Source organism: Drosophila biarmipes, unplaced genomic scaffold (genome assembly GCF_025231255.1).
Source record: "Drosophila biarmipes strain raj3 unplaced genomic scaffold, RU_DBia_V1.1 ptg000017l, whole genome shotgun sequence".
Lineage (NCBI taxonomy): Eukaryota > Metazoa > Arthropoda > Insecta > Diptera > Drosophilidae > Drosophila > Drosophila biarmipes.
The window spans coordinates 2,732,713-3,021,070 of NW_026114535.1; the positions used below are offsets into that span (position 1 = coordinate 2,732,713).

The following is a 288,358-nucleotide window of genomic DNA, read 5'->3' on the forward strand; positions in this document are numbered from 1 at the left end:
AAAACACAGAACAAATAAAAAAAATGTTATTTCCAAGCGTCGGAGGTTATTTGTTAAAAAACATCAAAGATATAATTTTTTAATGTTTTCATATTATATTACCACTAATTTTCCAATTTTCATATGGCAGCTATATGATATAGTCGTCCAATTTTGAAATTTAGAACTAATTAAAAAATGTTATTTCCAAGCGTATAAGGTTTTATGTTAAAAACACTGAAGATATAATTTTTTAAAAATTTGTCCTTGATTGTTCCTGTGGGAGCTATAAGATATAGTTGTCCGATCCGGCTGGTGTCGACTTTTTACTACCTGCAATAGAAAGAAGACTTTTGGAAAAGTTTTAGCCTGATAGCCTTAAAGCTGAGAGATCAGTTTGCGTAGAAACGGACGGACAGACAGACAGACGGACGGAATGATGATCAAGAATATATATACTTTATGGGGTCGGAAACGTCTTCACTACATTGCAAACTTCTGACTGAAATCATTATACCCTCTGCAAGGGTATAACACGAAAGGAAGTTAGTTTCGGCAAGCCGAAGTTTTTTTGCCCTTGCTATTATGAAAAATAATAAACGTTGTTGCTTTAGTGATATACAAATTTTTTAATTATTTCTCTGGCCGTTTTTTTGACAGCTATATGTTTGAGTACTTCGATTTTTATAAAATTTAAATTGAAATTCTTAAAAATACAAATATTGACATTCACAATAGTATAAGATGATATGTCAAAAAACACAGAAGATAATAATTTTTTTCATATTATTTTCCCACCATATACCAGCTATATTATGTAAGCTAAAATAGGATAAAATTTAATTCCAAATCCAGAACTAATTAAAAAATTTTATTTCCAAGCGTAGGAGGTTATGTGTTAGTAATATATAGATATTGTGCATACATTAAAAACCACAAAACGACGTTTTCTTATCGAATTATTGTTTGGATTTCTCTGAAAATCTGAGAAAAGGTTCTCTATACTTTAGGGTCCAGCAATAAAAAGAATTTCTATTTTTTTTTTTAAAAATTATACCGAACCCCTTGAATTCAGTACTTATTAACATTGCCGATTTTTTGTAAATTTCCAACCAAAAAAAATATAAGCAAACAAAAATTCTTTTTGCTGTTACTATTTATTTTTTATAGAGAAACCTTTAGATTAGAAAAATTTTAGTTTTAAAAATGTGACAAATGATAAAAATGTAGATTTTAAGATTTAGATTTAACAATTCTGCGTTTTCGATAAGTACTGAGGGGGTTAAGAAAAGTCTTGCATCATTCAAACGGAATTTAAATGACCTATCCATTAATGACAAAATGTACATAAAGTAAATTGAAAAAATTATTATATTTAACTTTTGTTTTTTGTCTAAATACTTTTGACCACCCCTGTATAGCAGTCGCCATCGCACACCCCCTGGTACGCGTTGTCGCTAGTTGGACTGCCGTCCACAGTGATTCTGGCCCCCTATATAAATTTTAGCATAATGGACGTTGGAGCGGGCGTGGCAAATAATATAGAAAATCAACATGTAATAATGTGTAACATTAAATTAAAAAAAAAAAAGAAAAACTGTATTATTATAGTTTTATCCTTACTTTCTAAAGAATTTATTCAATTGAAAAGATTTTTATTATTTTATTGTTCGACTTCGGAAAAGGGGATGAAAATGGATTGCTCTTTCTGCCAAGTTAAGTTTGCCAATATCTTCAAGAACGTAATTTATTTAAAAATTATGATCCTACTTACGTAATCGTTCAACTGAAAATAAAGTCCTGCTGAGAACATGAGCTCAATTTCTTACATCTGACTGGGTGAGAAAGTCTTAAATCGCCTCCTGAGGATTGTTCAAATACACCAGCTTACAAAATACTTCAAAGACTTTCAGATACCCGTTACTCAGAATGGGAAATAAGGATATACAGGAAAGCGTCTTTTCCCAAGATTGCACACTCTATTCGCTAATAACTTTTGAATGAATGGTCCAAACTAAACAATTTTTGGCATGGAAAAGGACATTAATAACATTGTGTAACATAATTTTAGCTTTAATTATTTACTTAAATGGTTGTTAAAAAATCTTATTTGCTTTGAATCCCTATTTGGAAATGTGTTTTTCCAAAAACTCCCCTAACCATGAGGTTACCTTAAATAAATTAAATATATTTTCAGTAACATTACTTTATACTATAATAAGACGCGAAATGCAATACCATTTTTTTGCACAAGGTTCTAGAGCCAGAGAGAGACCGTTCATGAGCCAGCCGCTCTCTTGTACACACACAGCGACAACCAACCAATGTATGTGCACACGCATTCTCAAGCATTAATATGCGAAGACTACGATTATTTTTGATTAATTTAATTATTAAGTATTTTTATAATGATATAATGATTTCAGTCAGAAGTTTGCAACGCAGTAAGGAGACGTTTTTGACCCTGTATCATTTTGATGAGCATCACTACAGTAGTCGGCATAAGTATTTGGACGAAACAAAAGTTAAATATACTCGCAACTTAAACTTGCTTCGTTTAACTTTTGGCATCAATGGAAAGGTAATTAATTTAAATACCGTTTGAATGATGTACTACTTTCAGAATTTGTGTCAAAATATACTTTTTTAATTTTTTTCCTTGTCTTGAAAACTTAAATTTCTTGATTCAAAAAGAAAAATTTGTATGAAAAAGGGCAAATATGGCTCAAATGTGTATTCCCAAACATTTTCAAAAAATTATAAAAACAATAAAGGGAGTTAGCTTCAGCAAGCCGAAGTATGTATACCTTTGCAACGCAGTAAGGAGACGTTTTTGACCCTGTATCATTTTGATGAGCATCACTACAGTAGTCGGCATAAGTATTTTGACGAAACAAAAGTTAAATATACTCGCAACTTAAACTTGCTTCGTTTAACTTTTGGCATCAATGGAAAGGTAATTTAAATACCGTTTGAATAATGTACTACTTTCAGAATTTGTGTCAAAATATACTTTTTTAATTTTTTTCCTTGTCTTGAAAACTTAAATTTCTTGATTCAAAAAGAAAAATTTGTATGAAAAAGGGCAAATATGGCTCAAATGTGTATCCCCAAACATTTTCAAAAAATTATAAAAACAATAAAGGGAGTTAGCTTCAGCAAGCCGAAGTATGTATACCTTTGCAACGCAGTAAGGAGACGTTTTTGACCCTGTATCATTTTGATGAGCATCACTACAGTAGTCGGCATAAGTATTTTGACGAAACAAAAGTTAAATATACTCGCAACTTAAACTTGCTTCGTTTAACTTTTGGCATCAATGGAAAGGTAATTTAAATACCATTTGAATAATGTACTACTTTCAGAATTTGTGTCAAAATATACTTTTTTAATTTTTTTCCTTGTCTTGAAAACTTAAATTTCTTGATTCAAAAAGAAAAATTTGTATGAAAAAGGGCAAATATGGCTCAAATGTGTATCCCCAAACATTTTCAAAAAATTATAAAAACAATAAAGGGAGTTAGCTTCAGCAAGCCGAAGTATGTATACCCTTGCATTTATAAGAAATAATCAACTTTAGTAACACCATGTAAAATTTTTAAGGATTGTTGCTGACTTCAGTGATATTAAAAAAAAAATTTTTTTTAGACCATTTTTATTACATATATTTTTTTTAGAGTAGACCGACTTTTATTAAATTGAATTCAAAATTCTTAAAAATATAAAAAATGATATTCCCAATATTATAAGATAATATAAGATAAGATTGATCCTATGACAGCTATGTATATAATATATAGTTAAAAACTGAGAGACTAGTTTGCGTAGATACGGACAGACAGACGGACGTCTCCTTTACTGCTTTGCAAACTTCTGACTAAAATCATTATACCCTCTGCAAGGGTTTAAAAACTTATTTAACACTGTGTAGAATAGTTCAGAGGCACTTTCGATGTCTGTACAATTGTACAAGTCTGTCCAATTATAATGAGGAATCATAACGTTTATTATAGTCACAATTACTCACTTACTTACTTACTTTCTATAACGATAATTGTAAAAGGCCATCCAGAAAATCATGGGAGTCAGTAGGAGGAGAGCAACAAATATCAGGTAGATTAAAGTTACTTAAAACTATCAAAAGGTCTCCATTAAAAAGAAGGCATGGGACAGATTTTATTGCAGACAAATGATGCTCATATAAGAACATGTATAAAAAACAGGTAAAGATTGCAAAGAAACTTATACACTTAGAAATTAAATTCATTTGGGATATGAATGAGAATTCATTCAGATATTAGGCTAGAGGTAACAGCAAGCAGCCACATCAAGCGGAGCAAGTATTTTAAAAGACGATATCCTACGAGCGTATGAAAAAAGAAATTCTTCAACTGCAATATCTTTGGATGGGAATTTTTCACGTAAAAATTCCAAAACAGCCCCAGATGTGGTATGAATCTAGAAACAAATAATTCCTTCCTTTGTGGAACAACTGAAAGTTTCTTACGCCCCCCAGCAGCAGTCTGAACCACTCTGGTCTTAGATCTAAGAACTGTGCCCACTGTTCCTATAGGTACGCTCGGCACCGATTTCTTTGACTTAGCCAGTACAAAAGCTTTTATTCCGGAAACATGGGCTTGACTCGAACTAGCTGTATCCATAGGCACAGTTGGTTCGTTTACCCCTGTGTCAACAGGAACTGCTGCTACCAAGTTCGGATTTTGGGTGGATTCCATAATCGTATTAACGGCGGTTAAGCTGGCTTTTTTGCGTTTGGGCGACTCTGTTAATAATTTTTTATTATTAATCTTGGCACAGACGGTATGGAACCCCTTTGAGTTGCTTAAAAGATGCTGAAATATTCAATAGGCTGTCTCATCACCATTTCCTTGCAAGGCCCACGTGATTATATAAGAGCAGTATTAAGATAAATTAAGTCTTTAACTCTGCCGGTGAATCCTGCACACTTAACGTGCAACATCGAATCGCAGAGCCAGCAAAAAATAAAGGTGTCTTTAGTTGAAGAGGCAAGAGTACAATTTTTGTTAGAACAGACAAGAGCCAGCCAATTAAATGAAACAATATATGACAAATACGTCAAAGTAAATTGGGCACTGGGACCAAATTCAAAAATCACAAAGGCACAAAACACAAGAAAAATAAAAGAGCAAGATCGCGAGATTAAAATCTTCTATCGACTGAACGTGGCTTGTGCGACACTTACAAGCACGAACAAATAACGTAAAGCAAGGCAATGAGCGAGAGAGAGAGACCGAGTTTCAGAAATAGCACCGAAAATGTCTACGAGAAATTCAGCAGGTTCATAGAGAGGGTAAATTACAGTTATAAAATAGAACGGGAGATTAAGAGGGAATAAAAGAGTTCTAGCTAGCTTAGAGAGCGCAAATTACACTAACAAAGCTAAGAGATAAAACAAATCTAATATCTATTCTTTAGATCTATAGATTTAAATATTAAAATTTCGAACACAATTGTTAGGCTAACCTTTGTAAATAAATGAACACAAAACACACGCACAAAATCACTGAAAAGGACAAAAACTGAGATCACAAAAGTAAACACAGCTTTTCACAAGAGACGCTAAAGCGATGATTGTTACCTGAAAAGAATTAAAGGTTGTAGTGGATATAGTTTTGAAGTTCGTTTTCTCGATACATACAGATTTATACCATCAAATTTGGATACCCTTGGACGTAATTTAATTGGTGATAAAAAAAATTGACTAATGCGTAAAAAGAGTACATTTCCCTATGAATATTTAGATTCCGATAATGGACATGAGGAAACTTCCCTTCCACCAAGGGAAGCATTCTATATAAAAATTTAACAGAAAGGGAAAAGTTATCTTAAAGTTTGGCCAGAATTGAAGACCCCGAGCGCAGAGTCTATATAAAAACTGGTTGGTACGTGGGAAGCTCCGGATAGCAACTTTAATTTAAAAATCGAATTTTCATAGGACAAATAAAAATAATAATAATAACTATGCAATTCCGTTATTTTTTGATATGTCTGCTGGTCGCTGTTTAACAGATTTTTTACAAGCTCAAATATGTGAGTGCCAGCCCACGATAGAAAATACGATTTTTTCCCATCTGCTGCTTGCACCGAGTAACCTGAGAAGTGCTGTGTTAATTGTTGGAGGTACGTTTTCCAATTTTGATTTTCTTTATTTAAGTTTGGAAACGGCGGGCACACGGATAATTCCCTCGATATGGCTATGGTCCCACCACTGCTTTCCGATCACTATTTCTTTAGTCTACCGACACGAATTACACTAAATTAAATTAATCGGCAAGTTTTTTTTTCCTTTTTTTACTCCCCAAAAAATATTGCAGTCCGTTTGAAAAAAGACGACAGATTGGGTTGAAATTAAATGTCCAACTGACTTTATTCGGCTGTGTACAGCTGTGGTATCTTTGGTATGGTAGAGTGTACATAATAACAGAGAATATCGATAAGTAAACAGCAAATGGCCAAGATTTCGTGATTAAAATACATATCAATAATTCTCTCTCTCTCCCCGTTTTACATATGGTTACTTTACTTATATATATAATATATATAATACGGCTGCTCTGCAGCCGAATAAAGGCGATCAAAGCAACTACAACGAATGGTCTAGTTAACTTAAATTGCGATGGAACTAAAACGTGGAGGTCAGGTTCGTGGAGGTCAGAAAAATAAATTAATAAAAGAACAGCGCACATCAAATGGCTGCTATTTGCACAGTCAACACCGCCCGCATAAACGACGGCTCAAAAACTTTATAATGAGCTTAAATATTAAAGGTAAACCCTCAAAAATAGAGTAACTTAAGGCACAACTCACTCAGCAAATATAATAAAAGTTATAAATCAAAAACTCAAAACAATAACTCAAAACTCCCAAGCCACTGCCGAAACGACCAGAAGTCTGCTCGACCGACTGCCCCGGACCTCTCCACTCTGCGGCATGCAATTACGCATGCATGAAGCCGAAGACCAGTGCGAAGACCGGCACCGGACCCGCCTAAGCAAATAGGCCCCGGACATTAGCAGCTTTAGTAGACGTTAAGTCAGTGGAACCCACTGATAACGTAATAAATAAAGTTGAACAAACTAATATTGATTTGGAATTTGTAAATATAATGCTAGTAATAATTGTTGTCATAATGTGCGCCAATTGTTTTCATAAATTGTACAAGCTTCATAATAAATGTTTGAAAAAAGATATATAAGCCAAGCGAATGTCTTGGACAAAATTAAAAAAAAAAAGAGAACAAAGCGCACATACAATAAATATTAATGATGAAAAAATATAATTAAGTTGTATTTAATTATTATTATTTATGTATAGATACATTTAACTGTCATGCCTCACCCTTGTTTCACTGCACTGCAAGTTGCAGGTTAGTGCAAGCTGAGCAAGTTAGATCAAGAATACACGAGCATCCAATCTTAGGTAGAGAAATTGTTATGATGGTATCTAAAAAATAATTCATATTCATAGTATAATGGAATGGAATTAATTATCAAATTATCAATTATCATTAAAGCAGAATTTGACAAATCGCATAAGTCATTAACCCAGAATAGACCGACACAGAAAACCACTGTTAGAAAACACGTAAAAATATTATTTAAATGCTTTTATGAAGCACGAATACTAATATATGAAAACAGAGATAAGTTTAACCAAGATCATTGGTCTCAAGTATTAAAGTTTTTGATCAGACTAAGATCCAATTTGACAACCATTAGAGAAAAGTTCAAACTCAATACATCAATACCTAATATTCTAAATACTTCACTAATAATTGGAACTGGTGAACAAACAGAATCAAAAGAAGTTATTAATACTAACCAAAGGATTTGGAAGAGGAAGATATAAATAATCTCACTATCCCAGCTATATTAATGTCTGATTTAGACAATTCCATAGATCCCAATTCTTACTATCCCAGCTATATTAATGTCTGATTTGTACAATTCTACTGATTCAGACACTAGCTCGAGCACAGTTAAAAAAAATTTATTGCAGCCAGTACTGATTTTATCAACACTGCATCAAAGCTTATACCAGAATTTGATGGTAAAGCAGAAAACTTAGCAAGTTTTCTCGATGCTTTGCAAATTATAGAATCAATAAAAGGCAAACACGAACAATTAGCTATTTTGATAATAAAAACAAAGCTAAAAGGTGGCGCCAGGAACCAAGTTAAAAATGAAAAAACTATATCAGAAGTCATTTCCGGACTAAAAAGCAATGTCAAAGGCGAAACTGTAGAATTACTATCAGCCAAACTGATGAATCTACTGCAACGAAACAAAACTGCTAGCCAATACACGTCAAAGGTTGAGCAGATGACGAAAGCTCAAGAAAGTGCGTACATAACGGACGGCGTAACCCTTGAGGTAGCCGGAAGTTATTCTACACAGTATGCAGTTAAGGCAATGACAAAGAATTGCGCAATTGATAAGGTAAAACTTATCATGCAGGCTGTCACCTTCAACACCATGAACGAGGCCATATTCAAGTTCGTAAATAGTTGCACGGAAGCAACTGTACAACCAAATACAGTACTTTATTTTAAAAATTATCCTCAGCGTGGTGGAAACCGCGGACAAGAAAATTTCAGAGGTAAATTTTATGGTCGGAATTACAACAACTACAACAGTTGAACAACAGTGAACTTTTGTTACTTTTACTAATGTATCCACAGGAAAATAACTGGTGTTTATAGTAGACACGAGTGCAGACATTTCAATAATCAAAGAAAATTCTGATGTCTATCATGACAAACGTTAACTATATAATATATATAATTGGAATAGTTGAGGAGGTTACAAAATCAAATTCTATTCTATCATCTATTGAGATACAGACAACTAAAGATATAATGTCGATTAGTGATTGACTATTGTCAAATAAACAAAAAATTATTGTCAGATAAATTTCCACTCCCTAGAATAGATGACATTTTAGATCAACTAGGGCGAGCAAAATATTTTTCGTGTCTTGACCTTATGTCAGGACTCCACCAAATTGAACTCGAAAAAAGTTTACGATATATAACGTTATTTTCAACAAGCAATGGCTCGTATCGTTTCACGCGATTACCTTTCGGTTTTAAAATAGCGCCTAATTCTTTTCAGAGGATGATGACTATTGCATTCTCTGGACTTGAGCCTTTGTATGGATGATTTAATAGTTATAGATTGTTCCGAAAAACATATGCCTAAAAACTTAACAGATGTTTTTGAGAAATACAGGGAATACAACCTAAAGTTACATCCAGAAAAATTTTCATTTTTTATGCATGAGGTAACTTTTCTTGGTCATAAATGCACAGATAAAGGAATACTTCCAGATGACAAGAAATATGACTTGATCTTGAATTACCCAGTGCCGCACAATGCGGACAGCGCTAGTCGTTTTGTATCTTTTTGCAATTATGTAAGACGATTGTAACGAACTGTTTTCTTCGGTTTCTGCTCGCTACGGTATTTGTGCGGCTAGCTCAGTAAATTGTGTGTGTTCGTCCCACCAAATTTATATAAAACGTGACCGCCCAGTAGTTCAGTGAAAAAGCACAGAATTCTCGGGTTCGGAGTGGGTTTATTGCGGGTATAACTGCAGTCGGCTTTATAACTTGCTCGTCTCGCTGTCTTCGACGGTGTGGGTTGTCTTGTCGCTCCTCGAAGATCCTTGACCGCTGATTGCTCCTGACGTGGCTGGCTCGGTGACTGCTCGGCCACGGTTCAGACTCGCTATGGGGTCAGCCGTGCGGGCTTAGGGAAGCGTCACCGTTCTCAGACTAGGGTGAACAGACCGACGAGCTCTCCAGGATCACTCCTCTTGATACCCGACCGCCTGTTCCGCCCGTTCCGGGACTTCTCTCCCTTCTGGCTACTCTAGGGGTTCTGTTACGCCGCTCCGGGACTTCTCTCCCTTCTGGCTTGCTACTCTCGATTTCAAATCTCAGTCTAGTAGACCCTCCAGGCGTACCGTCAGGACTTCGTCGGCAGGACAGAACAGAACTTAGCCGTGTGGCGCCTCCTTAGACCTCAGCCACCTGTGTCTCAGTTCGGAGATTCCTAGTAATCCCAATCCCGAACGTCTCGACTTGACGATCTTGCTCCTCGTAGGCTCCCACGGCGCTGCTTCCGACGACTCCTTGCTCTCGACTGACTGCTCGCTCTTGACTGACTGATCTTGACTGACTGCTCTCGACTGAATGCTCTCGACCGAATGACTGATACTGAATGACTGACTCGCTGCCAGCGCCCTGCGGGTTTATATAGGGCATCTGGGAACCGTTATTTCACTTTTGCACACGGCCCGCCAAAACTATCCACATCGGGTCCACAGTCCATGGTTTCAGTTTGACCCTCTTGTCCTTGACGCACTGCCTCCCGCCGTCCCGCTGATCACGGAGACGCATGCGGCATGTTTGTGTGCCGCACCGCTGCTGAGATGTGGCACCTTCTTTCCAAAGTCCAAAGTCCGGTGGCGTCCCGTTACTCCTTTTTGCACACGGCACTCTCGCTTCACCTGCCAAGTCTCCGCTCTCTCCTTCTCCATTGTTGGTCTCCAAACTCTCTTGGTCTCCGAACACTCTTGCTCTCCAAACTCTCTCGCTCTCCAAACTCTTGTCTCCAACCTCTCTTCCTCTCCAAACTCTCTCGCTCTCCAAACTCTTGTCTCCAAACTCTCTTCCTCTTCAAACTCTCCCGTTCTCCGTCCTCGATCTCCAAACTCTCTCGTTCTACGTCCTCGCTCTTCGCCGCGCCGCTACTACGCGAATTCGCCGCGTACCTGGTGAGCGGCCGGCCATCTGCTGCGATTCATTGAAAACATCGCCGAATATTCCCAGCACATAACAAGACTATGCAAAAAGAATGTTCCCTTTAAATGGACAGTTGAATGCCAAGACGCATTCCAAAATTTAAAATACAAACTAATAGAGCCAAAATTGTTACAATACCCCTATTTTAATAAAGAATTCTGTATAATTACAGATGCAAGCAAACAAGCAGTGGAGCGGTTTTAACTCAAAACCAACTTCCAATTGTTTATTCATCTAGATCATTAACTAAAGGAGAAAGTAATAAGTATAGCTTACAAAATATAACTGGCAATATCAAAAAAGTCACTACAAGATATCAGAATAGACAGAAAATCCACGCGGATAATAAAGAAAAAGAATTGCCTACGCAATCTTTAGATACAGTTTCTAGGCCCAACGTATTTGAATTACGACTTACGAAAAGTAGTTGCATGTAAAAAAAATGGTATGTTTATTTAAACATGACAGAAAAATTACAGCAAGATACGAAGTTAGAGATTTATATACCAATGAAATCCTAGACTTAGGTCCATTTTTCCAAAGGCTTGAACTGCAAGCCGGTATACATAAAATCAGCCAACTTAAAGTGGCACCGTTGGAAAATATCTTTGAATATACTTCAATAGATAATTTCATATTAATGGGCAATAAAATATTGAAAACATAAAGAGTAGCGCTTCTCAACCCGGGGACCCTAAAGGATAAGCAAAAAGATAAAGAAGCCATTCTGTATACTTGCCATACTGACATTTCAAAAACTTTAGCAAAAATCAAAAGACATTATTTTTGGAAGAATATAACTCGTGACCTCACTGAGTTCATACGAAAATGTCAAAAATGCTAGAAAGCTAAAATAAGTAAACATAGTAAGACCCCACTAACAATTACAGACACACCCATAAATGTTCTCGACAAAGTGATAGTGGACACTATTGGTCCACTACCAAAATCAGAAAGTGGCAGCGAGTATGCAGTCACTTTAATATGTGACTTAACTAAGTATTTAGTTGCCATATCTGTTCCAAATAAGAATGCTAATACTGCTGCTAAAGCAATATTTGAATCTTTTATCCAATAAAGACATTCATTACGGACATGGGAACAAACACAATAATTAAATTTTAAATAATAAAAATAAGGTACTATATGATCAAAAAGTAAACATTATAGACATATCAGAAGGAGATAAAGTATTATTGAGAAACGAAACAGGTCATAAGTTAGATTTTAAATATACTGGTCCGTATAAAGTAACGGAAATAGGAGAAAGAAATAATGTTATAATCGTTAATCACAAAAACAAAAAACAGATAGTTCATAAGGATAGACTTTTTATTTCATAATCATACATACATAGATCCATACAGAGATAATAACATATATATATGAATATTTTTGAAAAATAAATATTTTTGATCATTCCATTTTCTTTATCGTTATTAAGTACAATCTCAAATACAAAAAAAATAAGATAATAAGAATTCAAATAACTTTATGAAATCACGTTATTTTAAAAAAGGAGGGATATGTAATACATGCCCATACGCGTTCTTATCACATAACATCAGTATTGAGCGGCAACACTTTGTTAGCCGAAGTCACACACTTTGTTGTTATGCCAATAATATGAATAGGGTATTGCCTTTGTCACTCAGTGACAGTGTGTCAAGTGCCCACAACCATTTCAAGTGCAAACGTAATACATATTGTTAATTTACTTATATTTAAAATATATAAAACGACTGCTCTGCTGCTGCGCCGACAGCAAGCAAGCCTTTTTCGAATAAAGACGATCAAAGCAACTACAACCAATGGTCTAGTTAATTTAAAATGCGATGGAACTAAAGCTTACAATATTCTTGTAGAATAGATGAAGTTGAATCTTCGCACAATTGAACCCTATAAAAACATTTTATTATCTGGCACTTCTTTGTGGCAAAGATAACGAAAGCAAACGTTATGTTAACGAAACACAATTTTTACAGTTAAGTATCGAAGACCGTGGTACGTCATCAATAAAACATCAGGAACTAATTGAAAAAGATATTTTAGAAAATTTTGAATGGTTAGAATTTAATTTATTTTGATGATATATAACAATTATGTAAGAGATAGAGAAGCATTTAATAGCCTTACACTGCAAAAATAACATATTGAGAAGAAATTGTTATATAAATCAGTTGAATTGAAGATGTTTTGTTATGATCGAGACAAATAAAAATTATTTTGAGTTTGTAAAAAATGTACTTCTTACTTTACACTTTATTTAAGTCAACATTTTACAAAATTATATTATTAACGTAAACCCCAGCCACTTAACTAAAACTTTATTTCCTTTTCGCTTCTCAACTTTTTCAACTAAATATGTGTGGGGGAATCGTATTTTTTTTAATTCTTCTTTATGGAATCCGCCCTAAATCGGCTTAGCATCTAAATCTTTAAGTAAGTATGTTTTAGGGTATGTATTGTTCACCTTTCATATTTTAAAGATTTCAGTTTTATAGTTTGGTGTAAACCCTTTCTTAAAAACATATTTATATTTACTAAAGCGGACATGGTCCCCCTAACGGAATTAACTTGCAACAAATATTTTTAGGTTATTATAAAACTTTTGAAATATTTGTTTTTCATTAGAAAAATTGAAAATTTGACTCATTTCTATTGTTCTATTATTATTCATTGCTTATACACGTCTATCCACTTGGCTTTTCCATTGAAACTAAATTCGCGCCACATTAGTTCTCTAAGAGTTCTATTGGAACGTTCAACTATAGATGCCTTTAGAGTACTGGTGTTCCATGACCCGACTTAAATAAGCTTTGCGAAACATCATTAACACTTTTTGACTTTAATGCCTCATCTCAACCAAGTTTCGAAAATGTGTCTATAATAGTTAAGATGTATCGGTACCCATAGATTCGATTTTGAAAAGGCTTCCATTTCAACCATATATTCCTGCCACAGATCATGCCTGCCACAGATCCCATTCCTTCGTTGAAAGTTTTTACGAGATGGTGTGTGCAAATCATTTACAATTTCTTAAATATGTTATCCTCAATGCTTTTAATCTTCTCTATAATTTAGGTATAATTTACATTTGGTCAGCACTGTTTGACCATTTTTTATTCAATTCAATTTTATTTTCTATGCTTGAAATTTTCTTGAGTCGATCAATATTTTGGGGGTATAATTTTTCTTAAATCTTCTCCTAACTTTCCGGTGTTCTTATCAGAATATTGTTTCGTTGCTAGATCATCGTTATATAAAGATTTTGTTCCGTTTTTGATAAGTTTATTTTGAGCATTTACCGTCCTCAATGGTCCATCAGTACACTCTAAAGTTTTTGTTCCGTTTTTCATACGTTTATTTTAGCATTTAGATTACCGTCCTTATGGATGAATAGTCCCTCAGTAAACTTAACACGTCTTTTTAAATTTTCTTACCTTTCCTTATCAACAAAAATTATCACAGCATGTTAACAGACATAATGTTTATAAATGTACAACATATTTGCATTTGCTTCTTATACCCATTAAAATATAATCCTTTCCTCATGCAACTCCTCTATTATGGAAAAAAAGTTCATTATTGTGGCTGGTGTTACCCGCTTTTGATGCCACCAAAATTTCCAATCGTTCGTCAAACTCATTAACATCATTCATACATACTATACATACTTTGCATTTGGCTTCAGAAGGGTCATGTAACAAAAACCTGTTTTTGAGCGAAGTGGAGAAGACATTGTACGATTGAAATTATTGTCCATCAGCTTCTTATTAATATGGCTATATATGTAAGCCTACTCAATGTATATTCGTGTCTAATATAATTTGTATACCCTTGCAGAGGGTATAATGATTTCAGTGAGAAGCTTGCCACGCAGTGAAGGAGACGTTTTCGACCCCATAAAGTATATATATTCTTGATCAGCGACAAGATGAGTCGATCTAGCCATGCCCGTCTGTCCGTCCTTCTGTGCGCTCCTACGCAAACTAGTCTCTCAGTTTTAAAGCTATCGGGCTGAAACTTTCCCAAAAGTCTTCTTTTTATTGCAGGTAGTATATAAGTTGGAACCAGCCGGATCGGACAACTATATCTTATAGCTCCCATAGGAACCATGGAGGAAATTTTTTTTCTAATTTCGTTGTTTTTTCGTTGCTTTTTAACCTTTTTAGCTTGGAAATAACATTTTGTAATTAGTTCCGAATTTTGAATTAAGTTTTATCAAAATCGAACGAATCGGGAACGATCGGAAAATTTGTGGTACAATAATTTGAAAAAATTATAGCTTCAGTGTTTTTAAACATATAACCTCCTACGCTTGGATATAAAATTTTCTAATTGGTATTGAATTCTGAATAAAATTTTATTCAAATCGGGCGACTATATCATATAGCTGCCATGGAAACTATTTGAAAATTAGTCGGAAAATATGAAAAAGTGTTTTTTAACACTTATTTACTATTAAAGATAGAGAAGTTTACAAAACTAGACTAACTTAGTTGGTAAAGCGCTGGCGGCAAGGCCTTCGGCTTTTAAGGTTAATGATATGAAGTCTGTTAGTTTAATTACATATTGTTCGTTGTATTTAGGCTACACAGTTGGTAAATTTTATTAATGTACATTTTGGGTATTTTTAAATTTTGTGGTATAGGTTTGAAATTTGTAAGAAAGTTAAGATTTTCTAAATTATCAGGGTTGAGTTCGTTAAGGAGATTTAATGGGTTTGTATTTTTAAAGATAGATGTTTAGTAGGGAGGAGTGCTGGACATGACTTTAATAGGTGGGGTATGGTATTGTCGCCTTGGCAGAAGGGGAAGGGTGAGGTTTGGTTTTGATTTAAGTAGTGCTCGCGTGTAAGTTTTGTGTGGCCTAGTCTAAGGCGTGTTATTTTAATTTGATCGAGTCTGCTCGATTTTGGATGGAAGGATCTGCAATAACTGTTGATGTTTGAATTGTCTTTGTTAATGTTTTTATACCATTGATTGCAGTGTTCCATGTTTAGTTTATTTCTTGTTAGGGATTCTAGTTAAATTAAAGTTTGCGGTATAAATAAGGGTCATATTGCATGTTGATTTTGCTGTTTGGTCGGCTAGCTTGTTGCCTGCTATGCCCACATGACCAGGGATCAACAATATTTTTGTGATTGCATATGATATAGTGGAGTTCATTTTTGATCCGTTCGTAAATATGAATTTATGTGTTTTATGGCTGTCTTTGGTATGTTCGTATAGTTTCCTCTATGTGTCTGGTGGTGTTGGAGATCTATGAGATTTGGGAGATCCCAAGGTGGCTGGTATGTGTGTAGTTTAACTGGTTCGTAGGGTAGGTTTATTGCTTGACAAAGGTTTATTGTGCGATCTATGGTTGATGGTTTTTTTTTTTGATTTTCTTTGTTTTACAATTTTGTGTATTGGTGTATCTTTGGAAAATATAAGGTTTTTTTGTGATTTTGGCTGTTTGAAGGTATCGTTTTTGCTCTAGTGGTTATTTATGGGTGTGTGCATATTTGAGGCAGAGCAACGAAATGCAGCGTGGTATGAGCGCTCAGATAGAAGCATTGAAAGCGCAAGTAGCCGAGATGCAGTCTACAACACCCAGGGGGCCCGAACCGAAGGGACTGCCCTCACTAACCCTAACTGTTTCGAATCCCACTGACAGATCCTTGAGATACCAAGAGACTCCGCCTCTGGAACCGGTGACGCAGGACATGCTCAATAGTCAGATGCACCGTTTAAGAACACCAAGGCAAGCGGATACTCCGTTCCACAGACAATTCCGACCAGACGAGAGGGAGACGAGCCACCAATTGCATCCAGAGATCGATAGGAACGCATCATGTCAGGGACCGAGATCAAGAGATGTCAGACTAGATAGATGGAACCTAAAGTTCGACGGCAGCGGACGCGGCATGACAGTTGAGAGCTTCCTATTCCGCATGGACCGACTGCAAGATTTGTATGACCTCAGTCCCCAACAAGTATTTCGTGAGTTCTATCTTCTTTTGACCGGTGCGGCCAATAAATGGTATTGGCAACTGATGGAGGACAAGGCGGAAGATTACGATTTCGACTACTACTCATTAACCCAGGAAATGAGACGGGCGATTTCCACTACCGCGAGCGACCTCATGAAAGTCAAGGAACTAATGGATCGTAGACAAGGGCCGCACGAAACTTTTAGCGATTATGCTTCGGATATGCACAACTTGCATTTCAAACTGAAGCGTAAAATTGCTGAAGATGAGTTCGTCGCCGAAGTCACTCCTGGAAGTGTCGCCGAAGTGACTTCGAGAAGTGCCGCCGAAATGGCACATTTCTTCCCGACGGGAGTGACTTCCGCTGGTGATTGAAAACATAATTAAGATATCTTTAACCTTTTCAAAGATATTAAATAATGACTGAGTGCAAATTTTTCAAAAAGTATCAAAAATACCATATTGTAAATGGAGGTAACACTCAAAATTTTGCAAAACCGTTCAAATGAAGAATATATTTGGTTGTTTTGAACTGGAAAAGTAAACCAGTTCGAGGAATGGCACATTAGGCAGATTTTGACTATGCATAAATACGCAGAAAGGAATTAGTAGACGATAAGAAGCCTTTTTTTAGTGAGCCCAATTCAACCGTTGTTAGTCTTAGAAAAACAAGTTAAAACTTACATCAAAAAATTTAATAAAAAAATATAAATTACTTATCTGCTCAACACAAAGATTGGTGGTCATTATTTGATTTTTTAAGTTCTGTAAAGAAAAATTAAGCAATATAGCTTATAGGAATATATATATATATACATATATATTTTAATATTTAAATTATTTCTAGTACATTTTGTATTGCTAAAAAACCGACAAACCCTTTTCAGTCAATTCGGTGGCTATTTACTTTTGTAAAACAATATAACAATTAGAACCTAAGATCTCATGAAGTCAAACATGCGCTTTTGTAATAAAAAACCATTTCGCTCCCTCGCACTCGCAAGAACCACCATTGTAACTATACTCATTAAATGAGAATGGATTACTCTCAATTCGAAAACGAAGGTGTGCACAAGATTTGTTCGAATTTTTATTATAATATAATTATCAGTAATTAATATAATCATTAGTTGGATATAAATTGCCGTAGTTGCCTTCGTGATTTGCACGAACATTTTGGCGCCCCCAAGTGGACATTTTGTGCCATAAAATTTTATCTTTGTACATTTTCGTCGGACCCATTTCGTTGAAGACGTTGGACATTTCGTTGGAGCCAGATCATTGAAGGCATTTTGGAAAATTTGGTTGGAGCCGATTTCTGGATGCCGGGCAATTAAATTTGGATTAAAAGCCCTTATTGAATGGCCTATTACAAAAATAGTTGGCATCAAACAAATAAGGTAAAAACCTAATAAAATATATTTTATATAAGAGCATATGCACATTCCATAAGGCCACATATATATTACCGCTAATTCGCAAGTACCAGTAAAAAGGGTCACAGTTGTGGGTGCAAATTAAATTATTGCTTAGTGAATTTTTAAAAAAAATATTTTTTTTTTGATAATTTTTATTCACTAGTTTACAAAATTTTTATTAGTACAGAACTTAATTTTCACTGCTCGCGATATTCAAGTTGTCGACTGATCAAATTAGGATTCAAAAACGGACTGACTTACTTTCAATAATCCATAATCAAACCTTGGCTTAAGAGATTTATCACAAAAATCTGATTAAGAGAATCATCCAAGAGAGTCAAAAAATAGGATGATTCCCGTCTGTCCGTCCTTCTGTGCGCTCCTACGCAAAGTAGTCTCTCAGTTTTAAAGCTATCGGGCTGAAACTTTCCCAAAAGTCTTCTTTTTATTGCAGGTAGTATATAAGTTGGAACCAGCCGGATCGGACAACTATATCTTATAGCTCCCATAGGAACCATGGAGGAAATTTTTTTTCTAATTTCGTTGTTTTTTCTTTGCTTTTTAACATTTTTAGCTTGGAAATAACATTTTGTAATTAGTTCCGAATTTTGAATTAAGTTTTATCAAAATCGAACGAATCGGGAACGATCGGAAAATTTGTGGTACAATAATGTGAAAAAATTATAGCTTCAGTGTTTTTAAACATATAACCTCCTACGCTTGGATATAAAATTTTCTAATTGGTATTGAATTCTGAATAAAATTTTATTAAAATCGGGCGACTATATCATATAGCTGCCATGGAAACTATTTGAAAATTAGTCGGAAAATATGAAAAAGTGTTTTTTAACACTTATTTACTATTAAAGATAGAGAAGTTTACAAAACTAGACTAACTTAGTTGGTAAAGCGCTGGCGGCAAGGCCTTCGGCTTTTAAGGTTAATGATATGAAGTCTGTTAGTTTAATTACATATTGTTCGTTGTATTTAGGCTACACAGTTGGTAAATTTTATTAATGTACATTTTGGGTATTTTTAAATTTTGTGGTATAGGTTTGAAATTTGTAAGAAAGTTAAGATTTTCTAAATTATCAGGGTTGAGTTCGTTAAGGAGATTTAATGGGTTTGTATTTTTAAAGATAGATGTTTAGTAGGGAGGAGTGCTGGACATGACTTTAATAGGTGGGGTATGGTATTGTCGCCTTGGCAGAAGGGGAAGGGTGAGGTTTGGTTTTGATTTAAGTAGTGCTCGCGTGTAAGTTTTGTGTGACCTAGTCTAAGGCGTGTTATTTTAATTTGATCGAGTCTGCTCGATTTTGGATGGAAGGATCTGCAATAACTGTTGATGTTTGAATTGTCTTTGTTAATGTTTTTATACCATTGATTGCAGTGTTCCATGTTTAGTTTATTTCTTGTTAAGGATTCTAGTTAAATTAAAGTTTGCGGTATAAATAAGGGTCATATTGCATGTTGATTTTGCTGTTTGGTCGGCTAGCTTGTTGCCTGCTATGCCCACATGACCAGGGATCAACAATATTTTTGTGATTGCATATGATATAGTGGAGTTCATTTTTGATCCGTTCGTAAATATGAATTTATGTGTTTTATGGCTGTCTTTGGTATGTTCGTATAGTTTCCTCTATGTGTCTGGTGGTGTTGGAGATCTATGAGATTTGGGAGATCCCAAGGTGGCTGGTATGTGTGTAGTTTAACTGGTTCGTAGGGTAGGTTTATTGCTTGACAAAGGTTTATTGTGCGATCTATGGTTGATGGTTTTTTTTTGATTTTCTTTGTTTTACAATTTTGTGTATTGGTGTATCTTTGGAAAATATAAGGTTTTTTTGTGATTTTGGCTGTTTGAAGGTATCGTTTTTGCTCTAATGGTTATTTATGGGTGTGTGCATATTTGAGGCAGAGCAACGAAATGCAGCGTGGTATGAGCGCTCAGATAGAAGCATTGAAAGCGCAAGTAGCCGAGATGCAGTCTACAACACCCAGGGGGCCCGAACCGAAGGGACTGCCCTCACTAACCCTAACTGTTTCGAATCCCACTGACAGATCCTTGAGATACCAAGAGACTCCGCCTCTGGAACCGGTGACGCAGGACATGCTCAATAGTCAGATGCACCGTTTAAGAACACCAAGGCAAGCGGATACTCCGTTCCACAGACAATTCCGACCAGACGAGAGGGAGACGAGCCACCAATTGCATCCAGAGATCGATAGGAACGCATCATGTCAGGGACCGAGATCAAGAGATGTCAGACTAGATAGATGGAACCTAAAGTTCGACGACAGCGGACGCGGCATGACAGTTGAGAGCTTCCTATTCCGCGTGGACCGACTGCAAGATTTGTATGACCTCAGTCCCCAACAAGTATTTCGTGAGTTCTATCTTCTTTTGACCGGTGCGGCCAATAACTGGTATTGGCAACTGATGGAGGACAAGGCGGAAGATTACGATTTCGACTACTACTCATTAACCCAGGAAATGAGACGGGCGATTTCCACTACCGCGAGCGACCTCATGAAAGTCAAGGAACTAATGGATCGTAGACAAGGGCCGCACGAAACTTTTAGCGATTATGCTTCGGATATGCACAACTTGCATTTCAAACTGAAGCGTAAAATTGCTGAAGATGAGTTCGTCGCCGAAGTCACTCCTGGAAGTGTCGCCGAAGTGACTTCGAGAAGTGCCGCCGAAATGGCACATTTCTTCCCGACGTGATTGAAAACATAATTAAGATATCTTTAACCTTTTCAAAGATATTAAATAATGACTGAGTGCAAATTTTTCAAAAAGTGTCAAAAATACCATATTGTAAATGGAGGTAACACTCAAAATTTTGCAAAACCGTTCAAATGAAGAATATATTTGGTTGTTTTGAACTGGAGGAATGTTCGAGTTCGAGGAATGGCACATTAGGCAGATTTTGACTATGCATAATTACGCAGAAAGGAATTAGTAGACGATAAGAAGCCTTTTTTTAGTGAGCCCAATTCAACCGTTGTTAGTCTTAGAAAAACAAGTTAAAACTTACATCAAAAATTTTAATAAAAAAATATAAATTACTTATCTGCTCAACACAAAGATTGGTGGTCATTATTTGATTTTTTAAGTTCTGTAAAGAAAAATTAAGCAATATAGCTTATAGGAATATATATATATATACATATATATTTTAATATTTAAATTATTTCTAGTACATTTTGTATTGCTAAAAAAACGATAAACCCTTTTCAGTCAATTCGGTGGCTATTTACTTTTGTAAAACAATATAACAATTAGAACCTAAGATCTCATGAAGTCAAACATGCGCTTTTGTAATAAAAAAACATTTCGCTCCCTCGCACTCGCAAGAACCACCATTGTAACTATACTCATTAAATGAGAATGGATTACTCTCAATTCGAAAACGAAGGTGTGCACAAGATTTGTTCGAATTTTTATTATAATATAATTATCAGTAATTAATATAATCATTAGTTGGATATAAATTGCCGTAGTTGCCTTCGTGATTTGCACGAACATTTTGGCGCCCCCAAGTGGACATTTTGTGCCATAAAATTTTATCTTTGTACATTTTCGTCGGACCCATTTCGTTGAAGACGTTGGACATTTCGTTGGAGCCAGATCATTGAAGGCATTTTGGAAAATTTGGTTGGAGCCGATTTCTGGATGCCGGGCAATTAAATTTGGATTAAAAGCCCTTATTGAATGCCCTATTACAAAAATAGTTGGCATCAAACAAATAAGGTAAAAACCTAATAAAATATATTTTATATAAGAGCATATGCACATTCCATAAGGCCACATATATATTACCGCTAATTCGCAAGTACCAGTAAAAAGGGTCACAGTTGTGGGTGCAAATTAAATTATTGCTTAGTGAATTTTTAAAAAAAATATTTTTTTTTGATAATTTTTATTCACTAGTTTACACAATTTTTATTAGTACCGAACTTAATTTTCACTGCTCGCGATATTCAAGTTGTCGACTGATCAAATTAGGATTCAAAAACGGACTGACTTACTTTCAATAATCCATAATCAAACCTTGGCTTAAGAGATTTATCACAAAAATCTGATTAAGAGAATCATCCAAGAGAGTCAAAAAATAGGATGATGAAAATTGTCAATCAAATTTGAAAATCCAATTTTGCAGAATTGAAATTCTGGCGGAAATCGATGTTTACGTTAGCGGACTGGGGGCTCCCTTTTTGGGGCTCTGGTGTTTACCATATCGGTTTGGATGTTTACAGAATCCGTTTGAAGCGGAGAGTGTGAACCTGATCTGGGTGGGAATCGATTAGAGGCTTTATTTAAAGAATGGAAAAAGCTCTTGGCTCAAAGTTGTTTATAAATTGGGCATGGACCCCAAAGTAATGAGTCATATAACTTGTATACATACATACAGTTATTTAAGCCCCTCGACCGCAGCTAAGCCCAGTTTATATACATAAAAAAAGTCAGTTATTTGCACGGTAGCTTTTCACTCATTGTTTGCACTGCGATCGTCTAATTGAGCCATTTTTAAGTGATTTGGTTTGGGGTGACAGGGGAAAATTGTCGATATGTAATAACAGCTCTGCGCAATAATTAAAAATTATTTTGGATAACACTGCGCCTAGTTAATTGGAGATCACTCATACAGATTTCGATTGAAAGATTCGGAATTACAATGGAACATTTTCCAGAACTCAAACCTTGTAACGTAATTAAAATTTTTTTTTTAATTTTCTTAATAATGCCTAAACGTTGTGAAGCTTTTAAAAACAATACCTCTGAACTTACTATAAAAAAAAAAAAATGAAAAAGGATATTTGAATTAAGTTACGAAATTACGATTACATTGTATAGTCGATTAATTAATAATCTTCATCCAATACAAAGGCACTTGAGCTGGTTACGATTAAATATTCAAAGGCAAACGATTCGTATTTAACACTCCGATATATAACAAAAATTAATTGATTGTAGGTGTGAGGTGAGACCTCACGCGGGTATGCACTGGCGATTCTGTTGCAAATTACGAAGTAGATCCCAATATCTTAGCTATTACTTAGGCAAAAATATACTGACTCTCACAACGATTTTAGTCCCTGCGACTAACAAAAGAAACTGAAAAAGGAGTCAGGAGGGATTACCAAATGTCCTTGGCATGGAATTTACCAAGCTCCTTTCCGTGCATATCTTCCAGGACATACATTGACTGGCCGAGTTTCTCCGTAACTCGAGCTTTTCGTTGAAATTGTTGGCAGCGTTGCTTAATGCAAAGTTACGTTTTATCACTTCTTGACCTACCTCAAAAGATCGGGTTCTTGTGCGAAGGTTATAGGTACGCTAGTTCGTCTCATAAGCTTTGGTCAGATGTTTGTGGATGCTTGCTCGAATTTTCTGACACTCATCAGTCCTTGAAAGGTTGATATCACCCTTGGCGAGTATGCCTAACTTTCGCAACAACTTATAGTCCTGTCCGTGTGAGATCATGTGTTGGCCGAATACAACCTGGTACGGTGATATACCGATGGACTGATGGATAAAGTTACGAAGTGAGCAATTGATGCTGCTGAGAAAGACATCCCATTCGCGCTGGTCCGAACGGATGTAAGCTCTTAAAGCCGCATTGATTGAGCGGTTGAATTAGTCGGAAAATATGAAAAAAGTGTTTTTTAACACTTATTTACTATTAAAGATAGAGAAGTTTACAAAACTAGACTAACTTAGTTGGTAAAGCGCTGGCGGCAAGGCCTTCGGCTTTTAAGGTTAATAATATGAAGTCTGTTAGTTTAATTACATATTGTTCGTTGTATTTAGGCTACACAGTTGGTAAATTTTATTAATGTACATTTTGGGTATTTTTAAATTTTGTGGTATAGGTTTGAAATTTGTAAGAAAGTTAAGATTTTCTAAATTATCAGGGTTGAGTTCGTTAAGGAGATTTAATGGGTTTGTATTTTTAAAGATAGATGTTTAGTAGGGAGGAGTGCTGGACATGACTTTAATAGGTGGGGTATGGTATTGTCGCCTTGGCAGAAGGGGAAGGGGGTTTTGAGGTTTGGTTTTGATTTAAGTAGTGCTCGCATGTAAGTTTTGTGTGGCCTAGTCTAAGGCGTGTTATTTTAATTTGATCGAGTCTGCTCGATTTTGGATGGAAGGATCTGCAATAACTGTTGATGTTTGAATTGTCTTTGTTAATGTTTTTATACCATTGATTGCAGTGTTCCATGTTTAGTTTATTTCTTGTTAAGGATTCTAGTTAAATTAAAGTTTGCGGTATAAATAAGGGTCATATTGCATGTTGATTTTGCTGTTTGGTCGGCTAGCTTGTTGCCTGCTATGCCCACATGACCAGGGATCAACAATATTTTTGTGATTGCATATGATATAGTGGAGTTCATTTTTGATCCGTTCGTAAATATGAATTTATGTGTTTTATGGCTGTCTTTGGTATGTTCGTATAGTTTCCTCTATGTGTCTGGTGGTGTTGGAGATCTATGAGATTTGGGAGATCCCAAGGTGGCTGGTATGTGTGTAGTTTAACTGGTTCGTAGGGTAGGTTTATTGCTTGACAAAGGTTTATTGTGCGATCTATGGTTGATGGTTTTTTTTTGATTTTCTTTGTTTTACAATTTTGTGTATTGGTGTATCTTTGGAAAATATAAGGTTTTTTTGTGATTTTGGCTGTTTGAAGGTATCGTTTTTGCTCTAATGGTTATTTATGGGTGTGTGCATATTTGAGGCAGAGCAACGAAATGCAGCGTGGTATGAGCGCTCAGATAGAAGCATTGAAAGCGCAAGTAGCCGAGATGCAGTCTACAACACCCAGGGGGCCCGAACCGAAGGGACTGCCCTCACTAACCCTAACTGTTTCGAATCCCACTGACAGATCCTTGAGATACCAAGAGACTCCGCCTCTGGAACCGGTGACGCAGGACATGCTCAATAGTCAGATGCACCGTTTAAGAACACCAAGGCAAGCGGATACTCCGTTCCACAGACAATTCCGACCAGACGAGAGGGAGACGAGCCACCAATTGCATCCAGAGATCGATAGGAACGCATCATGTCAGGGACCGAGATCAAGAGATGTCAGACTAGATAGATGGAACCTAAAGTTCGACGACAGCGGACGCGGCATGACAGTTGAGAGCTTCCTATTCCGCGTGGACCGACTGCAAGATTTGTATGACCTCAGTCCCCAACAAGTATTTCGTGAGTTCTATCTTCTTTTGACCGGTGCGGCCAATAACTGGTATTGGCAACTGATGGAGGACAAGGCGGAAGATTACGATTTCGACTACTACTCATTAACCCAGGAAATGAGACGGGCGATTTCCACTACCGCGAGCGACCTCATGAAAGTCAAGGAACTAATGGATCGTAGACAAGGGCCGCACGAAACTTTTAGCGATTATGCTTCGGATATGCACAACTTGCATTTCAAACTGAAGCGTAAAATTGCTGAAGATGAGTTCGTCGCCGAAGTCACTCCTGGAAGTGTCGCCGAAGTGACTTCGAGAAGTGCCGCCGAAATGGCACATTTCTTCCCGACGTGATTGAAAACATAATTAAGATATCTTTAACCTTTTCAAAGATATTAAATAATGACTGAGTGCAAATTTTTCAAAAAGTGTCAAAAATACCATATTGTAAATGGAGGTAACACTCAAAATTTTGCAAAACCGTTCAAATGAAGAATATATTTGGTTGTTTTGAACTGGAGGAATGTTCGAGTTCGAGGAATGGCACATTAGGCAGATTTTGACTATGCATAATTACGCAGAAAGGAATTAGTAGACGATAAGAAGCCTTTTTTTAGTGAGCCCAATTCAACCGTTGTTAGTCTTAGAAAAACAAGTTAAAACTTACATCAAAAATTTTAATAAAAAAATATAAATTACTTATCTGCTCAACACAAAGATTGGTGGTCATTATTTGATTTTTTAAGTTCTGTAAAGAAAAATTAAGCAATATAGCTTATAGGAATATATATATATATACATATATATTTTAATATTTAAATTATTTCTAGTACATTTTGTATTGCTAAAAAAACGATAAACCCTTTTCAGTCAATTCGGTGGCTATTTACTTTTGTAAAACAATATAACAATTAGAACCTAAGATCTCATGAAGTCAAACATGCGCTTTTGTAATAAAAAAACATTTCGCTCCCTCGCACTCGCAAGAACCACCATTGTAACTATACTCATTAAATGAGAATGGATTACTCTCAATTCGAAAACGAAGGTGTGCACAAGATTTGTTCGAATTTTTATTATAATATAATTATCAGTAATTAATATAATCATTAGTTGGATATAAATTGCCGTAGTTGCCTTCGTGATTTGCACGAACATTTTGGCGCCCCCAAGTGGACATTTTGTGCCATAAAATTTTATCTTTGTACATTTTCGTCGGACCCATTTCGTTGAAGACGTTGGACATTTCGTTGGAGCCAGATCATTGAAGGCATTTTGGAAAATTTGGTTGGAGCCGATTTCTGGATGCCGGGCAATTAAATTTGGATTAAAAGCCCTTATTGAATGCCCCATTACAAAAATAGTTGGCATCAAACAAATAAGGTAAAAACCTAATAAAATATATTTTATATAAGAGCATATGCACATTCCATAAGGCCACATATATATTACCGCTGATTCGCAAGTACCAGTAAAAAGGGTCACAGTTGTGGGTGCAAATTAAATTATTGCTTAGTGAATTTTTAAAAAAAATATTTTTTTTTTGATAATTTTTATTCACTAGTTTACACAATTTTTATTAGTACCGAACTTAATTTTCACTGCTCGCGATATTCAAGTTGTCGACTGATCAAATTAGGATTCAAAAACGGACTGACTTACTTTCAATAATCCATAATCAAACCTTGGCTTAAGAGATTTATCACAAAAATCTGATTAAGAGAATCATCCAAGAGAGTCAAAAAATAGGATGATGAAAATTGTCAATCAAATTTGAAAATCCAATTTTGCAGAATTGAAATTCTGGCGGAAATCGATGTTTACGTTAGCGGACTGGGGGCTCCCTTTTTGGGGCTCTGGTGTTTACCATATCGGTTTGGATGTTTACAGAATCCGTTTGAAGCGGAGAGTGTGAACCTGATCTGGGTGGGAATCGATTAGAGGCTTTATTTAAAGAATGGAAAAAAGCTCTTGGCTCAAAGTTGTTTATAAATTGGGCATGGACCCCAAAGTAATGAGTCATATAACTTGTATACATACATACAGTTATTTAAGCCCCTCGACCGCAGCTAAGCCCAGTTTATATACATAAAAAAATTCAGTTATTTGCACGGTAGCTTTTCACTCATTGTTTGCACTGCGATCGTCTAATTGAGCCATTTTTAAGTGATTTGGGGTGACAGGGGAAAATTGTCGATATGTAATAACAGCTCTGCGCAATAATTAAAAATTATTTTGGATAACACTGCGCCTAGTTAATTGGAGATCACTCATACAGATTTCGATTGAAAGATTCGGAATTACAATGGAACATTTTCCAGAACTCAAACCTTGTAACGTAATTAAAATTTTTTTTTTAATTTTCTTAATAATGCCTAAACGTTGTGAAGCTTTTAAAAACAATACCTCTGAACTTACTATAAAAAAAAAAATGAAAAAGGATATTTGAATTAAGTTACGAAATTACGATTACATTGTATAGTCGATTAATTAATAATCTTCATCCAATACAAAGGCAAACGATTCGTATTTAACACTCCGATATATAACAAAAATTAATTGATTGTAGGTGTGAGGTGAGACCTCACGCGGGTATGCACTGGCGATTCTGTTGCAAATTACGAAGTAGATCCCAATATCTTAGCTATTACTTAGGCAAAAATATACTGACTCTCACAACGATTTTAGTCCCTGCGACTAACAAAAGAAACTGAAAAAGGAGTCAGGAGGGATTACCAAATGTCCTTGGCATGGAATTTACCAAGCTCCTTTCCGTGCATATCTTCCAGGACATACATTGACTGGCCGAGTTTTTCCGTAACTCGAGCTTTTCGTTGAAATTGTTGGCAGCGTTGCTTAATGCAAAGTTACGTTTTATCACTTCTTGACCTACCTCAAAAGATCGGGTTCTTGTGCGAAGGTTATAGGTACGCTAGTTCGTCTCATAAGCTTTGGTCAGATGTTTGTGGATGCTTGCTCGAATTTTCTGACACTCATCAGTCCTTGAAAGGTTGATATCACCCTTGGCGAGTATGCCTAACTTTCGCAACAACTTATAGTCCTGTCCGTGTGAGATCATGTGTTGGCCGAATACAACCTGGTACGGTGATATACCGATGGACTGATGGATAAAGTTACGAAGTGAGCAATTGATGCTGCTGAGGAAGACATCCCATTCGCGCTGGTCCGAACGGATGTAAGCTCTTAAAGCCGCATTGATTGAGCGGTTGATTCTCTCCGCTGCGTTGGACTGCGGAGCATACGCACCTGTGAACATGTGTCGAACGCCATATTTTGAAAGGAAGTCGGAGAAGTCACGGCTTTTAAACTGAGTGCCGTTGTCACTCACGACTGTTTCAGGCACTCCAAAACAAGGGAAAATTTCATCGCGCAGTATATTGATTATCACTTTCGTTGTGAACTTTTTCACTGGCTTAAGAAAAGTGAATTTCGAGAAGTGATCAAGGATAATCAATATGCCAATGTTGCCAGATTTGGAACGCGGAAATGGGCCAATGAAATCCATGTACAGTCGTTGGAATATCCTTTCGGTATGGACTTGAGTGCCCATGGGTGGTTTCAGAGAGCGTGTGGGATACTTTGTGATTACCATGTTTGGCCAGTTGAAACTACGTCGGATACGCTCTGAGGATGAAAATTTATTCCGGAGTGTCGAATATTCTTCCGATTGAAAGGCATCTGATGCGAGATCGATTTCAGGGTGAACTTCAAGAGTTATCGCAGCCACTTCATCAGCATCCTCGAAGGAACGGGATAGGGCATCCTTTACGATGCTCGATTTCAAAGCAGTAACCCTGCAGCTTGATAGCCCATCTGGCCAGCCTACCGCTTAGATCCGATTGGTTCATAAGCCAACGGAGACTGAAGTGGTCAGTGACTACTTTGAAGAATTTTCTATCTATATACATCCTGAACTTTTTTATTGCCAAAACTACAGCCATGCACTCGAGTTCTGTAACTGTATAGTTACGTTGGGCTTTGTTAAGCTTTTTGGACATGAACGCTATTGGTCGTTCGCAACCAGACTCGTCACATTGGGCTAGAACTGCACCAACACAGTGTAGTGACGCATCGCACTGTAGAATGAACGGTTTCTCGTAGTTGGGGTGAACAAGGCATGGGGCGGAACATAACTTGGCTTTGATGTTTTCGAAGGCTACTTGAGAAAGTTCATTCCATTCAAAGGACTTTCCCCGTAGCAACTCTGTTTGATGGAATATGACTGAAGAGTAGTTAGATATGAAGCGCTGGTACCAACCAGTCATACCAAGAAATCTTCTCAGCTGTTTCTGAGTTTTGGGAACCGGGAATTTACTGACAGCGCTGATCTTATTGGGATTCACTTGGAGTGTTCCTTCGTCTACCAGATAAACTAAGTAATCGACCTGTTTCAAACAGAACTGACTCTTCTGGACGTTTATTGTTAAGCCTGCTTTTCTTAGTTGTGTGGCTACCTCAGAGAGATGTAAAAGATGATCTTCGAAACTGTTGGACAACACCAAAAGGTCATCAAGGTAGACTAGCACGTGCGACTTCAACTTATACGGAATGACAAGGTCCATCAAATGGCACATGGTTTGTGGAGCATTGGTTAAGCCAAATGACATCCTTTTGAACTGGTACAGTGGGCGGTTCGGTACTGTAAATGCTGTTTTCGCACGGGATTCTTGATCCAGGCAGATTTGCCAAAATGCATCCTTGAGATCTATTTTGGAAATGCAATAGACTGGCGGTGGACGACTAAGCAGACCATCCATTATAGGAATCGGATAAGCATTCTTCACGGTAACTGCATTAAGTTTCCGCGCGTCGAGACAAAAGCGAACCTTACCAGGTTTCACGTTCAAGGTAACCGGTGAAGACCAAGGCGATGATGGAGCCTCTTCTATGACGTCCATTTCAATCATGCGATCGATTTCAACACACAAAAGTTTTTCCTTAGCTGTCGATAAAGGATAAAACCTTTGCTTAATTGGCTTTGCGGTAGATGTGTCAATGTTGTGTTCTATCAATCTAGTGAAACCTAAGCCCTCACTCTCGAATGATGGAAAGAAATCTATCACCTTCTGCAATTTAGCTTTTTGTAAGTCTGACAAGCAGATGTGAGAGGAGTCGTCATCGGGATTGCAATCGTTTTCATTGGCTGAAAAGGAATGTTGGATGGAAATGCCAAATGTTTTCCAGAAATCCATACCGCATATCACGCTCTGCTGTATTGAAGGTACTATTAAGAACTCGAAATTTGATTCCATAGATTTGTACGTCAAAGGGATATAGATTGTACCAGTCACGGATTGTATTTGGCCGAACTATACTTTTGAATTTGTTATACGGTTTGTGGGATATTATTTGTTTGGCCAGTTGTCCGCTAATAACACTTCTATAAGCACCGCTGTCTAGTAGAGCTGAATATTCGAGGCCAAACATCTCTACGATTGTGAAAGGTCAAATGTCATCCTTTTTGTGGATGATAGATGAAACAATACAACGAATAAAAGCTCTTTTGCGCATCAAGAATTTGTGAGTACGCACGGCGGATCGACGTTTGTAAGCGACCATGGAATTTACATTAAAAAGTTGAAGCTTTCGCTTAAGATATTCTTGTAATCGCAAATGATATGGCTTGAAGGTTTGTTTAGTTGGTAAGCCTGGTTTTGTATTTGGCACATTGGGTAAATTATCCGTTGCCATAGCTTTCGGAGTACTTAACTTATCCGAGGCTAGCGGCGGACATCCGTTTTCTGTAGTTTGTGAATGTCCTGCTTTGAGTTTCCCGATACCGGATTACATTTTTCGCAACTGGGCTTATACACATCGGGTGTGCCACAGCCGTAACAGAAAATACGGCGAGGCTTAAGACAATCGTGGTACCTATGATCTTTTCCGTCACAGTTCTAGCATACCAATTTTTCTGCAGCCTTGATTGCGCAGAGCTTCTTCTTCTGACTGATCTTCAGAATCGTATTCGTGAAGAAAAGTGTTGACAAAGCGTTTGCTGGAACTGGGTCGTTGAACTGCCTTGAAACGTGTGCTACGATAGAATTCTTCGTTAACTCGCTATCAGGCATAGGCTCTCGAAGGGAATTGGCTATGATAAGCATTGCGTCGAGGAACTCATCAAAAGTTTCGTTTGAACCCTGCTTACGACGACGCATAACGCTTTTAATCTCGCGATCTGATCTCTGATCCGAGTATCTTTCCTTTAAACGCCTACACAAAACATTCCAGCTCATAACATCCTCGGCTCTACGGACACGCCAGTAAAAAGATAAGGCTGGTCCTGCAAAGAGCAAGTTAGCAAACTGCGACAGCAACTCGAAATTTCCATTCAGGCTTTGAGTGGTCAGACAGTTAACTTGGTATATGAAATCCTCAACTGCGATGTCGTTAACTGAGCCACTGAAATTGATTCGCCAATTTGAAATGACGTTTGAAATCCTGTCAGGACGATCTAAAGAAAGATCGGAAAGATCGCTTCGAGGAGAGTTCCTCACTCGCTGACTGTTTTGACCCTGACTGTTTTGGAAGTTCACATGCCCTGAATTGTTCCGAAATGTTGAGCTGTGTTGTTATCAACAAATGTGGACCTATTTAATTGGGTAAACATCTGGGTCATTTTGTTCATTATAGTTACTTCCGATTCCTGTATTTTATTTGCAATACTTTGCTGAACCATGTCATCGGCTGTATTCGAACTATTGATTTGTCTATTCTCTTGCTGGAGATTGGGGTTACGAATCTGTGTGATGATTGCATTGTTCTGGTTATCCACGTTGCGAGACATAGATCTGGTCATCATACGATTTTCCGGAGCAGAATTTGGAATAATCCAGACGACTGAGAATATGGTTGAGAACAAGTTGGACAAGTGTCGTTGTCTTGCAACCACTGTTGTAGACAATCCTTGTGAAAGCAATGCTTACACGGAGTTTCAATTAAATCCGAATCGAAAACTACTCCACTGCAGAGGGTGCACGTCACTGTATTATCTTCACCTAGAGAGACTAGGTTCTCGTTGCTGTGCCTAACCGACATCCTTACACGATTTAAAACTTACCTATACACTAACTAAACTTTGAGAAGAATACCTTTGATCGAATGATTCGAAGGGATTCGAAATAGAGACTTTATACTACTGAATATTAAATGTGATTATAAAAAGCGAAAAGTTAGATCTACGGTTTGCGATTGAAAAATACGATAGTCATTCAACAATGACAAGCGAATAAATGTTTGAGAACTGTAATTGTTGGCTGAATTAATAATAACAAAATTGCGTTTTGTAGCCAAACCAAATAAAAGAGGAACTAGCCGAATCTATCCAGCTAGAGCAAATCTCGATTTTATTTTGGAAAGGAGGTATTGTTTGAAAACTGAAAACCTGGTATAGAGCCGACTTTAAATCAGAACTATAAATCCTAAGTATCATATAATCAAAGTGGAATGTTTTGAACTATAATGTTCGAGTATAACCGAACTGATAGGAAACATGTAACAAAGCATAACATTTCTGCTGGTATGGCTCCGAAACTATCCAGAATACCATAAATCCGAGTCAAAAATTATATACCGACTGAAACTAACACAACAAAAATGGATGGATTGAACTATTTTCGGGAAGCTCGGCTGTCAAAATGACAGATGCTTGAACAGGCATCGGGCTTGCCCCATTGTTGGGCGCCATTTAATTCTGTAACGAACACACTCGATGAGCGTAGTCCACCCTAACACCTCTGTCTACGTTTTGACCGGTTTGCTCAGGGAGATGGGTGTGGGATTGTGCTAAGATAGACAAATAGTGTCACAGAACTAAAAGTAGTAAACAGAGAGACGATAACGATAAGAATTTCAACCCAAAGGTTAAGATTCGGACGAGAAAATGTACCTATCGAAGATGGAGGCATAGATGGTAATGGCCTCCTTCTATACCCACCCTTCCTGTGAAGTCACATCAGACTCCACTCTTAAACAACCGCTGCGCTACATTCTCAAAACGTGCCCTCAAAAGATGACAACTTAATTCATATTAAACCGCATATTTAATTCAACGATAAATTGGTTCATGGTTCTTAATACTAATAATCCTAGCCCTAGGTCTTAAGACTAAACGTTATTTACGTTCAACAACTCTCTATACGATTTTTTTTGAATGTACGATAAAAAAAAAATGAAAAAGGATATTTGAATTACGTTACGAAATTACGATTACATTACATAGTTGATTAATTAATACTCTTCATCCAATAAAAAGGCACTTGGGCTGGTTACCATTAAATATTCAAAGGCAAACGATTCTTATTTAACACTCCGATATATAACAAAAATTAATTGATTGTAGATAGGTAAATATATATATAAGAAAATTGTGTGGGCTTAGACAAGTATGAATATATGAGTGAATTTAAATGGTTTAACGGCTATGCCGAACTTACGAAATTTCGAACGAAGAAGCAGGCTTGATGACGATCGATGTGCGCTGTAGAACTTTAAATCTATGTATGGGATATATATGTCGTATTATATCATAAGCACACACGAAATATTGAAGGCTAAATAGGAATCGGAAAGTGAATTAGAAACTTGTCTCAAAACGAGTTGGCAGCTCCGGCCAACGATGAACTGGAACAGTTGGAATTGGAACTACAATTCCATTTAAACTACGTCGACCTGCTGCCGCTGTTTTGCCGACGATCGTGCCGAACAGGCGCCGCTGTGGGAACACCTTCAGGCGTGTGGATTCTGCTGCCGATTTGGGGGTGGAGTGAGGTGAGACCTCACGCGGGTATGCACCGGCGATCCTGTTGCAAATTACGAAGTAGATCCCAGCGTGGCTGGAAATATGATCCACCTCACGGCTTACGGGTAGACTTGGCGCTGAAGTGGGAATCCTTTAGGCCGATCGGCGTACCGTTGACGCGGATTGCAGTGCCGCTTGCGGGTTGGCGCTCTGATGATGCGGGTTCTGGGCGTCGGGATGGCGCGGGTTTTGGGCGTCGGGATGGCGCGGGTTCTGGGCGTCGCGCTGATCCAGACGTGGCACCGATACAAAATCACTCCGCTGAAAGCGGCACCTGCTCCTTGCTGTACGCAGAGGGAGGGTTCGCAAAACTGTCGCAATTGGAAATCGGTTGGATGGTTTTCTGTTTTGTGGGGAATTCCAGTCAGATAATGACAATACTTCGGGGAAATTATCTTACCACCAAGATTGTGACTGATTTCGGATAGAATAAGCACAGACTAGCAAGATTACCACACGCGGGAATATGGATGCAATCGGATGACACAATTTTTTTCCAGGAGAAAACGAACCGATCTCGATAGAAGCTTGTGTCAAAGAGGCGGAAATGATGGCGTCTAGAGTGGACGGATGCATAAAATCCCTAAATATGGTATTTTCTGGTATTTTGTGTAAGAATCGGGTCCTTGCTAATAGCAAGGTTGCATTTTGGGGCGAATGACTTAGCTAAAATATCTTAGCTAACACTTAGGCAAAAATATACTGACTCTCACAAACTTGAGGGTGGCGGCTTTCCTGGTGTCCGTGATCGTCTGGTTCCCGATTCGAATTAAGAAATCACTTTTTAAACTTTCAAAGAATTCTTTACTTTATTGGCCACTGCGTAAGCTCTGTTTCACTTGTACATTAGAACTGCTAGCTTCTACTTAACTCTAATGTTAGAGAGCGGGGGTGCAGACTGTTAACAGCCCGTGAGCGAGATGAGAGACCATCCGGATGTAACTGCTGTCTGTTATTCCACTTCCACGGCACGGATGTCGAACTTGCGCGAGCATCGTCGGCTAGGGCACGGATTGGTGGCGGGTGCAGAAATTGGGTTTCACCTTCAGCACCACGTCGGTTTTGAAGGCGCCCGTCCGTGACCTTATGGTCGCCGAACAGACCGTCTCGTTTCCGACGCTCGTTCTGGGAAGCCGGAACGCCGCGGCCAGCGACCGGTCGATGGTATTCACTGGGGTACACGGGTCGATTAGGGCTCTGCGAGGACGTGGAGCCACGATTTTAATGCTTTAATAAAAAAAAGCGTATTAAGTATCAATTGTGAACAGATTTTGAAGCATGAGGACAGAAGGCACTACTTAGGAAGAGTAGAGGTTGCAAGAAAGGACCCGCAGAGCCTTGTCCAACTTGGCAAACCGTTCCAGAAAATCTTCGGATGGGGCCCGGCGAAATTGACCTTCACAGCACGCTGCTCTAAGTCTGTGACTGGAGGTGTAAGCCCCAGTGTTGTCCACTTGTCATTTGGCTGTTGTAACCAATCCAGTCCTTCCCAACAGAGTTGGCTGTCAACCAGCACCCGCAGCGAAACGCCTCGACTGGCTAGGTCCGCGGAATTATGCTCAGATCGCACATGCGCCCAATGCTCAGCGCTTGTCACCTGAGTAGTCTTGGTCACTCGGTTTGCTACAACCATGCGAGGACGACGGTGAATTCAGTCCAGCAGAAAATGTCGGAATTGAAAATCGGTATATTCGGAAGAATAGCTGTGGTAATTTCTGAAAACAACAACGCCCCACAAAGCTCGAACCTTGGAAGGGACACCGTTTTAACAAGGACGACTCGGGTTTTAACTGTAAGCATAAGTGTCATAATGTGATGGCCTACTTCAGCCCGCAAGAATATTGCGGCCCCATATGCCTTCTGCGACGCATCACAATAACCCTTTTTCTCTTTCACTTTCACCACTGGCTGGAAACTAACCCACCTTGAAATACGGGTCTATTCAAGCTCGGAATAGCTGCGCAAAAATTCATTTCGGTTGGAATATTTTCATCCCAGTCCAACTCTTAGTATATGTAGATTCAATCGAAACTGGCGGTGGTACAAAATAAAACTCATCCGAGGCCGCATTCCACCGAAGACCTGTTATTTGTTCTCGGTTTATTTGAAACAAATTCTTTAATTACTAAATCATCATTAAGCCAAAAGCTTTCAAAAAGTAAAACATTAAAAACATCAGGAGGAGCAAATATTTTAAGATATCCTACGAGCGTATGAAAATCGAAATTGTTCAACTGCAATATTTTGGGATGCGAATTTTACGTATAAATTCCAGAACATCCTCAGATGTGGTATCTGGGGTAAATCTAGAAACAAATAATTGATTTCTTTTGTGGAACAACTGAATGTTTCTTACGCCCCCCAGCAGCAGTCTGAACCTCTTTGGGCTAAGATCCAAGAACGGTGCCTTCTGTACCTATAGGTATGGTCGGCACTGATTTCTTTGACTTAGCCAGTACAGAAGCTTTTATTCCGAAAACATGGGCTTCACACGAGCTAGCTGTATCCATACGCATAGTTTGTTCGTTTACCCCTGTGTCAACAGGAACTGCTGCTACCAAGTTCGGATTTGGGTTGGATTTTAAACGTATTAAACGTATTTTAGACGTAATAACGGCGGTTACGCTGGATTTCTTACGTTTAGGCGACTCTGTTAATAATTTTTTATTATTAAACTAGGCACAGACGGTATTGAACCCCTCATTGAGTTGCCTAAAAACACCTGTGATATTCAATAGGCTGTCTCGAATGTGCTTCATAAAGCCGCTCATCTCAACCACCATTTCTTTGCAGGACCCACATGACCACATAAGACCAGAGTTAAGATCACTAAAATCTTTTACTCTGCCGGTGAATCCTGCACATTTGACGTGCATCATCGAATCACAGAGCCAGGAAAAAATAAAAGGGTCTTTCGTTGAAGACGCAAGTGTGCAGTTTTTCTTGGAACAGACAAGGGCCATTATAGGACAAACAAAAAGCAAAAATGAAAGGAAATAAAATATCAAAAATACTCTATTGACTGAGCGTGGCTTGTGCGATACTAACAACTTTCAGCACGAACAAATACAAAATCAAGTAAGAGAGGGAGAGTTGCAGATATAGCACCGAAAAAGTCTTCCAGAAATTCAGCGGGTTCATAGAGAGCAAATTACAGTTATAAAATAGAGCAAGGGAGATTGAGAGGGAGTAAAAGAGTTTTAGCAAGTTTAGGCGTAAGTTACAAAAACAAAGTTATGACATTAAACAAATCTAATAGAAATGTTAAAATAACTATTAACACGTACCAGCTAAAAAAAAAATTACAAGCGCAATTGTAAGGCTAATCTTTGTAAATAAATACACACAGCACACTCGCACAAAATCACTGAAAAAGACTAAAACTCGGAGCACAAAAGTAAACACAGCTGTTCACAAGCGACGCTTAATCGAATATGAGAGTGGAAGCTCGGTCCAACATCGATCTATGTATGGCACTCGGTACATGGATAGAAACTATCAAGATTTTAAACATTCTCTGACCATTTCCCGCTGGAAATTACAATCATTCTCTACACAACTTCGATCGCAGTCACAGTTCCGCTTGGACTTCTACCAAGTTTAATTTGGCAAAGTCAGGAGAACGAAACAACGGACAGGAAGCAGGCAGCAAACTGTTTTTCGATCACACGGCCCACGTTGGGTTCCAATTCAATTTGCCAATTAAATTTAATCCGTTTGATGCTGACTGCGTGAAATTGATCTGGGTGGGAATGACTTGGAGGCCTGGTTGACAGAAATAGCTGACCACGGACTTACCTCGGGCCTGTCAAAGTTATCTGGAAATTAGCTCTCGGCTCAAAGTTTATAAATTTGGTAAGAGCCCCTAAATAATGTGTTATATAACTTGCACGGGGATTTTTTCGGATTCAGTTGATTTTTTGATGATGCTAACGATTTCGTTGGGGGAAAATTCCGTAAGTCTTTGTTGCAAACTGCATATCATACCTTTAAAGTTGCTTTTTGGCTTCTCCGGCGATTGCTACTGCTAGGCCATGTTCGCTTCTTGTTATGCTGATTGCAGAACTGAAATTTTTGAGGCAAGGTTTGCCAGTCCTGATTTTGAAGCGCTTGCGTGTGTTACATTTTTGTGTGTGGGTCCTAGTAAGAATCTGGCTGCAGTCGAGAATAAGACTTAAGGGCTTGCGTGCAGTAATTATTATTCTTATTATTACTATTGTTATTATTATTTTTATAATCATTATAAGGCGGACAAGCCGGTGGAGGCTTTATTGTATAGGCCACTCTGAATTCTGGATACGGTGGTTAAAATTCTTGAAAGAATAATCCACTGCCCTTGTCGGAATTCGCAGTATCAACGTAGACAGAAATTGGATGCCCGAAAAATACTATAAAGGTGCTTATGTGGCAAGGAAAACACGCTGAAACAAAATTAGAGCAATATATGTAAACAGTTTGGAAATGTGTCACATTAATTATGCCTTCAAAAGCCAAAAGTATAAGTCATAAAACCAAAAAGAATCAAAAACAAGAAAGGAAGTTAACTTCGGCAAGCCGAAGTGTTTATACCCTTGCAGTTATAAAAATAATCAATAATTTTATTAAATTGAATTCGAAATTCTTAAAAATATAAAAATTTATATTCCCAATATAATAAGATATTATGTCAAAAAGCCCCAAAGCTATAATTTGTTTCACATTATTTTCCACCAATTATCCGATCGTTCCTATGACAGCTATATGATATAGTCGTCCGATTTTAATAAAATTTAATTCGAAATTCAGAACTAATTTAAAAATGTTATTTTCAAGCTTAGAAAAGTAAATGTTAAAAAACAAGAAAAATATAATTTTTTAAAAAATTTTTCCCCGATTGTTCCTATAGAGCTATAAGATATAGTTGGTCGATCCGGCTGGTTCTGACTTGTATACTACCTGCAATAGAAAGAAGACATTTGGGAAAGTTTCAGCCCAATAGCTTTAAAACTGAAAGACTAGTTTGCGTTGAAACGGACGGACAGACGGACGGGCAGACGGACATGGCTTGATCGACTCGTGTTGTGACGCTGATCAAGAATATATAAAATTTATGGGGTCTGAAACGTCTCCTTCACTGCGTTGAAAACTCTGACTGAATGTAGTAGATGTAGTCCTTTGTTAGAATACCATAAAGAGACTGGACATCAGAATATTGTCCTATAAGGGGGCAAGACTAAAAAATAAGCTTATATATAATGATTTCTTTTAGTACATTACGTCGATTCAAATTCTGTCTGAAACATTACATGAAGCAAAATTGGATGCTGCCGAAGTCAAACTTAAAGACTTTGTGCTTAGATGCGTACCTGCCATCCGAAACAGTGCCAAAGGACGAGCAAGTGGTGAAATGCTATTTGGAATAAATTAAGAACTTCACGACCGGAATATAATCAGATAGATGTATGTGAGACTTCTTCGTCCAACAGTTTGTGGCTAGCTCCCTCAATGAAGCCCGCAATGCCAATGACAAAGTAACAAACGCCAATGTCCAGCACCTAAAGAACTTGATCGAGCTGTTTGGCTTCACGGTGGTCAATGGAAGGTCGTCAGCCGATCCTTTGGGCGATTACACTTTTATGAGAGGTGCAGCCCGGTCCTCCATCGACCTATGTATGACATGCGGTACATGAATATAGAAATTTTTAAAGACTTCCAAGTGAGCAGTAAAATATTTTTTGACCATCTCCCGTTGGAAGTTACGGTTTTTCTCTCCACAATATCGAACGCAATCAGAACGGCGCTTGGACTTATACCAAGTTTGATTCGGCGAAATCAAGGGAGTGAAATCTATAGGACAAAGTCGGACCGAAACCCGGCAACAAATTGTATGGCAGATTTGATAACCCCTGACAAAATTGAAGGATTTCTTAAAAAGTTCATTACCAAAGCCGTTGATAATCGAGACCGAAGAAGGTTCAGAGACTTTAAGCAAGAGTGGTAGGCGGAGCAGTATAAGGCATCTAAAAATACGAGCTGCCTTATACTGCGCCGCGTACCACTCTTGCTTAAAGTCTCTGGACCTTTAACATGGACAAGGCAGGTTAAATCAACAAACTCAGCACGTGCTTTGGTAATGTATCATGAAGCAAACTGACCCCAATTTAACATTAACCTAGCGAGATCAATGGGTTCCCGAACAGATAGCATTGCATAATGGAATACTAATAGAAAACTCTTTCGGAATTTATTTGTTAAATTAATGGATGTTATTGCGGATAATATAGAAAACCATTTACATGATCTTCTAGCGCCTTCAGATTGGATGCTATTGCTGCAATGCCTTGGGGAAAAAACAGTCTTTTAGTGGCTGTATAAAAGGCCAAAAATTTGAAATAGTACTTGTATGTTAAAAAAATAAGCTCACCAGGGCTTAACAGGATACCACAATTCAAAATCAGCTTTGTCACTGCATTCAACACGTTCTTGGAATTAGAATCATTCCCAAAAGAGTTTTTAAGAAGCTATATTTTTTCTATCTTTAAAAGACCCGAAAGTGACGTCTAACTACAAAGGAATCTCTTTTCAAAACTCGTTAGCTATAGTCTTTCCTGCGCTACTACTCGATCGGCTTAGAAACTGGTTAAAAGACAGCAATATTCTTACTGAATTTCAAACCAGGCTTAGTAAAGAAATTTCACATAAGACACTATACCGACAGCGGCAAACAAGTTTTGTGCGTTCCTTGTAGATTTCAGAAGTGCCTTTAACTTTATAGTCAGAAGAACCCTAATCTACAAGCTTGACAATATCAGCACATAACCAAATATCTCCAAGTTTGCAGAAGTAGAGAATTTGTAGACCAAGGATGGAGTATGAGAGTTTGGAGACCTGGCGGGCAGAGCTAGAGTGCCAGGTGCAAAAGGAATAACCAAACCCCGCCGCACTTTGGACTTTTCCGTGAACTTTGACCCAGGAGATTAACTGCCACATCTTGGCAGCGGAGCAGCACACAGGCGTGTGACATGCATCACGGGAACCAGCGGGACGGCAGCATTATGCAGGACTTCGGTTGCAAGCTGTTCATAAAAGACAAATGCTCCAAACAATAAACATGGACTTTGGACCCGAGTGAAGAGATTCCGGGGCCGTGCGGTAAATAACGTGCTCCTATATAAAGCTGGTGGGCGCTGACAGCTGGATTATCAGTCGATCACAAGGAGTCAAACCATCAAGATTAGTCAAGATATCAAAGTGAATAGCCACAACCAAATTAAGTACAAGGAAGCCACAACAAGTCAAGTTAATCGGGATTGGGATACCAGGAAACCCCGGATCAAGACAGAGATAGCTGGGGTTCAGAGGGCATCACACGGCTAGGTCAAGGCGATCTGTTAATTCCTATCAACTAAATCCTGTCGTTACCTCCTGGACAGTCTAACAGAATTTAAGCAATGAAGGTCTGCGATAATCCCAGTGTACCCCGCCGCAAGCACTACTTTGACGCGTCACGGCGAGAGTCCAGTAAGTCAAGTGGAAACTGAGCAGGTCCTAGTGCGATCAACCAGACGTAAACCAGCCAGAAATAAACGTTCGTTTACACTGTGCATGGAAGCGAAGTAAAGAGCGAGGCAGCTTCCTGGCGTTTAACCTTGACTGTCCGCGCGATCTTAGCAGAAACCCCAGTGGGTCCATCCGGAAGGGCGGTTGTATGTCAAGGGGAGTAATTCTGAAAAGCACAGCATCTTTTTAATTTAGTCTGAGAACGGTGATGCTTCCCTAAACCCGCGCGGCTGACACCCTCGCGAGTCAGAGTTGTGATTAACAGTCGCCGAGCTATCTCGGCTTCTTTAGGAAGCTACATCCCTGGAACACCGAGTCAACGTAGCGAAAGTTCATCGAGGCAACCATCAGAGATGCCGAATACAACAAGTGGCGATATATCCGCAATAAACTTACTACGAACCCGTGAAATCTGTGCTTTCCCACTCACCGTTCAGTATCTCGAACGGTCGCGATTATATAAATTTGATGGGCCGCACGAATCTCGTAGTGAGCAAGCCACAAAAATCAGTTCGTTGCATCTGGCGCTTAAAACGTGATTGTCCCAGCAATGAAAGCAACTAAAACAGAATAGGAATGAAGTGAATCTACCGCCTTAAAAATAAGGACTTTGTCCATGTCGCACAGAGGCTTAATGTCACCCTGGACGATTTCCAAACTCTCACGTTTTTCATTCTTGATCACCAAACTGTCACGTTCCCCAAACTCTCACGTTCTCTATTCTCTCTTCGCAGCGCCGTTACAACGCGAATTTGCCGCGTACCTGGTAAGCGGCCATCTGCTGTAACTGCTGCCGGGATTTGTTTGGAGTTATTCAACTCCTTGCTAAACATATGGCGCCGTCAACCAAACGTGGGCGTAGCCGATTTGTACCTGACTTCGCAAAAATAGTCAAACCTCTCAAAGATTACAATCGCAAGTGCAATAAGTGGGTGTGCACAACAAAACATCTGACGGCATTCGAAGAGGTAAAGGCGAGACTCATTGCAGACACCTTACTGGCGTGTCTGGATTTCGACAAACCAATTACCCTGCGATAATCTACAGGGATCTTCAGAAAGACACAAGACTGAAGCACCGGGTCAACAAAGCGAGGGTTCATCAGGGCAACCAGGATCGTCAGAGATGCCGAAGAATACAAGTGGTGAAATATCCTCATATCGCGTATTTATAAATTTGGTGTTCGTCACACACAATCTAAAGAGTTAGTCACACGAATTTCGTAGCGAGCAGACCACAAAAATCAGTTCGTTGCATTCGGCGCCCAAAACGTGATTGTCCCAATAATGAAAGCAACTAAATAAGAATGGGAAAGAAGTGAATCTACCGTCTTAGGAAGGAGGAATCCGACATGTCGCAAAGAGGCTTTATGTCAGCCTGGACGGAAGATTAGAAGACATGAGAAGGACATGTGGCCCATAATTCTCCGATGCCGGAATTGCTTCGCCAACAATAAGCAATGGAAAACATGGGCAGGGCCGCGTTCGAATTTCAAAATGCTGCTGGTGCTGATAGATCAAGTTGGTCGAATCCCTAGAAAGCTTTCAAAGAACGCATAATTGCGAGGTATAGGTTGCCGAAAGTAGTCAGTATTTCTAGAGTTTCCAAGCAACAGTTCACACCCAGCAGGAGAACCCGACTGAGGGAGCAATTAGTACGTTGAAGACACTGATAGCGAAATTCACCGGGCAGGACCAAATAAACTGGGAAGAAAAATGACGTGAAATCATAAGAGCAGTTGACACGAGCGTTTCGGAATCCACACACCGTCGTTCATTACCCAAGGTAGAGAACCATCATTACCGAGGGCCCTATACGACAGAGAGACGACTGACTGAGACCTCGGAGAAGGCCAACAAACTCAGGAAAATTTTCGAGATTGTAAGGCGTGATATAGAGTCTCTCAGAATCAGGTTAGGCATTATAACCTAAGGAAGCCAGCGGAGGGTGTCGTCGTATGCACCGAGGAACGCCACTTATTAAAAGCGCCCGAGGGGTTCGAATCAAAATTGGCCCCAAGATACGACGGACCTTACCAAGTCGCCTTACCTTCGCGTCAGCAGTAATCTGCAAAGTACGCCACGTAAACACGTAAGCGAGCTGAACCAGCACCCAACGCAAAACACAAGCAAGCAGCTACAACAAGCAGATACAACAGACGCAAAGCAACATTGCATCTTCAAAGATTCTTAAAGAACACAACGAAAAGACTACCGATAGTCCATTGCGCCAGATCCAGCTTTGTAGTTCAAGGCACACTGGGTTCTTAATAACTTTCCCAGCGATACCCTGGTTTCTCGTCGCAGGTCTCTATTGCTCGACGATTTGACTTGTTGCTGTTGTTAGTCAATCGGTTCTTTGGGATTGATAACTCACTGATCTTGATGTACTGAATCCTCGTGATCAATTGCTCCAGCTGCCAGCGGTTTGGCATTATCTTATACTGTTATTTCCCTTTTACACTCGGCACTCTAGTACTCTCCAGTAAAGGTCGAAAGTCCATGGATACTGTTTGACCCCTTTGACCTTGACCCAAGCCTTCAACCTGGAGTCCTTTTTCTTGGAGCTGTCTTGTACATTCCCCTACTTCTCTTCTCTAAACTAGTCCAGATGGAGTAGCCGATGCACTTGGTTCATATTGGTTCCCTAGGAAAATCGGGTCGTCAACGAATCAGGTATTATCCGAACCTCATTTAAATTTCTATTGGTGGTACCCATATTAAGATTCCGTAGGGGAACCAACACTACGGAAAATATATTCGCCGCTCAAATTGGCTGTTAGACAGTAAAGAAAGCTTAATAACATTACCGGGGAACACACGAGTCGACTTGAGTCTAAGTATGACTTATGAATTACAAAATATCATTCCCCTTCTGTATATCCGAGGACATGACTTACGAATTACAGAAAAGAAACACTTCTGGATTAGAGGAAGAATATTAACAAAGAATGTAAAACAAACGCGCCCCAAGAATCCTAAATTAGATCGGATTAGGGATGAGAAAGTAAAAACAAGAGCGCCCGCTATAGTCGAGAGCCTCGATTATTGGATACGCGTTACTCAGCTTAAAAAAGCAAAACGGAAAAGGAAATATATAAGCAGCAAAATGATATTTTAGGGCGCCACCAACTGACTATTTCTTGTTTAGGTCACTCGACAGATATTGATGATACAACTGTAATCCATACAGATTTTGCGGATTGTGGTTGTTAGTGTGGGCGTGGCAACCCTCTGGAATAAACTTTCGCTTCGCATGAAGCCCAGGAATCTGCATACCTAGTCAGATTGCTCTAGCTTTTATAATTTTTGATATCTCAGCGTTCATACGATCATCAAGAAAATAAATACTTTATGGGGTCGGAAAAGCTTCCTCTTTGTTGTTACATACTATATATAATATATATAATTCTTTGCGACCCGTTTTCCAAATAACTTAAGGGCGTATAGTACGTAAATTATTTTGTTTTTATACCCTTCCAGAGGAAATATTGATTTCAGTCAGAAGTTTGCAACGCAGTAAAGGAAACGTTTCCGACCCCATAAAGTATATATATTCTTAATCAGCGTTACTAGACGAGTCGATCTACGCAAACTAGTCTCTCAGTTTTTAAGCTATCGGGCTGAAACTTTCGCAAAAGTCTTCTTTCTATGGCAGGTAGTATATACTCGTAGAATACCTGCCGTGACCGCTACTCGTTTAAATAGTGATATCTTTCCAATTTTTCTCCGACTGACAGTAAATGTTAATACAATATTCGTCAAACGTTGTACGTCAAAAAAAATTTTAAAAAACAAGAAAGAAAGTTAACTTTGGCAAGCCGAAGTTTGTATACCCTTGCAGTTATAAGAAATAATCAACTTTAGTAAATAATTTGTTTCATATTATTTTCGCACTAATTTTCCGATCGTTCCCATGACAGCTATATGATATAGTCGTCCGATTTGGATAAATTTTAAATCGAATTTCAGAACTAATTAAAAAATGTTATTTCCAAGCTTAGAAGGTTCTCTGTTAAGAAACACCAAATATATAATGTTAATAAAAATTTAAAAAAATTATATAAAATTTAAATCGAATTTCAGAACTAATTAAAAAATGTTATTTCCAAGCTTAGAAGGTTATCTGTTAAGAAACACCGAATATATAATGTTTTCATATTATATTACCACTACATATTTTCATATACTCCGCAGCTGGCGCTGACACTGGGCGAATATAGATCAGATGTTTGTGTCCTTCGTACCGAACAGTTACACATCGTTACGCTGCAGTATCTGTTAATTGAAGTTTTCTGTGTGTGCATCAGCGACTCTATGTAAATATAAAAGAATTTTTTACTGACCGCGCAGAAAACTTCTAATCGTACTCATGAACAGTATCTTGGCGGTCGGCCATGCATATCTTTTAATTTTTCTATACAAAACCAGGGTTCTTTTCTCATAATTAAACAAAAGAACTTGGAATAAACGCAAAACAAAAGGCAGCTAAACAATGTTAAATTTATTAAATGGGTCTCGCGTGGTTCCATATTCACTCGATTTTCCATGAGCAAACACCCATCATTCTCCTAACTTCGTGAGGGGAGCACCATAAGCGATCCCTATCCCACATCGACGATAAATACATGCACATTTTTTCACTTTCAATTGTGCACACAAAAATCATATTTCCACTTGAATTTTAGTAATCACACGCATATACATCCAAACTCAACACGTACAACATTGCACAGATTGGGTCTTACCACATTTTTCGCGCGCACTTTGGCTGTACCGGACTCTTAGCACCTCTTGTCTTGATTGCATACCACGCGTTTTCTGGTATTTCTTCAGTACAGTGAGAAAGTGCAAATTTTCGACATTTAATAGCAGCATTGCATAGGCATTTACATATTAGGAATAACCTGTAAAAGGGGAAAGTGCTGATAACAATGGGTTGAATGTGAAACCGTTGGTAGAACTACCTCAGCAAAGGATGATGCAAACGAAATTCTGGTAAATTTCAGAAGAATCGCACAAAAATGAGGCCACGTTCTTAGTCAAGAACCACTCCCAAAATAATTCAAAATGGAAAACCGCTCAGATATTTTAAATGAGTTAGATGATCTATGTGTATCAGCAAAGGCATTGCAATCGTTCTGAAAAAGAAATAAATCATTCTCTCTTCGCAAGCAATCAAAGTTTAAATTCTTCGACAAGCCACAGTAGAATACTACCACATATTAAAATCCCAAAATTTTACGGTAACTACGCCGAGTTTACAAATTGAATAGGTTTGTTCATAGCTTGGTTTAGCATGTCGAAAAGTTTAACCATCTGCTACCCTGTTTGGAAATGGAAGCGTTAGGAACAATAAAGGCTTACCAGATCAAAAAAGCAAGTCATGCCAAAGCCCATGCGGCCCTGATCAGGGGTTATGATAATCCGTGTCTAATATTATTAAGAAGTATACCTGGCTTGTTTTGTAAGGATGAGAGGAACAACTAAGTAACGGCCTAATTCCGTTATGGAAAAAAATAAAACCCAAAAAAGGTATTAAATTTACTTTTTATAAAAATAAATTTAAAATTTTTTTTATAAAAAGCCATAATAATTCTTGGTCAATTAGTAAAAACGTCATAAAGATATCATAAAACAGTCAGAAGTAATAGGACAATGACCACATTGTGACCCCTAAACCTCCGGTAAAACTCAAAATTTCGGAAAACCGTTCAAACAAAGTTCTTATTTTGTTTTTTTTTTTTCCTTGAAGGTATCTAGATGAGTACTTCTGGCGTATTTGTCCTTTCCCAAACATGTCGCTAAGCAAGGGTCGACCAACATGTCGACGCGCTTAGGTTTCTGGACGATAACCTGAGATCGATGCCAGATATATTAATGCCTAAAGGGAGTCGTTTTGATAAATTAAACATTGAGTACCTGCACTACGTAAACGCCCACGTAGGACCGCGTGCGCTAGTAGGCATGCTTCGGCGGGCAATCTGGTCGATCAGTCGACCCCTTGGAATTGGCGGAGTCGATCTGTTCACATTAAACTCGACGAGCCCAATCGGTGTGAGGCTTGCAGTTATTTCTCAATCCTCTGGCATAAGCTGGATCTGATTATAAGTGCAGATCAGACCGTTTCTAAAGAATACGGATTTGCTGACGAAAACCTGGTTAATGTCGTGACATTTGGCAACAAGTACCGGTCGGGAACAGTGTTAGCGTTCAACGGACGATAACATTCACTAGCCGAAATATCCTTATTTTTCTTCACCATATGTAATGGCGATGCACAGACTCTGCTGCTTGGGTGACATATTACAGCATTAAGCATCAACAGGATACAGAGATTGGTATTTATATTGCGTAACGATATCAATATAATTTTTATTTGGTGTGTACGGTTAAGATGGGTAGACACTAACACGTTTCTCGTCCCGTATGTTTTTATTGGTATTTCATTGGCGGCAAACAGGAGATGGTTGGCATCGGGCGAAGGAAGTAACTGCGTTGACCATGGGCCCCCTGTACTCCCAAGTCCAAACAGCCAATAATCAAAGATTATCATGATCGCCTTGAGTAATCGACACTACGAGTCGCAATCCTTTGCTCCTTCTCCTTGTCGCTATTTATAAACATTACATGGCTAGATCATCTTGTCTAGTTTGCTGATCCAGAATATACATTCTTTGTGGTTGCAGACACGTCGCCTTTAGAAATCAAGAAAGGCTACAAATATGAATTCATACGGGAGCGGCAGCCGAAAAAATATATTTGTGGTAAAAGTCATAGCAAATAACAGTGAAAGCTGCTCTTTATGTTTGAATTTCCATATCATATATCTTTCAATAATATTTATTTATTAAATACATTGTCCTAGTTATATACACTTATATAAATATTTTTGAGCAGTTATTTTATAATTATATATGTATATTTTATTAAATTTGTTTACTATTAAACTTAAAGTAAGGTTATATTATAATTGTATATTTAATGAAACTGATATCCGATATAACATTTTAGTTTGTATTTAGGTAATATCTCCTACATACATAGCCGAATAGAGTACACTTAGAAAAAAATAAACGAACCTCAATCATACAGTTTTACCATGCTCGCCCCTGTAAAGGTAAATATCCACCACATTGCTGCTGATGTCCATTGGAAATGAAATTATTTTGGTTTCTGTATGCCATTGCTAAGCTATTTGACATCAAAGTATTATTGCAGGGCTGTTGCAGCATAGCAACGTTGGAACCTCCAACAGTCCCATAACCAGCGAGTAAAGAAGTAGATGTATCTGGCGAGTGAGAATTTGGAGCATCTCCTGTAATTAGATTGAGACCGCTCGACACATTAGCAGTTCCAGAAACTCCTCCGCTATTGGTATTTCCACTATTTGTAGAACCGTTATTATTTCCTGCCGACGTGGTACTATTTCCATGTGATTGCGATTGAGTCGAATTGTTATTTCCGGAACAGGGCTTACCATCCTTTACAAGTACAGGAACGGCAACACGTCTCGGTGAGCTTGCAGACTAGAATCAAAGATAAAAATAATTACTTTAAAAAAATCTATTATATTAAAAATAATTAAAAGTTTATAAAAGCGTATTGTAAAATACTATAATTAAATAGCTCGAATTTATCAGTAAGTCTCTTAAAATATTATTAAGTAGTAAACCACTATTTTTAAACAAGAAAGAACGCTAAAGTAGAGTGTACCGACTAACTAACCGTGTTAAAAAAATACTTTTTACATGTTACGTACGTCCTCCAAATAGAAAGAGTCATATAGAAACACAACGGTAAATCTTAAGTCGAGGGGAGAGGTGCATTTAACTAACCACACTCAAACTGGTGAAGGAAGAAGAAAATGCCATTTAGAAACTCGAGGATTATGATCGACCTTCTGGTAACCATACTTGGTGCAACAGTCAGCGTGAAAAGTAATCGTAGTCTGTTCGATCCATACTGGCAACAAAGTTAAAGCTCTAGTCTGGTATAGGGACCTAAAGCGATTAGAAAAGGGGGAGGAATCCATTCTGGTGTCTTGCTGACGGATGACGCTAGCTCCGAAGCAAGGCGACTTTTCAGGCGCGTTCACGTTGTCTACTGCCACCAAGACAAGCCACTTTACCCAACAGAATTTGAGGAGGATACAAATAGCAGAATATTGTGTGACGGACAACCGCCGCCAATATAATCAAAGAACGAAAGGACTATCAACCATAAGAGCGACTTCGTTTGTCTGTGTCGACGAGAGAAGTGGAGTAGGTAAGAAATAAAGATCGTATTGCTCGCGACGACCTATGTGTGAAGGGAAGGGAACGTGGTCGAAATACATACCGATCGTATTGCGAAAAAGCGATAGTTTTGCTATGTTATTTCCAAGCTGAGAAGGTTATATGCTAAAAACACCAAAGATATATATTTTTTTAATTTTTCCGATAGTCCCTATGAGAGCTATAAGATATAGTTGTCAGATCCGACTGGTTCCGACTTATATACTACCTGCAATAGAAAAAAGACTTTTAAAAAAGTTTCATCCCGATAGCTTCAAAAGTGAGAGACTAGTTTGCGTAGAAACGGACAGACAGACGGACATGACTAGATCGACCCGTCAAGTGACGCTGATCAAGAATATATATACTTATATGGTGTCGGAAACGTCTCCTTCACTGCGTTGCGAACTTCTGACTGAAATTATTATACCCTCTGCAAGGGTATTAAAAAAAGGGTATACAAATATAAACAAAATGATATTTGACAAATTCTTTTTGCAGTTACTACTATTTTAAACGTTATTTTAGTGTTCTTGAATCATTCTAATGATGTGACACAGCTCTTAAATATATCTCTATTAAACTGGTATTTAAAAATCCTACGCAGCCTACAAAACTTAATTTGTAACCCGTGACATGAAGCTTACTGCCAGAATTTATTATCAACATAATGCGAAAATGTTTCGGTTTTTAACGAACCAATCTAAAGAAAGAAAATAAATTTGGGGTAAAAATTTAATCAAGCCACTATTTTAAATAACATAAAACAAATGGGAACATATTGATTTTGTCAATAAAATTTGCAAAGTCCAATCTAACACCGCTGCTAGCTGTATCTCGATTTACTTGTAGAACACAGATCAATAGAGCTACCGATTCTGATCAAGAATAAAAGTACTTCTCTTAGTTACTTTAAATTTTCTTTAAACTAAAAAAAAAAAAAAACAAGACTATGAATAAAATAGCAAAGCCTCTATTTTCAAGACGTAACACAGATCCAAAGAGCCGGACGTACAGGCGAACATTGCTAGATCGACTTCCTAGGGATCCTGATGAAGAATATATATTATGTTAGAAACGTTTTCTAACCGAAATCATAATACATCGACAAGGATATAAAAATGTGTAAAGTGGTACAAACTCTTCCAAGATGGACAAAAAGATGCCAACCACGAGCCTCGCTCCCCCAACAAATACTGAAAATGTTCAGGAAGTGAAGAAAGTTGTTTTGGAAAATCGTCGCATCACTATCAGAGAAGTTAATAAGGATGTCGGTATATCGCTGGGCTCATTCCATGAAATTTTCTCAAATTAATTTTTAGAGAACGGACCGTTAAATGACGTCAACGACGATGCAGATTTACTCAGAAGGGTCGAAACTGGTGCCAAACCATGGGAATATATTTATGATATCGAAACCAAAGCCCCATCGTCCCAATGAAAGAGCCCAGATTAGCCAAGACCGAAAAAATTAAAATCGAAGAGCACGCAATACACTTATAACTTATAATACTGTGTTTTTGCAATGTCAAATTCCCATTAATGATATATAATACTGGTATGAATACACTTTTTTTTATACAAGTAAGTTTATTAGATACAAATGGTCACACCTTTTTCCATCAGTCCATTATCTCTGCATTTTACTCATGGTTTAAAGAAATCGTGAAAACCATAGCGTAAACATATTAAAAAAGAGATATCATTTAGGTATATCGACACTGACCATCTTAAATACCCCTTTGACAAGGAGAGCAAAAACCAACAGAACCACTCCCTAGAATTGATGATATATTAGATCAACTAAGTAGATATGGACTTTTGTTAGTCGCATAATAAGAACGCAATTATTTTCTGCTTGACGTATTTGACAGTGTTTAAGCTTAGGCGTGCGTTTTATTATCTATTTTTTTGGCTTAAATAAAATGCTCATGCGGAGACTACGTATCAATAGTGTCGGCAAAAGTAGAAAAGTGGCCACCCTTTCAGTGAAGTTCGAACTAGGTGTATATGGGTGACGCTTTAGGTGTGCTTTTGAAAAATGACTTCCTGGAAGTATATTTTCATCCCTCTCGCACTATAAAAAAAAACACTGTGGTCGGCACTCCACGTAGTGACAAAGCGCGCCAGGTGGGTGTGCGAAGGCGACTACTATATATGCACGAAGATGTGAAAATCTACTGTAATCTACAGTAAAACATCAATCGAAAGGGTATTGCAAAAACTAAAAGACTTTTAGAAAATCATCTGGTTTGGGGGAAAGAGTGGTGAAAGGGTGTAAGTGAAAATTGGAAAATTTTTATCTTTTGGGATCGGTGGGAATAATTAATATTCACCTTATTGTACTTTTACTTAAAATACGCGACAAATTACACCTCAAATGTCAAAATCGGTTGTTCCATTCAAAAGAATTACTCAAAACCAGATTTTGGGGGACTTCTCAAAATGAAACTAGGAAGAACGCTATAGTCGAGTGCCTCGATGGAGATATATAGGTAGGTATAGGTCTATAGGTATTGATGAGATTAATACATTGCAGTTAACATTTTTTTTCTATTAAAAACGGATTGTGGGCGTGGCACCCTGCTGAAAGAAAGTTGCAATGCGTAGGAATATTCTAGCTCTTAAAGTTTCCGATATCTCAGCGTTCATACCAGCGTTTATATGGACGGACGGTCGGACAGACGGACATGGCTAAATCGACTCGGCTAGTGATCCTGACCAAGAATATATATACTTTATGGACGAATTTAGTATACCCTTGTACTCTGCGAGTAACGGGTAAAAAAAATAATTCTGTTTGTCAGCTTGTCCTAAAATTATGTTTTAAAATGCTAGAAATTTAAGGCGATGCTAAACAGCTCAATATAAAAACATTAGTTTTACCACTTTTGGAAAAACTCGCCAGCTAGAATTGGCTCAAACACTTACACCCCCAACTTCCAAACTAATAATATGGTGATCAGCAATTCTCAAAACCAATGGGTGATACTGAGCGCTTAGTACTGTTACCAATTGGGCTACGATTGGTTTGTTGGGTGCTGGTCATGTTAAGCACCCTTGTGTTATTCTTTTTTTCTGTGTTCCACTTGCGTGTTGTTATATACATATACTCGTATTCTAATACAGTCCACCTCAACAACAACTTCTAATACAGTCCACTCCAAGTAATTTTTTCCTAAAATTACTGCTTAGTATTTCTTAGCCTTAAAAATCAATCCTAATTTAAGCAGATTTACTTCAGCAAAAACGTCTACAATTAAATTGTGCAGGTGAAAAACAAACGCACCGACAAACAAACATAAGTCTTCACAATTCTCGCTATGTTATTCCGCTATTCGCACCCACATAGTACATATACTCGAACATCTTCGTTTTACCAGTGCACAGTGGGTCAAGGGATCTCAATAATAGTTTGTAGCAAACTTGAAAAATTAAAGTCCGTATATTTTTACAAAAATCCATGCGGCAAGCGGTAAAGGCTGCATATGCTCCGATTGCGTTATGGCTGCATGCGAGAACGCCGCAAACATCAAATCAATACTCAAGGCGAAATATAACGAAACGTATTCCGCATACGAAACGTTTGCAGCTCAGATCCTCGATCAAATACAGCAGGATTCCTCCCAAATACCTCCAACTCCAGTAACTCCGTCCCAAAATTCCACGTAATTTGGCTGCCGGCTCCCTCTTATAGACCCTTTCACGGCGATATACATAGACAATCCGAGTCTAACATCAGTTGAAAAATTATTGCACTTAAATTAAAAAACAAGTGGCGAAGATCATTCTATGGTTACGAGATACCCACTCACCAATGATGACTCTGCCTGAAAACTTTAAGTGAGCGCTTCGAATACAAGCGATTGCAGGTGAACAGTTACCTGAAATCCCTGTTCCATAGTACAGGAGTCTGGAGCTGCCTTAAAGAAACGCTTAGCAATCTATCCAAAAGGAGTCTGTCGATAGTTTCCGATCAGTCAATTCCTTTCTTGTCAGTCCAAAGACACAAATCGAGTGGCAGAATTTCAAAAAATAAATTCATCGTTCAATAATTCAAATGTTCACGGCAGAAGGGCGTTTAATTTGTGGAGCAAGTATACATACAGCAGCAGTTTATCCAGAAGTCTCCATATATAACACACCATATACTGGAAACTATAACAGTTAGACTGTTACGATTTAAGTTTTTGATTCTTTAACTTCTTACGCAGGGCAAGTTTGTTTGTCCTACGCCCATAGATAATAATAAATTTATTAAAACATGTGTGTGTCCATAAGATGGAGAGCAGTGCGTGGTTAACTTATTTGATTGAAAACATACAAATTTAAACCCTCTCTCTCTTTCTCTCTCACCAAATACCAATTTCAATTATCTAGTTCCAATTAATGTTATATTTAAATATCGATGAAAAAATTAAAAAAAAAAAAATTATCTTAGGTGTTTTTAACATATAACCTTCTAAGCTTGGAAATAACATTTTTTAATGAGTTGTGAATTTCGAATTAAATTTTATCCAAATCGGACGACTATATCATATAGCTGCCATACGAACAACCGGAACATTGGTGGGAAAATAATATGAAAATATGCTATTTTAAAATTTGAATTCTTTTGTTTATTACAATATTGTGTGTACACAACCGGACTGTAAACATTATTAAACAAACAAACAGGGCACCATCGATTAAAATTTTTAAATAACAAGTTCTCAAGTTAAAGACACTGTTTGTTCTCTTTTTTAAATATAGTGACATATCCATAGTTCAACGTACTCCAATGCACATGTTTACACAGCCACACATACACACAGTCACCCTCGAGACACCCTTTAAGAAATAATAATCAAGTCACCCTCTAAGAAATAAGAATTAAAATCCAAAAATTATCATGAAACAAAAACCTCAGCTTGTAGAATAAACAATTAGAACGGGCCGCTGTTCAGACTATCGGCATGTTCCCACAATTCAGGATACTCCGATTTCGGGACCCAAGTCTGGAGTCTAAAGTCCAAAGTTAGAGAGTCACTCAATAGCAACAAAACCCACTCACAAAAAGCTCTAAAGCTCAAAACCGACGTATGATCGTAAATGAAGTAGGAGTTAGAGAGTGAGTTCAGTTTGAGATTTGTCAATAGCAAGTCGGTTTTCTTCTAATATAAAAATTATAACCAGTTTAAGAATAAGAAATCAAATAAAGTTTTTTCTTTAAACTTAAACTTATGGTGCAAGAATTAAATTGTCGCAGTCGGTAGGATCTCAAAAAATCCTTTAAAAGTCGCCGGTACTGATCAAAAAGAAGGATAATACTATACGATGAAGGATAATACTATATATACTGTATCCTGATCAGCGTAAATTCCGTGAACAAAAAAGGACAATAATAAGAGATCCGCAAAAGAATCTATGTGTAAATCATTCGCACGCAGAATTTGAATAAAATCCAAATCGGTCAATACGCGCTTAATCTAAAAAATTATAAGTGCCTATATTGAAAACAAAAATAAATTAAATTAAACAAGAAAACGACAAAATGGCTAAACCATCAGCGCTACCACAGCTGTCCCAGATTCATTTGAATCAATTGATCGAACAAATAAAGGAATTACAATACTTTGATGGAAATCCAGCGGTATATCGCCAGGGTTGAGTACCTCCTACAACTAATCCCCTTCTCAAGATGCCAGACAAACTGGAGCCATCGAAAGGACCATTGTTGACTCAGCGCAAGCAGTCATCGAGGAAGAAAAATCTAATCACAGGCCTTATGAAGACATCATCCAGCACATCCGGGACACCCCTTACCAAGGAAGCATCAGTAAGTTCGTAAATGAACTTAAGCTTCAAAAGTACACAATAAATTAGAATTAGAGCAAGACCCAACAGAAAGATTACTTTATACAAGTAAATTAAATAAAACTATAAGGGATTGTATCGAGAGAAAACTTCCTGACAGATTGTATAATTGTTTATCCAAAAAAGATATTACCACTCTTGCCAACCTAAAAGAAGCAGCAATGATTCTAGGCCATTGGGGTGCAGACCCATTCCATAACTATAAACCTAGACGTCATGATAATCGAAGGTATTCGTGAGGTTCACATCAAAATTATTATTATCAAAAGTTTAATTCTCAAAATTATCCAAAGTATAACAATAACAATTCAAGGGATAATAATAATTCATCAAACCCTCAAAATTCACAAAGTAAAAATCACTAGGAAACAAGGTAATTATCAAGAGTTTAGGAGAAACCTAGATCAAGGCAGGGCACAAAATCCTTTAAATTTCCAGGCATCTACTTCAAACAATTCTCCCAATGCACCTGTTGAAAGACAAAGGGAAACTGACAGTGCACAGAACAGGATGGACATAAATTTTCAGCAAACTGCCTCAGATACAGAAAGTGTTGCCCTTATGTCAGAGTAATGATTAAGGGAAAACAGTTTAGAGCTATGATAGATACAGGGTCATCTAAACTTAAAGTGTATACAATAAATAGATCAATAGAATTGAATAAAAGTGTAACATTAGATAAAATCTGTCCTACTAAACAGAAATTTTATTTACATAAATTTTCTGATAATTATGATATTTTGATAGGCAGAGATTATTTAAAAGAAAGTAAAGAAAAAATAAATTATGAGGAAGAAACAGTGATGTTAGGAGACACGTTACTTTATATAAAGTATGGAGAATATGATATGGACAAGGATAAGACCGCAGTAAAATGCCTTAATCCACCATCGTTTGAAAAGAAAATAAATTGAAAAGGATAAGACCGCATTAGAATGACTTAATCCACCTTTGTCAAATGACCAGTCATTTAATTTTGCCATAAGTAATCAATTAAAAGAATGTAATGAATACGGTTAGGACACTTGAATGAGGAAGGAACAAAGAAAAAGAAAGTTTAAAAAAGGGTTTATTTCAATTTAATGACATCCAGTACAAGGAAGGTGAAAATTTGACTTTTACAAGTGCTATTAAACATTCAATTCAAACCAAGCATGAAGATCCAGTATATAGGAAACCATAAAAATACCCTCAAACTTTTGACGAAGAAGTCAATAAGCAAATAAATGAAATGATTGAACAGGAATAATTCGTAAATCAAAATCTCCCTGTTGTTCACCAATCTGGATAGTTCCAAAAAAGCGAAGCTCTTCAAATGGAACCATAATCAATAGACAAAACGGCATTCTCAACAAAACATGGTTATTACGAATATACTCGAATTTCGCAAATTGCTAATATTGTAAAGCCAATGACTATGAAATTAAAAAGGGTGCAACAATTAATATTAAAGACAAACCATACGTAAAAGCATTCGAAAAAATGAAAGTCTTAATTACATCCAACCCTATTTTAATTTATCCCGACTTTAACAAACCATTTTTTTAACAACAGACGTAGCATGGCGATAGGAGCAGTACTATCACAGAATCATAAACCAGTTTTTTATGCCAGCAGAACCCTTAACGAACACGAGATAATTTATGTTGCGATAGAAAAAGAACTTTTAGCAATCGTATGGGCTACTAAATACTTTAGATCATATTTATTCGGCAGGTCTTTCGAAATATTAAGTTACCACACACCCTTAGTTTTGTTAAATAATATCAAGGAACCAAATATAAAATTAAAGATGGAAAATAAAATTAAATGAACTCCACTATCAGATAAAATATTCACCAGGAAAAGAGAATTACGTAGCCGACGCATTATCTAGAACCAAGATAGAAGAAACCATGTTTACGGACAATGTTGAACAGGAAACCAAGATAGAAGAAACCATGTTTACGGACAATGTTGAACAGGACATACAAGATGAAACAGATAGTAACGCAGACGCAACAGTGCACAGTGCACAAGAAGACAATCAAAACTATATTTCTATTACCGAGAAACCATTCAATTATTTCTCTCGACAGATTGAATTGATTAAAGGAAACGAAAATACGACAGAAGTGACACACTATTTTCATAAATTAAAAATTAAAACTATTTATAAAGAAATGAGAGAAACTTCAGCGAAAGAAATAATTAAAGAGTATTTATGAACCAAAAAGAGTGACATTTATTTCCATGATGACTCAGATTTTATTATATTCCAAAAAGCTTATGTAGAAATTATAAGTGCAAGTTCTGACGTACACAGACTTTAAAGAAAAAATTCTAAAAAGACACAAAGAACTTATACACCCAGGAATTGAGAAAACTGCAAATGGTCCAGAGAAAAATATTGTTTCCCTGACTATCAAAAATTAATTCAAATATAATAAATGAATGTGAAATTTGTAATATTGCCAAAACAGAACATAGAAATACTAAAATGATATATACCCCAGAAATTCAGAATATATTTAAAATAAATAATAAATTTCTTATGGATTTTTATATGGTATGCAACCAACAGTTTATCATGCTAGACGTATATTCCAAATTTGCTACTTTAGTGGAAGTAACAGGTCGAGATTGGTTAGAAGCCAAAAGAGCAATTATGAAATTATTCAATGAAATGGGAAAACCTCAAGAAATTAAAGCAGATAAAGATTCAGCATTTATGTGCGTAGCTTTACATAGTTGGTTAAACTCAGAAGGAGTTTAAAGAACGGCATTTCAGATATAGAAAGATTCCAAAAAACAGTAAATAAAAAGTTAAGAATCATGGGAAGTGAATCAAATATTAAGAATAGATATGCAAAATTCGAACTAATCCTTTATATTTACAATCATAAAACCAAACATAATGCTACAAATCAGACACCAGCTGATATTTTCATGTATGCAGGAACACCAGATTTCGACACACAAATGAAGAAAAGTAACAGAATTAAAAAATTAAATCAAAAACGCCCTGACTATGAAATAGACCTAAAATATAAACAAGCACCATTAGTGAAGTCTAAGACTATAAACCCATTTAAAAAACAGGTACTTTAAAGAAAGTAGACGAAAAACATTTTGAAGAAACTAAATGTGGAAGAAAAATATTACATTATAAAACAACATTTAAAAAGAAAAAGAAAATAAATAAAAGCAAATATGATAATAATTCCAGGATAACAAAAGGAAACGAACGGACCAATGAAGCCGAAGACTTCAATGATGTTATTCAAATCCGATATTTAGTAGAGAAATTTAGAAGAGAAATTTATGGAATTACAATAGCTAAATGCAGTAAAAGAGGTTTATTTAACATTGTAGGGTCTGTTTACAAATATCTGTTCGGAACTTTAGATCAAGATGATAAGGATGAAATGGAACAGAAAATTAATAATTTAATAGACACTAGTGCCAAGAATACTGATTTAAATATGATAATAGATGTTATAAACAATGGAATTGAAATAATTAACAACCTTAAAGAAAAATGAGAAATTTAAGACATTTTACCGAATATGTAGAAGACATAGAACTAAGAATGCAAATGACAAGGTTAGGGTTATTCAATCCAAAATCGCTAAAACATGATTATTTGAAAAATATTAACCCTGAAAAATTGTTAAAAATCAAAACTTCTACTTGGCTCAAAACTGACACAAACAAAATTTTGAATAATTCCCATATCTCTTCAGAGATAATCAAATCTCCTGTTTTTGAAATTATTCCTTATCCTGACGATAATAATAATATTCTAACAGAAAATATATTTAAAAAATATTTCCTTTTTGAAGACAAAGTATTTAATAAAGAAACAGAGAAAATAGTAACTAATTAGACAAGAAAATACCAAATGTAAATTCACTAAAACTTATACAAATTTCCAAATTATTTATGTTGAACCCAATATTTTATTGAAATGGAACATCCCTAAAACATTGCTAAATCAAAATTGCATTAATAAAGAAATTTCTATTGTCGGAAGTAATATAGTTAAAATCCTTAATTATTCAATACAATTAGATGAATACACTCTTTCAAACTCACTGTTAGATTACACACAGAGCGTTTATATAAGTAATAATATAACAAAATTGGAACCATTGTCATATATCGAAACAAAAGAAATAATTGAATCACATTCAAGATATTATAATGTATTTCAAATAATAACTTTAACAACTTTTGTAATTATTAGTAATTAGTAAGTAATTATTAGTATAAGTATTTAATTGTATTTATGGTATAAATTTAAGAACATACCAAGAAAATCTATTGTAAAACATGTAAAATCAAAAGAAGAAACACCACAGAATACAGAATTGGTAAACGCTGTGCAGACTATCGGCACGTTCCCACAATTCAGGATACTCAGATTTCGGGACCCAAGTCTGGAGTCTAAAGCCCAAATTTAGAGAGTCACTCAATAGCAACAAAACACACTCACAAAAAGCTCTAAAGCTCAAAACCGCCGTATGATCGTAAATGAAGTAGGAGTTAGAGAGTGAGTTCAGTTTGAGATTTGTCAATAGCAAGTCGGTTTTCTTCTAATATAAAAATTGTAACCAGTTTAAGAATAAGAAATCAAATAAAGTTTTTTTTTTAGCTTAAATTTATGGTGCAAGAATTCAATTATATAGATATTTTTTAGAAAGTGCACTGTAGAAATTTATGCGTTTTGTTTACCTGATTATGTTGGTTTTGTTCAGCCATTGCCTTTTCTTTCGCTTGCCTTTTACATTTATATCTATGGTTCTGAAACCAAATCTTAACCTGAAAATAAAGAAAAATATTAAAAGCATTGGGAAGTTTTAAGTTATAAATAGATAAAAGTTATTACAGTAGAAAATATTTCGTACATTGCATCTACGTTTTACCAAAGAGGTGCAAATAGTAATAGATGGCCGATTTCAAAGAAAATGAACCTTACGCTTCTTATTCTTTAACGATACGAAAATTTAAAATTTCCCTGAATATTTTTTGGTTTAATACTTTTATATAAATTTCATATTTATACCCTTGCTGAGGGTATTATGATTTCAGTCAGAAGTCTGGAACGCAGTGAAGGAGACGTTTCTGATCCCATGAAGTATATATATTCTTGATCATCGTCACTAGACGAGTCCGTCCGTCTTTCTGTCCGTTTCTACGCAAACTAGTCCCTCAGTTTCTTTTTTAAGACCATTTTTTTTACATCCGTATGTTAGAGTGGTCCTATTTTTATTAAATTGAATTCGAAATTCTTAAAAACTGCATCAGAAGCTTACGAAACGTTCTAATGCTTTTTGTTTTTTGTTTGATCAGTTCCTTGATTCGGTATTTTCGCTAGCTGTCTCGCATAGTTGTAGTTTTGTTCGTCACATCGGGTCATGCTATATTTTTTGAAAAGGTCATTCGCAGGTCGTTGTTTTTTAGTCATTCGTGAGTTATAGCGTGGCAAACATGGAGCAAAATAACGAAAAGATATTTTACAGTACAATCACGATTAGCCAAAATTGCAAGCCGCCAATAACATTTGTGCAGTTTATGGACCCGATACAGTTTCCATTTCCACCGCACAACTATAGTCTCAACGTTTACGTTTTGGTATAGAGATGGCCCAAGATGCGCCACGCTCCGGAACGCATGGCGCCGGAAAATGGGAATGAGACCGGCATAGTAGCAGCCCTAGCATCGGTCAAAAGCTGGGCATGAATCGTCAAACCGTTATAAGCCAATTAAAGAAAAATTTAAAATAAATGTCAATAAAATTGCCGCAGAATTTTTTTGACAACCTATTACTTGCGCAGAGCAAATTTGTTTAATTGTTTTTATACTAGGAAATGCATTGGTCATCAATGCGAGTGTTTCTTCATAGCTGTCTAAATTGATAGTGTAGAAGATTTTGAATGCTCCGTTGAGCATTCGAGGAAGTATTCGAGGATTTTGGTTATCTTCTCATGTTGGTAAGAATACCCTAAGCAACAAATTGAGCTAGCTACGGAAAGCCATAGTTTCTATATCCTTACAGGTCGTTCCCATGGGAGCACTGTATTTCAAGATAAGTCGAGATAAGAAAGATACCATCCCATTTTTATTTACTTCTGTATATATTACCTGATTACTAAATTTAACAGTCTTTGTATTATTTTTACGTTAATTAAATATTCTTTCAAAGTTAAAAATTGTATTATAAATCCATTGTTTGTTTTTCCTATTTTCTATTTCTTTTTTTACTGTCTTTTATTGAACTGGGGATTGTGAATCTAAACAAGAAAAAGAGCTATAGTCAAGGGTCTCAACTAAAAAAAAATTAATAAAAATTAAGTTTAAATGTTAAGATTACCGCCGCTTCATGGACTGAAGGTGTTGTCTTAAAATAACATTTTATTAGCTTTTTAAAAAATAAATTTTTCAGCAGATATTCCCATATTCCGAATGACTTCTGGAAGATTTTCTTGTAAAATGCTCAGCCAGATTATTACATTACTTGGTGACTGCATTATTGGAAATCTAGTCAAATACCACGAACGACCTGCTGACTCAAATCGATTAATTTTTGTTTTATCCAACCTATAAACTAACCTATAAAAATCAAAAATTTTGAAACATTTCACATTTTTAGGTGCTTCTTGCACTTTAGTATCCCAATCCACTATAGTCCAATTTTTTTGAGTTGTAGCAAAGTTTCGACGAAAATAATGTATTTCTGTTGGGAATGGCTTGTCTGGCGTTATGTCGCGGTTGCTCGTTACCAAGTTGGATACGTGGCGTGAGTTTCTTTTGCTTAAAATTTTTGGTCGACCAAACGTATTAACTGGAATGATTTCGTGATTGTGCTTTTGCTGAACAGTAATATGGCTAACGTCGAATATATTACCGGTTTCAATAATTTTCTTCTGACTGTCTATGAACATTGCATTGAATATGCGACTTTAAAATATCAAAGCCACATCAACGCAAACGAACTTTGACGCTTATAAAACTCGGAAACTAAGATAAAAATTTTCGAATAGAGTGCAAAACTGTAACATTTGACTTTTTTACAGATTGCTCTAAAATGTTTTACTTCTACTATCAAAAACAGACAAAACAAGACTAGGATTTGAAGCGTGTGTAAATTAGAATAGACAAGAAAGGAAGTTAACCTCGGCAAGACAAAGTTTGTATACCCTTGCAGTTATAAAAAATAATCAATAATTTTATTGAATTGAATTCGAAATTCTTAAAAATATAAAATTGTATATTCCCAATATTATAAGATAATATGTCAAAAAGTCTCAAAGCTATAATTTGTTTCACATTATTTCCGACTAATTATCCGATCGGTCCTACAGCTATATGATATAGTCGTCCGATTTTGATAACATTTAATTCGAAATTCAGAACTAATTAAAAAAATGTTATTTTCAAGCTTATAAGGTTATATGTTAAAAACCACCAAAGATATAATTTTTATTTCATATTTTCCGACTAATTTTCCGGTCGTTCATATGGCAGCTATATGATATAGTCGTCCGATTTTGATAAAATTTAATTCGAAATTCAAAACCAAATAAAAAATTATATTTCCAAGCGTAAGAGGTTATAAGTAAAAAAACACCGAGAATATAATTTTTCAATATAATTTTACCACTAATTTTCCGACCGTTCCTATGGGAGCTATATGCTATAGTCGTCCGATTTTGATAAAATTTAATTCGAAATTCAAAACTAATTTAAAAATGTTATATCCAAGCTTAAAAAGGTATATGTTAAAAAACACCAAAGATATAATTTTTTTTTCTTTTTTTTTCCCCAAAGTCCCTATGGGAGCTATAAGATATAGTTGCCCGATCCGGCTGGTTTAAACTTATATACTACCTGCAATAGAAAGAAGACTTTTGAGAAAGTTTCAGCCCGATAGCTTCAAAACAGACGGACAGACAGACGGACATGGCTAGATCGACTCGTTTAGCGACGCTGATCAAGAATATATATACTTAATGGGGTCGGAAACGTCTCCTTCACTACGTTGCAAGCTTTTGACTGAAATTATTATACCCTCTGTAAGGGTTTTGAAATAATATAAAACAAATTATATATTTGGTGTTTTTTAACATAAAGCTACTACCCATGGAAATAACATTTTTTAGTTAGTTTTGAATTTCGAATTAAATTTTATAAAATCGGATCAAAACATTAAATAGCAGCTTAAGAGTAATCGGAAAATTGTTGGGAAAATAATATGAAAAAAATTATGGCTTGTTTTTTTTTTGCATATAATTCCCAATAGGGAATATACATTTTTTTATTTTCAAGATTTTCAATTAACTAATTAATTTAAACTGTTAAAAAACGGTCAGAGAAATAATGAAATAATTATTTTTATTAAATTTTTAAATTTATTTGTTTATTTCGTATTGTTTTTAAGCTATCGAATTTAATGTAATATGCCCTCTGATATTTTTAGCAGCCTTTTCGCTCGGTCTCATCAGAACCTTAAGGCTTTTGTATTTCTGAGTTACTTAAACATCTATTGATAATTTCTAAACAAAATAAGAAAATATATTTAATTAATATAGAAAAAGAGAGAGAGTGCGAGCAAGAAAGCTGCTGAAAATATCAAAGGGGATTATAACATTAAATTCGATATCTTCAAAACGAAAAATGGCTCCTAAATTGTGAGGCAATAGATAAATTTTTTTTTTTAGGAAATTAAAAATTTTGTGTGCTTAAAAAAAATTGATTTCAAAAATAGAGGTTTGAGAGGATTTTTTGCAAAAGATATAAAATCAATCGGATAACTAAAGTTGGGATATAGTCTTGCAAACAGTGGGTACTTTTTGAAAACTAGCTTTTTTTTATTTAACTTAACTTAAACCTAAACAAAATTTTAGCTAAAAAATATTTATATTTATACTTACTTACCGAAAAGTATAAGTAAGAAAAAGTTTCAAGTAAATCAACGTGAGAAAGCTGTTCGGTTTCTAAAAGAATGGCCATATATGTATATGTACTTAATGGGCTCGGAAACGCTTTCTTCTACCTGGTAAACCCTTTCCGAAGAATCTTGTTTACCGTCTTACTCTACGAATAACGGGTATTTCTATAAGTTTTAAGTGTTTTTTTGTTACGGAATGGATCAATTTTTTATTTCCTGAACGGCTTTGAAGAATTAGACCTCAAAATACATACTTCCAGTGTCCTTTTTAAGATTTCGGATAGCGTTGAGTAAAACCTCTTTATTTGTACGATACTTGTTAATCCGTACGGGGTATTGCTGTGCACTGAAATTTAAGTAGATCCTCTAACATTAAGAGATTCCTGATAAGTCTATGCTCGTTTATATACAGTATTATACATTTCGGCATACCGAAAGTGATTAACACTTCCTTTAAAATGTTCAGAATTCGTAGTCTTAAAAAATTAAAATTTTAGCATATTTTGAAAATGTGTTGTTGATTAAGACAACTATGATTCTTTCTTTTGAGTAAGATTTTTGACACAGTGGTATGCTTGAAATGGGATTTCAAAACTATAAAAATCTATGTCTGCTGTCAGTAAAGAAAGTTTGTTTTTCCACAGGCTTGTATCAAACCTCGCCAATGAAATTTTTCCAACTTTTTGAAAAACTCACGGTCGTATATAAAACTTCTTTTGAGTACCCTTAAAAACAATGTCATAACACTTTAAAGGCCCACACGACAGAAAGCATCTATCTTTCGTTCCTTGAGTAGTTCTCCTCAGTTTTTAAAAGGACGCGTGATATTAACGTTATTGCGGAACTCAAAGCATCGATAGTCAGCTGAAATTCGTTTCCGATATCATGATAGGTAAAGGTTGAATCCATAGAGTCGACGAAGAGAAGAGTTAAGAATAAGAATTAGATCCTTTAGATCTTTAAAAAAAAAAGAATGTTGTATTTGTTTTGAAATATATTTAGAAGTAAAATTTAAAGTGCGGCCTGCAAATATTTAGTTATAAACAAAATATAACGCCTAGGCGTTTTTCGTAAGCCACAAACTTTGCGTTTTGAAAAATAATACGAAAGAAAACTTAAAAGCATATCATTAATTTGTTTGCCTACCTCTTCTTCAAATGATCTTAAGTATGGGTAATGTTTTCCTTATATCAAGGTACCTGACAAAGTTCTCACTTAATTTTCTAAGCTATGTTTGTATCGAGATCTGCAAATAGGATTTTATGTCTTTGTAGTAGGGTATTTAAAATAAATATTTTCAAATCCAATTGTATTCACTGCATGTGTCTCTTAGTGATGAATATTAACTTTGGTCTCATTACACTGGTTTATATCAACAAAAACTATTTAAGGGATTAAATATAAAATAACTAAATTAATAATAGTATTGTGTGCACCAAAAATGGTATAAAAAATGATTACTTGCAATAAATATATGTTTATTTCTTTTACCAGAATTTCCGATATTTCGTTTATAAAAAGAATTTCCATAGCCAATTTATTTTGAAAATCACGTTGACCCTTCGCATTTGCAAAAGCAAATAAGTGCACCGATTATCAGATCGATGACAACGCGATTGGCCGAGATTACAAAAAATGTATTAAATATAAATTGATAATTTAAAGAAATTCCGCATCATTCTACCTTATTACGGTACTTATCAATTAGATATTCTCGAAAATTAATAAAACGATATGGCGGTATTCTTTTATACCCTATAAAAGGTATACCCCTTTAAAAGATTCGATTTTACATATCATGTGTCGCTAACTTTCGATTCTACGGTATGTGTGGCCTTCGGTTTGTCTGTCCATATGAACGCTGTGATCTTGTAAATTATAAAAGCTGCATTGCTGGGAATATAAGTGAAGGTTCTGGAGATTCCTGTGCTAAAAATGTGGCTTCAAAAGTGGAATACAAATTTTAACAATTTATTGACCATTTGCTTCAAAAAGTTTCTATATAAACGATGATATTTCGGAAACTATTGAAGCTAGAGAGTTGGGATTTTAGATTAAGATTTCCAAATTATGCATACACACTGCGCAGAGCTTTGGATCTCATATTTTTATGTTACTATAGCGTTATCTTTTGCTATCTCTCGCCATTGTCTACAGAGATTTTGGCTTATACCATGCGCTCGGCTTAGAAAATCGAGGTTCAGATAGGTGACGTCAGGTACGTCCACTGAGTTAATTGTAGACACATTGAGAAAGTGAGCAGACGTTAGAAGATCGTTATCATCTGGGTTTAGGGAAATGGGACAACGTGGACTTGAATTTGACATTGCGAAAATTTCACAAACTAAAGTGCGCAGCTCATGAAATGATAGAATCGACTTTCCGACAACGCGGACAATTACTTGTCGTAGTTCCAGATTTTGAATTTCTCTTGACTTCCATACAAGGGAACTGAAAAACTTAATTATTTAAAAAAAAATGACTGAGTTGCCCCACCAAATATTTTAAGGCTTTCCATTCAGGGTTATAAATCTTCGACTACTTCGAAGCGTAGCCTTAGTGACGAAACAAACGAAAAAAAACTAAAAACCAAAAATAAACTTGGCGTAGAGCGGCCTTCAAGCTCTGCGATCCTGCTTTAAGGAACTTGCGATGGAAATTATAAAAAATGGCTAAGGTTAAGCGATGAAGCTTTGGGGGAATCGTTGGGTGCTTGGCATCGAAATCCTGCTGAGAATTACGACCCGACGCACAAAGTTGCTCTTTCTTCCAGGAATGGAAGTTAGTGCCTTGAGCTGCTCGGCGAAGTGCACACGCTGAATTTAATAAGCAAATGAGTATCACCTTTAATTTTCTCACCGGTAAACGGTCCTTTATGACTTACTCGAACCTCCGCATTTCCCCCAAAAAATTTCGAACTACCCGTTTCCTTTGACAGCACCACTGCGACGCTCAGATAGCATTACGACAGGAGGTGTGCTGTCTGGTCGTGTGGAAGATTCTGAATTTCGGTTCTTGGCTTCAAAGTCTTGATCCAAATATCTAAAGAGGTGTAGATTTACCGGATAACATATCTGACGGACTCTGGCGTGACGGATTGTGACGAAAATGTAAAGTCTGACGGATGTTGAGGGAGCCATGCCAAAACGATAGTAGAATCTGACCAAAAATGAAAGGTGCACGCTGCAGGCACTACACCTTTAGCACCGTACGTAGCCACGCTTGCATCACAAAATTCATGGGCCACTTATCTCCCGAAATGATTTTAGTACACCAAAAATCGCCTCTAGCTCCCACTGAGTGCTGGCTTCCTGAAGAAACAAAAGATAAAGCGCGTAGAGGCTCCCACCTTTAGACACCCTGAAATGATCCCGCCAAGTTTGGTTTTCTGCAGGCTGCGTAAATGCTTTCTGAACGAATTTTACCAATGCAAAGCAGCTTCATAAGCAATTTTAGCAATGCAAAGCAGCTTCATAAGCAAGACGATGCACTGACATTTATAGAAGAGAGGTTCGGCGAGGCAGAGATATTCCGGTAATTGCAGTACCAAGTACAATGGGATTCGATTCCATACGAAAATAAAATAATGCTTCTGGCGGCAGTTCCTTTGGTAAGCATTATAAACAAAGATGCAGGGTTTTTGAGTGGGAGTCAATCCGAAGAGCTATGGGCATTTTGACAAATAATGTTTTTTGGACTCGCATAGGCAATGTTGATGATGAAGAAATATGGGTGGTACAATGAATTTTGCTAGCAACTTTTCCACCTGTTCGCTAGGTGTCTGAGTTATCATAGCACATTCCAAGTTTAACATCATTCCATTATGTATTTATTATTTATAGGTTTGTTACCATGCCTGACTATAGAGGGCTGCGAGCAGCGGCATAACACAGGTGACATCGTTAATAGTTTACCCACAACAAGTCGGCTAGCAACGTTTAACACCTTTAGAAAATACTGGATACTAAAACTGGATTACGCCCTCAGCCCGTCAACTATTTCCTTCACCTTTCTTTCTTCACAGCGGGAGCGCCCTTACCCATCTAGTCGTTGGAGCCCCACATAGCGGCTCGGAGAGAGCTCCGAATTTTTATCTTGGATTAAGAGCGCACAGTCGGTGCGCCCTAACCTTTATCTCGTCGGCACCATTTTTCGCTGCTGAAGCACTCGGATAGTGGTTACCCCTTCTTACATTTCGTCGTTGATTCGGACAATCACTGCGCCAAACTCGTTAATGGAACCCAAATCGTCGCAGGAGAGTATCAGCCGTAGCCAAACTAAGCTCGTCGTCGAAACACCGTTCGGTACATCCCCAGTTTTTCTTATTGTGGGAGCGCCTGTACAGCGATACGCATTTTACATCGATGGTAAAGTTGCCTACGTAAGTACATGTAAGCTTTATAACTCTTACTTGTACTCGTACATATTATAATTTCACTTGGTTTTTAGTTTTTAACCACAACAAGGCCCATACCCAATATAAACCGCCACATTCGGTCTTACCTTAGTTGCCTTGCCTCGTCCCTCGGGGACTTGGACTTTTCGGTTTCTTCAGTAAGGAGGGACAGTGCATGCATACTATCGCTAAGGGCAGTATTGTATTGGCATTTATTTGTTAGAAATAGTATAAAAAATATAAATGCAGGTCACACTGGGTGTAAGTCGAAAAAGTATTGGTAGAACACCCTCAGCGAAGAGGACACACAGCAATTATTTAAATAGCTTGAGCGGAATAAGAATCACACAATAAAAATTGAGGCCACAGTTCGTGGCCATTTTAAATGGAAACACTGAAAATTCGTTCGATTTGCAACAATAATTAGAAGCAATTAATATGGAATTGTCATATAGAAAGGAGTAAGAAGAATTATGTGTATCAACAAAGGACTTATTAATATCAATCTATTAGCGATCAGAACAAGAAGGATGTCGTTCAACCTTCGCAAATAAAAGTAAAAGTAAAATTTTACGGTAATTACACCGAGTTTAAAAATTGTAAAGGTTTGTTTAATAGCTTAGTTCACAACGACGATTCCTTTTCCAATATTAAAAAAGTTAAACCGTTTGATATACTGGTTAAAGCAGGAAAGGCCACAGCGGGGTGCTACGCCCACTCTAACTCCCACAATCCGCGAAAATCTGTAGCGCATACAAATTTATGATAGAAACAAAATTTTATCTGAAATGTGTTTGTCTCATCAATATCTTTTAATTGACCTAAAAAATGTTCCGCGCCCACTCTAACGCCCTCAAACGGTTAAAACTCTTAAATCTATCTGCCGCACACATAACATCTACTGAAATAATCGGCATGTGGCGCCCTAAAATATCGCTTTGCTTCATACAGATGAGTAACGGGTGTCTGATAGTCGAGGCACTCGACTTTAGCGTTCTTCCTTGTTCTATCCTAAACGCGTAGTTATGCTGTTCAGCGCTGACTTGTTTTTCGGCTTGTTAGGAAACCACATTTATGTCACAAGCATTCAGGTCCAACACTACAAAATGCTGTTTGTGGCATGGTAGCATCGGGAAATTAAAAGAAAATTGCATGGAACCACTAAGCAAATCACGATAAAACAAGTTTACTTGGTACGACCAACTATGCAGTCTAGCCTGTACAGAATTTTGCCAAAATGCAGACTCCATAAACTCGAAAAGTCGGCAATCTTCACCATAATGTGAAGACATGAAGTATTAAAAAGATCACGTGGAAAGTTTCAATTGATTATATGATCAGACTCTACAAATTTATCATCTTATCACCGTTACTTTAAGATCTTTACTTAAAGATCTCAATTTGTCTTGGTTCGAAGGCCCTTCGCTTTGTTTATTGACTCGACCAATGGACTATTTAACTTATTAGGCACTTGGCTGCAATGTTCCTCGAAATTCAACTTAGAATGAAGTGCTTAGATGGTTGCTGCGGTTTCTTATCATCCATTCCTACAATTAGTCAAAAACTCTCTCTTTGGAACGATATTATTATATCATCTACAGAACTCAGGCTTTTCTTTTCGATATTCGCGAAAGCTGTTCGGCATCGCTCGTATTCGAATTTATCAAACTAAACAAAAATATGTCAATACCCATTAGCAATAAGCAATAAGAATTTCGAAAATCGCAAATAACCCTTGGTGCGAGTGGTCGGTCGACTAGCTAAGTCGGATCCAAAACCCAGTTTCCGAAATTAATTCCTAAAGAGAATCGTTTTGTTAAATTATACATTGCTTTGGCAGCCAATTTGGTTGATCATTGCACTACACCAGTGCAGTGCTGTTGTTCGCCGATGCGTGCACTGTTTCTAATGTAAGCCGTAACTAATGTTCCAAATAATGGAAGCCCAAAAGTATGAATGAAAAAATTATATCTTCGGTGTTTTTTAACATATAACCTCCTACGCTTGGAAATAACATTTTTTAAATTTCGAATTAAATTGTATCAAAATCGGACGACTATATTATACAGCTGTCATAGGAACGGTCGGAAAACTAGTGCGAATATAATATAAAACAAATTAAAGCTTGGGCCTCTATGACATATTATCTTATAATAGTTATTTTTTTTTATTTTTAAGAATTTCGAATTAAATTAATAAAAATCGGAATGGTCTGAAAAAAGAATGAAATAATTTTTTTTTAATATCACTGAAGTCAGCAACAATACCTAAAAATTTTACATGGTGTTACTAAAGTTGATTATTTCTTATAACTGCAAGGGTATACAAACTTCGGCTTGCCGAAGTTAACTTCCTTTCTTGTTTTTTTTTTATGAAATTTGCTTCTTTTTTTATTGAATCTTCTCTTAATTTAAACTTAAAATAAGTTTAAGAATCTTAACATTAAAATTACTAACTAACAGTATAAGACTCCAGACTAAGACTGCATTCTGGTTGCGCGTCCCTCAAGTCGATCGCTGGGAGGGTAAGTCATTGCGACGAAGACGAACCTACTACTGTGCCCCGGTGATTTTTCTCAAGATCTTCGACTGACATTCCCCCCTAACTGTGAGCCGTACATCCATATAGGTTTTAGTACCGAGTTATACAGCAGGGCATTATTTTCAAGGCTAAGGGGAACCTGAGCGTTGATCAATGATCAATCAACTCAATGATCATTTTCGGAGTTATGTGTTCGCGGCATGGGGTTTTTTCGGATTCAGTTAATTTTTGATGATGCTAACGATTTCGTTTGCCCGAAATTCATTTCGCTCATATTGAAGCTGAGGTTCATATGGTAAAGACGGCAAAGTAAACGCACTACTGACTGTTTTGTACTAGAAGTTGACAATTGCTCTATGTAGTGGCGGTGGACATATGCATCTTTTTGCTTTAGTAAGTTGACATGACCGTTATTTTGATGGTAACGTGTTTTAAGACAGTACAATATAATTAAGTCTGTATGTAGATGTCCCTTTGCAAGTATTACATATAAGCTGGTGAGTACTTACAGCCAATATCCCATGGTTCGCTCTTGGCGCATAGAGTTTGAAAAACGACCACTGTCTATTAATAGATCTTTTGCCATAGTCAGGACAATCATGACAATGAGCCTTTCTTTTTTGTTATCCAGAACTTCTGCTATACAATATGCCAGAAACTGTATTCTTAATCGAGTTCCTAGAAAAAAAGTTTCAATATTGTCGCCAATAAGCCACTGTGCCAAATGCCTGCTCACTTGCGTCAGCGAATATGTGATTTATTTCGTTAACAAGCCTGTTCATTTTAAAATAGAACAAGAATAAATCATTTTTATTAACCCTAAACACACCAGGATCTTACTGTAGGATCTGAAATCGAGATTTACCGAAGAAGGAATAGTTATGTATGGCGATCTCTTATATGCAAAATCCAAAATCCCTTTCGAAAAGTTGTTGTTAAATTTTCTACTCAAATTAAAATACTTGGCTGAGCATCTTTGTTCCCTTTAATTGGCGAGCTCCTTAATTTCGTATGTTTGTCATTATGGGACTCCATATCAAATGTTTGTTCAGAGAGTTCCAAAGACGGAACTGTGTTTTCTGTTAAGGACAATGGAATTACTTTTTTGCTTTAGTTTTTACTTTACTTTTTTTACTTTACTTTCTACTTAACTGAGTGTAATCTTTGTGCACGTTTATTTAAACCAATCTGCATATATTAATGACGCAGAGGATCCTTCGTCTACTAAGAATTTATTTGGTCTAATTGCCTCAATTGCGAGCACGTTAAATAAAAGCATCTATGTGCTGTTTCGGACTATGAGAATATTTTTTTACTGCTTTCTTGTTGATCTTGAACTGGTTTTGTCCAACTATTTAGAGCGACGAGCTTCCTATCCTGATGTAAAATGTAAATCTGAACCGCGTTTGAACACGTACGTCCCTGTCGAAGACATCAAAAACACATATTAAGTTATTTGACCTTTCACTAGCTCTTAATTACGTCACTTTTCATACATTTTTCTCAGTACTTAAAAATATGCTGGTCCTTTCATTCATAGCATTTAATTTACACCCATCTCCTTCTTTGAGTTTAGCTTTTTTAATTTCTGTCTTGAAGCAGTTGCAAGAAAAGCTTATATTACATCCATTGCAATTTTATCTATAAACGAACTGAAAGTCATAGATCAGCGTAGGGGTGAAAAAATATGTTGTCAGTTCTATAAAAGTAGTAGTTTACATATAAGGTCACTTAATTGGACTTGGGTTTTCAGATGTTGCAAAGCGTTAGACGATTTAAGAAATAAAATCAGGTTTATACCTTTGCTGCAAATTATATCATTTTGACCAGATTGTTTTCTGCAAACTAATAAGCTGATTGTCCATACATAGAATAAAGGCGTTATGATTTGACATACTACAAACATTGGCCAATCTTCTGGCAGTCCAAGAAAAGTATGCAGATCTATTATTCTCTTCGATCATGGCATTAAATTTTTGTACAATTCGATCCGTCTGCAATTGCTGTTCGACCAACACCTTCTCCATGAAGTCCTGTTTATTCATTTTTGCAGTTCCCTTGGACTTTCCAAATAAAGTAGCATCCTCATTTTTACTAAGGGCATCGCTACCTCATCAGTATCTGGATTACCAGCTGGTCCTGGCGCCGATTTGTGGGCCTTATCCATTTCTGAATATTAAGATTGCCACTATCGGTGGTGTCACAGAAATCCCTTTAAACAACATTTATCCAGAAAAGCAAATCTCGGTTTCAAAAAATGCACCGTATTTTAAATTTATTTAAATTTGTAGTTATTAAGAAAAACAAGAAAAAACGCTATAGTCGAGTGCCTCGACTATCAGATACCCTTTACCCACCTTAAGGGTAATGTTTTGTCGGCGGCAGACAGATTTTAGCGTTTAAGCAGCAAAGCTATATTAGGGCGGCACCTACCGGCTTTTTTAGTAGATGTTATGTGGACGGCAGACAGATTTAAGAGTTTTGGCCATTTGTGGGCGTTAGAGTGGGCGTGACACCCTTTTTTTGGTGAGTCAGTAGGTAGGTGGTGAGTCGATAGGTATTGATGAGACAAATACAATAATATTTTGTTTCTATCATAAAATCTGTTGGCGCTACAGATTTTCGCGTATTGTGGGCGTGGAACCCCGCTGAAACAAACTTGCGCTGCGTAGGAAGCCCAGGAATCTGCATGCAGCGTTCATACGGACGGACGGACAAACGGACATGGCTAGATCGACTCGGCTAGTGATCCTGATCAGGAATATATATACGTTATATTTTTCAGGGGTAAACAAAGGTCAGCAGCACAAAGCGCTTTATGCTTGCGATTCATATTCGAAAATATCGACATTACCAAAGGATTTACTCGGGGGACAGCGTTCTGCTTAGTGGGACCTGCTGGAACATGGGCGGGATGACGATTTTGGTATGTGCTCCTCAAATACATAAGACACCCATTTTTGGTATTGATAAACATACATTTATGAGTATGTTTATCAAGACCAAAATTTTACCAAAACCTGTAATTTTTTAATTTCTATCGAAAAATAAAACTTTAAATTTGCCTCTCAATGTTTTTGTCTTCGCAAATACTCTAGAGCAAGAATTCGTGCAGACGAAATTTTAGTTTGCTTCTTGACAATTTACAAATGTAAATAAACCAATATGTAGCCTTGCGGATAATTCTCATTTAAAATTTTTTCTTATATTTTGTGCAAAATGCGCTTTTAACAAGTATTCTTTTTGTAAAAAAAATGTATTAAATTGTCAAAATAAGTCAAATACATTTTGATAATTATTCAATATTCGATATTTTATGTTGTATGTATATTGTATGTATTCAGCCCTGGTAATTTTTTGGTAATAGCAAGATTTAGTCTCATATTAGGCCGCACTATTCAATTTTGACTAATCTGTGAACCAGAGTAAGTCCTTTGGCAATGTCGATATTTTCGCGAATGAATAGCAAGAAGTCCACGTTTTTGTGACCACTGCTTGGGAGGACCTGGCCAGCGAGTTAAATGCCGATGGACCACCATGTAAAACCGCTGACGGCAACGTTTTTGTATTCGCAAGTACTCTAGAGCAAGAATTCGTGCAGATCAAAATGTTTTAAAAAAATAGATTTTAGCAAAAAACATAAAAATTGTTGCGGTTTGTGGGCGTTAGTTGGGCGAATCTAGTATACCCTGATCACATACCATAAAATGATATAGGCAAATAAAGGAATCGACTATAAATGGCGCAGTTTCGGCCTTCGCAGTCTGAAGAGCAGTCGTTTTCCTTTTTTGCATTCGTCACCGCTTTCTCTGCTAACCTGTTGCAAAGGTTTAAAGGATTTATTATATATTTAAGTTTTTAATTCTTAAGTGAATTAGGAATATGGGCCGTAATTTTACTATACGGTTAAAAAGTAAACATGAGTATCTGCTTTTTATACAAACGGACGGACAGGTATGGCTAGATCTCTTGTGCTAGTGAATCTGATCAAGAATGTACATATGTACTCTATGGGGTTGGAAACGTCTCCTTTACTGCTGCAAACTTCTGACTGAAATCAGAATATCCTCTGCGAGGTTATAAATATTTACATACGTTATGGGCGCTTCCTTCTACCTGTTGCAACCTTTCCGACGAAACTGGATTTATAGGCACAAAAAAGAAAAGTGAAGCAAACGCAGTTTACAGTTCGCTTTCCACGCTCAACACAACAATTTGTTCATAAGAAAATTCCGATCTTTTTGTATAGGCCATGTGACACCAAAGATGCATTTTTGAAAACAAAGTTGAATTTATATACCAATATTGCCACACAAAGGGGCATGTCACTATCGATAACTTTGAAGTTTTTTTTAAAACAAAGATACATCGATATATTTTCTTCATCGATGTTTTCACTAAGAACAATACACGCTTAGCAACGCAGGTAAACACATGTCATAAAATAAATAAGTCTTTAAATAATATTAATAATAGTTACACACTGGTACATGAAAGCCTTTCCGACCTTATTAAGTGTATAGATTCTTGATTAGGATGACTAGATGAGTCGATCTAGCCACGGAAATCTCCGAACACAACCCTTTTCGTCGACAGTCTTTTGCTGCGCCGACTTCTTTGCTGAAGTCGCCAGCGACACAGTGTTTTAAGCACAAAAAAAAAAACAAAAGTATTCGCTATATAAACTTGTAAGCACTGACAAAGACATCGCTTGCTAAGAATTTATCGCAATCGCGTTGTCCTTTTTTAAACCAGGAAGAACGCTATCAAGTGTATCGACTATCAGATACACATATGTTATTAGACTGAGTTCTAAGGAAGCAAAAGGGAAATGGAGATATACAAGCATGAATGCGATATTGTGAAGTGCCACCTATCTGCTATTTCAACATATGAAATGTGGGCGGCGGAAATCTACTATATCTGACAATCTACAGAAATCGATTGTTTCGAGTGACACATCAATTGAAAGGTAATGCAATAACTAAAAAATTGCATACCAAGACTTTTAAAAAATCAATTGGTTTGGGAGAAAAAGTTGTGAAAGTGTAACAGTTAAAATTTAGAACATTTGATCTTTTGGAGCCGGTGGGGATAATTACCCCCCGCTATCAATAATAAGCAAAACAAGATTTTCGGGATCCTCTTAATATAAAAATTTTATTTTGTTTGTCAGTTTTTCTTAAAACGTTATTTAGGAGTCTTGAAAATTCTAAATAATGTTAAACAGCTCAATATAAGAAACATTAGTTCTACCACTTTTGGAAAAAAACTCGCTAGTTTATTCCAATATTCCATTGCTTGCTTAGTTGTTTGATTTTAAAGAAGCGTATTTTATTTTCGTCACAGACGTTGATATCAGAACTTTTCTTTGTTGAAGGTGCGATCGTCGCTATATTTTTACCTCGTTAAGAGGTTTTTTGCTTAATACACATTTCAATCGAAACGAAATTAAAAAATTAAAAAAATTACATTTGGCTTGGGAGAAAATCAGTGAACGTGTAAAAGAAAAATTTTTAACATGTACGCAGTTATTGCCATTAGTTATACATATCCGTTACTCGTAGGGTAACAGGCTATACGACGTTCGTCGGAAAATATGTAACAGTTAGAAAGAAGCGTTTCTGACCCCATAAAGTATATATATTCTTGCTCAGGTTCACTAGCCGAGTCGATCTAGCCATCTCCGGTGAGATCTCGGAAATTATAAAACAAGCCAAACTTGGCATGCAGATTTCTTTGCTTCCCTTTCCTTTGCTCCCACTTTAACGCCCACAATCCGCGAAAATCTGTAGTGCCTAAGGTTTTAGTGATAAAAAAAAATTTTAACTGAAATGGCCACGCTGAACTGAAAAGGCAACTTTTTTGGGAAATAAATAAAAAAAACAGGTTTGAAAGGATTGTACTTTTAAAGCAACTTATTCTATAGTGTCTTTCTTTATACAATAGGTAATTTAATATGATATTCATGCTGCCTTCAATGAAATTGCTAAACAAAACAAATTTTAAGATATAGCAAAAAAAACAATTTTTTAATTATTTTTAACATTTGTTCCAATGATTCCGTTGTTTGTTTTTAAATTCCGTGTTATATATGTATTATTTTTTTAATATATAACACGGATTAAAAGTGTAACCTGTTTCAATTCAGTATAAAAAACATTTCATGCTTTCTTGAATTCCAAAAACATGTTTTACTATTTTGGTGAAAAAACATTATTTAATCGAAGATGTTAGAGGTGTTTTTGCTTAATTCATAGGATCAGAAACGCTTTTTTGCTATCTGTTGTTTAGTTTCAATACCCACGTTAGCGGGTATAATTAGAGCTGCTGCGCTTTAGGTGAACTGGAAAGTATGCTTTGTGGTGGAAATGCCCATATAAAGGTCTTTCATATTTGTAAGGGTGTGATATTAACAAAGCCCACCACTTAACACATAATTGTCATTAGGTTAAGCAATTATTTTTGCGGTTTGCACAAGAGGTTCAAGATGCGACGTGTTATAACAATAAAAACATTCGAATTGTGTTGTCACCCTTCTAAAGAATTGTTCGGGAATTTTCTTTAATGGATACCCTCATAAACAGAGATGTTGATTATCCCTGAATAAAGCAAACAAAATATATGTATTCACAACAGTCTCTGTTTTTGAAAGATAAAAGTGCATTAAAGAACAATGAAAAGTATAATACATTTAAACACACCCCTAAACTGTAATGAAAAGTGGTCATTGTTTGATCATGCTCTTCGCTCTTAAAGGGCATGAGCATTGTGCTGGCGTAAAGGCAGTAGGGAACCTAAATAATAAAAAAATATATATATATGTATATAAGCGTAAGCGATTTTTTCATAGGTACTATTTAATTATAAGGTTTTTAAAAGAAACTGAGCGTATTTTTCCAGATTTTTATACCCGTTACTCGTAAAGTAAATTCTTGTTCCCACGATTTTTAAATGTTAATTAAATTTTATTATAATTATTAATAATATATGCCGAAGTTTGTATACCCTTGCAGATATAAGAAATAATCAACGTTAATACCACCAAATTTGTAAGGATTGTTGTTAGCTTCAGTGATATTAAAAAAAAAATTATTTCATCCGATTCTTTGAAAGCTATAAAGTCGTCCGATTTTTATTACATTTAATTCAACATTTTTAAAAATATAAAAAATATTGGCTAGTGATGCTGATGAAAAATATATATACTTTATGGGGTCGGAAACGTACTCCTTTACTGCGTTGCAAACTTCTGACTGATATCAATATACCCTCTGCAAGGGTATAAAAACAGACATGTGAAGAATAGGTACATATGGCAGAAGCGAACTAGAATAATAGAGGTAATTTTTGTTAAATTTTGGTGATATGTTCATCAGCTGTTCGACACCAGCCCAGATATGGAGTTGACATTTGCCTCTCTGAAAAATGGGGAAACTTTTTGGGAGCCAATTTATAAATTTTTTTTTAAAACGAAACTTTTAAGTTTTATTTTTTTATATTTCAACAGACTTCCAATTATTTTTTGTAATTAAATATATGTAATATTATGCCTGGTACAAGCATTTTGCCGAGGTGCCTTAAGGGTGCACATGTTCTGCGGCGAGAAAGGTGCAGGTCACATCTACAATCAGAGACAAACAAAACCAAAATGTTTTATATTTTAAACCTAAAAAATTGAACAAAAAATAAGAAATTCAAAAAATGTATTTCAAATTAAAAAAAATACTTTTTTTTCAAAAATTTTTCTTTATATTGTGTAAAAAGTGGTTTAATTATAACTTTCGAAACTTTGTTTAGGTTCAACTAGAAGATAAATTTATCACGAATATAATAAATATTGTCATGTTCCGATAGGACGAATGCTTTTTTCACGCCAATTAGGTAAAATTGTAAAAATAAAAAACTGCAAAGTTTTCCAGTCGCTTGCTCACTATTACTTTCGTAACATTAAAAGTACTTAAAATTTTCTCCTGTATTTTTGGAGACACATTCGGAGCTATATAAGTTACTTTAAGTTTAAATAATTTTTAATGAAAATAAAAAGCACTTTCAGTAAATTTATGTTTAATTTGCTCTCAACAATTTCGAAAAGTATGTTAAAATACCTTCCTAGTGGTTATTGTTAAAATTTTGTGCTCTGTTCATCAGCTGATCCATACAATCCTTGCTTTGAAAGAAACATATGTCTGTCAATACTGCAAAAAATTTCCCCCCACCACAACCTGTAAAATTTGGTAAACTTTTTGGGAGAGCTGCTACTTTGAAAAAATTGATTGTAAAAACAGAGCAAATTTACTTTGAAATACAAACAAAACATTGTAGATTAAATGGCAGGAAATTATGTAAAGCAAAGGTCTGTATAACACAGAATATGCTGTTAATAAAAATCAGAACTAAATTAAAAATGTTCTAAAAACAAAGAAAATCTAAAATATTTTCATATTTTCATGTCCCTAATAACTTTGGTGGTTTCTTCAACGCTTTAAGACGTCTGCCTTAAATTAGAAAATTATCTGTGACTTACCTGTGTTGGGGTTAAATGAATAAGACTAGCCAAGTGTTCTCGTTCCGGGGCGGAGAGATACCTCTGCTGCTTAAATCTCCTTTCAAGTTCATAGACCTAAAATAAGTTGTACATTTATTAAGTAAGCCAAAGAAATTCAAGGAAGCAAGAAATAAGGCTAAAGTCGATACAGGAGATGGTAATATTCATACAGCAAATCGGATGTTTCAGTGATTACATACTTTATATGCTAATAATTTTTTTTTTAACTTTTCAAGAATGTAGGCGCTAGACAGGTTTTAGTATGGTATAGTATTATGAGATCTTTGTGGATCTTAATATTTGCGCTGCAGCCTGATAAAGTAAATTTGCTTTGCGCAAGATTCTACAAAATCTACATCAAAAGTGCCACCATATAGTGATTCTGATCAAGAATAAATATATTTTATTAGAGCGGAAACGTAATCTTCTACCCGTTACATACTTCTACTCAAGTTTGGCATACAGTTTTACTTTACGAGTGATAGGTTTAAATGGTGGTAATACACTATGGGTGTTACCAGAAAATTAGCGAAAACATGAAAAAGCATTGTAATCGAGTGCCTCGAACTAAAAGGAGACGGTGTAATATGAGCAACAATTCAAGCTTAAAAATCGGCAGACACATATCAATAAGAGTTTTCAACGTTTTGGGGGCGTGGCAAAGTGTTTTTAGGTCATTCGAGACCAAGGTATTGACGAGACATACACTAAAACTGTAGGAGCCGCTGTGCCAGTTTGTGCGTAAGAGTGTAAATAGATCAGGAAGCAGTTAGAGATCAGGAATATACTCGTAAATCGTAAGTCCCAATTCTCTAGCACTTATAGTACGAGATCACAGCGAACCGACGAACAAGGATAAGTCGACTTGGATCGTTATCCTACATAAGTCGGAAACGCTTCCTTCCAACTGTTGCGTACTTTCCGCCGAATGAAACAGTGTACTGTGCGAAGGAAACTACTATATAATGAAAGTATACTGGGATCGTCCGATTGTAACAACTTATACATCAATCAAAAGATATTAAAATTCTAAAAATTCTAGACGTTGTTAAACAGCTTACATTTTAGTTATACAACTCTCTTTGGAGGGAAAATGGCTATAAATAGCTACATTTTGTTTACTCGAATACCGAAGATACCGGCATGTGCTATTTGTCGTTAGAAAGGTTTTATGAAATACTTACGATTTTGTGTTATCATTTGTCGTAATACCATCATTTAAAAATAATGGTCAAAACTTTTTTATAACGATTTATTTTAGTTTTTTTTTTATTTTCTTAACAATAACGCTTTTACGTTTTTTTGCACTATTTTAGTAACTTGGAATTGTTATTATCAGTTCCGCATATGAAATTTAAATTCTATGACTTCTGGGAGTGTAGGTAAATTATAGAACGATGATAAAACAAAAACTTTTAATATTAATCAAAAAATCGTCTTAACAAGGCAAAAATGCTGTATGTCATTAGAAAGGTATTTTGAAATAATTTGTACTCTTTACTAAGATGATTTGTCTTATTAGTATCGTTTAAAGATTATGACCAATAGTGTTTTTGTTCCGATTTTTGTTCAACTTTGTGCCAATTTTTTAAAAGTGGTAATAACGATTTGGGGGTAAGCCCCATTTTAAAAACAAAAACTTCTGATACCAATCAAAAACACCTTTTAACGAGGTAAAGATCTAATGACGATCGCACCTACACCAAACAAAAGTTCTGAAATCAACTTTTGTGACGAAAATGTATTTTACGATCTACTAAATTAATACATTTTCTTATTATTTTTACATTCAGCACGCTGCTACTCAATTTGCTTGGGCTTAGCTGTAAAATTTTTATAAAGCGTGGCGAATTTAAATCGTTTCGCAATCTTCACTAGATTTTTACCTCGTTAATAGGTGATTTTGTTAGGTTGTACTTATCTTAATATTTTTGATGAAACCTGTTACATGACGGCATTATTAAAAAATAATCTCCATCCGCTATTAAAAAAAAATTATGCTGACCTAATTTGTATCTTTAATTCAAGACTCATAAAACATTCTCGATCAGGATCACTAGGCGAGTTTAACTAGCAACGGCCATCAACTATTTCAGTCTGTATGAACGCAGAGATCTTGGACACTGCCGTAACGCTGAAATCTGTGTACCGTCCACATTTACTACCTATATTTATCAAAATCAAGGGCAGGTGTATATGGTTTTTTCCGTTATGCTCCCTTTTGTGGGTAACGGGTATCTGGCACTTGACTATAGCGTTCTTCTTTTATAATATATAAAAGTATATATTATATATATATATATATACAGTGTTTCTAATTAAACATTTTTTTATTGTTATATTTTGAAACAAACGCAAAGTGAATACGTTTTGTGTATCATTATGGAAATTGTGTTTTCTGTTTACCGTACACTTAACGTCGATGATGAGTAAATAAATGGATTTTGTATTTACATTGTGCAAAAGCTTGTTTGCCCATTCAATACGTTCCTTTTAACCGTTTGGTAAGCAAGGCACATGCACAAATGCAAGTATACACAGGCGGAATCATACATTTCACGGGTATGTTGCCTTATTTTATTAAAAAAGGAAAAACCTTGGCGACCCAAACACTCCATCATGGGGTATAATGATTTCAGTCAAAAGTATGCAACGAATTCAAGTAGACTTCTACGACTCCATAAAGTAGTGTACAGACGAGTCATCTTGCCTCGTCCGAGTGTTCCTTTGCCTGTTTGGTTCTTTGTTTTTACGCGAAAGGTCTCTCAGTTTTAATGCTATCGTATGTAAAAAAATTAAGAATGTAAAAAAAATTAGGAAAATGCATTTATTTAGTAGATCGCATAACACATTTTCGTCACAAAAGTTGATATCAGAACTTTTGTTTGGTGTAGGTGCGATCGTCATTAGATCTTTAACTCGTTATAAGGTGTTTTTGATTGACATCAGAAGTTTTTGTTTTTAAAATGGAGCTTACCCCCAAATCGTATTACCACTTTTAAGAAATTGGCACAATGTTGAACAAAAATCGGAACAAAACACTATTGGTCATAATCTTTAAACGATACTATAAGACAAATCATGTCAGTAAAGCGTACAAATTATTTCAAAATACCTTTCTAATGACATACAGCACAAACCTGCAGCTCTAGTGGTTTGGTAGCCAATATAATGATTTTTTACAATAGTAGTAGAACTAAAGTTCCTTATATTAAGCTGTTTAACATTATTTTCAATTTGCAGGACTGTCAAAAAGAGTCTGGTTATGCACAAAAAGTAATAATTTTTTTACTTTGGTATTTAGACAAATCATGTTTAAAAGACTAAATAGTATTTCGAAATGCCTTTCTATAGACATATAACTCAAGGGTCATTATTTTATTGTTGACATTTAAACGAGACTTTTTACAGCAATGTTTCATACGCCAAAACTTGAGGAAACTCAAGAACTATACAGCTTTAAATTTAATTTGAAATCATTAGAGCCGGTTTTGAGCAATCAGAAAAATAGCTTATAAATAATAATAAATAACAAAAATCGGAATGAAAGAAAACTTTGCCAAGCCATTTTCATAATCTAAGAATATTGTATACCAAGACTCAAAAATATCAATTTGTTTGGGAGAAAAAGAGTATAAAGTGTAAAAGTGAAAATTCTGGAGAGGAGGAGAAGGCCATTTGCGGAATTGAGCGTGGCACCCTGCTATAAACATGCGCAGTCCGAGAAGCTCAAGAACCTGCATGCTAGTTTAACACGGGTAGTGGTAGCGGAAACGCTTCTTTCGACCTTTTACATAATTTTCCACAAATCGTGTGCAGCGCAAGTTTGTTGCGCGAACTTGCCACTTACACTATAACGCTAAAAACTACCTGAAACTGTAGGTTACAATATCTAAAAAATGTCAAATAAAATATATTCGTCTCGTTAATACCTATCGATTGACCCGAAAAAAGTTTGAATATCTTCATCTCTCTTTTGTTCGAGGCACTTAAATATTTTCTTCCTTGTTTTATAAGTGGATTTAAATTACATTGGACAAAGAATAAATAATTGTAGTACCAACCTGGGCTTGCGTAAATAAAACTCTTCGTTTTCTCCTTTGCGCTAAAGGAAACTGTAGTGGTTTTGTATCACTTACGCTGCATGCTGCTAGTCCACTCATATTTCCCATGTGGCTCATTGTCCCACTGGCTGACGAGCTCATAAGGCGAGAAACTGAAATAATTATTTAAAAATTAATTCTCATATATTCATTATAACATTCTGGGTATTCTCTAAAAAAAAATTTCTGGAAGTTTGACCGAAAAGGTCAGCAATAAAGATAAAAATCTTCTATGGTCTAGACAATTAAAAAAACACCATAAAGTCTATATATTCATAATCAGGATCACCAGCCTAATCGTTCTAGCCATGTCTGCCTGTCCGTCCGTATGGACACTGAGATATTGGAAACTATAAAAGATAGAAAGTTGGAACTTGGCAAGTAGATTTTTGAGCTTCTTTTGCAGCGCCACGCCGGTGTGTATGTAAATAGTTGCAGGACGAAATGCGCGGCAAAGCGAAAAGCGCTACCGGCGATTAGGGAGGGCAAAGTGCGCGGTTTACTTATTCTATTTAATATTTAACTCTTTTATCTCCAATAATTCTCGATACCAATTTCACTAAACTAATTCTGATAAGTTAAATCGTTTTCCCATTATTGAAAACCACTAGAAAAGTATGATAGTTTGTACCCGTAATGTTAACGGTATATCATTCAGTGTTCCCATTAGTCTGGGACCGTGTGCCTAATGCTATTTTTGCGTTTTTCAAGCGATTTCCAATTTAAAAACGGTTATCCTAACATTTTAACTTAACTTATTATGAATTGTTTATATAAGAGTTGAGTAACGGATATATAATAGGCGAGACACTCGAAGAGAGTTCCGTATTGTTTTTACATTTATTTTCTTATTATTTTTAAGAATTAAAAAAATTAGTGCTTAGTATTAGAGGTCTCAAAGGATTTAATACAAAAGAAATTAAATCAATCTGGTGAGCTGGAGACATCGATTTTCAACTTTTTGAAGTTTTCAGTTTTTTTTTATAAAATATGCAAATAAAAAAAATTAAAAATATATTCCTTTTGTTTAAATCCTGTTTTGTTCTGTAAATAGTTTTTAAATCACCAAAAAGTGGGAACGACGTAAAAGAAGTTTCAGGTAAATCAAACATTTTAACCTTGTAAAGCTGTATGTCTTTTAGAAGAACGGCCCATATGAATAAAAAATTGTTATTTTATTCCGTACCCCCTGTGGCTTCAATATCAAAAAAAAAATGTTGGCGCTCACAATTTTTATATCTTGTTATACCTCTGGAATGACATTAAAAAAGTTTGCACCCCTCTTTAACGTCACTCAGAGAAAATTGTGACGTTTCCAAATTGAGTATTTGTATTCAATCTCAATCTGAGAATGCACTGATTTTAATAACAAAATTTGGCGAAGAAACTCATTTTGAGAAAGTTTGAACTCATTTTGAGAACAAGAATTGGCATCGATCACAAAATTCAGAATTTGAAAAATGACTAACTCGAGAATTAATATTCTCATAATGAGTAACCGAAAAATTCAACAAGAATGTGCGAATTGTCATTTTGAATTATGGACCGACTTAACTTCGTTGCGTCTATGGTTGTCTCTCTCTAACTATTATGTGTGTAAAGTAGTATGCGCTGCATTTCTTTGTCTGTTGTCAGTTGCCGTATGATTTAGTAAGTTCAAGACGTTAGCGATGACTGCAGAGCTATGAAACAATTTTAATTTCTTTCGGACATTCCGAAACTCGAAGATAAGTTTAATTTTAAATGTATTTATAAAGTGCCTAAGCATGTAAATCAATATGTATGTGGTTTTCTACGCTATTGTTTACATACATAAGTACAATGTACTCTTATGTTTATATGTATTTTTCTAATGCACATTAAAATATTTGATATCAATGGTTTCTTCCCAGCATTTTAGCTCTTTGAAAGACTGGACAGCTAAGGGATAATATATCGTAAGTATGCTGCTATGTATTAAATTTCAGAATAAAATTTTACAAAATATTTTTTCCTGGGAATGGGTGGAATGGGTTAAAGTACAAAAGTTCTTCATTTGAGAATTTAGAATTTAATATCATGAACTTAATTATCAATTTGAACTTTGATTGGAACTTCTTAGTCTGAGAAAAGGGGATACTCGATTCGAAAATTCTAGCTAAATTATTTTGTAAAATGAGTAAAGTTTATACTATTATTAGGCATGTTCAGAAAAGAGCAAAAATGTACTCAATTTAAGCTATTTTTTTTTAGAAAATTGTATTAAAAGGAAGTATTTTCCACCCAAAGGGAGAACTTTTGTTCATACTGAATTTGTGAGTAAAAAACTACTCCATTGGAGTGCAAATTACTTGAATAATTCTCTCTGTGCAGGAACGCTTAAATCTGTCTGCCGGCCACATATTGAAAAGTCGCGAGGGTTTTGTTTTACAATATCGCTTTGCTGCTGAATATATCTATTTAAGGCTACTATGTATCCATAAAACTGTTACACGTCAATTACTCTAGGTTAAGTTCAGAAAGCAATAAACAGATTCCAGTGAATAAATTTAAAAAAAAAATATATATCTATTGTTCTTTTACTCCTTCACTTTTTTTTATTATTTAAATAAGTACCAACATTTTTATTATATCATTTTTTTAGACAAATATAAAAAAAAATGTCCTGGATACCTGTACTTTGCTATTTACAATTTTGGTCGTGTTTGTGGTGGAAAGGAGGTTGGTGGGGAAAGGGTGTGAATAGCCATTTATGAACACACTTGTCGTCTTGTATAGACTTTAGTCCATACAAATTCTACTTGATGTTCCTTTCCTTCTTTTTTACACTTGGGAGCACGCCTTGAGGCTTAATGCTGCAGGTAAAAGGGAATAGACAATAAGCAATCGTCGGTGCAAAATGAGTGCCAATACTTAGTGTATCATGTAAACATTATTTTTTTCTCTTTTGCGACGGTTTTTCAGAATTAACCAAACGTAAAATTCTCCTTTAATTAAAGTTTTTAACATATTTTTAAAACTAAAGGCCAAATGGCATTCAGACCCAGACATATTAAATCACAAGAGGTCGCTATATCAATGAAATGCAGATCTTATAATTAATATGTATAATATAAATAAATACTTTACATAAATATATATATATATTTTAGAAAAATTATATATATAAATATGTCTCTTCTTAGAACTCTGTTAACACACATAAGTTCTTACCAGAACATTGGCATTGGAAAAAATAATTGATTTTGAATTTATTTAGCTGTCATTGTTTACTTTAGAAATGGAAAGATGATTGTTGTTTCTTGCTTTTATGACCCTACCGCTTCAAGAGGATATTGTTGTTGTATAGTATGAAAACAATAACAACCTTAAATATATGTGAGTATGTACATATGTATATATTTTGTTTCATGCAGACCCATATATATAACATATAGCTGCAGTTGTACCCTTTTTAACATATCCCAGGTAATAATAAATTCACTTCATTGGTTGTAAGCTGATTCAGGCTTCTTTATGTACATATATACAATGACTTTTAAATTATCCTCTTTTAGGTATAATATTTTTCAGTTTGGAATGCATTGAGACGGTTTTATTATGTTTGTAATATCTGTTTCAAAGGTGAACCCAAAATAGTAAAATGGAATACAGTATTTAGAGCTCGTAAATAAGTGTAAATTCTTATTTCTGAACCAATTTGTATTCGTCAGATTGCTACAAGTAGAAAAAAAAAGTTGGTCGTAGGCGTGGTAAACATATTTTGTGTATTAATAAAACCATTTGATTCTGTTGAAGAATATCTATACTTTCTAGGGTCGGAAACGCTTTCTTCTTTTGATACATACAGATTTTTCGACAAATCTAATTACCATCTTAACCTAAAAATAACGGGTATAAAATGTTTTCATTCGTCATAAGAGTAAGCTTTCGCCTTAATGAGATGGTGAGAGCAAATCACTTGTATTTAAGCTTGTTAAGAGGTGTTTTTCTTTGGTATCACAAAGTTCTGTTTATAATTTTGGGGTACATACAGCATTTTTTGGTAATCAAGCGACTACATATATTAGCTTTCTCTTGGTTTTACAAATTACTTTGACCTGACCTCTAACGCCCACAAATAGCTTCTGGAATTTAAGTACTAGATAAAAATTGTACCTGATACATATGTACATACATCCTTAGCCAGAAAAGGTAGACAAATTTCCCTTAATGTTATGGATTTTTAAAAAAATGGCTGCCCCGCCGACACAAACGCCCATAACGCTTAGATCTGTCTACCAAAGATTCAAATCATAAATCATATCAATTAAAATAAAAAAAGTTTCTTACGCCTACGCCCACAAATTGCAATAACGCTTAAATCTGTCTGCCGCCCACATTATTATATTTCGAAACAGCGCTTTACTTTATTGCTTTACTGCCTATATATCTTCATTTCTCCTTTTCCCCCTTAAGCTGAATAACGAATATTCCAGACTTTCCGTTTTTTATACCCTTGCAGAGGGTATAATGATTTCAGTCAGAAGCTTGCAACGCAGTAAAGGAGACGTTTCCGACCCCATAAAGTATATATATTCTTGATCAGCGTCACAAGACGAGTCGATCTAGCCATGTCCGTCTGTCCGTCCGTCCGTTTCTACGCAAACTAGTCTCTCAGTTTTAAAGCTACCTTTCTAAGCTTGGATATAACATTTTTAAAATAGTTCTGAATTTCGAATTAAATTTTATCAAAATCGGACGACTGTATCATAGCTCCCATAGAAACAATTAGTGCTTAAATAATTTTGAAAAATTATATCTTCGGTGTTTTTTAACTTTTAACTTTCTACGCTTGGAAATAACATTTTTTATTTGGTTTTGAATTTCGAATTAAATTTTATCAAAATCGGAGGACTAGGTCATATAGCTGCCATAGGAACGATCGAAAAATTAGTAGGAAAACATGAAATAAAAATTATATCCTTTGTGTTTTTTAACATATAACCCTATAAGCTTGAAAATACAATTTTTTAATTAGTTCTGAATTTCGAATTAAATTTTATTAAAATCGGACGACTATATCATATAGCTGTCATAGGAACCTAGGAACATAGGAATCGTATAATTGGTGGGAAGTAATGTGAAACAAATTATAGCTTTTAGGTTTTTTGACATATTATCTTATAATATTGGGAATATACATTTTATATTTTTAAGAATTTCGAATTCAATTTAATAAAATCATCAATTATTTTTTATAATTGCAAGGGTATACAAACTTTGGCTTTCCGAAGTTCACTTCCATTCTTGTTTTTAGAAAACTTTAAACTAATTACAGAACTATGGGGACAATATTTCAATTTACTACGGTAAAGTTTTGCTGAAAATAAAATATAACGGTCGTTGTATTATATTAACTATTCTTATCCGATCGTTCCATCGTCCATACGATAAAGTCGTTTTCAATAAAAATTTATTCAAAGTTTGAAATTCGTATGATATTTCAAAAAGAAGAAGTTATGTTTAAAAATCCGAAATTATAATTTTTTACATTTCTTAAAAGAATTTTAAAAACCGTTATTCGTAAAGTAAAAGGTTTTACTAGATTCGCGGGAAAGTATGTAACAGGTAGTATGTAACAAGTTCTTAAACAGGATCACTAGCCGAGTCGATATAGCCATGTCCATCTGTCCCTCCGTCCGTATGAACGCTAAGATCTTGGAAACAGCTAAACTTAGCATGCAGATGACTGGGCTTCCTTCGCAGCCTAGGTTTATTTTAGTTGGGTGCCACGCCCACTCTAACCCTAACAATCTGTAGAGCCTACAGTTTTTATGATAGAAATAAAATTTTATCCGAAATGTGTTTGTCACATCAATACCTATCGACTGACCTAAAAAAAATGTGCCACGCCAACTCTAACGCCCACAAACGGTTAAAACGCTTAATTCTGTCTGCCGCCCACACAACCTTTACTGAAATAGCCGGTAGATGGCGTCCTAAAATATCGTGCCACGCCCACTCTAACGCCCACAAATGGCCAATACTCTTAAATCTGTCTGCCGCCCACACAACATCTACTGATAGTAGGTGGCGCCCTAAAATATAGTTTTGTTGCTTATATATCTTCATTTCCCCTTTGTTTCTTTAAGCTGAGTAACGAGTATCTGATATTCGAGGCACTCGACTATAGCGTTATTTCTTGTTTTTACTATTCCTTTGGGAGCTACTCAATAGCTACAAAACATGGACATGGCTAGATCGACACGTGATGCTGATCAAAAATATGTATACTTTCTGGGATCGAAAACGTCACCTCAATATTTTTTTTTAAATGTTTAAAAAATACAATTTTTGTTTTTTTTTTCATATAAAATTATTCTCTTTCTTTCGGTCTTTAACTTAAACGAATCAGCGCATGTACGCAAGTTCAACAACGACCAAAAACAAAGCCACCTAAGACAGTAAACTTATCTGACATATTTATTTGCTTACTTAAATGTGGTTTTATATCTTTAACATTTAAACAGGATAATAACCTAGCTTAAATTTAGACACTTAATTCATTTGTAAGTAAATAACTTACTTGCAAATCTGGGATCGTTCGCCGTTGATCCGTACCATGATGCAGAGCTTCTCATGTCGGTATAATGACCAGCAAGTGATAAGTTGTCGGTAGGTCCGCAGTAGCTTTGAACTCCTGGGCTATGATATAAAGATCCCATAGCGTAGGGATTGGCCATAGTTGAAGTAGTTAATGTTCCAGGGGAGTTAATGCTACTACCACTTGAGTTCGACCTGAAAATATATGTTTTTGATAATTTCACATTCCGGCTTGTCCTACACAGAGTCCTGTAAAGAGCCAAAATCTTCCAAGCGTGCCACTCCTGTTCCTTTGTTCCGATTTTCATCGAACTTTTTTGCTTTTCCAGTTCACAACAACAAAACAAAATCTTCATTTGGTAACGGTTTTGTGAAAATTTGAGTTTTACCGGAGTGATAGGAGTCACAGTTGCACTGTGTCATTATTCTATAGTTAAATCTATCTTTATGATGTTCCACTAATAACCTCCTCTGCTTGGAAATAACTTTACAATCGGAAAATTGGTGGCAAAAATTATATGACAAAAAAAATATCTTCGGTGTTTTATACCCTTGCAGAGGGTATAATGATTTCAATGAAAGATCCACATAAAGTATATATATTCTTGATCAGCATCACTAGACGAGTCGATCTCGCCATGTCCGCCTGTCCGTCAGTCTGTCCGTCGGTCCGACCATCTGTCCGTCTGTCCGTCCGTCCGTCTGTCCGTCCATTCCTACGCAAACTAGTCTCTTAGTTTTAAAGCTATTGGGCTGAAACTTTCCAAAAAGTCTTCTTCCTATTGCAGGTAGTATATAAGTCGGAACCAGCCGGATCGGTCAACTATATCTTATAATTATATATAAATAATAAATGCTTAAAATGTATATCTGTGGTGTTTTTTACCCCTGCAGAGGAAATAATGATTTCAGTCAGAAGTTTGCAACGCAGTGAAGGAGACGTTTCCGTCTTGATCAGCGTCAGTAGACGAGTCGATCTAGCCACGTCCGTCTGTCCGTCCGTCTGTCCGTCTCTCTGTCCGTTTCTACGCAAACTAGTCTCTCACTTTTAAAGCTATCGGGCTGAAACTTTTCTAAACGTCTTGTATCTATTGTAGGTAATATATAAGTCGGAACCAGTCAGATCGGACAACTATATCTTAAAGCTCCCATAGGAACTATCGGGGAAAAAATTAAGGGTATAATGATTTCAGTCAGAAGTTTGCAAGGCAGTTAAGGAAACGTTTCCGACCCCATAGGGTATATATACTCTTGATCAGCGTCACTATACGAGTCGATCGAGCCATGTCCGTTTGTCTGTCCGCCTGTCTCTCTGTCCGTTTCTACGCAAACTAGTCTCTCAGTTTTGAAGCTATTGGGCTGCAACTTTCTCAAAAGTCTTCTTTCAATAGCTCCCAAAGGCACTATCGGGGAAAAAATTAAAAAAGAATTATATCTTCGATGTTTTCTAAGCTAGGAAATAACATTTTTTAATTAGTTCTAAATTTCAAATTAAATTTTATCAAAATCGGAGGACTATATCATATAGCTGCCATATGAACGATCGGAAAATTAGTGGTAAAGTAATATGAAAAAATTATATCTTCGGTGTTTTTTAACATATAACCTTCTAGGCTTGGAAATAATATTTTTTAATTAGTTCTGAATTTTGACTTAAATTTTATTAAGATCGGACGACCCTCTCAGTTTTGAAACTATCGGGCTGAAGCTTTCCCAAAAGTCTTCTTTGTATTGCAGGTAGTATATAAGTTTGAACCAGCCGGATCGGACAACTATATCTTATAGCTCCCATAGGAACTACCGGGGAAAAAAGTTAAAAAATATATATCTTTGGTGTTTTTTAACATATAACCTCCTGCGCTTGGAAATAACATTTTTTCATTGGCTTAGAATTTCGAATTAAATTTTATCAAAATCGTACGACTATATCATAAAGCTGCCATAGAAACAATCGGGAAATTAGTCGGAAATTATGAAAAAATTTTATCCTCGGTGTTTTTTAACATATAACCTTCTAGGCTTGGAAATAATATTTTTTAATTAGTTCTCAATTTTGAATTAAATCTTATTAGATCGGACGACTATATCATATAGCAGTCATACAAACGATCGGAAAATTGGTGGAAATTAACATGCAAAAAATTATAGCTTTGGTGCTTTTTGACATATAACCTTCAATGCTTGGAAATAACATTTTTTAATTAGTTCTGAATTTCGAATTAAATTTTATCAAAATCGATCTTTAGTAACACAATGTGAAATTATTGAGGATTGTTGCTGACTTCAGTGACATTAAAAAAAATTATTTCATTCTTTTTTTTAGACCATTTTTTTGACATCCGATTTTTATTAAATTGAATTCGAAATTCTTAAAAATATAAGAAATTATATTCCCAATATAATATGTCAAAAAGCTCACCAATTTTTGGACCGTTTCTATGGCAGCTTTATGATATAGTCGTCCTATTTTGATAAAATTTAATTCGAAATTCAAAATCAATTAAAAAATGTAATTTCCAAGCGTAGGAAGTTATATGTTAAAAAACAAACAAGATATAATTTTTTTTAAAATTTTTTCCCCGATAGTTCCTTTGGGAGCTATAAGATATAGTTGTCCGATCCGGTTGGTTCCGACTTATATACTGAGGGACTAGTTTGCGTAGAGACGGACAGACAGACGGACATCAATTCCTATCGACTGACCTAAAAAAAAATGTGGCACGCCCACAAACCGCTCAAAACTGTGGTGACCACAGTTGCCATTATAGAAAAATGTGTTTTTGATAAAGTATATTTGTCTAAAAAAATGTTTCCACGCCCACTCTATCGCTAGTCCAGGCACTCGACTATAGCGCTTTTTCTTGTTTTTGTTTATTCGTCAGAAAGTATGTAACAGGTAAAAGGAAGCGTTTCCGACCCCATAAAGTATATATATTCTTGATCAGGATCACTAGCCGAGTCGATCTAGCAATGTCCGTCTGTCCCTCCGTCCGTATGAACGCTGAGATCTCGGAAACTATAAGAGCTAGAATATTCATACCTGGCATGCAGATTCCTGGACTTCCTACGCAGCGCAAGTTTGTTTCACCCGGGTGCCACGCCCACACTAAAGCCCACAAATGGCCAAAAGGCTTAATTTGTCTGCCGCCCATATGACATCTACTGAAAAAGCCGGTAGGTGGCGATCTAAAATATAGCTTTTCTGCTTATAAATCTTATAAAACTTCATTATCCGTTTGCTCCCTTGAGCTGAGTAACGGGTATCTGACAGTCGAGGCAGTCGACTATAGCGTTCTTCCTTGTTTTTAAAACTTTTTCATTGTTTTTTTTTAGTAAAACAAAATCACCTTTAAAGGAGATAAACAAATAGTGACGATCGCCCCTTCATCAAACAAAAGTTCTGATATCAACCTTTTACGAAAATGTAATATACGATTTACTAAGTAAAAACGAGTTTTATATTTTTTACATTTGGAACGCTTCATTAAAATCAAACAACTAAGCTATGGCATATTGAATTGCCGGTCAATGCTCAGGCAGTGTAATATGTTCTGAACTTGTAAATGTGGCCATTTATGATGATTAATAACTTGGGTATTTTTAAAAATATGCCATGAGTTAAGGAATCTCAAGAGCTAAACACCTTAAAATTTAACTTGAAATTGTTAGAGCCGTTTTTTAAAAATAACAAAAAACAAGAAAGGAAGTTAACTTCGGCAAGTCGAAGTTTGTATACCCTTGCAGTTATAAAAAATAATTATTAATTTTATTAAATTGAATTCGAAATTCTTAAAAATATAAAAATGTATATTCCCAATATTATAAGATAATATGTCAAAAAGCCCCAAAGCTATAATTTGTTTCACATTATTTCCCACCAATTATCCGATCGTTCCTATGACAGCTATATGATTTAGTGGTCCGATTTTAATAAAATTTAATTCGAAATTCAGAACCAAATAAAAAATGTTATTTCCAAGCGTAGAAGGTTAAAAGTTTTTTAACTTTTAACACCGAAGATATAATTTTTCAATATTATTTTACCACTAATTTTCCGATTGTTCCTATGGGAGCTATATGATATAGTCGATCGATTTTGATAAAATTTAATTCGAAATGAAGACTTTTGGGAAAGTTTCAGCCCGATAGCTTTAAAACTAGGAGACTAGTTTGCGTAGAAACGGACGGACAGACGGACGGACAGACGGACATGGCGATATCGACTCGTCTTGTGACGCTGATCATATGATCATATGTATACTTCATAGAGTCGGAAACGTCTCCTTCACTGGGTTGCAAACTTCTGACTGAAATCATTATACCCTCTGCAAGGATATAAAAACTTTGAACCATATTTAGACAAATCGTGTTTAAAAGGCGTAGCATTTTGAAATACCTTTCTACCACAAGCCTGAAGCTTTAGTTCTTCACAAGTTACGGGTGTACAAAATTAGTTAGTAAAATTTATTAGGTTTTTCTAAAAGTGGTAGAACTAATGTTTCTTATTTTGAGCTGTTAAACATCGTCCAGAATTTTGAGGACAAAAAAAAAAACTGACAAACGAAATACCATTTTTATTTTAAGAGGACAAAAACCTTTTTTTTTGTGCGTATTACTTTTGAACGGTGCATCCAATTTTGACAGTTGAGGTGTCATTCGCATTTTACTGAGAATACAAATGGTTGATGAGAATACAAATAGATTGATAGCTGGGGAAATTATACCCACCGGCCCCAAAAGATCAAATATTTCAAATTTTGACTGTTTTTTTTTGTTTTAAACGGTATGGTCGACTGCATCGACTATCAGATACCCGTAACTCAGTTTAAGGGAAAATGGATATTAAGATATGAGTATATAGCAGCAAAGAGATATTGGAAAGCCATTTTAATTCGAAAATGAAAAATTTAATTGATTAAATTGAAAAAATAAACAAATGTACCATATACACTGCTCGGCATAAGTATTTTAGCGTAACAAAAGTTATGTACTTATAATTTTAACTTACTTCTTGCAAATTTTGAAATTAATGGAATGAATAATACAATCATTTTCTTAACCCATTCAGTACTTATTCAAAAAGACGAATTTTTGTCAAAATCTACTTTTTTAACTTGTTCCCTCGTCCTGAAAACCTAAATTTTTCTATTCATCTATTTATATATTACATTTTTCTACGGCGATCAGCCAAGCGAACTAGACGCCATCGCCTTTGGATACTTCTTCAGCATCCTCACGCTGCCCAACATGGGGCTTGCACCGTCGGTGCAAAAGGTATAAAGGTATATGTGCAGACGCAATTGTTCTCTTTATAAATTAAAACTTTTATATCAAATATAATATATACTTTATAAAAAATAATTAAGCTGCCTTTAATGACAATTTCTACATGTTGCACTAGCTATTTAATATGCAATACGGTGCTTACCCAAAATTGATATTTACAATGTAATAATAATAAGTAATCAATATGTTAAGATTATCCTGTATCCAGATTTTTTAGATTAAGATGCCCGTGTTCTTCGTTTGCTCTTTAGTTTATGATATTTCAATAAAGCCGAGTCGATCTAGCCATGTCCTCCCGTATGAACCCTGAGACCTTGGAAACTAAAAAAGTTAGAAAGTTTACGTTGTGGGACAAAAGCTTATTTTGCACTCCCCTTAGCTAATATTATGGCCACTGGCTCCGACAAAAAGTCCACCTGAAGTTTGATTGAAGACATTGCAGTGTCACCCCGAATATAATTTTATTTCTTTTTCATTAAAGTAGTTGAAGTAAAATGTAAAGCTACAGTTATATTTACCGAAACGGAGAGGGTGGGTTTCCGTTCAGTTCCAGTTTGCGATATGATTCTTCAATAGGACTTAAGATATCGGTTACGCTAAATGGTGTTGAATGATTACTATTAAATAAAGTATTCTGATGTTGATTTTGCAGGTTTTGGAGGTGGTGAATACTGGAAAGATTGTGGTGGTGATGTGCAACCGCTGCCGCGGCTGCTGTAGATACGGTATTTTGTGTCGATGATTCGTTTGAATTTAATTTGGTTGATGTATCCGCTTGATGATGCTGGGAAATGGCGGTAGGTATCAGTATTTCCTTTGGAGATAAACTCATAACCAGATCTACTTCATTTAATGCCGTTAAAAATTGTTTATCTCCAATAATTTTTAAATCTTTATAAGATTTGTTTTCAATTATTGATGTAAGGCCGTGGGATGACATGCGAAGTTATTATTAATAAGTCCGTAGAAGCATTTTAGCGCTAAAAAAATTGATTTATATATTAAAGCAAAATTTTTATATATTTGGTAAAATATTAATTAATTTAATTAATATTAATATTAATTAATTTAATTTGCAGAAAAGTCAGGGTTATTTAATAATAATTAATATTTAATATTACTCTTTTCAGAAAATACATTTGTAGTTTTGAAGAATTAGGTGTTAGTAAATACCTAACCTTTAATTTATTTAATTTAATGCACACAAGAATGCAGTTTTTGGGGTCGGAAACGCTTTTTTTTACCTTTTTTAAGTAAAGTAAAGTAAAGGTATAAAAAAAGGTAAAAAAAAAAGCGTTTCCGACCCCAAAAAGTGCATTCTTGATCAGGATCAATGCCAAGTCGTACTAGCCATGTCCAACTGTCCGTCCATATGAACGCTAAGATATTGGAAAATAAAGAAGCTAGAATGTTATGATTTGGCATGTAGATTCTTAAAATTTTTCAACGGCGCAAGTTTATTTCAACAGGGTATTAGGGCCGTTTTAATGCTCGCAGTCAGCCATGATCAGATTCAATGTTAGTAACACCATGTTAAATATTTAAGGATGGTTCCTAGCTTCAGTGATAACTTCATTTTATTTTATTTTATTTTAACAAACTAATGCTATTATATAATACATGATATATATACATGGTATATAATACATGTCCGATTGTTATAACCGTTACTCGTAGAGTAAAAGGGTTTACTAGATTCCTCGGGTAGAAGGAAGCGTATCCGACCCCAAAAAGTAACTATATTTCTGATCAGGATCACAAGCCGTCTGCCCGATTGTCCGTTTGTCCCTCTGTCCGCCTGTCGCTGAGTTCTTAGAAATTATAAGAGCTAGAACGGTCAGATTTGACATGCAGATTCCGGGAACCAGCTGGATCGGGCAACAATTTCTTATAGCTCCCATAGAAACTATCGGAACTATTATAGAAAAAGTTATATCTTCGGTGTTTTTTAACATATAACCTTCTAAGCTTGGAAATAACATTTTTTATTTAGTTCTGAATTTCGAATTAAATTTTATCAAAATCGGACGACTATATCATATAGCTGTCAAAGGAACGATCGGAAAATTGGTGGGAAAATAATTTGAAACAAATTATAGCTCTTGGGGCTTTTTGATATACATATTATCTTATAATATTGGGAATATAATTATTTATTTTTTTAAGAATGTCGAAATCAATTTAATAAAAATCGGACTACTCTACCATATAGCTGTCAAAATAATGGTCTATCACTGAAGTCAGCCACAATCCTTAAAAATTGCACATGGTTTTACTTAAGTTGATTATTTCTTATAACTGCAAGGGTATAAAAACTTCGGCTTGCCGAAGATATCTTCCTTTCTTGTTTTTTCTTTTTGCTATATTTGCCTTATCAATACATTTCGATTGAACTAAAAAAATGTTTCCCGGCCACTGCTTACCACCCGGTAGGCAGTAGGTAGCGATTTACAAAATCGCTTTGCTTTTCATATAGCTCAATTTTCTTATTACTCTCTTAAGCTGAGTGACGGAATCTGATAGTCAAGGCAGTCGACTATAGCGTTCTTCATTGTTATTCAATTTAATTCGAAATTAAAAAAATTATTATATTCCTAATAGTAAAATATAATAAGTCAAAATCACCGAAGCTATAATTTGTTTCATATTTTTTTCCCACCAATTTTCCGATTGTTCCTATGGCAGCTATAGCTTTGCGATAGCTTTAACACTGAAAAACTAGTAAGCGTAGAAACGACGAAAGGGCGGACATGGATTGATCGACAGCCACCTACCGGCTGTTTTGGTATTTGTTTTGAGGGCGGCAGGCAGTTTGAAGCGTTTTAGACCTTTGGGGCGTGGCAAGCATTTTTTTTAGGTCAATCGAAAGGTTTTAATGAGACAAATAAATTTTGCCAAACAAAAATGTTTATGACAACTGTGGCCACTACAGTTTTGGTTGGTTTGCGGGCGTTGAAATTTTTATTGGATCAGTAGTTAGGTATTGATGAGAAAAATATGTTTAAAAAATTTAGAAAGGAAGTTAACTTCGGCTAGCCGAAGTTTGTATACCCTTGCAGTTATATGAAATAATCACCTTTAGTAAATAAATTGTTTCCCGATCGTTCCTTTGACAGCTAAATGACATAGTCGCCCGATCTTATTAAAATGTAATTCGAAGATCTAATTAAAAAATTTGATTTCCAAGCTAAGAAAGTTATATTTTCAAAAAGCACCAAAGCTATAATTTGTTATATATTATTTTCCCACCAATTTTCCGATCGTTCCTATGACAGTTATATGATATAGTCTTCCGATTTTAATAAATTTTAATTCGAAATTCAGAACTAATTAAAAAATGTTATTTCAAAGCTTAGAAGGTTATATGTTAAAAAACACGAAAGTATATTATTATTTTATATTTTTCGACTAATTTTCCGATCATTTTTATGGCAGCTATATGATATAGTCGTCCGATTTTGATCAAATTTAATACGAAATTTAAAACCAATAAAAAAATGTTATTTTTAAGCGAAGGAGGTTATATGTTAAAAAACACGGAAGATATAATTTTTGTATAGTTTTTTCCCCGACAGTTCCTATGGGAGCTATAAGATATAGTTGCCCGATCCGGCTGGTTCCGACGTATATACTACCTGCAATAGAAAAGACTTTTGGGAAAGTTTCAGCTCGATAGCTTTAAAACTGAGAGACTAGTTTGCGTAGAAACGGACGGACAGACAGACATGGCTAGATCGACTTGTCTAGTGACTCCGATCAAGAATATATATTTAAATTTAAAATTTTTTTTATTAAAAAGCAGGGTAAATTTAAAGGGTAAATAAAAGGATATATTAAATTCGTCGGAAGGTATGTTACAGGTAGAAGAAATCGTTTTCGTAGAAAGTTGGCTACTACAATAATTTAAATAATTGGGAAAAATTAAAAAGTTTCTCAATTATTAACTAAATATAACAGAAGTTGTAGCTTTAGTAGTTCATAAATAAACAAACGCCCAGATTTTCACATGTTCTTTATCCCAAGCCAATTAATTTTTTCAATGTCTTGTTATGCAATCCTTTTAGGTTTTTATGACAGTCCCCTCTGAACGCTCTCCTGGACAGCTGTCCAGTGATATATAACGACAGGCATAAAATATTATGTCTAGAAAAGATTTATGTTTTCTGGGCGTAGGTAGTATCAGATACCCGTTACTCAGCTTAAGGGAGCAAATGGGAAATGGAGATATAAAGCCAGCAACGCTATATTTTAGGGCGCCACCTACCGGCTATTTCAGTATATGTTATGTGGGCGGCAGATAGATTTTAGCCTTTTAACCGTTTGTGGGCGTTAGAGTGGGCTTGGCACTTTTGGGTCAATCGATATGTATTGACAAACACTATTCAGTTAAAATTTAGATCCTATAAAAATAACTGTTAGCGCTACAGATTGCGGATTATTGACGTGGGCGTGGCGCCCCCCTGAAAAAAACTTGCGTTGCGCAGGAAGCCAAGGAATCTGCATGCCAAGTCTGCCTGTCCTGGCTCTTATAGTTTTCGAGATCTCAGCGTTTATAAGGACAGACAAACAGGCGGACAGACAGACATGCCGCGACTATCAGATACCCGTTAGCTCAGCTCAAGGGAGCAAACGGATAATGAAGTTTTATAAGATTTATAAGCAGAAAAGCTATATTTTAGATCGCCAACTACCGGCTTTTTCAGTAGATGTCATATGGGCGGCAGACAGATTAAGCCTTTTGGCCATTTGTGGGCGTGGCACCCCGCTGAAACAAACAGACGGACATGGCTAGATCGACTCGGCTAGTGATCCTGATCAAGAATATATATACTTTATGGGGTCGGAAACGCATCCTTTTATCTGTTACATACCTTCTGACGAATAAATAAAAACAAGAAGGAGCGCTATAGTTGAGTGCCTTGACTATCAGATACCAGTTAATCAGCTTAAACCGTTTGTAAGCGTTAGAGTGGGCGTGGAACCATTTTTTTAGACAAATATATTTTATGAAAAACACATTTTTCTAGAATGACAACTGTAGCCACCACAGTTTTAAGCGGTTTGTGGGTGAGGCACATTTTTTTTAGGTCAGTCGAGACGAGACAAATACACTTCAGTTAAAACTTGTTATACCCTTAAAGACGGTATAATAATTTGAGTCAGAAGTTTGCAACGCAGTGAAGGAGACGTTTCCGACCCCATAAAGTATATATATTCTTGATCAGCATCACTAGACGATTGGATCTAGCCATGTCCGTCTGTTTGACTGTCCGTCCGAATGTCGATATGTCTGTCGATCCGTCTGTCCGTCCTATTCTACGTAAACTAGTCTATCAGTTTTAAAGCTATAGGTCTGAAACTTTCCCAAAAGACTATTTTTATTTGGCATAGTATATAAGTAAGAACCAGCCGGTTTGGAAAACCATATCTTATAGTATAGCTCCCATATGAATAATCGAAACACCATTTTTTTTTTAATTATATCTTTGGTGTTTTTTCACACTTTAGCACTTTCGACCTAGTTCTTAATTTCGAATTAAATTTTATTAAAATCGGACGTCTATATCATATAGCTGCCATAGAAACAATCGGAAACAATCCTTCCCTTACATTTTTAATTGATTCTGAGTTTCGAATTTAATTTTATCAAAATCGGACGACTATATTTTATTGCTGCCATAGGAACGACCGGAAAATTGGTGGGTAAAAGCAAAGTCCGCTATTTCAGTAGATGTTATGTGGGCAGCAGACAGACTTTAGCGTTTAAACCGTTTATGGGCGTTAGGGTGGGCGTGATACATTTTTATACCCGTTACTCGTAGAGTAAAAGAGTATACTAGTTTCGTCAGAAAGTATGTAACAGGTAAAAGGATTGATCACTGCCAAGTCGTACTAACCATGTCTATCTGTCCGTCTGTATGAACGTTGAGATCTTGAAAACTAGAGAGGCCATACCGTTATGATTAGGCATGTATGTAGATTTTTGAGTTTTTTTGGAGGCGCAAGTTTTTTGAACAAGGTACTACGGCCAATTTAACGACCACAAGTGGGCATGACAAAAACTTGCCTAGAACCTAATTTTTGAAAAAGTTGAAAAAAAGTAAATGGGATTTCGTCTACAGCTACATTATCTACAATGTATTCTATATAGGCACGCAAGTTTTTGTTATCTTTTCGTCATTAAGTCAAATTAAAGGATTCTAAGCACCATTTCAGAACCAACTTATGGTCGGGATACATTAGAATAGAATAGAATGCTTAGACTTTTCTTTAAAACAAATAACCCTTCTAAAACTTAAAAATATTAGCTGGTGTTTTGGGTTTATGTTCCGAAGTATTTTAATACGACATATTTTGGTTCTGAAAACAAAAAAACTTCACGACCTTTTACCAACAAAAATAGGGGGTACTAAGTTCTATGATATTTATGCCCAAAAAAGCTGTATTTTTCTTTTGCGTTTGGAGGTCAAACACCGTCTTAGATCATATGTTTTTTCTTTAATATTGCTTAGAAGCCTTTGAAGATTAAGATATCCCTGTACAATTTATAGGCATTATTAGCATTTATTGTTTTCTAGATCACAGCTCTCAAAAGGACATATAGGGCTAAAGCCATTAGTGCTCCAGATCAAGAATATATATCACAATGGTCGTCAGTACACGAAGTTGCACGTAACGAGTGATACCGCAATCGAAAGGTATTACAAAAACTAAGAAGATTGCATACCAAAACTTTAGAAATATTTATTTGTTTTTGAGAAAAAGCGGTGAGAGTGTAAAAGTGAAAATTTAGAAAATTGGATCTGCTAGAGTTGTGGCGACAAACCTAGTTTTATTTTAACTATTTATTTTTATTCGAGTAAATAAGCATTGTTCGTTATAAAAGTACGTTGATGGTGCGCGATCGTCACGACCCCTTACCTAGTTAATAGATTTTTTTGTTTGATACTTTATAGGGTCGAAAAATCTTTAATCTACGAGTAACAGGTATAGTCAGATGGTTGTAATACAGACGACGCTTCAAATGAAGTTAATATTAAAACATGAAAGAACGATATAGTCGAGTGTCTCTACTAACATATACCCTCAGCTTAAGAGACCAAAATTAAAATGGAGATATATAAGCAGCAAAGGAATAGTGTAAAGCGCCACCTACCGACTATTTCGGTATATGTGATGATGTGATATGTGATTTAAGCGTTTTTTTTACGTCAATCGATAGGTATTGATCAGACAAATACATTAAGGCAAAAAAAATTTTCTAGCCATTACAATTTTGGGCGGCTTGTGGTCTACATTTGAGCTAAGATTTTGTTTCCATCATAAAAACTGTAGGCACTACAGATTTTCGCAGATTGTGGGCGTTAGAGTGGACGCGGCACCCCGCTGAAATAAACTTGCGCTCTGCAGACGAACATGGCTAGATCGACTCGGCTAGTGATTCTGATTAGGAATATATATACTTTATGGGGTGAGAAACGCTTCCTTCTACCTTTTACTCTTCGAGTAACTGGTATAAATATTGGTGTTCATTCACTTTTGCTGTAATATTTATTTTAATGTAATATCATTAAAGTCAATATATATATATATCTCCCTTGGCAAAGCCAAGTCAACTTGGTTAAATTTTTTTAGTTTTAGTAATAAATTAATTATAAAAACTTTGTGGTCTTTAATTTTCAATGAGAAACTGTCAAATAAAACGGGTCGCAGTTTTTATCTCTCAACACCCTCCAAAATGCAATTTTTATAACAAGGAGAGTTGTAATCGCGAGTTGACAATTTAAGCAATACATTACAAGATTGGAAAATTTAATGTATCTGTAGTATTAGTTGTTTAGAAAATATTAGCTTGAGCTGTCGTTTTTAATTTCCCGCCAAACTAGTCCAAAAGTGTTAGAACAAAAGTTTTCTTTCTCGAGCTTCTTAATACATCCACAAAGTTATTTAAGGCCTCAAAAACAAAAAGGGATAAATACAAACCCACAAACAAAGAGAAAACTATCCCATTAAAAAAAACACCAAAATGTAGTTTTAAAATACCTTTTAAACGGAGAATAGGATTTTAGCAAATGAACTAATAACTTAAGGTATAATTTCCCACCGGTCCCAACAGCTTTAATTTTCTAAATTTTCACTTTGACACTTTCACCTCTCTTTCTCCCAACCCAATTAAAGTTTTAAATATACAATCCTTTTTGTTTTTGCGATACCTTTCACTCATTATGGTCACATCATAATAGTAGATTTTAATTTCTTCGTGTATATATACATAGTCGCTTTCGTACACTCGTGGTGCGTCTTCGTAATAGAAGGATTTTAAAAATTTGATTTTGGCATATTTGGATTAAAAATATTGACATTTTAAAAACTAAGTAGCATGTAGTAATGCAATGAAAAGTTTATCATATATTCAGAAGGGTTTAAAATAAACGGAACAGCCTTAAAACATTATAGTTCGTCAATTCAGTGCTTATCATACCAGATGTATTATAATATGACTTTATTTAATTCCACTCACTTTAACTTGTATATTTGTTGATGTATGTACAAAAAATAAAAATGTTTAATAAATCTCAATAAAAATGAATTTTTTTTGGGAGTAATTATTTGAAGATTTAAATAACAAATTTTATTGTCAGTTTATTTAGAATATGTAACATCTGATTATTGTTCCTTTAGCACAATATAAGTATGTATGTAATTTTCAACACATATAAGCCCACGTCAGTGAATTTATTATGAATATCCACTCGACACGATTCCGTCAAATGAAATAAGAGGTCTGAACAGTACTGACGAGTACTCCTCAGATGGCTTCTGGATAGCCCTCGAATAAGTTTTTCCTATTAACGATGACTTTGTGCTGTGTTTGGATGGTACTGGCTACATACTTAAATGAACAAAACAAACATGAAATATTGCTTATTCATTTTAGTTCAGCCAGCCAATACCAGCTACAGAAATAAAGTGGGCTGTTCCAAAAGCCAGCTCTCGGTAAGGTCATTGCAGCTTGATGTAAACTCTGCTCCTATCTTCGTTTCACGATGTGTATTTCGTTTCTTTCGCACCCCACGGCTGAGGGAATCGAAATGAGCCGGACAGGGACGGCTATAGCTTTACTTTTGTCGTGAAAATTCCATGTATGTGCTAGGGTTTTTAGCCGAATCGGTAGGCAACCAATAGGAATGACTTTGGTAATCCAACCCCCGATAGAAACGTTTTATGATGGGAGAAGATTGAATTAATTTTACTGTCGATGCAAACAAGGAAAATGCTAGCTAAGTAAAATTTGACAAAACAGACTTTAACTCATTAAAACCGATCAAATTCAATAGTGTACATTTTTTTTATTGAATTAAAGTAAGCTTTAAAAATTATGAAAATAAAACCACTTATATTGCTTGATAATATCAGCTTATCGGAGTAATACATTTCTGGGTATTAATAGGTCATGATTTTGTTGCATCCGAATAAGCAAGTGCAGAGTTCTGTAACGAAGTTAAGTTATGGTCTAGAGCCTCTGCCTGTCCCCCAAACAGTTGAGAAAAAAATTATTTTTAATGTAGTGCGGTTTCTTAAAAATTAAAGATATCTTGTCTTGACAGATCGCCTTGCAATTTATAGAATATATTCAGCACATTTGTGGCTATGACCAGTAGTATCATAATCGCTTTTTCCACAACAAAGAGCAAAGAAAATAGTTTTCTTACAATCATAAATTCAATGTCTTCTAAAAACATTATTTTTCCATATTTTTTAATATCCCGGCCATAGCTACAGACTCACCAATTAAAAACCTTTATGATTTTTTGATGTTTAGATCATCCGTTAAGCCGGTATCCTGATAGACACACAAATTTTTTTTCATCGCCTCCTTAATTATGCTCTAAAATTCTAAATTTGAATTAGGTTTGGCCAAAAAAAAACCTTAATGTACAGAAACATACTCCCAATACATGGTAACTATTTTAAGTTGTATCTTTTAGTTGATCGTTTAAATAAAATAATAATAACTATAATAAAACAGTTAGAAAAACGTCTTAAACACGGGATTATTAAATAAATTTAGCCCAGTTTTTCCTTAAGAAAAAAGTATCCTTCTCTGTATGATATAACCATTTGAACGAGGGGCGGTCCAGGTCTGTTTTTTAGCGTCCAAACTTTAAATCGTTCTCCTGAAAAGTGTTTTTTTTAAGTCGGTGTCCATTCTCCTTTGAAAACTAATATACCGATCGTTCTGAAATTTGGCACACTATTTGTTTACCTTAATCCGCACATGCTGACGTCGAGTTCTTTTGTGATTATTATTAATATATTATGATTAATATCAAAATGTTACTAAAAATGCAAAAATAAAAAAAACTCGACGTAGTTACCTTTGGATACATTTTTTTTTTATATATCGAATTCTTTAAACGGCTTTCAAAAAGGTTTCGATTAGAATAAACTTTATTGATATGCTACAAGATTGTACCATAGCCTACTTTAGTACCATGGCAACAAAAACGGGTGGCCGAATGGTTAAGATGTCTGGCTAATGACTAACCATAATTTCAAGAAAAATATTTACTTAAAATATAGACTCCGATGAAAATCATAGGCGATTTTATTGAATTAACGGTGAATTTCTGATTGTAGTAGATTTTTTTACAAATTAATGAGATGCTATTGTTTCATATCATAAGTTTTTGTTTTAATCCAGGGATCGGCACACACATACCATCAAAAAGGTGTCCCGGAAGTGATGATTTTGTTCATTTCTTTTATACAAGGGACAAAAAATATGTATGTTGCACGTTTCTAGAAGCATATAATTGGAATTCACCTGGAAGTTATAAACTTAAAACATTCTGGGTACTGTCCTTTAATGCACCTGTTACATGTACTCACCAAATAAACGCGCCTAAGAGCATTAAAAAACAAAATACCTTATTTTTAGCCGGAATTGCTCTCCTTCTGTACGGTGGTTTGCTTGATGTTCTGGTGCTTTCATTTTTTCTTCCCTTTATAACATTTACTTCTTGACCTTTTGTCCTTTACGCAGTCTAGTCCTTGGTGAGCCCACCCCTTCTTGCGATTCTGAAAAGTAAAGTGAATACTATATATATAATATATATATATATATATACTATATTTTATCTTATTATCTAATAAAATTAAATCATAATTATAACAATTATCTTGCGATTCTGAAAGATATAAAGTAGTGTGAATACTACATATATATACTATATACTTTTTACAAGTAACAAGAAAGGAAGTTAACTTCCGCAAGCCGAAGTTTGTACCTTTGCAGTTATAAAAAATAATTGATAATTTTATTAAATTGAATTCGAAATTCTTAAAAATATAAAAATGTATATTCCCAATATTATAAGATAATATGTCAAAAAGCCCCAAAGCTATAATTTGTTTCACATTATTTCCCACCAATTATTCGATCGTTTCTATGACAGCTATATGATATAGTCGTCCGATTTTAATAAAATTTAATTCGAAATTCAGAACTAATTTAAAAATGTTATTTTCAACCTTATAAGGTTATATGTTAAAAAACACAAAGGATATAATTTTTATTTCATGTTTTCCTACTAATTTTTCGATCGTTCCTATGACAGCTATATGATATAGTCCTCCGATTTTGATTCGAAATTCGAAATTCAAAACCAATTAAAAAATGTTATTTCCAAGCGTAGAAGGTTAAAAGTTAAAAAACACCGAAGATATAATTTTTCATAATTATTTTACCACTAATTTTCCGATCGTTCTTATGGGAGCTATATGATATAGTCGTCCGATTTTGATAAAATCTAATTCGAAATTCAGAACTAATTTAAAAATGTTATATCCAAGCTTAGAAAGGTATATATTAAAAAAACACGAAAGATATAATTTTTTTTAAATTTTTTCCCCGATTGTAAGATATAATTGTCTGATCCGCATGGTTCCGACTTATATACTACCTGCAATAAAAAGAAGACTTTTGGCAAAGTTTCAGCCCGATAGCTTTAAAACTGAGAGACTAGTTTGCGTAGAAACGGACGGACATGGCTAGATCGACTCGTCTTCATTTATTTTACATTCCCAGTAAAATACTCCTAGATGCACCGTATGGAAACACATCTAGAAGGCACCGCAACTAATTGCACCTAGCACTCACATTTAAATTGGTGAGTTTGCCTGCGTGTCGTTCTGCGTTAAAAAAATAAGACCCAGAACTATTTGTGTCGGAATACGTTCCTGAATTCCCGTTTGGGCATGCATCTAGCTAGTTTTTCCGAAAGTTGTAAAATTAATGTATCTTATATTAAGCTGTTTAACATCGTCTAGAATTTTCAGGACTATAAAATAACGTTTCGGGACAAACTGAAAAACTAACAAAGAAAATGAAATTTTTATTTTGAGAAGTCCCCAAAATCTGGTTTTGCAAATTACTTTTTTACGGAACATTTGATTATGCGTTCGATGCGTTTTTAATGCTAGGTGAATAGCGGAGGGTGTATATCCTCACCGGCCCTTATAGAATAAATCTTCCAGATTATTACTTTTAGACTTTCACCTACTCTTACTCCCAAACCAATTTATTTTCTTAAAGTCTTGGTATGCACTGCTTTTAGTTGTTGCAAAACCTTTCGATTAATGTATCCATGGGACGATTAGTCGCCTTCGCACACCCTTCTGGTGCGCTTTGTCACTACGTAGACTGCTGTCCACTGTGCTACAACAAAAATTCCTGGTTAATATTTTTAATATCAAATTTTGTTTTACTGCGTAACAGAAAACATTTACAATAATGTAAAGATTGCTGAAGTTCGTGCCTACTGCTTTAAACATTTGATTGCTCTCTGCCACCAATCTATAGTGAAAATATGCATATGCACATGTGTACAATGAACGAAAAACAAATTAATAAAATTAAATAATATATCTTTCAGAATCGCAAAAAATTTATGGGCACACCAAGAACTGCACTGCGTAAAGGATAAAAGGACAAGAAGTAAATGTTCTAAAGTTATGTGAAAAAGCAAGCACCAAAGTGGAATGCAGCCCCCGTACAGAAGGAGAGCGATTCCGATTAAAAATAAATAAATAAATATATAAAAATAAAAGTTATGAAATTGAAATCCAGCTTTATGTATTCTTTGGGAAAGCTTTCAGGTATTTGAATTTTGAATGCTTCTAAGTTCATTTTTTCATTAAAACAGAGTGCATCAAAAATGTGTTTAGTTTGCTTACAGGTGAACGCATGCTAAAATGCTATCATTTACTACTGGGTATGCTCACTTAATAGGCGCTGCTTCAGGTAACAATTTTGGTTTGAAATAAAACAGGCGCTACTGTTTTTTGCGGTTTGTGGGTGCTAATCTGCAGTGCGTCGAAGGAATTTAAATCTAAAGTGAAATTAGTGTTCAAATTTTCGTTTGGTTTTAGGTTCGTAGGGGGCTTCTGGCCGTTAGACTGGGCGTGGCAATATATTTTTTTAACATTCGATAATTTTTTTCTAGTGTGAGAATTGTAGGCAAGGCGGAGCACCATGCTGAAACAAATTTGCGATGCGCAGGAGGCCCAGAAATCTGCATCTGTCCAAGTCGGACCCTTCTAATTTTCCAAGATCTCAGCTTTCATACAGACAAACGGACATGGCTAAATCGACACGGCTAGTGACCCTGATCTCATTAAAGGCTAGTACTCACGTCGACGAAAACCGCGAGATAACCAAAGGAGTGAGAGAGAAGTAAATAGGCGGCTAATTATAAATATTAAGAAAATTTAAACACAAAAGAAAAATGCATTCAAGAGGCCAGTGCAGATTTAAAAAGGCGCCAAGATGTTGCTCATTATTGTGGAACTTGACCCACATGAAGCAATTCTATAACAGTGCGAATCCGCAGATTAGAGGAACTGCTGGAGATAATCCAATCGAGAAGCCTATTGAGCAGGAGTACCCCCACTGCGACTTTATTCCCTAAGTGGACATCCTACCGGGCGTGTTCACGCAAAAAAAGGAAGATTTGACCAAATAAATTTGGTTATAAGTTTTCTTTAGCGGAATACGGTCTTGGACGAGCTTTCCATTGGGGAATCGCTGGACTACACCGCCACCAGATGTTTGACAACTAATGCAGAGCTAAAGGACTAGCTAGCTTCTATAGGGAATGGAAAAAAAGGCCGCCCACTCGCTAAAGGACAGCTGGAGGATCCATCAGTAAACATTGCCAGGACGGTGGACGCCTTCCTGCAGTATCGGCGATACAACTTCGTTCCCGGCTCCAACTTTTCCATGTCCCATTTCATATTGGTAATTGGAACTGTGCAAATGGCACAGAGAAGCTGTTATCTACTTATTAAAAAAATTTTAAAAATCCGTTGAACAATCGATTTATCTTTTCTTTGTGCACAAGCAGATTAGTCTTTTTTTAATTGGTCAATTACTTCGCAATTTGATAGTAAATCTACACACAGCAGTACAAGGTTGCCATTTATAGCTGGAGCGAGTGACTTTATACTATAATGTGTTGCATGTAAAACTTTAAAGAATATCAATGGGCATACACTTAGTTAATTATATTGGGACCAATGGAAAGATAATTTGAATGCCGTTTGAATAATCCAATACTTTTTTTAACCCATTCAGTACTTATTAAAAAGTTAGAATTTTTGTGAAAATCTACTTTTTGAACTTTTTTTCTTTTTATTTTTTAGATAGATTCTTTTTAGAAGATTCTTTTAATTTTTAGATACATAAAGTTTCTGCAGCAAAAATAAAAATGATAGCAAAAAGAATTTTTCAAAAAACGTTTTGCTTATATTCTTACGATCGATCAATCGAAAAGTATTTCAAAAACTAAATGAATTTTATACCAATACTTAATCAATTGATTAAAAGAGAAAATTTAGAAAATTTGATATTTTGGGGCCGGGAGGTATAAATACCCCCGCTATTACCCTAGTTTTACTCTCTTTCAAAATACTTGACAGCTCAACCGCCAAAATAATGATTATAAGAAGAAGAAAGTAAAGTTTGGCTTCTTAAGAAACCCGCGTCATAAAAAAATACGAAGTCAAGGCGCTGTGCTTACAGACCGCAGAAAACACGGAGGATTCGCAGTGAACCAGCGTACCTCACGAGAACCAGCATTTAGTTTTGCAGAAAACTGAGTTCAGTTTTCAATTATTTTTTCGGAGAAAGTTGTGGAAAACCGGGAAAAGTCAAGAAAGCGCGGACGAGATGAACCGCCGTGGGAAGAAGTAAACAAGACTAGAGGTGGTAACCATCAGCTGGTCGCAGCCGCAGAGAGTTTCCTAACACTCAATGAGAAAATTCAACCTTTCTGGTAGCCGTCACCACTGAAGGGCGCTTAAAATAGACCATAATAGTAGACGGGTATATAAGTTGTATTAGTCATGTCGAGCTCGGATAAAAAAGATAACTATTTATCACCGGTACCGGCATCTTAAAAGAGGAAGTTGAAAAATATGTCCCAAAATATTACAGGAGTGGCATCCTTGAAGGATCTGAAATCAGCCATGTCGAATCAGCTCGATATCAAGTTAAAAAATCTGCCAACTAAATCGGATGTCGAAGGGCTTAAACAAGATCGATATTGGGGCTATTTCTCTGCAGGTCAAACAGCTAACCGACGACAACGCGCGTCTCAAAGAAGAGGTTATAAGCCTTCGCTCAGATAGAGAAGCTGATAAGGGAACCATAAATATGCGACTAGAACAGCAAAAGAATAAAAAATGTAGTCTAAAAAATCTAAAGGTGGATAAAAAATGCAAATTGGCAGTCAAAACTCTGATTAAAGAGAAACTACAATTAAAAGGTTCAAGGGTTTCCGATGTGCGAAAGCTTAATGAGCGAAATGGCAAAATGTTGGATATAGTGGAATGTGAATCCCAAGGAGAAGTGGATAATATTTTGTAGAATGGCAATCTATTGCGTGGAAGTTAGGTGTTTCTTGACACGGATTTGAATGTGTAAAAACAGGCGAATAAAATGGCTCTTCTAGAGATAAACAAGGAAAAACTTTTTTAAAGAGACAAATACATTTTAGCAAAAAAAATTTCTAGCATGCCAACTGTGGCTACCACAGTTTTGGACGTTTTGTGGGCGTTAGAGTGGGCGTGGCATAATTATTTTTTTTGGTCAATCGATAGGTATTGATAAGACAAATACGGTTTAGCACAGTTTTGGGCGGTTTGTTGGTGTTAGAGTAGCCGTGGAAAATATTTTTTTAGCTCAATCGAAAGGTTTTAATGAGACAAATTCATTTTAGCAAAAAAATTATCTAGAATGACAATTGTGGCCACCATAGTTTTGGGCGGTTAGTGGGCGTTAGAGTGGGCGTGGCACCCCGCTGAAACAAACTTGCGCTGCGCAGGAACCCCAGGAATCAGCATGCCAAGTCCTAAGGTTCTAGCCTTTATAGTTTCCGAGTCATCTGCGTTCATACGGACAGGCGGGCAGACGGACATAGCTAAATCGACTCGGCTAGTAATCCTGATCAAGAATATATATACTTTAAAGGGAAACGCTTCCTTCTACCTGTTACATACTTTCCGACGAATCTAGTATATACTTTTACTCTACGAGTAACGGGTGTAAAAAGGTGCTTATGTGGCAAGGAAAACCAGCTGAAACAAAATTAAAGGAAATATATGGAAACAGTTTGGAAATGCATCACGTCCTAAGTCAAAAGTATTAGTCATCATCACTCTCAAGGACTTCCAATTGAGCAGTCAAGTATTCTCTGACCATCTCCATCTGGAAGTTAAGGTCTTTCTCTCCACAACATCGAACGCAATCACAACGCCGCTTGGTCTTCTGCCAATCAAGAGAGTGAAAACTATAGGACAAAGTTTGACCGAAACCTGGCAACAAATTGTGTGGCAGATTTGATAACTCCTGACGAAATTGAATGTTAAAAATCGAGGACGAAGGACGGCCAGAGACTTTAAGCAAGAGTGTGCACAGTGTGAGGTAGCTGGAATACTTACTTTCAAATTGCTAAGGCAGGCCAAATCAGTAAACGCAGCAAGTGCAGTGGCAATGTATCATAAAGCTAACGCCGCATACAAGTTTACTTGCCGAAACGCTCGGACGCAATTTTACATTATACTAGCGAGATCATTGGATTCCATAAGAGATAGCAGGACATACTACTAGGAAACTCATTTAAAAACTCATTTGTAAAAGCAATGGAAGCCAGTGCAAATAACCTAGGAAACTTTTAGCGCCACCAGACTGGTCGCTATTGCTGTGGAAAATGTACGAGTACTTTCAATGTTAAAAGAAAGAAAAGCACCCGCGCCTGATAAGATACCATCGAAATTCTTAAAGTACGCTACTCTTCAATTTATAGCCAGCCTTGTCACTGCATTCAACAAGTTCGTGGGATTGGACACAGTCCCAAAGTGCTTTCAAAAAGCTTAAATTTTTCACATCTTTAAGGAAGGCGACCCAAAAGTGACATCTAACTACAGAGTAATTTATTTTTAAAATGTTTTAGCTAAACTCTTCTCTGCGTTGCTACTCGAGCGGCCTTAAAACTGGGTACAGAACTACAATATTCTTACTGAATGCCAAGCCAGTTTCAGAAAAGACTATTCGACAGTAGGCAACATTTTCAGTCTTACAAGTATAGCAAGGTCATATACCGACAGCGGGAAAAAGTTATACGCAAGGGCTTCCTTTGACTCTATAGACTGATGAACCCTAACCTAGAAGCTCAGAAATATCGGCATATCAACAATATTTTTAAACGTCCTACAAAGCTTGTATACGGATAGTCTAGTGACAGTATGGGATGGAGAACAACTATCCAAGTGGTTTACCACGGAAGCTGGAGTAAAGTAAGGATATCTACTCAGCCCTTCCTGTTTTTCCCTTTTTTAAACGACATCGCGACATAGCCTGCCTTGCGGTATTCAAATATGCGGATGGACGATCAAGGCTCTGCTGTATGCATTTAACATTGTGATCCTCCCCGAATCCCCCGTTTAACTGCAAACAATGATGCACATATACTGTTTGTTATGGGGATTGTTAGTAAACACCGAGAAGTCAAAAGTTTTGACTTTCAAGAGCCATTGGAGATGGCTAGCACAAAAAGAAAAGTGGAATTTAGTGTCTAATCAGCTAGAAATTGTCAAGTCGTAAATGTATCTGGGAGTCTGTATTTACCACAACGGTCGATTCAACAACCATTTACAGAAGAAATTTCGAGATGCAAAACTACCCATAAACTGTACATGAAAATCGCTGCTAGGCAAAACGGATGTTCCAAAGAGTAGCAAGAACAAGCTGTTTAGTGCAGCAATGCGGTCAGTCCTGTGTTACGGCGCGCAGGTCTGGGGCATCTCACCTTATGTATATGTTGAAAGCCTTCTAAGTCAGTTTTTATAGAAAATATTTCGTCTACCCAGATTTACTCTTGAAGCACGACTGTCGCCGCTGCATATCCTTACAGCTGAAATGTATTTAAGGTATATCCACAATGTGGTAACTATGCCCGAACATTTGCTGCCAAGATTTTTAGCGACCTATTTGGTGCAGAAGCCTAAGAAATGGGTCATAGAGTGGGAGACTCTTGGGCGAAAAGTGTTTTGGTACATATGGACGAATACGACTCAGTTCAAACCGGAATCAAGGAGAAGCTCAACTCGGATGACTTATAGTTCCCTTATTATGATTTGGGACTAAACAACTATTTTACTGACACTTTCACCCGTTGAGAAAATCCGTACCATTTTCATGGCCAGGGGTTAAATCCTCCCACAAAGTTATATCCCTAACGTGACAGCCAGCTACACTCTGTGCTCGATCTGGAATATAAGGGAGCAGGAAAACGTCTTGCACTTTATAGGGCGCTGTCCCATTCTACGGAAAATCCGCCTACTGCATTTTGGTACAGCTGCAACCGCGTGATATTCTAAATTCGCTGGATGGGCAATGCTGGTCAACTCTCTACACCTACAGCAACCAGGCCGATCTGATATCTGATGAGCCGGAAAGTCAGGTGTAGAACACCAGTTTTGACACTGGGAAAGCGGAGATCGACAGACATTTAAAATAAAAAGTCGATATATGTTATTTCTTTTCTAAATCAATTCTTGTTTTTTATAAAGTTTTGTGAACCTTTTTAATTGTACCTTTGAAATGCCGTATTGTACAATGCTTTTTATAAATAAATAACACTACTACTACTTGTCGGATCCAACGACCTCTCTAAGATGCAGTATGGTATTCAAAAGGGTCTTTCTATCATCGACGCCGTGGGTAAAATGTGCGAAAAAGGTGGTTTTACGGCACAAGCAGTATTGCATAGCGGCAACATTGGATGTTAAAAACGCATTCAATTGAAATGCATTGAACAAACTAAATGTTCCAGTGTATATATAACTTGTAATAGCGAGATACTTCGAAGGCCGCCTGTACGAAACTGTACGAATCCGGGCAATCGACTCACAGGGTTACCGGGGGGAATCCCCAAGGACCAGTCCTAGGCCCTATGTTGTGAAATGTCATGAACGACGAGATTCCTTGGATCATAATGCCCGAAGGGGCATGACTCATTGGTTTCGAGGATGACGTAGCCATAGTAGTTACGAAGCTGTCCGGACGGCTACTATCAAAAGTAGATAAGCCACACTTAAATCTCGCCCAAGCTTAAAATACTTGGGTGCTATGATCAACCACAGCCACTCTTTCAAAAAACATCTAGCGTACGCTAGTGGCAAGGCCCGAGCCACAAAAAATTAAAGTTATTTGCAGAATCGCGATTCCGTACAGAGAATGAGTGAGGATTTGCTGTGCGATCCGCCCGGTATCCCATGACGCGGCGCTGGTAATATCGGAAGTCATACCGATAGACCTGTTAGCAGTGGAGTCAGCGGATATCTGCGCAGAGGTCGCAACTGCCGAATCCTTACGGAAAAGGCGTAGACAACAACAACTCAGCTTTCCAAAGTGGCAAGAGGAAGTGGCCCATGTGGAATTTTTCTTATCGCAACTGCTGACAGGATGGAGCTTTAAATACTGTCTGAATAGGTTTAAGCATGCACGATACCCGCATTGCCCACTTTGAGAGTATTTTCTGTCCCAGATTTGAAAATGAGCCAATCTGATTTTCACTCGTTGTGTATGCATTGGATTTTCCAAGACGACGTGTACCCACGTATAAACCCCAAATGCGAAAGTTTTGCTTATTAACGCAAGCACCGAGGTGGAAATGAGCCTCATCAGAAAACACGATTTTTCGGTAGAAATAGTCATCTTCGAATCATCGAATTGGATGGTCATGCGGTTTAAGCTGCTCAACCAACTGAATCTTATATGGCCTTACATGGAGGTCTTTGGTTAAAATCCGTTTCAGGGAAGTGCGCGAAATGAATAACTCTTGAGCACGGTGCCGTGTTGACGTCGATGGATTGTCATTGACACTTTCGGCCACCGCAGCGATATTTTCGACAGACCGAACTGGACGAGCACGTAAAAGGCGCTTTAATCTCCTAATTTTGACCACAATTTTCTTGCAGATTTGGAAAAAAGTTTTAAATATTTCCAATTTTTCTTCGAGCGAAAACTTAACCATTTCGTAAGCCACAAGTCTTCTACTAAATATCTGTCACATTGACAATGACATTCGAAATATCAAAGTCAAAATTATCGATAGGTCAAAAAGCAAACGCTAGATGAGCCACCGTGTATTTTTGTAAATACATTGTCAACGCGATAATAGGATACGACTATATTTATTTGGAATTTTTGTCGTGACGTCAAAGATAATATTCGACGAGTTCGTCATTTTACTCTAACCTCGCCTACTATTTTAGCTTTATCCATTTTTTTATGGCTTAATAAAGGTTCTTGATCTTTTTTAAAGAAATTAGATAAATATCTCCATTTTTTCCTGTACTCATACCTGCGGAATTGGGAATAGTTTTGTGGCTGATGGATTGAACTTTTTAACTCCTCCCTTTACTTCATTTTTGTCTTATGGGCAACATCCATTAAATAAAAAAAGTTGTGTTGCTGTTGTAGGAAATATCAGTATATTTTCAGTAGTTCACAGGATAAATGCCATATAGCGATGGTTTAAGAATATTTGAATGGGTAAGGTATCACATGAAAAATACGATTGTATATTAAGATATAACCTACGTACCTATATTTGAATTCCCTTAAAGATTGACATATTCGTGAAAGCGTTTTTAAAAATAATTTAAATTTACAATTCACACTGGACAGTTTCCGTTATTTGGTACAATTTTATTTTGCCTTTGTACACAAAATGGTTTAGGAATTCAATTCTCGTAAGTTGCAACAAAAATAATAATAAGAAAAAAGCGATATAGTCGATGGCATCGACTATTAAAAACCCATTAGCTAAGCTTAAAGGGTCAATCAGTTTTTTCAGTAGCGGCAGACATTTCTAAGTGACTTCTAGAAGATGAAAACTATCGTCCGTCACTCGCGACGGGAAGAAATGTGCCACTTCGGCGGCACTTCTTGGAGTCACTGGAAGTGTCGTTGTAGTAACTTCTGGAAGTTACTTAGAAGTGACATAACAGATGCTTGCAAAAGATACCAGAAGGGCCTTTCCTCATTGAAAATCTTGAATAAAAAACTTGTTTTTACATGTTCGGCAATGTTTTGTATTTATTTTTTCTATAAGGTCTTTGAGCGCTTGTAGACACGGTCCTTGGCGTGTCGGAAATTCTGCTTAATAATTTTATTTTTAAAATAAAAATAAATTTGAAGGAATTACCTTTTATAATTGGGTGGAGTAATGTAAAAATATCTTGAAGTAATCGTACAGCTTTACGCACTCTTCGCTGAGTTGGACATTTTAATGTGTTCCCGTTGAGAAGAAATGTGCCACCGAAGTGACTCCGGGAAGTGCCGCCTAAGTGGCACATTTCTTCCCGATGGGAGTGACTTCCGTGACCCGAACCCGATATCGCGGACGACAGTTTTCATCTTCTAGAAGTCACTTAGAAGTGTCTTCCGCGAAAAAGCTTGCAGCCATATACAATTTTTTCTTGTAGCTATTTTTTGTTTATTGATGGCGAACCTTTCTTGAAATAGGAAAACTTTTCTTAGTTAAAGGTAATAGTAAGTAATAGTAAAATTCTAGTATTTAGAAAAGCGTAGCTCTTATATTTTCTAAGATCATAATATCGATACAAGAACTGAGCTGGAGGAGAAAGTGTATTACGATCCCTAGTTCTAGAGGTAAGAAGTAGAACCTCAAAGTTTGGAGTTGCGTTGATAACGGATTTACGTTTAAGTTGGTATTACTAGTGTGGTCCGATAAGTACTTAGCCTTAAAAAAAAAACGAAAATTTTGGAAAAGGGGCGGTTTTTTTTTCAACATAATCTCCTTGCGACCACGTTGAAACTCGTTAAACCAATTTTTGACGGTCGCCACCGAAGGAGAAGAGTCACCGTACCGCATCCAAACGCTCTTGAAATTTCTGCGCGACTTCCTTTCCAAAAACAAGAATCGAATCACAGACCGATATTGCTGTTTGTCCTTTTTTTTAAATCTGCGGACACATCCGATTCCACATGCAGTGGAATTAGATTCGGCTGAAATTTCGCCGTTTACGAGAATGTATTACATAATAGTAAATTTGTCTTGCGATAGTGACGCCATCGGGCGGTGATTTTAAGTACTTTTCGGACTGCCCTCGTAGCTCAAATACTTCTTGGAACACCGAAGTTTATTCTAGAGTAGGTCATTGATTTATGATGATGGTAGCAGTTAGCCTAGTTGGCTCTGTTGACACTGTGCTGACCACTTTGGCGATCCATTGAGCCGTCGAGTTAGAGTAGCTTTAAGCCCATTTTTACCATAACTATTGGGCGATAGTATTTCCTGTTCCCCCGCCTGGCACAATCAATGCTACGTTTGTTAAATGAATCTCTTCTACATCGAGAGAAATCAAATTCTGCCAATTGCTATATTTTTATCAAACTGGTTATCATTCACTGTAATACGATTTTCTTGTATTTGAAGAGGGCGGACGTGTGTCCGGCCAAACAGACCGGATTAGATCGCTACATTCAAGTCACGCGTTAGCCCGCAGAACACCGAGGTAAGTAACAAGAAAAATATAAACCGTGTCCAAATATGCAATAAATTACACAGCCGAAAATAAACCAGAACAGGCTCAATAGACCCAAGCCCTCACCAATGTACGAGTATACTGTATTAGGTAGAAAATCTCGAATGCCCTGGTCAACAAAATTGTAGACCGGGGACTGAAACTATAACTATATATATTGCTAGCAGTGTATAAACTAAGTGGTTATAAGATATGTACGCTGATAACTATTTAGTAAAAACAGCATTTACTAACTTCCGCGCTTGTGTACCAATTCCGATTTAATATAGAAATAAGTGAGAGCTAGGGATTACGCTAAGATCAGAACACGCTAACACTTTGGTCAAGCGGAAAGAGAGGAACGCACGTTGTGAAAATAAGCTTATAGACTACGTCAACAATATGAAACCAAGCTTCAGACCAAATCTTAAGCGCATTAAACCTGGAGGATGCTAGAAAAGACTACTACTATCGATGCTTTCAAAGAACACGGGGTTTCTGCAAAGAACTTTAGTAAAATCATCAGGAAAAAAGAGCCGCAACCACTCTTCATGGTCGAGCTGGAGCCAGATAGCAGAGTCTTGAAGACAAATAAAGTATACCCCCGTTACAATTTACAATACATTTTATACCAAAGAATTAATGTGGGAAAAGTCATATAAAAGAAACGTCCCGGTGCATTCCACAAATTGTCAGGAGTGCAGACTCCGCCAATTCGGCAAACTGTTTTGTCAATAAGGAATATTTAAGGAATCAAAGGACCGCATCCGATGTAGAAAGTATTTTTCGGCTCGGCTGCAAGATCCTCATTTGGTCAATTAAATATCCAGAAGGGCTTCTCCTACGCCGGTGCCTCTCGATCAGGGACGAAAAAGCAGTCTAATCTATGAAATGTTCAGCATATCCAAGTACAGTCACAAAGCACTTTAAAGCTATGATGGTTACCATGCAACTAAGTGTGATGAAATTCATGTCATTTGTGAAAACGACCATGCGGTCACTGGTTTTAACCCAGAACATGGTGTTATAGCTGCTTGCATTGAAGCGGACATTAAATGCTCTACTGATGCTCTTGAAGACTTATTTGTGGAGGCACCTATTATCTCAACGTCACAAGGAAGGAACGTGCAATCCAATCACTTAAAAGTTCAACGCCTTGTCCTAGAAAAAAGATGCTTGCGACAAGCCTTTCATATAAACAAATCGCCGCGAATTAAGCAATGACTCCGATAAACAGTCAATCCGATAAGAAATTCAACAGGCAGCTGGGTCTGCTGCGAGAGCCGAAACTTTTGCTTTCCTAGCAACATTGTTTCAACCAAAGGAGATCACTAAAGTCATCGGGGAACTGAAACCGAAAAAGCTTCGTGCCCTAATAACCCCAAAAAGAATAATTCATTAAACTCTGCCATTAGGGTTATTTTTAAGCTCTTCAATGAGATTATAGTTCTTGGAAGTCTTTGAAAAAATTTATTTTCGTTATTATACTGCAGCTCGGAAAATGCCACAAAATTCCTTCATTCTACAGACCAATAAGATTATTATCTTGTCTGTCTAAGTTGTTCGAAAAACGTATTCTAACCAAGAAAAATCGAACACCTTAATAAATTTATATTATAAAAAGCACCTTTAAGCATCGGAAATACTGCAGCAAGCCAAAAAGTCAGTAGCATCCTTTACAGCCTTAAAGCTCGTTCGCCCCTGCCTCTAAACTACACTCCACTCTACAACTCCACTCTCAAGCCCATCTGAATATAACAATCCGAGCTATGGGGTAACGCGATTAGCAGCAACATAGACGACATACTGCGCGCTTTTCAGTCCTGTGACCGAGGGAGTATGAATAAAAATGAGAAATAAATAAATATGTACGTGTATATGTTTTTGTTAGAGTTCTTGCATATTGGCGGTCTTTTTAGTTGTCCATCAGCGCTAGGCCTGCAGTTACCGAGTCTGCGATGTTCTCCTTAACCGGGGAGGCGGCATGTTAACATCCACCCCAGTCCGAAAATAAGGCCGTAGAGGAGGAATAACCGAACTCCGAGGATATTTCAAGTTTAACTATTTCGTATCAAAAATGGGTATGTGAAACATGAGTGTTCATCTAGTGCTATCGTTCCATTTCGTTTACCTGTTATCTCTCTTATGTTGTATTTGTTCACAATTAAATAATTATTATCTCGTTTATGTTGTACTTTTTTCTTATTAAATAAAAATTTAAAAAAAAGAAATGTTTTTTTTTGTGCATTTTCAAACAATTTTATTCATCTTAGATAGTTTCTAGTTATTTAATTATATCTTTGTTGAACAGTGATTGTCTACCTTGTCATTTTTCCTGATCCTTGCAATACGTTTGCAAATTTTTCAGTTCTACTAAAAAGTTTTGTCCGTCGTTGTTGGATTCTGGAACTACGGATCTAAGTCCGTTGAGAATTATATTTCGGTGTTACTATTTGTTGCACATGCTGATAATCTGGTGATTTTTTAACTGTTTTATAATTTTCTGTTTGTGTAACGTTTGAGCTTTAGTTGTCACGAAGGTTACTTCTTTGCCTCTACCTACTTTCTCGGTGTCATCTTGTTTCTACGTGATTATCCTGTAAAGTTTGGTAAAGGTGAAATGCAGTCTTTCGACCGAAGCGGTGCCCGTTGATTGTAGGAATGAAGTTGTACGAGCTGTTATTTGAAATTTTAATTTGGTGCGCCTTAGTGACTTATGATTTTTATTAGGGCATCGGAGAATTTTATGGAATTCCTATTCCTAAGGGGGCAGGCTTCCGCTAGCTTGGTGAATTGGTTGATGATGGTAAGGTTACAAGTATTGTTAATTAAATATATGTCTATGTGCAGGACCGGCAATGGCTCTGGCTGTTGGGGCTTTCATCAATGGTCTATGGGGATGTCTAACAAACTTGGTTAGGCAGGTATTGCAATTTTTTCCTCTATTATTTTGAAAATATTGTCTTGTCTTTTTTATCCAGATTAATGGCTTACGGTCCAAGACTATTTGAATTTACGCCCGAAGAGGTATAGTCTGAAATAAGCTACAGACCAAATGGAAGTCTAGCATTTCTTTCTGTATCGTAGAATAGCGGATTTCACGATAGTCCTGCTTGCGAAAGATATTGGTCTGTCATTAGTGTCTGGGCCTTTTGACAACACATAGCCGATCGCGTCTGTGAACGGTTTGTTGACATCAGAGTATTTGAGTATAATATCATTCGGATTTTGAAGTTTTAGGATTTTTAGATTTACATTTTGGAGTTTTGTGAATTCATTTTAATATCTGTTTTCGGAGTGAGGGTTATTATATCGTCGAGATAGACGAGACAGACGTTAGCGACTAAGTCACCTAAGACGTTGTCCATAACGTGTTGGATCGTTGCATTCTCTTTCGGCGGTGAATGCCGTCTTGTTGCGTCGCGCGGGTTCATTTGAATTTGGTGAAAGCCACTTGTTAAGTCTATTGTTGTAAATATATGTTCCTTTCTATGCTAGTCTAGTATATCTTCAATTTTCGGGATGGGCTATCGATCAGAAACAGTTTTCTCGTTTGATTTCCAAAAATCGATTTTTCTACATGTTTTTTTTTTTTGGTTGATGAGGTGTTCATTTGAATGTTTAATTGTTGGTCGTCCAGTCCTTCCGTATCTGTTGCAGCGGACATGCAGTTTAAGTATTGGTGGGTTCGTGTAGGAATCTCTTCTGCCTTTAACGGTTTTTCGAGGTAAAGTGTTTGGATCTGATCTGAGTTATTGCAGGCTTCGAAATAGGCGGATCCTGCGATTTCGGTGCAAAAGGCGCCTCTTGTGGCTATTTGAAATTCCTTATTTGTGGTTTCATATAAAATGTCTCCCTGCATGAAGTTTAATGGGAGTGGTAATCGCATTTTCGTATTTTGTGGTTGGGAATATAAGGCGTCTACAGGGCTTGCCCTTGTGAGGATTGGCAGTTTCTGGTAATTCTAGTTTGGAAGTAGTATGGAAATTCGGATTCTGACACAATTACCATATGACTGGCCACCGACCCTCCGCTCCGCTCTAATTAGCAAGTTATTATTATGTATCAACCTTCTAAAACTTGTTGAACAGTATGTTTTCTACTCGGTGATCGTTGGTGATTCCTAAGTGATTCAGTCTGCATAGGGCTTGGAAGAAGCAGAGAAGTTGTTCTACCGTTTTATCTTCTTCTTCATCCCTGCAACTTCTATAGAAGTCATTTTGTGGGGCTTTAAGCCTGCCGGTATGTGCGCCAACGAGCTAGTGGCCTGAAAAACTCTAACTTTGAGTAGCTCCGAATTTTTTTGGAATTAGTCACAGGCAATGTCTCGTGAGATATACGGCGCTGTGGTGCGTTTTGCCAGTGAGTGTTGGCTAATTTGTTAAAGTAGTTTCTAATGTTTAACTTGCAAGTTTCCAAGGGCATGCCACCATTCTCCTTTTCCGGAAAGAGTGGCATGATGGGGTCCTGTCTGGTCTGCAGTTACCTACCATGTCCCGGTGACCCGGAACCCATATTAGGCTGATGAATCCTGGAGAGCTCTGCGACAGTCTGCTATTGTTCGAGAGTTGGTCTTTGTCAAATAGATTTATTTAATAGCCGCTTGATTGTCTCTATATATATTTAGGTGTCATCCCTGAAGGCTTTTGTTCCCTAAAAAACTAAGTACATCCCTTATAACGTGAACCTTCCCTTGGAAGACGTTACAGTGGACCGGAAGTTTTAATGACTTCGGAGTATACGCCTCTGCCAACGTGTCCTACTATTTTGGAGTCATCAAAAAAAAGGACGCTCTATCAGTGAACGGTCGTGTCTTTGTCGTGCGCTCCGATTTTTATTCTTTTTGGTCCATATACCATAGGGGTTTAATTTATATTTTCGTATATTTATATTGTTTTTTATGTCCCTAACAATATCCGTTCGCTTCCCGAGTGCATAGTGATTGTTTTGTGTTTAAATTAACAAAATTAGTTTGCGTGTCTAATTTCTGTGCAGTGTTTGTTGTTATTGTTCTAACTTATTGCCTTCTCCTTTTCTTTCAAACGTTGTCTGGCTGATCGGCAAGACTTTAAGACCTTGTGATGAATGCGTTGCGTATGAAACCCGGGCAACCTCTATAAAAGGGCTTACAAAAGCACTGTTACGGAATTAATGATGTCTTTAGTTATCCCGCTTCATAAGAATAGGAGTAAATTGAACGCATGTAAATCCAGAGGTATTTCAAAGCTTAACATTATTACGCCCCATTTGCAGCACAGGTATAGGTCACTTATTTCCTCTTGTCAACATGGACTTATTAAACGTAGATCAACGAAAACTAACCTTTTGGATTTACTTCATTTGTGATAAGTGTTTTTAGAACAGCCGTCAGATTGATGTAATTTACACTGATTTCAGTAAGGCTTTTGATTATGTAAATCATCTGATCCTAGTCCGGATATTGGACATTTTAAGATTTCCAGCTGAACTTCTTATGTAGATCTTAAGTTATTTGAATGGCAGGACTCAAAAGATTATTTTTTAAAACTATTTTTATCCATAAAACGAGTTACGGCATTTGTACCACTAGCCCTCATTATTCATCTTATACTTTGAGTGGTTGTGAGTTAGATAGGATAACGCATGCTGTTGACCTTGCAGTCCACATGAAACTTAAATTTTCTGATCACAATACCACCATGGTGAATAAATCCAGGAGCGTGCTTGTATTTATCAATAGGTGGTCGAAGAAATTTTATGAACCCAATGTCACAAAAAACTTTGTTTATTTCAGTAGTCCGAACTATTCTTGGGTAATGCGTTCCTGTTTGGGGTCCTAAATATGGTGTTCATATAGACCTGATTGAGTCTGTGCAAAAAAGCTTCACTACCGCTGTGTATATCCAAAAGACTTTTCTAGGGGACATGTCCCATCTTAGTCCAATTGCCTTTTTACAGGAGTAAAGACGAATTGTCGCTTACAAATAATGTGTTTTCCGATTGTAATTATTTCTACATACTTTCAAGTTTGCAGAAACATGTTTTTAAACATCCTTCCAAAAAATGTGGTGATGTTTACTGGTTAAAAAAATTGCAGTCTTTCGAAATATTGTATTTAACAAAGTAAAAGCAAATGGTGGTTCTTATAAAAAATTATTATTAAGACTAGGATCTTTTTTGAATAAAATTCCAATTTTATTTAGAATAAAATTATTTTATTGTAAAAGAAACCTTGAAAATCAATCGAAACCGTATATTTTATAATTTTCTTAACTTTAAACAAGTCGTTGTATTAGCCCGTTTAGTTTTCACTGATTCCTTTTGAAAAGAAAGATTAATTAAAATAATTTAAATTATTTGGGGTCATGGTTGTGATTCTCGATTATAGTAACTAGATTGAAATCTTGTATACATATTATATAGGTGGGCATACCGATTACTATTAAAATTACTTACTTACTAAATCGACATTCAGATTATCATTTGGATATAAGTCAAATCTCAAGTGAAGTTTTTAGTTTAATAAATTATTTTTGATAAGTTTTAGTGTAAATCCAAATAGGCAAAACGGGGTTGTTCGCGGTTAACCGACAGTTTAACATTCCAGGTGTGTTGGCTGGCATGCCCTAATTTGGGGTTAAAATGAATTATGAATCCACTTTTAATAATATCTTCAATCTTAATTTTTGCGAAACCACTCGGAGTTACATGAGGAATTTTTCAGATTATATTCGTAATTTCCAGTTTAAAAGTAAATTTCTGGTTTATTCAATCACATCGCCAAGATTCTTAGTCAACATCAACACTAATATGTGTTAAAAATTTAACAAAACTTTTTAATAATTATCAGCAAATCCCAACAAATTTTCTGTACTATTAAAAGTTAAAGTGGGGCCCCGTAGAAATTTCGACTCCATTGCTCCATCCAGAATTTCATAGAATTTGACTTTGAAGATTATCCAGAGATATAACATTTTTTAGGCTGGAAGTCACACCGACAAATCGTGTTCTACCAATGTCAGATCCATTTATTTCACACTTAATTTCATCCAAAAAGTAAGCCATAAAATTATTAAAAAAAAAATTATTTCTAATAATTCCTTGAAAATAAAGATAACTTTCGAACAAGTCTTGATTTTGGATAGTAATTCAAATATCATCGTTTCGTTTAAGTTTTCGGTAAGAAAATTAGATTATGTGGTGTTATTGTCATTTTATACCCAGGTGTAACATTAATGCCAAGAGAGATTATTTTTCGTCGATATATGGTATTTTTCGTCGATATTGGTATTGGCCCATTCAATTCGATAGGTGGAAAAAAGTTTGTTATTTTAATATAAGTGATCTGGACATATTCAAATCTAATGATAAACGATGGGATTGTAGGTATCTAACCCACCTTTTATTGATATAACTTCCCCAATCATAATAAATTGATCAACTCCTTTTCTGTACCTTCCGTTATTTATTTCATCATCCCTGCTTATTAAAAAGGAATCCGTGCTTATCCCAACACTTTTGAAAATTTTTCATAAAGTTTTAATAGGGCCATATCAGTGTTAATATAATGCCGATATATATGCCGCATTTTTAAATCATCTTTTCAAACAAGGTATTCTCAAAACAAGGCCTTGAGTAAACTACACAGAGCCGACAACGTATTAAATGAAAAAGCATGGTCGCGTGTCGAGGCACCATATAGCACTCTTTTGGTAAAAAAGCAGTAGCGTACTACGTTAAAAATATAGTGAAAGACAATAAAAAATTTGGGATGGGATTGAATAAAACGGAAAAAAGAAAAGTATAACGATAAGGAAGAATAATATGAAAAAAAAAACAATCTTTCGACTGTTATTAATGCTGCTACTAAGACATTAAAAAACAAAAACCATTAGACATCATAAATGTAAATCATTTCATTAATCAATGAGTTCCAAGAAAAATTTTAAAATACTTCTTCTAATTAATGTACCCAAAATCTGAAGTTTTCTATTAATCGTTCTTGATAGTTTAGCAAGTGAAAGTGCAGCAATTACAAACACAATTAATAATGCAAGAATGGCTAGAAAAGATATGAAGGAGAAGAAACGTCACAGCAGGATAATTGAAGGCGTTGCTGTGGGAGAAGGATTATATCTCAAACTCTAAAGAAAGGGTTATGGTTTCTTTCTTAAGCCCTATAGTAGGAAAAGGAAGTAAAAAGCGAAAACACTTTTTTCTCTGCTATCCATTAGACCACTATTAAATATCGACAATTTACTTTTTGCTATGAATTATATCCCATATTTTTAAGGTGTATTTATGACAGATCTACTCCATGAAACACCAAATGTCAGGAGTGTGATATAGTAAATCTAGATAAATCACAATCAAGTGGTAAACATTGTGTTGCATATAATAAAAATAACATACATTATTTCAATAGCTTTAGAAATCTACAGCCACCTGATAAGTTGTGAAATATTTGGGATATAAAACAAAATACAATTATTATATAGTTCAAGCCTTTGAAATGTACAGCTGTGGATATATCACATTTCAACTTTCTTTCGTAGAATACGTGGAGTCATAACAGGTAGATTTAAATGGTTTCAATGTATGGTCTCGTTACAGTACATCGAACGTCGTCTAGTTTGATCAATCTTAGGAATAGACTAGAATAGCTGGTAACAACTAGTTACCATCTCTAACAAATATTGTACAAAACTGTACAATTCTATACAGATTGGATAGTTACCATACAAAACAAACCATTAGGGTAACGGCTAAATACAACTTGTTACAACTGTACCATGTTCAAAAAGCTCATCCATCATCACGAATCAGGAAAAAAAGATGAACATTGTAATCGAAATAAACTTAAATAAAAAACGCTGATATCGAAGATAAGGAGGCCTGAAAATATAAGAAATCCGATCATCAAGGAATCTTGTCAAGGATCCTCAAAACAACAAAGTATGTAAAATGTATTGCTCTCGAGTTGGAGAAGCACATCCTGCACATGCCAGAAAAGTACACCTCTCTTCAGGGAGATATCATATATCAGATGGTTGATGGAAAATGTATTATTCGTAAAAGTGACTGAAATTTGTATTTAGAAATAGGCCAATAATCTTTAAATATAAAATTATAAATCGGATTTTAAGAATATAACTATAAATACACTTGTTTAAATATAATGAAAAAATATATCGAATCTTTTCTTTGGGCAATAAATTATTACAGATAATACCGTTTCCTAAACAGTATTTGTTTATTAACTGGGGAGTTACTGCATAGAATGCGAACATTTTAAATTCTTTTCCTATAAAGCTTGCAAAATATACTACGATGAATATTTTGTCTCAGTTAACCAAAGCTAGGTTCGCATTGAAGCAAAAATTCGATGACCTCAAACAATTTAAATATCAGACGAATTTACAATTGGGAAAAATTTTCAAGCCCATTACTATACCCTTGAATGAACTTTTTAAGAAAAATAAAAAGCAAAAGACATTTAATATAAAAAACAGTATAAAAGTAAAACGTGAATTGAATAAAATTATAAAATACAACGATGATGAGAAAGTGTTGGACGATTTATACTTAACAACTAATGAGAAAGACCTCCAATCTAATCGAGATATAATTTCACGAAGGTCTTCCGGTGAAAGTAATTTCTATAACGAATTCTTTGCACAGACGAATATAGAGGAGGATGTAGAATAAGAGAAAAAGAAGACGGAAAAGAGTCAAGATGAAAGGGTGACACCTTTACCAATGTATACAGAAGACGTCGATTAGAAACGAATATACGTGGAGAAGGCTTTATCCTAATAACCGAAGCAAGTGTACACGAGCATGCAAATACAGCCATATTATTAAGAAGTTGATAGACAATAATTTCAGTCCTGCCAATATATGCTCTGAAAAAAATATTTATATTAAAACGGAACTAAGCCTTTAGATAACGATCATCTAGCAACGACAAAATATACTGATGAGAACATCAAAAAGTTGGGAGAAAATTTAAGAAAAATTAAACGTCATAATATTAATCGTCAACTCAAAAAGATTTTAAGCTTAGAATAAAATTGAATTGCATAACAAACAGCGCTTACCAAATTTTTGCAAAAATGTTGGAAAAGATGAAAACCATTGGTGATTACATTTTTAAATATGTAACAAAACCGATATTATTACCATAATACACAATTATATAAAAAGAATAATAGGAAATTGTTATTGAGTTTCACCGACCATCTCGAAAAAACTTTCATCAAAGACGAGTGATTAGGAGGGGACTAAATGATCTTCGACATCCAGATTTGGTTGAACTGGAAGCTTTTTTTAAAATCTGATAATGGGTAGCAATACTTGTTGACTGTTAAGGAAAAATTTCGATTTTTGGTTGGTGAAAAGGGCCATGGAAAGAATATTTAAATTCTTTAATTGGAAATTTAAACTGTTAATTAAAAGTTATTATTCAACTTTCAATACCCTAAAGGCATTGCTTCAATTGAACTCTTAAAGATTAAGACGCAAGACACTGATAAGATATTATATCCCAGGACCATCCGTTCTTTGCTTTGTTTCAATTGCAGCAAGCGACATATTTTGTAGGAATCTTTAATATTTTTTTATTCGTAGTAAAAAAAATATATATGTATGCATATAATACATTTTCTGACTGCAGCATCTGTAAGAAATAAACCGGTCCTTCGTTTCGCATGCAGATTTTTGCTTGATTCCCATATGTAGAAGTAATATATTTCTCACAAAATAATATTTATCATACGTTGAATTTTTTAAAACATTGATTTGATCCATCCAATACGTATCGAAAACATCATAGGTCTGATATAGGAACACATTTACATTTAATTTCTCATTTAACTTTATGGTATAAGTGTTGGGGCCTGATTATATCGGTTTCTAGTCGCTTACTGTTTTTATACCCGTTACTCGTAGAGTAAAAGAGTATACTAGATCTATCGATTGACCTAAAAAAAAAGTGTGCTAAGAATCCCTTTCCAACGCACCTGAAAAAAAATTAAGGCGTGTGCTTAAAAAATGTGTTTTACTTGTATATTTACCTTTTCAAACTGTTTAAAACCCTTTGAGTGATTTCATCACGCCACTTTCGGGTAACGGAACCTGATTTTTTTGGGTTATGTTATAAAACCTATAAAAAATCTCAAAAAGGGACGTTTTTAAAACGTGGATCAACGCACAACATCTTCAACTTAAGAAAACACTTACCTGACTTGATTTTTCTCAAAAAATATTACTTTTATAAATAAATTAAAATAAGTCGCAACGCAATATTCAAACAGTCGCTGCTTCTCCTTTCATAGCTCAAACAGAATGCAGCAGGTCTTCTTCTTCTTTTGGTTTCTTTCTGAACATAACGGAGACGAAAAAAAGGTACCGCCCGAAGGTTACTCTCTGAGATCCGCGGGCAGGACGATTATAAGACACAGAAAGAGAGGGTAATCTCCGAAAATCTGCCTCTCTTTTGCCGGACCGCTTTCGTCGGAAGTCTTCTACGCTGTTACGAATTTCCTGCTGACGTCGACAGCAGCATACAGTTTTAGGCAGAAAAAAAAACATAAAAGCTTTTTGCGATCGGACATGTCTCGGGGACTGGGACCGGAAATGTAGTTGCAAGCAAAGCTGCGCGGCAAAGAGAAAAACGCTGCCGGCACTAAAGGACGGCAAAGTTTAACTTTAAATAAACAATTTGTCCTTTTTTCTTTAATGAACTCAACACCAATTTCAGTAATGCTTCGAATTACGATTAGGTCAATTTAACCTTTAAATTAAACAATGGTATTGGCGCAGGAGGGGCTTCTCGCATTTTCCCTCTTCTCTTATTCCGACCTGTAGTGCATTTACATCTCACAAACGATTTGTAAATATTTATTTATCTCTTTCAACTAATATGAATTAGAGTATGTGACACCTATAGATTGTCCTAAAGAACAACTTAGTCAGTCAATCGTTAGTTAAAAAATATACATACATATATGTGTTGTCAGTCTATTTTATCTTTTGATCTCTCATTCTTGGCGTTGGCGAAAAACGAGAGCAAGGGCGCTGCCGGAGCTTAGAGAGAACTTATTGCGCGGCTAGCTTGTTATATTAGTATTAAGTATGCTGTAGTAAGTAAAATAAGTATTATATATTTTAATTTATTTCGTAATATAAATAATTATTCCTTCCGTATGATACTGATAAACAAAATGTTTGACTCGTAGTTTCCCAAATTGTATTTTGGTTTGAAAGACCCCGTTGCAAAGCAACGGCCTCCTCGTGGTGTTCCCTTAGTACCGATTTTAATATAACAATCGGGAGCTAATTCGAGCTGCAAAAAACATACATGAAGGCATATTTTTTAAAATTTTGTTTTTGAGTAACGGGTATCTAATAGTCGAGACCCTCGACTATAGCGATCTCTATTGTTTTATTTCTAGTTTTCGACTTCTATTCTGTAAATGTGTAGCTCTTAAACAAAGTAACTGACCTGCAAGGTCCTGATAAAAATTTCTATTTATGCTAACAGGCTTTGAAATAACTTGAAAAACTCCCTCTCTAAGTGAAGTGTTTTGTAAAAGATTTCTTTCTCATTATTTTATCGACAGCGAGCCTTACACACCAAAAGGTGATTTTTTTAATTTGGAGAGAGAGAAAATTGTAACTTTCACAGTTGAAAATATTTAAATCAAGAAGGGAAGTTAACTTCGGCAGGCCGAAGTTTATATACCCTTTCAGTTATAAGAAATAATTAACGCTAACTTAAGTGATATTAAAAAAATTTCATTTTTTCTCTGACTGTTTCTTTGACAGCTATATGTTAGAGTCGTCCGATTTCTATTTATTTTATTTCAAAATTTTTAAAAAATTAAAAAAATTATATTTTATACTTTTTCTTGCTCTATAATAAAAATAACAAATTTTTAATAAAACTCACAAAATTCAAAATTAACACTTTTGCGCACAAACAGTCTTGAGTAAGGAATCGAGAGTAGTGGGTGAGATTGTCGTGCTCATTCTCAGAAGGTAAGGAGGGTCACAATGTTTTAAATGCAATTAAATGGGTGAATTCCGTTGAATCCCAAAAACACAAAATAAATTTAAAACCACCGAAAAAAAAGCTCCGCAACCGCTTTTTATAGCAACTCTTAGCTTAAGGCTTGAGTTGCATTGCGACGTCTTATGCCAATGTTGGCCCGACCTCAACTGACCATTTATTTGTATCTTGCTTACACAGAGATTATATACCTTCGATATTTACCTATATCCTAACCCCTCCTACACAACTTCACCCTATCAATCCTTGTGTTCGTTTTTCTTCTAATAACTACTCGACTGGCGTATTGGGCTGCTCCTTATATTCGAGTACAACATGCCTGTATGCACTCCCTGTAGATGTCAACCTGTTAAGTGAACATTCTAGACTATAGACTCAAATTCCTCAGTATCAGTTCTTTAAATGCCGCAGCGGTCCTTGTAATCGCGCCTTACAATTTGAGTCGCTCTTTCTACTTTTTTAACGTGTTCGTGAAAATTTCTAACATATTTAAATAAATTTTTAAATAAAAAATTAAAACTTCAGTCATTTATTGCTTGTGATTTGTGCACCAAAAATGTGAAGATGAGTGAGTTTAAAGCTCATTATGATCAGTGCTCAAGACCTCGAATTGCGAAAAATAAAGTGTGACTCATTATCTACCTTATTTCACAATTATGAATTTGACGAGCATTATCAAACTGTGATGGACCTAAAAATGCAGAAGCATACTGCATGTGCCGTAAATTTGTATAGAGTATATGTATAATCTTGATCTAAACGATTTGTGAGCTCATTAAGGTTTTTAAAAAACAAACAAATGAATATTTTGCTATTTGAAGAACTAATTCTAATTCTGTATATTTAAATAGTCGCTGACTGTATACAAAAATTCCGTAAATAACTCAAGGAAAAAACTATGAGTTTTTGCAGTACAGTACCAGTACTGGTCGACCCCCAAAAACCTAAGTGCTAGCACAATCCACGCCCATGAACAGGGACAACTGCTGTGCCAGTGAAAAGGAAATCAACGCTTACGGCCAACGAAAAAATATTTTGATCAATTTTGTGGAAAACAGACCCTTGTATTTTATTCCAATCCATTCATAAAAATGTTACGCCATAGTATAAATTAAGCGATCCGTTTTTGCCTATAGAATTTAACTTATCTAAATGTGACATACATTTATTCATTACTGAATTAGATAGTTAAGCCCATACCCCCTAATAAAGAGCTTTATACAGCGCTGGAGAAAGCAATTAAAAGAAATGCCTCAAATATATGCAAAATAAGATACATCGATTCAATTAAATTTTTAAAATCGAGCTTAGAGAAACTATCCAGCTACATGGAGGACCAAGATTTTAAAATTCTTATTTCTTAATTTCAGGGAGAAAAATTTGAGCAAATGCATAGGAAAGGTGTTTTTCCTTACGAATATTTAGACAGTTTTGAAAAATTTGAGTATATCCAGCTTCTTGACATTGATAGTTTTTATATATCTCTCAGTGAAGAAAATTGTGGTATAAATGATTACAATTTTGCCAAAAAGATTTGGGAATCGTTTAATTGTAATATCATAAAAGATTATATTAAACTTTAATTAGAAAGTGATTTATTAATTTTGACCAACAATGAGTCAACCCCTACCGCATTCAGGATTTAAATTTTTATGTAATGCTCAATTAGAACCGTTCGATTATAAAAATATTTTTGTTGAGGAAAATGTAGGATATATATTAGAAGTTGATTTATAATACCCTACTGATCGGCATGACTTACATAACTACTTGCCTTTCTGTCCAGAAAACAAAGTTACTTCTGGAGGTAAACAGAAAAAACTTATAGCTGACTCAACGTTTAAAATAGCTTCAACTTTGAATATTGATTTTATTGATTATATTGATTTAAATACGGATCAAAGAAAAGTAGCTTTAAATGATTTTGAAAAAAGTTTATTTAAGTTGATGAATAACGCAGTATACGGCTGGTTAGAAATATATACGATTTTGTTGTGTGGACTGTATTAATTTTTATTCTTGCCAGTTTCGATGCCTATTTGATACTAAGTTGAATTTCACCAAGAGACGCTATAGCAGCATTTCCAGAGGCGAAAAAAGATATATGTATATAGATATATGGCGGTTTTATTTTACATAGATTGAATATATAGGATAGTGATGGCATTATGCGCCTAAGTTGATAAGTTATTAGAGACTGCAATCATTCACGAATATCCCGGCCCGCCCTGAAACACAGTTTCTGAATTGGGCAAAACTGCAACCTTCGTGATGGGTTTGATCATCTCTCTTGTTGGTGTCTTCAATTTGACTACTCGAACGAGGTTGTCCTTTCTGGATTGGTTTTCATAACCCATGCGATGTGCCAAGATGCTGGTGGAGTATTGAACTCCTTAACGAGAACGACATCATCGATCGAGAGGATGGGTGTAGAAGCGGTCCATTTCGGACTTTGTTGCAGAGTAGTCAGATACTCCTAAAGCCATTTCTTGCAGAATCCTTGGAGCACGGGGATGTGGCTTAAGTCGAGGTGGTTAACGGTGACCCAATTTAGACGGGGGCGGGTGATAAGTAGTTGGTTTCGGTATCCGGTGCATAGCATTAGGGGCGTCAATTATCACAGCGCTGATTTGAGCAAGCAGGGTGCGGATCTGTTCGAAGGTGAGCGTTGAATTGCCGGTCATCCTGCGGAGATGCAGTTTTACACAACGAACTGCCGACTCCCATTTCCCTCCCCAGGAGGAGCTCGAGGAGGTATGAGTACCCATTGAATTCTATTATCTGCCAGGGTGAATGTTACGATGTCCTGATGTTGTTGTGATGAAAGCAGTTCTTGCATTCCGTCGAGAGATCGTTTGGCTCCAATTCGGATTCTGAAATTTGGCATCCTTTAGAAGATTTGGGCCTGGATAATCGCAACCAGTGAAAGCGCTTGAGTGACACGAATGCTGGGCAAATTAGCCAACTGCTGTTGGGATGTGGTAGCGTTGACAAAAGCAGGACAAACAGTCGTGTGTTATTTTGCAAATCAGATTACGTGCTCCAATTATCCAGAATTTTTGCCGAACGATTACAAACAGGGAGGAAACGCCAGGGTGAAGGTTTACTCAATGCTCGTGTTCCAGGATCAGCTTCCATATTCGATGCGTTTTTGGTAGCAAAACTGGGTGTTTTGCCTCTCGTGTCAGTTGCGATTTTTGCAGTCATCCGCCTACCCTCAGTAAATAGTTTTTGTCGATCATTGGCGCAAGCTTGACCAGCTGCGATCGGATCTTTAGAGGTTTCTTGGCAAGGAGTAGCTGATAGTTATATTGAAAACAGCCTTGTGCGTGTTTTATACAAATAACTTTTGCTGCCTTAAGTTCGTCGAATGTAAGAGCTGTTGAGGCCTTTTTGCAAGATGGATTTCGTGTCCGTTGAATGAAGCGTTTCACATATGCGACAATGTGAACGAGCTTGAGCCACGAGGAAACCCGTGCGATCAGCTTATCGAGGGGATGAGCCTGATTTGCATCAGCCATTGTAGCAAAACAGTTGGTCTTGACTTCTCCTTGAATGCGTTTGTCTAAAAGAGATAAGCCAAATCGTGAGTCGCTTAACTTTTCCATGTACTGATCTTTGACCCATAGCTATTAAGGTCCATTCCACCACAAGTTAGTTACTCTGCTGTACACGACGGCAGCATACGCCTTGGTTGAAGCATCCGAAAATCCATGGAGCTCGATGTTGTCTGCGTCGTTAGCAACGAAGCGTAGTAGTTCGAACTTTTGTAGAGTGTCTGGATCTTTTCTCCACTTCAGCCAGATGTCCGCTAGTTTGGTTGGGAGTGGGTCATCCCAATCCAAGTTCAAGAGTCAACGTTTTTGGAAAATAATGTAAAGTGGATCTTTGAGACGTCGGACAAGACTTACCTCTTGGTGCAATCAGGATTTGCCACTAGGCCTACGTTGTAAGTTAGAATGTCTTTGCCAGGATTCCAGTATAGTCAAAGAACCTTAACTGGCGACAATTGTGCGTCGGTATCATCCGTGTCTATGAAAGGACTATTGGATACCCATTTCCCGAGTTCAAGATTTGCGCACATCAGCTGAATCAATTCGTTTCGGTTTCGAAGTAGCTCAACCTCACTGTTTGACTCAGTAAAAACGTCATCGACATAAAAATCCTCCAGGAGGATTTTTGAAGCGTTAGGGTATTCATCCCGATGATCCAGCGAGTTGTTCCAGCACTCGTGCCGCCAGGAATGGTGCACATGATGTTACGTAAGTTACAGTGCACAGTGGAAATGCTTGATCGGATGGATCTTCTCTCCAAACGATTTTCTGGTAATTTCTGTGCCTTTTGTTGACCCATATTTGGCGGAACATTTTAACGATATCCGCTGAGAATGCGTACTTGTACATACAAAAGCGTAGGCACACATCAAAGAGATCATGCTGAATACTAAAAAGAGTGTCATGTAACGCCTTACCATTAGCGTCACGAAAGGATCCATCAAAAACCACTCGCAGCTTTCGGCCAAGCAACGGGTGGTGGGGAAGAAAGAATTGATTTCCAGCAGCAATGTCCTCTGGCGGCACCCTATGCATGTGCCCCAGGTTGATGTACTCCCGCATGAAGTATACGTACTGTGTCCGCAAGCTGCTCGTTTTGCTGTAGACGTCGCTCTACCGATTTGAATCGCTTAAGAGCTCCATGCAGAGTGTCTCCGAATTCAGGATTTTCTACGTTGAATGGAAGTTCCATGACATACTTCCCATTTTCATCGCGACTGTGGGTGGCGAGAAACTGTTTCTCGACCTTTTCATCTTCCGGTTCTGTTTTTGTGCTGCTTTGAACATCCTCCAGTTCCCAAAACTTTTGAGGAGTGTAGTCAATCTTTATTGTTGTAGTTAGTGCTACAGCGTTGCTTGCGTTCTATGTGATGAGTGAGCTAATAACTCATCCGAATACCTACGAAATGGCGTTGTTGTCGTACATCTTTCGCCCTGTGAACACTAACCAAACGTGCTTGCTTCCTAATAGTATATCAACTGGCGTGTTTGTGTTGAATTGTGTATCCGCCCACTGCAGATCCCTAAATACCTAGAGTGTTGATGCGCCGATGTTTTGCCGTTCCAGAGAAGAGGTGATTCTGCCTATCATGTGAGCATAGACAAAAAAAAAACAATCATCGGATATGCAAGACTTGTTATGCAGCGTGGTGCATCCCCTTCTTGTGTCTGCTTTTACTGAAGAGATTTCCGTAACCAAGATGCGTGATGCCGATCGTGTCAGTCCAAGAGCTTGGATGCAACGCTCGGATACGTAAGACAGCTCTGATCCTGAGTCCAATAGAAGACGGCATGTTACGAGGTCACCTTTTGCGTTTTTAACATAAACCATTGCAGTTGGTAATATTCTCCGTTTTAATTCAGTTAAATGTGTTGATTTTGCAGTGCCTTGCGTGCATACAACCTTTTGTGTGTCCTGTCCTTGGGCAAGATGACTGAGTGTCCCTGTGTTGCTGCTAGGCGCGCTTATGTTCTGCTCGTCTTTGCTCTGCTCTTTAGGCAAGATTTCCAATAACATGTGGATTTGGTTGGAGATGAGGAAGGGTATGATGATTACCTTTGCATTGTCTGCATTTGAATGTTGACTTGCTCTTGTTGACCCCATGACCAAGTCTTAAGCAATTGTAGCACAGTGATTTCACCTTCACAAATGATCGTCTCTGCACCCCAGACATATCCAGAAACAGCTGACAGCCATACAGAGTGTGTTCTGTAGAATTACATTAGGTGCAGCCACTGCTTTCAACCGCAACCATCGATTGTGTGACCCTTTTATGCTTTTCAGGATATGTTGTTGTCTTGCTTCCAGTCGCAAGCTCCCACTTGCTCAGCTCCATTTCTTCGCAGCGAGAATCAAGGAATTTGAAGAACTCCTCTAGGGTGGATAAATCTGGCTCTATACTACGATCAATTTAAGTTGTTGGCAGGCTCATAAACTGCGCCAAAAATGAGTTTACAATGTGCCGAGGACGATTGTACCTTGTACGTTCCCAAGTAGTATTGTACGCCGTGTCAGTGATGGCCAAGTGTAGTACTAAGTTGGCAGCCTTATCAACGAGAAGTGTTTTCAAGTGATGGTGTTCGACAAATGCTGTTTGTTATGAATTGTGCTTTCATATATGTTTTGAAGGAAAGGCCACTCTGTGTAGTTTCCAGAGAACCGCTTGATTTGAATTTTCGGCAATTCGCTCAGAGTTGAATTCGCCGTGTGTACCGAGCTAGAATTCGGCAATGTGACGTCACCAACATGATCAGGCGTGTTCGGTGCACTTACTGCAAGTCGCTCAAATAGTTGTTGGTTTCGCTGCAACAAGTTCAGGATTGCGTCATTGTTTGAATGAAGCCCGTTGCTGCCATTCCCACTGCCTTGAGATATCCCCGGTTGTAGATCATTGCTAGATCATAGCGTTCGCTCTTAGGTATTTTGTCTCGTAGACCGCGTTGTCATATGTCAAGAGATATGTAGACTTGACTTTTAAAACTTCTATGGTCTAATTAAGTTCGTATCCCTTAATTAATACTCCCTTGTATTTATTTACTTTAACAAAATCACCTACTTAAAATTATGTTTTGGAAATATTTTCGGTATATTATACGAGTATACAGATTTTTAAATAAACTCTTCATTTTTAGAGCAGACATCTATAATTTTAATTGTTTGGTGATAAGAATTAATGTATTGATTTACGAGTTAAATTTAATTTAATTTAAATTTAGTAAAATTTACCCTGCATACTAAACATTTTCCACATACGATTTTATAATGTTCGATTAAAGCGGTGACATATAGAAGCCTCGAGATGCGTATAAGTATGAAAATGCATTATCCGTAATAATAATAAGAATTTATGGCTTAATTTATTAAAAGTAGAATTAACAAATTCTTGCCCTTTATCTAACTGAATATTCTTAGGTGTACTTTTACTCTTTTTGAAAACAGATTTCATTGCATCTGCTATATCCAGGGCAGACTTTTTTTGAGAACTTTGAGAACGTGTCAATAACGGTCAGTAAATATCCAAAACGCTTATTTTTTTTCCAAAACGGTATCATTTCAACTAAATCAATTGGACTCGTGTCATTTATCCCTATCTGAACGAACTTTCTCCGAATGAAGTTTTTTCGCGCTGCCTTATGAATTTCAACGACAACTTGTTGTTTGCTCATCCTAATGTGATGATTTATTAGTGTTATTTTTTATTTGATGGGGATGGTTGATTACTAAATAATGCTTTGCTTATATAGAAAAACTTTTCTTTTTATTTCTGTACACATCTTTTTTTAAAATTCAAAACATAATCTTTTTAAATCAGATAGTTGAATATCACATTTTTTGTAAAGATACACACTTAGGAATAATATGATTATTGTAAAGATTACTTGCAGACGTAATATGGAGGAAAGTTTTTATGAAACAAATACATTTTAGAAAAAGAATTTCTAACATGACAACTGTAGCCACCACAGTATTGGGCGGTTTGTGGGCGTGGAAAATTTGTTTTTGGGTCAATCGAAATGTATTGATGAGACGAATGCGTTTGGGAAAAAAAATGTTTCTAGCTTGACAACTGTGCCCACCACAGTTTTGGGCGGTTAGTGGGCATTACATTTTTGGTACATTTTTTTTAGTCAATCGATAGGTATTGATGAGACAAATACATTTCATAGATTTTCGTGGATTGTGGTCGGTAAAGTGGGCGTGGCACCTCGCTTAAACAAACTTGCGCTGCGCAGGAACACCAGGAATCAGCATGCGAAGTCTGACGGTTCTAGCTTTTTAAGATCTCAGCGTTCATACGGACAGACGGACATGGCTAGATCGACTCGGCTAGTGATCCTGTTCAAAAATATAAATACTTTATGGGATCGGAAATGATTCCTTCTATATGTTACATACTTTCCGACGAATCTAGTATACCTTTTTACTCTACGAGTAACCGGTATAAATATGCGTAATTTTAGTATTGATCTCCAGGACTCAGAATCAAACTCAGTTTGGTTTTTAATACTGATTAATTACCAAAACGTACCGATTATCTGATTTTCTAAATCTAAAGTTATATTTTATTGATTGCAAGCACGGACGATCAATAATTGCTTCAGGCATCAAGAAGTCATACTGGTCCAGTTTCAACTAAGTAAATTCCTTATACGTGAGCAGTTGCATCTATTCGTCTTTGTCAAATCCAACGAAATAATTTTTTGCTACATCCAAACCATGACAAAAATTTTCGAGTAGTTGACAGACCGCATTTCAATTTTAGGTTATAAACTACATAATACTCGAATCTAAAAATGACTTCGTGGACCTGTTTCTTTCGTTTCTTTTGTTTTATTTCTTCTAGATACAGACATGTCCATCAGGTAAGACTATTTTAAAATAATCTGTAAATATGTTCTGGCCTTGGTGGTATATAAAAAATCTCAACCAATTATGAACACAGTCGATCGTAATTCAAGCACTATAGTAGATGGTCAGATAGAGTTATTCCATACACAAGTCTTGAAGAAATACTATCACCATTCAATGAGTATCAGACAGTTCTTGTTCATGGTGAAAAAAAAATTTGTAATCAAGTATTTATCAACATATATTATGTATATATATAGTGGAAGAAGTTTCACTCAACTACCCATTTTCTTTTACCTATTGTAGAATACGCAAGAAAAAACTTCAACTTCGATGTTCATTAAATAATTTATTTAAACTGTTTGTATTCTTACACAAAAAAAACGTAAAGATCAATTTCATATGCGCATGGTAAGTTTGTGTTTTTTCGACAAATATCATTTTTACCATTTTACCAAATTGATAACAAAAAATTTAATTTTCTCGAATTCTCTCTTTTCGAATATTTCTTGACATCGAAAAAGAGAGGATAGAGCAATATGGCGGCGTTATTTACGTGAGTGGAAGCGAAATAGACCTATTCTAAATTCGACTTGGCTTACTTCAAACATGTTGTCTCGCTTGCACTAACATGGTTTCCATTTCTTTTGAACTTAACGACCGCGGAAAACGTTGTGCGATAGACCAGCTGGTAAGGTGTCTGTCTCTTAGCTGAAGGTCCCAGGTTCAAGTACGCTCCTGTTTAAGAATAATATCTAAAATGTCCTTATAATTGTTATAACAAAGCTGCATTTAAATGATTTCAGATTTCAATAAAAAAAATAAAAATAAATTGTCACGGGGAGGACTCGAACCACTAACCCTCAGGCCTTTATATCAAAACGAAGCGCTAGCCCTCTGAGCCAACGCTTGATTGTGACAAAAAAGCTTTGTCAAAGCTTTTTTCTAGAAAAAAGTGATACCGCTAATGTAAAAATGATATTACCGAAATATCGTTTTTAACATTTCGATCATATCAAATTGATATGTGACATATCAGGGCCGAATTGATATTGGATTTCATCAAATTGACCATCATATATACATTTTTTTCTTTGAACCTATGCACCCTCGGGGTTAGTTCTGCTTTTGTGCGAGAGATTTTGAGCGAATTGCAGTCAGTAAACACGACGAAATGTCGACCGTGTAGGTAATGGAGAAAATGCGTAATAGCATTGTAAAATGCAAGTGTTTCCAGTTCGTATAAATGATAATGCGATCCCGCTGGCGAGGTTCGTTTACTAAATTATTCGATAACTCTTGGCTTGTGTTCGATTTTATGCAACAAAGTTGCGCCATATCCATCAGCACTCGCATCTCTATGAAGTTCAATAGGGAATAGGGGATCGAAAATAGTCAGAACGGGTTCACTAGTCAGGATACGAATCACTTCCTGTCACATCTGCTCATGCTCTAATTTCCATAAAAATGTTATACTTTTTGAAGTAAGAACATAGAGGGGTTTAATCAACTGTGAAAACTTAGGTACAAACTGACGAAAATACGAGACCAGTCCAATAAATTGTCTCAGTTGAGTGACGGATTGCGAGGGCGCTAGGTCTACTAGAGCTCGTATTTCCCCAGGATTCGGTCGAATCTCAACTGAACTTCAAAACATAAGTATTCGACACAAGTTTTTAGAAAGGAACATTTCTTTATGTTGAAAGAAAATCCTGCTTCGGCTAGTGTTTGCAGGGTGATTTGTAATCTCTCAAAAGCTTCTTCATTTGTACGTGCGACTATCATTACATCGTCCATATAAACAATGGCATATTTATAAGCCAGATCACCTAAGGCACGATCAATAGCGCTTTGGAATACCGAAGGCGCATTTTTAAAGCCCAAAAGCCATAGCCAAGTACTCGTACTGTCCTTCTGGAGTTACAAAAGCTGTCCGGTCGATAGAGTTTGCATGTATTGGGATCTGATGAAAACCACTAGCCATATCAATGCACGTGAAAAACCTAGCCCCTCAACCTAGCTATCTGGTCCGATATAATTGGCAACGGATACTTTTCGGAAACAGTATTGGCATTAAGCTCCCTATAGTCAACACAGATACGATCTGTACCATTTTTCTTTCGGACAAGTAATATCGGACTCGCAAAAGGAGAGGAACTTGGTCTTACAATGTTCGCATCCAACTGCTCTTGAATAGAATGTCTAACCTTTTCTTTTTCCTCTACACTCAAAGGATAAGGGCGCCCCTGAACCGTCTTGCTTTGATCAATCAAGCGAATTTCTAGCTGTCCCGTAATCACGCGGCTCTGTGGAATACCGTTTATGAAAGAATTTGAGAATTTATGTAATATTGATAGCATTCTATCTTTATCTGGTCCATGTAAATCGGTGTCAACATCGGTCAGGTCAGGAGTACGTTCGGAGACTGCGACAGGTAATAAGACTTTTCACTAAATAAAGTAAGCGCGCTTGATGTAATTGTCACGCCGATGCCCTGGATCAAAATTTCACGACCAATCAAAACTTCGTATTTAATATGATTATCTAAAACTACGTGAAATAAGATTTCAAGTTAACGCTCACAAACCAAAAAATTTGCCATAATCTGTAAAGTGCTACAAATGGAGATACCACCTATACCCCTTAATGTCACTACGTTGTTTATTCTAATGCCTGATAATCTCAGCGATGCAGTCTCTTTGATGAGTGAGCATTCGGCTCCGGAGTCGAAATAAAATTGAAACGACTCAGCAGACTGCAGTAAAGTTCCTAAGTACGGTGCCTATGTTCACATCTTTGATGGTGTTGCTTTTGACTGGCGGACGATCTGGGCAGACAGTAGATACATGTCCAGCTTTTCCACATTTGTAACAGATGACGGATGATCGATCTCTTCCTCCAGTATATACAGATTGTTGATTACGGGGTTGCTGACGTTGGGTTGTCTCTTTGTTAAAGCGACCTTCCGCCTCCTTGTAGCCGGGTTTGCCACAGTTGTAACACGTGATGTGAAGCATAGCGCTGATTCTTTTTCCTTGTAGTTCTGGTACGTTGTCTCTCTGTTGGCTCTGTCTGGCGTCAAACGAAAAGGCTTTGAGTTCCTGATGCAGCTCGTTTCTGGTTTGGATATCCGTTGTAAAAGCCAAACGGCGCAATCTTTTATCTATCCCAGCTGCGTGTGCCAACGGATACTGCAATTTGCTCGACGCTGAGCGACTTCCAGGGAAGTGACCATTCTGATCCCATACAACGATAAGCACTCTCCTTCATTTGGGCGTCCATTTAGCAAATTCATAACGGTGGCGTCTTCGTTCCAGAAAAATTTTGCAAAAATAATTCTCGGAACTGCGTCCATGTAATGCCGGGAAAACATGTCTGCGAGAGTCAGTGTGATGCGGTGCCTTCCAGTGATTTGCTGAGCGCCATTACAAGAGCGCTACCCACGAGCTGATTTTCAGTCAAAATGTAGTCGTTGAACACCAGGACAGCGCGTCTGATCCTGCATGATCGGGGTTGAACTTTGGCAGTGCAATGGTTTTGATATCTTTTGGCTCATTTTGAGATCACTGCACTTGTTTTATCAGTTCGGCGAAATTATGATTTTGCAATTCCAGGATAGCTAGGAGATTTGCATAATTCGATGGAGGCGGAGGTAATCCCACTTCTTATGACGAAGATCCAGTATCAAAGTCCTCGACTGGACTTTCGGCGAAGCGTTTTCTGGCGCGTGGTATGATCTCCAGCTTCACTTTTTAGTCTGCCGCTCGAACTCACGTTCGTTCCTTCTCATTTCCTTTACCCTCGAATACACACGCATAGTGTGGTGAGTTATGACGAACACTATTTGTCTCATTCACGCCCACGCCCAGACTACGCTGACGGAATTCCGTATCCGTCTCGCAGGAAAGAACCGAGAAGCAATAAGAAGTAAAACAAGAGTGTACCAACAAATAATCTTTATAATTTGAAATTCCAAAACAATATGCGACATATATATGTATATAATAAATTTTCTGACTGCAACATCCGTAAGAAATATACCGGCTCTTCGTTTCATATGCAAATTTTTCCTGGATTCCCATATATAGATGTAAAATCAAAATTTAATATTTATCATATGTTGCATTTTTTAAAACATTGATTTAATCCATACAACACGTTTCGAAAACATCATAGGTCTAATACAGGAACGTTTAATATTTATCATATGTTACATTTTTTAAAACATTGATTTTATCCATCCAACATGTTTCGAAAACATCATAGGTCTAATACAGGAACTTTTAATATTTATCATATGTTGCATTTTTTAAAACATTGATTTTATCCATCCAACATGTTTCCAAAACATCATAGGTCTAATACAGGAACGTATTTAAATTAAATTTTTGATTCATCTTTATGGTATATTTGTTTTTAGTTGCTTATTTTTTTATTTCTAGTTTTCTACTTCGGATCTGTAAGGATGTTGGTACATGTAGTTTTATTCTACTGATTTCGATTCATCTTCATTTAAAAATATCATGAAAAATATCTTCACTAAGTCAAGTTTTTTAAAAACATTTTTTTGCCATTCTTTTGTTTAATACAGGAACGGGATCGACAGCTAGGTAATCTTTTTAATTTGGTAAAAACACAGAGATTAAATTGTAACTTTCACAGTTGTACATATTTTAAACAAGAAAGGAAGTTAACTTCGGAAATCCGAAGTTTGTATACCCTTGCAGTTATTAGAAATAATCATAACGTTGATTATGACTGAAAATAAAAGTTCATAAAAAATGTTAAAAAATAACAGACACAAACAAAACTCATACAAAGAGTTAGCCATAAATAAAACCCGAACGAGGATTGGGCGCTACAATACGATGCAGAGCATATGTATTGAGAGGAAATTTCCTTTTAAGATGCGCTGAGGACCACTGCGTTGCAGGTCCAGTGGGTTCTTACGGATCCTCCACTGAACATGGATAGGCCTTTCGTGCTGGTAAGGCGCCAGGAGCAAAACATGCTTAATTATGAAGCATGGATGGCGACCCACCAGATGATAAAGGAAGAGGCGGACTGGTATATCACCGTGTACATTTACATTTACATTTTAAATTTTCGATGATTTCGATTTTTTTTTGAATATTTAGAGACTCCAGGTAACCTTACCAATTCTTTACACCTCCACGATTTGTGTTGTAGATAATCAACTTAATTCTATGAATATGGGACTTAAATTATCGGTGGCAAATTTACAAGTGAAAGTAAGAGTCATAACGTTGATTATTTTTTAAAACTGCAAGGGCATAATTATAACGTTCAAGATAAGATTCGGTTATGACCAGATCATTCAATTCACCGCGAGGATTTAGCGTTGGGACGTTGCTGAAATTCGGTGGGCGCACCTTGTGTCTATGCTTGTAAGATTTGAATCGACGTGCGTGTATGCAGCGAATTCTGGAATGAGCCGAACAACAAAGAGGATAGGCCAAAAAGAGGAAGATAAATAAAAATGTTCTCTTAAGAGGGAACACTGCTTGCTAAAGAAAAACGCCGAAGATCGCGCTCTCCCGGGAAAAATGGCCGTCGTCCGCTTGCTGTCTCCGCTCCTCTGTCGGGAATAAGGCCATACATGGACGGATACTTTTCCGCCTGGTGGCAGAAAGACCCGGAACATTGGGTCACGAAGTGTGTTTCAACCGGCTGCATCATCGACCCAAAATAGGGACACAGAATGGGAGTCTCTTGAGTGGAGCCAGTTTCCATCGGAAGCTACTTCGCAGGATGTTTTTTGGAATCCGTTATCATACACGAAGAAAGCGAAGATGAATATCAGGGTGCATTGGAATTTCAATTGTACGACGAACCAGACACGCCAGAGGTGAGGTTTTTTCTAACTATCATCATATCTTTAAAAAAAAATCTTTCTTTAACCAACTATTCTAGATGATGGAGATGACAACGCATTACTAGATGTTTTATTTGATATAGAGTCTTAACTTTTTAATGATTAATACGCGATACATAATATAGGACAAAAATAACAATTATAAAAGAAAGAGCTAGATTCCTGATAGGTGAAGTTGTTTATCTTCAAGGTATGCGCTTTAAGGCCGTTGCGAGTAGTAAAGGATTTTGTTTCTGAACACAACTTGCAACGTCACTACGTTGAAGTTTTTAAAAATAAAATGACTTTTCATACATGAATACATGTTTTCTCATTAACTCTTTGTGAATTGATAGAAATATATAGTTTTTAACAAATATAAAAGACCATGTAATCTAGGGTTTAAGAATTAGTATACGACAGTTAGGTACTTTAGCACAACGAAAACAATCTTACTCTGATCAAAAATGGTATGCATATAATTTTAATGTTAATATTTTGACAACTAATTTTGTTGTTTGTGAATTTAATAGGACTTTTTAGGGACCTTAAATGACGTGAAACCTGTGATTGGCTATACAACAATTTTATGTATTGGATTTGAGTATAAGAGTACAGGATGTAAGCTGAAAAAGGTACCATATGGAACTAAAATAGCTCTATATTTAACTGATAAGGACGACAAAGATGTTTGGACATTTCTAACTAAAAGTTATGTAAACAAATTTTCTACAAAGACACCATTAAAAATTAAACGAAAATGGAATAACTCATATGGTATAAAACGGAAAAAAACTGAACAGATATAGTTGCGCTCCATTTGAATTTTAATCCGTAAATAAGTAAAGTAAATAACATTTTTTAATATAAAGGGCTGAGTTTTAAAATCTTACAACAGTATTAAATCTATGTTTTTTTTACATTTTTTAAATGTTTATTTTTTGCTATTAATTTATTATTAAATGAATAGTATCTTTTTTATATGCAGCATACAATAATGTCCGCAAGTATTAGAAAAGTATCCCTGTAGTTGTTGCTTATTAAAAAAAAAGAATTATAAGCGTTAGATTAAAAACAACTTTTTTTCTGTGGATATTGTCCATATGAATTGAAAAATTCTGCTGACCTACGACTATGAAAATAAAATTCAATCCATTGATTTCCAGGTTGATCTGAAGTGTCAGTAATCGCAATTATTAGTGCTGGATACTTCAAAGTAATCTGTGGTACTCTATCTGCTGGGAACACTCCATTAAAAATAGATTTTGTCTTTGAATGCTTAGAAAGCAAATGTTCAATTTGTAAAGTGTTCATTTTAAAAGAGCATACGAATACTTCTATGCTTAACAATATCAATCATTGAATTGTATTTAGAGTATACCAAGAAAGTAACTGCTTCAGCAAGTGCTTCAGATAATTTATTCGATTCTTATAAAACCTTGAGAGATTAAATTTGAACATATAGTTGAACTTGAGTGATCAGCAGTTAAGTCAAAGGCTAATATTAAACTGTTTGAATTAAACATTTCCTTGGTAATTTGTAGTCCACGATTGTAATGTTTAACTCCACGTGATCTAAAAAGCATATTATATCCTCTTGAACTTTGGACCTTTTCAGCGTTCGAGTAATCGAAATCCAGAGCCTGAGAAGGAACTTGAACTCCATTAACCAATAGGTAAAAACTTTGAATTTTAAAATGCCAAAATTGAAATGGCTCGAAGGCTCGGTTTCTTGAGTATAAGCGGTTCTTAGCCATAGAAAAAGCCAGAAAATTTGTTATTTGTCCAATAACTTCGATGCCTATCGATAGTGTATTGTTGCCTAGATATGTAGTTAGATCGCGGCTTGGCCCATAATACTCGACTCCGTCACTTTGTGTTTTCGAGAGTATCGACTTGGGTAGAATGGCATTTTTAGCCAATTAGATTTGCCGGTTTCGATCGATTCGTTCTTACAAGTCTAATTGCTAGTTAGGTCCCGCAAAGATTAAGTTCCAATAATGAAATCGCATTTAATTCAATTCAAAGAGATGTGTTTCTTAAAGCGAGCTGTTGCTTGTGCGGTCTGTACACGACTGCCATATCCGAGCTTTTATTGCAACGTCTTTCTTTTTTATCTTTATTCTTAGACTAAGCTTATACATGTGGGTTAAAATTAAAGGCATACAATTAGTGACACTTGTATATGTATGTGACTGCCCCAGGACAAGTTTCAGCAATCTTAATTGTGAAATTTTATAAATTGTAATAATATGTATAACTTTTATAAACTTATTTTAAATTTTTTTCATCTATATGATAGTTTTGAACTTGCTTATACTTATGATTTAATTACCAATTGTATAATTTTTAACATAATCATTTTCAAAATTTTCCATATTAATATTATTATTTTTTGAAATTTAGAAGTTTTTTATTATGTTTAAGTTTTTCTGCGATGTTTTGTTGTTATTCTGCGCTTAGGATGTTGTTTAGGAAATCTATTGGCTTTATCTTTGCTTTAAATACCGTGTTTTGGATCGTATCATTGTTTTTCTCGTCTGCAATAAAAAGTCGGATGTGCTCATTTAATGTCAAGTGTAGTCTCTCAACATCGGAGTTCCCTGTCTTTTTATTTGATGTCGTCAAATGGATCTATATTATTATCTGAAGAAACTGTTTTCTAAATCTAAATGCAATCTATAATAAATTCATTATCCGTTATAATAAGCTTGGGCTTGCCTAGGTACTGGATTCTCTCGTTTATTGCATTTAGCAATGAAACATATGATCTATCTTTAATATAGTAAAACAAGCGGCAGCGTATTTTGTGGAATATCTCGTTATGTTGCGAAGGGGTATCGGGCTTATACTCGTATTTTAAGGGGTTTCGATCGCATTTGGCCAACTTACAAATTTGACAATAATTAACATATTTCTGAATTATCTTCTGAAGATTCGGGTAGTAATAATTTTTTTTATTCCGCAAAGATTTCGTTAATACCTCTATGGTTGCTTTTAAAATGTTTTTCACTTATTATTTTTAAAATTTGATCTTTATCTGTTACATATTTTGCCAAAATAAACGATGTTATTAGTTTTAAGTTTTTGTTGCATGCAAAGTATTGTCTGTAACATTCCTGGAATCTCACGTACAAATTAACGTTTTCGCAATAATTGGCTACTAGGCCTTTATCTGGTAAGATTTCTTGCATTAATTCTAAAATGGTAAAATTATTTCCTTTTGCTTGTATAATGTGTCTTATTTTTTGTGATTCCCTTTGCGATTATTTTAGTACTACTTGCAACTTATATATGTTTAACGCGTTATCTGAATTTTTTATATTGTTAAAATTATCGGATTGAGCATTGTGAATGGTTTCGCAATTAGTAGATTGACTTGAATAAAGGTTTATTAGGTCTAACGAAAAGTCATTGTTTAGTTTGTCATTTGTTTCGACGGTTTGCACTGTATAATCGAGTTCGGCTAGTAATATACTAGCTTCATTCAGCTGGATTGCTTCTATTTACTTTGGGACAACCTAACAAATTATTATCAATGCATATCCTACTAAGTCCGTCCGCTAGAGCATTATCTTTTCCTTCAATGACGGCTATATCGAAATCATATTCGTTTCGTTGAATTTTCCATCTCTATAGCTTTAAATTGGGTTCTTTTAAGTTGTTTAGCAATACGAGTGGGCGGTGGTCGGTTTTTATTAAAAACTTTCTCTCGTATAAATAATAATGAAAATGAGTTTTTAAAGTACGGCTCGTATAACATATTACTTTGGTATCCTGCATTAAGACCGCTCCCAAGGCATGGTTGCTAGCGTCTTTAATTATTATAAACAGTTTTTGAACGTCAGGGTAGGCTACAATAGTTTCGCTTTTAATTAAAACTTTTAGCTTTTCGAAAGAATCTATATATTTGAAATCATTTGTATTAATTTTAGAATTTTTTCAGGTATTTTATTAAATGTTTAGCTATTTTAGAGTAATATTTTATGTATCGTCTTAAGTAGTATGTCTTTATGCTCAAAATATTTTTTATTTATTTTTGCGTTGTTGGCAATTTAATCCTATCGATTGCCTCAATTTTTTTTGATAGGTTTCAGACCGTCTGAATTCTAAACGTGCCCTCAGAACTCTATTTCGCAAACTCGCACTTGTCATTCTTCAAGCATTTTAATATTTTTAATGCTCAATATGCTCTTCAATAGTTTTCGAAAAGTTAAGAATATCTTCCACGTACACAATACAAAAATGGTCTGTATAGTTTCTGAGTAGGTGGTTCATAAGCTGTTGAATTGTTGCGGGAGCATTTCGTAGGCCGAATGGCATACGCAAGAATTCGTAGTGCCCGCTAGCAGTTGGAAATGCCGTCTTTTGGATATCGCCCTCGCTCATTTCAATTTGATAGAAACCCTTTACTAAGTCTAAGGAAGGAAATATTTTACATCCGCCCAGCTTATGAAATATCTCATCTATATTAGGAATAGGATAACGATTGCGAGTTTAACTTTGTGTAGTCGACAACGAGTCGTCATTTCGGTTGATTTGATTTATCCAATTTTTTTTAGACAACCCACGAGGTCTGTTGTACGGGCTATTCAAATGTTATATTATTCCTTGTTTCACTTCGTTTGTTTGTTTGTTTACTTCGTTGATATGGGCCTCGGGATACCTATAAGCTTTCGAATAAATAGGAATATCATAAAAAGGTTACATTATCTCCTTCTTTACACAATATACCTTCATATCATCTTTAAACTGCAGTGAGTAGTTTTCGAGAAATCGCATTGAAATATTCTAACGACACGCTATGGCTAGTATTCACTTCCGGGCTGTTTATGATAGAAGTTTAGTTTAACACTATTCATAGAAATCATCTGTTCTGAATAGTTTATTATTGCGTTTAAATGATTTAATAGGTTGTCTCCTATTATGCCATCGAATATATTGTGGAAGTTGTATTCCAAGAACTCCCACAAATAATTATATGCTCCAAATTCTTTAAATTAAAGAAAGCTACATAGTTTATCTGAATAATGTTTCCCATTGCTTTTACTTGAACTTCGACGTTTGATTTCCATTCGTAATTTTATATACGGTAATCTTGCTGCTCCCCTAATTGAAAATATGTATTAATATGACCTACGTCCATTTGACCTACTGAATTATTATGTTGAGGGTTACGGCAAGCTACCTATTAAGGCTGGATAGTGTTATAATTATAACAGAATTACTAAAACTTTTATAATTACTGGTTCTATTTTCATTCTTATTTGTATTTTACCTGTTGGAACTGCCAGGATTTTTCACTATTTGTGTTTGATTATGGTATCCATTTGGAGTTCTTTCAACCCGATTGTTACTATCGTTACTGAAATATTTTTTTAAAAAGAGGATTGTTGCTAAATTGTTTTCGAATTGGTCCCTACAAGGTATAACTTTGCTGACGGGCATCTTCAATAATTTTGTATGCGTCGACCAATGACGGATGACTTCTCGTCAGAGTGTGTTAATAACCGATTGTGCAGTATACTGTTTATTATTAGTTTATTTGGTCGCAATATTGCTCTATTGTGGATTCTATTCCTATATTTTCCCAAAAATGTTTTAATAGCATTTCTTCAAGTCTTTCCCAGTTTGTAACGTTTTCGTACCTATGCAAAACGGGTCTCACTAATCCACACTTTTTATTTAGGATGACGTATGTGTAGCTAGGTGTAATATTTTCAAGCCGCTTGTCTAAGACCATTACGCAATATAATGTGTCCTTAAATACACGTGGTAATTTCGAAAAATTGTAATTCAAAAATCGGTTGCCCATTATACCCTACTCCGTCACTTTGCGCTTTTGAGAGTTTCGACTTGGGTAGAATGACATTCTTAGCCAATTCGATGTGCCGGTTTCGATCGAGACGTTGTTACAAGTCTACTTGCTAGTTAGGTTCCGCAAAGATTAAGTTCCAATAATGAAATCTAATTTAATTCAATTCAAAGAGATGTGTTTCTTAAAGCAAGCTCTTGCTTGTGCGGTCTTTCTTTTTATCTTTATTCTTAGATTAAGCTTATACATGTAGATTACAGTTAAAGGCATACAATTAGTGACACTTGTATATGTGACTATATTGTAAATGATTTGACTTCAACCTTGCTGAATGGGTAAAGAGCATTTTTAGTTTGTAAGACATGATGATGAGCCAAATGTTATTTGTTCATGAAAAGTTGTGCTTCTAGTATCTATACATTTGATTCAGTACCAGTTTCCATTAAATAAAACGCTGTTTTTTCAATATTGAAATCACTTTTTACAAACAGTTTAAGTTGCACTACAAATCGTAAATAAACACTTGATAAATCTTGATACGTTTCACCATTTCCCAAGCAAACAAATACGATTTAAGAGGCGCCGTCCAAGGAAGCAATTGGATTGTATGAGACTTCTTGAGTACTTAGAATAGAACTCTGTGGGGGTTGGCCGCAAACAAATATAATTCGCCTTTCATACATTCTATATGAGTACTCAATTTGCATTAGAAAAAATATCTTTAATATTTTATTTCCTTCTCGATTTTTTTATACCCTTGCAGAGGGTATAATAATTTCAGTCAGAAGTTTGCAACGCAGTGAAGGAGACGTTTCCGACCCCATAAAGTATAAATATTCTTGATCAGCGCCACAAGACGAGTCGATCTAGCCATGTCCGTCTGTCCGTCCGTTTCTACGCAAACTAGTCTCTCAGTTTTAAAGCTATTGGGCTGAAACTTTCCCAAAAGTCTTTTTTCTATTGCAGGTAGTATATAAGTCAGAACCAGCCGGATCGGACAACAATATCTTAGGAACTATCCATAGGAACTATCGGAGAAATAATTAAAAAATAATTATATCTTTGGTGTTTTTTAACATACGAGTATACCTTTCTAAGCTTGGGTATAACATTTTTAAATTAGTTCTGAATTTCGAATTAAATTTTAGAATAATTTTAAAAGCAAAATTAGTGATAAAATTAATTTAGTGGTAAAATAATATTGAAAAATTATATCTTCGGAGTTTTTTAACTTATAACCTCCTACGCTTGGAAATACCATTTTTTATTTGGTTTTGAATTTCATTTAAATGCAATTTTATCAAAATCGGACGACTATATCATAAAGCTGCCATAGGAACGATCGGAAAATTAGTGGGAAAACATGAAATAAAAATTTTATCTTTAGTGTTTTTTAACTTATAACCTTATAAGCTTGAAAATAACACTTTTTAATTACTTCTGAATTTCGAATTAAATGTTATTAAAATCGGACGACTATAACATAAAGCTGTCATAGGAACGATCGGATAATTGGTCGGAAATAATTTGAAACAAATTATAACTTTGGAGCTTTTGACATATTATCTTATAATATTGGGAATATACATTTTTATATTTTTAAGAATTTCGATTTAATAAAATTATTGATTATTTTTTATAACTACAAGGGTATAAACTTCGGCTTGCCGAAGTTAACTTCCTTTCTTGTTTTTGGGATGCGTTTGGGTATGTTTACGTTGTCGTTTAGATTTATAATGATGTAATTTTTTCCAATTACATAGCTTCTTATTTCTTTTTCACGTTTATTTTGAAAACGGGTAATTTTATCAATTGCTTTATTTGAATGATTTTGAAATTTAATTTATTAATAGTCCTGAATTTCTCCTTCTTCTAAAGAGAATAACGAAAATCTCAACAACTGAAGTTTCAAAAGGTATCTTTTATATTTATTGGAATCAGTAATATGTATAGAGATTCATTTGGTAACCATATGTCTAAAAGGCAATATTCAATATTTTTAAATTGAATGTTTTTTACGTTTCCATTATAATGCAATACACGATGGCATCATGTCTTTTACTACCTACTGACCTTGGTTTTATTATGTCAGTGTAAATAAAAATCAATCAGGTATTTTCGTTTTGAACGCATTCATTTTTATACCTAAATTTTTCAGCATTTACAAGACTAACAAATTCGGTTTCTTCTAAGACATTTTTATCTTGGTTAGGTGTATATTTAATGTAATTATTCAAATATACATCTGTAATGCTGACTTAACAATCATCGTTCATGTCTTCTGAAATGCTTACAATGTTTGGTATCACTCACTTTTCGATTATCGGATACTACATTTTCTTTTTTATTTGAACTAAAATCCTCATCATCACTTTCAGGTGGTAAGTCAGGGAACTAAAATTTTTCCGGATATGAATGATTGTTTTTTAATGTTGACTTTCATGTGCGGGTTTTTATATCGATCCAATTAGTGGTTTGGAATTCACTTGTTCTGGTTGTTAAAGGATTCCCTTTTGGTTCATTTTGGAGACTCCAGAATTTATTACATTTTTTCTTTTTATAGTAACTTAATTCATGACTAATTTGGACCCATTTATCGAAATCACTTATTTTGGTTTTATTCAAAATTAAAAAAAAAAATTTTTATATGTATATATAATAATCCATTTCCTCTATCATTGTTTATCAATTGCTGATAGGTGTTAGGATGCATTAAAATTACTTTGATTTAAATATTTTTACTTATAATCATTTTTTTAAATCATTCCAAAATATCTCTTAAAAAGAATCCATAATAAGAAACAACCTGATAGGTCCGTAAATTAATTTTTAATAAATTTTATACACTTTGGTCACCATTACTATATATTTCATATCTGGTGTTTTCTACACAGTCAATTTGATGAAATCCAGTATAAAAATTTATTTTTATTTTTTTGATTGAAATCTGAAATCATTTAAATGCAGCTTTGTTATAACAATTATAAGGACATTTTAGATATTATTCTTAAACACTTAAAGCATACTCTGCCTTGGAGCGTACTTGAACCTGGGACCTTCAGCTAAGAGACAGACACCTTACCAGCTGGTCTATCGCACAACGTTTTCCGCGGGCGTTAAGTTCAAAAGAAATGGAAACCATGTTAGTGCAAGCGAGACAACATGTTTGAAGTAAGCCAAGTCGAATTTAGAATAGGTCTATTTCGCTTCCACTCACGTAAATAACGCCGCCATATTGCTCTATCCTCTCTTTTTCGATGTCAAGAAATTTTCAAAAAGAGAGAATTCGTGAAAATTACATTTTTTGATATCAATTTGACATTATTTCATGGTAAAATTGATATTTGTTGAAAAAACACAAACTTACCATGCGCATATCAAGTTGATCTTGACGCATTTTTTTTCTGTATGGTGGTCATACATGCAATCTTTTGAGTTTGATATTTAGTATAGGCCAGGTGAAAGAATGGCTCACGTAGATTTTCTGTCCCGAAATCCTATATTAAAAGATAGCGTCATGTCCAAAGGTACAATGGAAAAACATATAGGTTTGACAGAGATCACTGACAATTGGTTGTTAGCTGAGCAGCAACGCGACGAGGAAACGTCCTCTATTGTTTCTAAATTGCGTGGCAATGATCTTGCTGAGGATTTGGCCAAAACGTATGAATTAAGGGCAGGAGGAACACTATATTGAAAAATTCAAAGGAATGGGAAAACTCGTTGCCTCCCTATTATCCCAAAGCCGTTTAGGTGGTCTGCCGTTAATAATGTGCACGAGTCCATTATGCACCTTGGGTGGGAGAAAACCCTTGAGAAAATGTATGAGTATTATTGGTTCGAAAGGATATCCAAGTACGTTCGCAAATTTGTTGACAACTGTATTACATGCATACTATCAAAATCTCCATCTGGCAGGGTACAAGCCGAATTGCATCCTATACGTGGAATACAGTCCACATGGACCTTACAGGGAAGCTTTGTGGTAAAAATGATCAGAAGGAGTATATAATCGTATCAATAGACGCGTTCACAAAGTTTGTCTCTTTGTCGCATACAGTGAGGCTGGATACAGAAAGTTGTATTAAGGCTTTAAAGTACCTAATACCATTGTTTGGTGTCCCTTCTCGTCTGATTGCAGCTCAGGGACGGAATTGTTCTAGTACATCATTCCGTGATTTCTGCTCTGTTCAAAAAATAGATTTACATTTGATCGCCACAGGCGCTAGTCGGGCCAATGGCCAAGTAGAGCGAGTTATGAGTACTCTAAAATCTATGCTAACGGCGGTTGAGACAGGTCAGGGGTCATGGTAAGATGCTCTTTGCGAGATTCCACTGGCTCTTAATTGTACTCCAAATAGAGTGAATGTTATTTGGCCGGCTTATGAATCAAACTGCGAGCTATTTATGGATGACTGTGTGTTAGCTGATGACATGGTTTTTGTAAACTAATAAAGAACACGATCGCTATATGGAAGAAAAATATGAATACTTGAAATTTTTGTTTGTGGCAATCCGGATCTCATGGCAAGAGTAGTATGAAGATAAGACATAAACGAATAAGAGAAACTTTAAAATAATTTTGTTGATTTTGATTTAATAAGAAAAAAAATGTGAAACCATCTTGAACTTTATTTTGTGTAGAACATAAGAGAATATATTTTGTAAACCTTTATATTGTACACTCACGAGGACGTGAGATAGGTCAGGAAGGCCGTGTCGCATATTGTTTTGGAAATTCAAATTATAACGATTATTTGTTGGTACACTCTTGTTTTACTTCTTATTGCTTCTCGGTTCTTTCGTGCGAGACGGACAAATAGTGTTCGTCATAACTCACTACACTATGCGTGTGTATTCGAGGGTAAGGGAAATGAGAAGAAACGAACGTGAGTTCGAGGGGCAGACTAAAAAGTGAAGGTGGAGATCAGCCACGCGCCAGAAAACGCTTCGCCAAAAGTCCAGTCGAGGAATTTGATACTGGATCTTCGTCATATATATATATTTTACTATGAATTTAATAAAAAAATATTAAAGATTCCTAAATAATATTTCACTGACTGCAGTGGCAGTGCCTCGACTATCAGATACCCGTTACTCAGCTTAAGGGAGCAAAAGGATAATGAAGATATATAAGCAGAAAAGCGATATTTTAGGGTGCCACCTACCGGCTTTTTCAGTAGATGTTATGTTGGCGGCAGACAGATTTAAGCGTAAAACCGTTTGTGGGCGATAAAATGGGCGTGGCACATTTTTATTAGCAGCAAAGCGATATTTTAGAAGATGCATTCACTCAACATAAATAACATTCTGAACGAATTTGACAGAATTCTGTTCAATGCACACTACGAGTATTAACGTCCTTAGTATATACAAACAAAACTCTTTGAATGTAATGGAGATAACATGAGAACATCTATTCATGGAAATCATATAACATCTTGGTGTGGAGCAATAATGCAGCCACCGAGGGAGTAGATACTTGTTTATATATAATTGGACGTTGATGCACTTCAATTAGAACAAACAAGTGACCCAACGACAATAAGCACGTGCCTGTTACGCGCGGGGCCCTTTTATCAATTTGTGCAAAATACATAAAACAAATAGAGACGGGACACAAATGAAAACAAAAGCCACAACTAAGAATGAAGCATATGAGTTAAAATATTAGTTTTTAATACCGGGATAAAGGTTGAAATGCAAGTTAAATGATAAAGGTTGTTATAGTTATTACATTAAATAACCCTCTGAAGTCCTACCATTCAAGTAAGATACAATGCCTATAATATAATACCTATTTAATGGCACTTTCAATGTCTGTACAATCGTACAAGTCTGTCCAGTTATAATGAGAAATCATATCGTTAAGTTTATTATAGTCACATTTATGAAAACATCTCATTTTAGTTCCAGAAACTAGGGGAGGCAAATTATCAGTTCCATAGTTGGATGATATCGGTCTTCAGGTACAACAAAAGCGTCAATTCTACATACTGTGAGTTCAAACGGGTCTGAAACAAACACAAGATCTAATTGTCTACTTAAGGAATTTTTGATAAAGCTTATTTGCTGTAACGATAATTCTAAAAGGCCATCCACAAAATCATGGGCGGATAACGGCATAGCGACAAATAAATCAGTAGGAGGAGACCAAGAAATATCAGGAAGATTAAAGTCATCTAAAACAATCAAAGGGTCTCTGTTAGAAAGAAGGGATAAAACAGATATTATTGCAGACAGATGGTGCTCATAAATTACTAGGTCAGAGCCAGGTGGAATATAAGAACATGTAAAAAAAACAGATAAAGATTGCAAAGAAACTTTCACACTTAGAAATTCAATTTCGTTGGGAATATGAATGAGAATTCTTTCGCCCCTACGTGAGTGCTGATCGGTCCTATAAGTATTAAAGTTATTAGACAGAACTTGAGTGTCGGATATCTCTGGTTTCAGCCAAATTGCCGTAAAAGCTAAAATATCTTCAGTAACTGCAGAGGTGTCAGCATAAAGCTTGGGTAGCTTCTTATTTAGTCCCCTAACATTTTGATACGCCAAAATTAAACTTTTTAGTTTTTTGGCACAGTGGAACCTTTTAATTTGTTCTCGGATTATTTGGAACAAATTCTTTAATTACTAAGTCATCATTAAGCCAAAAGCTTTCAGAAGCAAATATTTTAAAAGACGATATTCTACGAGCGTATAAAAATCGAAATTGTTCAACTATAATTTTCAAAACATCCTCAGATGTGGTATCTGGGGTGAATCTAGACAAATGATTGCTTCTTTGTGGAACAACTTAATGTTTCTTACGCCCCCCAGCAGCAGTCTGAACCTCTCTGACCTGAAATCCAAGCACGGTGCCTACTGTACCTATAGGTATGGTCGGCACCGATTTCTTTGACTTAGCCAGTACAGAAGCTTTTATACCGGAAAAATGGGCTTCACACGAGTTAGCTGTAATTATACGCACAGTTGGTTCGTTTACCCCTGTGTCAACAGGAACTGCTGCTACCAAATTCGGATTTGGGTTGGATTCCATAGTCGTATTAACGGCGGTTAAGCTGGGTTTTTTGCGTTTAGGCGAATCAATTCATAATTTTTTATTATTAAACTGGGCACAGACGGTATTGAACCCCTCATTGAGTTGCCTAAAAACACCTGTGATATTTAATAGGCTGTCTCGAATCTGCTTCATAAACCCGCTCATCTCAACCACCATATCCTTGCAGGACCCATATGACCACATAACCCCAGAGTTAAGATCACACGGACGGAAAGACAGACGGTCAGACGGACAGGACAGACTTTTGATTTCTAAACTATTCTTGCAATCATAGAAAACATTTTTCCCAAGCGAGATTGGACATGTTTCTCTGAGATAACAATCCTTCGATACTTTGATTGTCCGACTTTTCTCAAGTCCATAGCAACACCTGTGATAATGAGGTAAAATGGTACGTGAAAAAAAACTTTCTGGTACTTTTGGTGTGCGACCTTTTTCAAGTGTACCTTTCTCACGTGTCTATTAATTGCTCATAATGAGGAGGAGGATACATGATCAATATTTATGGATTATGGTATTTTCTCAAAACGCAAGTATGCAAGTTTGAGTGGGACGGGGAGGACAGGGTCCATTAATATGCAAATTGTACCAGAACCCGTGTTTCCTAAATACTGAAATCTTTGAAATTAGAAAGGTTAGCCATACATACCAAAGAGAATATAAACATTAAGAGGTGTAACGTCCATACAACAGAATGTACGGCGAAATTTTTGTTGTGGTCTCAGAAAGTGGATTTACAATCTTCCAAGTGTGCGCTGTCCGTGTTAGATTTTTTGGTTGTGTTAGTGTATAACAAGGCGCTGTGGGCTGTGTTGCATGATTGGCAAAACCTATGTTGGCTATTCATTTTATATTTTACTTCATTATTTTTCACAGTCATTATCAGATTAAAGATTAAAGATTATTCAAAACTATTATTGGAAAACTTACTATGGTCCTCAATCTTTTATAGTGTTTAAAGTGGGCGTGTATGATAATATAGAAGATGAAAGGTACATATTTAAGATTTTGTAAATTTGAAAACAATATAGGTAATTGTAGCAGGTTACAACGACTATTCATTGGTTAGATGAAATGTATTGATTGGAAAAATATTTAATACAAGTGTAACCATTGGAAACAATCAAATCGATAAAAAAAAAACAAAGAACAAAAGTTCGTTTAAGAGTTTGTAAATTCGAAAACAATACAGATAGTTCTAACAGGTTACATCGACTATTCACAAGAATGAGAAGCTTAATTTTAAAAAGTATGTGGTAAAGTATGTGCTTTGCTTGCAGGTGAGAAAAGAGTCCGTTTTTTTTATACACACCATCATACTCAGGTAGCCAATAGGGGACATTTTGACTTTGGGAAAAATCAAAAAATTTAATTTTCGTTTTGGTTGAATTTCGAATACAGCTTCGAGCAATACATGGCACGTCGAGAAAGACTTTATATATGATATATAAGACATATTCACAAAGTCTTGGGATCCAATTTTGTGTTTCATTATTAGAAGAAAACTAGACTAGCCTAGCCTCACTGGGAAGTTCAGCGGATGCACCAACAGAAATTCCAACATTAGGGAGTGTACTGTCGTTTATTGACCGGCGCTCTTGCATGGTGGGAACGAAAAGTACACAACCTACAACACCGCTCCGCCATCAACCAGTCTGCAACAAAGAGAGCTGCAAGATTTGTCACACAGGACCACAATAAATGGACCCCAAAACGCGACGCCAGGCCGCGCACAGTGTGGATCACTGTCGACTTGTCAAGACTATCATCATAAAACATATCGCGCTTTCAAGTAACATACAATGCCTATAATATAATACCTATTTAATGGCACTTTCAATGTCTGTACAATCGTACAAGTCTGTCCAGTTATAATGAGAAATCATATCGTTAAGTTTATTATAGTCACATTTATGAAAACATCTCATTTTAGTTCCAGAAACTAGGGGAGGCAAATTATCAGTTCCATAGTTGGATGATATCGGTCTTCAGGTACAACAAAAGCGTCAATTCTACATACTGTGAGTTCAAACGGGTCTGAAACAAACACAAGATCTAATTGTCTACTTAAGGAATTTTTGATAAAGCTTATTTGCTGTAACGATAATTCTAAAAGGCCATCCACAAAATCATGGGCGGATAACGGCATAGCGAAAAATAAATCAGTAGGAGGAGACCAAGAAATATCAGGAAGATTAAAGTCATCTAAAACAATCAAAGGGTCTCTGTTAGAAAGAAGGGATAAAACAGATATTATTGCAGACAGATGGTGCTCATAAATTACTAGGTCAGAGCCAGGTGGAATATAAGAACATGTAACAAAAACAGATAAAGATTGCAAAGAAACTTTCACACTTAGAAATTCAATTTCGTTGGGAATATGAATGAGAATTCTTTCGCCCCTACGTGAGTGCTGATCGGTCCTATAAGTATTAAAGTTATTAGACAGAACTTGAGTGTCGGATATCTCTGGTTTCAGCCAAATTGCCGTAAAAGCTAAAATATCTTCAGTAACTGCAGAGGAGTCAGCATAAAGCTTGGGTAGCTTCATATTTAGTCCCCTAACATTTTGATACGCCAAAATTAAACTTTTTAGTTTTTTGGCACAGTGGAACCTTTTAATTTGTGATTATTTGGAACAAATTCTTTAATTACTAAGTCATCATTAAGCCAAAAGCTTTCAGAAGCAAATATTTTAAAAGACGATATTCTACGAGCGTATAAAAATCGAAATTGTATAACTATAATTTTCAAAACATCCTCAGATGTGGTATCTGGGGTGAATCTAGACAAATTATTGCTTCTTTGTGGAACAACTTAATGTTTCTTACGCCCCCCATCAGCAGTCTGAACCTCTCTGGCCTGAAATCCAAGAACGGTGCCTACTGTACCTATAGATATGGTCGGCACCTATTTCTTTGACTTAGCCAGTACAGAAGCTTTTATACCGGAAACATGGGCTTCACACGAGTTAGCTGTAATTATACGCACAGTTGGTTCGTTTACCCCTGTGTCAACAGGAACTGCTGCTACCAAATTCGGATTTGGGTTGGATTCCATAGTCGTATTAACGGCGGTTAAGCTGGGTTTTTTGCGTTTAGGCGAATCAATTCATAATTTTTTATTATTAAACTGGGCACAGACGGTATTGAACCCCTCATTGAGTTGCCTAAAAACACCTGTGATATTTAATAGGCTGTCTCGAATCTGCTTCATAAACCCGCTCATCTCAACCACCATATCCTTGCAGGACCCATATGACCACATAACCCCAGAGTTAAGATCACACGGACGGAAAGACAGACGGTCAGACGGACAGGACAGACTTTTGATTTCTAAACTATTCTTGCAATCATAGAAAACATTTTTCCCAAGCGAGATTGGACATGTTCCTCTGAGATAACAATCCTTCGATACTTTGATTGTCCGACTTTTCTCAAGTCCATAGCAACACCTGTGATAATGAGGTAAAATGGTACGTGAAAAAAAACTTTCTGGTACTTTTGGTGTGCGACCTTTTTCAAGTGTACCTTTCTCACGTGTCTATTAATTGCGGAGGAGGATACATGATCAATATTTATGGATTATGGTATTTTCTCAAAACGCAAGTATGCAAGTTTGAGTGGGACGGGGAGGACAGGGTCCATTAATATGCAAATTGTACCAGAACCCGTGTTTCCTAAATACTGAAATCTTTGAAATTAGAAAGGTTAGCCATACATACCAAAGAGAATATAAACATTAAGAGGTGTAACGTCCATACAACAGAATGTACGGCGAAATTTTTGTTGTGGTCTCAGAAAGTGGATTTACAATCTTCCAAGTGTGCGCTGTCCGTGTTAGATTTTTTGGTTGGGTTAGTGTATAACAAGGCGCTGTGGGCTTGGGGTGTAGTCGCTCAACTGCGGATCTTGCCGGAAAACTGACTGAAAACAACTTTTTTTTGAGATTTTTTTTTAAGAAAATGTTTTATACATTTTATTTTAAAGGGGAATGTCAACCTTGTGATATCTAATTTTATTTTATCGCTTAAACACATTAATACCAGCGATATGTCAATTTTATATGTGGAGCATCCTTGGGAAGAATCAAGGCACATTTAAAACCATATTGATTATTTTTGTTGCATACGTTGACTATATAATTTTTCGTTAAAAGGAAACGAGGAAGTGGTATGAATGATTTTTATAACAGACCATCCACTACCTCTGTTTTGAAATTCTTGAGTTTTTGAAATTATTTCCCGGGTATGTTCATTAATCAGAAGGGGTTATGCGACCTTTACGCAACATATATTCTGTTGCACAGAACACTTGCATGATTGGCAAAACCTATGTTGGCTATTCATTTTATATTTTACTTCATTATTTTTCACAGTCATTATCAGATTAAAGATTAAAGATTATTCAAAACTATTATTGGAAAACTTACTATGGTCCTCAATCTTTTATAGTGTTTAAAGTGGGCGTGTATGATAATATAGAAGATGAAAGGTACATATTTAAGATTTTGTAAATTTGAAAACAATATAGGTAATTGTAGCAGGTTACAACGACTATTCATTGGTTAGATGAAATGTATTGATTGGAAAAATATTTAATACAAGTGTAACCATTGGAAACAATCAAATCGATAAAAAAAAAACAAAGAACAAAAGTTCGTTTAAGAGTTTGTAAATTCGAAAACAATACAGATAGTTCTAACAGGTTACATCGACTATTCACAAGAATGAGAAGCTTAATTTTAAAAAGTATGTGGTAAAGTATGTGCTTTGCTTGCAGGTGAGAAAAGAGTCCGTTTTTTTTATACACACCATCATACTCAGGTAGCCAATAGGGGACATTTTGACTTTGGGAAAAATCAAAAAATTTAATTTTCGTTTTGGTTGAATTTCGAATACAGCTTCGAGCAATACATGGCACGTCGAGAAAGACTTTATATATGATATATAAGACATATTCACAAAGTCTTGGGATCCAATTTTGTGTTTCATTATTAGAAGAAAACTAGACTAGCCTAGCCTCACTGGGAAGTTCAGCGGATGCACCAACAGAAATTCCAACATTAGGGAGTGTACTGTCGTTTATTGACCGGCGCTCTTGCATGGTGGGAACGAAAAGTACACAACCTACAACACCGCTCCGCCATCAACCAGTCTGCAACAAAGAGAGCTGCAAGATTTGTCACACAGGACCACAATAAATGGACCCCAAAACGCGACGCCAGGCCGCGCACAGTGTGGATCACTGTCGACTTGTCAAGACTATCATCATAAAACATATCGCGCTTTCAAGTAACATACAATGCCTATAATATAATACCTATTTAATGGCACTTTCAATGTCTGTACAATCGTACAAGTCTGTCCAGTTATAATGAGAAATCATATCGTTAAGTTTATTATAGTCACATTTATGAAAACATCTCATTTTAGTTCCAGAAACTAGGGGAGGCAAATTATCAGTTCCATAGTTGGATGATATCGGTCTTCAGGTACAACAAAAGCGTCAATTCTACATACTGTGAGTTCAAACGGGTCTGAAACAAACACAAGATCTAATTGTCTACTTAAGGAATTTTTGATAAAGCTTATTTGCTGTAACGATAATTCTAAAAGGCCATCCACAAAATCATGGGCGGATAACGGCATAGCGAAAAATAAATCAGTAGGAGGAGACCAAGAAATATCAGGAAGATTAAAGTCATCTAAAACAATCAAAGGGTCTCTGTTAGAAAGAAGGGATAAAACAGATATTATTGCAGACAGATGGTGCTCATAAATTACTAGGTCAGAGCCAGGTGGAATATAAGAACATGTAACAAAAACAGATAAAGATTGCAAAGAAACTTTCACACTTAGAAATTCAATTTCGTTGGGAATATGAATGAGAATTCTTTCGCCCCTACGTGAGTGCTGATCGGTCCTATAAGTATTAAAGTTATTAGACAGAACTTGAGTGTCGGATATCTCTGGTTTCAGCCAAATTGCCGTAAAAGCTAAAATATCTTCAGTAACTGCAGAGGAGTCAGCATAAAGCTTGGGTAGCTTCATATTTAGTCCCCTAACATTTTGATACGCCAAAATTAAACTTTTTAGTTTTTTGGCACAGTGGAACCTTTTAATTTGTGATTATTTGGAACAAATTCTTTAATTACTAAGTCATCATTAAGCCAAAAGCTTTCAGAAGCAAATATTTTAAAAGACGATATTCTACGAGCGTATAAAAATCGAAATTGTATAACTATAATTTTCAAAACATCCTCAGATGTGGTATCTGGGGTGAATCTAGACAAATTATTGCTTCTTTGTGGAACAACTTAATGTTTCTTACGCCCCCCATCAGCAGTCTGAACCTCTCTGGCCTGAAATCCAAGAACGGTGCCTACTGTACCTATAGATATGGTCGGCACCTATTTCTTTGACTTAGCCAGTACAGAAGCTTTTATACCGGAAACATGGGCTTCACACGAGTTAGCTGTAATTATACGCACAGTTGGTTCGTTTACCCCTGTGTCAACAGGAACTGCTGCTACCAAATTCGGATTTGGGTTGGATTCCATAGTCGTATTAACGGCGGTTAAGCTGGGTTTTTTGCGTTTAGGCGAATCAATTCATAATTTTTTATTATTAAACTGGGCACAGACGGTATTGAACCCCTCATTGAGTTGCCTAAAAACACCTGTGATATTTAATAGGCTGTCTCGAATCTGCTTCATAAACCCGCTCATCTCAACCACCATATCCTTGCAGGACCCATATGACCACATAACCCCAGAGTTAAGATCACACGGACGGAAAGACAGACGGTCAGACGGACAGGACAGACTTTTGATTTCTAAACTATTCTTGCAATCATAGAAAACATTTTTCCCAAGCGAGATTGGACATGTTCCTCTGAGATAACAATCCTTCGATACTTTGATTGTCCGACTTTTCTCAAGTCCATAGCAACACCTGTGATAATGAGGTAAAATGGTACGTGAAAAAAAACTTTCTGGTACTTTTGGTGTGCGACCTTTTTCAAGTGTACCTTTCTCACGTGTCTATTAATTGCGGAGGAGGATACATGATCAATATTTATGGATTATGGTATTTTCTCAAAACGCAAGTATGCAAGTTTGAGTGGGACGGGGAGGACAGGGTCCATTAATATGCAAATTGTACCAGAACCCGTGTTTCCTAAATACTGAAATCTTTGAAATTAGAAAGGTTAGCCATACATACCAAAGAGAATATAAACATTAAGAGGTGTAACGTCCATACAACAGAATGTACGGCGAAATTTTTGTTGTGGTCTCAGAAAGTGGATTTACAATCTTCCAAGTGTGCGCTGTCCGTGTTAGATTTTTTGGTTGGGTTAGTGTATAACAAGGCGCTGTGGGCTTGGGGTGTAGTCGCTCAACTGCGGATCTTGCCGGAAAACTGACTGAAAACAACTTTTTTTTGAGATTTTTTTTTAAGAAAATGTTTTATACATTTTATTTTAAAGGGGAATGTCAACCTTGTGATATCTAATTTTATTTTATCGCTTAAACACATTAATACCAGCGATATGTCAATTTTATATGTGGAGCATCCTTGGGAAGAATCAAGGCACATTTAAAACCATATTGATTATTTTTGTTGCATACGTTGACTATATAATTTTTCGTTAAAAGGAAACGAGGAAGTGGTATGAATGATTTTTATAACAGACCATCCACTACCTCTGTTTTGAAATTCTTGAGTTTTTGAAATTATTTCCCGGGTATGTTCATTAATCAGAAGGGGTTATGCGACCTTTACGCAACATATATTCTGTTGCACAGAACACTTGCATGATTGGCAAAACCTATGTTGGCTATTCATTTTATATTTTACTTCATTATTTTTCACAGTCATTATCAGATTAAAGATTAAAGATTATTCAAAACTATTATTGGAAAACTTACTATGGTCCTCAATCTTTTATAGTGTTTAAAGTGGGCGTGTATGATAATATAGAAGATGAAAGGTACATATTTAAGATTTTGTAAATTTGAAAACAATATAGGTAATTGTAGCAGGTTACAACGACTATTCATTGGTTAGATGAAATGTATTGATTGGAAAAATATTTAATACAAGTGTAACCATTGGAAACAATCAAATCGATAAAAAAAAACAAAGAACAAAAGTTCGTTTAAGAGTTTGTAAATTCGAAAACAATACAGATAGTTCTAACAGGTTACATCGACTATTCACAAGAATGAGAAGCTTAATTTTAAAAAGTATGTGGTAAAGTATGTGCTTTGCTTGCAGGTGAGAAAAGAGTCCGTTTTTTTTATACACACCATCATACTCAGGTAGCCAATAGGGGACATTTTGACTTTGGGAAAAATCAAAAAATTTAATTTTCGTTTTGGTTGAATTTCGAATACAGCTTCGAGCAATACATGGCACGTCGAGAAAGACTTTATATATGATATATAAGACATATTCACAAAGTCTTGGGATCCAATTTTGTGTTTCATTATTAGAAGAAAACTAGACTAGCCTAGCCTCACTGGGAAGTTCAGCGGATGCACCAACAGAAATTTCAACATTAGGGAGTGTACTGTCGTTTATTGACCGGCGCTCTTGCATGGTGGGAACGAAAAGTACACAACCTACAACACCGCTCCGCCATCAACCAGTCTGCAACAAAGAGAGCTGCAAGATTTGTCACACAGGACCACAATAAATGGACCCCAAAACGCGACGCCAGGCCGCGCACAGTGTGGATCACTGTCGACTTGTCAAGACTATCATCATAAAACATATCGCGCTTTCAAGTAACATACAATGCCTATAATATAATACCTATTTAATGGCACTTTCAATGTCTGTACAATCGTACAAGTCTGTCCAGTTATAATGAGAAATCATATCGTTAAGTTTATTATAGTCACATTTATGAAAACATCTCATTTTAGTTCCAGAAACTAGGGGAGGCAAATTATCAGTTCCATAGTTGGATGATATCGGTCTTCAGGTACAACAAAAGCGTCAATTCTACATACTGTGAGTTCAAACGGGTCTGAAACAAACACAAGATCTAATTGTCTACTTAAGGAATTTTTGATAAAGCTTATTTGCTGTAACGATAATTCTAAAAGGCCATCCACAAAATCATGGGCGGATAACGGCATAGCGAAAAATAAATCAGTAGGAGGAGACCAAGAAATATCAGGAAGATTAAAGTCATCTAAAACAATCAAAGGGTCTCTGTTAGAAAGAAGGGATAAAACAGATATTATTGCAGACAGATGGTGCTCATAAATTACTAGGTCAGAGCCAGGTGGAATATAAGAACATGTAACAAAAACAGATAAAGATTGCAAAGAAACTTTCACACTTAGAAATTCAATTTCGTTGGGAATATGAATGAGAATTCTTTCGCCCCTACGTGAGTGCTGATCGGTCCTATAAGTATTAAAGTTATTAGACAGAACTTGAGTGTCGGATATCTCTGGTTTCAGCCAAATTGCCGTAAAAGCTAAAATATCTTCAGTAACTGCAGAGGAGTCAGCATAAAGCTTGGGTAGCTTCATATTTAGTCCCCTAACATTTTGATACGCCAAAATTAAACTTTTTAGTTTTTTGGCACAGTGGAACCTTTTAATTTGTGATTATTTGGAACAAATTCTTTAATTACTAAGTCATCATTAAGCCAAAAGCTTTCAGAAGCAAATATTTTAAAAGACGATATTCTACGAGCGTATAAAAATCGAAATTGTATAACTATAATTTTCAAAACATCCTCAGATGTGGTATCTGGGGTGAATCTAGACAAATTATTGCTTCTTTGTGGAACAACTTAATGTTTCTTACGCCCCCCATCAGCAGTCTGAACCTCTCTGGCCTGAAATCCAAGAACGGTGCCTACTGTACCTATAGATATGGTCGGCACCTATTTCTTTGACTTAGCCAGTACAGAAGCTTTTATACCGGAAACATGGGCTTCACACGAGTTAGCTGTAATTATACGCACAGTTGGTTCGTTTACCCCTGTGTCAACAGGAACTGCTGCTACCAAATTCGGATTTGGGTTGGATTCCATAGTCGTATTAACGGCGGTTAAGCTGGGTTTTTTGCGTTTAGGCGAATCAATTCATAATTTTTTATTATTAAACTGGGCACAGACGGTATTGAACCCCTCATTGAGTTGCCTAAAAACACCTGTGATATTTAATAGGCTGTCTCGAATCTGCTTCATAAACCCGCTCATCTCAACCACCATATCCTTGCAGGACCCATATGACCACATAACCCCAGAGTTAAGATCACACGGACGGAAAGACAGACGGTCAGACGGACAGGACAGACTTTTGATTTCTAAACTATTCTTGCAATCATAGAAAACATTTTTCCCAAGCGAGATTGGACATGTTCCTCTGAGATAACAATCCTTCGATACTTTGATTGTCCGACTTTTCTCAAGTCCATAGCAACACCTGTGATAATGAGGTAAAATGGTACGTGAAAAAAAACTTTCTGGTACTTTTGGTGTGCGACCTTTTTCAAGTGTACCTTTCTCACGTGTCTATTAATTGCGGAGGAGGATACATGATCAATATTTATGGATTATGGTATTTTCTCAAAACGCAAGTATGCAAGTTTGAGTGGGACGGGGAGGACAGGGTCCATTAATATGCAAATTGTACCAGAACCCGTGTTTCCTAAATACTGAAATCTTTGTAATTAGAAAGGTTAGCCATACATACCAAAGAGAATATAAACATTAAGAGGTGTAACGTCCATACAACAGAATGTACGGCGAAATTTTTGTTGTGGTCTCAGAAAGTGGATTTACAATCTTCCAAGTGTGCGCTGTCCGTGTTAGATTTTTTGGTTGGGTTAGTGTATAACAAGGCGCTGTGGGCTTGGGGTGTAGTCGCTCAACTGCGGATCTTGCCGGAAAACTGACTGAAAACAACTTTTTTTTGAGATTTTTTTTTAAGAAAATGTTTTATACATTTTATTTTAAAGGGGAATGTCAACCTTGTGATATCTAATTTTATTTTATCGCTTAAACACATTAATACCAGCGATATGTCAATTTTATATGTGGAGCATCCTTGGGAAGAATCAAGGCACATTTAAAACCATATTGATTATTTTTGTTGCATACGTTGACTATATAATTTTTCGTTAAAAGGAAACGAGGAAGTGGTATGAATGATTTTTATAACAGACCATCCACTACCTCTGTTTTGAAATTCTTGAGTTTTTGAAATTATTTCCCGGGTATGTTCATTAATCAGAAGGGGTTATGCGACCTTTACGCAACATATATTCTGTTGCACAGAACACTTGCATGATTGGCAAAACCTATGTTGGCTATTCATTTTATATTTTACTTCATTATTTTTCACAGTCATTATCAGATTAAAGATTAAAGATTATTCAAAACTATTATTGGAAAACTTACTATGGTCCTCAATCTTTTATAGTGTTTAAAGTGGGCGTGTATGATAATATAGAAGATGAAAGGTACATATTTAAGATTTTTTAAATTTGAAAACAATATAGGTAATTGTAGCAGGTTACAACGACTATTCATTGGTTAGATGAAATGTATTGATTGGAAAAATATTTAATACAAGTGTAACCACTGGAAACAATCAAATCGATAAAAAAAAAACAAAGAACAAAAGTTCGTTTAAGAGTTTGTAAATTCGAAAACAATACAGATAGTTCTAACACGTTACATCGACTATTCACAAGAATGAGAAGCTTAATTTTAAAAAGTATGTGGTAAAGTATGTGCTTTGCTTGCAGGTGAGAAAAGAGTCAGTTTTTTTTATACACACCATCATACTCAGGTAGCCAATAGGGGACATTTTGACTTTGGGAAAAATCAAAAAATTTAATTTTCGTTTTGGTTGAATTTCGAATACAGCTTCGAGCAATACATGGCACGTCGAGAAAGACTTTATATATGATATATAAGACATATTCACAAAGTCTTGGGATCCAATTTTGTGTTTCATTATTAGAAGAAAACTAGACTAGCCTAGCCTCACTGGGAAATTCAGCGGATGCACCAACAGAAATTCCAACATTAGGGAGTGTACTGTCGTTTATTGACCGGCGCTCTTGCATGGTGGGAACGAAAAGTACACAACCTACAACACCGCTCCGCCATCAACCAGTCTGCAACAAAGAGAGCTGCAAGATTTGTCACACAGGACCACAATAAATGGACCCCAAAACGCGGCGCCAGGCCGCGCACAGGGTGGATCACTGTCGACTTGTCAAGACTATCATCATAAAACATATCGCGCTGTAATAGAGTCCGGGTCACAGGTGAATCTTATCTCAAGGAGGATGGCAGATCTGCCATCTCTTAAAGAAATGTCCTTACCGATTGAAATATCTGGAATCGTAAGAAAAATAACAACAGCGACCATTTCAATACTAAAGCTGTCGTCATGTACCTCCGATTTTGAAACCCCAGTCGAGGTATTTATTATTTCCACAGTCATTTCAGAATAAACATTATTACCGATTTCACATGATCCTAACATTCTTGAGAGTCTGCCCTTAGCAGATCCTGACTTTCGGCAATTTGGACCCATTGACTTCACCTTATGGGTTGACCTAAGATAACAAATGGTGAATTTCTAAGACTAGGACCTAATAAACCTTTAGCGCAAGGCACAAGGCACGCAATTCAGTTATATGTTGGAAGAAGACAAAGGCGATTTTGGATGCTTTCCATGCAATTCTGTCAAGGACTGACAGACATCGCGCCTTAATTAAGGGTACCCCTCAATGGGGGGAGAGTGTTCGCAACCGAGGGTGCTCAACATGACCAGCACCCAACAAACCAGTACCAGGCGCTCAGCACCACCCACTGGTGACGAGAATTGTTGATCAGCATATAGTACTTTATATCAACGGAGCATAAGCTCGACGTTGCACGGACCCGCCAAAGCGATCAGCCGAGCCAACTAAGCTAACTGCTACTATCATCGAAAACAACTGACGTACTTTAGAATACAACTCATGTCAATAAACTTCCGTGTTCCAAGTAGTATATAGACAAGTACCATCTTAAGAATAAATCAGTTATCGACGCACTTGACTCCGCGGTTCTACTTCCTACTTGTGGGAATAGGCCTCGTAACACATCTGAAACTAGCAGCTAACCTCCGGTAGCTCAAACCTCATCGTCGTGACGCGATCTTCCTGTCATCTAAGCGTCCCCGTGCCAGCGACAAAGCGCTCAATTTAACCCCCTTGCCCTATGGCGTGGCTAGAAGTGGCTACTTTGGTTAGGCACAAAGAGGGGTTTGTCAATGGTATGTATATAGAGTATATAAAATAGTAATAATATGTAAAACATTAATTGTAAATATTAGTATATTAATATTTGGTATATGCTTTTTCAAAGTCATATTCTGAGTATGTATATTTACTAAACGGGTTCGTTTGTATATTAGTATGGTAATATAGAGTATTGTAAAATATGATACTATGTGTATATGTGTTTATGTTTGACTGCGGCCTGTATTTTTATTTAAGTGTGGCAATATACTACGTATTATGTCTATGTAGAAAGTAATCTGAAAAGTAAACTCTATATGAATTTGAACATTTAAAGTACATAAATCATGTTATCAATTTCGAACCACTATGTACCCATAATGCTTAACATATCAATATTATTAGGATAATACACCCATGTTAGCAATAAGCATATTCAGTAATAAAAGAACATAAGCAGCATGCATTATTCCCTCCCGTGAATTAATTATTCTGTCTAATTTAATATATATTTTTTACATGGTGCCGAAACCCGGGAAAGTATCAATTGTCGATATTTCAGATCTGAATATCTAATCGGGCGTGTTAAGGAATTACCCAAAACGGTTTAAAAGAAAAGAAAATGGTGAGCGGTTTGAAGTTATATTTGAATAAAAGGAAACTGGGTATTTCGTGCCGATCCCAACTTAAAAAGTTGTGCAAAAGTACTTAGCGAGTCCTGATAAGTTAGCATCAGAGGAATTTTCCGTGTTCCTATAAGGGTTAATAAACGTGCATAGGAATTTAAAAAAGGCTGATAAACAGACATTGAATACATCATCACAAGAAGTGGATACGGCGGAGGAGTACGAAACAATAGCGGATTATGAGGACAAGGTGACAAGTACAGCCACGCGTATCGAATATGTAATGAAGTGGTTAAAACCAACATTTAATAAGAATAGCGAGATTAATGAAAATCGAGATAATAACGGACATTTTAAAGCGAATGGAGGAAATTATGTACCGCACACGAAACTTAATCACATTAAGCTTAAAAAGTTTGACGTAGCTTTCGAGTTTTGGTTGCCATTCTGTACTCAATCCAGTTTGGCAATACATAACAACAAACTATTGGATGCGTCTACAAAATATAATTATTAAAACCAGTGCCTAACAGAATCAGCGGTGGCAACAATAGCTGTTTTTATTCCAACAGAAGCATGTTAAAACGAAGCCATTATTTTACTGCTGAAAGAGAAAATAATCGAAAAATATGTCCATGTTCCACTCACATGCGAATAGTAACACAAGGTGCGAAAGAGGGATAAGATAAGCCACAAAGCCCTTAGTTCAATAATTATGGATAACGTCGATCATAGCAGATCTTTATTGGAGTACATAAAAAAGAGCGAAAAAAAGTAGCGAAGAGAGAAAGAGAAGGATAAGAGCGAGCACCAAAAACAGGAACAGCAGTTGGATTATATGCGGAGAAGCAAGTTGTGAGAGTCAGTATATTTTTGCCTAAGTATTAGCTAAGATATTTTAGCTAAGTCATTCGCCCCAAAATGCAACCTTGCTATTAGCAAGGACCCGATTCTTACACAAAATACCAGAAAATACCATATTTAGGGATTTTATGCATCCGTCCACTCTAGACGCCATCATTTCCGCCTCTTTGACTCAAGCTTCTATCGAGATCGGTTCGTTTTCTCCTGGAAAAAAATGGTGTCATCCGATTGCATCCATATTCCCGCGTGTGGTAATCTTGCTAGTCTGTGCTTATTCTATCCGAAATCAGTCACAATCTTGGTGGTAAGATAATTTCCCCTAAGTATTGTCATTATCTGACTGGAATTCCCCAGAAAACAGAAAACCATCCAACCGATTTCCAAGAATTGCGACAGTTGTGCGAACCCTCCTTCTGCGCACAGCAAGGAGCAGGTGCCGCTTTCAGCGGATTCATTTTGTATCCGTGCCACGTCTTGATCAGCGCGACACCTAGAACCCGCGCCATCATGACGCCATTACCCCCATCAACAGAGCGCCAACCCTCAAGCACTGCAATCCGCGTCAACGGTACGCCGATCGGCCTAAAGGATTCCCACTTAAGCGCCAAGTCTACCCGTAAGCCGTGAGGTGGATCATATTTCCTTGCCACGCTGGGATCTACTTCGTTATTTGCAACAGGATCGCAGAACATTATAGTTCAGAACATTCCACTTTGATTATTTGATACTTGGGATTTATAGTTCTGATTTAAAGTTGGCTCTATACCAGGTTTTCAGTTTTCAAACAATACCTCCTTTCCAAAATAAAATCGAGATTTGCTCTAGCTGGATAGATTCGGCTAGTTCCTCTTTTATTTGGTTTGGCTACAAAACACAATTTTATTATAATTAATTCCGCCAACAATTAGACTTCATAATTCGTACCTATCGAACATAACACAACCTGCTGCTGCATTTCTTATCAGGTTAAGCCCCTCATATTTTTATGATATTATCGCATTCCGTATTTCTCAAAGATTTTTCTCGCCTTGTCATTGTTGAATGACTATCGTATTTTTCTATCGCATACCGTACATCTAACTTTTCGCTTTTTATATTCACATTTAATATTCAGTAGTATACAGTCTCTATTTCGAATCCTAGTTTTAAATCGTGTAAGGATGTCGGTTAGGCACAGCAACGAGAACCCAGTCTCTCTAGGGGAAGATAATACAGTGACGTGCACTGGAGTAGTTTTCAATTAGGATTTGATTGAAACTCCGTGTAAGCATTGCTTTCACAAGGATTGTCTACAACAGTGGTTGCAAGACAACGACACTTGTCCAACTTATTCTCAACCATATTCTTAGCCGTCTGGATTATTCCAAATTCCGCTCCGGAAAATCGTATGATGACCAGATCTATGTCTCGCAACGTGGATAACCAGAACAATGCAATCATCACACAGATTCGTAACCCCAATCTCCAGCAAGAGAATAGACAAATCAATAGTTCGAATACAGCCGAAGACATGGTTCAGCAAAGTATTGCAAATAAAATACAGGAATTGGAAGTAACTATAATGAACAAGATGACCCAGATGTTTAGCCAATTAAATAGGTCCACATTTGTTGATAACAACACAGCTCAACAGCAACACGAATTTCGGAACAATTCAGGGCATGTGAACTTCCAAAACAGTCAGGGTCAAAACAGTCAGCGAGTGAGGAACTCTCCTCGAAGCGATCTTTCCGATCTTTCTTTAGATCGTCCTGACAGGATTTCAAACGTCATTTCAAATTGGCGAATCAAGTTCAGTGGCTCAGCAAACGACAGTTTGCTCAGTTGCCCAGTTCTAGCAAACGGCAGAAAAATTCGAATGCTGGAACTGTGACGGAAAAGGTCATAGGTACCACGATTGTCTTAAGCCTCGCCGTATTTTCTGTTACGGCTGTGGCACACCCGATGTGTATAAGCCCAGTTGCGAAAAACTACAGTTCGCAAACTACAGAAAACGGATGTCCGCCGCTAGCCTCGGATAAGTTAAGTACTCCGGATGCTACGGCAACGGATAATTTACCCAATGTGCCAAATACAAATCCAGACTTACAAACCAAACAAACCTTCAAGCCATATCATTTGCGATTACAAGAATATCTTAAGCGAAGGCTTCAACTTTTTAATGTAAATTCCATGGTCGCGTTCAAATGTCGATCCGCATTGCGTATTCACAAATTCTGGATGCGCAAAAGATTAATCGTTGTATTGTTTCATCTATCATACAGAAAAAGGATGACATTCAACCTTTCAAGGACAGATGAGTGTCAGAAAATTCGAGCGAGCATCCACAAACATCTGAACAAAGCTTATGAGTCAAACCAGCGTACCTATAACCTTCGCACAAGACCCCGATCTGCTGCTGCTACCAAGTTCGGATTTGGGTTGGATTCCATAGTCGTATTAACGGCGGTTAAGCTGGGTTTTTTGCGTTTAGGCGAATCAATTAATAATTTTTTATTATTAAACTCATTGAGTTGCCTAAAAACACCTGTGATATTTAATAGGCTAACTAACTATTCTTGCAATCATAGAAAACAACTTTTTTTTTGAGAATTTTTTTTTAGAAAATGTTTTATACATTTTATTTTAAAGGGGAATGTCAACCTTGTGATATCTAATTTTATTTTACCGCTTAAACACATTAATACCTGCGATATGTCAATTTTATACGTCGAGCATCCTTGCGGTCTATTTACAATTTTTAAGGCAGAAATCAAGGCACATTTAAAACCATATTAATTATTTTTGTTGCATACGTTGACTACATAATTTTTCGTTAAAAGGAAACGAGGAAGTGGTGTGAATGATTTTTATAAGAGACCATCCACTACCTCTGTTTTGAAATTCTTGAGTTTTTGAAATTATTTCATTTATATATTTATATTTATATGTTCATTAATCATACATTATTAATCAGAATCTTTATTCATAATCGACTTTTGCTTTGAAAGCTTTTAATTTCAATCTGTTCTGATTCGTCTTTAAAACGAATATACTCTGCAAACAGTTGAAGGTTTACTTTTGCTGAAGTACTTCTTACTACTAATTAAATGCTAAGATGAGATAGCAACGATAATCCAGCTTTCCTGAAAAAATTTTCAGCTAAGATAAAGACCGATCCTTTATTTAAATACAACATTTTTCCACTGAACTCTTCATAAATTTTCTTAACTCTTTCGACAAGGGGTTATGCGACCTTTACGCAACATATATTCTGTTGCACAGAACACTTGCATGATTGGCAAAACCTATGTTGGCTATTCATTTTATATTTTACTTCATTATTTTTCACAGTCATTATCAGATTAAAGATTAAAGATTATTCAAAACTATTATTGGAAAACTTACTATGGTCCTCAATCTTTTATAGTGTTTAAAGTGGGCGTGTATGATAATATAGAAGATGAAAGGTACATATTTAAGATTTTGTAAATTTGAAAACAATATAGGTAATTGTAGCAGGTTACAACGACTATTCATTGGTTAGATGAAATGTATTGATTGGAAAAATATTTAATACAAGTGTAACCATTGGAAACAATCAAATCGATAAAAAAAAAACAAAGAACAAAAGTTCGTTTAAGAGTTTGTAAATTCGAAAACAATACAGATAGTTCTAACAGGTTACATCGACTATTCACAAGAATGAGAAGCCTAATTTTAAAAAGTATGTGGTAAAGTATGTGCTTTGTTTTTTTTATACACACCATCTTACTCAGGTAACCAAAAGGGGACATTTTGACTTTGGGAAAAATCAAAAAATTTAATTTTCTTTTAAGTTGAATTTCGAATACAGCTTCGAGCAATACATGGCATGACGAGAAAGACTTTATATATGATATATAAGACATATTCACAAAGTCTTGGGATCCAATTTTGTGTTTCATTATTAGAAGAAAACTAGACTAGCCTAGCCTCACTGGGAAATTCAGCGGATGCACCAACAGAAATTCCAACATTAGGGAGTGTACTGTCGTTTATTGACCGGCGCTCTTGCATGGTGGGAACGATAAGTACACAACCTACAACACCGCTCCGGCTTCAACCAGTCCGCAACAAAGAAAGCTGCAAGATTTGTCACACAGGACCACAATAAATGGACCCCAAAACGCGACGCCAGGCCGCGCACAGTGTGGATCACTGTCGACTTGTCAAGACTATCATCATAAAACATATCGCGCTTTCAAGTAACATACAATGCCTATAATATAATACCTATTTAATGGCACTTTCAATGTCTGTACAATCGTACAAGTCTGTCCAGTTATAATGAGAAATCATATCGTTAAGTTTATTATAGTCACATTTATGAAAACATCTCATTTTAGTTCCAGAAACTAGGGGAGGCAAATTATCAGTTCCATAGTTGGATGATATCGGTCTTCAGGTACAACAAAAGCGTCAATTCTACATACTGTGAGTTCAAACGGGTCTGAAACAAACACAAGATCTAATTGTCTACTTAAGGAATTTTTGATAAAGCTTATTTGCTGTAACGATAATTCTAAAAGGCCATCCACAAAATCATGGGCGGATAACGGCATAGCGAAAAATAAATCAGTAGGAGGAGACCAAGAAATATCAGGAAGATTAAAGTCATCTAAAACAATCAAAGGGTCTCTGTTAGAAAGAAGGGATAAAACAGATATTATTGCAGACAGATGGTGCTCATAAATTACTAGGTCAGAGCCAGGTGGAATATAAGAACATGTAACAAAAACAGATAAAGATTGCAAAGAAACTTTCACACTTAGAAATTCAATTTCGTTGGGAATATGAATGAGAATTCTTTCGCCCCTACGTGAGTGCTGATCGGTCCTATAAGTATTAAAGTTATTAGACAGAACTTGAGTGTCGGATATCTCTGGTTTCAGCCAAATTGCCGTAAAAGCTAAAATATCTTCAGTAACTGCAGAGGAGTCAGCATAAAGCTTGGGTAGCTTCATATTTAGTCCCCTAACATTTTGATACGCCAAAATTAAACTTTTTAGTTTTTTGGCACAGTGGAACCTTTTAATTTGTGATTATTTGGAACAAATTCTTTAATTACTAAGTCATCATTAAGCCAAAAGCTTTCAGAAGCAAATATTTTAAAAGACGATATTCTACGAGCGTATAAAAATCGAAATTGTATAACTATAATTTTCAAAACATCCTCAGATGTGGTATCTGGGGTGAATCTAGACAAATTATTGCTTCTTTGTGGAACAACTTAATGTTTCTTACGCCCCCCATCAGCAGTCTGAACCTCTCTGGCCTGAAATCCAAGAACGGTGCCTACTGTACCTATAGATATGGTCGGCACCTATTTCTTTGACTTAGCCAGTACAGAAGCTTTTATACCGGAAACATGGGCTTCACACGAGTTAGCTGTAATTATACGCACAGTTGGTTCGTTTACCCCTGTGTCAACAGGAACTGCTGCTACCAAATTCGGATTTGGGTTGGATTCCATAGTCGTATTAACGGCGGTTAAGCTGGGTTTTTTGCGTTTAGGCGAATCAATTCATAATTTTTTATTATTAAACTGGGCACAGACGGTATTGAACCCCTCATTGAGTTGCCTAAAAACACCTGTGATATTTAATAGGCTGTCTCGAATCTGCTTCATAAACCCGCTCATCTCAACCACCATATCCTTGCAGGACCCATATGACCACATAACCCCAGAGTTAAGATCACACGGACGGAAAGACAGACGGTCAGACGGACAGGACAGACTTTTGATTTCTAAACTATTCTTGCAATCATAGAAAACATTTTTCCCAAGCGAGATTGGACATGTTCCTCTGAGATAACAATCCTTCGATACTTTGATTGTCCGACTTTTCTCAAGTCCATAGCAACACCTGTGATAATGAGGTAAAATGGTACGTGAAAAAAAACTTTCTGGTACTTTTGGTGTGCGACCTTTTTCAAGTGTACCTTTCTCACGTGTCTATTAATTGCGGAGGAGGATACATGATCAATATTTATGGATTATGGTATTTTCTCAAAACGCAAGTATGCAAGTTTGAGTGGGACGGGGAGGACAGGGTCCATTAATATGCAAATTGTACCAGAACCCGTGTTTCCTAAATACTGAAATCTTTGTAATTAGAAAGGTTAGCCATACATACCAAAGAGAATATAAACATTAAGAGGTGTAACGTCCATACAACAGAATGTACGGCGAAATTTTTGTTGTGGTCTCAGAAAGTGGATTTACAATCTTCCAAGTGTGCGCTGTCCGTGTTAGATTTTTTGGTTGGGTTAGTGTATAACAAGGCGCTGTGGGCTTGGGGTGTAGTCGCTCAACTGCGGATCTTGCCGGAAAACTGACTGAAAACAACTTTTTTTTGAGATTTTTTTTTAAGAAAATGTTTTATACATTTTATTTTAAAGGGGAATGTCAACCTTGTGATATCTAATTTTATTTTATCGCTTAAACACATTAATACCAGCGATATGTCAATTTTATATGTGGAGCATCCTTGGGAAGAATCAAGGCACATTTAAAACCATATTGATTATTTTTGTTGCATACGTTGACTATATAATTTTTCGTTAAAAGGAAACGAGGAAGTGGTATGAATGATTTTTATAACAGACCATCCACTACCTCTGTTTTGAAATTCTTGAGTTTTTGAAATTATTTCCCGGGTATGTTCATTAATCAGAAGGGGTTATGCGACCTTTACGCAACATATATTCTGTTGCACAGAACACTTGCATGATTGGCAAAACCTATGTTGGCTATTCATTTTATATTTTACTTCATTATTTTTCACAGTCATTATCAGATTAAAGATTAAAGATTATTCAAAACTATTATTGGAAAACTTACTATGGTCCTCAATCTTTTATAGTGTTTAAAGTGGGCGTGTATGATAATATAGAAGATGAAAGGTACATATTTAAGATTTTTTAAATTTGAAAACAATATAGGTAATTGTAGCAGGTTACAACGACTATTCATTGGTTAGATGAAATGTATTGATTGGAAAAATATTTAATACAAGTGTAACCACTGGAAACAATCAAATCGATAAAAAAAAAACAAAGAACAAAAGTTCGTTTAAGAGTTTGTAAATTCGAAAACAATACAGATAGTTCTAACACGTTACATCGACTATTCACAAGAATGAGAAGCTTAATTTTAAAAAGTATGTGGTAAAGTATGTGCTTTGCTTGCAGGTGAGAAAAGAGTCAGTTTTTTTTATACACACCATCATACTCAGGTAGCCAATAGGGGACATTTTGACTTTGGGAAAAATCAAAAAATTTAATTTTCGTTTTGGTTGAATTTCGAATACAGCTTCGAGCAATACATGGCACGTCGAGAAAGACTTTATATATGATATATAAGACATATTCACAAAGTCTTGGGATCCAATTTTGTGTTTCATTATTAGAAGAAAACTAGACTAGCCTAGCCTCACTGGGAAATTCAGCGGATGCACCAACAGAAATTCCAACATTAGGGAGTGTACTGTCGTTTATTGACCGGCGCTCTTGCATGGTGGGAACGAAAAGTACACAACCTACAACACCGCTCCGCCATCAACCAGTCTGCAACAAAGAGAGCTGCAAGATTTGTCACACAGGACCACAATAAATGGACCCCAAAACGCGGCGCCAGGCCGCGCACAGGGTGGATCACTGTCGACTTGTCAAGACTATCATCATAAAACATATCGCGCTGTAATAGAGTCCGGGTCACAGGTGAATCTTATCTCAAGGAGGATGGCAGATCTGCCATCTCTTAAAGAAATGTCCTTACCGATTGAAATATCTGGAATCGTAAGAAAAATAACAACAGCGACCATTTCAATACTAAAGCTGTCGTCATGTACCTCCGATTTTGAAACCCCAGTCGAGGTATTTATTATTTCCACAGTCATTTCAGAATAAACATTATTACCGATTTCACATGATCCTAACATTCTTGAGAGTCTGCCCTTAGCAGATCCTGACTTTCGGCAACATGGACCCATTGACTTCACCTTAGGGGTTGACCTAAGATAACAAATGGTGAATTTCTAAGACTAGGACCTAATAAACCTCTAGCGTAAGGCACAAGGCACGCAATTCAGTTATATGTTGGAAGAAGACAAAGGCGATTTTGGATGCTTTCTATGCAATTCTGTCAAGGGCTGACAGACATCACGCCTTAATTAAGGGTACCCCTCAATGGGGGGAGAGTGTTCGCAACCGAGGGTGCTCAACATGACCAGCACCCAACAAACCAGTACCAGGCGCTCAGCACCACCCACTGGTGACGAGAATTGTTGATCAGCATATAGTACTTTATATCAACGGAGCATAAGCTCGACGTTGCACTCACCCGCCAAAGCGATCAGCCGAGCCAACTAACCTAACTGCTACTATCATCGAAAACAACTGACGTACTTTAGAATACAACTCATGTCAATAAACTTCCGTGTACCAAGTAGTATATAGACAAGTACCATCTTAAGAATAAATCAGTTATCGACGCACTTGACTCCGCGGTTCTACTTCCTACTTGTGGGAATAGGCCTCGTAACACATCTGAAACTAGCAGCTAACCTCCGGTAGCTCAAACCTCATCGTCGTGACGCGATCTTCCTGTCATCTAAGCGTCCCCGTGCCAGCGACAAAGCGCTCAATTTAACCCCCTTGCCCTATGGCGTGGCTAGAAGTGGCTACTTTGGTTAGGCACAAAGAGGGGTTTGTCAATGGTATGTATATAGAGTATATAAAATAGTAATAATATGTAAAACATTAATTGTAAATATTAGTATATTAATATTTGGTATATGCTTTTTCAAAGTCATATTCTGAGTATGTATATTTACTAAACGGGTTCGTTTGTATATTAGTATGGTAATATAGAGTATTGTAAAATATGATACTATGTGTATATGTGTTTATGTTTGACTGCGGCCTGTATTTTTATTTAAGTGTGGCAATATACTACGTATTATGTCTATGTAGAAAGTAATCTGAAAAGTAAACTCTATATGAATTTGAACATTTAAAGTACATAAATCATGTTATCAATTTCGAACCACTATGTACCCATAATGCTTAACATATCAATATTATTAGGATAATACACCCATGTTAGCAATAAGCATATTCAGTAATAAAAGAACATAAGCAGCATGCATTATTCCCTCCCGTGAATTAATTATTCTGTCTAATTTAATATATATTTTTTACATGGTGCCGAAACCCGGGAAAGTATCAATTGTCGATATTTCAGATCTGAATATCTAATCGGGCGTGTTAAGGAATTACCCAAAACGGTTTAAAAGAAAAGAAAATGGTGAGCGGTTTGAAGTTATATTTGAATAAAAGGAAACTGGGTATTTCGTGCCGATCCCAACTTAAAAAGTTGTGCAAAAGTACTTAGCGAGTCCTGATAAGTTAGCATCAGAGGAATTTTCCGTGTTCCTATAAGGGTTAATAAACGTGCATAGGAATTTAAAAAAGGCTGATAAACAGACATTGAATACATCATCACAAGAAGTGGATACGGCGGAGGAGTACGAAACAATAGCGGATTATGAGGACAAGGTGACAAGTACAGCCACGCGTATCGAATATGTAATGAAGTGGTTAAAACCAACATTTAATAAGAATAGCGAGATTAATGAAAATCGAGATAATAACGGACATTTTAAAGCGAATGGAGGAAATTATGTACCGCAAACGAAACTTAATCACATTAAGCCTTAAAAGTTTGACGTAGCTTTCGAGTTTTGGTTGCCATTCTGTACTCAATCCAGTTTGGCAATACATAACAACAAACTATTGGATGCGGCTACAAAATATAATTATTAAAACCAGTGCCTAACAGAATCAGCGGTGGCAACAATAGCTGTTTTTATTCCAACAGAAGCATGTTACAACGAGGCCATTATTTTACTGCTGAAAGAGAAAATAATCGAAAAATATGTCCAGAATTTTCTCAAGCTTAAGGGTTAGTTAGAATGGCTATTAAAGGCCATTCCACTCACATGTGAATAGTAAGATAAGATAAGATAAGCCACAAAGCCCTTAGTTCAATAATTATGGATAACGTCGATCATAGCAGATCTTTATTGGAGTACATAAAAAAGAGCGAAAAAAAGTAGCGAAGAGAGAAAGAGAAGGAAAAGAGCGAGCACCAACAACAGGAACAGCAGTTGGATTATATGCGGAGAAGCAAGTTGTGAGAGTCAGTATATTTTTGCCTAAGTATTAGCTAAGATATTTTAGCTAAGTCATTCTCCCCAAAATGCAACCTTGCTATTAGCAAGGACCCGATTCTTACACAAAATACCAGAAAATACCATATTTAGGGATTTTATGCATCCGTCCACTCTAGACGCCATCATTTCCGCCTCTTTGACACAAGCTTCTATCGAGATCGGTTCGTTTACTCCTGGAAAAAAATTGTGTCATCCGATTGCATCCATATTCCCGCGTGTGGTAATCTTGCTAGTCTGTGCTTATTCTATCCGAAATCAGTCACAATCTTGGTGGTAAGATAATTTCCCCTAAGTATTGTCATTATCTGACTGGAATTCCCCAGAAAACAGAAAACCATCCAACCGATTTCCAAGAATTGCGACAGTTGTGCGAACCCTCCTTCTGCGCACAGCAAGGAGCAGGTGCCGCTTTCAGCGGATTCATTTTGTATCCGTGCCACGTCTTGATCAGCGCGACACCTAGAACCCGCGCCATCATGACGCCATTACCCCCATCAACAGAGCGCCAACCCTCAAGCACTGCAATCCGCGTCAACGGTACGCCGATCGGCCTAAAGGATTCCCACTTAAGCGCCAAGTCTACCCGTAAGGTGTGTGACGTGAGGTGGATCATATTTCCTTGCCACGCTGTGATCTACTTCGTAATTTGCAACAGGATCGCAGAACATTATAGTTCAGAACATTCCACTTTGATTATTTGATACTTAGGATTTATAGTTCTGATTTAAAGTTGGCTCTATACCAGGTTTTCAGTTTTCAAACAATACCTCCTTTCCAAAATAAAATCGAGATTTGCTCTAGCTGGATAGATTCGGCTAGTTCCTCTTTTATTTGGTTTGGCTACAAAACACAATTTTATTATAATTAATTCCGCCAACAATTAGACTTCATAATTCGTACCTATCGAACATAACACAACCTGCTGCTGCATTTCTTCTCAGGTTAAGCCCCTCATATTTTTATGATATTATCGCATTCCGTATTTCTCAAAGATTTTTCTCGCCTTGTCATTGTTGAATGACTATCGTATTCTTCTATCGCATACCGTACATCTAACTTTTCGCTTTTTATATTCACATTTAATATTCAGTAGTATACAGTCTCTATTTTGAATCCTAGTTTTAAATCGTATAAGGATGTCGGTTAGGCACAGCAACGAGAACACAGTCTCTCTAGGGGAAGATAATACAGTGACGTGCACTGGAGTAGTTTTCAATTAGGATTTAATTGAAACTCCGTGTAAGCATTGCTTTCACAAGGATTGTCTACAACAGTGGTTGCAAGACAACGACACTTGTCCAACTTGTTCTCAACCATATTCTTAGTCGTCTGGATTATTCCAAATTCCGCTCCGGAAAATCGTATGATGACCAGATCTATGTCTCGCAACGTGGATAACCAGAACAATGCAATCATCACACAGATTCGTAACCCCAATCTCCAGCAAGAGAATAGACAAATCAATAGTTCGAATACAGCCGAAGACATGGTTCAGCAAAGTATTGCAAATAAAATACAGGAATTGGAAGTAACTATAATGAACAAAATGACCCAGATGTTTAGCCAATTAAATAGGTCCACATTTGTTGATAGCAACACAGCTCAACAGCAACACGAATTTCGGAACAATTCAGGGCATGTGAACTGCCAAAAAAGTCAGGGTCAAAACAGTCAGCGAGTGAGGAACTCTCCTCGAAGCGATCTTTCCGATCTTTCTTTAGATTGTCCTGACAGGATTTCAAACGTCATTTCAAATTGGCGAATCAAGTTCAGTGGCTCAGCAAACGACAGTTTGCTCAGTTGCCCAGTTCCAGCAAACGGCAGAAAAATTCGAATACTGGAACTGTGACGGAAAAGGTCATAGGTACCACGATTGTCTTAAGCCTCGCCGTATTTTCTGTTACGGCTGTGGCACACCCGATGTGTTTAAGCCCAGTTGCGAAAAATGTAATCCGGTATCGGAAAACTCAAAGCAGGACGTTCGCAAACTACAGAAAACGGATGTCCGCCGCTAGCCTCGGATAAGTTAAGTACTCCGGATGCTACGGCAACGGATAATTTCCACTCACATGCGAATAGTAAGATAAGATAAGATAAGCCACAAAGCCCTTAGTTCAATAATTATGGATAACGTCGATCATAGCAGATCTTTATTGGAGTACATAAAAAAGAGCGAAAAAAAGTAGCGAAGAGAGAAAGAGAAGGAAAAGAGCGAGCACCAAAAACAGGAACAGCAGTTGGATTATATGCGGAGAAGCAAGTTGTGAGAGTCAGTATATTTTTGCCTAAGTATTAGCTAAGATATTTTAGCTAAGTCATTCTCCCCAAAATGCAACCTTGCTATTAGCAAGGACCCGATTCTTACACAAAATACCAGAAAATACCATATTTAGGGATTTTATGCATCCGTCCACTCTAGACGCCATCATTTCCGCCTCTTTGACACAAGCTTCTATCGAGATCGGTTCGTTTTCTCCTGGAAAAAAATTGTGTCTCCGATTGCATCCATATTCCCGCGTGTGGTAATCTTGCTAGTCTGTGCTTATTCTATCCGAAATCAGTCACAATCTTGGTGGTAAGATAATTTCCCCTAAGTATTGTCATTATCTGACTGGAATTCCCCAGAAAACAGAAAACCATTCAACCGATTTCCAAGAATTGCGACAGTTGTGCGAACCCTCCTTCTGCGCACAGCAAGGAGCAGGTGCCGCTTTCAGCGGATTCATTTTGTATCCGTGCCACGTCTGGATCAGCGCGACACCTAGAACCCGCGCCATCATGACGCCATTACCCCCATCAACAGAGCGCCAACCCTCAAGCACTGCAATCCGCGTCAACGGTACGCCGATCGTCCTAAAGGATTCCCACTTAAGCGCCAAGTCTACCCGTAAGCCGTGAGGTGGCTCATATTTCCTTGCCACTCTGGGATCTACTTCGTTATTTGCAACAGGATCGCCGAACATTATAGTTCAGAACATTCCACTTTGATTATTTCATACTAAGGATTTATAGTTCTGATTTAAAGTTGGCTCTATACCAGGTTTTCAGTTTTCAAACAATACCTCCTTTCCAAAATAAAATCGAGATTTGCTCTAGCTGGATAGATTCGGCTAGTTCCTCTTTTATTTGGTTTGGCTACAAAACACAATTTAATTATAATTAATTCCGCCAACAATTAGACTTCATAATTCGTACCTATCGAACATAACACAACCTGCTGCTGCATTTCTTATCAGGTTAAGCCCCTCATATTTTTATGATATTATCGCATTCCGTATTTCTCAAAGATTTTTCTCGCCTTGTCATTGTTGAATGACTATCGTATTTTTCTATCGCATACCGTACATCTAACTTTTCGCTTTTTATATTCACATTTAATATTCAGTAGTATACAGTCTCTATTTCGAATCCTAGTTTTAAATCGTGTAAGGATGTCGGTTAGGCACAGCAACGAGAACCCAGTCTCTCTAGGGGAAGATAATACAGTGACGTGCACTGGAGTAGTTTTCAATTAGGATTTGATTGAAACTCCGTGTAAGCATTGCTTTCACAAGGATTGTCTACAACAGTGGTTGCAAGACAACGACACTTGTCCAACTTGTTCTCAACCATATTCTTAGTCGTCTGGATTATTCCAAATTCCGCTCCGGAAAATCGTATGATGACCAGATCTATGTCTCGCAACGTGGATAACCAGAACAATGCAATCATCACACAGATTCGTAACTCCAATCTCCAGCAAGAGAATAGACAAATCAATAGTTCGAATACAGCCGAAGACATGGTTCAGCAAAGTATTGCAAATAAAATACAGGAATTGGAAGTAACTATAATGAACAAAATGACCCAGATGTTTAGCCAATTAAATAGGTCCACATTTGTTGATAACAACACAGCTCAACAGCAACACGAATTTCGGAACAATTCAGGGCATGTGAACTTCCAAAACAGTCAGGGTCAAAACAGTCAGCGAGTGAGGAACTCTCCTCGCAGCGATCTTTACGATCTTTCTTTAGATCGTCCTGACAGGATTTCAAACGTCATTTCAAATTGGCGAATCAAGTTCAGTGGCTCAGCAAACGACAGTTTGCTCAGTTGCCCAGTTCCAGCAAACGGCAGAAAAATTCGAATACTGGAACTGTGACGGAAAAGGTCATAGGTACCACGATTGTCTTAAGCCTCGCCGTATTTTCTGTTACGGCTGTGGCACACCCGATGTGTATAAGCCCAGTTGCGAAAAACTACAGTTCGCAAACTACAGAAAACGGATGTCCGCCGCTAGCCTCGGATAAGTTAAGTACTCCGGATGCTACGGCAACGGATAATTTACCCAATGTGCCAAATACAAATCCAGACTTACAAACCAAACAAACCTTCAAGCCATATCATTTGCGATTACAAGAATATCTTAAGCGAAGGCTTCAACTTTTTAATGTAAATTCCATGGTCGCGTTCAAATGTCGATCCGCATTGCGTATTCACAAATTCTGGATGCGCAAAAGATTAATCGTTGTATTGTTTCATCTATCATCCACAAAAAGGATGACATTCAACCTTTCAAGGACTGATGAGTGTCAGAAAATTCGAGCGAGCATCCTGAACATCTGAACAAAGCTTATGAGACAAACCAGCGTACCTATAACCTTCGCACAAGACCCCGATCTGCTGCTGCTACCAAGTTCGGATTTGGGTGGTCGTATTAACGGCGGTTAAGCTGGGTTTTTTGCGTTTAGGCGAATCAATTAATAATTTTTTATTATTAAACTGGGCACAGACGGTATTGAACCCCTCATTGAGTTGCCTAAAAACACCTGTGATATTTAATAGGCTGTCTCGAATCTGCTTCATAAGCCCGCTCATCTCAACTACCATATCCTTGCAGGACCCATATGACCACATAACCCCAGAGTTAAGATCACACGGACGGAAAGACAGACGGTCAGACGGACAGGAAAGACTTTTGATTTCTAAACTATTCTTGCAATCATAGAAAACAACTTTTTTTTTGAGAATTTTTTTTTAGAAAATGTTTTATACATTTTATTTTAAAGGGGGATGTCAACCTTGTGATATCTCATTTTATTTTATCGCTTAAACACATTAATACCAGCGATATGTCAATTTTATACGTCGAGCATCCTTGCGGTCTATTTACAATTTTTAAGGCAGAAATCAAAGCACATTTAAAACCATATTGATTATTTTTGTTGCATACGTTGACTACATAATTTTTCGTTAAAAGGAAACGAGGAAGTGGTGTGAATGATTTTTATAAGAGACTTCCACTACCTCTGTTTTAAAATTCTTGAGTTTTTGAAATTAGTTCATTTATATATTTATATTTATATGTTCATTAATCATACATTATTAATCAGAATCTTTATTCATAATCGACTTTTGCTTTGAAAGCTTTTAATTGCAATCTGTTCTGATTCGTCTTTGAAACGAATATACTCTGCAAACAGTTGAAGGTTTACTTTTGCTGAAGTACTTCTCACTACTAATTAAATGCTAAGATGAGATAGCAACGATAATCCAGCTTTCCTGAAGAAATTTTCAGCTAAGATAAAGACCGATCCTTTATTTAAATACAACATTTTTCCACTGAACTCTTCAGAAATTTTCTTAACCCTTTCGACAAAGGGTTATGCGACAATTACGCAACATGTATTCTGTTGCACAGAACACTTGCATGATTGGCAAAACCTATGTTGGCTATTCATTTTATATTTTACTTCATTATTTTTCACAGTCATTATCAGATTAAAGATTAAAGATTATTCAAAACTATTATTGGAAAACTTACTATGGTCCTCAATCTTTTATAGTGTTTAAAATGGGCGTGTATGATAAAATAGAAGATGAAAGGTACATATTTAAGATTTTGTAAATTTGAAAACAATATAGGTAATTGTAGCAGGTTACAACGACTATTCATTGGTTAGATGAAATGTATTGATGTGTTTAAGCCCAGTTGCGAAAAATGTAATCCGGTATCGGAAAACTCAAAGCAGGACATTCGCAAACTACAGAAAACGGATGTCCGCCGCTAGCCTCGGATAAGTTAAGTACTCCGGATGCTACGGCAACGGATAATTTCCACTCACATGCGAATAGTAAGATAAGATAAGATAAGCCACAAAATAATTATGGATAACGTCGATCATAGCAGATCTTTATTGGAGTACATAAAAAAGAGCGAAAAAAAGTAGCGAAGAGAGAAAGAGAAGGAAAAGAGCGAGCACCAAAAACAGGAACAGCAGTTGGATTATATGCGGAGAAGCAAGTTGTGAGAGTCAGTATATTTTTGCCTAAGTATTAGCTAAGATATTTTAGCTAAGTCATTCTCCCCAAAATGCAACCTTGCTATTAGCAAGGACCCGATTATTACACAAAATACCAGAAAATACCATATTTAGGGATTTTATGCATCCGTCCACTCTAGACGCCATCATTTCCGCCTCTTTGACACAAGCTTCTATCGAGATCGGTTCGTTTTCTCCTGGAAAAAAATTGTGTCATCCGATTGCATCCATATTCCCGCGTGTGGTAATCTTGCTAGTCTGTGCTTATTCTATCCGAAATCAGTCACAATCTTGGTGGTAAGATAATTTCCCCTAAGTATTGTCATTATCTGACTGGAATTCCCCAGAAAACAGAAAACCATTCAACCGATTTCCAAGAATTGCGACAGTTTTGCGAACCCTCCTTCTGCGCACAGCAAGGAGCAGGTGCCGCTTTCAGCGGATTCATTTTGTATCCGTGCCACGTCTGGATCAGCGCGACACCTAGAACCCGCGCCATCATGACGCCATTACCCCCATCAACAGAGCGCCAACCCTCAAGCACTGCAATCCGCGTCAACGGTACGCCGATCGGCCTAAAGGATTCCCACTTAAGCGCCAAGTCTACCCGTAAGCCGTGAGGTGGCTCATATTTCCTTGCCACTCTGGGATCTACTTCGTTATTTGCAACAGGATCGCCGAACATTATAGTTCAGAACATTCCACTTTGATTATTTGATACTTAGGATTTATAGTTCTGATTTAAAGTTGGCTCTATACCAGGTTTTCAGTTTTCAAACAATACCTCCTTTCCAAAATAAAATCGAGATTTGCTCTAGCTGGATAGATTCGGCTAGTTCCTCTTTTATTTGGTTTGTCTACAAAACACAATTTAATTATAATTAATTCCGCCAACAATTAGACTTCATAATCGTACCTATCGAACATAACACAACCTGCTGCTGCATTTCTTATCAGGTTAAGCCCCTCATATTTTTATGATATTATCGCATTCCGTATTTCTCAAAGATTTTTCTCGCCTTGTCATTGTTGAATGACTATCGTATTTTTCTATCGCATACCGTACATCTAACTTTTCGCTTTTTATATTCACATTTAATATTCCGTAGTATACAGTCTCTATTTCGAATCCTAGTTTTAAATCGTGTAAGGATGTCGGTTAGGCACAGCAACGAGAACCCAGTCTCTCTAGGGGAAGATAATACAGTGACGTGCACTGGAGTAGTTTTCAATTAGGATTTGATTGAAACTCCGTGTAAGCATTGCTTTCACAAGGATTGTCTACAACAGTGGTTGCAAGACAACGACACTTGTCCAACTTGTTCTCAACCATATTCTTAGTCGTCTGGATTATTCCAAATTCCGCTCCGGAAAATCGTATGATGACCAGATCTATGTCTCGCAACGTGGATAACCAGAACAATGCAATCATCACACAGATTCGTAACTCCAATCTCCAGCAAGAGAATAGACAAATCAATAGTTCGAATACAGCCGAAGACATGGTTCAGCAAAGTATTGCAAATAAAATACAGGAATTGGAAGTAACTATAATGAACAAAATGACCCAGATGTTTAGCCAATTAAATAGGTCCACATTTGTTGATAACAACACAGCTCAACAGCAACACGAATTTCGGAACAATTCAGGGCATGTGAACTTCCAAAACAGTCAGGGTCAAAACAGTCAGCGAGTGAGGAACTATCCTCGCAGCGATCTTTCCGATCTTTCTTTAGATCGTCCTGACAGGATTTCAAACGTCATTTCAAATTGGCGAATCAAGTTCAGTGGCTCAGCAAACGACAGTTTGCTCAGTTGCCCAGTTCCAGCAAACGGCTGAAAAATTCGAATGCTGGAACTGTGACGGAAAAGGTCATAGGTACCACGATTGTCTTAAGCCTCGCCGTATTTTCTGTTACGGCTGTGGCACACCCGATGTGTATAAGCCCAGTTCCAAAAAACTACAGTTCGCAAACTACAGAAAACGGATGTCCGCCGCTAGCCTCGGATAAGTTAAGTACTCCGGATGCTACGGCAACGGATAATTTACCCAATGTGCCAAATACAAATCCAGACTTACAAACCTTCAAGACATATCATTTGCGATTACAAGAATATCTTAAGCGAAGGCTTCAACTTTTTAATGTAAATTCCATGGTCGCGTACAAACGTCGATCCGCAGTGCGTATTCACAAATTCTGGATGCGCAAAAGAGCTTTTAATCGTTGTATTGTTTCATCTATCATCCACAAAAAGGATGACATTCAACCTTTCAAGGACTGATGAGTGTCAGAAAATTCGAGCGAGCATCCTGAACATCTGAACAAAGCTTATGAGACAAACCAGCGTACCTATAACCTTCCCACAAGACCCCGATCTGCTGCTGCTACCAAGTTCGGATTTGGGTTGGATTCCATAGTCGTATTAACGGCGGTTAAGCTGGGTTTTTTGCGTTTAGGCGAATCAATTAATAATTTTTTATTATTAAACTGGGCACAGACGGTATTGAACCCCTCATTGAGTTGCCTAAAAACACCTGTGATATTTAATAGGCTGTCTCGAATCTGCTTCATAAGCCCGCTCATCTCAACTACCATATCCTTGCAGGACCCATATGACCACATAACCCCAGAGTTAAGATCACACGGACGGAAAGACAGACGGTCAGACGGACAGGAAAGACTTTTGATTTCTAAACTATTCTTGCAATCATAGAAAACAACTTTTTTTTTTGAGAATTTTTTTTTAGAAAATGTTTTATACATTTTATTTTAAAGGGGGATGTCAACCTTGTGATATCTCATTTTATTTTATCGCTTAAACACATTAATACCAGCGATATGTCAATTTTATACGTCGAGCATCCTTGCGGTCTATTTACAATTTTTAAGGCAGAAATCAAGGCACATTTAAAACCATATTGATTATTTTTGTTGCATACGTTGACTTCATAATTTTTCGTTAAAAGGAAACGAGGAAGTGGTGTGAATGATTTTTATAAGAGACCATCCACTACCTCTGTTTTAAAATTCTTGAGTTTTTGAAATTAGTTCATTTATATATTTATATTTATATGTTCATTAATCATACATTATTAATCAGAATCTTTATTCATAATCGACTTTTGCTTTGAAAGCTTTTAATTGCAATCTGTTCTGATTCGTCTTTGAAACGAATATACTCTGCAAACAGTTGAAGGTTTACTTTTGCTGAAGTACTTCTTACTACTAATTAAATGCTAAGATGAGATAGCAACGATAATCCAGCTTTCCTGAAGAAATTTTCAGCTAAGATAAAGACCGATCCTTTATTTAAATACAACATTTTTTCACTGAACTCTTCAGAAATTTTCTTAACCCTTTCGACAAAGGGTTATGCGACAATTACGCAACATATATTCTGTTGCACAGAACACTTGCATGATTGGCAAAACCTATGTTGGCTATTCATTTTATATTTTACTTCATTATTTTTCACAGTCATTATCAGATTAAAGATTAAAGATTATTCAAAACTATTATTGGAAAACTTACTATGGTCCTCAATCTTTTATAGTGTTTAAAATGGGCGTGTATGATAATATAGAAGATGAAAGGTACATATTTAAGATTTTGTAAATTTGAAAACAATATAGGTAATTGTAGCAGGTTACAACGACTATTCATTGGTTAGATGAAATGTATTGATTGGAAAAATATTTAATACAAGTGTAACCATTGGAAACAATCAAATCAATAAAAAAAAAACAAAGAACAAAAGTTTGCTTAAGAGTATGTAAATTCGAAAACAATACAGATAGTTCTAACAGGTTACATCAACTATTCACAAGAATGAGAAGCTTAATTTTAAAAAGTATGTGGTAAAGTATGTGCTTTGCTTGCAGGTGAGAAAAGAGTCCGTTTTTTTTTACACACCATCATACTCAGGTAGCCAATAGGGGACATTTTGACTTTGGGAAAAATCAAAAAATTTAATTTTCTTTTTGGTTGAATTTCGAATACAGCTTCGAGCAATACATGGCATGACGAGAGAGACTTTATATATGATATATAAGACATATTCACAAAGTCTTGGGATCCAATTTTGTGTTTCATTATTAGAAGAAAACTAGACTAGCCTAGCCTCACTGGGAAATTCAGCGGATGCACCAACAGAAATTCCAACATTAGGGAGTGTACTGTCGTTTATTGACCGGCGCTCTTGCATGGTGGGAACGATAAGTACACAACCTACAACACCGCTCCGGCTTCAACCAGTCCGCAACAAAGAAAGCTGCAAGATTTGTCACACAGGACCACAATAAATGGACCCCAAAACGCGGCGCCAGGCCGCACACAGTGTGGGTCACTGTCGACTTGTCAAGACTATCATCAACGGCATCATTCAATGTTTCACAAAGGACTAACTAGTAATCCAGTGCCCGGCGCAGTAACTATCGCAGGCTACGACAACCTAAGAGGACAGGTGCTGCTCGCGACCGCTAAGGTACCATTAGAAGGACTGGTCAACTTAAAACATATCGCGCTGTAATAGATTCCGGGTCACAGGTGAATCTTATCTCAAGGAGGATGGCAGATCTGCCATCTCTTAAAGAAATGTCCTTACCGATTGAAATATCTGGAATCGTAAGAAAAATAACAACAGCGACCATGTCAATACTAAAGCTGTCGTCGTGTACCTCCGATTTTGAAACCCCATTCGAGGTATTTATTATTTCCACAGTCATTTCAGAATAAACATTATTACCGATTTCACATGATCCTAACATTCTTGAGAGTCTGCCCTTAGCAGATCCTGACTTTCGGCAACATGGACCCATTGACTTCACCTTAGGGGTTGACCTAAGATAACAAATGGTGAATTTCTAAGACTAGGACCTAATAAACCTCTAGCGCAAGGCACAAGGCACGCAATTTAGTTATATGTTGGAAGAAGACAAAGGCGATCCTGCAAAACATAAGCCTGCTTGTAATTTCTACGATGACACAATTTCGGTCCCCACTGTTGTTAGTATAACCGGGAGCGTGAAGCAACATAAAAAGGTATGGAGGACGTTAATTATGCTCAGAAGCTTTCACAGTTTAAGAAAGACTCATGGAGAATATTGTTGGATGCTTTCTATGCAATTCTGTCAAGGACTGACAGACATCACGCCTTAATTAAGGGTACCGCTCAATGGGGGGAGAGTGTTCGCAACCGAGGGTGCTCAACATGACCAGCAACCAACAAACCAGTACCAGGCGCTCAGCACCACCCACTGGTGACGAGAATTGTTGATCAGCATATAGTACTTTATATCAACGGAGCATAAGCTCGACGTTGCACTCACCCGCCAAAGCGATCAGCCGAGCCAACTAACCTAACTGCTACTATCATCGAAAACAACTGACGTACTTTAGAATACAACTCATGTCAATAAACTTCCGTGTACCAAGTAGTATATAGACAAGTACCATCTTAAGAATAAATCAGTTATCGACGCACTTGACTCCGCGGTTCTACTTCCTACTTGTGGGAATAGGCCTCGTAACACATCTCCTGTCATCTAAGCGTCCCCGTGCCAGCGACAAAGCGCTCAATTTAACCCCCTTGCCCTATGGCGTGGCTAGAAGTGTCTACTTTGGTTAGGCACAAAGAGGGGTTTGTCAATGGTATGTATATAGCGTATATAAAATAGTAATCATATGTAAAACATTAATTGTAAATATTAGTATATTAATATTTGGTATATGCTTTTTCAAACTAATATTCTGAGTATGTATATTTACTAAACGGGTTCGTTTGTATATTAGTATGGTAATATAGAGTATTGTAAAATATGATACTATGTATATGTGTTTATGTTTGACTGGGGCCTGTATTTTTATTTAAGTGTGGCAATATAGTACGTATTATGTCTATGTAGAAAGTAAACTGAAGTCTATATGAATTTGAACATTTAAAGTACATAAATCATCATAAATCATAAATCAATTTCGAACCACTATGTACCCTTAATGCTTAACATATCAATGTTATTAGGATAATACACCCATGTTAGCAATAAGCATATTCAGTAATAAAAGAACATAAGCAGCATGCATTATTCCCTCCCGTGAATTAATTATTCTGTCTAATTTAATATATATTTTTTACATGGTGCCGAAACCCGGGAAAGTATCAATTGTCGATATTTCAGATCTGAATATCTAATCGGGAGTGTTAAGGAATTACCCAAAACGGTTTAAAATGAAATAGTGAGCGGTTTGAAGTTATATTTGAATAAAAGGAAACTGGGTATTTCGTGCCGATCCCAACTTAAAAAGTTGTGCAAAAGTACTTAGCGAGTCCTGATAAGTTAGCATCCTATAAGGGTTAATAAACGTGCATAGGAATTTAAAAAAAGCCTGATAAACAGACATTGAATACATAATCACAAGAAGTGGATACGGCGAAGGAGTACGAAACAATAGCGGATTATGAGGACAAGGCGACAAGTACAGCCACGCGTATCGAATATGTAATGAAGTGGTTAAAACCAACATTTAATAAGAATAGCGAGATTAATGGAAATCGAGATAATAACGGACATTTTAAAGCGAATGGAGGAAATTATGTACCGCACACGAAACTTAATCACATTAAGCTTAAAAAGTTTGACGTAGCTTTCGAGTTTTGGTTGCCATTCTGTACTCAATCCAGTTTGGCAATACATAACAACAAACTATTGGATGCGGCTACAAAATATAATTATTAAAACCAGTGCCTAACAGAATCAGCGGTGGCAACAATAGCTGTTTTTATTCCAACAGAAGCATGTTACAACGAGGCCATTATTTTACTGCTGAAAGAGAAAATAATCGAAAAATATGTCCAGAATTTTCACAAGCTTAAGGGTTAGGGTCACATGCGAATAGTAACACAAGGTGCGAAAGAGGGATAAGATAAGCCACAAAGCCCTTAGTTTAATAATTATGGATAACGTCGATCATAGCAGATCTTTATTGGAGTACATAAAAAATAGTGAAAAAAAAGTAGCGAAGAGAGAAAAAGAAGGAAAAGAGCGAGCACCAAAAACAGGAACAGCAGTTGGATTATATGCGGAGAAGCAAGTTGTGAGAGTCAGTATATTTTTGCCTAAGTATTAGCTAAGATATTTTAGCTAAGTCATTCGCCCCAAAATGCATCCTTGCTATTAGCAAGGACCCGATTCTTACACAAAATATCAGAAAATACCATATTTAGGGATTTTATGCATACGTCCACTCTAGACGCCACAATTTCCGCCTCTTTGACTCAAGCTTCTATCGAGATCGGTTCGTTTTCTCCTGGAAAAAAATTGTGTCATCCGATTGCATTCATATTCCCGCGTGTGGTAATCTTGCTAGTCTGTGCTTATTCTATCCAAAATCAGTCACAATCTTGGTGGTAAGATAATTTCCCCTAAGTATTGTCATTATCTGACTGGAATTCCCCAGAAAACAGAAAACCATCCAACCGATTTCTAAGAATTGCGACAGTTTTGCGAACCCTCCCTCTGCGCACAGCAAAGAGCAGGTGCCTCTTTCAGCGTATTCATTTTGTATCCGTGCCACGTCTGGATCAGCGCGACACCTAGAACCCGCGCCATCACGACGCCATTACCCCCATCAGCAGAGCGCCAACCCACAAGCACTGCAATCCGCGTCAACGGTACGCCGATCGGCCTAAAGGATTCCCACTTAAGCGCCAAGTCTACCCGTAAGCCGTGAGGTGGATCATATTTCCTTGTCACTCTGGGATCTACTTCGTTATTTGCAACAGGATCGCCGGTGCATACCCGAGTGAGGTTTCCCGTGTGTGCTTATGATATGATATGACAAATATATCCCATACATTGATTTAAAGTTCCACAGCGCACATCGATCGTCATCAGGCCTGCTGACTTCGTTGGAAATGTCGTAAGTACGGCATAGCCGTTAAACCATTTAAATTCACTCATATATTCATACTTGTCTAAGCCCACACAATTTTTATATATATATATATATTTACCTATCTACAATCAAATAATTTTTGTTATATATCGGAGTGTTAAATAAGAATCGTTTGCCTTTGAATAATTAATCGTAACCAGCCCAAGTGCCTTTGTATTGGATGAAGAGTATTAATTAATCGACTTTACAATGTAATCGTAATTTCGTAACTTAATTCAAATATCGTTTTTCATTTTCTTTTTTTTATCGTACATTCAAAAACAATCGTATAGAAGGTTGTTGAACGTAAATAACGTTTAGTCCTAGGACCTAATGTTAGGATTATTAGCATTAAGAACCATGAACCAATTTATCGTTTTTGCGGAATTAAATATGAGGTTTAATATGAATTAAGTTGTCATCTTTTGAGGGCACCTTTTGAGAATGTAGCGCAGCGGTTGTTTAAGGGTGGAGTCTGATGTGACTTCACAGGTAGGGTGGGTATAGAAGGAGGCCATTACCATCTGGGCCTCCATCTTAGATAGTTACACTCTCTCGTCCGAATCTTAACCGTTGGGTTGAAATTCTTATCGTTATCGTCTCTCTGTCTGCTACTTTTAGTTCTGTGACACTATTTGTCTATCTTAGCACAATCCCACACCCATCTCCCTGAGCAAACCGGTCAAAACGTAGACAGAGGTGTTAGGGTGGACTACGCTCATCGAGTGTGTTCGTTACAAAGTGAACAAACGACAGTGCAAGCGAGAAAACCACGAATTTAAGGATTGCAAAGATGAAAACATAGCGATCAGCGAACGCAAAACATATTAGAGAGTCAGAGAGCGATAGCTGCAGAAGAATGGGCACAGAATTAAACCAAAAAAATATGCATTCTGAGAATAAAAACAAAACAATCGATTAAAGCAACTGAAGCAGATTTAAATGTAAATAAAAAGCCAATAATAATGTGGACGGCAGTCCACGTAGGGACGAAGCGCACCAGGAGCGTGTGCGAAGGCGACTACAATAAATACACGAAAAAATAAAATTTAGTAATACATCAATCCAAAGGTATTGCAAAAAGCGCATACCAAGACTTTAAGAAAATCAATTGGTATGGGAGAAATGTTAACATTTGGAACATTTGACCTATTAAGTATGGTGGGGATAATTACATCCTCTATTAACCTAGTTTTATTCCCACCTCAACTGTCAAAATCGAGTGCTCCGTTCAAAATTAATATGCAAAACAAGATTTTCTGGGTCCTCTCAAAATAAAAATGTTATTTTATTTGTCAGTTTTTCTGGAATTTTAAGATGATGTAAACAGTTTAATAGAAGAAACTTTACTTCTACCGCTTTTGGAAAAACCTTGTTAGAATGTAAAAGTTAAGAAATTGTGTATATATTTAGTTGATATCAAAACTTTTGTTTGCTGTAGGTGCGATCGTCATTATATTTGTACCACGTTAAGAGGTATTTTTGTTTGATTCTAATGAAATTGTTTTGTCATTTATTTATGAAGATATCTCTCTTGAGCCACGCAAGTCAAAAAAAAAAAAAACGAACGAAAACATTGAGGTTTTAAGGTATACATATGCTTATTAGAATAGAGAATAACAAAAGATGATTTGTGTGCGTAGCGATGTCACGACTGAGTAACCTAGCCAACAAGCTAATGCGAAATTACGACAAAATGATGGAGTACGACAAAGGTATGAGGGAGCTATTGCGCAATGCAATAGCTTCAGAAATATCCAGCAACGGTAAGCCACACAACGTGCCTCCTCTCACGGTTTATTGAGATGACAAAGCCACAAAAAAAATGCATATTGTCTTCGATGCTTCTTCGGACGAAAAGAACAACACAGCGTCCCTAAATCACCCTCTTGATGAAATCACCCTGGTGATGCTATTCTAATAGGATTTTGTTGCCGGAAAGATGCGATCGTGGCTGATATTGAAAAGGCGTTTCTTTAAATAGCGATAAACGAGGCTGATCGAGACACTCATAGATTCCAGTGGTACCGATCCACCCCAGAAGATGGATAGCGTTACTTCAGGGTTAAAGAATTTCGTAACGTCGATCCCGTTTCTACCAGCGTCAATTCAACAGCATTTGCACGGACAGGCACAAAAAGCGCATCAGTATGCAAGATCCTTCGGAAATCATTTTATGTCGACAATCTGGTGACCAGCGTAGCAAGCCATAAGGAAGCGGTAATTTAGCGAAAATTATAATGCAACAAGAAAAGAAGTTAACTTTGGCAAAATGATGTTTGTATACCCTTGCTTAAATTTTAAAGATTGTTTCTAGCTTCAGTGATATTAAAAACAAAATGATTGTATTATTTAAAAAGTCTTATTTCCAAACGCATGAAGTTATATGTTTAAAAACACCAAAGAAATGATTTTTTCATATTATTTTCTAACCAATTTTCGATCATTCGTATGGATATATGATATAGTCGTCCAATTTTTTAAAATTTATATCGAATTTAAAATCATATCATATATCATATCATATTTTCATATGAAATCATAATACATTCCTCAAGGGTATGCAAATATAGCTCATACGCAAATTTTAAACAATTTTCAAAAAAATAATAAACAAGAAAGGAAGTTAATTTCCGCAAGACAAAGTTTGTATACCCTTGCAGTTATAAAAAATAATCAACTTCAGTGATATAAAAAAAAAATTTCACCTTTTTTTAAGACCATTTTTTGACATCTATAAAAAAATCATCTTTTAAAAATGTTATTTCCAAGCTTAGAGATTTTATGTAAAAAAACACGAAAGATATAATTTTGTTCATATTTTCCGAATAATTTTCCTATCGTTACCATGGCATCTGTATGATATAGTCTTCCGATTTTGCTAAAATTTACTTAAAAATTCGGAACTAATTAAAAAATGTTATTTCCAAGCTAGAAGGTTATATGTTTAAAAAAAGCACCAATGATATAATTTGTTTATATTTTTCGACTAATTTTCCGATAGTTTCTATGGCAGCTATATGATATAGTCGTCCGATTTTAATACAATTTAATTAGGAATTCAATACCAATTAAAAAATGTTGTTTTCAAGCGTAGGAGGTTATACGTTAAAAAACACCGAAGATATAATTTTTTCATATTATTTTACCATTAATTTTCCTATGGCAGCTATATGATGTAGCCTTCCGATTTTGATAAAATGTAAATCGAAATTCAGAACTAATTAAAAAATGTTCTTTCCAAGCTTAGAAGGTTATATGTTAAAAAACACCGAAGATACAATTTTTTTTTCAAATTTTAGCAAAATTTAGAAGCTATTAAAGTGCTGCTCTTAGAGCAAAAGGAGCTTCGAGTAAAGTGAAACATTATCACCGATAAACTTAGCGTGGATCTGAAGTCGACGGTAAAGTACATTTTTAAAGAGAGATTACGGTGCTTCAAGACTTCAAATATATTTCAGTTTTTAGGAAATCAATCCAAAGGTTTTGACGAGAACAATGCATTTATTGGGTCAAAGACGCTTTTTTATACCTGATATATACATTTTCCGAATACAATATAGCCTCTTCCTCAACGAGTAACGGGTTTTAGAAGGTGAATAATAATCCAAGGATTACGCCTGCATTACAATGTAATTATCACCAAAAGGGTACAAAGTCTATAAAAGTTTTTTCGTAATACATATAAGCTTTAGTTTTTAGGTAGTATAACGCAATAAATTCGTAATACCCGGCCATAGTGCATCCTATATTTGTACCATTGCAGAGCGTATTATGCTTTAAACGCTGTGAAGAAGACGTTTCCGACCTCATAAAGTATATATCCTGGATCAGCATTACTAGACTAGTCGATCTAGAAATGTGCGTCCGTCTGTCCGTCCGTTTCTATGCAAACTATTCTCTTAGTTTTAAAGCAATCGAGCTGAAACTTTTTCAAAAGTCTTCTTTCTTGTGCAGGGTGTATAAAAGTCGAAACCAGCCGGGTCGGAGAACTATATCATTGGTGTTTTTTAACGTTATATGTTTGAAAATAACATTTTTTAATTAGTTCAGAATTTCGAGTTTAATTTTGTCAAAATTCGGATGACTATATAATATAGCTGCCATAGCAACGATAGGAAAATTTGTGGGAAAATAATGTGAAACAAATTATAGTTTCGTTGTTTTTTGACATACCATCTTATAAAATCGGAAATATCATTTATCATTCGAATTAAATTTAATAATAATCGGAGGACTTTAACATATAGCTGTCAAAGACAAGATCTGAAAGGTGTAACTAATATTGATTTTTCTTGTAACTACAAGGATATACAAACATCGGCTTGCCGATGTTAACTTCCTTTCTTCTTTTCTATTACTTAATTTACGTATACGTGTTGTAGGCTGTAGGGAAACAATCGGTTAGGAGCTAACATTCGATATTATTAGGGTAAAAAGCAAGAGATTTAAAATTTTTTTAATAAAATAAATATTTTACAAGCCATAAAAGCATAGTATGGTTTTCGACGGTTTGCTGCTGCATATTCCTCTTGCGCTCCCTTTAGCTGTGTTTTCGTCCTCCTGATAAGGAGGTATATTGAAATGGCGCCTTATCTTCACAGGAAGCTGCATACAATGCATCCAACGTATTATTAATGTTGAAAATAGGAGACAAAATTGACGTTCGGCACAAAGCGAATTATCATGAGGTGCGGATGCCAATCTGAAATTTGTTTTTATGCGTTTAATTAACACATAATTCAGTAGTCCGAAAGTTCGTATCTGTAATATCGACGGGCAATAACTTTACAGTTTTTTTTTCATTGCCTGCGGAATATATGAGGTAGACTTATGTTTAAAATGCTTATTTAGGTAATTTGGAAATGGAAATGGATTTTGAAAGTGGAAAAACCAGATATAAATGTAAAGTCAACTCTTTGTATATTTGCTTTTATGAAAACATTAAGATTAATTTTTCTTATTTGTTTCAAATGTTCTATATTGGTTTTTTAATCACATTAATACGGTACATACTTTCAAAGCTTTTTTGCAAATTTCTCTATGGAATTGCCAAGTTAATTTGTTTATTTCTATGTTCTATGTTCTATCATTGTCCGATCCGCATGACTTCCAAACGGGGGTAAAGAAGCCTAAAAAAAGTTGACGACTCCGAACTTTTATGGGAAAAGTCTTCTGTAAATTAATAAAGAACAGGATCCTGCTTTAGTTATAAATTACTTACATTTACTACATTATGTTTTCGGAATACAAAATATAACGGTCGTTGTATTATTTATACACACATTTGCCGTATAAGTATTTCGACGAAGCAAAGGTATTATATACTCATAGTTTGAACTTACTTCTGAAAAATGTTGGTCTTAAATGACTTAAATTCCGTTTGAATAACACAACTTATTCATGCAAAATGCCGAGTGTTTGTAAAAATATACTTTTTTAACTTTTTTCTCTTATTCAAAAGTTTTTGAAGAGTTTTTGTAATATCACTGAAGCTAGCAACAATCCTTAAAATTGAACATGGTGTTATTAACGTTGATTATTTCCTATAACTGCAAGGGTATAGAAATTTCGACTTGCCAAAGTTAACTTCCTTTCTTCTTCTCTTTTTCAAACTACTTTTTTCTGACATTGTCACATTCAAAAAACAAATAAAATTAAATTGTTTAACCATATACCATTTACAGTTGACACTATGCTACATTTCTCTCCTTTGTTGAATTTACTTTAAAATAATGTAGGAAGAAATTATAACAAAAAGAACAGGCTTAATAATAATAAGATTGTATTTATACAAAACCACGTAGATTAGCGACGACAGTAAGAATACTGTCCTGTTCCCACTTTTACGTATATTGCACGCGTACGCCACGCCTTACAGATTAAAAGCTAACAAAAAAAATTGTAACTGGAATGCCCTTTTCTATAGTTGGCTCACACTCTCTAACAGCCACAAACGCTGATACTTTGTAAACTACCGAATATAGAAAATTAAGATTTCCTACCCCATAAAGCATATATACTCGTATTCTTGATCAGCGCCACTAGACGAGTCGATCTAGCCATGTCCGTCTGTCCGTCCGTCTGTCTGTCCGTTTCTACGCAAACTAGTCTCTCAGTTTTAAAGCTATCGGGCTGAAAATTCCCCAAAAGTCTTCATTCTATTGCAGATAGTATATAAGTCGGATATATATCTTATAGCTCCCATAGGAACTATCAGTGAAAAAATTTTTAAAAAATCTATTTTGGGTGCTTTTTATAACATATTTTATTTTTTTAATTGGTATTGAATTCCTAAGTAAATTTCATTAAAATCGGACGACTATATCATATAGCTGCAATGAAAACTATCGGAAAATTAGCCGGAAAATATGCAAACTTCCTACTTAAAATTATTATACCCTCCGCAAAGGGATGAAAATGATATCTTTGGTGTTTATTAACATAAAAAAAATTCTTTTTAATTATATCTTTGGTGTTCTTAAAAATATAACATCCTACGCTTGGAAATAACATTTTTTAGTTAGTTATGAATTTCGAATTAAATTTATCAAAACCGAATGACTATATCATATAGCTGCCATAGGAACAATCAAAAAATTTATGGGAATTTAATATGAAAAAATGATATCTTTGGTGTTTTTAACATACAACCTCCCACGCTTGGAAATAACATTTTTTAATTAGTTAAAAATATGAAATTTAATTTTATCAAAATCATTGTCGTCCGATCATCTAGCTGGGTGGGAAAATATATGAAACAAATTATTTAAAATCACTGAAGCTAGCAACAATCCTTTAAAATTTTATATGGTGTTACTAAGGTTGATTATGTCTTATAACTGCAAGGGTATAAAAAATTCGGCTTGCCGATGTTAACTTCCTTTCTTATTAAATTTTATTGCCTTTGAAACTACTCAACTAAAAATAGCGACAAATAGAGCAACCCATTACTCTTCTGTATGAAAAGCATTTTACTCCTTAGTTACCCAAAACTATACAAAGGTAATTTGATAAGAACCATTTCTTATTATTTATTTTATAAGTAGATAGATATTATAATTTTATTAGATATTTTAAAATTAATATGTAATGTTATTACCAAACTTCATATGAGTATTTCAGCGAAAGAGAATGGAAGTCCCGAAAACCAAATATAAGTGGCTAAAACGGGCAGAATGAAAACATTTTAGAAAGTATAAAAAAATATAATAAGAAATCACAAGAAATACAATTTCAAATTGTTTTCTTTCTTGTTTAATTTTATAGCCTTTGAGACTACTCAACTAAAAATAACGACAAATAGAGCAACCCATTACTCTACTGTATGAAAAACATTTTACTCCTTAGTTACTTACCCAAAACTATACAACGGTAATTTGATAAGAACAATTGTTAAAGTTTTAAATTTAAGCTCCACAGCTACTAAAGAACAATAAAAAATAAAACTTAAAAAATAATTAAAGTTTGATTGATGATAAAGATTTTTAGAAAAATACATTTTAAAAAAATTGTTTTAAAGGAATAATAGTTCTTGGTCGATTAGTGAAAACATCATAAAGATATATTTAATCATCCGAAATATGTAGAATAATGACTAAGTACAACATTTTCGAAGAAGTGCAAAAATTCCATATACCTCTAAACCTCCGGTAAAACTCAAAATATCGCAAAACCGTTCAAATTATATTGTGGTTGTAAACTGGAAAAGCAATATGTAGAATAATGACTAAGTACAATTTTTTCGAAGAAGTTCAAAAATTCCATATACCTCTAAACCTCCGGTAAAACTCAAAATATCGCAAAACCGTTCAAATTATATTGTGGTTGTAAACTGTAAGAAAGAAAAATAGCAACAATCCTTAAAAATTTAATAAAGTGTTACTAACATTGATTATTTCATATAACTGCAAGGTTATAACTTCTTTCGTGTTTTAAACGAATAACTATTTTTCTTTCTTACTCACTAAAATTGATTTTGATTGGTGATAATGATTTTTATAACCTTTTTTTTGCTTTTAACCGTATACACTTAAACATTGGTCGCTTTAAACGGAGCTCTGATTTTAGTTAGAATCTTGTCCATTTTTCTTCTTACTGTTTAGTGTCACAGCTAAAAAATGTAAGATGCACATTGTAAAATTGTTAATGATTTAAAAAAGTAAAAATACACTTTTATTAAGTTTATTTTTAAATTGGTTTAAAGAATAACGAGTAATCCATGGTCAGGGCATTTACCTACAGCGTTGCTTCTTGTTTTACTAGTAAAATTGTAATGCCTTCTGAAATCAACTGTTTGTTTATTATATTGAGCATTTTATTCATCCTTTGTAATATTGTCCTTAACTAATCAGCGATTAATTTAATCGTGAGCTAAACCTGAATTGTGCGCACGTGTCTATCGCCACGTGCATCAATTTGGGGGTAAGTATATTTATTTAAGCAGAGCGTTGTCAAGGTTTTTGCTTTTAATACATACGTCGTTGTTGCTGCCCAATCATTTTCTTGCTGCTTAACGACACCACCAGACACAAGGAATGCATTTTTCCAGAAGGGATGATTATGTGTGAAAAAATATTTGCTTAATACTTTGAATTAAAGTTTAAACTGGATGTACTGCAAATAATAGAAGAACGCACGTGTATAAAAGGTAAAGTGTTTAAGGGTTCAATAAATTCAATTACTAACGCTTTTTATTTTATTGACCTTTTACTTTGAATTATATAAAAAGTTGAATATTTTCAAGCTATGCCCGTTTCTCACTTATAGGAATCTCAATTTTTCAATTCCGCAGTTCGGTCGCCGGGACATGTCCGAGCGCAAAAGCTTTTTTCGGGAAAAAAGAGAGGCAGATCCTCGGATATTACCCTCTTTTTCTGTGTCTTATAATCTGCCTGCTAGAGGCTTTCCACAGAGCAACCTGCGGCCGTTCCTTTTCTTGCGTCTCTCCGTTATGTTCGGGAAGAAATCCAATAAAGACCTGGTGTCTTCTGTTTGAGTTATGAAAAGAGAAGTAGCGGCTGTTTAAATGTGCGCTGGGACTCATTTTATTTAACTAATAAAAGTGATATTTAAAAAAAAAGTCAGGTAAGTGCTTCTTTACTGTTGTGCGTCGATCCACGTTTAAAGAATTAGATTTTATAACATAACCCATTAGGTTCTGGTTCCGTTACCTGAAAGTTGCGTGATGAAATCCCTCAACCGGTTTTACACAGTTTGAAAGAGTAAATATACAGACAAACAAGTAAAACACATTTTTTTAAACATACATTTTTTTCAGGATCGTTGGCAGGGACTCTGAGGACCCGGACAAATGTTTAAGAAAAGCTATAAAAAACATAAAAACAAAATATCTCAAAAAACATAGATTTAAATGTTACAATTTAAATAAAATATTGTGAAAAGTAAAAGTATTGTAAAAGTAATCTATGTATTTTAAATTCAATATTTGAAAAGTTGAAAGTCCATGGAAAAATCGAGAATTTCAGAAGGGACTTTCCTGGGACGAGTCCACTGCAGGTGAAAGTCCATGAAAAAATCGCGAATGCCCGATGGGATTTCCCTAGGACGTTTCACTTACAGCGGACAGGCCATAAAGCAAATGAGAATAAGGAGCAGGAAAATTGTGAAAGGGCTTTGCATTTTCCCCGCGGAAAATCGGACATCCCATACAAAATTCCCCCGTGCGCAAGGACATGTTCCTTCGGAATCCCGGGAGGATTCATCTGGGAATCTTTTATTTTGGAATTGAAGGGTATAGATTATATAATTTGTTGAGCATCGCATGTATTACGACCCCTATAACGCCCATACACCGACCAAAGCTGTGCTGTTTTCAATAGTTGCAAAATGGGCTAAGAATTGTCTTCTACCATGAAATAAGAAAGGAAGTTAAGTTCGGAAAGCCGAAGTTTGTATTTGTTAAATTTTTAAGGTTTGTAGCTAGCTTAAGTGTTATGAAACATTTTTTTAATATTTCTTATCGTTTTTTTAACGTTGTTATATGGACAGCTACATTTTACAGTCGTCCTATTCTTATTAAATTTATTTCGAAATTCTTAAAAAATACAAATAATGATATTCCCAATAGTATAAGATAATATGTCAGAAAAAAAAACATGTCAAATTTTTAAGTATTATTGCTAACTTCAGTGATATTAAAAAAAATTTTTTTTCATTTTTTTTAGACCATATTTTTGAAATCTATATGTTACAGTAGTCCAATTTTTATAAAATTGAATTCCAAATTCTTAAAAATATAAAAAGTTATATTCCCAATATTATAAGATATGTCAAAAAGCCCCAAAGCTATAAATTGTTTCATATTATTTTCCCACCAATTTTCCGATCGTTCCTATGACAGCTATATGATATAGTCGTCCGATTTTGATAACATTTTAATTTGATGGCACCTATATGATAAAGTCGTCCGATTTTGGTAAAATTTAATTCAAAATTCAAAACCAATAAAAAAATGATATTTCCAAGCATAGGAGGTTATATGTTAACAAAACACCAAAGATATAATTTTTTTTTTTAACTTTTTCCCCGTTAGTTCCTATTGGAGCTATAAGATATAGTTGTCCGATCCGGCCGGTTCCGACTTATATACTACCTGCAATAGAAAGAAGACTTTTGGGAAATTTTCAGCCCGATAGCTTTAAAACTGAGAGACTAGTTTGCGTAGAAACGGACGGAGAGACGGCCAGACGGACAGACGGATATGGTCTCGTCTAGTGGTGCTGATCAAGAATATATATCATTTATGGAGTTGGAAACTTCTCCTTCACTGCTTTGCAAACTTCTGACTGAAATCATTATACCCTCTGCAAGGGTATAAAAACAAAGTAGTCTTTTCTACTTATTATTTTTAAATATTGTTGTAGCTTAATGATATTTGTTGTTTTAGTTGAACTACTATGAATAGAAATACTTAAGAATTAAGGGGTTGGCACCACGTGAACTTTATTTAGGGGTTTCAGTGGGAATTTTTTCGACGAAGCGTTCGCTGCTCGTGTACATAGGAAATTCCATAGGAGAAGTTCACAGAAAAATGTTCCCTTAGAACAAACTTATACATATATATATAAATTTGTTCTGCCCGAGCATTTTAAACCTAATCAAGGCGTAAAAGCTTAGTAAACGTTGTCAGTGAAACATAATACAATAACTATACTTAAAATTGAAAAGCATAAAAGCATTAGCAAATTGTAACTCTTAAATTGTCCAAGTAATAATGATTAAAGTAATTAATTATGTGTAACGTACAATGATCTTTTTTATATCTTGGACATTGATGCACTATGGTCAGTACAAACAATTGGCCCTTACGACACCAAGCAATACTTCTAACGCGCGGTGCACATTCACCGTTTAGGGCGAGTATCGAAAACTCGGTTAAATAAGAAGAAAATATAACAAAAGACAATTAAAAATACGGGGCAAATTACGCATAGACAAGATACATAAGTAAAACTAGTTAGTTGCTAAATAGGATAGTATTATTGATTTAAGGATAGGCAGTGAGTCGGTAGTAGATATTAGGTGATATAGTCTATTATAATCATTGCAAAGTACTCTAAAAGGTTCATGCATTGCATAATTGGAAATACAATGATTTAATATTAGCGGAATATAGTTTATAGTGAATCTATTTGGCACGTTAAAATGCAGACGACTCAGTAACTCGGGACTACCCACATTACCATAAATAAGATTTCTAAAAACCGTAATACCAAGCATAGTTTTACGGTTAGCAATGATGGTAAGTTAATAAGAAGTAGTCTACTAGAGTACGATGTTAGTAACAGGCTTGTATTGCAGTTAAGTCCCCGTAAGGCAAATATTAAAAAGCTTTTTTGCACAGACTCAATCCAAAATATGTGCACCCCATATTGGGGACTCCAAACATGAGCGCAATCCTCAAGAATTGGTCGTACTAATGAATAATAATAAAGTTTTTGTGACATAGGAATCGTCAAATTTCTTCGACCACCTTTTGATAAATGCAAGCACGCTCCTGGCTTTATTCACCATGGTAGTAATGTGATCAGAAAATTTAAGTTTAGGATTCATATGGAATACAAGGTCATCAGCATGCGTTATCCTATCTAACTCACAACCACTCAAAGTATAAGTCGAATAGTGAGGGCTGACACGAAAAAATAATTAGTTTATACTTGAACCATTTAATTTCAATTCATTATCCATGCATCATGTTTAAAAAGCACTGAGAACATATTGTCAAGCTAAACTTTGTGCAGGATCATTATATTTCAGACACAACTTAACGTCATCTGCGTACATAAGTACACGTGACTTCGTTAAGACTATAGGAAGATCATTTATAAATAATGAAAACATGATTGGGCCAATATGACTTCCTTGTGGTAAACCGGCCGTATTACGTATTATGGATAAAAAAGATTTTTTAAAAATAACCCTTTGAGTCCTGTCATTCAATTTTCAAATTAAGTGATGATGGAAAACTTGCAGATCTACGCTAAATAGTTTTTGTAACACTGGGCGTTAAGAATGATTAAATTAGACCAAGCACTTAAGTAACAGGAAAAGTCAGCTTGCAAACCGGAAGGTCTAAACTTTTTGTAGAGTCTAGACTTAAAATTTTTAAGACTTGCCCATTCTTTACTAAACCACAGAGGTTGGTTTGAAATTTTAGCACAATACTTAGCAACGCATGTATCAAAATCTGTGGTTAACACAATATAAAATATGCTAACAGCTTCAGTAACGTTACAGTAAGTACAGATTAGACCATATATATATATATATTTCTGAGTTCAAAGTTTGCAGGGAATGCCTTTAGCTGACTTTTTCGATAGTGCATGCACTTTTGTACCCGTGTCAATAATCAGCTCCAGTGTTGGGTGACACGGGTCTTCTGGTCAGGTAATTGCAGACGTTCTAATTATGCAAACACAATCTGGACTGGAAACAAAGCATAGATCCAGTAATCGTTCTAAAAACTTGGAACGTGATTTACTTGAGACAATGAAATATCAAGCAAACCGTCAAGAAAATCACGCTGCATTGAAGGTAACAATATATTCTATGTATCTACGGTGGACCATTTCGACCTAGGTATTTTAAAGTCACCTAAAACTATTACCTGATCCCTAAGATTTCGAATCTAAGAATTTCCGGTTTTAACCAGGTTTCTGTAAGCACAATAACATGGGAAGAAAAGGAAAAACTATCAGAAAACAATTTGGTCGGCTTACTTTGTAAACCTCTTGTATTCTGAAAGAATGGCATGAGTAAAAAAGATTTTTTTCGAAGTCTCTAGTTTTTTGAAATAGTTGAAGATGTAGATGTGGATGGCATGAGATTTCCAACTTCCTTTGAACGAATTTTTTTTTTTAACTTCGTACTCTTTAATAAAAATGCCTTTAGGCCAAAAATTGGCTGAGCATATAGTTGCAAAATGAGCACAAAGAACACCGATCTTAAATGATAATACATCCCTGGCATATGGAAAATTAAATTGTTAAACCTTTAGATCATCCATCTAAAATTTTTTACGAATATAGGCCGTAATGTACAGGAATGAAATGTCAAAACTTAGCCGGGAAGCAAAAATTTGTTTTCGCTGTGGTACACAGGTTTTGGTACTACAGGATCTACGGGCGTTAGGCCAACATGCGGCTTTAGAATGATTATTGTATTGTTTAAAATCGATTTTTCGGGCGTCTCATGGGGCAAAATCTCGTGCTTTGTATTCAGTAACCGAATCTTTTTTAGCTTTCGACCTCAGTACATTTTGTGCGGCAACTGAGAATGACTGTTGATCGGACCACGTGGCTTGTCTATCGACCGCCATCTTTTTACGCTTCGGAGAATCGGGCTCAGAGAATCGGACGACCAAGCGCCACAAGCAGATCCGTATTTCAACGTCTGTTTCGGATTAATTCCGTAACAGCGCATTATGTAAGCAGCCTTATAGAGGTTGACTAGGTTTCATATGGAATGCGTTCATCACATAAAATCATTTAAAAAACAAAACAAACACTCTGCACTCCCGAAGCGACGGATGTTGTTAGGAACAGAAAAAACTATATAAATATACGAAAATATAAATTAAACCCCGATGGTTTATCGACAAAAAGAATACACATCGGAGCGCAAGACAAAAACATGACCGTTCACTGAAAAAGCTAATATATAAAAAAACAGTAAAATAAATGTATTTTATGCAAAAAGTAAGAAAAAAAAGTAATTGCAAAAAATTCGATAGCTAAAATATATATCAAAATCGAAATTAAAAAAAGGAGATTTATTACGTACCGTAATAAATTAACGGTAAGTATATTGATTGATATTGATAGATTTACAAGAAGTAATTCAAAACAAATTTAAGTTTATAAAAATCAAAAAGGAACACTAAATTGCAACTCAGGGATGCAACAATGCTATCGAATGCACTTGCCATTCTTCCCACCCCTTGAACTTGGAGTACGGTGACGGATCAAAAAAAAGTACGTTTTTAACCATTTTTAATTTTTTTTTTTATAACAAAAATATATAATTTAATATAGTGGCAGTATAATAAAACTAGATTTAAACGTATTATTGTGTTATCGGCGGAGCCTGCCACAGCTGTGGCACTGTGCTGCGAGTGTGTCCGTTGTTTTTGTATATGTATATCTGTACTTAAATGTGAATTTGTTTAGTTTACAAGCATTTTGGTTTGGGGTTGGATTAGTTTATTACAAAGTAAGTAAAGTAATGAGCATTAAAGCTAGTTTATTATCATCACACGGCATATTTTCACTACATTTTTATACCCTTGCTGAGGGTATATTTATTTCAATCAGAAGTTTGCAACGCAGTGAAGGAGAAGTTTCCGACCCCATAAAGTATATATATATATTCTTGATCAGCGTCACTAGACGAGTCGATCTAGCCATGTCCGTCTGGCCGTCTGTCCGTTTGTCTGTCCATCCGTTTCTACGCAAACTAGTTTCTCAGTTCTAAAGCTATCGGGCTGAAACTTTCCCAAAGGTCTTCTTTCTATTGCAGGTAGTATATAATTCGGAATCAGCCGGGTGGGACAACTATATCTTATAGCTCCCATAAGAACTATCGGGGAAAAAATTAAAAAAAAAATCTTCAGTGTTTCTTAACATATAACCTCCTAAGCTTGGAAAGAACATTTTTTAATTAGTTCTTAATTTCGAATTAAATTTTATCAAAATCGGAAGGCTATATCATATAGCTGCCATAGGAACAATCGGAAAATTAGTTGGAAATATGAAAAAATTATATTTTCGGTGTTTTTTAGCATATAACCTCATACGCTTGGCAATAACATTTTTTAATTGGTTTTGAATTTCGAATTAAATTTTATCAAAATCGGAAGACTAAATCATATAGCTGCCATAGAAACGATCGCAAAATTAGTTGGAAATATGAAAAAATTATATCTATGGTGTTTTTGAAAATATAACCTTCTAGCTTGGAAATAAGAATTTAAAAATTTTTAAGAATTTTGTCTTTAATTTAATAAAAATCGGACTACTCTAACACATAGATGTAAAAAAATGGTCTAAAAAAAAGAATAAAATAATTTATTTTTAATATCACTGAAGTCAGCAACAATCCTGAAAAACTTCACATGTTGTTACTAAAGTTGATTATTTCTTATAAGTGCAAGGGTATACAAACTTCGGCTTGTCGAAGTTAACTTCCTTTCTTGTGTATTTATTATATTTACAGAAGCCACCAAGTCTGACGGTTCAAGTTTTCGAGACAACACAAAAAATATCAGAGAGAGGCTTCAAAAATCGAAGAAAAGGGCCTACAAAGAATCCGCTAGGAACAAACAAATACCCAAAAAGAATTATTTTTAGTTGCCAAAAGTTCCTTAATATTTTAAAATTAATAATTAATATTTAAGCTAAATAAAATATATTTTGAAGAACTAAAGTGCTGAAAATTTTAGACAGCCTTAATATAAGCGAAGGGACTTTTTCCAGCACATGCTGACATTTTCAGGCCTTTTGGAGGTGCTGAAAATTTTGAACAGCCTTAATAAAAGCGAATGGACTTTTTCCATAATGGGGATGTGTAATTATCAGCACATCTTTCCTATGGACAGGTCTGTCTGGGAAGGTCTGCCTGCCTGTTTCATTCGAAATTCATCAAAAATGTAATCAGAGAGGTTTTTAAACAATTAATTTTGCTGCTGTTGATATAAGTTCCCTCTTGGGAAACTTTTGCATCAAAAATGTATTGGTTCAAGGTTTCATCTTAATATGTCTAAATCGATTCGTCTAGTGATATTGATTAAGAACATATGTATACACTATATTGGGTACAAAGCGTCTGCGTTGCAAACTTCTGCCCGAAATCATAAAACCCTTTGCAAGGTGTAAAACTTATTTTAAAAAAGGTCTTTTTTTTGTGATCTAATGGTCTTTCTCTACCAAAAACTACCATCATCCTACTTGAAACATTTTCGCTGTAAGCTAGTGTCATTCTTAATAGTATATATTCTAAAATCAAAATCCTAAGAAACAATCTTTTTGTGATCTGGGAGTTCAACTCTTCAAGAAAAAATCATCATAAAAACAGATTTTTTAAATACATCAAAAGCTTTTTTACTGAGTATTCGGAGAATTAAAAAAGTACCCACCAGCGAAAATGCGAAAAATGAAATTGTAAAGTGTATTTCAATCTAGTTCTTGGACAAAGTCAATGAAAATATTAATTTTTCTCGTAGATTAAAAAAAAATTTTTTTTTGATTAAGATTTTCTCAGTTCTTTATTATAATTGTTACTCGTACAGTAAAAGAGCATACTAGATTCTTCGGCCCGATCAAGTCATGTCGGTCTTTCCATCTGTCCATATAAACGCTGGGATCTGAGAAAGTGACATTTTGGTCCAGTCCAAGGGGACTTCGAATTTTTCCCAGCAGCAACTGTGGCTTAAACCGCTTCGGATGAGCAATACGGGCCGTTATTTTACAAACTAAAGAACACCAGATTACATTTTTGATTAAAAAAAATCTGGATCACGAGCCGAGTCGATATAGCCATGTCTGTCTGTCCATATCTCCGCCCGTCTGTCCGTAAAAACGCTTAGATCTTGAATATTAAAGAGATATAGGGGGACTTGGCGTGCAGTTTCTTGCGCTTCTTCCGCAGCGCAAGTTAGTTTTAGTAGAATGCCACGCCCACTCTAACAAGCACAATACGGGAAAAACTGTAGCGCCTAACTGAATTGTATTTATCTCATGAATACCTATCGATTAAACTAAAAGGTGACTAACAATCGCACCGACTAACAAACATAAGCGAAGTCTTCTTAATTCCTTTTCTTAATTTTAACACTATCCCGCTATTCGCACACCATACACTTGTAGTATGTAAAAAAATAAATTTTCTCAATGCTGAATTTTTTAAATTTATTTTATGACTTATTCACTATTACAATTTTTTTTAGGTTGAACTTATATTTTATCACTGCTCTTTTCTTTCCCTTGACTGACTCGATTCTTAACAAGAGAGGAAGTTTGTATACCCTTGCAGTAATAAGGAATAATCAACGTTAGTAACACCATGGTACATATTAAGGATTGTTGCTGGCTTCTGTGATATTAAAAAAAAGAAAGTATATCATTTACCCGTTCCTTAGCTTAAGAGAGCAAAACTATATTTTAGGGTGCCACGTAGCGGCTATTTCAGTAGATGTTATGTGGGCGGCAGACAGATTTAAGCGTTTACACCTTCTGTGGGCGTTAGGTCAGTCGATAGATATTGATGAGATAAACACATTTAAGTTAAAATTTTGTTTCTATCATACAAAATGTAGGCGCTATAGATTTTCGCACCCCGCTGAAACAAACTTGCGTTGCGCAGGAAGTCCAGGATCTGCATGCCAGGTCTGATTGTTCTAACTCCTACAGACAGGTAGACAGACAGACGGACATGGCTAGATCAAAGACATTAGAATATATTTTCAAATCAAATTTAAATGGCACAAAATCATTCAACCAAATTTTATTTTCAAAGAAAAACAAGAATGGGTTATTTCCATTGTACATATGTACATAATTTGCAAATTTGTATGTATATTACACATTTTTGGAATTTCGTTAAAAATAAAATTTGGTTAAATGATTTTGTGCCATTAAAATTTGATTTAAAAATCGAGCGCTTTTGGGCGGAAATAAAAGCGCGCCAATTTTTCTTTCTTTTTTGTTACCCCTTTGGGTTTCTCTTCTTACGTTTGCTTAAAGCCTACAAGTACATAAAGCATTTAAACGTTATCCCGTCAATTTAAATTTGATTCGCTGCAACAAAGCCATTTAAAAATAAAAGTGCTTATATTAATTGTGCAAAATAAAGTAAGAAACGAAAAAAATACAATTGTTCACGAAGTTATGTAATTTTGCGCGCTAATTTAACGTGGTGCTGGTGCTGCTGCATATTGACACAGGTTTGAGTAGCAAAAGATTATTAATAAACATAAGTTTTAATGGCTATGGACGAGAAAAAAAGAGCACAGATCAGTGGCAACAGGTGCAGCCTGTTCCACTGCCAGAAATCTAGCCTCGATTTCCCCCACCTTAAGTTGCGTAGGTTTCCAGAAAAAGATCCAGCAATCTTAATGAAATGGGCGGAAATGTGAAAATTTCTGAAGACTTTGTGGCGACCACTTCACTGTTTTTATGCCATGATCATTTCTTTCCAGATGATAATGGGATAAAATTTCTAAGGAAAGGATCAGTTCCCGATCGCAACCTAATTAAAGATTGCAGTTCAGATAATGATATTGATTTTAATGTTCTTAGATCGCCCACAAGAAAAAGACCTCGCTTACAGACCCGGCTGATGTTTGTCGTCAGTGCCATAAAAGCACAAAAACATTAAAAGAGTTTCAATAAAATATTTAACTTATCAAAAATTGTCTGATGAAAGACAAGCACGGACTAAGACGTTGAGAAAAGAAAATTTGAATTTAAAACTAAAGGTGATCAGATTGAAAGCAAAGTCTGAAAAAAAACATACTTTCGGAAATTTATAAAAAAAATTAACAGGATATGAAAAAATACTATCAAAAATGCTTCTTAAGGAAAAAAGGGAACAAATATGAGATGGAAAGATTCTGAAAAATTGTTCGCTCAGAGCATTTATTACAGGTCGACATCGACATATATGTTTTTAAGAGACTCGTTACAATTAAATCTTCCCAGTCCATCGTCGTTGCAAAAGTGAAACAGTTTAAAAATATTACAGCCGGGAGACAACGAATGTCTGTGCTCAGCCCTTAAAGATACTGAATCTGATAAAGAATGCATACTGACTTGTGATGAAGTTGCGATAAAGAAAAACTTAACTTATAACATGTCTGTTGATATAATTGATGGCTTAGAGCATTTACATGAACGCTCAAATAAAATGGGAAGCCACATTTGCGTATTGGTTATACGGGGCATTTAAAAAAAATAGAAATTTACATTAAATTATTTCGTACCCAAAACAAATATAAAAGGGAAATGCTTAAAAAGCCTTATTTGTAGAAACATTAATATAGCAAAAAATATTGGGTTTAAAGTAAGGGGTGTAGTGTATGATCAAGGAGGTAACAACAGAAAATGTACCTCATTACTTGAAGTCACTAATGAAAAACCTTACTTTACTTACTTACCTTACCAAATGTCGAATTTCGAAGCAGATGATTATGTTATTTCACCAGTAGAGTTTTATTCAATTATATATCAACCGTGCATTGAAAACAAAGAAATACAGCAACAAGAATATTCTGTGTCGTTTTCAAAAATTGTACAAGGCAATGAAAGGTACTTTGACAAAAATATTGATACTTTTTGGACAAAGATGTACCTATTGAATTAACATCTAATAGATATTTTGTTGGATACATTGCAAAAGGATCAAGTTGCGATAAATGTATAAAGATCCTTCTAAAAGAGACAGAGGAGACTTAACAGCACTATCAGAGCTTTTATACATGAGAAAAACTACTCGAGCGACACTGACTTCGGGAAATTAAAAGCACCATCAGATCTTTTTTAATGTCTGCAAATACACATACAAGTTTTTTTAAAATAATTTTTAAAAATAATAAAAAACAACTATCCATCAGACAATTTATTGTGGAGCAATGCATTAAGTGCACAAATGGAAGTAATGATTACTCATTTTGGTTCGATCAAAATAATGAATGCTATGCGCATAAAGTAGATCTTTTAAACAAACCTATTTAAGTTTTACTATTTAAACATTGCAAATGGACTGTGAAGCTTAACTCAGTATTCTCTTCTACATACGAGTATCTCATAAGTAAGAAAGATCGAGCAATTAAATCAAATTTATTTATAGCCATATTTAATCATAATCATTTTTATCTATAAGTCACGAATGAAAATAAATACATATGTACATATATAACTCATACACAAAAATAATACAAGCAATTAAAAATGAAAAAATAAAATCAAAAAGCGAAAGTTTGAAAAAAAGCTTTAATGGGGAACGTGGAAATGTTTTCATGTGTAAAATTAAAGCATTTCAAGTCGACTCGTAGGTCATATAAAATATATGACCCCATTACAATTGTAATGGACTCCCCGTGGTGTTCCCCGGGTACCGATTATATACAATTATATTAGATAATATTAAATATGAATATACATACAAAGATGTAAACGGTAGTAAATTCGAGCAGCGATTTTAACTAATTTTTATTCGGCAAATTTTAAATAAAAGTGAAATAATAGTAACCGTCACAAAAAAAAAATAAAAAATATTTTATTGGATATTTAAAAAACAATTATACGTTCAAAAAACTATCTAAAATAATATGCTCTCTTTAACTTAAGAAAAAAGTTGTTGATTATATTATGAAAATATGATGTTGTTTATCTTAGTTTATTAATTAAGTAATAAATAATTATATATATATATATTTTATATATATATATATTTTATATATATATATATATTTTATATATATATATTTTATATATATATATTTTATATATATATATATTTATACATTTTATATATATATATATATTTTTTATTTTTATATTTAAATATTTTTTATATAGTTTAATAATAAATATAAAAGGAAATATTTTTTAATTATGTACTTTACTCAACATGTGCATTTCCTGTGCCTGTTCTTTTATTCATATCTCTCTCCCAACCTCTTTTTATTGCTTTGAATAAATTCGTTTTATAGTTCAGAATTGATTTCGGGCCGAAAATCGTTTGTCATTTAAGTACGCAAACATACGCACTTGCTCACACAAGCTTGTGCACTCTCTTCCTTGATTTTTACGCTCTCAACTTTGTGCGAGCGGAGAGAGCGAGATTTTCGTCACCACAAAATATATTGGTCTTTGGCTAGATCGACTCGGCTATTGATCCTGATCAAGAATATATGTACTTTATGGGGTCGGAAACGCTTAATTCTATTGCATGCTTTCCGACGAATATAGTATATCGTTTTACTCTACGATTAACTTTTATAAAAAGTTATTTTATTATTTCGTCGTCGGTGGTTTTTAACATATAACGGACGACTATATCATATAGGTGCCATAGAAACTATCGAAAAATATGAAAAAATTATATATTTAATGTTTTTTTAACATATAACCTTCTAAGCTTGGAAATAACATTTTTTTATTGATTCTGAATTTTGAATTAAATTTTATTAATACTATATCATACAGTATACGATCGGGAAATTAATCGGAAAATATGAAACAAATTTATAAAAAAAAATATATTTGGTGTTTTTTTTAAATTTACATTTTCGAAATTCGAAATCAATTTAATAAAAAAATGGTCTCAAAAAATGAAAAAAAAAAAACTTGCCGAAGTTAACTTTCTTTCTTGTTAATAGAGAGTAAGGTTTTGTTAATATTTGTTTCGTTTTCGAAAAAAGTATTAGGCTTTTCCAAGATTTGACAAAATCAACGAAGAGTCTTGTATTGGACACCCATCATTTAGTAATTTCGTTAAATTTTTAATAATCTATTACGAGTAAGAGTTTTTGGCATTTTGAAGATGGAACGCCTTAAAACCTTTTTTTGATACCACTAGTACAGAAAAATTATAATATTTGGCCTTTACAAAATCTGTAGCTAAAAGAGCATATGGGTAGTATTTTTTAATTTTTACTTTTGATTGATCGTCATTATTCAATATTTCATACTCCAAATCATTTCTTGATCTGCAGATATTTTAAATTGTTTATTTTTTGGTTGCCGGATAATTTAACGATGGTGTGTCCACTGTTTCTGATAGTCGAGGTTCTTCCTTGTTATTCTTATAATATTGGCAATTAATATGTCTAACTTTTTATACCCTTGCAGAGGGTATAATGATTTCAGTCAAAAGTTTGCAACGCAGTGAAGGAAACGTTTCCGACCCCATAAAGTATATATATTCTTGATCAGCATCACTAGACGGGACGTTCTAGCCATGTCCGACTGTCCGTCCGATTCTACGCAAACTAGTCTCTCAGTTTTAAAGCTATCGGTCTGAAACGTTACTAAAAGTCTTCTTTTCATTGCAGGTAGTTTATATATGTCGGAACCAGCCTATCGGACAACTATATCTTATAGCTCCCATAGGATCTATTGGGAAAACTAATTTTAAAAAATTTTATCTGTGGTTTTTTTTACCCTTGCAGAGGGTATAATGATTTCAGTCAGAAGTTTGCAACGGAGTAAACGAAACGTTTCCGACCCCATAAAATATGTATATTTTTGATCAGCGTCACTAGTCGAGTCGATAAAGCCATGTCCGTCTGTCCGTCCCTCTGTCCGTCCCTCTGTCCGTCAGTCTGTCCGTTTCTAGGCAAACTAGTCTCTCAGTTTTAAAGCTATCGGGCTGAAACTTTCCCAAAAATTCTTCTGTACATTGCAGGTAGTATATAAGTCGGAACCAGCAGAATCGGACTATATCTTATAGGTCCCATAAGAAGCTTGGAAATAACATTTTTAATTAGATCTGAATTTCGAATTAAATTTTTTTAAAATCGGACGACTGTTGGATTGTGGTTGAAATGTATTTGACCATTCCGTCCGGGCTTGGTTCACAATATTTTCTTTGAGTACTCGAGAAACTATTATATACATACTTTAACCATTGCATTTGGTAACTCAGGTGGATTCATTAAATACTGTCTGGAATTGTCCGATATTGTAAACTTAAGGAACTGACTTCCTGTGTTTTTCATTCATTTCCGCTGTTATTGGTTTATTTCTGCCATAAGAATAAATAGTTTTATTAATTAGCAAGTTAATTTTTTATTAACTGTACCATAATAATCCATTGTGGATAATTTTTCTTGGCTCAATACACTTAGTTCATGTTCGATATGAATTTGACGTTTGTCGCTAAGCCAAATCAAGTCTGGCGATTATGGGATCGAAATAAAATACCGTAACTTTTGGGTTAATTAATAAGGCAGAATAAAGCCTTTCACTCCGCCTGACACATTTATCCTCTTCACTCTTATATTCCCTAACCGATTTGATGATCTCATAACCCGTGTCGTATTTAGATTTTGAATTTATAATCTCTATCGGAAATTCTACAACCTTTTTTTTTAAATATAACTGTGATTTTAAGTTTATGATCTTCTGTTTTGATTGTTATAATGCAAAATGTACCACTTGTTTTTTTTAATTTTCTACATTTAACCTGATGGTTTTTATGTTCTGGAGTTAGATTTAAGTCGGGTCTGGCTGGTTGCATTTTCTGACATCTTGAAAATAATTTTAAAATCAGAAATTATTTCTTCATATTTTTTAAATGTATTCCAATTTCAAAGCGGCAGTAGTCGAGACACACGACTTAAGCGTTCTCTCTGGTTTTTATTTGTATAATTAATTTGAGCAGTAATTTGATTTCTATTTGGTAATTTTGAGATTTAAGAGGTTTATTTACTTAATAATTTTCAATCTTAGATTTTTGCGATTGACACAAAGTTATTTACCTATTGTTTTAGGTTTAAGGGGATTATTGCATTCTTCCTTAATTTTGATCAACACAATCTTTTTGTTTTTGTCAGTTGCTTGAGGTTTTTGGGCGCACTTCTTTATTAACCTTACAACTTCTTGGTTTTTTTTTTAAAGTCTTGTTTCAGAAAAAAAAACATAAAAAATATTAAATATTAAAATTATATTTTTTGTTTTAGGTAAGCGTTAAATATTAATAAAGAAATCAGTTTTAAATAGTTTTACCTATTAAAGAAGTGAATATAGATAAGACGAAATGGCAAAATTATTAATTAGCTGACCCGGTCTTTAATAAGCCAGGCCGAGTTGATGTAATCAATGGAGCAGATCTATATACACAGATTTTAAAAAAGGGTATAGCCAGAATACACATTTCGGTTGGATCATATCTGGGTGCACTAAATCGAAGCGCAATCATTCGATAGTGGCAAATACTATTGAAGTACAAGAATTAGAACGTTTCTGTGAATTAGAAAATGAAAATAAGAATGACATTGAATTCCAAGTTTGTGAAAACAATTTTGTGGGAAACTAAGCACAAGCAATGGCTGAGCTGTTAAGCATGGAAAAAAAATTTCAGCGAAATGAAAAACTATGAAAAAAACTTTTATGAAAAAATATATTGATCGTGGACATATGGTTGAGTCGAATAGAGAAGGAAAATACTATTTACCCCACCAAGCCGTACTTAGGGATTCAAGCCTAAATACAAAATTAAGAGTAGTGTGTGATGGCTCGGCCAAGGCGACTAACAGGAAACGCCTTAATGATATCATGTGGCTTGGGCCTAGAGTCCAGAAAGAAATTTTGTATATCATTTTGAATTGGCGTAAATGGGATAACGTATTCTCATTTTATTGTATATATATAATTATATATTTTATGATATTAAACCTAAATAAGACTGATTTTTTCCATCTTAAATAAAAGCCAACGAACCTCGGCCAGAAGCTTATCTTTGTGAAGAAGAACTTCAATTAATGTTTAGATTAAAATCTTAAGATGAAACTGTCGCATCTCATTGTGAAATTCAATTAAGTTGACCGATGCAATTTGGCGGACGCTTGGAACGCAAAAGGCGCAATTGATTGGGTTTCGAACGTTTACTTTAATTTTGATTTGTTTAACTTAGCTGGGGAACCAAAATCGGACCTCGGACCACAAAGCTAAAGGCAAAGCCAAAGACTATGACAAAGGCGAATGCAGAGATTGCACTTATTGTTTATAAAAGCCATAAACCGCCTGGTTTCACGGATGGGATAAATAATTAAATTTTGATTTGCTTAACTTAGCTGGGGAACCAAGATCGGACCTCGGATCTCAAACCAAAGGCAAAGTCAATGGCGAATGCAGAGATTGAAATTATTGTTTATAAAAGACATAAGCGGCCTGGGTTCACGGGTTGGATAACTCCCTCCTTCCAAAATACATCGTCCCGATTCAATATGTAATTTATTTAATTAATCTTTTAATTCTGTTAAAAAATTTCTTGGTTAATGGATTTTTCTGTTCCTTGGCGTTTTTTTTGGTTACAAATAATATCGCATTTTTTCTATTTTATAATAAGTAGAAAAATCAAATATATAATGATTAAACTTAATAATATAAAGTTAAGTGATATTTTAGTATTATTAATTTTAATAAAGGGATTAAAAATTTTTATATTATCTAAAGAGAGTTCCGAGTTATTTGATAAAATGTAATCGGATATTTCATAATTTTTGAAGTGGTGTGGCTATACTACCTGCACAGAAATTTGGTGCTGAGCCTCCAATTCACCAAAGCTATTTATTAAAACTTCCAGATTGTTTCTCGATGATATTTTTTAGTTCGCGAATCTAGCACTCGTTTCTATATTATCCTTAGAAAATGTACATAAATTTAAATGTTCTCCAAATGTTGTTTTTATAAACTTCTTCATAAACATGTCCCTTGACTCCAGCAGTAATTTCAAGTCTTCTTTTGATATAAATATAAATTTATTTATAAATAAATAAATTGGTTTTATTTATCAACGAAGAATAATTCGGTATATTAAGATTGTTATTAAAATCAGACATTTCTTAAACTTCTTTGGTTGGAAAAGTGGTCAGAAGTTTTCTTCTGTCAAAAAGTTTAAGATTTATGAGCATTGTTGAGTGAGCAGACACCATCTCGAGCATGTAATGAACAATATGGGAAGTGGTTTCCATTCATTATTTTTAGAGAGGGACATCCAATTTCATCAATGTTAATTACATCATCATTTTTAAAAAAATTATTTGTTTTTTTCTATTTATTTCTCTTAAATACATTTGTGTTTCTTTAAAAAAGTATACACCATCGTTCCAATAAATTGTATGATTTTTTTGTTAGCCAAGTAGCTGTTTTTCTACATTTTTTATTCAATTCAATAAAATCATGTGGAGAGTTTATGATAAAATTAGAGTTCAAGATTGTTTCGTTTTTGAATACGACTCAAATTTCTTTTAGAATACATTTAATATTATTTCCTTGAAATCCTTGAACATCAATTGCAACAATGTCTTCACTCATGACTGATTAATTGATTGTTAGACAATCCGCTGTACTAGACCATTCAACGGGTTATATTCAACTAAACGATCATGTATCAGTAGGCTATACTTGAACATTTTCGATAGCGGGCTTGCTAAGTTCAACTGAAATCCTAACATCAATGGGTCCCGATTTAACCATTTCATTTTGATATGATAAGTCTATTACGATTATTGCAGGTGATAGTAAAGGAGTTTCACTTCGATTATAGTAACTACTTTGAAACTTGCAATACATTTCATATAGGTGAGCAAATGGATCTTTCTCAAAGTCCAAATTCAAGTCATCGTAGAGATATTTTTCAGAGTTTAAGTAGGCCTTTAGATTTCTTAAATTGTTTGTAATCAGATGGTCATTATCTTTAAATGCAATTAAGGCAAATCGTGTGCATTCACTATTAGCAGCTAATTTAACATTCCAAATATGATGTGTTCTGTTACTTAGTTTAGGATTAATGTGTGTATCCCAATTGCGGAATGCAATCGGTAGATTGGATCCACTTTTTATAATATCATACATTTTAATTTTCGTTGAATCGCTGGGTGTTATGTGAGGAATTTTCCATGTAATATTAGTCATATTGAGATGATATTTTTCGACTCTTTGTGCATTCTCAATTTTATCTTCCTCAAGTACATCATTTAAATTTTTTACTATTAATAATACTAGTTCATGTTTACAATTTAATAATACTTTATTTGAAATCTTTAGCAAATCCAAGTAGATTTCTAAGGGGTATTGAAAAGTTAAAGTGGGGGGCTAAATTGAAATCGGGTCCTCCACTCCATCCAAAATTGTAAAGTCTCTTGCTTTCAAATTGAAACAAAGTTCTTTTTGTAGAAGTCATACCACTAAACCTGGTTCTATCTATCTCAACACCAATTATTTCATAGCGTATTTCATCTAAAAAGTATGCCATGCAATTATTTCTCATCCTCCCAATAAAATTTTTGAGTTTCTACCGCTCCCCCTTCCTTAATTATGGCAATATATCCTCGAAAATTTAGAAGACTCTCATGGGGGAGTAAATATAAATCTTGAATTTGAATTAATGTTGTTATCATTAATTGTAATTTTTATCTCATCATTTGGTTTAAATGATTGTTGATACGGTGAATAACTGTTAAATTATTTTTTCGATGTACTATCATCAGAGAAAGGTTTTGCTCGTACTGCCAATATTTCATTCAATCCCATAACTTTAGTTAAACTCTTACTTTGAAGCCCAGTGATTGAAGAATTAACTGGTTTTTTAATGTTAATGTGTGTCTTTTTACTTTCGATCCTCTTCCTATAACTTTATGTTTTAAAGTGTGCTGATGATGGTAAGTATCGCTTCTTTAATTATATATAATCATTGTTTTAGCCTTAAATGTAAACGAATTCACGGTTCTGATCAGTTTTGTGTATAAAGAGTGTACTTATTTCTCTAGTGTTGACTGGTAAGTAAATGAGTGGTGTGATATTCATATATAGCCCGGTGAAACATTAATTCCGAACTCCTATAATGAATGATCTTGTCTACTATCAATGTATGGTCCGCTTCATACTAGGCGTATTGTATTTATTTTTAAAATATTGACAGCTTGATCCGATATATATGTTTTTTTCAGGTCGGGGTAGATTATTTTTTGATGGAAACCAAGCAATTGTCCAATTGAGTTGTTTCTATTAAAATAAATAGGTTCCTTGGTAGTTGTAATATAAACTTGACGTGTGTTATTATTACTTTCCATTGAAATTTTTTCTCAAGATCATAATCTTTTAGATTATTTTTTAGAAAATCGTAAATATCATTGAGTTCATATGATCCTATGGGTAGTTGAATAACTTTATCACCTGTATGAAATAGATTATTATTTATATCAACATTGGGTATAGAGTTGTACATATGAAAGTCAATGAGTGCACACTCTTAGTCACCAGTCAATGGGTGGCAAATAAGTAATGTTTATGGGTTCATTACCATTTAATGTAAGAGTGAATTATGTACTCTTTTTGGAATCTAATTATGAACTGTGAAAATATAGCTTACAGAACGAAACTTATATACTCAAATAATTATAAATTCATTAAAACCCTTCCTATATCTTCCTTTTTCCATATCGTTATCTTTACTGATTATGAGTAGTCCGTATTTATCGCTCCAGCACTTTTGACAAATTTTCATAAATGAATCGTAGGACATATCCGTGTTTACATGATCACGATATATATGTCGCATATTTAAATCATCTTGCTTAAACATTATAATCATATTCGCGTTATCACGTATTAGATGTTTTGGAATATGAGTATATGTTTGACATAGGTAAAAAAATCTATATATTTGTGACGTCCCATACAAAAATATGAACGAATGTTGTTTGGTTTTTCACAAGCAACGTCATCAAAAATCATAATAGAGTTTTCTTCAGCCTTAGCGGGCGGTAAAACTTCAGCATTTTGTGAGAATATATAATATGCCATACCTTTTATCGGTTTAAATAGTTTCTCTAAATACTCATACTTTGGTTGATATAAACTCTTTGAGAATACATATATATTCTCAAATTTAAGTCCGTTTGCACTTTCAATAAGACAGATCATAACATTTGTTTTTCCACAGTTTGACGGACAGACAATCAATGCTCTTATTGTATTAGGTAATAAAGAACTATGTCGTGACACTGAATTTTTAAATGATTGATCACCAATGCTCCTTGATTAAATATTATATAAAATGGGTAAAAGTTTTAGTTTTTTAGTGTTGCAGTCAGAGTTCAAACTTTAAACGAGGTAGTGGTATTATCAGCAAAATAATTAACACACTTCCATTTGAAGCACATATTCCTGGCTATAGTTTTTGTGGACCTGGAACAAAGCTTAAACAAAGGTTGGAGCGCGGTGATCGTGGGGTAAATCAATTGGATGAAGCTTGTAGATTATATGATATTGCATATTCACAAAATAAGGATCTAGCTGAACGACATAAGTCTGATGCAGTAATAATAAATAAAGCGTGGGAACGTGTTAGATCAAAAGATAGTAGTATTGCAGAGAAAATAGCAGCATACTTAGTTACAAATATTATGAAAACAAAAAGGAAATTCGGGATGGGTGTGAAGAAGGGAACAAAAAGAAAGTGTAGGAAGAGGAGATCAAAGGTAAAAAGATTTTCAAATGTTTCAAGACAGGAAGACGAGCCTTGAAAACTCAGAAACCACTAGATCTAGATCTAGATCTAATGAGTGCAATCAAGGTTACGCCTAAAGCAGTCAGTAATCAATTGGTAGAAATAAAAAAAAAAATAAAGATTCCTCGTGTCATTAATGTACCGAAAATTGGTGGTGTTGTACCCATTTTGACTGCACTAAGTGCATTAGGTAGTCTTGCCTCTGGTAGTGCAGCCATTGCTAAAACCATTAATAATGCAAATATTTATAATAACAATTAGAAGAGAGTAAACGACATAATAAAAAAAAAAAATGGAAAGTATTAAGGTGGGTGAAGGTATGTTTCTATAACCTTATAGAAAAGGTTATGGATTATATCTGGATCCATTTAGAGGAAATCCAAAAAACTGATTTCTATCAAATTTTTCAATTTTGAATTTTGACAAAAGTATGTTTCACATTTACGAGGTGTTTTTAATAGTACCAACTGTGGACACCTGTCCCTCCAATTCTTATCTCTCTTTCCCTCCCTAACTTTTTCGTTATGGTCAAGTAATTTCTCAATTCTAAATCAAGAATGAGATAGAAAAAGGAGGGTTAGTTTTCCTAAGGTATAAAAACTCGATCAAAAGTTATTTTAACTCACAATTAAAAACCACCTGTAAACAGTCTCAAGTCAAAAGTTTCAAGTTAAAAGTATAAACAAAACAATAAAACAACAAAAACAAGAACAAACTGCTTAAAAACAAGAACAAATGGTCAATCCGGAAATGATGAAGGTGCTCAAGGAAAACCTCTTGTGAAGCAGTTGAAGAACTGTAGGAATTCATTAAAAAGAAAATTGAAGCAAATAAAAACTGAAAACGTATCAAATTCGCAGGAAACTTTTAAATCTATAACAGAACTTTTACATGAATTACTCACTGAAAATAAAAAACTAAATGTCACCGCTTGGCCGATCACGGGAATGCCTTATAACACTCAGGACAGTTGTTGAAGTGATGTGGTGTGTAACGAGCGTTTTATTCTAAAGACAATTGTTCTTAACCTGATACATAATTACTTATCCTCCATACCGCAGTTTCTCTTCCCCTTTCTGTGATGGGGCAAATCGATGTGTTTTATCCGCCAAATATTGTGTTCCTTTTTACCCGATTTTAGTGCGACCAAATAACCTAAACTAAATACTAGACTTCATAAAAATCCTGACTATCGATAGCCTAATCCGTTCCGCGACATCCCCACCCCCGTGAAGCAGCCGCATTCATCACGTCCAGGATAGCTAGCTTCAAAGCGGGACGCATAGTCTTGGCTCGATCGGTAGTCCGCACCGCTGCTCGACGAGGTACTCCATCCTTCCCGGTGAACACCTCTTCCACGACGCCTCGTTTCCATTCCCTTCGTGGTATGGCTGGATCGCAGATGAATACCAGGTCTCCTCGACGGATGGGTTCGACGCGCTTGCACCATTTCTCCCTGCGCACAAGAGTTGGCAGGTACTCATGCACCCAACGCTTCCAGAAACGATCGCGCATCATCCTTGCTATGCGCCACTGCTTCCTAGTAGCGGACCTCACGGGCTCCTGTCCATCATCCTTGGGGAGATCTGGGATATCCGATGCTCCTTTCAGCAAATCGTTAGGCGTCAGTGGAGCCTCCTGGTCCACCGTCACCGGTAGATGAGTGAGCGGACGAGAGTTTACGATGCTCTCCGCCTCAATCAGCAGGTTCTCCAGTACATGCTCCTTGGGGGCGAGCTCCTTCATTGTGTGCGCCAGCACCTTCTTCACGCACTGCACCATCCTCTCCCAGGCACCGGCTTCAGCTGGGTTCGCCGGGCAGTTGAAGATCCATTCGACTCCCTTAGAAGACAGCTCGCCATGGATCTGTGCAGGCTCGAACACTTCGCTGAACCTCTTGGCCTCGCGGTCGGCTTCCCATTGTCGCTCCTTATCCTGATCACTGGTCCACGGCGGCTCTTGAAGTTCCTCATGGCGATTATGCAGGAGTCGGTGGACAAATCGTGAGCCATCTTCAAGTGGATAGCCCTCGTGGTCAGGCACGTAAACAGTGCCACCCACCTCTTCTCTGTGCGACGTCCTATTGTCACAAAGAGCGGCCCAAAGTAGTCCAGGCCAGTAGACTTAAATGGCCATCCGTTGGCCTCTAGTCGATCCGCAGGCAGGGGGCCCATCTCGGGCCGTGTGGGTCGTGCCGCAGCTTGCAAACGTTGCATTTGCTCACCACCCTCCGTAGCAGTCTCCGCAAGTTCGTTATCCAGAACTTGCTCCGAATCGATCCGATCGTCGCCTCCGTGTTTTGGTGGCACATCTTTTCGTGGTTTTGCTGCTCGATCATTTCCGCCAGCGCCTCCTCGTAAGACAGTATGATCGGCCGATGTGCGTTGTATGGCACACACGTCGCGTCGTCGATCCTTCCACTGGCTCCCAATACTCCGTCCTCGTCAAGGTATGGGGACAGTCCGTGCAGTCGGCTGTCCTTGGCGACGTTTCCTTGGCTGTCCTCAGCAAACGCTTCTCGCTGCGACTGCCGTATCAATGCGCGCTCTGCTTCAGCGCACTCCATCGCGGTCAATCCGTAGACCTCTTCATCGCGACGTATTCCACGGCATCGTCGAACAAATCTGAGCGCCCACGCAGTCGTCCTCACCAGTCGATTATAGCTGGAGAACCTCTGCAGGGATATAAAGTTTACCGTGCCCAAGGCAAACTCACATTTCATTTCCTCGTCGTCGGTCGTCGAAGGAATCCAGACCTCGCTCGATCTCGGCCAGCTCTCCTCTGGTTCTCGTAGAAACGGCGGTCCGCTTAGCCATCGCGAACCGATGCTCAGGTCCACGGCCTTGCGCGGCCTTGTCGCGTCATCCGCCACGTTTTCGGCGGACGGGATCCATCTCCACTGGGACGCCTCTGTCGATTCCAAAATCTCCGCCACCCGGTTTCCGACGAACTGTTTGTATCTCCGGTGGGTGTTGCTTATCCAGTGCAACACAGTCTTGGAGTCCGTCCATAGCGCACAGCTGCTGATCGCCACACCGTGCTCCTGCTTGACGATGACCATCAATCTCGTGCCAAATACCGCTGCTTGGAGTTCCAGTCGCGGGAATGACATGGTCCTCATCGGGGCGCATTTCGTTTTGGAGCTTATGAAGTGCGCCTGCACGTCTCCGTTCTCGTACATGGCCCGCCAGTAGGCCGCTGCTGCGAACGCCGATTGACTGGAGTCCACGAAGATGTGCAGCTGTAGCGTCCGCACGCGTCCGCCGCCAAAGTAGTGGCGCGGGCATCGGAACTCCTGGATCCGACTCATCCCTTGCCGCCAATCCTCGAAGGCTGCGGCCAATTCATCCGGTAGCGGCTCGTCCCAGTTGACTCCTCTCTATTCGGGTCAAACGCAGACATTACCAGGCTTAGGAACTCCCTCTTGGTAGGGACTCGTTCCCCCGTCATCACGTTCCTCGGGACTCGATGGTACTTGACGCCGAACTTGAACTCATCGGTAGCCGGCTGCCAGTACATCCCAAGCACCTTCTCCTCAGCTTCGGTCCATCCGACGCTGGCGATGGGCTCAAGTGGGTTCAGCGCTCTGACCACACTTGCCGAACTGGAGGTAAATCGACACAAATCAAAACCTGCTTCAGCGTGAATTTCTCTCACCCGTGTCGAGATGGCGATAGCTTCGTCCTCGCTGGCGAAACTTTCGACGTAGTCATCCACGTAGTGGTATTCGTTGATGGACAGGCAGCCCTGGACCCTCGCGGGTCCGTGCTGCTGTACCGCAAGGCATTCACGGTCTTCACGTAGTCCGCCGAACATGGTGAGCAGGCCGCTCCGAACGTCATTACTGCCATCTCGTCTTCGTCTCTCCACAGAAACCTCTGGGGGCATATGTCCTTCGGCTCCATCAGTACCTGATGAAACATCTCCTTGATGTCTGCACAAACTCCAACCGCTCCTTCCCGAAAATGGAAGAGCACTGCTGGGAGGGGCATGTAGCGCTGTGGGCCTTTCAGTAGCGTTGAATTTAAAGACACACCGTCCACCTTGGCAGCCGCATCGAAAACCAGCCGGATTTTCCCAGGCTTGTTCGGGTTTTCCACTCCGAAGTGCGGCAGTCGTCGTGCGTATCCCTTCTTGACATAATCGTCCATTATCCGGATATAAGCCGACGCGAAGTCCACATCGCGCTTCATTTTACGCTCTATGTTGACGAACCTCCTGAGGGCCATGCTGTAGCTCTCCGGCAATCTCACTTCGTCGTCCTTCCATAGCAGCACGGTCTCGTATCTCTGGCCTACACGTTTGGTGGTCTTCTCCAGGGTGCTCAGGGCCCGTGCGTCGCCGCTATCTCCGACTGACGGCTCCAGGTCCACTCTGCCAGCTGCGACTGTCTGCACCGGCTTCGCTCCGATATTCTCGGTCTCGAAGTAGTCGCTGACCATCTTCTCCAGAAGATCATCCTGGGGCACAGCTAGGAGGCACGAACTCAGAAGCGGCGAGCTCGGCTTTCCGTTCACCGGTCCATATACTACCCATCCAAGTGCGGTGTCTGCTGCAAACGGCCCTCCAGATCCATAACTTTTGGTTCTGAAGGGTACTCCTAAATGCGCATGATCCAGTCCAATTAGGATCCTCGGCGTCGCATTGTTGTACGGCATCACCGGCAGACGCGTGTTCGCCTTCACTGCTTGTACATCCTCCTGACGCAGGCTCTGCATCGGAAGGTTCAGATTGGCCACTCCGTACACATTTTTCAGCCCATGGCGCTTTGGTTTGCCCGCTGCGCTGATCTGCAGGCTGACCACCTTCGTGTGCTCTTTGGCGGATTTTCCACCAAACCATTGCACATTCAGCTGTCGGCTCTCGCCTTTCAGGTTCAGGGTGCGGATGAGTTCGTCGTCGATGAGTGACAGATGATCCTTCATCCAGCAGTGCGTACGTGTCGACCTTCGTATTCTCGCCGTACAGCGTCACGGGTAGAATCCTGAACAGCAGGTAGCATCCAATTGAGTCGATGTTGAGGTTTCGGTGCGGCAACTCCTGGCGATCGTACGCCGACCGCCCTTCATCCCGCTCACGTCGCGCGTCTACAACTGCGGCCGACGTAGGATGGTTCCTTTCGCTGGAATCCACTGACCGTGGCACTCCCCTCCGATTGTTGCCGTCTCTGTACGGCTGTCGGTCCTGATCCCTCCTGAGGCCCCCATCTGCGACTGGCGGCCGTTTGGATCGTTCAGGTACTTCGTGGAGCAGGTGGTGATGCCTCTTCTGGCATCTGAGGACGTTGCATCCGCGGCTCTTCCTGCAGAACCGGGACATGTGTCCGGGCTCCAGGCACGAGTAGCACAGTCGTCGCTTCCTCGAGGACTCGATTCGTGTCGTTTTAGAGGTGCTGATGAAGTCCTTGCAGTCCCTGACCTGGTGCTGTCCCTCGCATATAGGGCAGCATCGACATATCGCTCCTCCTCGCGAACACTATTCGCGTGCAGAATCCTTCGCTTCGGTTGTTGCTCCGGGCGTCCATACCGGAATCGTAGCTGCTCCATAACAGCTTGTACGTTGCTGGGATGGATGAGCATCGACTTCACTGTTTCTCCCTTTAGGGCTTTCACTAGCCTCTGGTTGTTCTCCAACTCGGTGCACTGGTAGGCTGCAGTTGTCTCCGTTAACGCACACAGGAATATTGGCCATTCCTCTGGCTGACCCTCGAATTCGGGAAGATCAGGTAGTCTGCGTGGCGTCCATTCTTGTATGCTTGTCGTCGGCGCTCCATATGATATGGGCGATGGCGCAGGTACCTCTGGGTGAACATAACCTAGCACCGGCTGTGCTGCGGCGGTCACACAAGAATAGCGCAGTATTGTTGTTGTTGAGACAGGTTGTCCGTTTGCCCAATGGCCGCCAAGCGTCGGCACCAAATTCGCACTCCATTGTGGCGGCAAATTTGCACTCACTTGTGCCGGCAACTGCAGCGATGGCGTCACTCCGAGATCCGTTTCCAGATTGTCCCTCATCTGCCTGGGCAGTTTTCGCTCAAACTCTGCCGTGGCGCTGCTCCATGATGTGGCAGCGTTCCACTCGAACATGGCGGTGTATTCGCTGCACCGCTCACTCCAACGCCGCGTGCCCCGGTTCCATCGGGATCTCTGGCGGCCTCTGCCTGTCCTCCACTTGCTCTTGCCTTCGCCAGCTTCGACTCCAGACGTGTGATCCTTTCCATTAAGGCCGCCACTACAGTTGTGGAATCCGTAGTCTGCCCCGTCGCTTCGGGCTGCAGGTTACTTGCCGCTTTCCTGGCGGCTGTTCCACTTTCCTTCGGAGTCTGTGCCCTCTGCCGATCACCAGCCACACTCGCAGAGCTGGTCGCGGTGCCAGTTGCTGTGGCCTTGGTGGTCGCAGTTGCGGGAACGCCCGAGGCTTCCAGCCTGGGGCTCCGCTTGGGTGAGTGCTTCGTGGGCATCATCTTGCAGAGTGCGAATAAAAGAATTTTTCACCGCTTGGCCGATCACGGGAATGCCTTATAACACTCAGGACAGTTGTTGAAGTGATGTGGTGTGTAACGAGCGTTTTATTCTAAAGAGAATTGTTCTTAACCTGATACATAATTACTTATCCTCCATACCGCAGTTTCTCTTCCCCTTTCTGTGATGGGGCAAATCGATGTGTTTTATCCGCCAAATATTGTGTTCCTTTTTACCCGATTTTAGTGCGACCAAATAACCTAAACTAAATACTAGACTTCATAAAAATCCTGACTATCGATAGCCTAATCCGTTCCGCGACACTAAATAAGACAAAAAGTATATTAAGGATACACGCAATGTTAAGACTAAGTTCAAAAAAGAGAAAACAAGAGTACCTAAAATTACTAAAAAGGTACAGGAGAGAGTAATTAAAAGTGAAAGTGATAGTGATGCTTAAGTTGATGCTTACTTACAACACTCTCATATAGATGAATCTGTTATTTCTCATCAATCTCTTATAGATGAATCCGATGTTTAATATATCTTATCTGTCTTATATATCTGGTTTAAATGAAAGTGTATATGAAGAAACCGGGGTGAAGTATAATATCAACATTAATCAGTTAAAAAAAGAAAAGATTTTAGATAATAGCTATGGACCAAGAGAAGAAAATAATATTTTAATGTCGGGTAATAGTTAGTTTAATTTTTCATAACAGTCCTAAGGATTATACTAAGAATGATTTAAAATTAGATAGAAACATTTTAATTGAAACAATTGCTCACAAAAGAAACTATCAAGCAGATGGTCAAATAAAAAGAAATCGGTCAAAAAAATATTCTTCAATTATTAAACCATTAATATCGTCGTTTTCAGTAAATGAAGAATGTACTGGTTCTGGGTATATGAGACAAAAATTACCACCAAATTATGTATATTGGGATAATGTTAATGAACTTGTTGAAAGATTGCAACTCTTAATGGCATCAATAGCTGCTGATAATAAAAACCATACTAATGAAATTCTTTCAATATTAGAAGAATTGCGTGAAGCAAAAGTAATATACTAATAAAATGGAAAACATTTTCTCATTTTGTTTAATAGCAAAATGTCTATTGACAAGTTTGGTCACTTTTCAAATGTCAGAGATTTTTCCTCACTTTTCAAAAGGGATGTTTACAGTCTTACAGGTATAAATCTATATACTGATGGTCACATAAATGTTCAGAAAAGAGAATTAAAAACTCTTCAAAACTAATAAATGGAAATGATTTGGCTATTAATTTGTATGTAGATGAAAAAATTAATGAAGTGAAATCACATCAATTGGAAACTATATCTAAATCATTTCAACTACGAAGTAAAAGAGTATCTGAGTTGGAAAGTAAAGAAATAAAAATGATAACTCAAATGGAGTATATACATAAAACATTAAAAGAGCTTCTTGATAAATTGGAAAATCTTAACAATATCATAAACCTAAATTTAAAAAAAAAACCGCACCAATCATTCGTTCTGATCAGATACAAATAGATGGAACGATACTTCGAAGTAGTCCATTTTCACGTCGTAAAAACGAAGAAGAGGTCTTAACAATTAATTTGGATCATACATAAATAGTCAGTTGATAAGTTTGGTTGTTTTTTAAATAAGAAAGAGTACTCAAGAGATATAACAAAAAGTGTAGAAAAATTCCAAAGTATACTCAATGATTATGATGGACATTGATAAGTTTGGTTGTTTTTTAAATGAAGAAGAGTACTCAAGAGATATAACAGAAGGTGTAGAAAAATTCCAAACAAAATTGCAACAAAATTGGAAAACAAAATGGAAAATTAATAAAAATTAAATTGAAATAAAATCAATCATTACCCAGCATTTAGTACTCTTAAAGCATCTATTGTGGAACGTTTTAATAGAACACTAATAGAACGTATGTGGCGTGAGTTCAGTTTTAATGGAAAATACACATGGCTTCAAATATACAAAGAACTAATTAATGTAATAATTATAACAGTAGGAAGTATAGAACAATTAAAATGAAACCCATTGATGTGAATGTTAAAAATGAAAAACAGAGTTTGATGAGATCCTACAATCATCAAAAAATATTCACAAATGGAGTGTTTAAAGAGGGGGATCATGTACGAATAAGTAAATACAAGCATGTATTTGAAAAAGGTTATTCTCCAAGCTGGACAACGGAAATTTTTCGAATTTGGAAAGTAAAAAATACATCCCCCACCACATATTTACTTGAAGACTTGAATAGTGATCCAATTCATGGTGGCTTCTATAAACAAAAAATTGAAAAAACAAAATTTCCTAATAAAGGGGAAAAGATTCTGAAACACAAAGGTAATTATGTGCTTGAGCGTTGGCTAGGCTTTTCAAAATCAGAAGATAGTTGAATTCACAAAAAAAGACATTCTGTAAAAAACAATGAACGCATTGACGTCAATGCGTGAAATCAAAAAATGGTTTTTCACACCCACAATTTCTATTTATAAAGAGTGAAAAACATGTAAAGATAAGAATTCGAATGGAATTGATTATATGCTTGTGTGTTGAGTAGGTTAAGAGAGCGTGCGTGTACAGATAAGAATTTTGTATGGAACGTTAACTCTAAAGATTCTAAAACGAAAAGAGGATTTTATAGTTACGCACTGTGTAGACTTTTTTAAAATCAGGAGAAAGTTGTATTCACAAAAACAACAACAACAACTTGAAGCATAGATCAATTAAAATGTACGCATTGACGTCAATGCGTGAAAAAGACTCATGTATATATTTATATATAAACATATACAAATCTGGAGGTTATAAAGGGAAAGAATTTCAAAAAATATACAGTTTTCGTCTATTCGTTCACGTAAGGCAATTTCAGGATCGTTTATTCGTTCGTGCGTGCGTGCGTTCGTTTGTTAAAAAAAATGTCGTTTTTGATAATATTTTTTATAATTATTTCATAGCGTATTTCATCTAAAAAGTATGCCATGCAATTATTTCTCTTCCTCCCAATAACATTTTGAGTTTCTACTGCTTCCCCTTCCTTAATTATGGTAATATCTCCTTGCAAATATAGAAGACTCTCATGGGGAAGTACATATAAATCTTGATTTTGAATTGTAATTCTTATCTCATCATTTGGTTTATGGTAATATCTCCTTGCAAATATAGAAGACTCTCATGGGGGAGTACATATAAATCTTTATTTTGAATTGTAATTCTTATATCATAATTTGGTTTAAATGATTGTTGATACGATGAATCACTTTTATATTTTTTCTTCGATATACTATCATCAGATAAAGGTTTTTCACGTACTGCCAATATTTCATTCAATCCCATAACTTTAGTTGAACTCTTACTTTGAAGCCCAGTGATTTAAGAATTAACTTTTTTTTAATGTAAATGTGTCTCTAGTGTTGACTGGTAAGTAAATGAGATTGTGCGGTGTGATATTCATTTTATAGCCCGATGGACAATTAATTCCGAACTCCTTGTCTTGATGGAAACCAAACAATTGTCCAATGGAGTTGTTTCTATTAAAATAAATAGGTAAAATAATAGGTTGTAATATAAACATGAAGTGTGTTATTATTACTTTCCTTTTGAAATGTTTTATACAGTATTAAAATTAAATTTACTAAATTGTGAAAAGAATAAATGTAATCTATAATTATAAATAAAATAATGAAATTTTAAATTTAAAGAACAAACATCGCTTTTTTTATTTAAAGGTTAATTTAAGGTAATGTATAAACCAAATATTACAAATCAAAACACATTAAAAAAATTTTTTATAAAATTTTAAAGAACAAACAGCGCTTATTAGAGGTTAATGTTAAAATTTCCCAGAACAATATTATACAATTTTTAGTTTAAAGAAAACATTAAAATGTTTTCTTAGAATTACACTTAATTGGCTTACTTTCTTCTATATTTATAGATTGCACGTAACTATTTATACGACCCTCTAATATATAGATTTTATCATCGTCATTAGGAATTGATTTTATATATTCATCACTATCCTTATCTAAGATTAAAGGAAAAGTTTGCACATAGTTATTTATTCCACCTTCAACAAGAATAGTTTCGTCCTCACTAGGTGATCTTATGATGTATGGCTTTGGATTATCCTCATCGTAAATGATCACATCGTGGTCATCATCATCATCGTCATCATCATCATCGTCATCATGGTCATCATACAAAACCAGAGTGCTGTCTTTACCCTCTTTTTTCTTAAGGTTTTGAAATTCTGAAAATAAAAATATTAGTATATATAAATATTATTTTATATATGTATATATTATTTAACTTACCTTTTTGTACTCCACTTGAAACAGTTTAGCAACATCTTTATTTAAATTTTGTAAAAAAAAATATATTTCTCTAGTCAATCAAATTATATTGTCCCTATGAGTTATTTTGAAGTCATTAATGTCGGTATTTGGAATTTTATCCGTACTTATCTCACTTTCTTTTTTATTTAAATATTCAATTAGCATTTGAGATGCTACATTTTTCTTTCTCAAATATATTCCATTATTTTTTCTGCTGCTTCGATACCTATTTCATTTATTTGTGGAGCATCGCTAAGATATCCTGGTTCTACATCTCCAATCTTTTCCCGTTTACTCTCTTGTATAGAAAGAAGATCAGCATCTTTCGATATTCTTTCATATACTTTCCTATTTTTCTGTCTCTCTACATGTATTACTGAATGTGTTAAAACGTCAGCAAAGCAATTTATTCTTAATGTTGCTAGGGGGGTATTAATATTTTGTTTAGATTTTCGATGGTTAGTTAAATATTTTGCATTCCTACTTTTAGATTTATTCACACTACGTTTAGCATGCGATATTCTTCATATATTATTGTAGTGACATTTAACACCTACCGTAGCATTTTTATATGTTACGGTGAAGAATCTATTTAACTCCCTTCTTCCTAAATCCAGGTGTCTCCCTATTTTCCTTTCATTCTCAATTAATTGGTTTTTAAAATTCTCTATTATTCCTCTCTTTGTAAATTCTATTTGAGAGTTATGCATGTTTTCAGTACTTTTTAATTTTTGACCTGCACTTCTTTTTATAGAAACTCGTGTTGCACTTTCAAATTCGGTATCACTATCATTGATTTCCTGAGATGAATTACTAATTTTAGGTGGTCGACTTACGTTTTGAAATTCTGCCTCACTACCCACAACAATTTTTTGTGTTTTTTTAGCTCCTATGTTTTTATTCTCTATTTTCGCAACATTTGTATCTTTACTTTTAAAATCAAAAAGATTGGGTGGGTTTGATGTTTTTGTTGCAGATATTGTTGTTGTTGTAGATGTTGCTGTAGTTGCAGATGTAGTTGATGTTGTTGGTGTAGTTGTTGTTATTGGTTCTTCAACTGTGCTTGCAGTTGATGAGTACTTTTATTATTATTTTTAATTATTTTTATGTCGAGTAAACTTTTTAAATTTTTATATTACTTTCTTCACTTGTTTTATTTATAATATCTATAAAAAGAGGGCTCTCCTCCAAAATCTCAAAATTCAAATCAATTTTAATAATTTTTTTCAACTTCGGCATATTGATGAAAAATCCAATTATTTGAATAATCGAATTATTTGAAGTCGATGATGGGTTTTCAAAAATCGTCATTTAACTGGGCTTAATAGTGAAATTATAAAAAATATTATCAAAAACGACATTTTTTTTAACAAACCAACGCACGCACGAATGAATAAACGATCCTGAAATTGACTTGCATGAACGAATAGACGAAAACTAAATACTTTTTGAAATTCTTTCCCTTTATAACCTCCAGATTTGTATATGTTTACATATAAATATATACATGAGTCTTTTTCACGCATTGACGTCAATGCGTACATTTTAATTGATCTATGCTTCAAGTTGTTGTTGTTGTTTTTGTGAATACAACTTTCTCCTGATTTTAAAAAAGTCTACACAGTGCGTAACTATAAAATCCTCTTTTCGTTTTAGAATCTTTAGAGTTAACGTTCCATACAAAATTCTTATCTGTACACGCACGCTCTCTTAACCTACTCAACACATTGCATTTGTAATTTGTTCCGCATTTTTTGATTTTATTGCTTCACCCTATCCATATTTAGAAAAGGTATCTATTACTGTTAATAACTACCATAAGCCTTTATTGGTGATGCATATGCATTAATATCCTTAATGATGGTCGACGTAACTCATTTACAATATCTCGTTTACTCACAAATTTATTTTATTTGCTACAAATGATTTTTTCTCTAAAGATTCAGTTTTACTTTTTAAAACTGCGGTTTGTGCAATGATATAATTGAAAATTTTATTTTCTATTTTATTTATATCCTCTACTATCTTATTAATAGTTTGCAAGAGAAATATCAAATTTTTAGAAATATTACTCACTTTTCCCTCAATATTATTGATCCGATGTCTTAATCTAAAGATTTCTTGTTTCTGTGTTGTTTTAGTTTACTCATGTTTTCATCAACATAAAATTTTGTTGCAATTTTGTTTGGAATTTTTCTACACCTTTTGTTATATCTCTTGAGTACTCTTCTTCATTTAAAAAACAACCAAACTTATCAACTGACATTATAAAATAAATAATCAAAGAACGGTTTATTTATGTATGATCCAAACTAATTGTTAAGACCTCTTCTTCGTTTTTACGACGTGAAAATGGACTACTTCGAAGTATCGTTCCATCTATTTGTATCTGATCAGAACGAATGATTGGTGCGGTTTTTTTTTTTAAATTTAGGTTTATGATATTGTTAAGATTTTCCAATTTATCAAGAAGCTCTTTTAATGTTTTATGTATATACTCCATTTGAGTTATCATTTTTATTTCTTTACTTTCCAACTCAGATACTCTTTTACTTCGTAGTTGAAATGATTTAGATATAGTTTCCATTTGACGTGATTTCACTTCATTAATTTTTTAATCTACATACAAATTAATAGCTAAATCATTTCCATTTATTAGTTTTGAAGAGTTTTTAATTCTCTTTTCTGAACATTTTTGTGACCATCAGTATATAGATTTATACCTGTAAGACTGTAAACATCCCTTTTGAAAAGTGAGGAAAAATCTCTGACATTTGAAAAGTGACCAAACTTGTCAATAGACATTTTGCTATTAAACAAAATGAGAAAATGTTTTCCATTTTATTAGTATATTACTTTTGCTTCACGCAATTCTTCTAATATTGAAAGAATTTCATTAGTATGGTTTTTATTATCAGCAGCTATTGATGCCATTAAGAGTTGCAATCTTTCAACAAGTTCATAACATTATCCCAATATACATAATTTGGTCGTAATTTTTGTCTCATATACCCAGAACCAGTACATTCTTCATTTACTGAAAACGACGATATTAATGGTTTAATAATTGAAGAATATTTTTTTGACCGATTTCTTTTTATTTGACCATCTGCTTGATAGTTTCTTTTGTGAGCAATTGTTTCAATTAAAATGTTTCTATCTAATTCTAAATCATTCTTAGTATAATCCTTAGGACTGTTATGAAAAATTAAACTAACTATTACCCGACATTCAAATATTATTTTCTTCTCTTGGTCCATAGCTATTATCTAAAATCTTTTCTTTTTTAACTGATTAATGTTGATATTATACTTCACCCCGGTTTCTTCATATACACTTTCATTTAAACCAGATATATAAGACAGATAAGATATATGAAACATCGGATTCATCTATAAGAGATTGATGAGAAATAACAGATTCATCTATATGAGAGTGTTGTAAGTAAGCATCAACTTAAGCATCACTATCACTTTCACTTTTAATTACTCTCTCCTGTACCTTTTTAATAATTTTAGGTACTCTTGTTTTCTCTTTTTTGAACTTAGTCTTAACATTGCGTGTATCCTTAATATACTTTTTGTCTTATTTAGTGTCGCGGAACGGATTAGGCTATCGATAGTCAGGATTTTTATGAAGTCTAGTATTTAGTTTAGGTTATTTGGTCGCACTAAAATCGGGTAAAAAGGAACACAATATTTGGCGGATAAAACACATCGATTTGCCCCATCACAGAAAGGGGAAGAGAAACTGCGGTATGGAGGATAAGTAATTATGTATCAGGTTAAGAACAATTGTCTTTAGAATAAAACGCTCGTTACACACCACATCACTTCAACAACTGTCCTGAGTGTTATAAGGCATTCCCGTGATCGGCCAAGCGGTGAAAAATTCTTTTATTCGCACTCTGCAAGATGATGCCCACGAAGCACTCACCCAAGCGGAGCCCCAGGCTGGAAGCCTCGGGCGTTCCCGCAACTCCGACCACCAAGGCCACAGCAACTGGCACCGCGACCAGCTCTGCGAGTGTGGCTGGTGATCGGCAGAGGCCACAGACTCCGAAGGAAAGTGGAACAGCCGCCAGGAAAGCGGCAAGTAACCTGCAGCCCGAAGCGACGGGGCAGACTACGGATTCCACAACTGTAGTGGCGGCCTTAATGGAAAGGATCGCACGTCTGGAGTCGGAGCTGGCGAAGGCAAGAGCAAGTGGAGGACAGGCAGAGGCCGCCAGAGATCCCGTTGGAACCGGGGCACGCGGCGTTGGAGTGAGCGGTGCAGCGAATACACCGCCATGTTCGAGTGGAACGCTGCCACATCATGGAGCAGCGCCACGGCAGAGTTTGAGCGAAAACTGCCCAGGCAGATGAGGGACAATCTGGAAACGGATCTCGGAGTGACGCCATCGCTGCAGTTGCCGGCACAAGTGAGTGCAAATTTGCCGCCACAATGGAGTGCGAATTTGGTGCCGACGCTTGGCGGCCATTGGGCAAACGGACAACCTGTGTCAACAACAACAATACTGCGCTATTCTCCGTCATCTTGTGTGACCGCCGCAGCACAGCCGGTGCTAGGTTATGTTCACCCAGAGGTACCTGCGCCATCGCCCATATCATATGGAGCGCCGACGACAAGCATACAAGAATGGACGCCACGCAGACTACCTGATCTTCCCGAATTCGAGGGTCAGCCAGAGGAATGGCCAATATTCCTGTGTGCGTTAACGGAGACAACTGCAGCCTACCAGTGCACCGAGTTGGAGAACAACCAGAGGCTAGTGAAAGCCCTAAAGGGAGAAACAGTGAAGTCGATGCTCATCCATCCCAGCAACGTACAAGCTGTTATGGAGCAGCTACGATTCCGGTATGGACGCCCGGAGCAACTGATCCGCAGCCAATTGGAGAGCGTGCGCGAAGTGCAGCCGATTCAGGAGGCCAACATCGCGAGGATCGTGCCGTTCACGACGAAGGTTAGCAACCTGTCAGCGTTCCTGCTGTCGACCGCGACCGGCAGCCAGCATCTAGCCAACCCAACCCTAATGGAGGAGCTGATAGCCAAGTTGCCGCTAAGCAAGAGGTTGGACTGGGCAAGGCACGCGGCCACGATACAGCCGTATCCGACGGTGGCGCACCTGAGCGAGTGGCTCCATGAATTCGCCAAACTGGTGTGCACTGTCACGGACGCCGGAGCCAGGGAACAACCGAAGCGAAGGATTCTGCACGCGAATAGTGTTCGCGAGGAGGAGCGATATGTCGATGCTGCCCTATATGCGAGGGACAGCACCAGGTCAGGGACTGCAAGGACTTCATCAGCACCTCTAAAACGACACGGATCGAGTCCTCGAGGAAGCGACGACTGTGCTTCTCGTGCCTGGAGCCCGGACACATGTCTCGGTTCTGCAGGAAGAGCCGCGGATGCAACGTCCTCAGATGCCAGAAGAGGCATCACCACCTGCTCCACGAAGTACCTGAACGATCCAAACGGCCGCCAGTCGCAGATGGGGGCCTCAGGAGGGATCAGGACCGACAGCCGTACAGAGACGGCAACAATCGGAGGGGAGTGCCACGGTCAGTGGATTCCAGCGAAAGGAACCATCCTACGTCGGCCGCAGTTGTAGACGCGCGACGTGAGCGGGATGAAGGGCGGTCGGCGTACGATCGCCAGGAGTTGCCGCACCGAAACCTCAACATCGACTCAATTGGATGCTACCTGCTGTTCAGGATTCTACCCGTGACGCTGTACGGCGAGAATACGAAGGTCGACACGTACGCACTGCTGGATGAAGGATCATCTGTCACTCATCGACGACGAACTCATCCGCACCCTGAACCTGAAAGGCGAGAGCCGACAGCTGAATGTGCAATGGTTTGGTGGAAAATCCGCCAAAGAGCACACGAAGGTGGTCAGCCTGCAGATCAGCGCAGCGGGCAAACCAAAGCGCCATGGGCTGAAAAATGTGTACGGAGTGGCCAATCTGAACCTTCCGATGCAGAGCCTGCGTCAGGAGGATGTACAAGCAGTGAAGGCGAACACGCGTCTGCCGGTGATGCCGTACAACAATGCGACGCCGAGGATCCTAATTGGACTGGATCATGCGCATTTAGGAGTACCCTTCAGAACCAAAAGTTATGGATCTGGAGGGCCGTTTGCAGCAGACACCGCACTTGGATGGGTGGTATATGGACCGGTGAACGGAAAGCCGAGCTCGCCGCTTCTGAGTTCGTGCCTCCTAGCTGTGCCCCAGGATGATCTTCTGGAGAAGATGGTCAGCGACTACTTCGAGACCGAGAATATCGGAGCGAAGCCGGTGCAGACAGTCGCAGCTGGCAGAGTGGACCTGGAGCCGTCAGTCGGAGATAGCGGCGACGCACGGGCCCTGAGCACCCTGGAGAAGACCACCAAACGTGTAGGCCAGAGATACGAGACCGTGCTGCTATGGAAGGACGACGAAGTGAGATTGCCGGAGAGCTACAGCATGGCCCTCAGGAGGTTCGTCAACATAGAGCGTAAAATGAAGCGCGATGTGGACTTCGCGTCGGCTTATATCCGGATAATGGACGATTATGTCAAGAAGGGATACGCACGACGACTGCCGCACTTCGGAGTGGAAAACCCGAACAAGCCTGGGAAAATCCGGCTGGTTTTCGATGCGGCTGCCAAGGTGGACGGTGTGTCTTTAAATTCAACGCTACTGAAAGGCCCACAGCGCTACATGCCCCTCCCAGCAGTGCTCTTCCATTTTCGGGAAGGAGCGGTTGGAGTTTGTGCAGACATCAAGGAGATGTTTCATCAGGTACTGATGGAGCCGAAGGACATATGCCCCCAGAGGTTTCTGTGGAGAGACGAAGACGAGATGGCAGTAATGACGTTCGGAGCGGCCTGCTCACCATGTTCGGCGGACTACGTGAAGACCGTGAATGCCTTGCGGTACAGCAGCACGGACCCGCGAGGGTCCAGGGCTGCCTGTCCATCAACGAATACCACTACGTGGATGACTACGTCGAAAGTTTCGCCAGCGAGGACGAAGCTATCGCCATCTCGACACGGGTGAGAGAAATTCACGCTGAAGCAGGTTTTGATTTGTGTCGATTTACCTCCAGTTCGGCAAGTGTGGTCAGAGCGCTGAACCCACTTGAGCCCATCGCCAGCGTCGGATGGACCGAAGCTGAGGAGAAGGTGCTTGGGATGTACTGGCAGCCGGCTACCGATGAGTTCAAGTTCGGCGTCAAGTACCATCGAGTCCCGAGGAACGTGATGACGGGGGAACGAGTCCCTACCAAGAGGGAGTTCCTAAGCCTGGTAATGTCTGCGTTTGACCCGAATAGAGAGGAGTCAACTGGGACGAGCCGCTACCGGATGAATTGGCCGCAGCCTTCGAGGATTGGCGGCAAGGGATGAGTCGGATCCAGGAGTTCCGATGCCCGCGCCACTACTTTGGCGGCGGACGCGTGCGGACGCTACAGCTGCACATCTTCGTGGACTCCAGTCAATCGGCGTTCGCAGCAGCGGCCTACTGGCGGGCCATGTACGAGAACGGAGACGTGCAGGCGCACTTCATAAGCTCCAAAACGAAATGCGCCCCGATGAGGACCATGTCATTCCCGCGACTGGAACTCCAAGCAGCGGTATTGGGCACGAGATTGATGGTCATCGTCAAGCAGGAGCACGGTGTGGCGATCAGCAGCTGTGCGCTATGGACGGACTCCAAGACTGTGTTGCACTGGATAAGCAACACCCACCGGAGATACAAACAGTTCGTCGGAAACCGGGTGGCGGAGATTTTGGAATCGACAGAGGCGTCCCAGTGGAGATGGATCCCGTCCGCCGAAAACGTGGCGGATGACGCGACAAGGCCGCGCAAGGCCGTGGACCTGAGCATCGGTTCGCGATGGCTAAGCGGACCGCCGTTTCTACGAGAACCAGAGGAGAGCTGGCCGAGATCGAGCGAGGTCTGGATTCCTTCGACGACCGACGACGAGGAAATGAAATGTGAGTTTGCCTTGGGCACGGTAAACTTTATATCCCTGCAGAGGTTCTCCAGCTATAATCGACTGGTGAGGACGACTGCGTGGGCGCTCAGATTTGTTCGACGATGCCGTGGAATACGTCGCGATGAAGAGGTCTACGGATTGACCGCGATGGAGTGCGCTGAAGCAGAGCGCGCATTGATACGGCAGTCGCAGCGAGAAGCGTTTGCTGAGGACAGCCAAGGAAACGTCGCCAAGGACAGCCGACTGCACGGACTGTCCCCATACCTTGACGAGGACGGAGTATTGGGAGCCAGTGGAAGGATCGACGACGCGACGTGTGTGCCATACAACGCACATCGGCCGATCATACTGTCTTACGAGGAGGCGCTGGCGGAAATGATCGAGCAGCAAAACCACGAAAAGATGTGCCACCAAAACACGGAGGCGACGATCGGATCGATTCGGAGCAAGTTCTGGATAACGAACTTGCGGAGACTGCTACGGAGGGTGGTGAGCAAATGCAACGTTTGCAAGCTGCGGCACGACCCACACGGCCCGAGATGGGCCCCCTGCCTGCGGATCGACTAGAGGCCAACGGATGGCCATTTAAGTCTACTGGCCTGGACTACTTTGGGCCGCTCTTTGTGACAATAGGACGTCGCACAGAGAAGAGGTGGGTGGCACTGTTTACGTGCCTGACCACGAGGGCTATCCACTTGAAGATGGCTCACGATTTGTCCACCGACTCCTGCATAATCGCCATGAGGAACTTCAAGAGCCGCCGTGGACCAGTGATCAGGATAAGGAGCGACAATGGGAAGCCGACCGCGAGGCCAAGAGGTTCAGCGAAGTGTTCGAGCCTGCACAGATCCAGGGCGAGCTGTCTTCTAAGGGAGTCGAATGGATCTTCAACTGCCCGGCGAACCCAGCTGAAGCCGGTGCCTGGGAGAGGATGGTGCAGTGCGTGAAGAAGGTGCTGGCGCACACAATGAAGGAGCTCGCCCCCAAGGAGCATGTACTGGAGAACCTGCTGATTGAGGCGGAGAGCATCGTAAACTCTCGTCCGCTCACTCATCTACCGGTGACGGTGGACCAGGAGGCTCCACTGACGCCTAACGATTTGCTGAAAGGAGCATCGGATATCCCAGATCTCCCCAAGGATGATGGACAGGAGCCCGTGAGGTCCGCTACTAGGAAGCAGTGGCGCATAGCAAGGATGATGCGCGATCGTTTCTGGAAGCGTTGGGTGCATGAGTACCTGCCAACTCTTGTGCGCAGGGAGAAATGGTGCAAGCGCGTCGAACCCATCCGTCGAGGAGACCTGGTATTCATCTGCGATCCAGCCATACCACGAAGGGAATGGAAACGAGGCGTCGTGGAAGAGGTGTTCACCGGGAAGGATCGAGTACCTCGTCGAGCAGCGGTGCGGACTACCGATCGAGCCAAGACTATGCGTCCCGCTTCGAAGCTAGCTATCCTGGACGTGGTGAATGCGGCTGCTTCACGGGGGTGGGGATGTCGCGGAACGGATTAGGCTATCGATAGTCAGGATTTTTATGAAGTCTAGTATTTAGTTTAGGTTATTTGGTCGCACTAAAATCGGGTAAAAAGGAACACATACTTGGCGGATAAAACACATCGATTTGCCCCATCACAGAAAGGGGAAGAGAAACTGCGGTATGGAGGATAAGTAATTATGTATCAGGTTAAGAACAATTCTCTTTAGAATAAAACGCTCGTTACACACCACATCACTTCAACAACTGTCCTGAGTGTTATAAGGCATTCCCGTGATCGGCCAAGCGGTGAAAAATTCTTTTATTCGCACTCTGCAAGATGATGCCCACGAAGCACTCACCCAAGCGGAGCCCCAGGCTGGAAGCCTCGGGCGTTCCCGCAACTGCGACCGCCAAGGCCACAGCAACTGGCACCGCGACCAGCTCTGCGAGTGTGGCTGGTGATCGGCAGAGGGCACAGACTCCGAAGGAAAGTGGAACAGCCGCCAGGAAAGCGGCAAGTAACCTGCAGCCCGAAGCGACGGGGCAGACTACGGATTCCACAACTGTAGTGGCGGCCTTAATGGAAAGGATCACACGTCTGGAGTCGAAGCTGGCGAAGGCAAGAGCAAGTGGAGGACAGGCAGAGGCCGCCAGAGATCCCGATGGAACCGGGGCACGCGGCGTTGGAGTGAGCGGTGCAGCGAATACACCGCCATGTTCGAGTGGAACGCTGCCACATCATGGAGCAGCGCCACGGCAGAGTTTGAGCGAAAACTGCCCAGGCAGATGAGGGACAATCTGGAAACGGATCTCGGAGTGACGCCATCGCTGCAGTTGCCGGCACAAGTGAGTGCAAATTTGCCGCCACAATGGAGTGCGAATTTGGTGCCGACGCTTGGCGGCCATTGGGCAAACGGACAACCTGTCTCAACAACAACAATACTGCGCTATTCTTGTGTGACCGCCGCAGCACAGCCGGTGCTAGGTTATGTTCACCCAGAGGTACCTGCGCCATCGCCCATATCATATGGAGCGCCGACGACAAGCATACAAGAATGGACGCCACGCAGACTACCTGATCTTCCCGAATTCGAGGGTCAGCCAGAGGAATGGCCAATATTCCTGTGTGCGTTAACGGAGACAACTGCAGCCTACCAGTGCACCGAGTTGGAGAACAACCAGAGGCTAGTGAAAGCCCTAAAGGGAGAAACAGTGAAGTCGATGCTCATCCATCCCAGCAACGTACAAGCTGTTATGGAGCAGCTACGATTCCGGTATGGACGCCCGGAGCAACTGATCCGCAGCCAATTGGAGAGCGTGCGCGAAGTGCAGCCGATTCAGGAGGCCAACATCGCGAGGATCGTGCCGTTCACGACGAAGGTTAGCAAGCTGTCAGCGTTCCTGCAGTCGACCGCGACCGGCAGCACCTAGCCAACCCAACCCTAATGGAGGAGCTGATAGCCAAGTTGCCGCTAAGCAAGAGGTTGGACTGGGCAAGGCACGCGGCCACGATACAGCCGTATCCGACGGTGGCGCACCTGAGCGAGTGGCTCCATGAATTCGCCAAACTGGTGTGCACTGTCACGGACGCCGGAGCCAGGGAACAACCGAAGCGAAGGATTCTGCACGCGAATAGTGTTCGCGAGGAGGAGCGATATGTCGATGCTGCCCTATATGCGAGGGACAGCACCAGGTCAGGGACTGCAAGGACTTCATCAGCACCTCTAAAACGACACGAATCGAGTCCTCGAGGAAGCGACGACTGTGCTACTCGTGCCTGGAGCCCGGACACATGTCCCGGTTCTGCAGGAAGAGCCGCGGATGCAACGTCCTCAGATGCCAGAAGAGGCATCACCACCTGCTCCACGAAGTACCTGAACGATCCAAACGGCCGCCAGTCGCAGATGGGGGCCTCAGGAGGGATCAGGACCGACAGCCGTACAGAGACGGCAACAATCGGAGGGGAGTGCCACGGTCAGTGGATTCCAGCGAAAGGAACCATCCTACGTCGGCCGCAGTTGTAGACGCGCGACGTGAGCGGGATGAAGGGCGGTCGGCGTACGATCGCCAGGAGTTGCCGCACCGAAACCTCAACATCGACTCAATTGGATGCTACCTGCTGTTCAGGATTCTACCCGTGACGCTGTACGGCGAGAATACGAAGGTCGACACGTACGCACTGCTGGATGAAGGATCATCTGTCACTCATCGACGACGAACTCATCCGCACCCTGAACCTGAAAGGCGAGAGCCGACAGCTGAATGTGCAATGGTTTGGTGGAAAATCCGCCAAAGAGCACACGAAGGTGGTCAGCCTGCAGATCAGCGCAGCGGGCAAACCAAAGCGCCATGGGCTGAAAAATGTGTACGGAGTGGCCAATCTGAACCTTCCGATGCAGAGCCTGCGTCAGGAGGATGTACAAGCAGTGAAGGCGAACACGCGTCTGCCGGTGATGCCGTACAACAATGCGACGCCGAGGATCCTAATTGGACTGGATCATGCGCATTTAGGAGTACCCTTCAGAACCAAAAGTTATGGATCTGGAGGGCCGTTTGCAGCAGACACCGCACTTGGATGGGTGGTATATGGACCGGTGAACGGAAAGCCGAGCTCGCCGCTTCTGAGTTCGTGCCTCCTAGCTGTGCCCCAGGATGATCTTCTGGAGAAGATGGTCAGCGACTACTTCGAGACCGAGAATATCGGAGCGAAGCCGGTGCAGACAGTCGCAGCTGGCAGAGTGGACCTGGAGCCGTCAGTCGGAGATAGCGGCGACGCACGGGCCCTGAGCACCCTGGAGAAGACCACCAAACGTGTAGGCCAGAGATACGAGACCGTGCTGCTATGGAAGGACGACGAAGTGAGATTGCCGGAGAGCTACAGCATGGCCCTCAGGAGGTTCGTCAACATAGAGCGTAAAATGAAGCGCGATGTGGACTTCGCGTCGGCTTATATCCGGATAATGGACGATTATGTCAAGAAGGGATACGCACGACGACTGCCGCACTTCGGAGTGGAAAACCCGAACAAGCCTGGGAAAATCCGGCTGGTTTTCGATGCGGCTGCCAAGGTGGACGGTGTGTCTTTAAATTCAACGCTACTGAAAGGCCCACAGCGCTACATGCCCCTCCCAGCAGTGCTCTTCCATTTTCGGGAAGGAGCGGTTGGAGTTTGTGCAGACATCAAGGAGATGTTTCATCAGGTACTGATGGAGCCGAAGGACATATGCCCCCAGAGGTTTCTGTGGAGAGACGAAGACGAGATGGCAGTAATGACGTTCGGAGCGGCCTGCTCACCATGTTCGGCGGACTACGTGAAGACCGTGAATGCCTTGCGGTACAGCAGCACGGACCCGCGAGGGTCCAGGGCTGCCTGTCCATCAACGAATACCACTACGTGGATGACTACGTCGAAAGTTTCGCCAGCGAGGACGAAGCTATCGCCATCTCGACACGGGTGAGAGAAATTCACGCTGAAGCAGGTTTTGATTTGTGTCGATTTACCTCCAGTTCGGCAAGTGTGGTCAGAGCGCTGAACCCACTTGAGCCCATCGCCAGCGTCGGATGGACCGAAGCTGAGGAGAAGGTGCTTGGGATGTACTGGCAGCCGGCTACCGATGAGTTCAAGTTCGGCGTCAAGTACCATCGAGTCCCGAGGAACGTGATGACGGGGGAACGAGTCCCTACCAAGAGGGAGTTCCTAAGCCTGGTAATGTCTGCGTTTGACCCGAATAGAGAGGAGTCAACTGGGACGAGCCGCTACCGGATGAATTGGCCGCAGCCTTCGAGGATTGGCGGCAAGGGATGAGTCGGATCCAGGAGTTCCGATGCCCGCGCCACTACTTTGGCGGCGGACGCGTGCGGACGCTACAGCTGCACATCTTCGTGGACTCCAGTCAATCGGCGTTCGCAGCAGCGGCCTACTGGCGGGCCATGTACGAGAACGGAGACGTGCAGGCGCACTTCATAAGCTCCAAAACGAAATGCGCCCCGATGAGGACCATGTCATTCCCGCGACTGGAACTCCAAGCAGCGGTATTGGGCACGAGATTGATGGTCATCGTCAAGCAGGAGCACGGTGTGGCGATCAGCAGCTGTGCGCTATGGACGGACTCCAAGACTGTGTTGCACTGGATAAGCAACACCCACCGGAGATACAAACAGTTCGTCGGAAACCGGGTGGCGGAGATTTTGGAATCGACAGAGGCGTCCCAGTGGAGATGGATCCCGTCCGCCGAAAACGTGGCGGATGACGCGACAAGGCCGCGCAAGGCCGTGGACCTGAGCATCGGTTCGCGATGGCTAAGCGGACCGCCGTTTCTACGAGAACCAGAGGAGAGCTGGCCGAGATCGAGCGAGGTCTGGATTCCTTCGACGACCGACGACGAGGAAATGAAATGTGAGTTTGCCTTGGGCACGGTAAACTTTATATCCCTGCAGAGGTTCTCCAGCTATAATCGACTGGTGAGGACGACTGCGTGGGCGCTCAGATTTGTTCGACGATGCCGTGGAATACGTCGCGATGAAGAGGTCTACGGATTGACCGCGATGGAGTGCGCTGAAGCAGAGCGCGCATTGATACGGCAGTCGCAGCGAGAAGCGTTTGCTGAGGACAGCCAAGGAAACGTCGCCAAGGACAGCCGACTGCACGGACTGTCCCCATACCTTGACGAGGACGGAGTATTGGGAGCCAGTGGAAGGATCGACGACGCGACGTGTGTGCCATACAACGCACATCGGCCGATCATACTGTCTTACGAGGAGGCGCTGGCGGAAATGATCGAGCAGCAAAACCACGAAAAGATGTGCCACCAAAACACGGAGGCGACGATCGGATCGATTCGGAGCAAGTTCTGGATAACGAACTTGCGGAGACTGCTACGGAGGGTGGTGAGCAAATGCAACGTTTGCAAGCTGCGGCACGACCCACACGGCCCGAGATGGGCCCCCTGCCTGCGGATCGACTAGAGGCCAACGGATGGCCATTTAAGTCTACTGGCCTGGACTACTTTGGGCCGCTCTTTGTGACAATAGGACGTCGCACAGAGAAGAGGTGGGTGGCACTGTTTACGTGCCTGACCACGAGGGCTATCCACTTGAAGATGGCTCACGATTTGTCCACCGACTCCTGCATAATCGCCATGAGGAACTTCAAGAGCCGCCGTGGACCAGTGATCAGGATAAGGAGCGACAATGGGAAGCCGACCGCGAGGCCAAGAGGTTCAGCGAAGTGTTCGAGCCTGCACAGATCCAGGGCGAGCTGTCTTCTAAGGGAGTCGAATGGATCTTCAACTGCCCGGCGAACCCAGCTGAAGCCGGTGCCTGGGAGAGGATGGTGCAGTGCGTGAAGAAGGTGCTGGCGCACACAATGAAGGAGCTCGCCCCCAAGGAGCATGTACTGGAGAACCTGCTGATTGAGGCGGAGAGCATCGTAAACTCTCGTCCGCTCACTCATCTACCGGTGACGGTGGACCAGGAGGCTCCACTGACGCCTAACGATTTGCTGAAAGGAGCATCGGATATCCCAGATCTCCCCAAGGATGATGGACAGGAGCCCGTGAGGTCCGCTACTAGGAAGCAGTGGCGCATAGCAAGGATGATGCGCGATCGTTTCTGGAAGCGTTGGGTGCATGAGTACCTGCCAACTCTTGTGCGCAGGGAGAAATGGTGCAAGCGCGTCGAACCCATCCGTCGAGGAGACCTGGTATTCATCTGCGATCCAGCCATACCACGAAGGGAATGGAAACGAGGCGTCGTGGAAGAGGTGTTCACCGGGAAGGATCGAGTACCTCGTCGAGCAGCGGTGCGGACTACCGATCGAGCCAAGACTATGCGTCCCGCTTCGAAGCTAGCTATCCTGGACGTGGTGAATGCGGCTGCTTCACGGGGGTGGGGATGTCGCGGAACGGATTAGGCTATCGATAGTCAGGATTTTTATGAAGTCTAGTATTTAGTTTAGGTTATTTGGTCGCACTAAAATCGGGTAAAAAGGAACACATACTTGGCGGATAAAACACATCGATTTGCCCCATCACAGAAAGGGGAAGAGAAACTGCGGTATGGAGGATAAGTAATTATGTATCAGGTTAAGAACAATTCTCTTTAGAATAAAACGCTCGTTACACACCACATCACTTCAACAACTGTCCTGAGTGTTATAAGGCATTCCCGTGATCGGCCAAGCGGTGAAAAATTCTTTTATTCGCACTCTGCAAGATGATGCCCACGAAGCACTCACCCAAGCGGAGCCCCAGGCTGGAAGCCTCGGGCGTTCCCGCAACTGCGACCGCCAAGGCCACAGCAACTGGCACCGCGACCAGCTCTGCGAGTGTGGCTGGTGATCGGCAGAGGGCACAGACTCCGAAGGAAAGTGGAACAGCCGCCAGGAAAGCGGCAAGTAACCTGCAGCCCGAAGCGACGGGGCAGACTACGGATTCCACAACTGTAGTGGCGGCCTTAATGGAAAGGATCACACGTCTGGAGTCGAAGCTGGCGAAGGCAAGAGCAAGTGGAGGACAGGCAGAGGCCGCCAGAGATCCCGATGGAACCGGGGCACGCGGCGTTGGAGTGAGCGGTGCAGCGAATACACCGCCATGTTCGAGTGGAACGCTGCCACATCATGGAGCAGCGCCACGGCAGAGTTTGAGCGAAAACTGCCCAGGCAGATGAGGGACAATCTGGAAACGGATCTCGGAGTGACGCCATCGCTGCAGTTGCCGGCACAAGTGAGTGCAAATTTGCCGCCACAATGGAGTGCGAATTTGGTGCCGACGCTTGGCGGCCATTGGGCAAACGGACAACCTGTCTCAACAACAACAATACTGCGCTATTCTTGTGTGACCGCCGCAGCACAGCCGGTGCTAGGTTATGTTCACCCAGAGGTACCTGCGCCATCGCCCATATCATATGGAGCGCCGACGACAAGCATACAAGAATGGACGCCACGCAGACTACCTGATCTTCCCGAATTCGAGGGTCAGCCAGAGGAATGGCCAATATTCCTGTGTGCGTTAACGGAGACAACTGCAGCCTACCAGTGCACCGAGTTGGAGAACAACCAGAGGCTAGTGAAAGCCCTAAAGGGAGAAACAGTGAAGTCGATGCTCATCCATCCCAGCAACGTACAAGCTGTTATGGAGCAGCTACGATTCCGGTATGGACGCCCGGAGCAACTGATCCGCAGCCAATTGGAGAGCGTGCGCGAAGTGCAGCCGATTCAGGAGGCCAACATCGCGAGGATCGTGCCGTTCACGACGAAGGTTAGCAAGCTGTCAGCGTTCCTGCAGTCGACCGCGACCGGCAGCACCTAGCCAACCCAACCCTAATGGAGGAGCTGATAGCCAAGTTGCCGCTAAGCAAGAGGTTGGACTGGGCAAGGCACGCGGCCACGATACAGCCGTATCCGACGGTGGCGCACCTGAGCGAGTGGCTCCATGAATTCGCCAAACTGGTGTGCACTGTCACGGACGCCGGAGCCAGGGAACAACCGAAGCGAAGGATTCTGCACGCGAATAGTGTTCGCGAGGAGGAGCGATATGTCGATGCTGCCCTATATGCGAGGGACAGCACCAGGTCAGGGACTGCAAGGACTTCATCAGCACCTCTAAAACGACACGGATCGAGTCCTCGAGGAAGCGACGACTGTGCTTCTCGTGCCTGGAGCCCGGACACATGTCCCGGTTCTGCAGGAAGAGCCGCGGATGCAACGTCCTCAGATGCCAGAAGAGGCATCACCACCTGCTCCACGAAGTACCTGAACGATCCAAACGGCCGCCAGTCGCAGATGGGGGCCTCAGGAGGGATCAGGACCGACAGCCGTACAGAGACGGCAACAATCGGAGGGGAGTGCCACGGTCAGTGGATTCCAGCGAAAGGAACCATCCTACGTCGGCCGCAGTTGTAGACGCGCGACGTGAGCGGGATGAAGGGCGGTCGGCGTACGATCGCCAGGAGTTGCCGCACCGAAACCTCAACATCGACTCAATTGGATGCTACCTGCTGTTCAGGATTCTACCCGTGACGCTGTACGGCGAGAATACGAAGGTCGACACGTACGCACTGCTGGATGAAGGATCATCTGTCACTCATCGACGACGAACTCATCCGCACCCTGAACCTGAAAGGCGAGAGCCGACAGCTGAATGTGCAATGGTTTGGTGGAAAATCCGCCAAAGAGCACACGAAGGTGGTCAGCCTGCAGATCAGCGCAGCGGGCAAACCAAAGCGCCATGGGCTGAAAAATGTGTACGGAGTGGCCAATCTGAACCTTCCGATGCAGAGCCTGCGTCAGGAGGATGTACAAGCAGTGAAGGCGAACACGCGTCTGCCGGTGATGCCGTACAACAATGCGACGCCGAGGATCCTAATTGGACTGGATCATGCGCATTTAGGAGTACCCTTCAGAACCAAAAGTTATGGATCTGGAGGGCCGTTTGCAGCAGACACCGCACTTGGATGGGTGGTATATGGACCGGTGAACGGAAAGCCGAGCTCGCCGCTTCTGAGTTCGTGCCTCCTAGCTGTGCCCCAGGATGATCTTCTCTGGCAGAGTGGACCTGGAGCCGTCAGTCGGAGATAGCGGCGACGCACGGGCCCTGAGCACCCTGGAGAAGACCACCAAACGTGTAGGCCAGAGATACGAGACCGTGCTGCTATGGAAGGACGACGAAGTGAGATTGCCGGAGAGCTACAGCATGGCCCTCAGGAGGCTCGTCAACATAGAGCGTAAGATGAAGCGCGATGTGGACTTCACGTCGGCTTATATCCGGATAATGGACGATTATGTCAAGAAGGGATACGCACGACGACTGCCGCACTTCGGAGTGGAAAACCCGAACAAGCCTGGGAAAATCCGGCTGGTTTTCGATGCGGCTGCCAAGGTGGACGGTGTGTCTTTAAATTCAACGCTACTGAAAGGCCCACAGCGCTACAAGCCCCTCCCAGCAGTGCTCTTCCACTTTCGGGAAGGAGCGGTTGGAGTTTGTGCAGACATCAAGGAGATGTTTCATCAGGTAATGATGGAGCCGAAGGACATATGCGCCCAGAGGTTTCTGTGGAGAGACGAAGACGAGATGGCAGTAATGACGTTCGGAGCGGCCTGCTCACCATGTTCGGTGGACTACGTGAAGACCGTGAATGCCTTGCGGTACAGCAGCACGGACCCGCGAGCAGCCCTGGCCATCAACGAATACCACTACGTGGATGACTACGTCGAAAGTTTCGCCAGCGAGGACGAAGCTATCGCCATCTCGACACGGGTGAGAGAAATTCACGCTGAAGCAGGTTTTGATTTGTGTCGATTTACCTCCAGTTCGGCAAATGGGGTCAGAGCGCTGAACCCACTTGAGCCCATCGCCAGCGTCGGATGGACCGAAGCTGAGGAGAAGGTGCTTGGGATGTACTGGCAGCCGGCTACCGATGAGTTCAAGTTCGGCGTCAAGTACCATCGAGTCCCGAGGAACGTGATGACGGGGGAACGAGTCCCTACCAAGAGGGAGTTCTTAAGCCTGGTAATGTCTGCGTTTGACCCGAATGGAGAGGAGTCAACTGGGACGAGCCGCTACCGGATGAATTGGCCGCAGCCTTCGAGGATTGGCGGCAAGGGATGAGTCGGATCCAGGAGTTCCGATGCCCGCGCCACTACTTTGGCGGCGGACGCGTGCGGACGCTACAGCTGCACATCTTCGTGGACTCCAGTCAATCGGCGTTCGCAGCAGCGGCCTACTGGCGGGCCACGTACGAGAACGGAGACGTGCAGGCGCACTTCATAAGCTCCAAAACGAAATGCGCCCCGATGAGGACCATGTCGATCCCGCGACTGGTACTCCAAGCAGCGGTATTGGGCACGAGATTGATGAACATCGTCAAGCAGGAGCACGGTGTGGCGATCAGCAGCTGTGCGCTATGGACGGACTCCAAGACTGTGTTGCACTGGATAAGCAACACCCACCGGAGATACAAACAGTTCGTCGGAAACCGGGTGGCGGAGATTTTGGAATCGACAGAGGCGTCCCAGTGGAGATGGATCCCGTCCGCCGAAAACGTGGCGGATGACGCGACAAGGCCGCGCAAGGCCGTGGACCTGAGCATCGGTTCGCGATGGCTAAGCGGACCGCCGTTTCTACGAGAACCAGAGGAGAGCTGGCCGAGATCGAGCGAGGTCTGGATTCCTTCGACGACCGACGACGAGGAAATGAAATGTGAGTTTGCCTTGGGCACGGTAAACTTTATATCCCTGCAGAGGTTCTCCAGCTATAATCGACTGGTGAGGACGACTGCGTGGGCGCTCAGATTTGTTCGACGATGCCGTGGAATACGTCGCGATGAAGAGGTCTACGGATTGACCGCGATGGAGTGCGCTGAAGCAGAGCGCGCATTGATACGGCAGTCGCAGCGAGAAGCGTTTGCTGAGGACAGCCAAGGAAACGTCGCCAAGGACAGCCGACTGCACGGACTGTCCCCATACCTTGACGAGGACGGAGTATTGGGAGCCAGTGGAAGGATCGACGACGCGACGTGTGTGCCATACAACGCACATCGGCCGATCATACTGTCTCACGAGGAGGCGCTGGCGGAAATGATCGAGCAGCAAAACCACGAAAAGATGTGCCACCAAAACACGGAGGCGACGATCGGATCGATTCGGAGCAAGTTCTGGATAACGAACTTGCGGAGACTGCTACGGAGGGTGGTGAGCAAATGCAACGTTTGCAAGCTGCGGAAGGCACGACCCACACGGCCCGAGATGGGCCCCCTGCCTGCGGATCGACTAGAGGCCAACGGATGGCCATTTAAGTCTACTGGCCTGGACTACTTTGGGCCGCTCTTTGTGACAATAGGACGTCGCCCAGAGAAGAGGTGGGTGGCACTGTTTACGTGCCTGACCACGAGGGCTATCCACTTGAAGATGGCTCACGATTTGTCCACCGACTCCTGCATAATCGCCATGGGGAACTTCAAGAGCCGCCGTGGACCAGTGATCAGGATAAGGAGCGACAATGGGAAGCCGACCGCGAGGCCAAGAGGTTCAGCGAAGTGTTCGAGCCTGCACAGATCCAGGGCGAGCTGTCTTCTAAGGGAGTCGAATGGATCTTCAACTGCCCGGCGAACCCAGCTGAAGCCGGTGCCTGGGAGAGGATGGTGCAGTGCGTGAAGAAGGTGCTGGCGCACACAATGAAGGAGCTCGCCCCCAAGGAGCATGTACTGGAGAACCTGCTGATTGAGGCGGAGAGCATCGTAAACTCTCGTCCGCTCACTCATCTACCGGTGACGGTGGACCAGGAGGCTCCACTGACGCCTAACGATTTGCTGAAAGGAGCATCGGATATCCCAGATCTCCCCAAGGATGATGGACAGGAGCCCGTGAGGTCCGCTACTAGGAAGCAGTGGCGCATAGCAAGGATGATGCGCGATCGTTTCTGGAAGCGTTGGGTGCATGAGTACCTGCCAACTCTTGTGCGCAGGGAGAAATGGTGCAAGCGCGTCGAACCCATCCGTCGAGGAGACCTGGTATTCATCTGCGATCCAGCCATACCACGAAGGGAATGGAAACGAGGCGTCGTGGAAGAGGTGTTCACCGGGAAGGATGGAGTACCTCGTCGAGCAGCGGTGCGGACTACCGATCGAGCCAAGACTATGCGTCCCGCTTCGAAGCTAGCTATCCTGGACGTGATGAATGCGGCTGCTTCACGGGGGTGGGGATGTCGCGGAACGGATTAGGCTATCGATGGTCAGGATTTTTATGAAGTCTAGTATTTAGTTTAGGTTATTTGGTCGCACTAAAATCGGGTAAAAAGGAACACAATATTTGGCGGATAAAACACATCGATTTGCCCCATCACAGAAAGGGGAAGAGAAACTGCGGTATGGAGGATAAGTAATTATGTATCAGGTTAAGAACAATTGTCTTTAGAATGAAACGCTCGTTACACACCACATCACTTCAACAACTGTCCTGAGTGTTATAAGGCATTCCCGTGATCGGCCAAGCGGTGACATTTAGTTTTTTATTTTCAGTGAGTTTTCAGTTTTTATTTGCTTCAATTCATCAAATTTTCTTTTTAATGAATTCCTACAGTTCTTCAACTGCTTCACAAGAGGTTTTCCTTGAGCACCTTCATCATTTCCGGATTGACCATTTGTTCTTGTTTTTAAGCAGTTTGTTCTTGTTTTTGTTGTTTTATTGTTTTGTTGTTTGTGAGATGATCTAGGTTTATACTTTTAACTTGAAACTTTTGACTTGAGACTGTTTACAGGTGGTTTTTATTTGTGAGTTAAAATAACTGTTGATCGAGTTTTTATACCTTAGGTAAACTAACCCTCCTTTTTCTATCTCATTCTTGATTTAGAATTGAGAAATTACTTGACCATAACGAAAAAGTTAGGGAGGGAAAGAGAGATAAGAATTGGAGGGACAGGTGTCCACAGTTGGTACTATTAAAAACACCTCGTAAATGTGGAACATACTTTTGTCAAAATTCAAAATTGAAAAATTTGATAGAAATCAGTTTTTTGGATTTCCTCTAAATGGATCCAGATATAATCCATAACCTTTTCTATAAGGTTATAGAAACATACCTTCACCCACCTTAATACTTTCCATTTTTTTTTTTTTTTATGTCGTTTACTCTCTTCTAATTGTTATTATAAATATTTGCATTATTAATGGTTTTAGCAATGGCTGCACTACCAGAGGCAAGACTACCTAATGCACTTAGTGCAGTCAAAATGGGTACAGCACCACCAATTTTCGGTACATTAATGACACGAGGAATCTTTATTTTTTTTTATTTCTACCAATTGATTACTGACTGCTTTAGACGTAACCTTGATTGCACTCATTAGATCTAGATCTAGATCTAGTGGTTTCTGAGTTTTCAAGGCTCGTCTTCCTGTCTTGATAACATTTGAAAAACTTTTTACCTTTGATCTCCTCTTCCTACACTTTCTTTTTGTTCCCTTCTTCACACCCATCCCGAATTTCCTTTTTGTTTTCATAATATTTGTAACTAAGTATGCTGCTATTTTCTCTGCAATACTACTATCTTTTGATCTAACACGTTCCCACGCTTTATTTATTATTACTGCATCAGCCTTATGTCGTTCAGCTAGATCCTTATTTTGTGAATATGCAATATCATATAATCTACAAGCTTCATCCAATTGATTTACCCCACGATCACCGCGCTCCAACCTTTGTTTAAGCTTTGTTCCAGGTCCACAAAAACTATAGCCAGGAATATGTGCTTCAAATGGAAGTGTGTTAATTATTTTGCTGATAATACCACTACCTCGTTTAAAGTTTGAACTCTGACTGCAACACTAAAAAACTAAAACTTTTACCCATTTTATATAATGTTTAATCAAGGAGCATTTCTCATCAAATGAACTGCATTACACACGTGAATATGCGTTTAATACGTCAAAAACAAGAAATCTGTATTAGAAATATCGAGGGTTGTGATCAATCATTTAAAAATTCAGTGTCACGACATAGTTCTTTATTACCTAATACAATAAGAGCATTGATTGTCTGTCCGTCAAACTGTGGAAAAACAAATGTTATGATCTGTCTTATTGAATGTGCAAACGGACTTAAATTTGAGAATATATATGTATTCTCAAAGAGTTTATATCAACCAAAGTATGAGTATTTAGAGAAACTATTTAAACCGATAAAAGGTATGGCATATTATATATTCTCACAAAATGCTGAAGTTTTACCGCCCGCTAAGGCTGAAGAAAACTCTATTATGATTTTTGATGACGTTGCTTGTGAAAAACCAAACAACATTCGTTCATATTTATGTATGGGACGTCACAAATATATAGATTTTTTTACCTATGTCAAACATATACTCATATTCCAAAACATCTAATACGTGATAACGCGAATATGATTATAATGTTTAAGCAAGATGATTTAAATATGCGACATATATATCGTGATCATGTAAACACGGATATGTCCTACGATTCATTTATGAAAATTTGTCAAAAGTGCTGGAGCGATAAATACGGACTACTCATAATCAGTAAAGATAACGATATGGAAAAAGGAAGATATAGGAAGGGTTTTAATGAATTTATAATTATTTGAGTATATAAGTTTCGTTCTGTAAGCTATATTTTCACAGTTCATAATTAGATTCCAAAAAGAGTACATAATTCACTCTTACATTAAATGGTAATGAACCCATAAACATTACTTATTTGCCACCCATTGACTGGTGACTAAGAGTGTGCACTCATTGACTTTCATATGTACAACTCTATACCCAATGTTGATATAAATAATAATCTATTTCATACAGGTGATAAAGTTATTCAACTACCCATAGGATCATATGAACTCAATGATATTTACGATTTTCTAAAAAATAATCTAAAAGATTATGATCTTGAGAAAAAATTTCAATGGAAAGTAATAATAACACACGTCAAGTTTATATTACAACTACCAAGGAACCTATTTATTTTAATAGAAACAACTCAATTGGACAATTGCTTGGTTTCCATCAAAAAATAATCTACCCCGACCTGAAAAAAACATATATATCGGATCAAGCTGTCAATATTTTAAAAATAAATACAATACGCCTAGTATGAAGCGGACCATACATTGATAGTAGACAAGATCATTCATTATAGGAGTTCGGAATTAATGTTTCACCGGGCTATATATGAATATCACACCACATAATCTCATTTACTTACCAGTCAACACTAGAGAAATAAGTACACTCTTTATACACAAAACTGATCAGAACCGTGAATTCGTTTACATTTAAGGCTAAAACAATGATTATATATAATTAAAGAAGCGATACTTACCATCATCAGCACACTTTAAAACATAAAGTTATAGGAAGAGGATCGAAAGTAAAAAGACACACATTAACATTAAAAAACCAGTTAATTCTTCAATCACTGGGCTTCAAAGTAAGAGTTTAACTAAAGTTATGGGATTGAATGAAATATTGGCAGTACGAGCAAAACCTTTCTCTGATGATAGTACATCGAAAAAATAATTTAACAGTTATTCACCGTATCAACAATCATTTAAACCAAATGATGAGATAAAAATTACAATTAATGATAACAACATTAATTCAAATTCAAGATTTATATTTACTCCCCCATGAGAATCTTCTAAATTTTCGAGGATATATTGCCTTAATTAAGGAATGAGAAATAATTGCATGGCATACTTTTTAGATGAAATACGCTATGAAATAATTGGTGTTGAGATAGATAGAATCAGGTTTAGTGGTATGACTTCTACAAAAAGAACTTTGTTTCAATTTGAAAGCAAGAGACTTTACAATTTTGGATGGAGTGGAGGACCCGATTTCAATTTAGCCCCCCACTTTAACTTTTCAATACCCCTTAGAAATCTACTTGGATTTGCTAAAGATTTCAAATAAAGTATTATTAAATTGTAAACATGAACTAGTATTATTAATAGTAAAAAATTTAAATGATGTACTTGAGGAAGATAAAATTGAGAATGCACAAAGAGTCGAAAAATATCATCTCAATATGACTAATATTACATGGAAAATTCCTCACATAACACCCAGCGATTCAACGAAAATTAAAATGTATGATATTATAAAAAGTGGATCCAATCTACCGATTGCATTCCGCAGTTGGGATACACACATTAATCCTTAACTAAGTAACGGAACACATCATATTTGGAATGTTAAATTAGCTGCTAACAGTGAATGCACACGATTTGCCTTAATTGCATTTAAAGATAATCCCCATCTGATTACAAACAATTTAAGAAATCTAAAGGTCTACTTAAACTCTGAAAAATATCTGTACGATGACTTGAATTTGGACTTTGAGAAATATCGATTTGCTCACCTATATGAAATGTATGGCATGTTTCAAAGTAGTTGCTATAATCGAAGTGAAACTCCTTTACTATCACCTGCAATAATCGTAATAGACTTATCATATCAAAATGAAATGGTTAAATCGGGACCCATTGATGTTAGGATTTCAGTTGAACTTAGCAAGTCCGCTATCGAAAATGTTCAAGTATAGCCTACTGATACATGATCGTTTAGTTGAATATAACCCGTTGAATGGTCTAGTACAGCGGATTGTCTAACAATCAATTAATCAGTCATGAGTGAAGACATTGTTGCAATTGATGTTCAAGGATTTCAAGGAAATAATATTAAATGTATTCTAAAAGAAATTTGAGTCGTATTCAAAAACGAAACAATCTTGAACTCTAATTTTATCATAAACTCTCCACATGATTTTATTGAATTGAATAAAAAATGTAGAAAAACAGCTACTTGGCTAACAAAAAAATCATACAATTTATTGGAACGATGGTGTATACTTTTTTAAAGAAACACAAAGGTATTTAAGAGAAATAAATAGAAAAAAACAAATAATTTGTAAGGGATATCAAAAATGGGTTTTCCTAAAAAAATTTTTTAAAAATGATGATGTAATTAACATTGATGAAATTGGATGTCCCTCTCTAAAAATAATGAATGGAAACCACTTCCCATATTGTTCATTACATGCTCGAGATGGTGTCTGCTCCCTCAACAATGCTCATAAATCTTAAACTTTTACACAGAAGAAAACTTCTGACCACTTTTCCAACCAAAGAAGTTTAAGAAATGTCTGATTTTAATAACAATCTTAATATACCGAATTATTCTTCATTGATAAATAAAACTAATTTATTTATTATAACATTTGGAAATATGATTTCAAAAGAAGACTTGAAATTACTGCTGGAGTCAAGGGACATGTTCATGAGTATTAACGTGAAGAAGTTTATAAAAACAACATTTGGAGAACATTTAAATTTATGTACATTTTCAAATGATAATACAGAAACGAGTGCTTGTTTTCATTTTGTAATTCAACAATATAAAGTAAGAAAATTAAATTCCTCATATATTGAAATTCTAAAATATATAGAAAACCGATAAAAAAACTATTGTTTTGAATTTGTTTTCGAGAGTGGGTCTATCAACAGCTGATGCATTTTTAACATCTGTTTTCTAAGTATAATACAAGGATTTTTATCGACCAGACTTTAGTTTAAGATAAACATTCAGCCCATTACGTTAAAAAAAAGAAATGATTTTCTCGAAAATTGAAGAGTTCTTAAGCAGCATGGCAGTGAGATCTTTAAGGAACATGTTTCGAAGTTGAAATGTAATTCATTCCAAGTATGGGGAACACCTATCATCCTGTGCTTGGGTATATGATGATTGTTAAGTCGGACCTGACACCTGCAGGTGTATGCGTGTTGAAAAGAAAGAAGAAGATGCCTTAAATTGATGGAACAATACATGTATTTGTTTAAAAAACTCAATGGAAACTAATGTAATACGAATATGATTAAATAAAAACGTATTTGACTAAATAAATGATCTCATTTGTTTTTGTGTATATTCTGTTAGAAACACCACCACTACCATATATAGAATTTAAACATTTAAGATAACCCTCCCCTTAACTTAATACAAGTTAGAAGAAACATACTTTAGAAATTCACACTCCCTCCCCAATCTAATGCTCACAATTGGGGGAGGTTCTCGAACTTACGCTTGTTTTACACCACACAAATATGCGGTCTAATATCCCTCAAACAAACACCTGCTGACCACAAGACAGAAGAAATAATTTGAGGGGAATTAAAACTAGTGTAACTTGTATTTGTCTAAATAAACTGTCTAACTTGTGTAAATTCTAATAGAAGCCACCCCCTATATAGTTGAAACATTTAAAGCACGCTTGTTTCACACTCCCTCCCACATCTAATGCTCACACTTGGGGGAGGTTCTCGAACTATGCACGCTAAAGATCGAGGGAGGTTCTCGAACACCTCGAACAAGCGCTTGTTTCACACTACATCTACCATCTAATGCGGTCTAATATCCCTCAAACCAACATCTGCTGACCACAAGACTGAAGACAGGTTACGTGAACGAATATCACCCTAATTGAATAGACAGAAAAAGATCACTCTAAACAACCACAAATTGTACGCAAAACACCCCTCACACACACCTTTGGGATGAAAAATACAAGACAAGACATGAAAAAACACTCCACCCTAATTAGGTCATTATAACACCTGTGCTAAGTAACGGTCAACCCCACCCCCTTTTTCCCACACTTTTATTACTTAATTATGCTAATTAGGTCATTGAGGCACCTTTTTGCAACCATGCGTGACTAATGACGGTCACCCCCTTTTTTGACATGATTTATTACCTAGTGAACCAGGACCCCTAATCTTCTACTACTAAGCTGGTTTCTGGTCACTTATCATTCTTACACCTCTTTTTTTGAGAATCATGATCAATCATTTTATCATTTTACCAATCATTCTTCCATCAACTATAGTAGAAATCAATCAATGAAAGCATTGCACCTAAAATTTCTTATGTTAACTTTTAATACATTTTTGTCATTAACCAATTAAAACGGTACGACTTTAATTTGTATATTATAGTAACTAGTTTAAAGTTGATACTAATAATCTAACTTTAAAGTTGAATCTCGCTAAAATAAAAATAGTTTACTCAAGTATCTTCAAGTGAACTACTGCGTTTACTAGTTTCGAAAATATTAAAGTGTTCCGATCAACGTCTGCATCTAAATTTGTTAAGTCTCTTGTGAAAACTACAAATTAACTACATTACAAACTGTTACAAAAATAAAAATAAAAATCTTTTTTTTTTAATTTGTGAAGTGACTTTGTGAAAACAAAAATATATAAAAACAATCTATAAATTAATTACAGTACAAACTCTTTCAAAAATAAAAACAAAAGGTGAATAGCCAAGCCTAAGAATATTGCGAGTCAAGCAAGCAGAGGCTTTAAAAACCTATTTATATAATGTGCGATAATTGGAAAAAGAGACCAAACAGTTCCAAAGCAAAATGGAAGTTGTTACAAGTCACTCGGATTTAGACCACAAATTCTCAAAACACTCTGACCAACTGAAAATAAAAAATGGAGAGTTTCAGGAAAGGGATATCGAGTGCACATATATACAAATAATTACTAATCTTAACAAATACAAATTGAAAATATACTTGAATATAATCAGTTTCACTATTACTATTATTATTATTGTTATTTTTTTAATTATTATTTTAAAAAATTTCTAGTTTTTAAATTTTAATTTTATTTGTTCTTTTTTAAATTTTAAATTTCCTAATTTTAGCTTGAAAATTTAAATTCTTTATGTTTAATTTCCATTTTTATTAGTTCTTACTTTCTCGCTCAATTTAAATTCCAAAACGCCAAATTGTTTTGTTTAATAGTCGTGCGTTTTTAAATTGAGTTTCGTTACTGATTGCCTTAAGAATTTGTGGCAGTTGGTTCCAAGTGCGAACAGCATTTACAAGAAACTGCCTCCTTGTGCATAGGTATTTATACTTAAGGCTTATTATATTTCTGGTTCTTCTTGACGAACTAAAAGTGAGTTTTTCATAAAGATACGACGGCTCTTGTCTGCTTCTAACTTTATGGAGTAGTAATAGGACCATTTGTCCAGGATTTTAGTGGCATGTTAAAGATTTTAATTGTAACGTCACTTATATGGTCAGCTCTTTGTATATTATAAATATATCTTGGCACATTATTGAACGCTACCTGTAGCTTGCGCTGACCTAAGGAGCTGCAGTCACTGCATACCTCTACTCCGTAGAAAAATACATTTTTGCAATTGTCTTTTTTATTTTGGTCGGTAAGAAGTCTTCTATTAATGTAATCATCACGTCAATGTTTGATTAAACGTAAATCCTAGATTAATTGCACTTTTTACATACTCAATAGCCTTAATTTTTGCAATGCATTGGTAGCTATACCTCTTTTACCTACAACAAGACATTTACACTTTTTTGGGTTTAAACCATTTACTTTCGCCCACTAGCTAACAATTTGCAGTTCAGTTTGACAAACACTTATACATTCCTTAATTCTACGAATACGATGGCTTACATACAATTGAACATCATCAGCATACATGCGTACTTCACAGCTCGACATATTACTAGGTAAATCATTTACATACACTGAGAACAGTAATAAACCTAAGGCGGATCCTTAAGGCACACCACGCTTCAGACATAGAAAAGACGAATACACATTATTTACGAAAACCGGCGAGAAATTACATAGACATTTTAACTAAAGATAAAGAGATTTTTATGATTTACCGTGTCAAATGATTTGCTATAATCTAAAGAGTCAAAATGTTATGTTGTTAGTATCTATTTTTACCATGATGTCTTCAATTATTTTAATTATAGCTTTTGTACAGCTTCTGCAGATTATTTGATTGGTATTATATTAGATAATTTCCAACAGTCGGGAAATATTGATTGTGTCAAGGCAGAATTATTTATAAAAGTTATGAATGGTAATATTTTTGGGAATATTATCATTATAAATTTTAGGTTTATGTCGTCGACTCCAGTTGCATTTACCCTAATTAGTAACATTGATTTAAGGACATCAGACTCAATTACACACGCGAAACTAAAACTACGTTACAGGTACCATTCCCACAGCCGCAATTTATATTATCACAATTTCGATATGTATTTTGAGGTAGGTGGTCAAGATAGTCATCTTTTGTTACATCAGGTATTTTACAGCCTGAAAATTGTTTATTAAGTTCATCAGGATTGGCATCACATCGGGTGGTGTTGGATATACCAATTCCTGGTTTCTTAATATCAGCCCATTTCTGTTGACTTGTTATTATTATAAATCTGTTAAAGAAAATTTACATTTCTCTTGATTAATTAAATGTGAAAGTATCACGTTTGTCAATAAGTACCTTAATTGGGTGCACTAAATCAAAGGGTAATCATTCGATAGTGGCAAATGTACAAGACCTAGAATGTACAAGACCTAGAACGCTTCTGGGAATTAGAAAATTAAAATAAGTATGACATTGAAACCGAAGTTTGTGAAAACAATTTTAATAAAAATACCACCATCAATGTACAAGACCTAAAACGTTTCTGGGAATTAGAAAATGAAAATAAGAATGACATTGAAACCGAAGTTTGTGAAAACAATTTTAATAAAAATACCACCATTTCAAAAATTATACATATTGTTCGGATTCCATTTAAGGACGATACATCCTTAGGGGAATCAAAGCCACAAGCAATGGCTCGGCTTTTAAGCAGGGAAACAAAATTTCAGCGAAATGAAAAACCAAAAGATGCATATAAAATTTGTGTGAAAGAATCTTGGGCTCTTAGGCATATGGTTGAGTACTATTTACCACATCAAGCCGTACTTAGGGATTCAAGTTTAACTACAAAATTAAGAGAAGTGTGTGATGCCTCGGCCAAGACGACTAACAACAAAAGCCTTAACGATATCATGTGGGTTGGGCTTGGAGTCCAGAAAGAAATTTTTGATATCATTTTAAATTGGCGTAAGAGGGAATACGTTGTATCAGCCAACATAGAAAAAACATAAAGTCGTATAAATTAAAAACAGTAACAGACGGGAATACACGGGTATATATATAGCTACTACAGTTCTATTAGATATAGCAGATAATTTTAAAAAAGATAAAATTGGAAAAATAGTTAGGAATGACTTCTACATGGATGATCTCATGACAGAAGCCGATTCAGTGGAAAGTGCCATAAAAATTGTATAGCATATTTCTAGCGAATTTATGAAAGTAGATCTGAATTTAAGGAAATGGATTTCGAACAAGTAAGAAATATTAAAAGTAGTAGGAGATACTGGCGACAACAAGATAATAATTATCAATGAAAATCAGTTCGTAAAAACATTGGGACTTCACTGAGAACCACAAAAAGATGAATTTAAATTTAACGTTAGCTTAGGAAATACTAAAAAGGAAAATAGAAGAACAGTATTTTCCAATTTATCCAAAATGTATGATTTCTTAGGATGGTTAGCGCCAGTAACAGGAAAGCCAAGCTGGTTAAAAGATATAATAGAGAATTGGCCGTCCCAGTCAAAAGCTGAAAAACAGATAGGGATATTATTTAGAAAAACATTCGTTCAAACAAAAATTGAAATGAGTGATATATAAAAACAAAAAATATATCTTATCCGTGTTATTTATCGGTTAAGGTAGGGAGATGTGGAGAACAGATAATTATAAAAAGGAACAGGCATATCAATTTGGTCCAGAACTAAACAGTTTAAATAATAATAAAGAGCTTAGAATTTCTCTAAAAATTGTATGTTTGCATCCATTTATTGATCAGAATAAAATTGTGAGAGTATGCGGTAGATTACAGAATTACAATACTAGATAAAGCATCCTTGACAAAGGGAATGTCTTCATTGATTATAGAGGAGGACCTTACATAGTGGAATAAATTTAATGAGAACATGCATTAAAAGAATGGATGGAAAAATTAAAAAAAAAAACTAAATGAATGTACGAAATGTGCAAGACATCGACAAGTTACGGCACAACAAGCTATCGTAAATCTACCAAAATATAGGCTAACAATGTCGTACCTCTTTCTAAATACAGGTATAGATTATGCAGGGCCCTATTATTTTAGATGCTTTAAGTATAGAGGTCAGAAAACATACAAAGGGTATATAGTTGTTTTCGAATGTATGGCAACAAAGGCAATACATCTAGAAGTAGTAAGCGATTTAACTTCTAACCCGTTTCTAGCTGCGCTTAGAAGGTTTATCGCAAGAAGAGGAAAGTGTGCGACCATTTACTCCAGTAACGAAACAAATTTTGTAGGGGCAGCAAGAAATTAGACGAAAAATTGTCGAAAGCAATTAAAAAAATTCTGCGATTGCAAATCAACTCGGAAATGAAGGCATTTTATTCCCCCGGCAGGACCTCACATTAAAGGTATCTGGGAGGCGTCGTTAAATTTATGAAATACCATCCAAAACGTGTTACTGGTGACGGTAGTTTGGCATACTAAGAGATGTCAACACTGTTATGCCAAATAGAAGGAGTGTTAACTTCGCGACTATTATATTTTTCAGATTATGTAATAGGCGATCACCGTTGCATGTGATTGAGCCTATATATAAAAATAAAAAAATAGGGGTTGTTCCACCTATACGGAAATTAATCCAAAAAATGAATACAGATTTTTGAATTAAATGGAAGGTTTATTACTGACTTACCTTACAACAGATGTATAAATGGAAAAGATGAAAATTGTCATTCATCAAGATGGCCGTTACAAAAAATTCAAAAAGTGCATAAGGGTAATGACGAGAATGTTCGGGTAGTAAAAGTCAAGATGTAAGACGCATGCATTTCTCGACCGATTACCAAAGTTTGCCATCTTGAAGGAATCAAGGCTGTAGAAGATAACGAAGAAAAATCCCAGCCCAAAAGGATAACTAGGGGTAAATCTGGGATATCCAAACTGTGGTTGGTAATGAGTATGCTGATGTTGATGTTGTTTTGTCAAGTATCAAAAGCATCAACCACCAACGAAAAGATGCCTAAGTATAAAATTGAAAAAATTAATAAAACGTCAGCAGTAGCTAGGAAACGCGGATTCTTGCACAATTAGCATATTAATGGACCCCATGGAAATAATTTCAAAAACTGAAGATTTTTAAGAGAGATATAGTGGATGGTCTCTTAGAAAATTAATTCTCTTGGAAATAAATTTGAATCATTATATACCGATGGCTGCTTAATCATTCATACCACTACCTCTTTCCTTTTAACGAAAAAGGCGATAGTCAACGTATGTAATGAAAATAATCACTATTGTTTTAAATGGGCCTTAAGTGATGAAATAATATTATATTTCACATTCCCCTTCGAAATAGAATGTATAAAACATTTTCTAACCATACTCAATGAGATTAAACATTTTCGGATATAATGAAGATGCCAAGGAAATAATTGGACCCCTTTTCAATCGGAAGTGGAAAGACCTCTTCACATCAATATGTTGTTTTTGGAAGACGGGGGAAATGGACATTATATGTGCATTAAAAATATTTCAAGGTAAATTCCTCATTGACTTTGTTTGTCTCTAAACAATTAAATAATTTATTCATTTTTCCTTTCAAAAGACTAATGACTGCACAAAAAGGAAATCAGAAGAAAGCGAAAAGGTCTCAAAGATGCCGCAGCCCCAAAATAATACTGTGGAATTTACACAATTTCAACGTCAGCTTCAAGTTCCATTAGTTGTCTCCGCGGATTTTGAATGCATTCTGGAACCAAAGAATCTTGAAGTGATATATATTATATTATTATTATATAAAGTGTACTTTTGATTCTAGACTAGATAAATTTGTTTTGGAAGCAGGAATAAGTTCAGGAACCAGTTTTGTAAATTCATTAATCGAAAATCTTACAAAATTGAGTATGGAATACACTAAATAAAATAGTTCCTATTAGAATGACTTTAGGAGAGATTACTGTCATTTCACAGGTAATTTTGGGGGTGCAGCTCACTCTAAATGTAACTTGAAATTTAAAGTAAACAAATTCATACTAGTATTTTTTTTATAATTTTTCTATATACGACTGTCATTTATTTATTCAAGTACTAGAAATGATTCGCGGTGAAATTTTCGTAATACCAATTAACAAGGAAAACTATTTTTCTATTTCGAAAAAAATAACAAGTTTTGGTGGAAATAGTTTTGAAATTCGTTTTCTCTATACCTATAGGTTCATGCCCTCAAGTTTGGATACCTTAGCATCTAATTTAATTGACGATCAAATGAATACTGTGAAGACATGTTAAAGAATTTCAACTTATGCACAAGAAGGGCATATTTCCGAATGAAAATTTGGATTCCGTTAATAGACTCGAAGAATCTTCCCTTCCACCAAGGAAGCATTCTAAAGTAATTTAAAGGAAAGGGAAAACCTCATAAATTCAACTTGAATTGCTGACAGATATATTTATGCATAGATTTATTCAAAAAAGCATTCGAGGTGGTTTAGTCCAATGTTGTCATAGCAAAAGCAAATGATAAATATTTGTCAGATTACGATTCCTCGAAGGAGTCTTCATTTTTAATGCATGTGGATGCGAATAACATGTATGGTTGGGCAATGTCACAAACTTTACCATATAAAAACTTTAAGTGGATGTCTACCACAAACATAGAAAACCTGGATATTCATAATATTCCAATTGATGGTAAATATGGTTATTTTTTGGAAGTAGACCTAATACATCCGTACCGTTTACAAGATCTTCATAATGATCTTCCATTTTGCCCATCTTTTGTCCACGAAAGGGGATAAGGTAAAAAATTAATTGCTGACCTGGAAAAAGAAAAATTATGTAATACATTATCGGATTTTGCAACAATGTATAAAAAATGGGTTAGTACTGAAAAATATTCATAGAGTAGTTCAATTATTGCAAAAGCATTGGTTGAAAAATTATATGAATCATAATACTTTCCATAGGCAAAATGTAAAATATTTTTTTAAGTTGATGATAAACTCTGTTTACGGAAATACGATGGAGGATCCCGAGCACAGAGTCGATATAAAGCTCGTTAGTACTTGGGAAGCTCCTAATAGCAACAAGACTGGACAAAAACCACATTGTGCCAAAACTTTAATTTCAAAATCCAATTTTCATAGAGCAACTTAAATTAATGAAAATTTCTAATTTCAAATGAAATTTCAATTCAAATAAATAGATTGTCCGTTCTATTTAATAAGTCCATGAATTTAGGATTTCCAGTAATGGACTTATCGAAATGGAAAGTTTCAGGAAAAGTTACTCTTGAATTATAGGGATACTGATTCATTCATACAATAAAAACTGAGGATTTTCGTTATGATCTTGAAGCCAAATTTGATACCACGGACTATTCAGACGAAAGGATTAAACTCTATAATTTTAAAAGAGTAAATAAAAATGTTTAGGTGTCTTTAAAGATGAGTTTAACGGTAAGCTAATGACAGAATTTGTAGGTCTATGTTCAAAGGTTTATTCTTATAGAACAGATCAAGTTGAATCTTCACACAATAAAACAAAGAGACAGAGTTCACGAAATCTTACAATTGAACACTATAAAAACGTTTTATTAACTGGCACCCCACTTTAGAGTTAAGTAATGAAGATCATGGTTCGATATCAATAAAACATCAGAAACTAATTGAAAAGACATTTTAGAAAATTTTGAATGGGTAGAAACTAATTAATTTTTCTTGGGTGAGATGATACATAACAATTATGTTAATGATGGAAAATCACTATGATTCAGACTTTGGAAAATATAAAAAAAAAACAATATTTTGAGTTTGTAAAAATTTTATTTATTCCAAATTATTTTTAAATAAAGATAGTACAAAAATATTATTAAACTAAGCATAAGATAAGCTGAATATATAAAAAACTTAAATTAAATAAATCACTTGTTATACTACAAAATGGCTTTCTTATTTCCATTTAGCTAGTTTCCGAAAACCTCAGCCACTTAACTAGAACTTTATTTCTTTTCGCCTTACAACTTTTTCGATTGGGAATCGTGTTTTTTTGAGTTCTTCTTTATAGAATCCGTCCTGATTCGGACTACCATCTAAATCTTTAAGTAAGTATGTTTTAGGGTAGGTATTGTTCACCTTTTTAATTTTAAAGATTTCAGTTGTGTAGTTTGGTGTATACCCTTTCTCAAAATCATGTTTATATTTACTAATACGAACGTGGTTCCCTTTACGGAATTTACTTGGAACAAATATTTTCAAGTGATTATAGGACGTTTGTAATATTTGTTTTTCATTGGAAGAATTGACTCATTTTAATTGTTCTATGCATTCGATTATTATATTTATTAATTAATTGCTTATACATATCTATTCACTTATATTTTTCATTGAAACTAAATTCTCGCCACATTAGTTCTTTAAGAGTTCTATTAAAACGTTCAATTCTAGATGCCTTTAGAATACTGAAGGTTGAATACTGATTTATCTTATAACTTTTCATTAATACTTCTAATTTCAAATTAAAGAATTTAATACCATCATCACTTTGCAGGTTTTTTGGTGTTCCATGACCCGATTTAAATATTCTTTCCATGGCTTGAGAAACATCATTAGCACTCTTTGACTATAATGCCTCACCCCAACCAATTTTCGAAAATGTGTCTATAACAGTGTACCCATCGTTTGATTTTGAAAAGGCTCCCATATTGACCAAATCTGCTTGCCACATCATTTATAACCCTTGTAATCACTCGCCTTCGTTGAAAGTTTTTTCAATATGGTCCATAATCATATCTTTCTTATAACGCTTAATCATATTTTTCTAATCGGCTGAAAAGCGACACCTTCTATCTCAATTGTGGTTTTTTTCTGACATGATATTGGCTTTATTACATATTTAAAAATGTAATCCTCAATGCTTTTAATCTTTTCTAGAATTTTGGCAAACGTTTGTTCAGCGCTGTCTGCTCTCTTATTATGGAATTCAATTTTCTTTTCAAAGCTTGAAATTTTTGTTAGTCGGCTATTAATATTTTGAGTTATAATTTTTTTTAAATCTTCTCCCAATTTTCCGATGTTCTTATCAGTATATTGTTTTGTTGCTATCGTCGCTTGCTATATCGTCGTTATCTAAAAGTTTTGTTCCATTCTTGATACGTTAATTTTGAGCATTTAAGTTACCGTCCTCATCGATGAATAATCCTTCAGTAGACTTAAAACGTCTTTTCAATTTTTGTGATCTTTCTTTATCAGCAAAAATAATGTCCAAGCTTGTCGACAGACATTTATACCCGTTAAAATACCCATTTATACCCATTAAAATATAATCCTTTCCTCATGCGACTCCTCTTGTATGGAAAAAATTTCATTATTGTGACTAGTGCTACACGCTGCTTTCGATGCCACCAAAATTTTCAATCGCTCAGCTAACTCAATAACATCATTCCAGTATACATAGTTTGGAGTTGATTTCTAAAGGGTCATGTAACCAAACCTGTTTTTGAGCGAAGTGGAGTAGACGTTGTTGGATTGAAAGTGTTGTCTATCGACTTCTTAATAATATGGCTATATTTGTATGCTCGTGTACTCTTAATTCGGTTATTAAGACAAAGCCTACTCAATGTATATTCGTTTCTTATATAATTTTTTTTTATACATCTTTCGATCATAATCATCATAGTTTTCAAATTTACTAGGAAAAATTAGAGAGTACAGACCAATTATCTTTAATTTCTTTATTCCCCATTGCTAATGAATTATTTGCAGTTTTTTAGGTCCATAACCTTTATCCAATACATTTCCTCTGGTCAAATTACTGATATTAAAATCATAATTATAACTAGTGTTTTTATCTTCTAGATCTGCGTCTAGACCCATATCGACCTCTTCTCTATACATTGCTGAAGGTGTTGCCCCTTCTTTTTCAATCTTTTCCGTCTCCTTTTTCTGTTTTCCTACATCTTCCTCTATATTCGTCTGTTAAAAGAATTCATTATAGGAATGACTTTCATCTGAAGACCTTCGTGAAATTATATTTCGATTAGATTGGAGGTTTTTCTCATTAGTTTTAATGTATAAATCGTCCAACTCTTTCTCATCATCTTCGTATTTTGTATATTTATTCAATTCCCGTTTTACTTTTATACTGTCTTTTACATTAAATGTCTTTGGTTTTTTTTTCCTTAACAAGTTCATGTAAGGGTTCGGTAATGGGTTTAAAAGTTTCCTTCAATTGTAAATTCGTCTGATTTCTAACTTGTTTGAGATCATCGAATTTTCGCTTCAATGCTTACCTAGCTTTGGTTAACTGATACAAAATATTCATCGTAGTATATTTGACAAACTTTCTAGAGCAAAAATTTAAATTTTTTCGAAATTCATGTAGACACTCCTGAGTTACCAAACAATTACTGTTTAGGAAACGCCATTATCTGTAATATTTATATACCATTTGGCGGTGTCCTGATTGCCGTTACCTCTAGCCTAACATCTGAAAGAATTCTCATTCATATACCCAATGAAATTGAATTTCTAAACGTAAAAGTTTCTTTGCAATCTTTATCTGTTTTTGTTCCATGTACCTGGCTCTGACCTAGTAATTTATGAGCACCATCTGTCTGCAATAAAATCTGTTTTATCCCTTCTTTCTAACAGAGACCTTTTTGATTGTTTTAGGTGACTTTAACCTACCTGATATTTCTTGGTCTCCTCCTACTGACTCATTTGTCGCTATGCCGTTATCCGCCCATGATTTTGTAGATAGCCTTTTAGAATTATCGTTACAGCAAGTAAGCTTTAAAAAAAATTCCTTAAGAAGACAATTAGATCTTGTTTCAGACCCGTCTGAAATCACAGTATGTAGAATTGACGCTCTTGTTGTACCTGAAGACCCGTATCATCCAACTATGGAACTGACAATTTGCCTCCCCTGCTGTGATACCCTCTCTCCTTTAGTTTCTCCAACTAAAATGAGATGTTTTCGTAAATGTAACTATAATAAACTTAACGATATGATTTCTCATTATAATTGGACAGACTTGTACAATTGTACAGACATTGAAAGTGCCACTGAACTATTCTATACAGTCTTAAATACGTTTTTTAATGAATGCGTACCTGATCGGTTTCTTTCAAACCTAAACAGACATCCTTGGTTTACCAATGCGCTTCAAAGACTTAAAAACCTTAAATCTAACACTTATAAAAAGTATACAAAATCGGGTAGACCAGCAGACTTTTCGAAATATGTTGTGGCTCGAACAGATTTTAATGTTCTCAACAGTCATTGCTACTCTATGTATCTAAGTCGATGTAAATTAGAATTTTCAAACGATCCGAAACAGTTTTACAATTTTGTTAATGCCAAGCGTAAGGCATCGGTATTGCCTTCATCGGTACATCTAAACTCAATGGAGGCATCGACGGATTCTGAAATTGCTGATTTATTTGCTGAGTTTTTCTAAACTACTTATAGCTCGACAGCTTGGTCAAATTCTAACTACCCTAATCTCTTAAATAGGGGAAATTGTATTTTCTCCCTGTAATCACCGAAAGCTCTCTCGTAAGAGATTTACCAACAACAACGTCAACATGTTCTCCCGGTCCAGACGGACTTCCTGGATGTGTGCTTAAGTTTTGTGCGTCAACCATTTGTAAACCGATTCTTAAACTTTCTAATTTGTCTATTTCATCATCAGTTTTTCCTTCTATCTGGAAGGACTCTTTTATTATTCCACTCCATAAAAAAGATGCGAAGGAAGATGCCCAAAATTATAGAGGAATTTCTAAATTGTCGGCAATTCCTAAAGCATTTGAACGTATTATCACTTCTCATTTGCAACATTTATGTTCCTCGCTTATATCACCGTGTCAACATGGTTTTGTTAAGCGAAGATCGACCACCACCAACCTTCTTGAATTTTCATCTATTGTAATAAATGGGTTTAAGAAAAAAATGCACACTGACATTGTATATACAGATTTTAGTAAGGCCTTTGACTCCGTTAACCACTCACTTCTTTTATTTAAATTAGATCAGCTTGGGTTTCGTGGTAATCTATTATCTTGGATTTCATGTTACTTGAATTAGAGGACTCAGAGGGTTATATTCAAGAATGCTGTTTCAAAATTGATCTACGTGACATCTGGAGTGCCTCAGGGTAGTCATTTGGGCCCTTTGCTGTTTACTTTGTTTATTAACGATCTTCCCTCAATCATAACACATTCTCGTGTACTAATGTATGCTGATGATGTTAAGCTTTGTTTATCATATAATGATATAGCGTCTGGATTTAACTTACAGTCAGATATTGATTGTTTTCATGGATGGTGTGAGTACAACCTTTTAAATTTGAACTGCCTAAAATGCAACGTTATGACTTTTTATAGGGGTACTCATACGTTTATCAGTTACTTTCTTAAAAATACGCCACTTGACCGTATAAATTCAGTTAACAATTTAGGTGTTCTTCTTGACCCTAAACTTAAATTTCACTGCCACATTATGTCCACTGCTAACAAAGCCATGAGTGTTCTTGGGTTTATAAAGCGTTGGTCAAAAGAATTTGATGACCCTTATACGACTAAATTATTATTTGAACTGGGATCAAAACGTAAGGCTTCCATCCTACGAGAGTAGATTACAATTGCTTAATTTACCTACACTTGTAAAACGTAGAACAATGCTTGGTACTATTTTTATACAAAATCTTATAAGAGGTGACATTGATTCTGCAGAACTTTTAAACCGCCTATGCACGAGCCATTTAATTTGTATTTCAACATCTATCCCGGTATTAAAATCTAATATTTTAACACATTTGCTTAATTCTTAGTTATGCCTTATATTTTCTTTTGTGTCCCGTCTCTATTTGTTTTATGTAAGTATCTTCCTCGCGAATTCGCATTTTTTGCCCAAATTGATAAAAGGGCCCCGCGCGTAACAAGCACGTGCTTGGTGTCGTTGGGCCACTTGTTTGTACTGTTCGAAGTGCATCAACGTCCATATATATAAATTGTCATTACTTTTATGAATATTAAATTTTTCATCAGCCATCTGATTGATGAAATTATCCTAAAGAGATGTGTACCTTTCCCGCATGTAGAGGATGTGTTCCTCCAACTCGAGAGCAATAGATTCTCCAACCTTTGTTGCTTTGTGCTCCGCCTTAAGGATCGGGAGTCTTACATTTTCATCCATGTCTTCGATATCAGCGTCTTTTTTAAATTTATTGAATTCATTCATCTTATTTTCATAGTTTATGATACTGATTGAGGATAGTTACCAGCTGTTCTAGTCTATTGTTAAGGAAAATCAAAGTTCTTGTTCACTAGACGACGATCAATGTGAAATAAAGACTTAGACTGTGAATTTCAACGCGTGCGGGCTGACACATACACGTACCCACACATTGATTTTCTATCCCCAAATGATATACCGCTTATGACTTCACATCTTCTACGAAAGCAAGTAGAAAATCGAGGCACAGGTGTCCACAGTTGTACGTATCAAAGTCTTGAACTCTATCGTAGTTGTATTGTATTCTATAACCCAAGTATTTCACAATTTTTCTATGTATCTGAAGATTCCCAAAGCTATCGAAATAATGTGTATTATTTTTATTATATGCAACCCAATGTGTCCCACTTGATTGTGATTTATCTCGGTTTACTATATCACATTCCCGACTCTCATTAATACACCTCTAAAATGAGGGATATGTTTGTAACCAAAACATATAATGTCGATATTTTATAGTGGTCTATTGCGTAGCAGAGAAATTGTTTTTTTCCCTTCTAAATTCCTTTCCCCTGAATATAGGTAATAAGCAAGCTCCAATTTTGAGTACATTAATTACACGAGGTATTTCAACATTTTTCTGAGAACCCATTGATTGATCTTAAATTGCACTCAAAATGTCTAATGATTTTTGTTTTTTTAATGTCTTAGTAGCGGCATTAATAACAGTCGAAAGGTTTGAAGAAAACTTCATTGTGTTCTTCTATATCGTTTTCCTCCCCTTCTATTCCCTCTTATTCAATCCCATCAAAAATTTTTCTTTCACTTTCATAATATTTGTAACAAAGTATGCTGCTGCCTTTTCACCAAGGGTGCTATCCGTAACGCGACCACGCTTTGTCAATCAATATGGAGTCGGCTCTATATCGTTCACTCAATGCCTCGTTTGTAGAATATGCAATATCGTGCTCTTTCAGGCTTCATCCAATGGGTTTATTCCTTGATCATCGTGTTCCAAACGTGTATATAACTTTGTACGCGGTCCACAAAAATTATATCCCGGAATATGGGCTTCAAACGGTAAAGTATTGATAAGCTTATCGACAACCCTACCACCGTGTTTACAAATAAAAATACGATTGAAGCGAATATAAAAACTTTTCCGCATTTTATTGATGTTTAATCATCAAAGATTTCTAATTGAATGAAGTACATTAGATTGAAAAAAGCAAAAAACAAACAAAATTTAGTTAGAAATATTAACGGTGAAAACGAGAAAAATCTACCACCACGACACCGAACACAATAAGAGCTCTAATTGTCGGGCCTTCCAATTGTGGTAAAACTAATAGAAAGTCCCAATGGACTAAAATTCGATAATGTTCATATATTTTTAAAAAGTTTATATCAACCTAATTATGATTACTTGGAGAAACTAATCTAACCGATAAAAGGAATGGGATATCATACATTCTCCCATAATGACGGTGTATTAGACCCCAGTGAAGCCAAAAATAATTCCATTATTATATTTGATGACGTAGCTTGTGAAAAACAAGACAACATAAGATCCTATTTTTGTATTGGTCGACATAAAAATATCGACTTTTTTATTTATGTCAGGCATATAGTCATATACCGAAACATTTGATTCGTGAAAATGCCAACTTTATTATAATGTTTAAACAAGATGATTCAAATATGCGGCATTTATATCAGGATTATATTAACTCTGATATGAACTTTGAAACACATTTGTAAAAATTTGTCAAAAATGTTGGAAGGATAAGCACGGATTCCTCTTGATTAGCAAGGATGATGAAATGGATAATGGAAGGTTCAGAAAAGGATTTGATCAATTTATTATGATTTAAGGAGTGATATCAATAAAAGGTTAGATACCTACAATCACACAGTTTATCTATATATTTCAATATGTCTAGATCACTTACATTATCTTTGAATGGAAATAGTTCCATTATAAATACAAACTTTTTTACACTTCTCGAATCGAATGGGCAATATGAATGCGCTCTTATTGACTTCAATATGTATAATTCGATTCCAAATATTGACGAAAGAAATCATTTATTTCACATTACTAGTACTGGAACCACATCATACAAATTACCTATCGTTCAGATCAGACTGTGAACATATTAAAAATTAATACATTTCGTTTGGAATAATAATATAATTTAGCATTAATGTTCCACCTGGGTATAAAATGACAGTGACAGTGATGAAATAAGCACACTGTCTATACGCATTGTTGACCAAAACGGTGATTTAGTAAATTTATGTGATGAAAACGTTTTGATTCGCATGCACATTCGGCTGATAGAGTGATTATTTATAATAAAAAACATAGCCTAAGTCGACAGCCAAGCATAACTAATTGCAAAGCTTTAGAAAGAGGACCATGAGTAAAAAAACTCACTTTGAAAAATAAAAAAAGTTGAGGCTAGATGTGTAAAGAACTACAAGAAAACAAGATTGATAAAATGAAATTTCATGAAGAAATTTACCAATTTATCGAGCAATTTAAAGGATGAAATGGGTCAGCACATTCAATACTTTCTAAAAACAAAAACTATGTTTATGAATCAAGGTGGACATGATCTAAAAACTACAAACTATGGTTAACACTTTACATTTTGTAATACTTATTTAACATCGGCAACGTGCGCATGCGTCTTCTATGCACCTCGCCAGGACGGAGACAGAAAATGAATTTCAATGTATAACAAATCATGATCGAAAAATCAAAGTAATTGAATAAATATATTTATTATGCTAGAAAATAAACTTGTGACTTTTTATTTCGAGTTTAAATTACTGGTATACTTGTGCATTGCATTCTTTTGGGAACGTGTCAGACATACATAGGTAGTCGATGACCGTGCCCCTCGCACTTGTGTGCGGCATAAGATCATTGGCGCGAGACCAGTGTGTGAAAAACTTCATAGTTTCGAAGATCAATGTAACCGTGTTCTAATTAATACCTTAAAACAACTAACTGAATTAGAAGAAAATTATAAATTATTAATCGCACATAGTAAACGACGAATGAAACGCGCTCCTTTTCAGTTCATAGGGTCCTTATACTGTTTTGAATTATGGATGAGGATGATAGGGTACAATTAGAGCAAAATATGAAAAACTTGTTGGATAACCAACACAGCCTAAATGATCTAGGCAAAAAGCAGCTGTTTATCGTGGATTCGACGGCTAATATCCTTAATAAGACAAATGAGTAAATTAATAACAAATTCAAATACATGAATATGCGTATAGAGAATATGACGGCGATACTACAGGAAAGCTATTTCGTTTATAAGCGAACGATAAGATATTAGCAGCGCAATATGATATACAGTAAATTCAGAGAGGCAAAATACATTATCATCAGCTTATGTAGGTGATAATACGGATGTTCCAAAAACTGTTTGGAACCAAACTAACAAAGGAATTAGAACATTTAAAAGGAATACGTATAGAATTAAAGGGGTTGAATGCGCATTAAATAACATTACTTAACTTAAGCAGGAAATTGCAAGGCATAACATTTGGCCTGTAAAGGGTCCGATACACAAGCGATAGCAGATGTGCACTTGAAACCCCCAAGGATAAGCAGGTGTGTCTGCGTGGGTCATAAGATAAGAGTAAAATGAGATTCTCATGCTAGGTACGTAAGCGTTGAATATTAATAAAGAAATCAGTTTGAAATAGTAACTCAACAAATGAAGACGTCCTTATTTCTGGTCGCTCTATTAAAAAATATAACCCCCTATCCATGGACAAATTATTTATTAATAAGTTCTGATGTTCGAATTAAATTTTATCAAAAATTATAGCTACCATACGAAGAATCGGAAAATTTGTGGGAAAATAATATGAAAAAATTATATATTTGCTGTTTTTTAACATTTAACCCTCTAACCTTGAAAATAGCATTTTTTAAATAGTTCTGAATGTCGAATTAAATTTTATCAAAATCGGAAGTATTTATCATATAGCTGCCATAAGATCGACCGTAAAGTTTGTGGCAAATTAATATGAAAATATAACCTCCTACCTTTGGAAATAACATTTTTAATAAATTCTGAAAATCGGACGTCTATATCATATAGCTCCTAAGCTTAAAACGGTCAGAGAAGTTATGAAATAATTTTTATTCCCGTTACTCGCTAACCTTCCCACACAATCATCCCTGTTTGACAAGTTTTAGTTAGACAAATGCTAGCTTTAAACGTTACAATTTTAATTTGTAAATTAAGTAACTAGTTTAAAGTTTATACTAATAATCTAACCTTAAAGTTGATCAACGTCTCCAACAACATTTTTTAAGTCTCTTTGAAAAACTATTAAATTACATATACAAACTAACTAAATTACAAACTGTTACAAAAATAAAAACAAAAATCTTTTTTTAATTTGTGAAGTGACTTTGTGAAAACATAAATATTTAAAAACATTCTATAAATTTATTACACTACAAACTCTTTCAAAAAAAAAACAAAAGGTGAATAGCCAAGCCTAAAAATATTTCGAGTCCTGCCGGTGGTCATACAAGATACCCCGAAAAGTTTATTTTTGAAGAAGGTTAGGCTTGAAAAACTCATTTATATAATGTGCTTCAATGCTTTTTTCCGGTAGGGTTAATTTTCAGCTATTTGCGGAATATATGCTCGTCAAAAAGGATGATTTGAAAACGGAGACCAATTCCAAAGCAAAATGGAATTTGTTACAAGTCACTCGGATTTAGACCACAAATTCTCCAAGCACTCAGAAAATAAAAATTGGAGAGTTCCAGGAAAGGGATAACGGGTTGACCCTAGTCCGAATGAATTTCAATCATTATAAACCGCTTTCTGGCTCCTCATATATCCCAACACCACGCAAGCTTGCTTTGTAAAAAAGCAATAATAAAAATCAAAAAAAACAGTTACTCATACTGTTTTAAATGGACTTTGATTTCATCACTTACAAAGACAACAGGCAAGCCTAGTATGTGCTGCACGTATAAGGTTGATATAAGAGCTGAAAGAATCGTACTAACTGGAATAAATTTGGATTTCAGTGGGTTAACATTTTTTTTTGTATTTATTTTATTTTATTGCTTATCCCAGCGCTACAAGCATGTCGCATACTTATAAATTAAGGCGCTAGTCACAGTTGTAAAATTTGATTTGAGCATATATGCAAATACTTACTAATCTTAACAAATACAATTTGAATATACTCGTATAATCAGTACTATTATTATTATTATTATTATTATTTATATTATTATTATTATTATTTATATTATTATTATTATTATTTATATTATTATTATTATTTATATTATTATTATTATTATTATTTATATTATTATTATTATTATTTTTACAAATTTTTAGTTTTTAATATTTAATTTTATTTATTCGTATTTTGATTTTAATTTTTAATTTGCTAATTTTAGCTTTAAAATTTTAATTTTTAATATCCATTTTTATTAGTTCTTACTGTCTCTCTCAATTTAAATTTCAATACGCTAAATTTGCAGTTTAATCTTTTAATATTCAGGTGGCTTAAATAGTTTTTCAGTGCGTTTTTAAATTGAGTTTCGTTACTGATTGCCTTGATAATGTGTGGCAGATGGTTCCAAGTGCAAACAGCATATACAAGGAACTGCCTCCTTGTGCATTAGTACTTATATTTAAGGCTTATTATATTTCTGGTTCTTCTGACGAACTAAAAGTGAGTTTTTCATAAAGATACGACGGCTCTTGTCTGCTTATAATTTTTTGGAGTAGTAATAGGGCCCTAAGGTTTGTCCAGGATTTTAGTGGCATGTTAAAGATTTTCATTGTAACGTGTAAATATATCTTAACACATTATTGAACGCTACCTGTAGCTTGCGCTGACCTACCGAGCTGCAGTCACTGCATACCTCTATTCCGTAGAAAAGTACCGGTATGAGGTACATTTTTGCAATTGTCTTTTTTATTTTGGTCGCTAAGAAGTCCTTGGTCAAGTATAAGCTTCTAACTCCTGCATAAATTTATTAATGTGATCATCCCACGTCAATGTTTGATTAAACGTAAATACTAGATTAATTGCAGTATTACATACTCAATATGAGCCTTATTAATGGTTAATTTTTGCAATACATCGGTAGCTATCACTCTCTTACCAACAACAAGACATTTACACTTTTTGGATTTAAGCCATTCACTTTCACCCACTAGCTTACAATTTGCAGTTCAGTTTGACAAACACTTATACATTCATTTATTCTACAAATAGGACGGCTTACGTACATTTGAACATCAAACATTACAACATGAACATCTGCATACATGTGTACTTCACAGCTCGACATATTACTAAGTAAATCATTTACATACACTAAGAACATTAATGGACCTAAGACGGATCCTTGAGGCACACGACGCTTCAGACATAGAAAAGACAAATACACATTACACGAAAACCGAAAAAAAAAATAAGAAGAAATTATGTTGTTAGTATCCATTTTTACCGTTTTGTATAGCTTCTGCCAGTGAAGCCAAAAATAATTCCATTATTATATTTGATGACGTAGCTTGTGAAAAACAAGACAACATAAGATCCTATTTTTGTATTGGTCGACATAAAAATATCGACTTTTTTATTTATGTCAGGCATATATCGAAACATTTGATTCGTGAAAATGCCAACTTTATTATAATGTTTAAACAAGATGATTCAAATATGCGGCATTTATATCAGGATTATATTAACTCTGATATGAACTTTGAAACACATTTGTAAAAATTTGTCAAAAATGTTGGAAGGATAAGCACGGATTCCTCTTGATTAGCAAGGATGATGAAATGGATAATGGAAGGTTCAGAAAAGGATTTGATCAATTTATTATGATTTAAGGAGTGATATCAATAAAAGGTTAGATACCTACAATCACACAGTTTATCTATATATTTCAATATGTCTAGATCACTTACATTATCTTTGAATGGAAATAGTTCCATTATAAATACAAACTTTTTTACACTTCTCGAATCGAATGGGCAATATGAATGCGCTCTTATTGACTTCAATATGTATAATTCGATTCCAAATATTGACGAAAGAAATCATTTATTTCACATTACTAGTACTGGAACCACATCATACAAAATACCTATCGTTCAGATCAGACTGTGAACATATTAAAAATTAATACATTTCGTTTGGAATAATAATATAATTTGGCATTAATGTTCCACCTGGGTATAAAATGACAGTGACAGTGATGAAATAAGCACACTGTCTATACGCATTGTTGACCAAAACGGTGATTTAGTAAATTTATGTGATGAAAACGTTTTGATTCGCATGCACATTCGGCTGATAGAGTAATTATTTATAATAAAAAACATAGCCTAAGTCGACAGCCAAGCATAACTAATTGCAAAGCTTTAGAAAGAGGACCATGAGTAAAAAAACTCACTTTGAAAAATAAAAAAAGTTGAGGCTAGATGTGTAAAGAACTACAAGAAAACAAGATTGATAAAATGAAATTTCATGAAGAAATTTACCAATTTATCGAGCAATTTAAAGGATGAAATGGGTCAGCACATTCAATACTTTCTAAAAACAAAAACTATGTTTATGAATCAAGGTGGACATGATCTAAAAACTACAAACTATGGTTAACACTTTACATTTTGTAATACTTATTTAACATCGGCAACGTGCGCATGCGT

General features: G+C 36.8%; 5 protein-coding genes and 2 long non-coding RNA genes across 13 annotated transcripts; 4 read left to right on the forward strand and 3 right to left on the reverse strand.

The window, feature by feature from the left end:
- Positions 1 to 48,587: 48,587 nt before the first annotated feature.
- LOC108035862 (homeobox protein Nkx-2.4) lies at positions 48,588 to 105,096 on the reverse strand. Of its 6 annotated transcripts, none has more exons than XM_044092754.2 (7): positions 104,809 to 105,090; positions 96,806 to 97,267; positions 90,985 to 91,196; positions 84,399 to 84,550; positions 80,314 to 80,409; positions 60,634 to 60,720; positions 48,588 to 49,314 (listed from the first exon to the last, which is right to left on the reverse strand). In XM_044092754.2, exons 2-7 carry the CDS (start codon positions 97,225 to 97,227, stop codon positions 48,883 to 48,885), a joined length of 1,401 nt encoding a protein of 466 aa, XP_043948689.1. In that variant the 5' UTR covers positions 97,228 to 97,267; positions 104,809 to 105,090; the 3' UTR covers positions 48,588 to 48,882. The 6 variants fall into 6 exon arrangements, with proteins under 6 accessions (XP_043948689.1, XP_043948690.1, XP_050746083.1 ...); XM_044092755.2 differs by having other exon boundaries at positions 84,474 to 84,550; positions 104,809 to 105,089; XM_050890126.1 differs by lacking the exon at positions 104,809 to 105,090 and adding an exon at positions 104,501 to 104,516.
- LOC122818544 (uncharacterized) lies at positions 56,145 to 109,345 on the forward strand. The gene is made up of 4 exons (XR_007765460.1): positions 56,145 to 56,290; positions 86,330 to 86,374; positions 96,940 to 97,084; positions 109,226 to 109,345. It is a non-coding gene; the product is annotated as an uncharacterized LOC122818544 (long non-coding RNA).
- On the reverse strand, positions 106,856 to 222,287 carry LOC127012036 (uncharacterized). Of its 2 annotated transcripts, none has more exons than XR_007765458.1 (4): positions 222,200 to 222,287; positions 222,018 to 222,142; positions 107,181 to 107,369; positions 106,856 to 107,115 (listed from the first exon to the last, which is right to left on the reverse strand). It is a non-coding gene; the product is annotated as an uncharacterized LOC127012036 (long non-coding RNA). The 2 variants fall into 2 exon arrangements; XR_007765459.1 differs by lacking the exons at positions 106,856 to 107,115; positions 107,181 to 107,369 and adding exons at positions 203,316 to 203,686; positions 203,894 to 204,052.
- Positions 222,288 to 229,831: 7,544 nt separating this feature from the next.
- LOC122818558 (uncharacterized) lies at positions 229,832 to 233,556 on the reverse strand. The gene is made up of 4 exons (XM_044092768.2): positions 232,289 to 233,556; positions 232,085 to 232,235; positions 230,896 to 232,010; positions 229,832 to 230,711 (listed from the first exon to the last, which is right to left on the reverse strand). The coding sequence occupies exons 1-4, from the start codon at positions 233,554 to 233,556 to the stop codon at positions 229,832 to 229,834; spliced, it is 3,414 nt and encodes a 1,137-aa protein (XP_043948703.2).
- An 11,669-nt stretch (positions 233,557 to 245,225) lies between these two features.
- Positions 245,226 to 248,950, forward strand: LOC122818557 (uncharacterized). The gene is made up of 4 exons (XM_044092767.1): positions 245,226 to 246,493; positions 246,547 to 246,697; positions 246,772 to 247,886; positions 248,071 to 248,950. The coding sequence occupies exons 1-4, from the start codon at positions 245,226 to 245,228 to the stop codon at positions 248,948 to 248,950; spliced, it is 3,414 nt and encodes a 1,137-aa protein (XP_043948702.1).
- Positions 248,951 to 251,101: 2,151 nt separating this feature from the next.
- LOC122818556 (uncharacterized) lies at positions 251,102 to 254,826 on the forward strand. Its single transcript, XM_044092766.1, has 4 exons — positions 251,102 to 252,369; positions 252,423 to 252,573; positions 252,648 to 253,762; positions 253,947 to 254,826. The coding sequence occupies exons 1-4, from the start codon at positions 251,102 to 251,104 to the stop codon at positions 254,824 to 254,826; spliced, it is 3,414 nt and encodes a 1,137-aa protein (XP_043948701.1).
- Positions 254,827 to 258,516: 3,690 nt separating this feature from the next.
- LOC122818555 (uncharacterized) lies at positions 258,517 to 260,630 on the forward strand. Its single transcript, XM_044092765.1, has 2 exons — positions 258,517 to 259,753; positions 259,819 to 260,630. Exons 1-2 carry the CDS (start codon positions 258,517 to 258,519, stop codon positions 260,628 to 260,630), a joined length of 2,049 nt encoding a protein of 682 aa, XP_043948700.1.
- The last annotated feature ends 27,728 nt before the right edge of the window (positions 260,631 to 288,358 follow it).

What these genes read in the sequence shown, in the direction of transcription:
- LOC108035862 (XM_044092754.2), bottom strand. Translation starts at nt 97,227, where the DNA reads ATGTCATCCCACGGCCTTACATCAATAATTGAAAACAAATCTTATAAA. An exon ending in AACCCACCCTCTCCGTTTCG is followed by an intron (nt 91,197 to 96,805) that starts GTAAATATAACT and finishes ATATATTTTCAG; the next exon opens with GTCGAACTCAAGTGGTAGTA. An exon ending in TTCATTTAACCCCAACACAG is followed by an intron (nt 60,721 to 80,313) that starts GTAAGTCACAGA and finishes CTTTATTTTCAG; the next exon opens with GTTAAGATTTGGTTTCAGAA.
- LOC122818558 (XM_044092768.2), bottom strand. Translation starts at nt 233,556, where the DNA reads ATGAAGGATCATCTGTCACTCATCGACGACGAACTCATCCGCACCCTG. An exon ending in CTATCGCCATCTCGACACGG is followed by an intron (nt 232,236 to 232,288) that starts GTGAGAGAAATT and finishes ATTTACCTCCAG; the next exon opens with TTCGGCAAGTGTGGTCAGAG. An exon ending in ACCATCGAGTCCCGAGGAAC is followed by an intron (nt 232,011 to 232,084) that starts GTGATGACGGGG and finishes TGACCCGAATAG; the next exon opens with AGAGGAGTCAACTGGGACGA.
- LOC122818557 (XM_044092767.1), top strand. Translation starts at nt 245,226, where the DNA reads ATGAAGGATCATCTGTCACTCATCGACGACGAACTCATCCGCACCCTG. An exon ending in CTATCGCCATCTCGACACGG is followed by an intron (nt 246,494 to 246,546) that starts GTGAGAGAAATT and finishes ATTTACCTCCAG; the next exon opens with TTCGGCAAGTGTGGTCAGAG. An exon ending in ACCATCGAGTCCCGAGGAAC is followed by an intron (nt 246,698 to 246,771) that starts GTGATGACGGGG and finishes TGACCCGAATAG; the next exon opens with AGAGGAGTCAACTGGGACGA.
- LOC122818556 (XM_044092766.1), top strand. Translation starts at nt 251,102, where the DNA reads ATGAAGGATCATCTGTCACTCATCGACGACGAACTCATCCGCACCCTG. An exon ending in ACCATCGAGTCCCGAGGAAC is followed by an intron (nt 252,574 to 252,647) that starts GTGATGACGGGG and finishes TGACCCGAATAG; the next exon opens with AGAGGAGTCAACTGGGACGA. An exon ending in ATCGGATCGATTCGGAGCAA is followed by an intron (nt 253,763 to 253,946) that starts GTTCTGGATAAC and finishes TTGTGACAATAG; the next exon opens with GACGTCGCACAGAGAAGAGG.
- LOC122818555 (XM_044092765.1), top strand. Translation starts at nt 258,517, where the DNA reads ATGAGTCGGATCCAGGAGTTCCGATGCCCGCGCCACTACTTTGGCGGC. An exon ending in GCTCTTTGTGACAATAGGAC is followed by an intron (nt 259,754 to 259,818) that starts GTCGCCCAGAGA and finishes ATCCACTTGAAG; the next exon opens with ATGGCTCACGATTTGTCCAC.